Below are 288358 nucleotides of genomic sequence, written 5' to 3'. Positions count from 1 at the left end.
CCAAGGGCTGCTTTAATCCCATTTTCACCTCAGTGGTGGTGGTTGGTATTCTTCTAAGTCATATTGGTAGTATGAATTCTGGCCCTAAACCTATGTAAGTGTGGGCTTTTAGTTAGAGATTTTCAAGAGAGACTTTTTTTTTCTTTTTTTCTGCCTCTCTAAGAGCCAAGGCCAGGATAGATAAGTCTTCTTCTAAAGGACAGTTGTTGTGTTTTTTGTGTGGTTTTTTTGCATCATGATCTGAAGTTGCTTCCATTTGACTATTGTGGTGTTTTGGAAAGCGGTGTTTGATCTGACCTGTGACCAGGATCAGGCCCCAGGCTTTGTTCTCAGGTCCCCATACTAAAGCAGTGTGAAAAAAACTCAGGCTCATGTGTTAGCACGTGTACTTGGAGCAAAGGCCAGCAGCTCTGCATTCCATAGTAAAATTACACTTTCTTCTAGTTTCCGGCTTCCAGCTATTTTCCTTACTTTATTGCAACCTTAGCCATGTTTTAAAACAGATTTAAGAGAATATTTTTTCCCTTTCTTAAATGATCTGTATTAGAAGAGGCTTCTCCACCCATCTAGTTGCAGAAACAAAGGTTCTGCATGTTCTAGGCAGTGTTTTAGATGTTTGGGATACAGCAGTGAATGAGCAAGACAGTAAGACCCCATTTATCACTTATATTTAAGTGGTCGTGGAGAGAAGAAACAAATAAAAAATACCTAAATTAGTTTCAGATAGTATTGAATACTATCATCTTTTACAATATTCACAGTGACCCATACACGGGATTTGGTCCTGTATCTCTTGATGTATTTGTGTATTTAATCACCCCATCGTGGTGCTCTTAGATAAATCTACCCATTATTCCGTGGGAATTGAATAAAACCACCTCATTATTAAGTGATTGGTTAATTTAGTGATACGGACAGCATGGTAGAGAAGCCTTTGAATTTGGGCTCTGAGGTAGTTTGCATCTACATCCAACTAAAGCAGTTGCCCTAATGTGATTTGTTAAGATAGGTATGAGATTGAAAATGACGTTTTAATGACAAGCTGAGAGCAATCTTATAAGGCATGAATGCAGCTCTTCTCCGCAAGTAAACATTTTAAAGTCATGTTTTCATTAACAAAATATTTTGCCTCATTTTTATCAGTGATACAGACAGATTAAGGAATAACAAATAATTAGTACCTTCAAGCATTCATCCTAATCCATACCTCTTTAAAGTGGAAACATGGAGGGGAGAGAAAAAGCTGAACATGTTTTTTTCTTAAATAATGAGATGATCAACACATCTGATAATAAAGTTGATGAAAGAGATTTTGATCATCCAGCGATCTGCTTTGGGGTCAAATGCTCTTTGAGAGAAAGCTATTTTTTATAAGAAATATCTCAAAATATCAAATCAGGAAACCAGGAAGTGAGCTTGGTTTACTGAGCCTCTTTCGTTTGATTTAGAAACAGGCGCCACTAATGAGAAATGTCGAGAAATTTTCAGAGGTGTAAACGGCGAATGGATGAAATGCTGCACTTTTCAAAGTAGTTGATTTTGCTTGGCACCCCCAAATTGATTTTAATCCACTGGTAGTCAGAGAGTCTTACTTTTTTTTGGTGCCATGGTCCCTTTGGCAATCTGGTGAAGTTTATGGGTCCTTCTCAGAATGATACTTTTAGTACGTAAAACAAAATGCATAGAATTAAAAGGAAACCACAAATATTGAAATATAGCTTTATTCACAGACCCTTAAGAGAGATCTAGATTATTAACCTCTGTGACATATTTACATTACCTCTCTATTCTTGATGGAAAAAAGTAGTTTATGACATGACTGATTTCCCCAGTTTTCTTAAAAGCGGAAATGGAGCTGGTATAAAGAGGCACTGTTAAGTCTTATCACATACATTTGAATAAAGCATTTCTGCTGTGGTAACAACATGGTCCCTCGGAAAGGAACTTCCTAAGTTTTGTACCCATATGATTTCTGTAAGATAAGAAATGAGTCAAGACCAGTGCTACCTAGGGCTATTGACACTATATGTTAAGGATGACCTCAGAAAACAAACAAAATCAACAAGGGAAAAACAAAAGAAAACAAAAAGGAAAAATAAAGTCCGTTTATTTGGAAAGCTGTGATTTATTTATTAACTGCCACAATAGGATGAAATATTGTTTATTCATTATGCTTTTCAGTATCAAAGAAAACATTGAAGTGCTTTAAAACATTGGAAGCGATCTAATTGAACATCCTTACAGGAGTGGCTTATTATGTCATATGCATACAATAAAATCCTATGCAGCCATTAAAAAGGATAGAGATGCATGTGCTCTCATAATGAACTCTAAGATAGGTCATTAAATGGAAGAGGAAAGGTGTAGATGAGTACACTGTGCATTGTCATGTGTTAAGATCTCGCCATTGATAAATCCTTCCTGCGATGTTTCTGCAAAGAGGTACCGGTAACTGGTAACAATGATTATTTCTGGGAAGGGAACTTGAGGTCTGGAGAGTAATGGGGAGCTTGACTTTTCTTTGTGTATCTATTTGTATTGTTTGAATGTTTTGCCACGTGCTTGTATCAGCAGTTCTAATTAATTCATTTAAAAAATGAACTGTCCTTCTAGCAGCTATTGATATTGAAATGCAATTAAAGCATATAAAGAATATGGACTAATTAAGCCTGTCAAATAACACATGTCACTAACTACTACACTATTCTGTGCACCAAGAAGAAAGTCTCAACAATTAGGCCTGCTCCAAATAAGGCCGACTGGTTCTTGAGTTCAGGGTTCAGAAGGTGAAGCCCGTGGTTCAGGGTTTCCCCAGGCCCTCTGCGTGTCCTTCTGGGGCCTGTTGTCTTCCTTACACCTCTCTCAGACTGCTTTGTAGCTGTCTAGTTCTCTTCCCCTCTCCTCCTTGAGTCTGTGAACTCCTGGAGCCACGTGTCTCCCACAGCGTGGCATGGAGCAGGCCCACGATAAATGGTGAAAGAATGATTCACTCTTGATCTTGCCAGGAGTGAAGTCTAGGGATGCAGAAATAAGTAGTAGGCCCCGAGTCTTCCTATAGTGGAGCAGGTGGCACAGTCAGACCCCATGGCTTGGTGGTTGTCAGCTGGATGGGCGGCAAAGGGAAGGGTGGAGGCGATGCAGGGGAGCCAGGGAGAACTGAGTCTGGTGAGGAAGGCACCAGTCCTTGGCATCCCATTTTTATCCCCAAACCTCCGTTGTGGGGCTGGTTGCTGGTGGAGGAGACAAAGCCAGCAGAACAGTGGGAGCAGAAGGTGGGAGTGAATCAGAGAGAATTTGGATAACAGCAGTTGTTCAGTGAAATTTCACAGTGCCTTTCAAGCATGAAATTCAATTTATATTTAGAATTTGATTTTAATCCAGAAGGAACACACAAACTGGTTGATATTAAGACTCTGTAAGAAAGAATTTTTTGTGTCAGTTATTGAAAGGATTAGTAATCAAGTGTGACAGGGGCGACTGGTCATGCTCATTCATTTATTCATTCATTCATTTATTCCATATTTAATGTTGAGCCATGGTGCCCCAGGAGGGACACAGAGATGGATTAGATAGGTCTTCTTCCCTAAGTAGCAGATCATCAAAACATAATTTTGCATAATGATTAAGAATGATATGTTGAATTCAAGCTCCTGGGTTCAAATCCTGGCTCCATTACTTGCCACCTGTGTGACCTTGAGCAAGTTGTTTAATCTCTTTGTGCTGCAGTTTTCTCATTGTTAACATGATAGTAGCGCCTATCTCATAGGATTAAATAAACTACTACTCTCTATGTAGTTTGTGAAACCAAAAGTTTCTTACAAGGTAAGAAAAGTATCTTCTGGTAGTTGCTTTTTTTAAAAAAAATTAATTTATACCCCCTTCACCCATTTCTTTCATCCCCCACTCCCCACCCCTGGACCCCTGGACCCCTGGAAACCACCAATCTGTGACTATGTGCTCGGTTTTTCTTTTGTCTTTTTAGATTCCACATATAAGAAAGATCATACAGTGTTTGTCTTTCTCTGTCTGACTTATTTCAGTGAACATAGTGCCCTCTAGGTCCATCCATGTTGTCTCAAATGGCAAGATTTCATTCTTTTTAAACGGCTGATTAATATTCCTGTGTGTTCAATTTCTTTATCCTTTCATCCATTGATAGACGCTTAGTTTTTTTCCATATCTTGGCTGTTGTAAATAATGGTGCAATGAACATGGGGGTGCATATATCTTTTCAAGTTAGTGTTTTCGTTTTCTTTGAATACATACCCAAAAGTGGAATTGCTGCATCATGTGGTATGTACTTATGGATACAGGCTGAACCTCGTTGGTGGGAGTGTGAATTGGTACAGTTTTTTTGTAGGAGACTTTAGCAATGTTCTAACACTTTGACCCAGCAAGTCTACCTCTAGAACTCTACTCTATAGCTATACATGCACATGTGGCCATGGCTGTCTGGTCAGTCACGGGAATCTCCATACTGCTTTCCATAGTGGCTTCACCAATTATATTCCCATCAGCAGTGCACAAGTGTTCCTTTTTCTCCACATCCATGCCAAAACTTATTTCTTGCATTTTTGTTGATAGCCATTCTAACAGGTATGAGGTGATACCTCACTGTGGTTTTGATTCGCATTTTCCTGACGGTTAACTATGTTGAGCATCTTTTCATGTACCTGTTGATCATCTATATGTCTTCTTTGGAAAAATGTCTATTCAGATCTTCTGCTGTTTTTTAGTTGGATTGTTTTTTTTTTTTTTTTGCTATTGCTATTGAGTATGAATTCTCAATATTTTGGATGTTAACCCCTTATCAGATATATGATTTGCAATTTTTTTCTCCCATTAAGTATGTTGCCTTTTCATTTTGTTGATGATTTCCTTTACTGTGCAGAAGCTTTTTAGTATGATATAGTCCCACTTATTTATTTTTACTTTTGTTGCTTTTGGAGTCAAATTCAAAAAATTATTGCTGAGACCTATGTCAAGGAACATACCACCTATGTTTTCTATAAGTGTTTTATTGTTTCAGGTCTTATGTTCAAGTCTTTAATCCATTTTGAGTTAATTTTTGTGTATGGTATAAAATAGTGGTCGAGTTTCATTGTTTTGCATGTGGCTGTCCAGTTTTCCCAGCACCATTTATTGAAGAGACTGTACTTTCCCCACTGTATATTCTTAACTCCCTTCTCATAAACTAATCGACCGTATATGCATGGGTTTATTTCTGGGTTCTCTATTCTGTTCCATTGACCAATGCGTCTGTTTCTATGCCAGAATTTTATTATTACAGCTTTGTAGTTTAGTTTGGAATCAGGGAGTGTGATGCCTCCCTCCGCCTTTGTTCTCTCTCAAGATTGCTTTGGCTATTTGGGTTTTTTTGTGGTTCCATACAAATTTTAGGATTATTTGTTCTATTTCTTTGGGAAATGCCATTGGAATTTTGATCGGGATTGCATTGAATCTGTAGATTGCTTTGTATAGTATGGACGTTTTAACAGCATTACTTCTTCCAACCCATGAGCACGGAATGTTTTTCCATTTATTTGTGTCATCTTCAGTTTCTTTCATTATTGTATTGTAGTTTTCGATGTACAGGTCTTTTATCTCCTTGGTTAAATTTATTCCTAGATATTTTATTCTTTTTGATGCAGTTGTGAACGGGATTGTTTTCTTTATTTCTCTTTCTAATAGTTCATTACTAGTGTATAGAAATGCAACAGATTTTTGTCTATTGATTTTGTATCCTGTAACTTTACTGAATTCATTTATTAGTTCTAATAGTTTTTTGATGCTGTGTTTAGGGTTTTCTATACAATACGTTATCTGCAAATAGAGACAGTTTTACTTCTTCCTTTCCAATTTGGATGCCTTTTATTTCTTTTTCTTGCCTAATTGCTCTGGCTAGGACTTACTTTTATATAATGTAATCTATATAATTATATAGTAATTAATTTTTTTAAAAGCACATCAGAGGAGGCATCCTTTGCAGCTATCAATATTTCTAAGCTTAAAACTCCACTAGTTGATAGATGTTCTTGTGCTGTGGCTGTAAATGAAACATGACTACCAGAGTTGCATGTCCTTCCTATAATTGAGCTTTTTTCTCAATACTGTATGCATTTATCTTTTTTTTTTTTTGTGGTACGCGGGCCTCTCAATGTTGGGCCTCTCCCGTTGCGGAGCACAGGCTCCGGACGCGGAGGCTCAGCGGCCATGACTCATGGGCCCACCCGCTCCGTGGCATGTGGGCACAAACCCGTGTCCCCTGCATCGGCAGGCGGACTCTCAACCACTGTGCCACCAGGGAAGCCCGCATTTATCTTTTAAAATATATTTCCTTGCTTCAATGGCAATACCTTTAGTTTTGCCTGTAGACTTGACATGAAACATCTTGACTTGAAGATGTTTTTGTGTCACATTGGCACTAGATAGAGCCACAATCCAGGATATTTTACAGTGAAGGAGGTTGTAGGTCTGTGATGAGGGTAGGTTGAATCAGATATTGTTTATACTACTGTACTCTAGGACCAGCTTGAGATCTTTTTTAGGATATTATTTTCTCAGTCGTCTTCAGTGCAGAAATGTTGGCATGCCTGGAGGTGCTTTCTTGTGGCCCCCTGCTTGTCCCTTGTCTGTGAACTTTAGGAAACAGCTGTACAGAGAAGACTGAAACCTTTATAGATTTCCAGGTACTACTGCATTTATGAAATTCTCCTCAGTGGCCACCATGCTCAGGTAATCTGAAAGTATGAATACCTTTGAAAAACATTTCAAAAGAAGCAACTTGGCCCCAAGGATTTTCTCTGGTCCCCGTTTTTTTCTTAGTAACTCACTTTGATTTTTTTTCTTGTTATCCACCTCTACTCACACTTAGCAATGTAAATGTTCAGTATCAAAGAATAAGCCTTAAATGTTACAGAGGCAATTAATTTTTGGTTCTACTGAAAAAGTGGAACTCAAATTTGATCTTAAATCGGAATAAAAAGTTAACAGTAATTGTCTCTGGGTGGTGTGATTAGGGATATTTTTCCTTCTTTCTACTTTCATTTTGCCCTCAAAATCTCAAAAATGAACATGTACTATGATTTTACAGTGGGTTTAAAACCAAGACACTTGGGAAAATTTGCTTTCCAACATTTGCACTATATGTGATCTCTAGGCATTTTTGCAGAATGGATCCTGATTCCTCACTCCTTTTCCTCTTCGGAACTTAGTTTTCGATGTCAGTAATAGTGGATTGAGTGATGGCTTCAAACAGCAGGAGAGGATTCTCATTTATTAACTAAAATTTGCCTGGAGAAGGTTAGCAGGGCAAGGCAGAGCCAAGCAAATGAGACCATGGAGTCACCGGAGACTGGGGCGGGCCACCAAGGAGGAGACATTTATTTCCACCCCATTCCTCTCATTTCCTATCAAGGAAGTTCAGAAGCAGCCATTTTTCTGTGACTCTCTGTTGCTGATCATTGGGCAGTTTTACCCTGTCTGCCAGTCTGCTGATGTGCCTTTCGGCTGGTGCTTTTGAAAAACCATCTCCTGACCATCCCTTCTGAACTCAATGGTCGCGTTCTCCTCCCACCAACATCACAAACATCAGGTGGTTTGTGGGCACACTGTCTCTGCCTGGCCCAGGGTAACCAGATGACTCTGTGGTATGTCAGATAAAGTCCTACTCTGGAATAAAAAAAAAAGTAGTGGATTTGAGCAAAGTAAGACAACCTTGAAAACACGTCCTAAATATTTGACTGGCTCACCAACTTTCAACTCCTTTGCTCTGATTCCTGCAGAAAGAACATACAGGTGACAAAAATAGATGAAAGCAGCCTTCCAGCCAACCCACCAGGCATAATATATTACTGTTTGTCTTGAGCAAGTAGCTATTTGCAAAGCTGCTTCAGTGTGATGTGCCTTAATGGTACACTTGTAGCTTTTCCTTGGATGAGGATTTCAGAAGTTACTCAGGGAGTCTGATAACTGGACACCTCATCAAGTTATAACCTTAGAAACGTCTTTACCTTGAAGAAGAAGAAAGATATAAGAAAATCCCCTGATACACAACCACTTGGGATGAAAACGGGCAAGTAATGGGCTTTCAGTCCAGGCGTGAGCAAAGAAACCATCCTTAGAAAACCCAGAAGGGAGCTCTCTGTGCCGTTTCTGAGTCACAGGCTGTGGTCTTTGCTCATGTACAACATCGCAAAAATCTCCAGCCCTGCAGAGTCTTAATGGTGCATCCCTGATTTCTGTTTTCCAGAAGTATTCTGGACAGGATTATAAAAATTGCAGACTCTCCGAGAGGGAGTTCTTAAACTTCAACAATACGGAGCTGGCTGTCTTCACAAAGAAACGGGATCCCCGTGTCCTTGACTACATGATGAAGAAACTGGACCTCAACTGATGGGCAGCTAGAGTTCCAAGAATTTCTGAATCTTAATAGGTGGTGTAGCTAGAGTTCCAAGATGGGCAGCTAGAGTTCCAAGAATTTCTGAATCTTAATAGGTGGTGTAGCTGTAGCTTGCCGTTACTCCTTCCTCTGGAGGAAGGAAGGCCGTTCCCACAAGCAAATCTGAGGAGCCCTGGGGCCTGGCTTTCAAACTTGCCCCCTTTCCTTCTAGCCTCCCAATCTCAATTTATTCTTCCCAGGCTACACTAGCCCTGAGCCCAGTGTACCTACCACCCCACGCAGGCCAGTCCTGCAAGTAGTAATAAGACAATATAGTTTTTTTAATTAATTTTTTATTGAAGTATCATTGAATTACAATGTTGTGTTAATTACTGCTATACAGCAAAGTGACTCAGTTATACACACACACACACAAACACACACATTCTTTTTCAGATTCTTTTTCATTATGGTTTATCACAGGACACTGAATATAGTTCCCTGTGCTATACAGTAAGACCTTATTGTTTATCCATTCTATATATACTAGCTTACATCTGCTAATCCCAAACTCCCAGTCCATCCCTCTCCCCCCCACCCTGCCGCGCCGCCGCACTTGGCAACCACCAGTCTATTCTCTATGTCTGTGAGTCTGTTTCTGTTTCATAGATAGGTTCGTGTCATATTTTATTTTACTTTTTATTTATTTATTTTAAAATAAATTTATTTATTTTTGGCTGTGTTGGGTCTTTGTTGCTGTGCGTGGGCTCTTCATTGCAGTGGGTTCTCTTGTTGTGGAGCACGGGCTCTAGATGCACGGGCTTCAGTAGTTGTGGCACACGGGCTCAGTATTTGTGGCTCGTGGGCTCTAGAGCGCAGGCTCAGTAGTTGTGGCACATGGGCTTAGTTGCTCCACGGCATGTGGGATCTTCCTGGACCAGGGCTCGAACCCGTGTCCCCTGCATTGGCAGGCAGATTCTTAACCACTGCGCCACCAGGGAAGCCCTGTGTCATATTTTAGATTCTGCGTGTAAGTAATATTATATGGTATTTGTCTTTCTCTTTCTGACTTACTTCACTTAGTATGATAATCTCCATCTGCATCCATGTTGCTGCAAATGGCATTATTTTGTTCTTTTTTATGGTTGAGTAGCATTCCACTGTATATATGTACCCCACCTTCTTTTTTTTTTTTTTTTGCGGTACGCAGGCCTCTCACTGTTGAGGCCTCTCCCACTGCGGAGCACAGGCTCCGGACGTGCAGGCTCAGCGGCCATGGCTCACGGGCCCAGCTGCTCCGCGGCATGTGGGATCTTCCTGGACCGGGGCACGAACCCATGTCCCCTGCATCAGCAGGCGGACTCTCAACCACTGCGCCACCAGGGAAGCCCTGTACCACACCTTCTTTATCTATTCATCTGGGGATCGACATTTAGGTCGTTTCCATGTCTTGGCTATTGTGAATAGTGCTGCTATGGACAAAGGGGTGCATGTATCTTTTTGAATTATAGTTTTGTCTGGATATATGCCCAGGAGTGGAATTGCTGGGTCATATGGTAATTTTATTTTTAGTTTTCTGAGGAACTTCCATACTGTTTTCCACAGTGGCTGCACCAACTTACATTCTCACCAAGAGCGTCGGAGGGTTCCTTTTTCTCTACACCCTCTGCAGCATTTGTTATTTGTAGACTTTCTAATGATGGCCATTCTGACTGGTGTGAGGTGGTACCTCGACAATGTAGTTTTAAAAAATTTTTTAAATTTTTTTAGTTTATTTTTGACTGTGTTGGGTCTTTGTTGCTGTGCGCGGGCTTTCTCTAGTTGCAGTGAGTGGGGGCTACTCTTCATTGCGGTATGTGGGCTTCTCATTGCGGTGGCTTCTCTTGTTGCGGAGCACAGGCTCTAGGCGTGTGGACTTCAGTAATTGCAGCACGTGGGCTCAGTAGTTGTGGCACATGGGCTTACTTGCTCCATGGCATGTGGGATCTTCCCAGACCAGGGCTTGAACCCATGTCCCCTGCATTGGCAGGTGGATTCTTAACCATTGCACCACCCGACAATGTAGTTTTTAAACACACAGTTACACACACACTCTCTCTTTCTCTCTCTCTAACGCTCAGGTTTATAGATAAGTCATTAAGTTTCTTTCCAACAGTTGTCTTGGTGAGGGTGTACTGTGTGTAGTTCACTGAGGATTCAAAAAGGGAGAAGACATGAATTTTCTCTCAAGGAATTCATACCTTAGATGGGTAGATGGGACTTCCATGCAAATAGATTTTACAAAGTTGAAAGTGAAAATTGCCCCAGAGAAGGTGTAAAGTGTTATGAGCTCGGCTCTTGACTATTTACAACAGGACAACACAACCAACCAACCTGGGTATATTTATAAGCGTTCACAGGCATAAAAAAAATGTTTATTTTCTTGACGCTTCTTTAACGTATGGCCATTTTTCCCGACATTATTTCTATTTATTGCACACATTGTGGTAAATTTATCATTGTGCATAAATGTCATTAAATTCTGCTCACTGTCCACTCTCGAGTTAATTCGTTTGCTTTGTAGCCAAAGGGTTTATGAGGAACCATTCTGCTCTTGTCTGGAAGAAAACAGAAGTGTCCCACTTGTGAGGACTCCTCATCCTCTTTTATCCATATGTCAGCTATGTTTCCTTTCCTTAGAAGTTGAGTGAGCTTCTCTCCAGAACTTTCCCAGTTTTTTTAAGATTTATTTTTATTTATTTTTGGCTGTGTCAGGTCTTAGTTGCGGCACGCGGGATCTTCATTGAGGCATGTGGGATATTTTGTTGTGGTGCGCAGTCTTCTGTCTAGTTTTGGCATGTGGGTTTTCTCTCTCTAGTTGTGGTATGCAGGCTCCGGGGCGCGAGAGCTCTGTAGTTGTGGTACACGGGTTCCAGAGCACGTGGGCTCTGTAGTTTGCGGCACGCAGGCTCTCTAGTTGTGGCGCGTGGGCTTAGTTGCCCCGTGGCATGTGGGATCCTAGTTCCCCGACCAAGGATTGAACCCGCCTCCCCTCTGCGTTGTAAGGCAGATTCTTTACCACTGGACCACCAGAGAAGTCCCCAGAACTTTACCAACTTTGAGAACTGGACTGGACACTCTGAAAAAACCTCAAAAGCAAGGACCTTCCTCCCTCTTGTCTCCAAACAGCCAGCTCTTGCTTCCTTGCCACTCTTTTAGGCTTTGCTGGGGCTCCCCTGGAATTCAGGAACAACTAGCTTTCATTTATTGAGTGCCTACCATGTCCAAGGCATTTTACGTATATTTTCTTTGAATTCTCTCACTTTATCGGATGCAGAAACTGAGGCCAAGCAGTCAAGTAGTTTGACTAAGATCACATAGCTAAAATTTGGACCCCAAACCCGACTCCAAAAACTGATGCTTTCCCCATTGTGCTGTGCTACTTCTAAGTCAAAGAACCCAGTAAGAGAGAAGATACTTTAGTCCAAAGGAGAAAAAAAAATCTCCCTGACCCACAGACTTTAAAGATAGTCTTCATTTAATTAGCTCTCTCTTATTGATAATCCCCTTATTGTCCTGCCCTTCTCCTCATATCCAAGAGGCAGGTGAAATGGGAAGAAACAGCAGGAAAAGGAGGTGTGCATCGTAACCATCCCACTGCAGAAGGAGAGTTTGTTCTACCTTTTTCCTACACTAGTAACCCCGTGGTGATTGGCTGTTGATGAGCTAGTTTTACCTCTTGTCCCATAGTTCAGCCTGTTGGGCATTTCATCGGGGGCCTCTCACCCTTCTCTGAGGGTCTTTTTTCCCCTTTGTGGATCTTCCTGCTTTGCAGCGTCCTGGAGGCTGGGGTGAGTGAGGTGGGTTGTGGGACCAATGCCTCTGTCTAACGTTTTTATGAAGCAGGAGTTTTTCCTGTATGCTTCCTACTGCCCAGTCTGGTGACTCAGACCTGGCCAGGATATACTCATGCTGAAGCTTAAAAAGGAACCTTTCCGGCCGGACTCACACTTTTAAGATGCTGTTGATGACTCTGTTTCCTGGGAAGCCACATGCGTTCTCCGAGTGGCTCACATAGTGTAGCGCTGCTCTTTCAGGTCGCAGCTGGATCCTTGCAAACGTCACAGGATGGATGAAGAAAACAAGATACTGGGAGTGTCAGTGAACTGCAGAGCTGTGAAAATTTGCAGTTTCGGGAATGAGTCAGATTATTTCTGGAAAAGATATCTGCAAGGATGGGCGGGGTCGGGGGGCCTTTACATTTTTCTGGAGAGGGTTTTAGTTTTAGCTTGCTCCAAATTTTAGGATTACTGGCAAGGGTAGGGAATGGAGGATAAGAGTTATTAAAGTAAGACTGTTGCAGGGGGGGCTTCTAGTTCATCGTGAGTTCAAATGTGACTCAGCAGTGTGAGATGGCTGGGTAAGAGAACTAATTCACTCCTAGGGCACCTTAATAGAAATACGATACCTTGAATCAGAGATGTGATTGTTCTCCATACTTGGGGATGCTGTGGAGATGCTCCTAGAGGACTGGGTTCATTTCTGGAATTTCAATTCTGTTTTGTCTAGGAAATTCTAGAATTCTAGAATCTTTCTAAGTCACTTTTCTGAGCTCAAAAAGCAAGCGTTGTCAGAGGTGACAGGCATCTGATCATATCAAGAACATAATTGAATATGGCCAAATGGAGTCAGTTTCAACTTAAATTTTGAACCAATCAGATAAAAATAGCTCAGAAATATTAAAACTTAATCACCATTGAGCATCTGCAGTTTCTGCTTTGAGTAATGTTTAACTTTGAAAACTAGTTTTACTATGCTTAAACTTTATGAAAATAAACTCAGAAGTAAAATACAGTATTGGTTCATCCAACATCCAGTTGATCCTTTCTTGGTGGATATTGCCACGCAAAATATTGTAAGGAACACAATTAAGAATAACACATTCTTTCCTCCCTCTATTCCCCGAGGTTTTTACTCCTCTGTTACCAAAATGTTTATGTTCTATTTTGGGAAAGAGGTAATACTGAATAAAAAGTTAAATAACAATTAAGGGCAAGAATAAGATCCCTTCCAGTAGAAGATAAGACCCACCTATCTGCAAGCAGCTATTATGCAAGCTCTCTGCCTAAAATCAAGAAGTAAGAATTCAACTGTAGGGGCTTCCCTGGTGGCGCAGTGGTTAAGAATCCGCCTGCCAACGCAGGGGACACGGGGTTCGAGCCAAGGTCTGGGAGGATCCCACATGCCGCGGAGCACATAACTACCGAGCTACTACTCAACTACTGAGCGTGCGCTCTAGAGCCCGTGAGCCACAACTACTGAGCCCGAGTGCCACAACTGCTGAAGCCTGCGCGCCTAGAGTCCATGCTCCACAACAAGAGAAGCCACTGCGATGAAAAGCCTGAGCACTGCAACGAATAGTAGCCCACGTGCAGCAACGAAGACCCAACGCTGCCATAAGTAAAAAACAAACAAACAAATAAATAAATTTATATAAAAAAATAAAAAATTTTAAAAAAGTAAGCGGAAGAGTCTCTGAGCTGGTGAATTAGACATCAGGAGGTCCTGGCATTACAACGGAAGTTTACTGAGAACTCTTCATACCCTTGTTTATACCCTAACTATTCTTAATTTACAAACATTTCCAACTATAGTTCTACCATCCTTGCAATGTTGGCAAATCAGAGGCAACAATTGAGATGGTAAAAGAGGCTACCATTGACACAGGCAACTACCTTTTGGAAACAAGGTAGCCAATAAATAAATATAGGCAGATACCATGACAGTAATAGGGCTTGACATTGACAGCTAGACAATAGATGTGACAGAAAGCTATAAAAATCTCTGCCTGGGGTAGGTTTAAATAGTCCCACTGAGCCCAGTGACCCTGAGGGCTTCATTGCATTAAGGTGCATTATAGTAATTGATGTGTTTCTTCTGAGTCTAATAGCCTGTGTTCATAACCATGACCCTGAGCCCTGCGGGAAAGATTCAGTTATTCTCAGTGGATGCTGTTTAAGAAGGTATGTGGGTGCACTGTATTATTTTTCTTAAATAATTTTAGAAAGATATTCTAATGTCTAAAGCAGTGGCATTGTCATAGAAGAAATATGTTTTGAAAAGAAAGGAGAAATAAGATGAAAAGGAATTGCTGCTTTAAAAAAAGTTGGAAAGCCATTTGACGAAAAGAAGGTTTAGTGATTGCTGCTTAGTTTTCCAGAAACCTTGGTCAGCCACGAGGACTCATTCTCCAAGGGAATTCTCTGGATTGCCAGCAATAATAAATGCTATAGAACTGTGCTGTCTAATAAAATGGTAGCCACAGTTACATATGACTATTTAAACTCAAATAAAATCAAGAATTCAGTGCTTTGGTTGCACTAGCCACATTTCAGGTGCTCACTGGCCACCTGTGACTAATGGCTACCATATTGGACAGCACGGATATAAAATATTTCCATCATTACAGAAAATTCTTTTGGCCATCACTGCCATAGAATGTCAGGAGGAAACAAGGCTTCATGTGGGAATTAAAACAATCATATAGACATCTTTCAGTCTTAGTTTCTTGTTTGGCTTTGGCGTTTGAGTATTTGAACTAAAACTTCGTTGCAGAATTCCAGTTAGGTTTGGTTCTGTTAGAATTAGTCAGAAAAATGCTGTTTCTGAAATGATTTCATGAGTATAATGCTTCTGCATAGTTTTAGAGGCAGCTAGAAAAGTTCTTTGAAAATATGATGCTTCTGAGTCCTTTTTCTAAATGCACAGAAAGTTCTGGAAAAATCACAGAGTTCACAAGGCTCTTGGTTAATTCCATGCTAAGTCATTGGTGTATTTATCTTATTTTTTTTTTTAGAGTTATTCTGCAACATATATATTGTAAGTAGTAGGGGAAATAATCTCAGCCAGTTCTTCCAAATAGATTTTAGGGAGCAAAATGTCGTTTCTTCTTCACAAATGTGTTCAACCAAACACTATTATGTTTTAAGTTACCTGAGAAGGAAATGTTCACCAGCTCACTAGTGGTCCAATCTGTGAGTGATGGTCATGATAAAGAAGACTTCTCTTAGGAAAAGCGGCAGACCAGTAAATTATGGGGAAGATAAAGGTATTCAATTACTGACCAAGGGGGGCGTTCTCTTTAGCTGGTTGATAGTCGTCATGATATATGTAGGTTTAAAACGAAAAGAGGAGAAACTAAAGTCAGTTTAACAGGTAACTTATAATTTGAGCAGGGAACAAACTGACTTTCTCAATCTTAGAAAACTCAAATCGATGACCTAATTTATTTTTCCCCCAAGGGCAACTGATGCTCTGTTGGAGGTGGGCGTCACGAGAATGTTGTAATGTCCATGCATGCCTTTAGCAACCTAGGTATTTTATCCATGTGAGTTAATGAGCACATATGGGTTTATTGAACGTGCTGAACTTGGTAGGGCACATGTAGGAAACAACTTTGCTCTTTCTTATATCCCTTAACTTTTCTAGCCACTCTCAGGTGATAAGCCAGTAGTCTTCTTTCCCATGTATTAAAAACATCCATCCAATGTAACATCAAAATCCAATTAAGGGCTTCCCTGGTGGCGCAGTGGTTAAGAATCCGCCTGCCAGTGCAGGGGACACGGGTTCACGCCCCGGTCCGGGAAGATCCCATATGCCGTGGAGCGGCTGGGCCCGTGAGCCATGGCCGCTGAGCCTTTGCGTCCGGAGCCTGTGCTCCGCAACGGGAGAGGCCACAACAGTGAGAGGCCCGCGTACCGCACCTTCTGCGTTGGCAGAGGGACAGTTGCTGGCTCATTGTGAGGTGCTTTTAGGGTTCTCTGGGCTCCCCCATTGCTGAACTTTCTTATTTTTCCAAGTAAGGACAAAATGTAAGTCCCCTCTCCAGGGGAGGGGGTGGAGTGTGTTGAAATATGCAGCACACTGATAACTCTCTCCGTAGAAAATATCTTTGCCCTCCCAATGAATTCTTCACTCTCTCTTAAAGAGCCTGGAGGTGGGTGGTAGGCTCAAGCTAGCAGAACTGGCAGCTCAATCTCTTGGCAAGTCCTGCCAAGGTTGTCCAAGATACGAGGGATCTTAACATCTGTTGAGTAGTTTTGCTTCAACCACTCTGAGACCACAGAATAAGTGGACTTAACATCCTGTTATAAAAGCATCTGGACCGCTCAGCCAGGAGGAGGCCTAGGTCAACGGGCTTTTCAGTTGTGAACCCTGATCGCCACATACTTGGTAACAAACCCAGGAATTTATGGCATTTCAGCTTAATGTGGCCACGGCTCACAAGGCTCCAAGTCTCTACTGGGGGAAAAGACTGATAAATACAAGCTCAGTCTATATTACAGGTATTCCGTGCTCATCTAGGTGTTTCTACAGCCTTCATTTAATAAGCATTCATTGAACCTCCTGGATTTGTGTGTGTGTGTGGGTGGGTAGTCAGGGATGACTTCCTGGAGGTGATGATCTCTTCTGAGCTAGGTTCTGAAAGAGGAATAGGATATGCCTGCAGAAACGAGTGGTACCAACCTTAGGCCTGGGCCCATTCTGGCCCTCCTCAGTCTGTACGTTTCCATGGGGTAGGGGCTATGCAGAGACAAGGAGCCGTGCCCTCCCTTCTAGAGTCTAGAATCTGCATTAGGCTTTGGGTGTCCACAACTCTGGAATTCCCTGTGCGTGTCTGTTTCCATGGCCTTTGTGGGCTTCATTCCTTCCTCGCAAGGGCAGCCTGTGACACCAGTGTGTGCACCTATAGGCCTAAGAGATGAGAAAGAAATGACTGCTCTGTGTGCTGAGATAGAAGGATTTGTATATACAGCCCAGCATTTCCATTAGCGCGAGTCCCCTTGTGCTGTGGGATGGGAGTGAGAAAAGAAGGTGGGCCGGCTGAGATCCAGGGGCTGAGGACCAGAGTGAGAATTCTGTATTTGAAGCTGGCCTTCTAGGTCATTACGAAGGAATCAGTAATAAGATAGGATAGAACATACTTCATTTAGTAACTTGTCAGCTTGATTTGTAACTTTAAATATTTACATTTATGGCATGCAGGCCTCTGTTTGTACTCCTGCCCCAGGTTCTGCAAATGTTAGGAGTGGGAGTGAAGGTAAGCACGTTAATTAGGGCAATTGGATGGCTTTAGATCATAGGGGTTAGAAGATAGCTCTAGATTAATTAGAAAAGAATCCTGTTTAGGAGGAGATCCAAGAATCAGATGAATTTTAGGTGAAACCTGCAATTAAAGGAAGCTTAGTTTGGTGCGGGAGGACCGGCTGCAGGGTATCTGAGGGCAGCTGTGTCAAAGTGGGCCTGCCGTGAATGCTTACAGATGCTGTCTGGAACAGAGCAGGGCTTGGGAAAACTCACAGCTCGGTAGCTTGATGTTTGGCTCTGTTTGTAGGACCCGTAGTATTCAGAGCACAGACATCTGAAAAAGAGAGTGATCTAAGAAGAAAAAGGGCAGGTGGCCCCTACCCGGGTGTGTTTTTCACTAATGATTGTGCTGATCAAGTGACAGGAGTCACTGTCATGGTGTGGTTGGATGAGAGCTCAAGATGCTCACTGGTGCTTTTGTCCCCCATGAGGAGCTCTAGATATTGGGTTGGCCAAAAAGTTCGTTCGGGGTTTTGTGCCATCTTACCGAAACCCCGAACGAACTTTTTGGCCAACCCAGTAGATTTAGGGAAAGTGTAGAATTCACAGGGTTAAACTCGAGAGCCCAAAACTTAGAACTTGGGAAATGGAGGCATCTGAAAGTGACAGCTGGGATGGTAGGAGTGGCAGGATGAGGAGTTTCAAGCTTTTAAACAACATGTTTATTACTTACATTGCTTTTTATAATCCCCAGTTCCCCAATTTTGCTTGCAATTACCAGCTGCTAGGAGATAGGCTTTTTTAATGGACTGCATTTATAAATTTGGGCATTTGGGTGCTACTGGAGAGTTTATTTCAACTTTACAGCAGACTGAATGGAAAGGATGCAGAGCTTCACCCATTTAGCTCAGACACAGCTATTTCTAACCTTGTTGGCCGGAGGGGTAGGATGGGAATCCACATCTATATTTATTTGGATCTATACTCTGATGCCGCCCCTTCAGAGGTCTGCTTCCTCCGTCTGCATGTATGTGTTTTGGGGAGAGGAGGTGGGCACGGCAGGGCTTTCCAAAGGGTGGTTTTTGTCACCTCCTTTGGAAATGATCATATACATTTGGAGCCGTTACCCGAGAGATCTGTCATCTAATGTCACTTTGCCTTTGGCCACTTGGCTGTGCTCTGTCTCACATATGTCCTGTCTCATGACGCTCAACCCAGGAGGGTTTACTTTGTGCAACAGTGTGCTGTTAGCAGCATAATATATTACTTTTTATTTGTTACTATAAAAGGGGTGAGGAGTTGAAAAACCAGTGTCCTAGAGGATGTGGCACACGCATTCTGATTCATGGCCTCGGTCAGAACCATCCATCAGTCTTTTTCCTTTTCTCCTTGTATAAATAGCCTTCATCTCACCTGCTCCTTTTATCTTTATTTCTTCTCTCCCTTAGCAACCCACAGCATATCTTTTATGCTACTCACCACACTCGTGCTCTTCATGGCTACCTTGGACGGACCTGTATTGCTCAAACATAGCAAATAACAATTAATCCTAAGTGCTCGCTGGCCTCAGGGAGGGACCTCAGCTCCACTGAAGTGGAATTAGACAATTAGCTTTTCAGTAGTACCTCTTGATGGGAGCGGGTGGGAGCACAGGGATTGAGATGGGGTGGGTGGGGACAAGGGGAGTTGGGCAAGCATGCACGTACCTGATTTTGAAATGCTCCAGAACCAGTCACTACACACAGGGCAGCCCAAGTCAGCTGCCTGGCATCGTGAGGATGGGGATGTGGGATGGAAATGAAATTCCGTTGGCTGGACTCACATGGTTGTGTATATGTATAGGAGGTGAGAGTTAAGGGGTTCCTGGTGTATGGGAGCCATCTATTGGCTTAAAAACATGGAGTGGTATTGGAGTGCTGACAGACTCAATCATGCCTTCAACTTGCTTGAGTCCATGAATATTGACGCTATTTGGATTCAGCGTCAATTGTGAATGTGTGTGTACTTTTCTGCCTGGTACTTGGTTACATATTGTTGGTCGCAGGGAGATTTATGCATATTGAGGAGGTTGTAGGTCTTGGGGTAGCATGTTTAATTAAAAATAATTCCCTTACCTATGTGCTCCTGTGAAATAAATAGACAAAAATCCTTCTTAAGCATTTACATTTTGTTCCTTGCAAAGATTGGTGCAGGCAGGGATGGTCCTGAGGGAAATGGGATTCCTGGTCTTTGCTGTATGGGACTATTACAAATGGATTTGCATGTATATATGTTTATAGGCAGAGAAAAACCTTCTGGAAGGGTAAACACCGAAACGCCACATGTAGTTATCTCTACACAGTGGGATTAGGGGAGGCTAATTTTCTTTCTTTTATTTAGTCTCTATTTTTAAGTTTTTTTTTTAGAGTGAAATTGCTGAGGTATTTAAAAACAGGTTGAAAAAAAAGAAGAGCATTAAAAATTGAGTTGGGGAGTTGATTTTTCATATATATATGATATATGATATGATATCTATGATATCTATGATACATGATATGATATATATATATATATATTTCCCTATCTCTAAAGAGTAATCAGTTTTACATCATGTTTTCATAAGAAATTGATTTTTTTTCCTTGGTAGAAGAGAAAACAAAACATTCTTATAGACCACTCTCTCAATAAAGAGGAAACTTGACACTTAAGTAAAATTCAATAGGCTGCTATAGTAATAGTATCTATTGTTTACGGTGTGCCGGGCATTTAACACGTATTATTTGCAGTTGTTTCAGCAACACTACGTGGTAGGTAGTATCATCCGCATTTTATAAACGGGGGTACAAAGGGGTTAAGCAGCCTGCCTGAGGCTGCCTAGCAGGTGAGTGCTGAGCTGGGATTTGAGCAAATGTCTGACTCTAAACTTTGGTTCTTCCCATATGCCAGGCTGCCTTCCTCAATAGGAAGGCATCCAGGATCATTGCAGTGCATCTTGTAGGTGTTTGCTATACCTCATGATTGCTGTTTGTCCCCAGGCATCTCATTCTACCTCATGCCTGAAAAAAATAGTTCACACCTGTGCAACCTCTTCTCCCGAAGGCCCTGAGGGTTACTACTGCTAAATAAATTATCTGTTAGAAAAACACAACTAACCAAATAATAAAACCTGCCAACCTTTTCTAGAGTGCTCACCATGTGCCATACATATGGAGTCTTTTTTTTTACATCTTTATTAGAGTATAATTGCTTTACAATGGTGTGTTAGTTTCTGCTTTATAACAAAGTGAATCAGTTATACAGATACATATGTTCCCATATCTCTTCCCTCTTGCGTCTCCCTCCCTCCCACCCTCCCTATCCCACCCCTCCAGGCGGTCACAAAGCACCGAGCTGATCTCATATGGAGTCTTTTATATGAATTGTCTCATTAGGTTTTTACAACGGCCCTGGGAGGTAGATATCATTATGATCTTCATCATTTGCAGATGGAGAAATTGAAGCATCAAGATATCTCAGCTTGTGCAGGAGCGCCCGGCTAGGGAGTATTAGAGCTGGTTTTAGGGTCCAGACAGTTAACTCAGTGCTACGTGCTTTATCAGGACAAGATGCTGAAGAAAGTGTAGGCTTCCTTCTTGGGGCTCACGGTGGCTAAGACTCTGTCACGCAGAAGCCAAGGATGTGGAGACTTTCTGGAGGAGAGGATGGTGTTTGCTGAATCCCAAAGAGTGTCTGAGTCATTTAGTGGCTAGCCAATTCTTAATTCATAAGTGGACCACCATATGGACGGAATTTATCAATCAGCAGAATTCTTCCCTCAGGTTTTTGCTGGAGAATATTCTGAACCATCTAATAAACCAGCTGTCGGTAAAAACTGAATGGAGAACAATAATATTTAGGGAAGGTAACTTAAGGAGCATATTCTCTGCTTCTCTGGATACATTTGGTTCCATGTATGGGTTGTATTAGAGTATGAGAAGGTGACATTCTTGGACCACATGACTTTATCCATGGGGAATTGTTTTCATTAAGCTGTGTTTTTATATAAGCCTTCTAATTGTTTTTGAAAGTTTTAACAAAACTATCTGCATATACCCCTTATGTAATATTTCTTTTTTTTTTTTTTTTTGTGGTACGCGGGCCTCTCACTGTTGTGGCCTCTCCCGTTGCGGAGCACAGGCTCCGGATGCGCAGGCTCAGTGGCCATGGCTCACGGGCCTAGCCGCTCCGCGGCATGTGGGATCTTTCCGGACCGGGGCACGAACCCGTGTCCCCTGCATCGGCAGGCGGACTCTCAACCACTGCGCCACCAGGGAAGCCCCTTTATGTAATATTTCTAAGAAATTTTTCTCTGAGTTTTTCACTAGGAAAAGCTTTTGCTTCCCTGAGAAGTTATCGTGTTTCTTCCCAAATAATAAGAATTATGTAATTCAACCTGTGTCTGCCTTCACCGTGACTGCCAGGAAACTCAGCAGCAGAGATACAGTGTATTCGGTGATAAGGGGCATGAGCTCTCTGGTGTCAGACTTCCTGGGTTCAAAACCTGATTCTTCCACTTACTGCAGTTTCAAGTTTCTTAACTTGGGCAAGTTTCTTAACTTTCCTGTTTTTCAGTTTCCTCACCTATAAAATGGCAGTGGTAATGCCGTGTTTCCTTGGTTTTCAGCCATGGTTTTTATGTTTGTTTGTTTTTTGTATTTTAACATCTCTGAATTGCCTTAGTTTAACTGGCAGTTTTTCCTTTCTTAATGATGCCTTATATGCAGTGAAATATGGTACCTTTCAACCATGTGGTTATTATAAGAACTACATAAGGTGACACACATCACGTAACACATGAATATCATGAATGTTATGACCTTTTTTCACGCTCACTCCCAGGAACCACAGTCATCCTTATTGTTGGCTCATCTGCTCTTCTCCTCTTAACTGTTCTTTTCCTTTTATTTCCATTTTACTCATTTTGTATTATTAGTCCCTTTTGAAAACCAGTGTAAATAAATTGCAAAAAAGTAGATAGTGTTGTAAGATGCATTAATTATTACTACCACCAACTGAAACCACCCCAAATAAATACCAACCTCTGGGACAAGAGAACAGTCAAGTCCACAGGCACACGTTCTTCTATCAGAGGAAAAGAAATATCGACTATCTGTTGTCAGGCTAATCCCAGGAACACCACTGAAAAAGTAGCTCAGTTAAAATCAATGATTATTTTTCTGTTTGATAGTTAGTGGTCACAGACAGTCTGAACCTCTTTCTAATTGGCAGAACATGACCTGGAAAGACTTTTATGTTATGTTGTATCTGTGGCACCTTTCCTACATGCTTTAACTTCTTTGCTCTCTAAATAATAAGCTCCTGCTCTTTAGTGGTTCAGTAGCTACTGAAATGAGGATTGGCCAATTTTTCCCATTACAGACAAGGAAATTTTTTAGAAGTTGTCTTCCACTTGGCATTAGGTACAGGTCTAGAATCTCTACTTGGTTCTCCCCTTGTACTGTATTTCTGGAACACTGTGCTGGTGCCAGGTGGCGGGGGGAGGGAGGGCCAACAAAACTGAAAGGGGCAGAGTTTTGTTTGGTCAGTGCCTATGCTGTGCCAGACCTTTGCTTGGCAGTTTACGCACACGGTCTCACTTATCCTGATGATAATATTGTGAGCAGGTATTATTATCTTCTTTTTACAAATGAGGAAACATTCTCAGAGTGGATCAACTTGCATAAGCTCACACAGCCAGTAAGCGATAGATCTGTGATTTAAATCAAATCCTGCCCGGTTCCGAAGTCCATGATCTTTCCATTAATACTTCCCGAGGTCCCTGTCCTCTGTCACTTGTTTGTTCATTCATACTTTCACCCGCTCATTCAGGCACTCAGTCATTCATTCAACCAGCAGACATTTATTAATTGCCTGCTCTGTGTCAGGCACTGTGCTGGGCCCTGAAGGTAGAAAGATAAATGCGACTTGGTCTCCCCTCTTACATCCCAATGGAGAACACAGACAAGCCAACAGACAAGCCAAGACACATGGTAGACATGCGTGACTGCAGAGCCGTGTGTGTGTGTGTGTGTGTGTGTGTGTGTGTGTGTGTGTGTACAAGCTAGTTGAGGACCCCTGCACTTTTTTCCCCTAAACATTAACATTTACCGGTCAAAGAAGTTAGCAGTCCCATCTCCCCGTCCCTGCCGTGTCTCTTTAAATTCATTCTCTACACTGCAGCCAGAGTGGTTCTCCAGACGCACACCTACTTATATCACTTTCCTTTTTAAAACCCCTCGATGGTTCTTGATAGCCCCAGGATAAAGCCCAGACTTCCTAACAAGGCTTACTAGCCCCTTCTTGCTCTTCCCTGCATCTCCCTCCACCTTGCAGTGCTTGATTCGGCTGTCCGGGATTTCTGTGATGCTCTTAGGATACAGTCCAGACTTCTTATCCTGCATCTTCCTTCACCGCCAAGTCTTTGATCCAGCTCTACGGAACTTCTTGCAGATCTAAGAAATCTCAGAACATGCTCTGCATCTCTGAGCTCTGACCTTTTGCCCCAGGTGTTCTCCTCTCTTGGAACATCCCCACCTCTACCCCAGCCCCCTCTTGACCTTCTTGTCTTCCTTCACCATCACCTCCTGTGGGAAGCATTCCCTGACCCCAAAACCTAAGTCAGGGGTCCCTGCTTTGTGTCCCCATCCCTTCATGCATGACCAGCATTTATCACATAGTTTTGCAACCTCCTATAGACATATCTGTCCTCTCTAATGGCCTGTGAGGGCCAAGAGCTTGAGCTTGTTCTCTGCTGAGTCCTCAGCAGCTAGCACCCTGACTGGCACATGGTAGGAGCTTAATAAGCATTGTTGAGTGAATGGATCAGAAATTTATATGCCAATATGAAGAAAACAGAGACCCCGTTTTCTTTTATACTAGTATGCACTGAAAAATGTTTAGCCTTTTTCTTTTATTTTTTTCACAGTCTGATAGTTAATATTATGTGTCAACTTGTTGGGTCATGAGATGCCCAGATCTGGGTGTGTCTGTGAGAATGTTTCTGGAAGAGATTAGCATTTGGGTTGGTGGACTGAGTAAAGCTGCCCCAATGTGGGGTGTGTGTGTGGGGGGTGCATCATGCATCTGCTGAGGGCCTGATGGAACAAAAAGGGGGAGGAAGGGAGCGTGCTCTGTCTGGCTGATTGGGCTGGGACATCGAACTTTTCCTGCCCTTGGTACTCTTGATTTTCAGGCCTTCAGATTCTCACAGGAATCTACACCATCAACTCTCTGGCTCTCAGGCCCTGGAACTGGGTCTCCAGCTCGCAGATGGCAGGTCATGGGACTTGGCAGCCTCCATGGTCCTGTGAGCCAGGTCCATATAATAAACTTCATATATACAAATTTCATTATCTATAATATATAAACAAATATATTTCTATCAACATAGTTAAATGAATAATACATTATATAAATAATATATGTATATTAAAATAAATACAAGTATATTGGTTCTGTTTCTCTGGATGACCCTGACTAATACACATGGCTAAGTTGATGGACCTACACCTGATATGCAAATACACAAACAAGTGCAAGTTGAAAATTGTGGAAAGCAGCAGCAGTGAGAAGAAGGGATGGTGGTCTAGAATTTGTTAAGATGAGAAGGCTGGTATCTTTTGTTCTATAATAGAACATGTTGTGATTAACAAGTAGGAAACAGAATGCAAGTGCACCCACACTAGTGAGACAACTGAAACATTTCTAATAAAAAAGCATGTCCAGGGCTTCCCTGGTGGCGCAGTGGTTGAGAGTCTGCCTGCCGATGCAGGGGACACGGGTTCGTGCCCCGGTCCGGGAGGATCCCACATGCCGTGGAGCGGCTGGGCCCGTGAACCATGGCCGCTGAGCCTGCGTGTCTGGAGCCTGTGCTCTGCAACGGGAGAGGCCACAACAGTGAGAGGCCCGTGTACCGCAAAAAAAAAAAAAAAAAAAAAAAAAAAAAAGCATGTCCAGCAGAGAGAGTGACTGTGGAGCAAATGGAAGGCTCATTCTTGAGTCTGAAGGAGGAGCGTAGGGGTGGTACCTGCTGCATTAAATCAATGGCAGGGGCAAAGTGGGAGGGCTCCAGGGGACATGGCCTGGCCACCAGGAGCTTAGTAGGTTTGCTTGATTGGAGTTGAAGTTCCACGTGGGAGAAGGAGAGGTTGGTAAAAACCTTGCTGAAGAGTCTGGGCTGCTGGTTGGGTGGTTTACTGTGAAAACCCTGGGTATCTGGACGGATAGCAGACTACTGAACATTGGACCCTGAGAACAGCATTGCCATTTTCTTTTATTTTTAATTTTTTTTTTTATTGAGGTATAGTTGATTTACGTTTCAGGTGTACAGCAAAGTGATTCAGTTATACATATATATATATATATATGTTCTTTTTCAGATTCTTTTCCCTTATAGGTTATTATAAGATATTGAATATTGTTCCCTGTGCTATACAGTAGGCCCTTGTTGTTTATTTTATATATAGTAGTGTATACCTGTTAATCCCAAATTCCAAATTTACCCTTCCCCCTGCCTTATGCATTTTCTCTATTGCTTTCTCTGTCTGGGCAGTATAGTAGATTCCTTTTTTTGTTTTGTTTCTAGATCAGCATTAATGAAAATCTACTGTGGGTTGAGAGATGCCACCTTTATTTCGAGGGTGCAAGGGAAAAACGACGGTGACCCTCTGCAGCGAGCAAAGTGTAACACCTGGGGTCTGGCTTGCTTGTCTCATACTATCCCAGAGTTCAGGTGAAGGAGAAGGTGAAAAATTCTGCAGTCCAAAAAGAAAAAGAAAACAACAAAAAAAAATCCAAAACAAAATCTTGTCTTTTGTGCTCCTTTGGAGTAGGGCATTGGGCACTCCCAGCCACCTTGTCATTAATTCCCTGGATGTATCTACAGCCTTCTCCAGACAGCCACACTCCTCCACTGACAAAACATTTAATTCTCAGTGACATTTCTCCATCATTATAAATAGCAGGGAAGTTTCAGTCATGTTTTAAGTGCCAAAGCTTTTTTCGCCCAGTGGGGCTATAGCAGTTTGAGCAGAGCCATTTGGATCCTTAAACAGATCGACTGGCTAGTATTACACTTGGCTCTTCAAAGAGAACTGCTGATTTTAGCACATTAGGAAGTTTCACAGGGGTATACATTTTCATATTTTCCTCCTCCAGTCAGGAGTTTCCACGGCACCAAAATTTTTGTGTAGCTGTCGACACTCTGGGATAGCTCCAATGATCTCTAAGGGCGTCATACATTTTGAAAAAAATTATCAAAAAGAAATTAGTTTCAATTCACTGTAGTTATGAAAAATTCCCCAGCCCTGGCAAAGAGTGTTACAGAGTCACCCAGCTAGGTCATTCCAGACCTGGGACTCGCCTGTGTCCTCAGGTCCATCACTGTCACATTATCTGGAGTGATGCGTATTGCCCGAGAGCTTATCTTCCTCTGCTGTTCCGCCCCGTATCCCTTGCATTGTTCCTCGTTTATGTACTGGTGAGTGATATGGGTTAATAAAACTTGGGAGAAAACATCATGTATGAAGCAAGAAGATTAAATCTGGTGAGTGTTGATTAGCATTCTCAGTACTGCTTTAAAAATATATACTGTAATGAACTCTTCTCGGCTAAAATATGGCGTTACATGATCGTAATTCTGGTTTCTGTGCCGTCGTAATCTCCGTGAGTATACTTTATTGCTTCCTGGTCCTGGGTAGAAAGAAGATACTGAGCTTATTCTCTTTTTAAAATGTTGTAGGAACATCAACAAATCGTTTTTTAAATATCCCCAGGAAGGTAGAAGTAAGTATTGAAAGAGGGAGCATTGATGTGCTCTGGGTTGTATTGGGTCTGGGCAGAAATGGTCCTCAAGTGAAGTTTTTTGGTTTGTTTTTGTTTCTTAAATAACAGCTTTATTGAGATATAATTTGCATGTCATAAAATTCGCCCATTTAAAGTGTACAACTGAGTGGTTTTTATATATTCACAGAGTTGTCCAACCATCAACACTCACTCATTTTGCAATATTTTCATCACTCCCGCAAATAAGCCCTGTACACATCAGCAGTCACTCCCTATTCCCCCTTCCTGTCAGTCCTAGGCAACAGCTACTTTCTGTTTCTGTGGATTTGCCTGTTCTGTGTGGCCTCTTGTGTGTAGCTTCTCTTACTTAGTGTGCCGTTTTCAGGGTTTATCCATGTTTCAGCAAATATCAGAACTTCGTTCCTTTTTATTGCTGAACGATGTTCTATATGTGTATGTAACCTTGTTCATCCATTCATTGATTGATGGATTGGGTTGTTTCCACTTTTTGGAATTGTGAATAATGGTGCTATGAACATTTATGTGAAAGTTTCTGTGTGGATATATGTTTTCAGTTCTCTCTAGGAGTGGCATTGCTGGGTCATATGGTAACTCTATGTTTACTCATTTGAAGAACTGCCAAACTGTTTTCCCAAAGTTTCCAAGGCACTGTGTTACATTCCCACCAGCAGTGTAAGAGGGTCCCAAAGTCTCCACATACTCATCAACACTTGCTATTGTCTGTCTTTTTGATTTTAGCCATCCTAGTGGATGTGACTTGGTATCTTATTGTGGTTTTGGTTTGCATTACCCTGGTGGTTTGATCATGTAGAGTGTCTTTTCATGTGCTTATTGACCGTTTGTATGTCATCACTGGAGAAATGTCAATTGAAATCCCTTGCCCATTAACATATTTTTAAATAGGTTTTTTTTTTTTTTTTTTAGAGCAGTTTTAAGTTCACAGCAAAATTGAGTGGAAGGTGGGAGAGTTCCTACACACCCCCTGTCCCCATACACACATAGCCTCCCCAACTATCAACATCCTGCACCAGACTGGTACATTGTTACAGTTGGTGAACCTGCATTAACACAAAGTCATTACCACCCAAAGTCAGTAGTTTACGTTAGGGTTCACTCTTGGTGTTGTACATTCTAGGATTCACTCTTGGTGTTGTACATTCTATGGGTTTTGACATATGTATAATAACATGTATTCACCATATTGTTTTACTGCCCTAAAAGCCTTTCATGCTCCACCTATTCATCCCTCTTGCCCCCCTAACTCCTGGCAATCACTGATCTTTTTACTGTCTCCATAGTTTTTGCCTTTTCTGAAATGTCATATAGTTATAATCTTACAGTTAGCCTTTTCATATTGGATCTTCCAAAGTGGCTGCACCATTTTGCATTCCCACCAGCAATGAATGAGAGTTCCTATTGTTCCATATTTACACTAGCATTTGGTGATGTCAACATCTTAGGTTTTTGCCATGCTAATAGATATATGAGGTATCTCATTATTGTTTCTTTCATTCATTTTAAAATTGATTTATTTGTCTTTTTGTTGAGTTGTAAGGGTTCTTTATGTATTCTGGATATAAATTATATATCCTTATCAGATATGTAATTTGCAAATATTTTCTCCTATTCTTTGGGGTTTTTTTCACTTTCTTGATGGTATCCTCTGAAGCACAAATGTTTTTAATTCTGATGAAGTTCAGTTTATCTGTTTTTTTTGTGGCTTGTGCTTTTGGTGTCATATCTAAGAAACCATTGCCTAATTCAAGGTCATGAAGATTTAGTCCTATATTTTCTTCTAAGAGTTTTATAGTTGATGCTCTTACATTTCAATTGATGATGTATTTTGAATTAACTTTTGTATATGATATTAGATGGGAGTCCAACTTCATTCTTTTTTTTTAATCTTACTAAATAGTTATTTATTTATTTATTTTAATATCTTTATTGGAGTATAATTGCTTTACAAATGGTGTGTTAGTTTCTGCTTTATAACAAAGTGAATCAGCTATACATATACATATATCGCCATAACTCCTCCCTCTTGCATCTCCCTCTCACCCTCCCTATCCCACCCCTCTAGGTGGTCACAAAGCACCGAGCTGATCTCCCTGTGCTATGTAGCTGCTTCCCATTAGCTATCTATTTTACATTTGGTACTGTATATATGTCCATGCCACTCTCTCACTTCGTCCCTGCTTACCCTTCCCCCTCCCCGTGTCCTCAAGTCCATTCTCTACATCTGCGTCTTTATTCCTGTTCTGCCCCAGGTTCTTCAGAACCTTTTTTTTTTTTAGATTCCATATATATGTGTTAGCATATGGTATTTATTTTTCTCTTTCCAACTTCACTCTGTATGACAGACTCTAGGTCTGTCCACCTCACTACAAATAACTCAATTTCGTTTCTTTTTATGGCTGAGTAATATTCCATTGTATATATGGGCCACATCTTCTTTATCCATTCATCTGTCGATGGACACTTCAGTGGCTTCCATGTCCTGGCTATTGTACATAGAGCTGCAATGAACATTGTGGTGCATGACTCTCAACTTCATTCTTTTACATGTGGATATCCAGCTGTCCCAGTACTGTTTGTTGAAATGACATCCTTTCCCCTCGAAGGTCTTGGAACCTTTGTAAAAAATCAGTTGATCAAAAAAAAAAATAAGTCAATTGATCATAAGTGTAAGGGTTTATTTCTGGACTCTAAATCTTATTCTGTTGAGCTGTAAGTCTATCCTTGTGCCAGCATCAGTCTCCATTATTGTAGCTTTGTGGTAAGTTTTGAAATCAAGAAGTGTGAATTCTTTGGCTTTAAAAAAAAAAACACATCATTTTGTCTATTCTGGGTCCCTGCATGGAGTTTTTATTGCTAGAATTCCATTTCCACTTAAGATTCTGGCTTCAGAAAGAAGGGGGCAGGGTTAGTGGCTGACGGAGGGGATAATGACTGAGCATAATGTTGCTGCAGTGTGATTCAGTCCTTTGTTCCGGTGTCCATGGTAACACAGGTACTTCAGTAGGTTTCTTACATTCTGAGGGAAATGTCTTCGAACACCACTACCACCCCCCAACTTTTCATGGCTTAAAGAAGCTGAAAGCCCTTTTTAAAACTTCTTTGAACATCCTCAGACTCATGATCCCAGGGTCTCCCCTGTCTAGCACCTGCAGCTGGGTGGGCCATCTCAGATTCTTTCCCCGTGGCACCTTTGGTGACCGACTTAGCCACCTCGTTGGTTCTATAAATCATGCAATCATGCCAAGCATTTTGCAACTTTGGTAGACTGTCGGTGAAAATTGGCAGCTCACTTGGAGTAGTTCTGCAGGGTAGGTAATATTCTTCCATCTCAGTCACCCTTTCTTCTCTCTCTCCTCAGTCCCTTCATTCCAGATCTCCCCCTCCCCTTCTCTAGTGCTTGATGCTCAGTTATACAGAACAGCTTTCCTCTTTCTTAGACGCCTCATTCAGGCTTTGAAGATATAACTTGTAGCCCAAGGAGCTCAGCAAAGCCTTTATGCAACAGCAGCAGATGTCTCTCTAAGAGGGATTCTCCTCACCACCTGCTAAGGGAAGAAAACCTTTTCCGTCTCCTTTCATATGTTAACTCGCAGCAAAGTCTGTCAGCTCTACCAGGGAATTTGTTAGGCAGGTGCAGATCTGACATGAGCTCTGGTAGGAAGGAACAGGGAGCCAGGTTTCTGAGGTCCTTCCTGGATCCAACATTTTGGGAGTCTGGGAATCCTTAGATTCCTTATCAGAGCCTCTTCAACATTTTCATGAAAGCAACCAGACAGTGGCTTAAACAGTCATGGCTTTATTTTCTTGTGTAAAAAGTCCAGCGTTAGGCAGCCCAGAGCTGGCATGAAGGCTCCTTGCAACCTGCTGCTCTGATGTCCTTAGAGGACCGCCTTGGGATCCAAGATGGCTGCTTGAGCTGTCTGCTTCACGTCTACATTCCTTTCAGCAGGAAAAAGAAAGACAAAGACAGCGTGCCTTTTCCCTTTAAGGACACTTCCTGGAAGTGACAGACAACACTTCCACCTGCATTTAATTGACCAAATCTTAGTCATATGGCCACACAAAGGAGACTGGGAACTGTAATTCCAAGGACCATGTGCCTAGTTAAAAGCAGAGTGTTCCAATACTTTCTCTGGACTTGGTGATAACACTTCACTTCCCAGAAGGCTGGACTTGGGCTCATGAGGCTCTGTGGGAACTGGTGTTTAGGGCCTTTGGATTCCATCATGTGACCAGGAGCAAGAGTAGGGGCTGACTTGGGAGGCAGACACACTGTAATTACCAAACCGGAAGCACGGTGCAGGGTATAAAATAGGGCCACAAGAAATGTTTGTTGGAAGAACAAAAGAACAAGTGAATTTACTGCACCTACAGTTCAGACTTGCATGGCTGTGGTTGTAGTGTCTTTTGGGGGCTTTTTTGATGCTGTTCGCTTTAACCCACCAAGCTTTTATTGAGCATCTATTACATGCCAAGAAATCAGGAATTGAGGGAAATCAAAGATGAATAACCATGGTGCCTACCTTCAAGGAGCTTCCGTCTAGTGGGAAAGACAGGAAGCAAACAGAAATTTCAATGTCAGTATTCGGTATGAGGAAGCCCATAGGAGGGGCACCCAACCCAATCTCTGGAGAACAGGGGATAGACGCCTCCTGGAGGAGGTGATGCCCAAGGCAAGTCTTAAGGATTGCTTAGGAATCATCCCAGCGTTGAAGGAAGGGAGAGAAAAGCATGTGTGAAGGGTCATTGGTGAGACGAACTGTCAGTAGTTGGAAGTGACCAGACTATAGTTATCTTCTCAAGGCCCCCGTTTTATCACCCCTCTCCTTCGGCCATCAGTGTTCTGTAATACCCTTTGCCTAAAGAACGTAGTCCCCACTTCCGGTCATGGCATTCAGGGCTCACCACCCTGTTGGTCTCCTACCCATGCTCCTTTCTAATCATATCGGTTTGGCCCCCATTCCCTGAACATGTTCCTCATTCCCACATCTTGGCTGATTATATAATCTCTGCATAGAGTAAGTTTTCCTAGCTTCTCCTCTGGTCAAGTCTTATCTCCTTTTGGGAAGTTCTAACTAAGACGTCACCTTGTTTGTGAAGCCTTAAATTTGTCCTGAATTGGACCTGCTTTGCCTGTCTCCCGTGGTTCCAGGACTCACGTTTCACCATGTCGTGCTGATCACCTTCAATTCTATACCGTAGTCACATACCTGTTTACCTTGCCCATCGCTCTTCTGTGAACAACCTGAGGGTAGGGACGCGAGGCTGAGTCATTTTTATGTCGCGATTCTTTACTAAAAGAGCGACATGAAAGCACACCCACTTTAGACTCAAATCTGGGCTCGATACTGCGCTCAGGCAGGCGTGATGTGCCTTGGGGAAACCCTTTCCCTGCCCTGGCTTCCCAGCTTGCTCATTTGTACGAGAGAGATAACAATAATCACCACAGCAAGGAGTGGGTTGGATGATTAGATGAAATAACATAGGTGAAGTGTATTTCATAGAAACCGGCACATAATAGGGGCTCAGGAATACTTGCCACATGAAACGGGCTGCGACCTGATCGCTGATGTTTGTTTTGGTCCTGTTTTTTCCAGGCCGGGGGTCTTGGGGCCTGTCATCCTCATACACAGTCTCATGTGAGAAATGGTGTGGGCATTCTAATTATTTGGTGCCGTAGCCTTTTTTTTTAAATTAAGGAGGGCTGCAAGATTTTACATGTTCAGGGGAATATCCAAGGGAATTGAAAGCCAGGAAGAATATGCATCTTCAGGGCACGTGGTTTTGAAAACCCTGCGTGTGTGGCTTTGCTGGTTGCTGCTGCAGAGCTGTGACCACTGAAAGCTAGGAGAGTGAAGAAGCAGGTGCGTCTCATTCTCCTGCAGTGATGTTCTGAGCAGAGAGGGTCAGGGCTCCATATACTCACTAACCCATAATTCTTCACCTCCTCTTCTCCTTCCTGATAGAGCCCTGATCCATGTAAGCGGGAGACAGTTTTTTTTTTTTGTTTTTTTAGGAGACAGTTTTTCCTCTTCTGATTCTGTGACTGTTAGTGTACGGATGTGTATTTATTTATTTTTTCCTTAGCCTTGTTCAAAATAAGAATTTGCCGTGGTGAGCTTATAAATATAGCCTATCTCTCTGCAGTTTCGTGGCTGTTAAGCAGAGGTACATGTCAGAATTGCCTGGGAAACTTAAAAAAAATACAGATTCATGCCCCCTCCGTCCTGGCCCTCCCTGGGTGGTTATTCACTAAATCTAGAGTGGGCTGGGGCACATCTGGAAACTTCACCAAGTCCCCAGATGTGTCTGTCCCTGGTTGAGAAGCTTGGCTCCACATCACCCAAATGGTCTTGTAAAATCTGGAAACCCCACACAACTGGCCAGAGTGACAGCCTGTGTGAGAGACGGCAAGTTTGAATGCCACTCAGGAAATTTGTTACTGAGCTGAGATTGGCAAGCTGCCAGGCTGGCGGCATTAAAGGGAACGAGAGTGCAGTTTTGTTGAAAGAGAAGTTTCCTCTGCAATCAGGGCACTCGGCTAACGAGCATGCAGACCATGCTGATTAGGGAATAAGGCATTTAGGGGAATGAATGGGGGTGTGTGTGCTCACTGAGAAGGCTCACCCCCATCTCTCAGTGTGGGCAGCAGAGAGGCTGGGGCCAGACGTTGGACTAGAGAGAACCTCAGGTCTAGTCAGCAAAAGTCAAGTTCAGAGAGGTTATCTGAGAAAAGGAGGAACAGGTAGATGCTATAGGGCCAGAGTCCTGAACACTTTCATTTTTATTTATTTATTTATTTTTTGTGGTATGCGTGCCTCTCACTGTTGTGGCCTCTCCCGTGGCGGAGCACAGGCTCTGGACGTGCAGGCTCAGCGGCCATGGCTCACGGGCCCAGCCGCTCCGCGGCATGTGGGATCCTCCCGGACCGGGGCACGAACCTGCGTCCCCTGCATCGGCAGGCGGACTCTCAACCACTGCGCCACCAGGGAAGCCCGAGCCCTGAACACTTTTGATGCAGTAATCTTTTAAAAACATGAGTCAGATCATGTCACCCTTTTGCTTAAAACTCTCCAATGAATTCCCATTGTGCTTAGAGTGAAATCCAGACTCCATACAATGGCCTGCTAGCACCTACCTGCCCATCTCTGCGTGGCCGGTTCCTTTTCATTGTTCAGGTCTCAGCTCAGATGTCTCCTTGTGAGGCCTTTCTTGTGCACCTCCTCCCAATGTCACTTTGAAATGCATTACCCTGTTTTATCTTTGCTTTTTCATAGAATTTATCACCACATAAAAATCTCTCATTTATTTCCTTACTTGTGTACTTGCTGGTTTGCTTCTCTATCCGTCTCTTCCATCAGAATGCAGGTTCCATGAGAGCAGACCTATGTACCTGGTTCGATTCTATATTCCCAGCACCTGGAACAGTGCTAGCCACAGAGTGGGAGCTCAGTAAATAAGTAATCAAGTGAATGAATGAATGAGTGAATGCAGATTCTAGATCTCAAGCCAGTAAGCTGGAGTCCAGACTGTAGTTCTAGCAGCTTGTGGTCGGCAACCAGGGCAAAGGCAGTCACACATCGGAGCTGAGAAGGGAGCCCAGTCAGCTCTGTCTGTGTAGGAGTCTCCTTACAGCCTCCTCAGTGGGACCTGAGCCCAAGGGGAGGAAAAGTGTCCACTGGGTAGATTGGTCCCCAGTGCACTGAGGAGGGAGCTGGGGAGTCTGCCTCTGACACCTCAGAAAGGGTGAATGTACATTTAACAAGATGTAGAAATCCAGTGAAGTATGACTCACACAAATGTTCTCTCCGACCTTCTGTCCAATGCGATGGAACACAATGAATTTTAAGATGTAAGATGTTTGATGTGGGGTTTTTTAGAAAGCCACCATGATGATGAACAATTTGTGGTGGAGTGTGCCTGGGAGGGGTGCCCAGGGACACATGCACATGCAAAGAACTCACATCCCTTTATGCACAATTCTCTTTGGCTAGGTCCTCACTTTTTGAGCTGCATTAAGGTGCCACTTGCTTTGGAAACCATTGCCCCAGGGCCATGGGAGGTGTTCTGATTTGCAGTCCCTTGGCCTGAACACATCCTACCCGCCCAGGGTCATCAGTTACCTGTTCCCTTTCACACCCCCAGGACTGCGAGCGCCTCAGAGGACTGTGTTGTTTGTCTTTATTTCCCTCTCACCAAGCACAGTGCCTGACCCACAGTAGGTCGTAGTAAATGTTGGTTAAATGCACAAACACATGCACACACGTGTCACTGCAGGGACATATTTTGGCTTTGTCTCAGTTCAGGGAAACAGGGAATAGTCCCAGGGGCACAGAGCACTTGATCTGCTAAAATAGCTCGTGGTTTGGAAACCTGCAAAATACAGGTTAGACGAGCAGGCCACATTTGGACAACAGGCTGGGGTCCAGCCAGGGAGGGTGTTGGCTTGTCCCGGAGAAGGGCAAGGCTTGAGTTTTTCTCTGGGATTTACTTCCCTAGCATAAAAGGGCACAGGAGGGGAAAAATCCCCAACAGTAGTTAAAGCCATTGTCTTCAGCATGCAGATCCCTCTGACCTTGAACTCACTGATGACATGGTATCAATTGCATCTGCAATCCCACGGCAGCAGCTGCTAGCAGAAGCCATGCTAACAGGGCTCTGAGAGAGAGAGTTTTGTTCCAGCCTGACCAGCACAGCTGGCTTTGCCGCCTCAGCCTGGGCAGGGGTTTCTGTAAAGCTGTGTCTTGCAGGGATTGCAGTTTTGTCTTGGGAAAAACACAGATTGACCTGAACTGGTTGAGGGGAGGAACAGAGAGAAAGAGGTTTCTCAGGCTTTGCAGAGCTCTTATAACCACATGGAGCAGATTTTCCGAGTTGATGGGCTTTGCCTGCAGAAGGCTGCATAGCACCGAGGGAGGGCGGGTCGGGAGCCCTCCGTTTCCGTCCTCTGAAGAGCCGGTCACAGAGAGTAATGGCATCTTTCCCAGCGGATTTTTTATTTCGTCCTTCAGGTAAAGAGTAATCTATGATTTTGCCTTAGGTGGACTGATAGAACAACCACAGTCCCAAGCCTTTTACTCGAATCATCTCATTTAATCCCCACAATATTATTATCCCCATTTTCACAAATGAGAAAACTGAGACTTGGAGAGGCTAAGCAGGTTGTCCCTTAAAGCCACTGGTTAGTAAATGACAGAGCCCAGATTTGAATCCAACACAGTTAAAGATGTATATGGGATATATACAGATCTGCAGAACTTCAGAGTTTTCCTTCTCAGCAGTGAACCTTATAATGTCTTTGTCCTCTTTGCCTTTCTTTGGATAGAGAGGAGATGGCCAAGGTCTGTGGATTTGCCAGCTGGGGTCTGGAGCGTCAGGGGGCGTCCTGGGGTAGCTGTCAGCTGCCCTGTGGTGACTGGGGAGGCTCTGAGGCAAGGCCAGAGGGCATTCAAGCCACACACAGGCCACCCGGGAGCAGCCACCTGGCCTTTCCTCCTCTGGGATTGGCCAGTGTTAGGAAGAAAAGCCAGGATATGGAATTTACGAATGGCTTGTCCAGGGATGGGGTTGGGGGGCTTCCAGATTGAGAGAGGTTGGCAAAGAGTGAAAATAAATCTTCAACCCAAAAGTAAGGCAGCATTGGGCAGGAGGTCTGGGCTACACAGATGACAAGCTGGTCCTTGAAGTGGCTGAGCCAGAGAGAAAGGCTGGGAAGCGCCAGGAATAGAATAGGGAATCAGTGGGAAATTTAAAAGTTGAATTAGAAAATCTGAAATGAAAGCAGCATCGGGGGGATATGAGAAGGCTCTCAGTTGTACTGGCATAATAGATCTTGTGATTCTCAAACCTTTTCTCCTGTTGTCAAGAGCATAACCTTAGGTCTGAACATTGAATTGAGATGTGTGTTTTTAGCAGAATTGTTGGGAGGGAAAACAAGAGCCAATACTGGCCCAGTTTGGTAGAGAATTAGACTTATTTTAAAAGAGAAAAAAGAAAGAAGAAGAAAAGATAGGACTGTCAGGACCAAACAAGGGTGGGAGAAGAGAGCTGAGAACTCTACCCAGGGTCTCCATTTAGAAGTTGTAATATGTTTAGCAGGCAGGAATTTGTTTCAAAAGACTGGGCTACAAGAGACATCCTGTTAGCTTATTTTCCTAAATCGAGTTAAATTTGGCTGTAGGCCTCCACTTATCAGGGTTGGAGGCAGGTTCTTATTAATGGTGTGTGTGTGTGGTTTTCAACAGCTTTACTGATACAAAATTCACACACTAAACAATTCACCCTTGAAAGTATATAATTCAGTGACTATATATTCAGAGAGTTATGCAAGCATTACAATTTTAGAACATTTTTGTTACTTTAAAAAGAAACCCTGTATTCATTCTCCTACTTTCCCCCAACCCTCCCAGCCCTAGGCAACCACCAGTCTACGTTCAGTCTCTATGGACTCGCTTATTCTGGACATTTAAATAAATGGGATCATACAATATGTAGTCCATTGTGAACTGGCTTCTTCCGCTTAGCATAATGTTTGCAAGGTTCATCTATGTTGTAGTATTTATCAGAACTTCATTCCTTTCTATGGCTGAGTGACAGTCCATTGTGTAGATATGCCTCACTTTATTTACCCAGTCGCCAGTTGATCTTTGCTTTTCTCCACCTTCTTGCTGTTACGAATGCTGCTGTGCGCATGTGTATAAAGGGGTTCCTCATAAGTTTGGGGGATCTCTGGTCTTCAGTCCCCATGAAGACCACAAGATGCTCATTTCCCAAATCTGTGTGGCCCATTCGAAAGTTAGTGGTTCTTCTATTCTCCGTATCCTCTTAGATCCCCCTGCCAGACTCTGCAAAGGGATGGCCACTGTTTGCAAGGCTGGACTTATGGCTCTGTTCCCTGGCAGCCATGTGCCACTCCCATCAGAAGCCCAGCTACCTCCTAGGATATCACGTGGAAGGAGCAATCTGCCTTTGCTGCTACTTAAAGGACATGGCAGCGACACCATCCTCCACTAAATCTACCATCACCAACATATTTTTTTTCCTGTATAATTGCACCAGCATTGAATTTTGCCATTTGTATTTATTTTAGTTTAATGTGTGCAGTTATGTCTTAAGTCATTTTAGTTTGTTTTGCTATAATGCCTAGGGATGGTACATTTCTCTCTCTCCTTTCTCTTTCCTTTCTTTCTCTCTCTTCTTCCTTCCTTCCTTCCTCTCTTTCTTTCTTTCCTTTTTACTTTCCTTCCCCTTCCTTCCTCTTTTCTTTCCTTCCCCTTCCTTCCTCTCTCTCTCTTTCTTTCTTTCTTTCTCTTCTGTTTACATTTCCTTTGGGCTAAGTGAACCATCTCCTCTGGCCCACTTAATGAATACAGTCTGGGCTTTTTGTATATATTTATATCAGTTCTTTTTTTTTTATATCAGTTCTTCATACATACTATTTTTGAATAGTGAAAGTTTTATCAGTTATGTTTGTCCTATTTCCACATTACTTTTTATTTATTTATTTTTCAAACCCATTGATCTTTTCTCTTTTATTTCTTTAATAGTAAGACCATTCTCTCATCTTCATTTTTCATTTCTAATATAATTCTGGTAGTTCTAATACATAATCCGTTGCCCTGTTTGAAACTTATTTTGTATCACCAGGACCTAAGGTACAACAAACCATTTTTATTTAAGTTGGCATTTAACAGTAGTTATTTTTTTCACTTTTGTATTGCTTCTAATATGTAATTTTTTTACATTCCTTTAATAGTTTGAATTATGTTTCTGAAGTGTATGTCAGACCAGTGATACTTGTTTTTTTGTTAATACATTTATTTATTTTTGGCTGCGTTGTGTCTTTGTTGCTGTGTGCGGGCTTTCTCCAGTTGCAGCGAGCGGGGGCTACTCTTCATTGTGGTGTGTGGGCTTCTCATTGTGGTGGCTTCTCTTGTTGCGGAGCATGGGCTCTAGGTGCACGGGCTTCAGCAGTTGTGGCACACGGGCTTAGTTGCTCTGCGGCATGTGAGATCTTCCCGGACCAGGGCTCGAACCCGTGTCCCCTGCGTTGGCAGGTGGACTCTCAACCACTGCGCCACCTGGGAGGGCCCCAGTGATACTCGTTTTTAGTAAAGCTGCATACAGTTTCGATGACTGCAGCTTTATAGTTTACAGTCCAGTAGGATGGATCCACCCGCATTTCATCAAAAAAAGTCTGTGATTCCTTATTTCTCCAGATGAGTAAAACTCATCTGTCTGGTTCTCGAAAGTATTCCAACAGGTCTTAGTAGATAATGGATTAATTTGTGTCAACATAGGACATGTAGTCATCTTTACCAACTGAACCATCTCTATGCCCTTAGCTGTCCCCTTTAAGCCCGTGGACTCATCCCACGTCCCCCATAAATGCCCAGCCCCCTACTTCCTCCTCTTTCTCTCAGAGGAAGTTGGAAATTTACCCTTGGAACAGGGAACATCACTCCATTTATTCCAATTTTCTTTATTTCTCTTAACAGAGTTTTACAATTTTCTTTAAGCATTGTGCATCTCAAGTTAAATGAATGTGCAGGAATTTAACATTTTATATTATTATTGCAAATAGCATTTTTCCCTGACTTTTTTTAAGCTGTCTGGCACTAGTATAAGCAAAGGTTATTGATTTTTGAAGATTCATTTTATATCCACAATTTTGAGCAAGTCATTTTCTGGTTAATTTTGAATTTTCTAGGAACATAAACATGTCATCTGGAAATACTGATACTTCTATTTTTTTTTTTCCTTCACTATCTTTGCACTTTATTTTTTCTTAAATAGTTATCTACGAATATTTCTAGAGCTAGGTTAAATAGCGATGGTAACAATGGGGCATTGCTGTTTTGTTTGCAGTGGGTATAAAACTGATGCTTCACAGTAAATATGCTTAGCCCTTCCACTAGGCTAAGACAGAAATTCTGTACCATTTTTAAAAAAATTTTATTTATTTATTTATTTATTTTTGGCTGTGTTGGGTCTTCGTTTCTGTGCGAGGGCTTTCTCTAGTTGCGGCGAGCGGGGACCACTCTTCATTGCAGTGCGCGGGCCTCTCACTGTCGCGGCCTCTCTTGTTGCGGAGCACAGGCTCCAGACGCTCAGGCCTCAGTAGTTGTGCCTCATGGGCCCAGTTGCTCCGTGGCATGTGGGATCTTCCCAGACCAGGGCTCGAACCCGTGTCCCCTGCATTGGCAGGTGGACTCTCAACCACTGCGCCACCAGGGAAGCCCCCTGTACCATTTTTTAAAAGAAATTAATTAAAAATTAATGCTGAATTTCGCTGAGTTCCTTGTTGGCACACTTTAATAATTATATGTATCTAAGGACTTTCTTTGAATATGCTACATTGTAAAAATAGTTTTTAAAATTTGTGCTAGATTTACATGACTGGGACAAACTCTACTTGGTTATAATGATTTTATCTTATTTAAATTAATTAATTAATTAATTTGATAGGTAAGAAGTGGATTTATTTAGAGAGAAACACACTCCACAGACAGAGTGTGGGCCATCTCAGAAGGTGAGAAAGGCACCAGGGTATGGGGTTGTCAGTTTTTATAGGGATGGGTAATTTATAGGCTAATGAGTGGGAGGAGTATTCCTGCTATTTCAGGAAGGGGCGGTGATTTCCAGGAATTGGGCCACTGCCCACTTTTTGATCCTTATGGTCGCCTGGGAACTGTCATGGCACCTCTGGGTGTGTCATTTAGCTTGCTGATGTGTTACAGTGAGTCTATACTGAGGCTCCAGGTCTAGTGGAAGTGTCCACCACTTGGGCCCATTTGGTTCTAGTCAGTTTATGTCATGTCCTTGGTCTATGTCATTCTTTCAAAGGTTGTGCCCTGCCCCCTTCCCTCCTGTTTTATTCCCCCCTCAGAGATTTTACTCCCATGTTCTTATGGGAAGCAGAAGTGCGATAGTCCGTCTTCTGTAACTGCTTCAAGGCTGAGTAGGGGCATCGACCTTGCCTGTCAGGGAGTAAAAATCACCGGATGCCTGATCTAGGGGCCCCAGGGACAGGACAGGTCCTTGTTTTAAGTCAGTGTGGGCTGGAATCCTCACATAGCCATCATCTTGGTGTGGAACTATTGTAACTGCTTCCATAGCCTTTCTGTGAATCTCCTTGATGATGAAGCACTTTTTGTAACAGCATCAGAGTACAAAAATATTTATAAATGACAAAAGACTTAAAAGGCATGCTTAAACATGATTTTAGATGCTACCCCTTCCAAGGTAGTCTCCCAACCAGGTGTTAGTGCCCAAAAAGTTGTCACAAAGAAACGGCACAGAAGACATTCCCAACAGTGTTGACGACGAGCAGGAGTTGGTCTAGCTTATCACTGTCCTTTCATGGTCACCAGCTGAAACCATGCACCTCAGACTGGGACTCGAACCCATGCAGCCGGGACTGGAACCCAGCCAAAACCCACAGTCTTCCAACTGAGATCACACACCCGGTTTCAGGACTTAATGAAGCTCAGGTTCTTGATGTCTTGTCGCAGAAAGAATTCAGTGACAGACAAAGTGATAGGTAAGAAGTGGATTTATTTAGAGAGAAACATACTCCACAGAGTGTGGGCTATCTCAGAAGGCAAGAGCAGGCTACTTGGTTATTAATGATTTTAAATGTCAGTGTTTCCCTGATATTTTCATAAGACAGATAAACCACTACCCAGCTTCCTTCTCCCCATTTCCTTCCTTTGTTCCTTCTCCCCCATCCTCTTTTTTCCTCTTTTCCTCTCTCCTCCTTTTCCCTCCTCTCCCCTTCTCTCCCTTCCTTTTCTTTTTCTTCCCTCCATTTGTCCTTCCTTCATCCCTTGCTTTTGGTGGTGCCTTTGTCAGGTTTGGGAGTCGAGGCCTTTATTTCATAAACTAACCTAGTTTATGAAGGTTAGTTCTAGAATATGAGATACTGCCCCCCCACCAGTAAGTAGAATATGAGATACTGCCCCCCCACCAGTAAGTAGAATATGAGATCCTTTATTTAATAAGTGGGTTGGAGAAATTTTCCTGTGAGTCGAGTAGTAGCAAATATCTTATTTGAGGGGTGGACAAGGGGATTGGAAGTTGTGCAGGAGAATCCTACATTCTGGGGTGCCCTTTAGGAGACTGATAGGCCAGCCTTGAGTGGAATGACTTTGGGGAGATATGGATGGATAAACGATTCAGGGGTTGGATACATTCACCTAGAGAGAAGAGCTGATCTAGAATGGTGAGCTTGACACTTACACATGGTGAAAGACACATTGTGAGGGTAGAGTTTATTCCATTTGGCATGCAACTGAGCATGACAGCCAAGGAGGCAGGACAGGCACATGTTTTCTGCTCTCAGACCGTCTCTGTCTCTGGTAGTTATCCTTCCAACCAAAGAATTAGCTTGGCCATTTGGTCTTGGTCTTTGGGTCTGGAAAATATTCTTCGTGGTCAGGTACTGTCCATGCTCTGAGGGCTGCATGTGGCTTCATTTGCGGGTAGGTCCTTCCCAGATCCTTCTCTTTTCCTAAATGTGAAAGGTAGACTCTTAAGGTTATTCTTACTATTCCAACCATAACTCTTACTTTTAGAGGCAGCTCATGGATCTTCTCTTTGAATTTCAAGTTTAGAAAGCTGTTAAGTGCAAGTCTCCAGACCTCTCTTTGACTTCAGTCCTGCACCTGAATCTGCAGCTTTGTTGATTGATATCCACATAGAAGTTGTCTTTCACAGGAGGACCTTTGTCTTTATCGCTGCCCTCTTTTGATCTCAGCATCATTGCATTTGTTTTCCTTTTTTCTGTTGGTGCCTGTGTCACAGGGTGTGGATCTTCATTCTGTTTCCAGTTATGGCTGTTCCTTCTGCCTTGGAGGCAGTGTGGTGTGTTGATACGGGCAAGGGCTCTGCCTGGGTTCTAACACCAGCTCCACCACTTAGAGTCAGAGTTAAATAACTTGGCCAGTTATTTATCTCTGGTGTAACATGACGTCTCCAACTCTGTGATGAGAATCATGACCACTCTTTCCATAGAGCTGTGAGAATGAGCTTATCCATATGTAAGGCTTTGTACAGTGTCTGATAGAAGTGAGTGTTCTATAAATACTAGCTGTAGCTTTATTGTTACAGTCTACTGGTGTGGTAAAGCTATAAATTAGGTTTTCTGTGGTTCTGTGTGTTCTCTGTTAAAATATTCTGACTCTGATTACAATGTGTGTGTGTGTGTTTTACCCCACATCACCAAGCAATTCTCTGACACCAGCTGGGTTTCCCACAATTCAACTCAATTCAACACTGTCTACCCAGATTCCACAGGTGAAGGGCTCAGTCCCACAAGACTCTCCCTGCTTCAGGTGCCAGTCATAAGTCAAGGTTGTTACCTGTGCTTCTGAGCAACTGGCTATAAATCAGAGATATGTACCACCCCCTCCTTGGGTTTGATTAATTTGCTAGAGAGGCTCACAGAACTCAGGAAACTCCTTTACTCACTAGATTACTGGCTTATTACCAAGAATATTAAAGGATACAAATCAACAGCCAGATGAAGAGGTACATAGGGCGAGGTCCCGAACAAAGGGGCTTCTGTCCTTGTGGAGTTTGAGGCCAGGCATGGTGGCATGTGGAAGCGTTCTGTTTCACCAACCTGGAAGCTCTCGGAACCCTGTCTTTTGAGTTTTTATGGAGGCTTCATTGCATAGGTATGATTGACTAACTCATCAGCCATTGATGATTTTTTTTGTTTGTTTGTTTTTTCTTTTTTTTTTAAATTTATTTATTTTTTTTTACTTTTGGCTGTGCTGGGTCTTCGTTTCTCTGCGAGGGCTTTCTCTAGTTGTGGCAAGCAGGGGCCACTCTTCATCTCGGTGCGCGGGCCTCTCACTATCGCGGCCTCTCTTGTTGCGGAGCACAGGTTCCAGACGTGCAGGCTCAGTAGTTGTGGCTCACGGGCCTAGTTGCTCCACGGCATGTGGGATCCTCCCAGACCAGGGCTCGAACCCCTGTCCCCTGCATTGGCAGGCAGATTCTCAACCACTGCATCACCAGATAAGCCCCCTGGCAGGAGTTCTTTAGACCCAACCAAGTTGTCAATTACTTGCCGCGCAGTCTTCATTTGGATGTTCGGTGGTCGTCTGGGTGGATCTTTTCAAGTCCAAAGAGATAGAGCAATAGTAGAATGAGAAAGACCGAGGGGGAAAAGCCTTGGCCTCAGTGCGCTTCTTCGCGGCCAGAGAACTGGTCTCTGCCGGATCCTGCAGGTGACGTCAGCTGCCGCTTAACGGGCTACTTGAATCTACATGGCTCAGGGTAAGTCCCAGCCACCATTCAGAGGGGAGCCATAGCCCAATAGGCGGACCGAGATTATGGCCTTTGAGGCCCCGCATTGGGTGCCAGAAAAGATGTTGCAGGAAAGAGAGTGGGGTGCGAGAGGACGGTCACATCCCAAGTCATGTCCGAGTCCCTGGGATGGCCGCCAAGTGTGGGTTCTTGGCTTCGTGCAGGCAAGAATTCAAGAGCAAGACGTAGTAAAGTGAAAGAAGGTTTATTCAGGGAGATACACACTCCATAGACAGAGTGTGGGCCATCTTGGAAGGCAAGAGGCCAGCCATTGATGATTGATTCAGCCTCCAGCCCTTGTCCTCTTTCTGGAGGTCAGTGTGGTGGGACTGAAGGTTCTAACCCTTTAATTGCACCGTTGGTTCTCCTGACGGCCCCCATCCTTAGGTGCTATCCCAAAGCCATCTCGTTAGCATAAGAAAAGACACCTTTATCTTGGGACTTGGGAAATTCCAGGGGTTTTAGGAGCTCTGTGCCAGGAACAGTGGATGAAGACCAAATGTACATTTCTTATTATAAATCGTAGTATCACATCATTAATATCAGTGTTTTACCCCGCCCTCCCTTTTTTCAGTCCCACTCTAGAGTTTGTAATTTTACTGTGGTACCGTTACTTCACTGCCCAATCTTGCTTTGATAATTCATTTCTTCCTGCATCTTTTAAATAAGTAGTCATGTGTCATGCTCCTATTGGCCTTCAGAAGGCACCAAGCCAATCAGCCATTTTAAGGATCACCTGTCCACTTCTCCTCCCCTACTTGATCCCAGTATACTTGGGCCGCTTTTTCATCTCTCTGGGTCAGGCTTTCCTCAGCCCCTGACTTTGGCAGCTACCACTGGCCCAGCACAGATCCGGCTTCCTTCTTTGGCACTCATAGCTCAGCATCTTGAACCTTACAACCCAGGTTGGGACTTAATTTGTTACTGAACCTTGGTGCTTCCCATGGTCAGGTAAGAGCCCCCCGTTCTAACGCAGCATTTGGTCATCTTGCCAACTTGCCCTTTGGAGTCACCAAAGCTTTTGAGGATCTGTGTCTTTTAAAATTGGTTTTAGAGCATACCTTGCTTGGTTTTATTACTGTTTCTGTTGGTTTAAGGCATTTTTTTATTTTGGCCAATTTGGTTTGGAGGGAATCCCCTGGGGATGCTGCCATTCAACTTGTTGAAAAAAAAATTGAACTACTATGCATTTACTTTATGTATGAAATTATACTCTGTATAATTAACTTAACTAAGTCTCTATAATAAGTGATATTATACTCAGAACAATGTCTTATTAAAGGCTAATAGATGATCTTCGATAGGAGAGACACTGTAACAGCTTTTCATTTTGTCATCTCACAAAGGACAAATTATCCTTTGAATCATTGCCTATATCTAGCAATTCTTTTAACATCTTTCAAATGTCAAGGTCTTTCCAGATTAAAGAAGGAAAGAATCTATGAATAACTCAACCAAGGAGCTGCCTGCAAAACTCAATTTCTGCTGGTGATTAGGTATGTCACAGAAATCTGGTTACTGTCTTGTTCGAGCCAAGACTGACTTTGGCCCATTCATTCCTAACAGTTTTTTTTTTTTTTTTTAAATTGGAACCACTATATTACCGTCATACACTTTGTGGATCCATGAAAACAAGTGGCTTTAATCATTCTCAACAGAGCCTGCCCGTGATGAATATCAAGAAATATTACATGGATTCCCTAGTAATTGATTATTCACTCAATCAGAAATAAATTGCATTTCTTCACTATGCCTTGACCTATAGGAGGCCCACTAACGGGGAAAAGATAACATCTAATAAAGAAAAGGCTGGTTGTTTTTCGAGATGTCAAAGTGTCGAGGTCAGGTTCCACCAAGGACAGGGTCATTTGAGAAGATTATGAGCCGTCTCTTTTCTTGGCTCCAGCTATAGCTCATTTGCAAGATTCTTGCAGACCACAGAGACTGATTTGGAGGGGTGGGGCTGCACGGTGGGAGGGTGATATGTACTGACCAAAAGGTGCAGTCCACTAGATGGAGGCAGTTTGCTGGATGAAGAGCTCTGGAGGCAGGGACTGTGGTCTATTGTTTTTGTAATCCTTAGCAGCTGACACACAGAAGGTCTTGACTGTTCATTGAATGGCTGAGTGATTGCCATGGGGCTTTGGGAAATGGGATGTTCTAGCAAAGCTCTAGCATTTCAGTGTTGGAAGCTCTTCTTTCCCCTCTTGTCCTCAAAAGTCCATGAGCTGAAGCATTGGTTTGTAACTATGAATGCATTTTAGAATCACTTGGGAACGGTAAAAAAAAAAAAAAAAGGTGACACTTGGGCCCATGCTCAGAGATTCTGATTTAATTAATCTGGGGTAGGACCCAGGCATCAGCTTTTTCCAGAAGTTTTCTCATGTGACACTAATGTCCCGCCAGGGATGAGGACTCCTGGACTAACAGAAAGACCAGTGTAATGGTCTGAAGTTGAAAACCCAAGGTCCCGTGTGTTAGACTCCACAGTTGAGCAGGGTTGGTTGGGGAGCCTGCTAATGAGTAAGAACTCTGTGTCCTCTCCGTAGCTGAAATCTTGGAAATTAAATCTAGAATCATCTTTTAGAGGAAAGGTGATTTTCAGGGGGCAGAATGATAGAGTAATCCAGGAAATGGGCTGTGAGAGACTTAGATTCTGGTCCATCTTCTTATAACTAGCTGTGATCTTGGCCAAAACACCTAACATCTTGGAATCCCAGCTTTCTCATTGGTGAAACAAAGACTTCAAATTTTAGAATCTTTCCAGTTCTAAATATGGTTTGGTAAATGTGCCTTTTTGTGCTGACCCACTCCCTCAGTAGTCAGTCTATGATGTTTGTGGTGCCTAAACCCAAAGAGAGTGTTAGGAAAGTGAGTTACACTGATGTCATAATTATTTACATTCCCTGCTCTAGTCTATGGACAATTCCTGAATGTGGATAAGTCCATCTACAGGTATGTTCCCCCTCAATTTTCTTGAAGAACAAACATTAAAGGATGGCAAAAGGACTAAGTCTAATTATTTTAGTTGTCAAAAATATTTATATTGATCAAATACTGTATGTCTAGGGCTTCCCTGGTGGCGCAGTGGTTGAGAGTCCGCCCGCCGATGCAGGGGACACGGGTTCGTGCCCGCGGTCCGGGAAGATCCCACATGCCGCGGAGCGGCTGGGCCCGTGAGCCATGGCTGCTGAGTCTGCACGTCCAGAGCCTTTGCTCCGCAACAGGAGAGGCCACAACAGTGAGAGCCCTGCGTACTGCAAAAAAACCCCAAAAAACAAACTGTATGTCTAATGGGAAGGAAGGCCAAAGTGGGCAAAGCAAGACATTTTGGGTAGTTGAAAATTATAATTCGTATGTCCTATTTAATCTTAATAGTTATCAGTGTTTATTAATTGTTTGCCATGTACTAGATGCTGTTTTAGGAACTCTATGCCTGTCTTCTCATTCAATACTCACAACGACCATATGAGGTAGATTCTATTATTATCCCAAATTTACGGGTGCGGAAATTGAGGCACATAAATGTTAATTAATGTGCCTAAGGTTACTATCCAGGAAGTAGCAGATCAGAGTTTTGAATTCAGGAAGACTAGTTCCTAACCACTAAGTCATATTGCCTGTGGAATAACAGCTTTCATTTCTATGATGCATTCACTTATAAGAGCCTGTCATCTGCCTGAGAGCCCTGTGAAGTGTTATTCTTATCTCCGTTTTCAGGATCGGCTCAGAGAGTATGAATAATTTATTCAAGATCATCCAGTTTGTGTGCAACAGTGCTTGGAGTTGAACTTGGTCCTGACTCCAGATCTGGTGTTCTTTTCATTCTCTCTAAACATTTGCACAGCACTTAACAGTTTATAATGCATTTCTACATTTGCTATGTTGTTAAATGTTCACAACAACCCTACGAGATAAACTGTGAAAAATGTGACTGTTGTACTGCGCAGCTGTAGTTAGGTGGCACACTAGATGCTATACCAGATATACCCTGAAATTGCTGACTTAACACAATATCAGTTTATTTCTCACTCATACAGAGTCCAGTCAGTAATGAAGGTGATTCACTGCATGAAGTCATCATTCAGGGGCCCAGGCTGATGGAGGTGCTGCCCTCCTCATCCCATGATCTCCAAAGTTACTCCATCCAGCAGCATACTGGGGAAAGAGTGGAGGATCCCACAGGAGGCTTTGATGGGCCAGGCCTGGAAGTGGTATCTGTCTCTTCCAACTGCATCCCATTGGCCGAGACAGTCCATGGCCACTCCAGACAGAATGGAGGTCTGCAAAATGTAGTCTAGATGTGTGCTCAGGAATGAAGGAAAATGGGTTTGGTGAACAGCTGGCCAGATTCTGCTGCAGTAGTTAAAAATAATGAAAACATCAAATATTACTAATTCTTGCTATATGCCAGGCACTCCGTAATCTCAATAATTTACAAACATTATGTCAATAAATTCTCATAACCGTCTTTGAGATAAGTTACTACTTCTTACAGATGCAGAATTTGAGAGACATGAAATCAAGCGACTTGCTCAAGGTCAAAGAGATAGATGATAAGTAGCCAATCTTGAATTCAGGCCCAGGTCTCTCTGACTTTGGAATCAATATTCATAACCACTCTGCAAGTTTTACATCTTCTTAGGGCAAGTCAGGAGAGTGGGGTTCCAGTCCCACTTTTGTCATTAATAGTACAGCATAGACCTTGAGTGATGAGGCAGCTAAGCATGTTGGGAAGCACTGATTAGTTTCCCTCTCTTATCCAAGGCCCAGGCCGTGAAGGGTCTGAGTCTCGTGTGGGAGTTGATAGAACTACTTAATTTACTTCAAATTAGCCAGGCTTTTCTAAATCCTGCATCCGTATACATTCAAGCAGATGTAAAAGTCTTTTCCCTTGATTATCCCTGGCACATTCTCCTTGCAGCTCCAGTTAGGTGTGTTAGCAGGGACCCAGGTGCCCAGTTTTCCGTTGACATTTAACACAAAGCTTTTCAAGTTCTTATATGCCCATGCATCACCTGGGATCGTATTAAAATGCAGATTCTGCTTCAGCAGGTCTGGGGTGGGGCCTGAGAGTCTGCATTTCTCACAAGCCCCCAGGTCATGCCCACCTTGCTAGCCCATCAACCACGTTTTGAATAGTAAGGATCTGGTATCTGTGTAGCAGAATCAGCCCGCTCCCTCCTCCTTTGTTCCTATCTGTCACTTCACTTGTTATATTATACTACAGCTAATGGGATAGATGGCTGTCTTCTCAACTAGAATCTGAGTTTCTTGAAGACTGAGACCATTTATACCTGAAACTTCTGTGGCTGGCTTAGTGCCTGATTCATAATAACTGCTGAATCCATGTGTTTTGAGTGGACAACTAATGACTGCAAGTGCGAGTATGGAGCGAGGCTTCATGGAATCCTGCCCTTGAGGCACTGTCAAGGGCATTGCCTCTCACCCTATAGGGTGCTATGTGTAAACAGTTGGCCATCTGCAGGTCCCACAGGGCTTTTGATCCTTTTTGGTTCCTTCACTGTTCGCATGACAATACAAAACAAATGCAAGACCAAAGAGTAGAAGGATACATAGGGAAATTGTCTGGCTAATGTTAATTTGGTGGGTGTGGGAGGAGGGAGCTGGAATACACAATCCATAATGTTCCAAGCAGCCAAGGTTGACTAGTTACAGTTCCTATTTGGCCATTTTCTTGTAGGTACTAGGTTTTGAATGTGGGAGTACTTTCCAAACTAAAAAATGAAGATCACCATAAAATATATATCTTTCCCCAACAAATCCCTTTTCACATTTTTCTACAGAAAAATCTGTTTTCTCTAAAGAAACAGAATCTGAGGGCTATAGTTGTCTGAAAATGGGATGGTATCGACCCATTTTGTAAAGACACTCCTTCCCCCCAAGTAGTGGACCCTTGAGGTTACCTGAGGTGGCTGGTTCCTGCAGTTCTCCCCAGTGACAGACCACTGACAAGAAAAAGAGGACATGAATGTCAAGTGTTAGAGGAGAGATCTGGTTTCCGTCCGAGGTTCAGATGGCTTAGAAACAGGATCTGTTTGTAGAAGGTGAGATCTAGGAAGGGAGTCAGAATAGGCAAGGAGAAGAAGGTAAAGTTTCTGAAAGGTTGTCAGGCTAAGCCTTTCTGTGGATCACCACAAAAGTCTGCTGGGACCCGTGGTACCTCTGCCCAGGAGGGCACATACATGCACAACTGTGCATATGATTGCAGCGAGTTCAGGGTGCCTTTGTGCCCCAGATTAAGACCAGGGTTACCCCTTGGAGTGACAAGACATGAAGACTAGGGTATGGATAACATGGGGCAGGATTTAAAGGGGTTCTGTCTCTCTCTCATCTATTCCCAAATGGAATTTCATGTGGGTACTAGTTATGGACATGGTTCTACCTTGTGTTATTTAGGCTGTTCAGAGAAAGTTTAGCTTCTTTTCAGACACTGATACGATCTCAGAGACGATCAGAGATGTCAAGAGCCTTGATAATTGGGCTGCATAGGTCATGGCATTAGTTCTGCTCCTTTAGCAAGATTGGATTTTATTGTCCCAGGCATGGGTACAATGTTCCCTATCAAAAACTATTCCAGGGACTTCCCTGGTGGTGCAGTGGTTAAGAATCCACCTGCCAATGCAGGGGACACGGGGTTCGAGCCCTGGTCCGGCAAGATCCCCCATGCCGCGGAGCAATGAAGCCCGTGCGCCACAACTACTGAGCCTGTGCTCTAGAGCCTGCGAGCCACAGCTACTGAGCCCAAGTGCCACAACTACTGAAGCCGGCGTGCCTAGAGCCCGTGCTTGGCAACAAGAGAAGCTACTGCAATGAGAAGCCCGCACACCGCAATGAAGAGTAGCCCCCGCTCGACGCAACTAGAGAAAGTCTGCTCGCAGAAACAAAGACCCAATGCAGCCAAAAATAAATAAATAAATATCCTTCAAAAAAACCCAAAAAGCTATTCCACATACTCTGTTCATTATTTTATCTGCCTGCAGTACTGTCATCAGATGAATACCAATCATTCTGGTGGATAGTTCCCAATGCTGTTTGGAGTAACTGTTTTTCAGCTCGGTTAACATTAGCATTTGCAGTAACAAGGCGGGGGGGCGGGGGGCGGGGGGTGGGGAGAGGGAGATGATGCAGTTTATGTTCATCTCCAGGAAAACACAGTGTTTTCTTTTAGCGGGAGTCCATGCAGTTGTCATGATTTCTAATTTAAAGAAAGAACAGGAATCCTCATTGTCTGACTTGCACCTCCGATTCCTGAAAGTGATGAGAGAAGGTGTTGGTCCCTCTCCTTGGGACTTGGCTCATGGCAGCAATAGTGAAGTTTTCATTTGAGCTGCAGCTGGGATGGTGAACTTAACTGTGCACATTAATGTGATGCTTGGGGCATCATACATCTAGCTCACTGAGTTCCTGCTGTGTTGAAAAGGGCGATCCTGGTAAAACACAAAATTCCAGAATCGTGGAGACTGTTTCCCATGGGTTTGTGTATCAATTAAATTATGCCTTTATATCTAAAAACAAAATGATGGAGAATTGTCATTTTGATCTTTTGGCTGCCCAACCTCCATTTGCTCGCCTAATAGCACTCTAGTCCCCTTTTGGGGAATTACCTTTGCCCCAGTGCTACAGTCTGGGAGGGCTAGTAACCATGTGCCCTGTCTTCCCCTAGCTAAGGGGCAGACTTGTGAATCAAACTAAGCCAGTAGTACCCTCCCTCCCCTGGGATTTCAGTCTTGAATAGCCTGACTGAGGGACTGAAGATGATTGGAGAGCAGTCATTTCTAACAACAGGTCTCCAGTAAGAGCAGTCCTGTACGAGGCCAGTTAAGTCAGAGTCCCAGAGGACGAGGTCAAGACATCAATATTCTTTCTTTCTTTCTTTCTTTATTTTATTTATTCTTTATTTATGTTTTTGACTGTGTTGGGTCTTCGTTGCTGCGCACAGGCTTTCTCTAGTTGCAGAGAGTGGGGGCTACTCTTCATTGTGGTGTGCAGGCTTCTCATTGCCGTAGCTTCTCTTGTTGTGGAGCATGGGCTCTAGGTGCGTGGGCTTCAGTAGTTGCAGCACGCAGGCCCTAGAGCGCGTGGGCTTCAGTAGTTGTGGCATGTGGTCTCTAAAGCACAGGCTCTGTAGTTGTGGTGCACGGGCTTAGTTGTTCCACGGCAGTGGAATCTTCCCGGATGAGGGATTGAACCCATGCCCCCTGCATTGGCAGGGAGATTCTTAAGCACTGCACCACCAGGGAAGTCCGACATCAATATTATTTAAAAGCTTTAAAATCTCCCCCGATGATTCAAGTGTGCAGCCAGGATAAGAACCATTGCCAAAGAGGCTGTTCTGGAGCCTCCAGACCTGCCTGCCTGGTTTCCACACCTAAGTCACCTTCTTGTTGAATCTGTGAGTTACTAAAAACCTTCTTTTAAATCCTCGAATTATTTAAATTAATCAGAGTTTGTTTTGTTTCTTGTAGCAGATGACCCCAATATTAAAATAAAAAACAGTCATATGTGTATGTTTTACTCTGAACCCAATGCAAGTTAAGCCACCTTGCCAAGAAACCCAAAACTAATGGATTTGACAGCTTAAAGCCAATAATTACTCTTCCTTTCCTAATGGAAAAGCCAAATCCACTCATGAAAGGTAAGCCCATTATTCCACCAACACAAAGACTGGGGATTTGCATGGTATTAGGAAAACTTTTTAAGAATCCCTGGAAGACTTAAGCAAAAGGACACTCTAAGTACCAACATGCCCTCTTTTCCTTCTCTACCTGCTAGAGATAAATTAACATGTAGCCAAATAGCTACTTACTGGCAGCAAACGTGTAAATCAGGGACTTTGCAGGCACTCTTCAAAGGCAGTTGGCAACAGGAGGGCTTTCTGGACCTTCAAAGAGTTTTTAAGTGCCTTAGATTTTCCAGTTGGCATCACAGAAGGAAATTGTAGCTTTGAGAATGAGGGTGATAAGTGGCCAGTGAAAATGGAAAATTTTCCAAAAGCCAGATTTCATTTAGATTGTGTTGCAAATCCGGAAAAGAGCCACTTTGGCTTGCTGCTTCTCCCCTGGGTACACAGCTGAATTTCAGGCTTTGGAACAAAGGTGCAGAGGCATCTCATGCAGCTTTCCTGTGAGAAGAAAGAATTTGTAATTTGTGAATATTTATCTGCATTTATAGTCACATCGCCTTTTTTTTTTCCCAGCAAAGCATTTTTATTTTTTTTAATAGATCTTCATTGGAGTATTATTGCTTCACAATACTGTGTTAGTTTCTGTTGTCCAACAAAGTGAATCAGCCATATGCATACAGATGCCCCATATCCCCTCCCTCTTTTCTTTTTTTAAACATTCACAGAATATATATTTTTAAAATTTATTTATTTATTTTTTATATTTATTTTTGGCTGTGTTGGGTCTTCGTTTCTGTGTGAGGGCTTTCTCCAGTTGCGGAGAGCGGGAGCCACTTTTCATCGCGGTGCGCGGGCCTCTCACTGTTGCGGCCTCTCCTGTTGCGAAGCACAGGCTCCAGACACGCAGGCTCAGTAGTTGTGGCTCACGGGCCTAGCCACTCCGCTGCATGTGGGATCTTCCCAGACCGGGGCATGAACCCGCGTCCCCTGCATTTGCAGGCAGATTCTTAACCACTGCGCCACCAGGGAAGCCCCTCCCTTCCCTCTTGAGCCTCCCTCCCACCCTCCCTATCCCACCGCTCCAGGTCATCGCAAAGCACCAAGCTGATCTACCTGTGCTATGCTTCTGCTTCCCACTAGCTAACTATTTTACATTCGGTGGTGTATATATGTCGATGCTACTCTCTCACTTTGCCCCAGCTTCCCCCTCCCACCCTGTGTCCTCAAGTCCATTCTCTATGTCTACATCCTTATTCCTGCCCTGCAACTAGGTTCATCTGTACCCTTTTTTTTTTTTTTTTTTTAGATTCCATATATGTGCATCAGCATACGGTATTTGTTTTTCTCTTTCTGACTTACTTCACTCTGTATGACAGACTCTTGGTCCATCCATCTCACTACAAATAACTCAGTTTTGTTTCTTTTTGTGGCTAATATTCCATTGAATATATGTGCCACATCTTCTTTATCCACTCATCTGTCCATGGACACTTAGTTTGCTTCCATGTCCTGGCTATTGTAGATAGTGCTGCAATGAACATTGTGGTACATGTCTCTTGTTGAATTTTGGTTTTCTCAGGGTATATGCCCAGTAGTGGGATTGCTGGGTCGTATGGTAGTTCTATTTTTAGTTTTTTAAGGAACCTCCATACTGTTCTCCATAGTGGCTGTATCTATTTACATTCCCACCAACAGTGCAGGAGGGTTCCCTTTTCACCACACCCTTTCCAGCATTTATTGTTTCTAGATTTTTTGATGATGGCCATTCTGACCCGTGTGAGGTGATACCTCATTGTAGTTTTGATTTGCATTTCTCTAATAATTAGTGATGTTGAGCATCTTTTCATGTGCCTCTTGGCCATCTGTATGTCTTCCTTGGTGAAATGTCTATTTAGGTCTTCCACCCATTTTTTGACTGGATTGTTTGTTTTTTGATATTGAGCTCCATGAGCTGTTTGTATATTTTTGGAGATTAATCCTTTGTCTGTTATTTCATTTGCAAATATTTAATCATAGTCAAACATTGAAGCAGAGTGGTCTTGATAGGAAATAAATACATTTTTTATTCAGTGTGAAGAAAGGAGAACTATGCCTTGTTGTAAAAAGATTCACACACTTCTAGTCCTTTGGATTGTTGTCATGTGTATTAACGGCCTTCTTAGACCACTTGCAGAGATCAGAAGTTGGAATGCAGTTGTCACTTTAAAACTCTTTGATCTCCTTTCACCCATAGACAAACAACCCCTGAAGTCATTGGACTTCCTTATAATATCTGGGAATATGGGTTTAGGATCCCAGGACCTCTGGGTTGGGCAGCACTGGAGGGGGTGTCAGTGGCAGCCATTGATGTAGTGCTGGCAGCCCTTCTGCAGTGCTGTTTTAGTCTAATGCGTATCTCAGCTTACTATGCCCAACGTACAGCTTTGGAATTCTACTCCCAGACATGTTCCTCCCATTTCGGTATGGATGGCATCTTCAGTGGGGATGCCTTCTCAGCCTCTCCACTGTCACTCCTTATATTCAATGACCATAGACTTAGCCAGGCCACTGTAATAACTCCCAACAGGTTGTCTTGCTTCTCCTCTTGCCTTCTTCCCTCCGACACTGCAATCATTTCCTCACTATACAGCCAGAGTGATCTTCTAACATGCAACTCAGTTTATATCTCTCCCTCATTTAGAAGAGAATAGCTTTTAGAGTAGAGAATTGCTTTCCATCTCAATAAACTAAAACTCAGACTCCTTATGGTGACCATAAAGCCCTATGATCTAATGCCTGCCTTTTTTCTAATCTTACCTTGTATAATTTTTCCCTTTGCATCATGTTCTAGCCACAGTAGCTCTCTTCCCACCCCTTCAACACACCAGCCTTATTCCTACCCCAGACCCTTGCAGTTGGTGTTCTCTTGGCCTAGAATCTCTTCGCCAACTCTTCGCATGCTACTCTTTCTTATGACTCACATCTTAGTGCCAGTGTCACCTCTTCTGAGAAGCTTTCCCTGACTACCCAGGCTAAGGTAGCCTGGCTCTCTTCAGCACCACATTCTACTTTCTCCATAGAATTTAACACTTTTGTGTCCTATTCAGCTGATTTCCCCCACTAAAACCTAAATGCCATGAAAGCAGGGACTTTAAAAAAAATTCATTGTTGTGTCTCCAGTACTTAGACTATTGCCCAGCACAAAGTGGGTAACAGTAAACCCCAAAGTAAAGCTTAATATGTAGCCCCAACGTTCAAAGAGTAACTTAGATTGCCTCACCTTAATGTGCAACTTTATTAATAAGCAGGTGACATTCTTTTGAGGGGGGTGAACTTTTTAATTTATTTTTTATTTTGTTAATTTAAAAAAAATTTATTGAAGTATAGTTGATTTACAATGTGTTAATTTCCACTGTACAGCAAAGTGACTCAGTTATTCATATACATGTATTCTTTTTCATGTTCTCTTCCATTATGGTTTATCAAAGGACATTGAATATAGATCCCTGTGCTATACAGTAGGACCTTGTTTTTTATCCATCCTATATGCTAGTTTGTATCTGCTAATCCCAAACTCCCAATTCTTCCCTCCTCCGACCCCCTCCCACTTGGCAACCACAAGTTGTTCTCTATGTCTGTGAGTTTGTTTCTGTTTCGTAGCTATGTTCATTTGTGTCGTATTTTAGATTTCTACATGTAAGTGATATCATATGGTATTTGTTTTTCTCTTTGTGACTTACTTCTCTTAGTATGATAATCTCTAGGTTCATCCCTGTTGCTGCAAATGGCATTATTTCACTCTTTTTTTATGACTGAGTTACATTCCATTGTATTGTGTGAGTAATATCCTATTGCATTGTATCTCATTGTACCACATTTTTATCCATTCATCTGTTGATGGACATTTAGGTCGTTTCCATGTCTTGGCTATTGTAAATAGTGCTGCTATGAACATAGGGGTGCATGTATCTTTTCAAATTATGGTTTTGTCTGGCTATATGCCCAGTAGTGGGATTGCTGGATCATATGGCAACTCTATGTTTATTTTTTTGAGGAACCTCCACACTGTTTTCCATAATGGCTGCACCAATTTACATTCCCACCGACAGTGTAAGAGGGTTCCGTTTTCTCCACACCCTCTCCAACATTTATTATTTGTAGGCTTTTTAATGATGGCCATCCTGACTGGTGTGAGGTGGTACCTCATTGTAGTTTTGACTAAGCAAGTGACATTCTTTTTGAGAAAACTAAAAAATCATTATTTCAGCTCATATAAAGCCCAGTTGTCTTGTGGCCACGTTTAGGTATGATGTCACTTTCAGGGAAACATTACTCCGGGACCTCCCTTGTGGTCCAGTGGTAAAGAATCTATCTTCCAATGCAGGGGACGAGGGTTGGATCCCTGGTGGGGGAACTAAGATCCCACATGCTGTGGGGCAACTAAGCCCACGTGCCACAACTGCTGAGCTCGCATGCCTCAACTAGAGAGCCCACGCACTCTGGAGCCCGGGTGCCTCAACTAGAGAAGAGAAGACCTGCACGCCACAACTAGAGAGAAGCCCACATGCAGCCACAAAAGATCCTGCGTGCTGCAACTAAGACCTGATGCAGCCATAGAAATAAATAAATTTAATTTAATTTAAAACAAAAGAAACATTACTCCATCTTCCAAAATAATCAAAAAGGAATTAGAATCTTTGCTGCAGTCTAGAGTTAAAACTCCAAAACGCTTCTCAAATATCTTCTTTCTTCCTTTTATTCCTCCTTAGTATCTCTAAGGGTGGAGGATTGCAATCTATTTATTAATACTTTCCTTTTTTTCCAATTTACATTGTAAAGATAAATTTTGAAAATTAAAATATAAAAAGAACACAACATAACAAGGCAGTATTCTGTCACTACAGACATATTTTATATTTACTTAACCTTTCTTCAAAAGTACTAGTGAAGTTTGTGTTGAATAAATATGTGCACACAAAATAAAAGTCCATTAGAACTTAAATATGCAATTAAAGTACCAGCTGTTGCACTACAGTTGCCAGATCTTGATGTTTATTTGAGCTACGGTACCAGACTGACCTGGATTCAAATCCTAGTTCCACCATTTGCTGTCAGTGTGATCTTGGACAAGTCATGTAAGCTCTCCGAGCCTTGGTCTCCTCACCTATAAAACAGAGATACTAATTATGGTGACCTTATGGCCTCCTTTGTAAGGATTAAATGAGATCATGCATGGAAAGCATTTAGCACAGTTCTGGACTTCTGGTAACCCTCAGTAAGGGTTAATTTTAACAACATAAATTCCTCTTGTTAATGGGACTGGGAGTGATGTCAGAGCATGTTAGTATTATCTAGGGGCTCTCCAGGAAGCTTTGCTACACCTTCTGTCTCCACCCACTCCCACCTCAGACTCACTGTGTCCTCCTTCCTCTTTTCAATCTTATCTGTCATCTGGCGGTCTGAGCCTGATAGCTACATTGAGAGGAGAATTGTCAGTGGTAGCTTGTGCTCTAATTAGAATATGATGTGTGGCTTGCCTCACTCAGGATCCAGCTGGCTGGATCTTTTATACCCTTCTGATGTATCCTATTCCCTGGGTTTTGGTGGAGATGAGTAGTACATGCTTCATCATGTCTGGGTTGGCTTAAACAGCTGAGGGCCAGCTTGGATAGCTCAACTGGGGTCGTATGTATGGGTTTCTCAGTTCTCTTCTACATGATCTTTCCACATTGCTAGCTTATTAGGCTTCCTCATAGCATGGAGATCTCAGGGTAGCTCGACTTCTTACATGGCAGTTGCCTTCCTCCTAGAGAGAAAGCAGAAGCTGCCAGGACTTTGAAAGCCAGGACTCAGAAGTCCTGGAACATTTCTTTCATCACATGCTATTAGTCAAAGCAGTTATAAAGCCAGCCCAGATTCAGGGGGAGGAGAAAGAGACTCCATGCACATCTTGATGGAGTGTGTGCGTACAGGGAGGGGAGTAATTGTCGGCAGCTGTCTTTGGAGATAATATGCCACAGTGAGAAAGTGACCATTCCCTTCCTGCAGAAGGGTTGATGGGAGGGGATAGACTCTTCACACACAGTGCACTTGCTACAAGACCACCACTCGTAGCTCCTAGTCCTTTTCTTACATTTACCTGTGAGGGAGGTAGGAGGGCTGGTTCTTCATCCTGATGACTCTCAAAGAGCCCTGTGACGTAAGTCACGTGTCTGACTCTAAAGCTGGTATCTCTCTGACCTTACATACGAACACTCAGAGGCTTTTTTTTTCTTCTCCTTTTTTTTCCCCTGAACTATTGCACTGAGCAATTAAAAGACAAACCCCTACTTGACATTCTGCCATATAGAAAAGATCTTCCTCTTTCCCCCATGTTAGCTTCTTGGTTATTTTCTCTCTCCAGCTTGTTTCAACAAGTAGCCTTCTCTATCTAGCCTAATCTACTCAGGAACTGAGTAGCTTAAATTACTTGTTAAATAAATCCCTACCATCTGAACTTTGATTACTCTTTTGATGACGCTCAGAGAGCAGCTAATGCACTGGGTGGCATCCCTCACTCTCCAGACCTGTATCCAAACTCTCCTAGGTTAATACTTATATTTCATATATTTGGGTATTTGGGGGTGGGGGTGGGGAATAGGGAGTCTGTATTCCCACCCTAGAGTGTAAGCGTTATTGAAGGCGGAGTCAGCGTCCATCCTAGCCCTATGGTTTATTTAGCACAGCGCCTGGCATGTAATAGGTGCTCAATGAATAGTTGTTGATTGAATGAGTGAAGAGAATGTTACATGCAGAGGCTTAATGCTCCCTGAACCAGAGTGAACATGCTCATCTCTCCATTTTGGTTTTGTGCGGTTAGTTTTTGGACCAACTTGTAGGACCTCAGAGTTATCTCATCTCTATTTCCTCTTGTTAGATCTTGTCAGGATTTAAATCTAGAGCTTTCTGGCTCTAAATATAGTGCTCTTATGGTGCTGATATGAGAATTAAATGAGATAAAGTATGTATAAAGCCCCCAACACAGTGACCAGCATGTAAAGGCACTCAGTTTCCTGATAGAGAAGTCAAATTCATTCCCCATTAATAAAGCAAACAAACAAGGAGCACACATGAATCATTCTCCTTTGAAACTCAATGCAGTTCATAGCAAAATAAAGGAATTTATATGGGGGTCTTACTTAGCTCCAAACATCTGCATTCCTCATATTATGAACCATAAAGTGGAGCATTAGGGAGGGTGGGAGGGAGGGAGACGCAAGAGGGAAGAGATATGGGAACATATGTATATGTATAACTGATTCACTTTGTTATAAAGCAGAAACTAACCCACCACTGTAAAGCAATTATACCTCAATAAAGATGTAAAATAAATAAATAAATAAATAATGGCCTTCAGCGCATTTGGAAGCTGTTGCCGTTGCTGTTCGTTGTGCTGAATCGTTGTTGCCCGATCTCCCTCAGAATAATATTCTAAATATCAGGATAAGGAATGGTAACAAGGAAGAGAAGGGGCAGGAACACAGAGACAAAGCAAACAGAATCTGTTGGAAAGGCCTATTTGCTTATAGAAATTTCCAGGGAGAAAAAAGTGAGCCCTTTGTTTGCTGTTCTTTTCAAATACAGACGTCATTCGTCATTCAAACTTGGGATCAGATAGCTACAAATATATTTTCAGATAAACCCCCTGCTCTCCAAACTCTTGGTACTGGTACTATTATAAAATCAGGAATCAAACAGATTTGTATAACACAGTATCTCTGACAGTTCAAACTTGCTAATTAATCTCAGAAATTTAAATAATTTAGGTAACGAAGGACAGTTGTAATTGCAGTTCATTTATTCTAGTAATGTGTACTGAGCCTTCTGTGTCCCGGGGACTGTACTTGGCAACCAGACATAGAGGAGTGAACAAGAAGGATGAAATCACTGTTGTCATGGAGATAACATTTTTGTGGGAGAAGACTAAAGATAAACAAATAAATATAAATAATTTGAGATTCTAGTAAGTACTATGAAGAAAATAAGCAGCAGTTATCAAGAAGGAAAATTATCTTTTTTCTTGGCAGTTGTATGTGTATGTGTGGAGGATATTGTATATAATTGATAATACTAACAAGTACTAGCACATATTTAGTGTTAGGTGACAGGCACTATTGTGAACATCTTACCTGTATTAACTCATTTAATAATTACAACAACTCTGTGATGTGGCTACTGTTTTTATCACCCCATTTTATAGATGAGATGGCTGAGGCACAGGAAGGTTAAGTACTTGTCCAAGGTCACGTGGTAAATCAGGGATAGAGCTGAAATTTGAGCCTAGATAGTCTGCTGTCAGAGTCCACCCCAGAATCTGAGATGCCCAGAAGCCAGTGGTGAGAATGAAAGGAAAATGGTAAGAGAAGAAAGGATAAGAGCAACCTCCTCAAGCAACCTCTCTCGGGAGAGGTTGGCCTTTCAAAGAAGCTCATGCAGAACTTTGCATCTTGCTTTTGCAGAGCTTAACCTTCCAGTCTTCATGAATCAGTCTTCATTCTCCCCTCTTTTTACATGTGTGATTCTATTGCTGAGACCGGATTCTTAGTGAGATTCTGCTCCACAAGCTTCTGGCTAGAGCTCCATTCCATCACTCATGAGAAGTCAGTTTTTTTTTCTTTTATAAATTTTAAATTTTTATTTAGTTAGTTTTTGGTTGCGTTTGGTCTCTGTTGCTGTGCGCAGGCTTTCTCTAGTTGCGGCGACTGGGGGCTACTCTTCATTGCGGTGCACGGGCTTCTCATTGTGGTGGCTTCTCTTGTTGCGGAGCACGGGCTCTAGGCACGCGGCTCAGTAGTTGTGGCACACGGGCTTAGTTGCTCTGCGGCATGTGAGATCTCCCCGGACCAGGGCTCGAACCCATGCCCCCTGCATTGGCAGGTGGATTCTTAACCACTGTGCCACCAGGGAAGCTCTGAGAAGTCAGTTTTAATCGGGAATTTTTATGTTACTACCTTCGGTCTCTGAGAGGAACTTCAGAGATAGGGAAAAAGGCTTAGGTCAGTTTGGTTTATGAAAAATTTTGTATTGAAAGCTTTAAACACTTCTTTAGAGCATCCATTTTTCCTTTATGTGAAGGCAACTTGGTGATATCTGAATCTAATTCTCTCTAATCTGCCCTCAGGCACACTCACTTTAGGAGTCGTTTTTTAGTTTCTCAAGTTGACCATGTAAACTTAGTTCAGAGTTTGTCCTGGAGTTTTAGTGTTTTATTCACAAAACTATACAAAAAGTGACATCTAATAGGAATATTGGTATCTTCAACTTTAAATGTTCATGGAACCTAACAAGCAGATGCCAAAGACAGATATATCAAAGGAATAGTTATTTTTATTACCAGAACATGCTTCATGGAGTATAATGTGGTCTCATGGAAAGAGCATGAGCTTCTTAGTCTGTGAGACCTGGTCCAAACCTCAGATCTACCACTTGTGAGTTGTGACCTTAAGAAAGTGATAATCTTAGAACCTTGATCATCTTGTGTCTTAAAATGGGGATAACCTCATACAGTTGTCTGTCAAGGTCAATTGGAATCATGCAGATAAAGTTCCTAGCACAATGCCTAGCTAGTAATTGCTAGTTGATTTCTTTTTCTAATGCAAACTTTGTATGAAATATATACAATAGAAAAATGCACAAACCCTAGGTATACAGCTTGATGATTTTTTTTCAGATGAACGCATCTATATAACCACACCTAGATCAAGAAACAGAACATTACTAGCCCACCTGAATACCCCCTTATGCCGCTTCCAATCACAGTCTCACCTTATAGATAAATTTTGAATGTTTTTGAAATTCATATAAATGGAATTATAGATTAAATTCTCTTTTGCGCCTGACTTCTTTTCCTCAGCATTATGTTTGTGAGACTGAACCGTGTTGGTGTGTGTAATTGCGATTGTTTATCCTCCTTGCTGTATAGCATTACACTGTATGAATGTATCACAATTATTAATCCATCCTGTTGTTAATGGGCATTTAGGTGGTTTCCTTTTTATCTGTTATGGATTTTGCTGCTAATTATCATTCTAGTATGTGTCTCTTGGTGAACATATGGAGGCATTTCTATTGTATATGTATATTTTTTATTGGGCATATTTCTAGTAGTGGAATTGCTGGGTTATAGGATATGGTAGACACTGTCAGTGTCAGCTTTGGTAGACACTGTCAGTCAAATGGTTTTACAAAGTGGTTCTACTTCTTCCTTTTCCTTCTACAAAGGAATATATCTCAAGGTTTGTTTAAATAAGTGAGTTAGTAAGTTTACCATATGAATCTATTTGCCAAAATTATATGGATAACCTGCATCTTCAGTAATATTCCCATTATATAAAGTGAAGTACGTCTGGGTGTGTTTGTAACTTTATTTCTGAGAGTTCCTTTTCCTGGGAATTATTGACTCTGCCACCAAAAAGTCATCTGACAGTTTCAAATATGGCAGGGCTTAAACTGGTTGATTTTCAGTAGTAGTTTCAGTGTTTATGCCAAGCTTTTCTCACCTTTCAATTCTCTGAGTGTAACCCTTGAATTATTTACTAGCTCTCACTGAGTCCTGGCTTGAAGCAGGGACAGTTAACAGAATACACCCACTGTCATTATTCAGCTCAAACAACATTCACAAAAATTCTGCCTTCAAAATGGCCTAAAGAATTGTTATTTTGCAATCTCCCAAGTTATGTAAGTTCTCCCCTTGCAATTTAAGAAGTTTGATGCTGCCTCCCATCTTTACTATCCCCGTCATTTATTGCTTGCCTCTTGTGAACAGAGAGCACAGAGTGAATTACTTTACATGTGTTTCATTTAATTTTCATAGCAAGTCCATCAAAGAGGAATCATCACAGATTACTGAGCTAAGGCACAGAGAGGTATTAAGTTGCTCCACAACAGCTCCCAGGTGGTGGAGTCAAGGTTCTAACCACAGTGCACAGGACTCCGAAGTCAGACCTCTTTCCTTCTGTCACACATCTTCACATCTCTGTATCCTTGCCTCAGAAGTACTTAAATCACAAAGAACAAAACACCCCATGCACAGAACTGCCTGAAGCGAATGTTCTGTTCACTCAAGTTCATTAGACTCTCCAGTGAATGCATTATCTGTGCTTTTAGTCAGTAAAGGCTGAAAACTCTGCATCTGTGAACTTTTTGTCTCTCTTCTCTCCTTGCCAACCAGCGCAGTTATTCTGCGGCCAATACAGCCTTTCTCTCCTATTCCTGTTACCTGATACCCCATGCTCGATTCGCATTGGTTTCCAAATCAATTGTAAATTTTTAGCAAATTGCAAATCCAGGCCGTCTCCCACTCCTGCTCTGCACCCCCTCCCCATTTCCCTCTGTTTATCTTCTATTCCCACTGCCATCAAATTGAGCCTTCACCTATCATGTCTGCTCATCCTCTATTATTTCAGGTCTGAGCAAAGCAATGGAGACTTCCTTTCTTGTACCACCTGTGCTCTCTAGGAGGTTAATATAGCAATATTTGTGAAAATTAGTGAAAAGGAATCTTTTCTTTGATCCTTCCCACCTGTAGCTACAGTTCTGGGTTTTTGGTTTTTTTTTTTATGGCCAGATTTTTGGCATCTGGGAATATGATTCCAAGACTACAAAATCTTTCAGGGGCAAAGGGAAAGATTCTAATGTTCGACCTCCACAAAAATAATGGCTTCTATTTATTAAGCTCCCGGACCTGGGATCAAACCCATGTCCCCTGCATTGGCAGGTGGATTCTTAACCACTGTGCCACCAGGGAAATCCCCATGTGACATATTAATTTATCAACATGACAACCCTATGAATTCTGTTATTCCCATTTTACAGATGAGGAAATTGAGGCAGAGAGAGTTAAGAAATTGACTCATGGTTATCAACTTAAAAATGACAGCATGAGGATTTGAACCCAGAAAGTCTAACTCTAGTAATGTTTACTCATTCTGCTCCCCTGCCCAATGGTGGATGAGTCCTGGAAAGAGCTCTGTATCTGAAGTTAGGAAACTGGGATGGTTCCTGGCCCTGCCATTTATTAGCTGGCCATTTAGAGTGGAGAGGTCGCTCAGTTTCCCTATGTGTAAAATGAGGACAAGCTGGGTTGATGTGATGTCCCACGAGAGTGCTGCATGTAAAAGTTCTCCGTGAGCTACAAAGCAAAGGCTAGAGCGGCATTATGAGTATGTCTCCTCGCATTACTCTCCTTGAGATGCAGCCTCAGTTCATTTAGATTTGATTCAAAACACATAATGGGGCTACAAGGAGCTGGCATTAATAACCATTTGCTATTTTGTCAAGCTGGTGGGTTGCTTCATCACCATTTCTGCTACCTCCAAACTATGAAAACAGCCAGATTTTGGCCCACTGGAAGAAGATAAAAATATTTGAAGTGTTTCTGAAATTAGACTTCACTTGACATTGGAGCTCTACTTTAACAGGTCTACCGATACCAAAATCCAGTTTGTTGCAGGAGCCCCACCTCTTCCTAAACCAGGCCTCAGGTACATGGAGGGCATGATGCTTGGGAAGAACCTCTGAAGGGTTGAGGTCCTTGGAATAAATAGGGTCCAGCCCTGTTCAGTTTTCTTTGCCAAACTCCTGAGCAGCTTGATTTCTAGGGAAAATACCTAATTTCTGGTATGACAGTACCTTAAGTGGGAAACAGCAAGGCGTAGTGGAAAGAACACAGGGAGATTTGGGTCCTTTTGAATGATGACTCCTTGAAATACCACCAAATTACCTGCAGCCAAGACAAGGCTGAGTTTATTGTTTGCTTCAGGCAGGCGAATGCCACCTTGATGGAGTAGCATCTCAGGGTGAGGAAAGTTAAGATATTTATGAGCTTTTGAGGAGGTCTTGATAAGGATTGGGTGAGGATCAAGGTAGAATATCGATAGTTTAGGATTAGGGGACACAGCAAGGCAAGAGTTTCTAAGGGTCTTGGAGTATCCATAGTCATTTGATGCTATCATTGAAAAACCAGGCAGTTTTAAGTAGGTTTTTGGGACGTCTTTGAAATGAATAATAAAGTTATTTGTAACTTATATCTTCCTGGCCAAGAGTTTCCTGGAAGAGCAAAGTCATGTTGATGAAGACAGTGGAATAGTAGAGTCCTGTCAGTGAAGCCAGTGGAAGAGTCCCATTAGTGTAGACAGTGAGCTGCAGGTGTAGACAGTTTTCACCCCTCAGCCTGACCCCTGGTAGAGCTTACCAGCTGTGTAACCTACATCATTTTGTGTGAGATGGAGTTACTCACGCTTACTTTACAAGATATTTTTGAGGATTGATTCATAGAACATATATAAAATACCTTGAATGAGTAAGTACTCGACTATTAGTAAGTTTCTGAACTTTCAAGAACAACTGCCAAAAACTATCTTGAAGAACTGCGCTCTGAAAAATCAGGAAGCTGCTCTCATAGCTGATGGTTTGAGAATCATGCTGCTCTAGCCACGACCCCTGGCCGCAGAGCGCATGTGCTACACCTTCCTTTCTCTGCATGTGACTTAGCTCCAGATGGAAATCTTGTGCGGTGCCTATTCTTGTTGGAACCTAATTCACACACAAAACCCCAGCTGCAAGGGCATCTGGTAAATATGGTTTTTGGTTTTCCAGCCTCTTCATGCTACAAAGAGGTTGGACTGGGTATTGAGCAAAACAGTCAGTTCACATTATCCACATAGACAGTGTGCTACTGAAACCTTACCCAGACACTCTGCTCTTTCCCCATCCTTATCATTTCACTACCTTTTAGACTCCTAACCTCCAAAGGAAGCAAAGGCAAGGAGTGAAAGAGAAATAAATTGCTCTGCTTTGCTTCTTGCAGATGAAAGAGGTAAGGTTAAAATTAATGGCTGCTGGTATAGTGCACAGAGCTCCAGAGTTGTGGAATTACACCTGAGTGTCTACTCAGGTTCGTTGTCCTCATTCTGCTTCCCCCGGGCTTTGGGCATGGTGATTATCCCCATAACGCAGACGTGGCTCACACCTTTCCCCTCCTACCGCTACCATGCCTGTACTCAGCCTGCTCTTCATTTAGTCATTCATTAATCAGACCACGTCACACACTTGCATGAAAAATGGATGTCTCTGTTGTGCACCCGGACATCTCCCACCACCAACTTGCAAATCCCTTTGAGATCTCTCCTCTGAATGAGGAAGGGAAAGAGCAGTGTTCAAGTAAGTGGAAGCCTGGATTTTTGCCTTAGGGCAGCCCATTTCTCTGCTGTGTGTATTGGTCAGCTCAGGCTGCCATAACAAATACCACAGACTTGGGGGCTCAAATATAGATACTAATTTTCTCACAGCTCTTGAGGCTGGAAGTCCAAAATCAAGGTGTTGGCAGGTGTGGTTTCTCCTGAGGCTTGTCTCCTTGGCTTTCGTGGCTGCCTTCTTGCTTTGTCCTCATATGGCCTTTTCTCTGTGTGTGCTTATCCCAGACGTTTCTCTCTTCTTATAGGGACACCAGTCCTATTGGATTAGGGACCCATTCTTATCCTCTCATTTAGCCTTAGTTACCTCTGTAAAGGCCTTCTCTCCAAGTACAGTCACACTGAGGGTTAGGGCTTCAACATACAAATGGGGGAGTGGGCACAATTCAGTCCCTAACACTGTGTGGTCTTGGACAAGTCGTTTAACATCTGACCTCCATTTTCCCATGTATAACCTGAGAGGATTGGGGAATATGACTTCCTTTCAGCTCTTTGATGCTACCATCTCTTGGGGAGAAGTTCACCTCCTAAATGACAACTGAGGGGGTGACTTGTTTTCTGAAGAGAGACCAGTGGCTTATGCCATCTTCTCTTGACCTTGACACCCCACTGCAGACTCCCTTCCTGCTCGGTTTCCATCACTCTTCTAGCATTTTCCATACTCACTGCATTGTACTTGTAATGATTCTTTGGCGTGTCTGTCTTTCCCACCGTCTTTACAGACAGGGACTGCTCTTTATCTTCTTAACTTTAAAAAGAAAGGCCAAACCTACCCTGCGTGATTTGCAAACAGGAAATACCAAAGCACTGTTCTAGGTCCCACTGTAGTTTCTGTATTTTACCTCCAGCAGGAAGACTTGCACCTGCTCCCCCTTTATTCTTGTTCCTTACTCCGTTACCCCAAAAGACCGCGTATTTTATGACCAGTGGTGATGGGATCACATCAGATAACATTTGTGATGTTCAAGAAGTACAAAGTCGGGCTCCCCTGGTGGCGCAGTGGTTGAGAGTCTGCCTGCTGATGCAGGGGACGCGGGTTCGAGCCCTGGTCCGGGAAGATCCCACATGCCGTGGAGCAACTAAGCCTGTGCGCCACAACTACTGAGCCTACGCTCTAGAGCCTGCGAGCTGCAAGTACTGAAGCCCGCGAGCCTAGAGCCCGTGCTTCGCATCAAGAGAAGCCACCGCAGTGAGAAGCCCACACACCACAACGAAGAGTGGCCCCCACTCGCAGCAACTAGAGAAAGCCCATGCGCAGCAACAAAGACCCAACTCAGCCAAAAATAAATTAATTTATTTTTTAAAAAAAAGAAGATAATTATGGTACAGTGGACTCATTTTTCTTATACACACAATTAGACTTTTAATTTGGCCATCATTTTCTTAAAATATTTACCTTTTAATACCGCAGTGGTGGTAACGATTAATGCATAATAGTCACATTTTTTTCAGGCAATCTAGTTTATTTCTGTTTTATAACAATCCCAAGGCAAGGAGGTGGTTCTACCTCATGAAGCCATCCAGGGATTCAGGTGCTTTTCTCTTGCTCCTTAGCAATGTCCTAAGGTGTGTCCCTTGTTCATACAGTACAAGCTGGCTTACCAGTTACATATGTTATGTTCCAACCCAAAGGGAGAGTATGAAAGAATGGTGGAGGGACAGCATTTTCTTTGTAAGAAATAGAATATTAGTTTTGTTCACATTCCACGGGTGAGAACTTAAGTCACCTGGTCACGTCATTTGCAAAGGATAACGAAATATTGCTGATGGTTACTGTGTATTGTACTAGGCACTATTCTAAACTCTTTTAATGCTGTGTCTCCTTTAGTCCTCACATCAGCTATGTAAGGAAGGTATTTCATAGGTGAGAAAATCGAGGCAGAGAGAAGTAAAGCGACTTGCCCAAAGTCACACAACAAGTGTAGTGCTGGGATTTTTATCTGGGTCTGCCAGGTTCCAAGGCTCATGTTCATATCCACCGAGACGGAAGAGAAAAAAGAAAGCTAAGAGAAAAATTGCACAGGGTTGAGAAATCTGAGCTCAGGTCACCTTTGTCAGTGTCACATTGGCTCCAGCCCCCTTCCCCCACTGCGTGCTTGACGATGTGGTGTGGTTGACTCCAGGACACAGAGACAGACACGGTCAGCAGCGCTTTCTCCCAGGCCTCCCCTACATGGTGGCCAAAAGTGTCAGCTGGGAAGCTTTCCTCTAAACTTATAGTCAAATTCATCAAGTGTCTTTAAGAAAAAATGAATTTCAGGTGTTATTATGGTGTTTGGGACTGTCCTGAACTGTTCACAGATAGTCTCCAAAAATGGGGTAAAATGAAAGTAAATCAAATTTCTTCCAACTCAACAGAAAATCCCCTGGTGACCTAGAGTCTTATCGTGGAGGGATTGACAGTTTTCCTCACAGGGGTTGGGGTGGAGGTGGATTGCAAATGTACAGAAGGTTTGGATGGTCGGAGTCTTTGGGTGCTGGTAACACTCATACTAGCTGAACCAGAGATGGGAGTTTTATTGGAAGGCTGCAGGGGTACATCAGGGAAACCCCGAAGAGAGAGTACCACTGGGCTTGGTGAGAGAAGAACCAGCAGGTCCAGGGCTGGCCATCTCTGTTTCTATTGTCTGTCTCTGCCTCTCTCTCTCTCTTTCTTGTCCCACCACCCCAATTCTCTCATTTCTGCTTCTCTCTGGTCCTCTCCTTTACGTTTATCTGAAAACTTTCTCTGGGTCCATGGTATGCAATACAAATAGCCAACCTGAAAGGGCAGCATGGAGTCCAGTGCCCACACCCCACCCCCAACACCTTACTGAAGCTCTCCGTGGCCCAGGGACAGCTTGACTGCTGCAAGGTCAGGTACAGTTAACTCTCCCTGGGGCAGGTGTCCACTCTTGGGCACCTGAGTGTCGGCAGTAGGGTATGATAGCAAACCAGCTTTGTGTTTTCAGGAGAGGGCGCTTGCTGGCAGAGGGGCTGCGCACTGGACAGAAGCTCCAAATAGTGTCTTGTGCAGCTGGACAGAATAATGACTGTTTATTGGTCATTTACCTTGTACCAGACTCTCTACTGTCTGAAAATGAAAATCAAGACTGCCTTGATCATTCCATAGTATTTTACTCATACCCCAATCTAGGGCATCTGGACAGGTCCAAGGCCCAAGGAGGTAAATGGCAAAGGCAGATTCAGTTACAGCTCTCTTTGCTCCAGGTACAAAGGTTGCTCGCTTGGAGAGTTTGGTTCGTGTTGCAGCGTAAGCTGCACAGCTGCTCCTCGCCATTCCAGGTACCTCTTTTGGGGCATCTGGGTGACTTCAAGGTTGACAACCGGGAAAAGCTCCAGAGGTTTATCTTTTTAGAGGTTAAATGTTACACGTGGTCTTGGAGTCAACTAGAGGAAGAATAAACTCAGCAAAACTAGAGTAGTATTTTATGCAAAATCACTAAAAAATTCAGAGATAATGAAAATTTTAGTCTGGAGTGTTCATTTCCCAGAATGTGTGGTGGAAACCGCACACTGATCGACGCTTTGCAAATCGCATGACTTTTACAGGTCTACACTGCCTGATGCTGGCCATGGGGACATATCAACAGGATCTTCCCTCCACCTTCTCATTTTCTGTACCAGATTTGGAGGACTTCAGTGAAAACCCAATCCTTGCAAAAGTGAATTGTCTTTTAAAAAGGGTTTATCTCTCCCTACTTTATATCACTTTGCTTTCCTACAAGGAGGCTTCGGAGCAGTCTTTCTACAGGCTTTGCCTAAGCGCTCACCGGCACTTTATTTAATCATAGTTTTATGAACTCTTCCTATGCCACCAGCCAATTTTACAGCCCCAGAACCTTGCTTAGGAGACAGACACTGCATTTTCCCACAGTCGGTTTTAAAGGCTTTACCGTCTGGGATTTTTAGTAACTTGTGACTAGCAAACGGGTGTCATGTTTTCAGGACTTTGCAGCCTGAAAACTCTAGGGTTGTTGTGCAGAAATGCCTGGTAATAAATAAATGACATATACTTGTTTCACATTCATTTGAAAAGCTAACCATCAAAATAGATTTTAAGTAGCTGATATCTTGTTTAATGTGATTTATTGCCTTAGTGCCTTACTTGGTGGATAAAAGTCAGTACATTATTGCAGAGGTTACCATATTATGTCAGATTTTCTGAGAACATTTGACCTGGAAAAGGATACTATTTCTCATCTCCTCCTCTCCACAGCTGTCACTGTGTTCATAGAAAATGGAAACCAACCAGGGTTAGGTTGACTTGGCTGAGGTCATATTTGCTTGCAAAGAACAGAAGCCACCTGAGCTAGTTGAGGCAAAAAAAGTCTTATGTTTTGGGAATCATGCAAGGGTATGTCACAGAACACAGTGGTCTGGAATCCAGCTGAGTCCCCCTAGAATGTGGAACCAGAGCAGCTAATCTAACTGTCTCTTCTTAAGATTACATGGTCTCTTGCCCGTGCAGCTCCTTGCATCTGTTTCATCCTTCTCTCTTTCTTCAAACCAGCATTCTCTGTTTTGGCACGTATGTGTGCCAAACGTGGCTTCCTGTTCTGTATCACTTCCCTAGTCAAGCACCCAACACAGAATGACAGTGGTCTCCAGGTCCCAGCTTCAGATTCTGGGGGAACAGTTCAGTTAGCCCAGCTCTGACCAAAGTTATCCATCCCAGGTCCAAGCATCTGTGACCACATGACCAGAGATCTGCTCAGAAGGGGCTATAAGAGCTGATGCCCAGGGATGGAGCAGGGGAGGTGATACAAGTAGGTTCTCTCAGGTGAGTGGTGAGGAGGAAATTGTCAGTATCTCGGACTCACTAGGTGTGGAAACAGCTAATTTGCATACCCCCTGTAGCCTGGAAGTCATGTCTATCCTCTGATCCATCCCTATTAATCTTGCTGATCTTTTCCTCTCTTTCATTTGGTCCTGCAATCATTCTTTAACGTCCTCTCTTCGCTTCTCCTCACTTCATTTTCTCTCCCCTGTCTCTTAGTTGATGCTTCAGGAAAGTAATATGATGCATCTGGTGATAGAAAGCACACGGTCATTGGGAATCCAAGACCAGCCTCTAATTCAGACTTGCCCAGAGCTAGACCTTGGCCAAGTCACTTAACCACCCTTGGCCCTGGTTTCATCTTCTGAAAATGAATGGAGCTAGGCTAGATGCTGGAAGAAGTCTTAGAGATCACGTTGTCCAGGCTGCTAAATATCTATCTGTCTGCTGATGCTACCATTGTGCAAATATGGCATATGTGACAGACATTACTAATAGATTCCAGCATGCTTCCCTGCTGATCCAGAGCTGTGCTTAGAATCCTTCACAGCAGTCTGGGCAGCCGCTACCAATCAGTTGGAGGCAACCCACCTTTGAGATGAGACCGATTAGCCATCTCTAAAGCAAGAAATCAAGGCTCAGATGTCTACCAATTTTTCTTCCTTTTACCTTCCTTAAAGGGATGGGATATGTGAAGTCACTATTCCTAATTTCCTGAAACTTTGAAGAAAAAATAAATGCCCTCTTCTGCCCTTTTCTTCCTAATATTCATTCAATCCAATCCATCCAGTTCAGCCTTTAATTTCTCCTGTGGCTGAAAAATTGACAGTTCTTTTAGCAAAGATGTGGAATCGGCCACATTTGTCTGAGAGCTCAGAATTAGACTGTCTCACTTTGCAACTGTGTGGTGGAAGGCAACAGTGAGCGTTATTTTACTTCTTGAAAATATGTTTTCTGCAGTTATATTTGGACTGAAAAAAGATCCTTGCATTCTCAGCTCAAATTATATTCAATGTTCCTAATTGCTGTTACCCTCAAATACGATATTGAGTGAGGTCACATCTTCAATTCACATTTCTCATCTATATTTACAAATGAAACAGCTTTGAAACATCTGCTCTGCCTACAGAACACTCATTTTTGCAGATGATGCAGCTGTAATGGCTGGTGGCAGAATTGTTTCCTCGACGACAATGCTGGGAAACATATCTTTCTCCCTTTCTGCCTTTCCTGCTAGATGCTGTTTTTTTAAGTCGCCTTCTGGAGTTCATTTCCCCAGGAGAGACGGGTTTAAACTTCTAAGGTAGCATATTCCAATTATTTCTGCTGAAAGGCTGCCTCCTTAGAATAATTACTGATGGCAGCTTCCATGTGGTTAGGGTTAGGACCACCTTACGTAACGGCCTTGAGGTGGGGGAGCTGTAGGTCTAGAAAGGAGACTGATTGTAAGTAGAGGGATGAAAGGAAACTTTTCCAAAGAAGACCAGACCTGGGAGAAAATGCCTGTCTCCAATGCATTGGAGCTGGGAGAAAATGCCTATCTCGAATGCATAGGAGTCTAGAGCTGGCTTCCTAGTAAAAAAGAATCCTTGCTGTTGGTAGAGAATCTGGCCGTACCACTTTATTCCTCCTTGGAAAGGGGTAGTGCTCTAGGTGAATGAGGAAGAGTGGGGTTACAGTCCATAAAGACTGCATTTAAATGCTTTTTTGTTGTTGTTATGTACTTCCCATTTAAAAATATTATAAGGTAATAGCAGTGAGGACTTAAATGCTTTCATTTCTGGAGCCAACTGTCATTTGCAGGAACTTCAGAGGACAGAGGTATATGTTGAATTGCACCGTGAGTAGGTGCTGACCCAGTTCAGACTGTGGGAACTCTACAGGTTCAGGGTGACACATTGTAACGTCACAAAAGGAATGGAGGGCAGAACCTGGAGATTAAAAGATACCTAAAAGACATAACAAATTTTTGTTTGTTTTTGGGCAAGATTAATATATATCTAGGATGATAAAACTATTGAAAAATCATTTCCTAGATTAAATCATGCCATAATTAATGGGCTCTTCTAGGCGATCAGTTTTACCCTCTCATGTTACAGAGGAAGAACCTGGGACCCAATCAGACAAAGTAATTTGCTTCACATCTAAGTGGGAGAAGGTAGGAGAACCATGGTCAGAATCCAGATGCCCTGGCCCATGTGTGATGTTTCTACTACTCCCCGAGTATGATCTTTGTCATACATTAATTTTATCTTTGAGTTGATTGACATAGATAAGATCACAGCAGAGCCACGTACATATTGGAGACTACTTTGTGTTAATCTGTTCTGTTACTTGCTTTTCAAGCAAAATTGGCTATTTGTCCTTTATATAGTGGCTGTAAGGAAGCCCAGGAGCTGCAGCATTCTCTGACTTTCAGATTCAGAGCATAAAGTTATTCTTTTACTTTCTACTTGTTTTGATATTATAAAGTCACTTTCAATGTTCAGCACTATTAAAATGCTCTAAAGTTGCAATTAAAGCTATTAAATAATCTTTACCTTTGTTATTAAATTTCTTTTTTTCCCAGTAGTTCTTCCAGCACTGATTTAAATTACATATTTTCACATGTAGCACTTTTTCTTGGGGAATTCATTCTTATATAGACTGGATGTTTTGAAGATGGGAACTACCTGATGTAGGTTGGCATGAAAAATAACTAGTTAAAATTTCAGAATTCTGAATAAAGATGTGTATCACGGCCATGAAAACAACTTAGCCAACAAATTCAACCTTCTGAAATAGATTTAGGATTTAAATTATTCAATATTTCAATATAGTTTGAGAGGAAATAGATTTTAATGAAGTCTCTATAATAGAGATGTTGATTTCTATATGACATATATTTGTCATTGATTATTTCTATTTTTGAAAGGAGCCAGGATTTCAAGATCACTTACATGTAATTAACAACCCAACCAGTGTGCGACAAGAAACATTTAATTTCTCTTGGTATTTGTAAAGAGTGAACAAAACATGCTACTATTTCACTGGTAATGGTTCTAACAGTTATTTACTGTGAAAATAACAGTGTTAACAATTCAGGGTAGAAGAGGGAATTGTATGTTATTTCTTTTGCCGATAATAGTGTATGTTTTTAACGTCAAGAAACTTTATATTGATACTAGGTGGCAGTTCGGCAGGAACACACAGCATCTCCCCCCTCCTCTCACCAAACGGTGTGTAGTCAGTCATTCCTAGGCTTCTTCTGGACCAGAGTGGGAACTGTGTTGGATAGGCCAGGTGCAGAGAGTACCAGCATTCTGGTTGCCTCTTGTGGGCAACCCTAGTTCTGGCCAGACTCTTGCTAGTCGCAGATTGGCCTGGAGGAGACTGGAAAGATAAAGGAAAATCCATTGCCAATACTGAAAAATCATGTCTAATGATTCTGGTTAATACTAGGTAAGCCAAAGTATTGGGAGAGAGAAATGGAAATTCTGTTGAATGGAATAAACTTAATATAGATAGATCTTACTATTTTATACCAAATGAGGGAAAATGTAGTCTCAGGAATGTCTAAATTATAGAATTCTTAAAAAGTAAATGCTATCTTGATAGGACCACATGTGTAAACACTAAAGGCAAATAAACTATAAATGAACTAACACAACATTGTAAAACAACTATACTCCAATAAAAATTAATAAAAAATAATATAAACTATAAATGGAAATTGCTATGAACGTATTGGCTATCTTGTTGAATTTTGGTGCTTCTAAAGGGTTTGAAAATTATTTACTTAGAATAAATATTTTCTTTTTTATCTTAGAGGTAATCGGTTTGATCATTATTCAATCCTAATATAGTTGGTCAATAATTTCTTCCTACAAGAATCTGAATTAATAAATCCTGAGATAGTGATATTCATATTAATGAAGTTAGACTTCTGTAGTAAAACATATGCCTACATCAGTCACCAGTGAATATGAATTAAGAGTCAGTAATAATATTTGTATTAATATTGGCTACTTATTCTGCTTCTTTGGTCTCCACATAGATACTTGCAGGTTTTTAGTGTCTAATTGTGAGAAAATCATCAGTTTCCATGAAGCACCACACAACCTTTTCCGGTAGAGCACTTTTTTTTTTAGGTCTCCAGTCAGGGGGGAAAACAGTCAAGTTATTGATATTATTATTTTACCTAAATTAAATTAACTTAATGCCCCAAGAAGGCATTAGAGCCAATCAGTATAATAACGGTGGTCCTTACGTTAGTGACAGTGCTTTACAGGTTTCCTAGTGGTTAACCTTGTGTTATCTCAGTGATGTGCATCGATAGAAGAGTTCATGAATAAGTCTGATAAGGTATACCGGGAAACAAGCAAACAGAAGCAGAATTTGTCAGCTATGTAATGACCAAGGGTATGTTTTCTGATTCTTTAATGGATTCAGTCCACCCATCAGTGCTTCTTTAGTTTTTCTGTGTGTCTGAAATTGCTCGAGGGCAACAACTTTAAATTCTGCAGTGATCTAAGCTAGAATTCCAAAGTGTTCTTCAGTTGGGATATTAAGTGGTATCAAGCAAAAAAAAAAAAGAAGAAAAAGTCCCACAGTCAACCAGCTTGAGTATTTTCTAGATGAAATAGATCTTTTGTTTATCGCACACTTTTCAGAGTCTTTAGTGTATTTGTTTGCACTGTGAATCTCCCACAAGAAATTTCCTGAACTGTCTTGAATATAGAACTTCTTTTCCCTCAGATCATTGCATGGGACCAGGATTTATTGGAACAGATGTTGGGACCTGGTTGTCTTTCCTTTTTCTCAGGTTTAAGAATGTCAGGTTGTCTGGATGTCTGTAGGATTATTTTCTTATCAATATAAAAAAAAATTGTGTGAGACACAAGATGAATGAGAAGGACTCTGCCTATCATGAACAGCAATGCAAATGGTACAGAGTTGAGATTGCACACACTGAGTCCAGAGTTGGGCCTAGGGTCATACTATTTGGTCTTTAAAAGCAGTGGAAAGTTTTACATTCCCCTTTTGTGTGTATGGATGTTTTGTGCATGCACTTGTGTGTGTGTTTGTGTTGACTGTCACAAACCTTATAAAATTTTTATTATTTATTAATTGATAATTTATGCATTGCATAATTTATTATTATATACACATACATAATTTTTATATAACTGCACAAATGTATCTTGGAGTGTACATAGATTTCTGTTTTTCACTGCTGTCTTTTCCCACCCCCTACATACACAACATTTTTGCTTGGCTGCCTTGTATTCACTTACATATTTCGATCGTTGCTTATTTGTTTAATATATCCATACGAGATTTGGGTGTTAAAGCAGTACTGGTTTCATAAAACAAATTGGGGACATTTTCACATATTTCAAAGGCCTGAATTAGTCTAATAACATTAGAATTACCTATTTTTTTTTAAGTTAGATAGCTCTCAGCTGAATATATCTCATTCTGGTGCCTTTTTTAGTAGCGGCTCTTCTTTTTGTATATTAAAAGATATATTTTGTTTAGGATTTTCATATCTGGTTTAATTTTGGTTATCAAAATTTTTCTCATGTAATAAGTAAATAAATATTAATAAATACATTAAGTTTAAAGCTTGAGATAAATATGTGAGAAGCTCTTGTTCTGTCTCTGTTTTCTTCTCTCAGAGTCTCAGCGATAGTTGTAGTTAGATTTGTAAAGAATCTTATCGAGAAAGTGTTCACTTGGCAACTATGCTGAATAAATCATCTTCAAAACCACATTCTTGACTGTGGAAATAAGCAGGCTTCAGGGGAGAAATCTAATGCAGAAGCTCTGTGAGCTCTTACTAATGCCTAAGAAAGCCAGATGGATTACTCAGGTACTCATTGGAGAATTACGGCTGGGGAAAAGGGATTCATTGTAAGGAAAGAGAACTATTCCTGAGAAGATAGAAGAAGTTTACCCTCAAAAGTGGGAGTATAAGAATTTATTTTTATCATAGTTTAGAAAAAAGATATGCCTCTGAAACCTCTCAGTTGGATTTTGTGCCCCTTGATGATAATCATAACAAGTAACATTTTTTTTAACATCTTTATTGGAGTATAATTGCTTTACAATGGTGTGTTAGTATCTGCTTTATAACAAGGGGCAGGACATGAATAAAGACGCAGACATAGAGAATGGACTTGAGGACACAGGGAGGGGGAAGGGTAAGCTGGGATGAAGTGAGAGAGTGGCATGGACATATATACACTACCAAATGTAAAACAAGTAACTTTTTTTTTTTTTTTTGCGGTACGCGGACCTCTCACTGTTGTGGCCTCTCCCGTTGCCGAGCACAGGCTCCGGACGCGCAGGCTCAGCGGCCATGGCTGACGGACCCAGCCGCTCCGTGGCATGTGGGATCTTCCCAGACCGGGGCACGAACCCGTGTCCCCTGCATCAGCAGGCGGACTCTCAACCACTGCGCCACCAGGGAAGCCCCAAGTAACATTTTGACTGCTAACCACATACCAGGTTATGTTTCAAATACCCTACATGGATTAATGCATTTAAGCCTCAAAACAGCCTGTGAGACAGCAATTCCTACCATCCTCATCTTAGAAAGGAGGAAACAGGCATAGAGAGGTACTAACTTGCCTAAATTTACACAGCTGGAACAAGGCCATCAGCTGCTCTGTCCCCAGGTCCCACACCCTAAACCGAGGCCTTTGCCCACCTTCCCAGTGAGATCACAGTTTTTTTTTTTAATTTTTAAAAATTTTATTATTATTTTTGGCTGCGTTGGGTATTTGTTGCTGCACGCGGGCTTTCTCTAGTTGTGGTGAGCGGGGGCTACTCTTCATTGCCGTGAGCGGGCTTCTCATTGTGGTGGCTTCTCTTGTTGCAGATGGAGCACGGGCTTCAGTAGTTGTGACTCGCGGGCTCTAGAGCGCAGAATCAGTAGTTGTGGCACACGGGCTTAGTTGCTCCGCGGCATGTGGGATCTGCCCAGACCAGGGATCGAACCTGTGTCCCCTGCATTGGCAGGCAGATTCTTATCCACTGCGCCACCAGGGAAGCCCTACAGTTTATCAATCTTTGTAAAACAACGACAATCAGATAAAGCATTCAATATGTATTTGTGGAATAAATGTTAAGTGATTGAGCAAACAAGGGAGATAACTGGCTGTAATACTAAGCAGAAGGGAAGTACTCTAATAGAGCTAAAAATAAAGAGTTGTGGGAACAGTGCCATCTTAATTATGGACTATCACTTAGGAGTGGTTTACATTTAAACCTTTCAACGGGGGGTAAGACTAGTAATATGTTGTCTTTTTGCTCAGCTCTCTAAGCTCCTGTTACTGCTTTTCTCTAGGTCCAGAATTTCTTAGATCTCCAGTATCTTGCTTAATGGATTTAAATGGTCTGAACTCCCCTTAAGGCCATCAGAATGAAATAGTAAAAATTAATACACAATTTGGAAAGGTTTGCCAATAGGATTGCCCTAGTTGTGAAGGTCAGTTACTGGTGGTTAATTGTCTTCTGTCATTGAGTTAGGCCATCATGAAGTTTTAAATTTATAAATGACCCTATCCGAAAGATCAGAAGGATGCCAGGGCATAGGGGGAGGAGAGAAACTCCAAGTCCCATTGGTTTATTTCTCTTGATGCAGATGATCTTCTGAGTGTATGGTGTCCTAGTCCATAAGAGGAGGTCATTGTATCTGTCCCATCTGCCACATATGGATTTTGATGACAGAATTGGAAGGAGATGAGGCCATTATTTATAATACTGAAAATTTATAAGCAACCTGTATCCTAACAGTTAGGGGATGGTTAAACAAATTATGATACCACATCTTAGTGGAAATAATATACAGCCTTATCCAATATGGAAAAATGCCTTAATATAATGTTAAAAGACAAGAAGTAGGTGCAAATTTGTATGTGCAGCGTGATCACCAGTCTGAAAAGCAAGCTAACCCAAACTTTCCCAAGAATGAAGTCCGGAAGTACAAGTCACCACAGTATGAATCCTAGTTTTCTTGCTGTAGCTGGACATGCACATGGAGGGGGCCGAGGGCAGCACGGGGTTATTTTTCTTTTCTTTCTACTTTTCCATCTTTTCTGAATTTTCTGTAATGATCACATATGCCAAGATTTTAAAAAACTGAAAATGAAATTTATTACTGTTATAAAGGGAGAGGATCAATTTTATTTTTAAACCTGTTTCACAAAGGATTTGAAAGCAATAAACTTCTTTTAAAGAAGAAAACAGGGGCTTCCCTGGTGGTGCAGTGGTTAGGAATCCGCCTGTCAATGCAGGGGACACGGGTTCGTGCCCCGGTCTGGGAAGATCCCACATGCCGCGGAGCGGCTAGGCCTGTGAGCCACAACTACTGAGCCTGCGCGTCTGGAGCATGTGCTCTGCAACAAGAGAAGCCGCGACAGTGAGAGGCCCGCACACCGCGATGAAGAGTGGCCCCCGCTCGCCGCAACTGGAGAAAGCCCTCGCACAGAAACGAAGACCTAACACGGCCAAAAATAAATATAAAATAAATAAATAAAGTTTAAAAATTGTAATATGTTAAAAAGAAAACAGCTGTGAAGGAGCTTTGAAAGTTAAAATGCTTCTGTCGAAGCAGTAAACAGAACCTGTTTGCTGGCATCACTTCAAGGAATGGCAATTTGATTCTATTAACTGGTGCATTTCATTTTAAAAAGCCCCAGGAGAAATCATCTTAGGCAAAAACATCCCAGGCACCAAACTTCAGGACTGTGGGGTCTGGGGTGTGGGGTGGATGCTTCAGCATAGCAGTGATGCTTAATCCATCTTTTCTGACCTTCTGGGAATCGAAGCCTGACAGGTCTTGGTGATTTAGAGCTGTGTTCCAGTAATGTTTGCCAAAGCAGCACCAAGGAGAGAGACTCATCATCAAACTCAGGAGAGGAGGGCAGCTACCATGTGGGCTGGAGGATGGAGCCCACCCCAGACCTGGAGATGGAGCAAGACCTACTCCTCATGTGGAACAGAGAGCCTTGGATCTGAGGTCAAAGGGGTTGAGTCATACTTGGCTATAGGGTAACTCTCAGAGTGACCTTTGCCAAGCCAGCACTTGACCTCCCTGAACCCTGGTTTCTTCACCTGTAAAATGGGGATAATAACCTTTATGTTCTACCTCACAGGAACTGTAAGGAACAAGGTGGGTAGAGGGTATGACAATACTGTGCAAACTGGAACGGGTTCCACAGATGTGTGGGATTGTGGCAGTGCATGATCTGCAGGCATTTCTAAGTTCTGACTGGTATCCAGATCCTCTGAGGAGGCTTCTGAGTACTTCCATGTCTACTCTGGGCTCAACAGGTAATAAAATAACAATAACAATACTAGCTAGCAGTATAGGAGCACTAGTACCAGGCAGTGTTCTAAGGACTTGACATGTATCACCTCATTTTAATCCTTAAAACAATTTCGTGGTACTGTGGGTACCATGAAGTAGGGACTGTAATTGTCTCCTGAGGAAACTGAGGCACAGAGAGGTTAAGTAACTCGTCCAAGATCACACAGCAAATAGAGGAGTGAGTGGGATTTGAATCCAGGCAGTCTGACTATGGGACCTGGTAGAAAGCCTCAGCTATTTTTCTCTGACATACAAGGAAGAAGAGTTTGGGATATTTACTAATTGGTTGCCTTAGTTTCCTACATTTAAGGGTTGTTGGGGATCAGGTTTGCTTTCCTTTAAGTGCTGCAGGGAGCAAACCTGCTGGTGAGCGGGGAGCGGGACAAAGTGGATGGTTTCTCGACCTTGGTTGGAAACGCAGCCATGCCTCATCACGCATTAGGCCGGCTGTGGAAGGCTGTCTTCCCCTCCATGTCGCCAGCAGTCAAAGAAAGGAACAGCGCTGATTGGGAAAGGACTGTGGCGGGGTTACAAGAATGGTTTTGAGGAAACCAGCAAGCAACCCAGGGAGGGCAGCATAGAGGCCCTGTGAACCTGAATGAGAACGCTCCTTAAGTTGCAGACTCTGAGGGCTTTGGAAAAGAGGGTCTCTGAAAACAGCCATGGCCAGGGGACTGACACAGCCCTGGGGACTGAGGAAAGAGGCTCAGGTGAGAAGCTGCATCAGCAGAGGAGTCTGCTGTACCTGGGGGCTTCTGTGAGGTTAAAGTGTGCCCGGTGCAGGCAGCAGCATCTCAGCCCAGCTCTGCGTCTTATGTACAGGTACTGAGGATGATAAACGAGCAGCAGCGCCAGGGGCCTCAGGAAGACAGAGGCCTGAACAATCCATCATTACGCGTCTCCGTGTTCCCACGTGGATCTCTGAGGTCTGGGGAGACTAGGGAGGTAGTTCTCACCATTTTGACTTTAGTCAGTGACAGACTCTGCCTCCAAACCTGGCCAAGCACTTTCTTAACTTTTGATGTTTCATTATGTTAATGATCTGTTTCTGGACTCTTTTCGTTGAAGGCTAAGTTTAGGTGCCCTGGGACTCTGCAAACTTGCTGAGCAACAGAAGCACTTGATGCTTAACCTGTGCGTGCAAGCTTGTGCACTTTATTATTAAGTCTGATATTTGGACAGGAGTGACTTATCACTTTCCTGAAGCTCTGAGAGTTATGGTTTTATTTAAACCTGGCTCAGATAAGCTTGGTTTAAAATGCGTGTGTGTCGGTTGTCTGCTGAGCAGCATTTGTGTGACCACCCATCCTTGTTGCCTGAAGAAGGGAAGAGCTGACTCAAGTTAACTTTTCTTTTCATTATTTTGAGCGTCTTCATCTTGCTTTGCTTTCACTCGTTTGCAACATAAGTTGATCTTTGCTCCTTGTCTTTCTTCATCCAGAGTCTCCTTAAATCTCTACCATCTAAACGACTTCCCTTTACAGTTCTTTAGATTACCAGTCCCTTTGTGGGAAACACTGTCCAAACAGAAGGTAATTGTTGGCTTGTCCCTGGAATAGATGATGTTTGTAAATGTTCAGAAAGGGTAGCCAGCCTGGGGCTTGTGCGGAAAAACACCACTGTCTTTCATCTCCCTCTGTAATGTGTGGGACTCATCTTTGCTTTCTGTACATGTTTTGAAGACTGTTACCATATTTTCAGCAAAGAATAATCCATTTATTCTAAATAGAAGAAGGTTATGGGGGAGTGGAGATTGGAGAGTCAGCGGGAGTTCGTTGAGAAAAATAAGAATTCAGTAATTTGATTAGAATGGTGTGGCTTTTTTTTCCCCTGAAAAATGGGATTTAAACAGAAGAGTACATACACCCTGTTTCATGGCAACATTCCAACGTGTCTGGCGCCTTTTGCTGCTGTGGTTTTGTTTCTGCTCTTGCAAAGCCCTGTGTTCTCTTCAAATAACTTCCTCCGAGTCCCAGGTACTGTGTTAGAACTTTTACTTCACAGCTGTTCTCTGTGATAGTCCAAACAAACATATTAATTTGTGCTCCTTTTCTGCTGACTTGAGTACACCTTCTCGCCATCCTTCATGCTGCACTTCAACCATGGTACCTCGTGCTCCGTCTCTGCCTCCTTCATTCCCTCGGCACCATATACCCTTCCACAGCGTGTTACTGCCTACTTATATCAGTTTTCAACTGTTGTGTAGTCAACTGCCACAAACTGTACAGCTTAAAACAGCACACATTTATGATCTCACAGTTTCCATGGGTCAAGAGGTTGAGGATAGCTTGTCTGGGTCCTTCGTATAGGGTCTAATAAAGCTGCCGTCATGGTGTCAGCTGGGCTGTGTTCTCATCCAGAGGCTTGGCTGGGGAAGAATCCACTTCCAAGTTCACCCAGGTTGTTGGCAGAATTCATTCCCTTGTGGCCGCCAGATTGAAGGCCCTGGCTTTTTGCTGGCTGTCAGCCGGAGGCCACCCTCAGCTCTGAGCCGCCACTTGTAGTCCCTAGAGACCACGTGCAGTTCTAGAGGCCACCGACAGCTCTTTGCCACATGGGCTTTCTCAATATGGCCTCTTAATTCATCAAGCCATCGAGAAGAGCGAGTCTGCTAGCAAGATAGAGTCTTATATAAGATAAGATCATGAGGGTGACAGTCTGTCACCTTTGCCATAGTCTCTTGGTTAGAAGCATGTCACAGGTTCTGCTCTTACTCCAGGAGGGCGGTCACACAAAGGCATGACCACCAAGAGACAGGGATCATGGGGCTGCCTTAGTCTGTCCAACATACCACCTCTACCAAGCTTCTACTTCACTTCCTTTGAGTGTGTTTTAAGCCCTCTGTAATTTGGTTTTGTCCTACTTCTTGTAATTTACTTTCCCTTCTTAATCTATACCACCTACCTTTCATTTCTCCTCAAAATTTTTCTTCCCTTCTTCTTTCTGCGATGCATCTTTAATTAATAGAAAAATACTTAAAATTTTTATTATTTATTTATTTATTTATTTTTGGCTGCATTGGGTCTTCGTTGCTGCGCGCGGGCTTTCTCTAGTTGTGGCAAGCGGGGGCTACTTTTCGTTGCGGTGCGCGGGCTTCCCATTGCAGTGACTTCTCTCATTGGGGAGCACGGGCTCTAGGTGCGCGGGCTTCAGTAGTTGTGGTGCGCAAGCTCAGTAGTTGTGGCACATGGGCTTAGTTGCCCTGCGGCATGTGGGAACTTCCGGGACCAGGGCTTGAACCTGTGTCTCCCGCATTGGCAGGTGGATTCTTAACCACTGTGCCACCAGGGAAGTCCAGTACGGAAATATTTTTATTAGCAGAGACAAAGTTCTAAAATCTTATGTGTAAAGCAGAAGTGTTTTTCATTGAAATGAAGGCTTCTTAACTGTCTTTTTGGCTTCTGAATCCTTTTGAGAATCTAATCAAGGGTATAGAGACTCACTCCCAGAAGTGAGGGACACAGCCCTGTACTGTTTCAGTTATTATTTCTGCACAACATACCACCCCTAGCTAAGTGTTGTAAAACAACAACCATTTTGTTGTGCTCATGGTTTCAGGAATTTAGACAGAGCACAGAGGGGATGGCTTGTCTCTGCTTCTTGATGTCTGGGGGCTCCATAGGGAAGACTCAGACAACCACAGTGATTCAGGTGGTTGGGGGCTAGAATTATCTGGAGGCTTTTTCATTCACCTGTTTGTGCCTGGGCTGGGATGACTGGGAAACTTGGCTCATCTGGGACTATTGACTGGAGTACTTGCACGTGATCTCTCCACATGGCTTGGGCTGCTCACAGAGCAGTGTCTGGGTTCCAGGAGGAACAATGAGGGAGGGGTATGGAGGAGCATTCCAAAAACCAAGCAAAAACTGCTTTTTATGATGGTAGCCTCAGAAGTCACATGGCATTATTTCTGCCACACTAATTGGTTTAACAGTCTCAAGTCCACCCAAGGGATGGGGACCTAGACGCCCACCTCTCAACGAGAGGCATATTGGAGAATTTGCAGTCATTAAAAAAAAAGAAAAACCCACCACATACACAAACACACACATTTTTTTTTTGATTTTTAATTCAAGTTTTTATCAAACACCAATACTTCATAGACATGCAGGGCATGACCGTACTATATTTCCATATTTTCCACAAAAGTGTGAGGGATCACATGTTGCCCACGTTTTCCTTTTTGCCTCCCATTAGTGAATCTTTTTTTTTTAACATCTTTATTGGAGTATAATTGCTTTACAATGTTGTGTTAGTTGCTGCTGTATAACAAAGTGAATCAGTTACATGTATACATATATCCCCATACCTCCTCCCTCTTGTGTCTCCCTCCCACCCTCCCTATCCCACCCCTTTAGGTGGATGCAAAGCACCGAGCTGATCTCCCTGTGCTATGCGGCTGCTGCCCACTAGCTATCTATTTTACATTTGGTAGTGTATATATGTCCATGCCAGTCTCTCACTTCGTCCCTGCTTACCCTTCCCTCCCCATGTCCTCAAGTCCATTCTCTACGTCTGGGTCTTTACTCCTGTCCTAGGTTCTTCAGAACCTTTTTTTTTTTTTTTAGATTCCATGTATATGTGTTAGCATATGGTATTTGTTTTTCTCTTTCTGACTTACTTCACTCCGTATGACAGACTCTAGGTCCGTCCACCTCACTGAAAATAGCTCATTTTCGTTTCTTTTTAGGGCTGAGTAATATTCCATTGTATATATGTGCCACATCTTCTTTGTCCATTCATCTGTCAGTGGACACTTAGGTGGCTTCCATGTCCTGGCTATTGTAAATAGAGTCGCAATGAACATTATAAACACACACATATTTAAAGGAATATATTATCTGGAACTCTGAGAACTGAAAGGGACCGAGAAGGATTATCCATTTCAATCTCCCACCCACGGCTCAGCTCCTCTTTACAACTTCCTGTCATCACATACCTGGACCACAGCAGGTGTTTCCTTACTAGTCTTCTGTTGTCCACTCTTGCCCATTACAGTCTGTTCTTCACTCTGTAGCCAGAATGATTGTTCTGAAACACAGATTTGCTCCTGTACATCACCCACCCTCAACTCCATTCCCTCCCACTCCTCTTTGAACTAAAATCTGTGACACTCCAATGGTCCAGTCATCAACTACCTCTTCAGCCTTATGTCATGGCCACTCATGTTCTACTTGATCTTGCTATGGTTACTTTTTTAGTTCTTTGTACTACTTATGCTTCTTCCTGCCACAGGGCCTTTGCATATGCTCTCCTCTCTGCATGGAATGTTTTCCCCTACCCTCTTGGCTTGATTAATTTCTCCTTATTCTTTGGCTCTCAACTTGATAGTAACTTTCTCAGTGATGTGCTTTCTGACCTCCCTGGTCAGGTCACATCCTCTTATTGTATGCTCTTAAGGACGATGCATCTTTCATCTGTAACATGTATCATTTTCACATTTGTGAGAATGTCTGATTTAAGTCCACATCTCCCATAAGACTGTGAGGTCCATGAAGCCAGAGACCATGTATGTTTTTTGTTATTTATTCTTTATGTATTTATTCTTACATACAGATGTTATAAATATTATTTCCTAAGTATGCAATAGTTTTTTATTTTAGGAGTGAAAAAAATTTAATGCAGCCTAAGAATTTATACTTTCCTTGCTAGCCTACATTCCTATTGTAGCTTATAATGAGCTCCAGTCAAACCTACCTATAGTTAACGTAAGCTATCCTTAAAGGGAAGCTCCCCCATTCTGTTCTTGTCTGGGTAATATGTGGATTAAGGGTAAGCCTTTATACTTAATCCTAATTTATGTCTTCCTTCAACAATAATTTCAGTCAGTTGACATGTCTTTGAAGCGTGTTTCTCTGGAATTCTTCATATCAATTATTCTTTTGAATTTGCTATCATTTGCTAATTCAGTGAACATGCTTTCTTCCTTAGCTTTATGTATATCGGTGGGGTTATTTTGTCACCAAGTTCTGAGGTCAAATATGTTTGAGAAATATCCTAAACATATTTCAGAAGTTAAATATACTTGATCAATTTTGGCCAAAGTTTAATTAAACCATCCAACATCAATTCATGGAGTTTTTACTGCATCCCAGGCACTATGTTTTCTTGATTATGGGACTTCTCAGCCTTTATTTAAATGTTGATATACATGGGAGTATGCCCATTTAAGTTCCAAATCCACTCTGATACCAATTTCTGAATAGGTTAGGGTAAGTTAGGTTATGCTTCAGTAGCAAACAACCCCCAAATTGCAGTGATTTAAAAGAGCAAAAGCTTATTTTTTCCTCATGCTACCTGGACACACTTTTACAGCAGAGGGCTTTTGCTTATTTCAGTCCCTAAGGGACTCAGGCTGGTGGACCGACCTACAAACATTTTGAAGATTACTAGGTTCCTCCTCATCCTTCTTCATAACAGCTTACTGAGATATAATATTGCTAGGGTTTTTGTTTTTTTATGTCTTCAGAGGAAGCAAGTTCTGGAGAGTCTTGCTCCAGCATTGATTATGAATGTTCTAGACCAGAAGTGACACTTGTCACTTCTGCTCACAACTCATTGACCAGAACTAGTCACATGGCCCCACCCAACCATAGAGGTATCCAGAAAGTGCAGTCCTATTATATGCTCTGAAGGTGGAGAACCAGAAATATATGGTGAATAACATTAGTGACTGTTAGGTGTGAGTGTAGTGTACAACACTTCTCAAAATTGTTAGCTTGTTGAAACTTTTCCTCATGAGGCATCTTGGGACACTGTGTTTTGTAAGGGATAGCTTGGGAAACACTGGATTCTAGTCTAGAAACAACAAGGTTTAGCAGAGGCAAGTCCACTAGAGACTATTTCTTTACTTCAGCCTCCTTTGGCTGTGCCCATTCAGTCAGTTACAATCCCCCTTGTATTAATCATCCAACACCCACTTCCCCTTCGTGTTTGTAAGATTTTTATGAAAGAGTTTGTAAAAAATATTTCTGAAAGCAAAAACTGCTTTCCCTGTCACATCCTTTTTGACTTAGAAGGGTACTTACTTGAAAACAGTTTAATTTGGTATGACTCTTGAATCCATGAGTTGAACCCATGGTTGACTCTATTTCAATGAGAGTACAAAAGAAGAAATTCTACATAGATTCCATCTGATATGCCAGTAATAAAAATGGATTCTAAAGTGTTAATGGAAAATGCCAAAATGCACAAACTACATTAGATGGATGTTATATTCACTCATGTAAGTGCCGCCTATATACATAACCAGACAAGACTGCATGGCAAGTGTGAAGCTGAGTCTATCTAGGAGATAAGCATTGTGAACAAGAAGGACTGAGGCGTGACAGTAGTATCAGCCTTCCATATAAAATTGCAATCAAGGGAGCATGGATACTTCCTTAGGCTGAGTTTGGTAACAGAAACACAATTTTCATTGCAAACCATGAGGCAGTTCCCAGGGAGTGCAGATATTTTAATGAAAGGCTGTGTAGACTTTTTTGTCCTATAGCTGTATATACATTTGGCACTTTTCCTGTGAAAGGTGCACTTTTGCTAACAGAGGCAGGAGGAAGCTTTGGGTCCTGCAGGTGAGGGCTGTAGTGATTCTGATCTGGCGACAAGGAGACAAAGAGGCTGAGCCTGGCTTATGAAGATGGCTTGCCCAGGAGAAGGGGTTGGTTCTCACTTGCAAAATTAAATGAACAAGGCCGTCGACTGCTGTAGTATTGGCCTATATCCTGATGTGTTCTAAAAATGACTTACGGCTAATTCCTTGGGTATCTGTAAATCCCAAGAATGGGGAATTTTTGAAACAAGAAAACAAAAAATCAGAAAGGAAAGTTAATTTTTTTGGTATTAATTCAGAGTAAAAGACATCGTTTGTCCTTGCTTTTTCCATCTTAAAAAATGAAACCGAAAACAATATTTCAGAACATCATCACGGTTAGGCTTTTGTGACTCAGAGTGTATTTCATATTCTAAAGGCTCAAATACATGAAAGCTTCAGCTTTAGCTGTTGGGTTTTCTGGTGGCGGATACAACGGGGGTGGAGTGAAGGCTAGAACTGGTTTGGGAGAAGCAGTTGGGAAGAAGACGCTGCAATGGGAGTGAGGAAACCTCGCATCTGGACCTGCTTCTGTCCCTGATGGGTTATGTGGCTTCTGGCAATGATGTCTCCACTCTGGACCATAGCGTCCTCTTTTGTGAAACAAATAAACAGAAAACACAGGGACTTAGAGCCTGTAATGACCGCTCACTTGTTTAGTGATTTTTTTTTTTTTTAAGCATTTGTTTGGTGCTTTTCTGCTTGGGGAGCCCTTCCTTCCACCTCCTTGATTTCCTCTGTTCCTCCCAGCCAGCCAGTGGGGCAGTTAGAGTGTGCTTGTTGCCCTCACTCCTGCCACAGCAATCCGCAGGTGCACACACAGCCGCGGGTGGCTAGAGGGTGCGTGCGAACCCAGGTCTTCTGACTTCCACTCTTGGTATGTCTGCTTCTATCAGGTGGTTCTAACGTTTTTTTGGCCAATGACATAGAGAACTCTAGGAGTACCTTTTCTTTGTTATTTTTAATTTAAAATACCATTTAAGGGCACTTAGCCACCTCTGGGGGGTCATCAACACCATCGGGACCACTGTGGAAAGGGGGATCAGAGAATCCTCAAGCAGGATGTCGTTTCTCTTCCCAAGCATGGAATTCCCGGCTTTCTGATCAGTTATTTCCTTGCCTCCTTTCCTGCGGAGTCACCATTTGGCCCCGTCTCCTCGCCTTTCTGCCTGCAGTTTTGCTCATTAGTGCTGACAGTTCTGGTTTCTCTGCAGGTGCTGGGAATGACACCAGGCCTCATGAGAGGTGTCTCTGGTCCTAGATGGGATGTGAATAGTGTTTCTCACAGAAATAGCCTAATTTGAAAGAAATCCCCTTTGCTATTTGACATGGTGTGAACGATAGCATCAGGAATCCTTTTACATCCAACAAAATAAATATGTCTCCTTGGTGCCATGTTCCCAAACACAGGCAACCTCAGTTATTGTGCTTGAGATGCCCTAGGGTCTGAAATAAAAAAGATTTGCATTCAGATAGACAGTCCTTTCCCTTTGCATTTTGGATTATTGGATGGGATTTATTTTGGTGTCCGTGGCCATGGCAGGGAGCCATGTTCATCTTTGATTTTCCAGGTTGTGAGTTTCACAGTCCAACCCTTGTAGGTGGAACAGAAAAGAGATTTAAAATACACAAGTATCTTCCACATCTTTGCTTAAACGTCACTTCATCAGAGACCAGTTCTCACCAACCCTGCCCTGTAGGTTAGCTGCAGCATCTATGTATTTGTAATTACCTAAGTTATCATTTGAATGTGTTTAATGAGTCTTCTGTGACGCGGTGGAAGCTCTGTGAGGTCCGAGCGGTGCCTGTCTGGCCTACCCTTCTCTCCAGGACCTATGGTGAGCCGATGCCTGACTGCTTGATCCTTTGTTTCACAGGAAGGGACAATCTACAGATCACTGTCACCCCAACCCCGGTGTCATTTCCTCATGGGAAATTGTTACCGATTTCACCAACATGGCCTTTGTCCGAAGTCCAGTCTTCCTCAGCGGTGGACAGAATGAAGCCTGTGCCGGGACGGTCCCCTGACAACACGAGCTGGCCACAGTCTGCCCAGACGCCTCCACCCAAGACACAGCGCCAAGCTCGGGCCCACAGGGACTTCTCTCCTTCCCCTTACCAAGGCAGTGGACATAGCACCTCCCTCGAGCCTTCCAAGGATTCTACGGAGGCCCTGGTCCAACCAAGACCTCCAGGGGGAAAAGAAGCAGCCACCGTGTCAGGTTTGCCTCACACCAGCATGCTTCCCACACTGTCCCCTCTCCCACCAGTGGCGTCCTCCCGTGCTGGCCTCCCATCCCGGCCACCGTGGGTAGGGACTCCTTCCATGGCAGAACTACATTCCCTGAGGGCAGACGCTCTCCCCTCATCTTCACCTTCTTCATTGGCTCCTGCCTCACCTCATTCCATCATCTTTTCTAAGCCAGCAGAGCAACCCATCAAAGTGCTTTTATTCCCCCAAACAGCTCCAACTGACTCATCCTCAAGGCAGAGCATAGCTAATCCCCTAAACCCATTTGCTGAGGAAATGAACCACACTCCATCCAGAAATGCGCAGGATTTAATAGGCGTCCCTCGTCTAGGTTTTCCTGGATCCTCAAGCCCAGCAGAGGGTCCTGACTCAGCAGTCTCTCACACACCTGAGTTTCCGAGCTCCGTGGCCGACCTGGCCCATCCGTCTCTCCCTCCCCTAGCTCCCGGAAGTCTTCTTCAGCTTCCAAGTGGAACACCCTCATCATCGGTGTTGGAAGGGGCGCCAAGTCCTGCATCCACCCAGCCAATTGAAGCTGAGGTGGCTGAAAGAGCGCGTAATGGGGTGTCTCTGCCAGCCTTTAAGAGCACCGCGACCCATGAGGCTGTGTCTTCAGCTGTCCAGGCTGCAGAATCGGTGGCAGTGGGACTGATCAGCCGAAAGGCAGCCCCTGCTACTGCAAAGGACTCCGCTCACCCCCTGCACTTGTCAGCAGCTCCAGAGAATTCCAGAGGGCCCACCCTTTCAGCAGAACACACATCCTCCCCTTTGGTGCCTTCTCTGCCTCTCACCCCAGCCAGCCGAGGGCAAGAAATCCTTTCTGGGGAGGTTCTCACATCCCCATCAAATGGCGCAGTGGCGGACTTCCCCTCCATGCCTTCTTTCCTCCAGCTGGCAGGGAATCATGCCTTTCCATCCGCCATGCCCCCAGTGCCAACTCCTCAAGAAGCAGGCAATTATGGACCCTCTCCTACTGCAGCTGCAGACCTGCTCCTCTCAAGCACATTTCCTAATCTTCCTTCCACGACTTGGACATTTCCCCTGCAGAAAGAAGGTAGCGGAACAGCTGTTTTAAAGAAAAACAAAAAGGCAAATTTGACAGTTGCTCTCCAGAGCGTTTCAAGTAAAGAGAGGCCAAGTCTTCACACTGTAAGTGGAGTCACCTCTGATTTTAGCACTGATCGGGTTTCTTCAGACATTACACCACCAAGAACAAACCTCCTTCCTTCAGAATTATCTCCATCTTCCATCCCCTTCGCACGAGCCACCCAGACTGTTTCCCCATCTCAAAGCTCTTCCAACACCAAGCCAGATACTTACACAGTTGTGACGGACCATTCTGAGTTGCCAGTTTCAGCTTCCAAACAGGTGACAGCATTTCCCTCCTCCAGTGAGGTCTATGATTTCTCAACAATGGGAGACATGAAGAAGCCAGCAATCACAGATGTTTTCTGGCATTCTCTTGCAGCAGAAACTGGATCCCGTTCAACAGAACCAATGATATCTGGCTTGCTGCAGCAAACAAATTATGATGTGAACGGGCACACAATTAACTCCACAAGTTGGGAAACTCACTCAGCTTCAACTGCTCCTCCCGGTGGTTTAAATTCTGCTGCCAGTACAATAAAATCTCGGGATTTCAAAGATAATGTTGGGCATTTAGCGACTGCAGAAGGCTTTAGCGTTCAGGATCCAGTCTCTGGTACAAGCAGTAACCAGCTCGTCCAACAGTCAGACGTTACCATGGTTGGAAACCATACAGACTTCTTGTCTATAAACACTAACAACTATTCCAGAGACTTTCAAACAGCTGAGGTTGAAGATGACCCATCCATAAGTCAACCTTCTGTGTCTTATCCCCATCTACGGCTGCCTGCCCATCCAACACACTCTCCTGTGCTGACCTCTCCAAGTCTAACTTCCACAGCTAGCTTATGGGAAATGCTTTCAGATGGAACGGATACAAGTTTCCAAATTTCCGGCAACATCTATCCACCTCCAGTGATAAATGCTTCCCCACCGTTCCAGAGTATCCCGAGATATCACTCTACTGCTGAATCTCCTCCTCTATCAACCAGTGCCTTATTCAGGACCCCATCCAAAGCACTGCCGGCTTCTCAGCGCCCCGAGAAGTGGACAGGTGCAGCCACTAATGCAGGTAGTTTGTTTCCTGGTACCCCCTCCCCCAAAATAGGTGTGACTGCTTCTGGGGCCAAAGCATCTTCAAGCTCAACAGAGATACACAGCTTTGCTCAGAAGGAGCAGATATACCTGATTCCAGGATGGTGAATGAGTTAGCAGTCCAGATAGTCAGGCCCCTGATCTTCTGCCGACTTGATTTTTTGGAAAGTATTCAGAATTTAAGTGTCCTTATTTCCAACCATAGCTTTGCTCTAAGTGGCATTCTCATTATGGTTAATCGACTTAACGAACCTAAAGCTGTTTTGCCTAAATTCCAGTGCTCAGAGACTTTTCACCCCAGCAAATCCATAAGTTACATCCATTCATTCCCACAGTGGTGTGTGCATTCCGGACCAATGACCAACTTCGCTTTTCTCTCTTTGCAGTGGACTCCTCGGTGTCGCCCAAGGCAGAACCAACAACAGCAACCATGTTGTTTCTTCGGAAACCGAGTCCACTGGTGCTGTCTGCAGCCCTGGTTGCTAAGGGCGCCGGCAGCAGCCCTTCGGCCGTGGCCTCGGGATTAGTCAAGAGCAGCTGGACCACTGCTGTAGCTAAAAACGTCACAAGCAACGCAGCATCTGGCCCAAAGGCGACACCAGGGGCAGCCCATCCAGCCTTCTCGTTCACGCCGACTTACATGTTTGCAAGAACAGCACACACCGTGAGCACTCCCATGGCCATGCAAGGGAACACGGGCACTGCCTCTGGCCTGTTGTCCACAACACACCTCCCCAGGAAACCACAAGCCATGTACACGGGCTTCCTGAACCCCACCAACCCAGACATGCCCAAGGTGTCCACCGCACGCCCGCTGACAATCACGGCAGCCTTGACGTCCATCACTGCACCAGTAAGGGCCACCCGGTTGCCGCCTTTGTCAGCAGAAAACACAGACGTCGCTCTTCCCTCTGTGTCCATGGCCATGGTCACAACTGGCAAAATGGCATCCAACCTGGAGTGTCAGATGTCCAGTAAGCTCCTGGTGAAGACAGGTAAGAGTCCACTGTCCTGATTTGACTTGAAAGCAGCAAGTGCATCGTGGCCTCAGAGGTGTAGCGGAATTATTAGATTTCTTTGAGATCAGTGGTTCTCAACCAGGGGGCGATTTTGCCCCCCTGCCCAGCCACCAGGGGACATTTGGCCATGTCTGGAGATGTTTTGGGTGTCTACAACTTGGAGGGTAGGGAGGGTGTTACGGGCATCTAGTGAGTTATAGACCGGGGTTGCTGCTAAACATCCTACAGTGCATGGGACAGTCAGGCGACAAAGAACGATCCAACCCAAAACACCGGTAATGCCGAGGTTGAGAAGCCCTGATCTTTATCGAGTGACAGAGGAGAGGAGCATCATGTGACGTGGATTCTAGTCCTGGGGTCCATGCTGATATCAGAGGCTCCTGGGAAACCAGTTCTGCCAGCGAGTCTAAGACAACAAATGTACACCAAAGTTCGCGTGTAGAGACCTCGGTGATGTCTCACACGCGTGAATGATGTGACGGTAAACTACAGAATCTTGGGAAGGGCTACAGAACTCAGAAAGGCTTTCTGTCATGTATTTTCTCAACCAGCAGATACTAACAGTACAGCTACCGTACATTATGTTGGCGCCCAAGATTTCTTCTGATGTTAAAAAGGAGACCTTCTTGAAAAAGTCGCGTAGATGCTGTCTTTTTTAGCCCCCGCCTCTGAGTTGCAGCAGACGGGCCAGGAAGGCACAGGATGCTTTTAATAGTGTGGCAATGTCTGCTATAAAAAGCATTAGACACGTTATTTGAAAGAACATGCCAGTGTTGAATGCTCATGCCCCGCCTTCCTCTTCACCCCGCAAAGAATTAAATGAAATTATCTCTTGAGACGTGTCTTATTCTAAAATGGGAAATTGTGAAACTAGGCAGAGCAGAAAGCACAGTATCTTTTTCAGTTTCTCAAGCAGTTATACCATCTGGTTTTCCACATCCCAGCCACCTAGGTGCAGAAATCTGGAACATTCTCCCCTCCCTCTTCTTCACAACCTCCCTTCACCCCAGCCACCCCCAGTCAACGACCGGTTCCTTCCAGTTCTACCTCCTAAATACCTCTTCCCTCCACCCTCACTGCCGCTTCCCTGGTTCACACCGTCACCATCGCTCACCTAAATTTCTGAAACCACAGCCAGATTTCTCTCTCTGCCTGCAGACTTCCCCCACCCTCCAATCTGTTCTCCAGTCTGGAATCCAGAGAGCCTCCTAAAATACATGCCTTTGCTTTAAACCCTTCATTGCCCGCTGCCCCAGGACCGAGCCTGATATTGTAGGCTGAAATATTCACTTCTCTCCCCTGTGCCTTTGCACTTGGTCTTCCCTCTGCTGGGAGTGGCAGGGGGCAGTCCCTCCGGCCTGGGCCTGGTTCACGCCCATCATCCTCCAAGACTCAGTGGAAGCGACAGTTCCTCCCGGAAACTTTCCCTGATCCCCACCCGCTTGCCCAAGTCAGAGCTGGATCCTCCTCCAAGGGCCTCCAACCACATCCTAGGCTTCCATTCACCTAGCACCTGTCATGTTCAATCACAAATGCCTCTTCTCCATGCCAGGTCTGCATTCCTGTCTCTGTCCTGCTTGTGGGGTGAGGACTGCACCTCCCGATGCAGGGTTGATTTAGGCTGTTTTAGGATGCAGGGCCTGCAGTTAAGGAGGTTCTCAGGGATGCTGTTCCAGGAATTTCCTTGCATGCAGACCAGTCAGGGGCAGGCAAGGCTTAGCCTGGCTTTCAGGGTCAAAGGCAGCGTTGGTCAGAAGTGAAGTACCACCAGCATGCTAGCTCTCTCTCCACTAGGGCCACACGAATGGCTGGGGCCTTCTCTCCTTAGGACTTGAGCGGGACCAACGGAGCTGCTGCCCCATTGGTTGGACCTGTGCCCACTAGCTTTGCTCAGAGCCTGTAGGAGGTGGTGGGTAGCTGGGGAGGAGAGGAGGGCTCATTAATTAGGAGGTCTGCTGCCTTATGCTGATTGCATGCTTCTGTTTCGCCCCACAGTTCTCTTTCTGACCCAAAGGAGGGTGCAGATCAGTGAAGCCTTGAAGTTTAATGTAGCCAGAGGGCTCACACAGGCATTGCGGAAGGCATTTCACCAGAATGACGTCTTGGCTCATGTAAGCCCCCTGCTTTTGTAACCAGGCTCATCTATCTCTTCCTCTTGGGTCCAGAGTCTGTTTAGATTGTTTTCCTCCTACCTGGGTACCATAGCCACAACAGAAGTAGGATCTTTCATCATTTGGGCAAATAGCTAATGCATGGTAGCTGGAGAAGGTCAAATTCTGAGATGGAAAATTGAGGATAATTGCCTTATGTCTAGTTTTTTTTTTTTTTTTTAAGCCTGGAGGTTCTGTTTTAAATTGTCCCATTATCCTGTTGTTTGGGGAAAGTATTTAATTGTGTCAGTGTAATTTTGCAGAAATCATCCATTGTGTTTTTCCTTTATCTTCCTCACCATTGTGAACAATTAGTGATTTATTTCTGGACATTTAAAAATTACTCTGACTTGTAAACTGAGTCCACCTTTGCTTGAATTGCCAGCAGCAGATAGGGAAGTAAACATTTTTTTTCTCTAAACACTTTAATGCCAAGAACTATTTAACAGCCACTAGCTGATTTTGATGGCATATCTAAGTGATGGAAGCCTTGCTTTACACCCTTTTGGTTTGATTCCAAGTTTTCAAGCAGTAAGTGTGATTGGCAGTCAATGGACAACCCTTTACATCACTAAAAAATATTGCTGTCGCTTCCTCCTTTGATGCTTTGTGCCCCAGCTGCATTCAGATTAGGGGTCCTTCCCCACCACCACATGAAGGACTAGGAAGGAGATTGGGTACACAGTTTATTGGTCATGGTTAATCTCTTTTATGTAATTCTGAAAAAAAAAAAAAGAAGAAATGCTCTCCACGAGAGGCATCTGTGGTTTCTGCACCAGAAACTTTATTTGAAAATGTGAATGCTTCCATGTGGTTACCTGAGACAGTTTTCACTAAACTTTGGTTGTTTGCAAATTTTCTCACAGTTTGTGCCTTTTTTGCATATCATCACAGACCGCTGTGACAATTAGTACATGTTAGTTTTTTTTAAAATCAGCTTTTATTTAAAAAACACTTAAGATTGGGATTGACATACACACACTACTGTATATAAAATAGATAACTAATAAGGACCTGTTGTCTAGCACAGGGAACTCTTCTCAATACTCTGTAGTGACCTATATGGGAAAGAATTTAAAAAGAGTGGATATATGTATATGTATAATTGATTCACTTTGCTGTACACCTGAAACTAACACAACATTTTAAATTGACTATACTCCAAAAAATTAAAAAAAAAAACACTTAAACACGTTTCTGTTGAAAGGATGTTTGATATTACCACCATAAATGGCAATCAGGATCATTTGCCACAAATAAAAGGTAATCATAAAAAGGAGAATAGGGAGTTCCCTGGTGGTCTAGTGGTTAGGATTTGCACCTTCACTTCCATGGCCCAGGTTCAATCCCTGGTCAGGGAACTGAGATATTGCAAGCTGAGCGGTGTGGCCAAAACTTTTAAAAGATAAAAATAAAAATGAAAATAATGGAAACAGTCTGTTAAATTCAAGCTAGACATTGTTGCTTACAGAAGGCATTAAGGCTGGGCCTGGTGTTCCTTTGTTTGTTTAAAAATATGGTTAGCAAGGATTAGAGAGGTGTTAAAAGTCAATTATCCTCAAACTGAGACCTGCTCCTTGAGGTAATTGGAAGGGTTGGAATGGGAGTAACTTTCTTGCTGGGTGACTTGGTGGCATTTGGTGCTGAGTCCATGTTCCATCCAGAAAGTCACCTAAAGTCACCTTGAACACTGCCTTTAGGTAACAACGTGCTGGGGAGCACAGAGTGTGGAGGAAGCAAAGGCATACCCAGCCTGCTGCAAAATCAATTGTCTTGGTTTCTTTGGCAAATACACATGACACTCCTAATGGAAATGCAAGAATAAGGGGGAGGAAAGCAGGTGTTAAAAACACCCTGAACTGCTGATATAAAACACTAAGAAAACAAAACAAAGTAAGAATAAAATCGAAAGTCTCAGAATCTTCCAGTTGGGTCAGAATGAGCTCAGATCATCAATATCCCTTAGGACTCAGCTGTAAGAGAAACTCTCCATGGCCCATCCCTGCCTTGGTCTTGAACCAGTCACAAGCTAAGAATGGAGTGAAGTCTGAACAGTTCTTCTCTCAGCTTCTAAAGAAAGGAATTCACCTCATTTACTACCTGACCCCTGTCCTGAAGGGCCTCCACTTAATCTATCACTTCTGCCTTTTAATGTTTATAAATGATGAGAAATAGGATACAGCTGTTTTTCCCAGCATTCCATTCCCTGGAAATCTCTTTTGCCTGCCGTCTCCTGCCTGCCTTCTTGGGTGCTAATCGATGCTCACAGGATTATACTGAGGCACTTAAAGAATAATAATAAAAAAAACCCCACACATTTAATTCTATTCCAGAATTAAATTAAATATAGATTGAATCCTATATCCGTAGGTTCAATATAAACTATATTTTGTTGTATTCTTGTATTTTGAGACTTGACAATCCCCATAGGCTTATGGGATTGTTAGAATATTTGGCAAATGGGAGTGTCCTATTACTTAGCCATGCTGAGTAACAGTTGTGGTTCTAAGAAACACCAAGAAGAACTTAAAGTACCATGGAAATGAACACTGAGTTCTGTGGGTCCATTTGTTTTGTAGGTGGACATGCTGGAACATTCTCACAACGTCACTGTTGGTTATTATGCTACCAAAGGGAGGCTGGTCTACTTGCCTGCTGCAGTGATTGAAACGCTGGGCGTTTATGGGATCAGCAATGTCACTGCAGATCTGAAGCAACACATCCCAGCCTTGCAGTCTGTGGCAGTACTTGCCTCCCCGTGGACTCCCCAGCCTGCAGGCTACTTGCAGCTGAAAACAGGCAAGTAACTCAGAAGGAAAGGATTCCTATCCGTTCTGGGATCCGCGGTGGTACCAAGAGGACACCTGTTTGAAAACTCCATCACTGGCTGCTCTGTTATTTCTTAGAGTCATTGTGTACCTTCCTCCAAGGGCCTTGCTAATCAAATGTCCAAGTTCCCTGCACAGCAGCCTAAACTTTTCCAACCTGGACTCATTAGAAATATTCTTTCACAGGAGTCTTTTTTCCCAATTTATATAATTATGAGTATATCGTACTTGTGAGCATCATATACTGTATTTTTTTTTTCCTGTATTAGCAGTGGTTACTGAGGAGAGTTGAGCGTCCATAAAATCTGTGCTTTGCAGCAACATGTTCCAGATGCCCCTGAATCAGAATCTCTGAACTTAGGCCTTGGAATCTTTCTTTCAAACTCCCTGGTAACTCTGATCTGTGGTTTGTAAACCACAAGAGTAGAGGAACCATTGAAATTGAAAGACTCAAACAACTTAGTCATGCAGGCCAATTGATTGTTTTTTTCCCCTGCAAAGAAATAGAAGACATGATCACTCTTAAGCCATTTTGTTGTCTTGGAGCAGATGTCTCCATATGCCAATCAAATGAAATCACAAAATCCTTTGCATTGGAGGGAATCTCAGGTTAGATCCTGCTTTTAATTCTTTTATGTTATAAATCATTTTAGGAGCCACTTCCAAAATTGCAACTGTCCTTATTTGCCTGATTTCTCTGATGTAAAATCATGCCGTTTTATATCATGACTGCTATTAAGTTCAAGGAACTAAGATACAGAGCTTTGGTGAGCACTGATTTATTACTCTCATTCTAGTGCTACAGTTTGTGAGCCAGTCGGACAACATACGGTCCTGCAAGTTTGCTCAGACGATGGAACACAGGCTACAGAGGGCCTTCCAGGACGCCCAGAGGAAAGTTCTGAATACTAAAAGCAACCTGACGATTCAGGTAAGGAGGAGGGTGCTTCAGCTGTGTAGTTGACAGAGGCCAACCGGAACACAAATGTTGGCAAGAAGTGATTTGGTCCCGCATTTCAAAGTTGCCTGGTGTAAATGTAACTTTGTACTTCGGGCATGTGATATCAACAGGAGAAGGTGCCACTTTGGGGCCACCGAGTTGAGTCAGGCCTGGCAATGATGAGGATGTCTGGGGTGTGGTGGTCATGACAAGGGAGATGCTGTGACACTGTGTACCTGCTGTGATTTGGGATTTAATATTTATTTTCCCAAGCCTTTCTTGGGAAGGCTTGAAGCTTCCTTAAGCCTTTCTAATACATTTATTATATTATTATTTATTTTATTTTTTTTTGCGGTACACAGGCCTCTCACTGTTGTGGCCTCTTCCACTGCGGAGCACAGGCTCCGGACGCGCAGGCTCAGTGGTTTTAAAATCGACATTTAGCATAAGTGAATTATCAGCAAAGCCAATATGATGTGAAAAGCATACATTTTAATTTGAATGAGCAGTCGTCCTTTTCTAGATTCACCCAAAGTATATATGGAAGTATCTCATTATGATCTGGTTCATATTAGACTAAGATCTAAAAACATGTCACAGACATAAGATTTATGTAAGGAGTGTGACTCAGCTCCTTTTTCTTTCTGTTTGCATTTATGATCCTCACAGGTACATGAGTCTTATTGGAGCTTGGCAGAGGAACATATTCTAATTATATTCAAGAAGCACAGACTTATCGACTAGCTTCTCTTTATCAGGCACTGGAAGGGACACCAAGATAAATAAGCTGCCCTTGGCCTTAAGAATCCTCTCTTGTGTTGTCGTATGATAGTCAGGGGCCGTGAGATGAAACTTTATAAAGCAAGTAACAAACATTCCTTGGAAAAGACTACAATGGGCAATTAGATAATTGCATCTAAATAGATTTTAGATGCTCTTGAACCTATCCACAGCTTTGGGTGAATTGTTTTATTAACCCTCTTTCACTTTTTGCCTTGGCTGGCAGGAAGCCCAGAGCCAAAGTTGTTGTGTGGATTTAGTAACCCTCTAGGCTCCTATATCATGCATAGATTGCTACATGTTAATCATCACCCCAGGGTTGTCTTTTTTTTTTTTTGCGGTACGCGGGCTTCTCACTGTTGTGGCCTCTCCCGTTGCGGAGCACAGGCTCCAGACGTGTAGGCTCAGCGGCCATGGCTCACGGGCCCAGCCGCTCCACGGCATGTGGGATCTTCCCGGACCGGGGCACGAACCCGCGTCCCCTGCATCAGCAGGCGGACTCTCAACCACTGCGCCACCAGGGAAGCCCCAGGGTTGTCTTTAATCTGTTTTTTCAGGACCTGGTTTTGTAATTAATAAATTACCATTTTATTGTATTAAATGTAATTTGTGGGGCACCTTGGATCTTTTGTGGAATAAGACCATGTAAATATTTAATTTGTTCAGAGATTCATCAAAAAAGTGACTTAATTATTTTTTACTTGTATAGCATTGATATTAGGGGCTAGAGTATAGTAGACTCAGTTAGGACTTTTTGATTATAAGCAACAGAATCCAAGCTCACAGGCTTATGCAAAAAAGAGGAAGTGATTGGGTCATGTAACCGAAAGGTTCACAGCTCCTTACTTCAGGAGCAGTTGGATCCAGGTGCTTACATGATTTCTTCATGAAGTCTCTCTTCGTCTCTTGGCTTGCCTTGCTCTGGGCGGCATCATCCTCAGGCCCCTGGCACCTCCAGGTTTGCCTCATCCTTATTACTTACAGTCTCATGGATCCAGAGTGCCTTTTTTGTGTCATTCCAGTCAAAATCCTGGATTAGTTTTCATTGAACCCTCTTGGATCACGTGCCCATTTCTGGACCAGTAACTGTGGTCAAGGATATGAAATATCCCAGTCAACTAAGTCTGGCTGAGATGCCCACTCCTGGAACCTGAGTGGGACAACTGCAACCAAAGCACATGAACTGATTGGAGAGGAGGAGGTGTTTCCCCAAGGAGAATTGTGGTGCTGACAAGGAAGAAGGGAGAATGGATACTAAGAATGAAAACAACAGCTTTCCATTCTGTCAGCGTTGTGGGTCTAATTAGCTAAATAAATCATGGCATGAGTGAATGGGAAGTAAGAGATACGGTCAGAACCCATATGAGTCTAAGAGTAGAGGGGTAATGGGAAAGTATCCCCTGCAAGGCACAAGGCATGACTATCAAGGAACAGTGATATGACCTTGGTTTCAGGCCTGTGGATCTCTTCTTATTTATGAAGTTGTTGTTAAGCAGCCCCCAAGAATGGTCACACTTTTCTTAGCTATAAGAAAAAAAAAAGAGTACAGTAAAGAAAACACAAATAAATGGAAAGACATTCTGTGCTCATGAATTGGAAGACTTAGTATTGTTATGATGTCAAATACTACCCAGAATGATCCCTATGCAATCCCTATCAAAATTCCAGTGATGTTTTTTGCAGAAATAGAAAAATCCATCCTAAAATTCACCTGAAATATCAAGGGACCCCAAATAGCCGAAACAATCTTGAAAGAGGAAAACAAAGTTGGAGGTCTCACACTTCCTGATTTCAAAACTTAATGCAAAACTATGGTAATCAAAGCAGTATGGTACTGGCATAAAGACAGACATATGGACCAATGGAACAGAATAGAGAGCCCAGAAATAAACCCTTACATATATGGTCAAATGATTTTTGATGAGACCATTTGGTGTGGGAAGGGACAGTCTTTTCAACCAATACTACTAGGAAACTGGATCTCCACAAGCAAAAGAATGAAGTTGGATCCTCACCTAACACTGTATACAAAAGTTAACTCAAAACGGATCAAAGACCTAAACGTAGGAGCTAAAACTGTAGGACTCTTAGAAGAAAATAGGGGAAAAAAGCTTCATGACATTGGATTTGGCAGTGATTTGTTGATATGACACCAAAAGCACAGGTAACAAAGGAAAAAATAAATAAGTTAGATGTCATCAAAATTAAAAACTTTCGTGACTCAAAGGACATAATCAAAAGGCAACCCACAGAATGGGAGAAAATATTTGCCAATCATGTATCTATAGGGGGTTAATATCTAGAATATGTAAAGAACTCCTACAGCTCAGCAAGAAAAAAACCAAACAACCCAAGTAAGAAATGGGCAAAGGACTTGAATAGACATTTCTCCAAAGACGATATACAGGTAGCCAGTAAGCACATGAAATGATGCTCGACATGACTAATCATTAGGGAAATGCAAATAAAAACCATGAAACACCACTCACACCTATTGAGGATGGCTATTATATAAAAAAATAGAGAATAATAAGCATTGGTAAGGAGAAATTGGGACTCTTGTGCACTGCTGGTGGACGTGTCAAGTGGTGCAGCTGCTGTGGAAAACAGTATGGCATTCCCTCAAAAAAACATAGAATTACCATATGGTCCAACAATTCAATTTCTGGATATATACCCAATAGAATTTAAACCAGGGACTTGAACAGATATTGGAACACCGGTGTTCATAGCAGCATTATTCACAACAACCAAAAGGTGGAAGCAACCTAAGTGTCCATCCATGGATGAATGGATAAGTCAATGTGGTATATACATGCGATGGAATATTATTCATCCTTAAAAAGGAGGGAAATTCTGGCACAGGCTACAACATGAATGTACCTTGAGGACATCATGCTAAGTGAAAGAAGCCAGTCACAAAAGGACAACTACTGTATGATTCCACTTATAAAAAGTATTTAGTTTTGTCAAATTAATAGAGAGAGAAAATAGAATGGTGGTTTCTAGGAGCTAGGAAGAGGAAGAAATGGGGCGTTATTTAGTAGGTACAGAGTTTCAGTTTGGGATGATGAAAAAGTTTTGGAGATGGATGGTGGTGATAGTTGCACAATAATGCGAATGTACTTAATGCCACTGAACTGTACACCTTAAATGATTAAAATGTAATGTGTATTTTACCACAAAAAAGTATGAAACTAACATAATGTTGTATGTCAATGATGTCTCCTCAATAAAAAAATTCTCATGTGAAAAAATGTATAACTTACCTGGTCGAGTGTAGTATGTACAGAGATACCATATTGCAAGCTCTTTGGGATCCAGTGAGATTTAGTTGTGTTGAAAAGCAAAAAAATAGAGTGTTCAGAATAGAGATAAGGGTTGCAAAGTTATTTTAGTTATTATTTTTTTAGGTGACAGTGCAGTGAGGTCTTTTGAATTATTCGGAAAGAAGTGCCTTTTTTCTTGGTACCTTGGGAGAGGCATGAATATCTGTGGCTAGACCACATTCCAGAAATACTGTTGGAAAGGAAGTAATAGTTGACCAGGAAAGTTGACTCCGTATGTCTTTAATCATGGGACTCTCGCTACTGTGTTAGAGAATTTAAAAGGAACTTCCACTTATGGGAACAAGTTCGAAATAACATGAAGAAGCTATTCTTGACAGTCTTCTTCAAAGTAAGGTTTAAAAGGAACGTTGCAGAGATATTTATGTCTGAGCACACAAAGGTCTGGGACAGACTGGGTATCAGTTTCCGGCAGAAAGAGAGGACACATTCAAATGAAGATAATTTGAGGAAAGTCCAATGAAATGGACTTTGTAGAAGTGTGGGCGGGCTCTAGGGAAACCACAGGGACAGTGCAGCTGCCAAGGCTGTGACAGTTGGGGCTGATGCGGTGAGAGGAGCCAGCAGTTGTGGGAAGCCTGAGGCCAGAGCTGCCCAGCGTGAGCTGTGACCCCATGGGAGGGAGTCCCTGACACCAACTCTGACCTCACTCTCCTCCTTCTCTCCCACATCCTCCTGAGCTCCCTGCAGCTGAAGCCAGGGGGCCAAGGAGCCCATTGATGTGGTCCATAGGGGTCTGCCTCTGGGGGCACTGAGCAGAATGAGGGCAGGGTGGCAAATGGATCTGGAGGGGGAAGGGGCAGACGCCAGCACAGAAGCCCATAAAGAGTGTCTCACCAGGCAGAATGCCTTCCTACCGCATCTGTTTTTCAAAGCTCATCTGTGGGATATTTTTATGTATACATTGACCTATAAAAGTCTCATTTCCTCATAACTAAAAAACTGACTTAGACAAGATTCGAGAAGAAAACCACACCATCTCATAGTAATATTCACATGTTTTACATTGAATTAATAGACCACAAGGAAATGGAATCTCTCTCTAAAGAAGCTGTTTTCTATTTCTGAATTCTTTTTGTCATCAGGTTCGGTCACGCTGTCCATGACTAGGTTGATGATGGACGGTGTGCATTCCCTGTCCTTTCAACTTTAAAACCCCCATAAGTTTGACTCAGGCTTTCTCTGTCTGAGCAGTTGAGTCCTCCTTAAATTTACCATTCCTATGCTCTATTATGTATTTTCAGAACCATAAAAGTAGCCTGAGACCATTTAGCCCCTGGAAAATATACACACACCAGTGGTTAAAACCCGAAGTCAGGCTGCCTGGGTTGGAATCCTGTCTCCGTCACTTATTAGCTGTGTGACCTTGGGCAAGTCCCTTGATCATTCTGGGCTTCAGTTTCCTCCTCTGTAAAAGGGAGTCATAAGAGGATACACCTCCTAGGGTTGCAGTGAGGATTAAATGAGATCATGTGCCCTTAGCACAATGTCTGGCATGTAAGCAAGCAATCCGTAAGTGACAACTACTGTTATTCTTATCTCTTCCTTGCTCTCTTCCCACCTCCCTTTCATTCCTAACCTCAACTTCTCCTTAAACTTCTCCTCCCACGGCCTCCATGAAACAGACCCTCATCTTATTTGGCATGTCTCCCTCCCCTTTCCTCCTGTGTCGATTCAGATGGTGAGCACGTCCAACGCCTCCCAGACAGTCACCTTGGTGTACGTGGTGGGCAACCGAAGCTCCTTCCTCAACGGCACCGTGGCCAGCAGCCTCCTCCGCCAGCTCTCCGCTGAGCTGGTGGGGTTCTACCTCACCTACCCGCCGCTCACCATCGCCGAACGTGAGTATGTCCACGTCCTACAGGGACTCTGCCATCTTCTCCGGGGCCTTGTCTGTTTAGCAAACCTCCATGGTGCCAGGCCACACGCTACCTCTTTTGTCATTATATCACAACTGAAATATGTGATCAATGGGGATTGAATTGATGAAAACTTTATTACACGTTGAAAAAAGCAGTAAGTGCTTTTACCCTTCACTTATCTCATATCTCATTTAATCCTCACAACTACCCTATAAGGTAGGTGCAGAATTAACCCCATTTTGCAGATGGGAAAACTGAAACTCCAAGAGTTTTAACAAGATGCCTACTCTGACATAGCTAGCAAGACGTGGAACCTGGGGTTTGAACCCAAGCAGTCTGCCTTCTGAGCTTATAACACTGCCTGGTATAGCATCTGTCCTTGTGGCAATCTGGGTTGCTATGGTTTCCTCCACTTCTGCCATCAGCAGATGTTCCTGGGCCTACAGCCCTTGCCCGGGCTATAGATATTATGATGCAACTCATGTGCAGTCAGCATCGTGACTTCACTTAATGAAGTCCCCGTAGGCTTGTGGCCTCATCTTCCTCTAATGCTTCAGTTACATAATCCTCATTACCATTCAGCAGTCATAGACTTTGAAGACGATGCAGCCTACATTTTGTACCCAAACATTTACTTGGTAGCCAAAGGAAGTAAAGATCTATGCTCTTAAATTTAATCATTGGTACATTTCTAAAGGTCACTGGGCAAGTTATTTTTTTAAACATGTATTAGCAAAATTGTTTCTATTTCCTTCTTTTATATATGGTAGATAAGTGAGATAATGTGTGTGAATGTACTTATTAGCACATAGTAGACACTCAGAGTCTTTTTTAATGTTTGTTTAATGGCAAGCTTTTGTGACTTTCCATATACTAGGGAAAGATGCTTCTGGATTTTATGGAAAAGATGATGTCATTAAAGATGGCATTATGTCACCTGGCAGCACATGAAGAATTTCGTTTTTCATCATCTTGATATTCTGAGAATAATAACAATAACACAACTATGATTTATTGAGTACTTACTATGTGCCAGGTACTATGCTAAGCCTTTTACATGTATTAACTCTGATGGTCACCACACCTGTAAAGAAATGGTACTGTTACATTTGGCTATAAAACTTAGTCCTTGACACTGGAAAAATCCATTCAAGAAATAATTATTCCTAAAAGTGTTGTGATGGTTGGATAATTTTTAAAGAGAAAGCTATTGTTAAGATAGGTTCTACCTGTAGGTCTTGACAATGGAAGTGTTTCACTTAAGAAGGTTTTGATGGAGAAACCAAAAGCAGACACCCAAAAGCCCTTTACTGAGTATTTTAGTTTTCTGAATAGCAAGTTTCAGTCTGTATGTCCTAGAATTCCCAAGAATGATAAAGCAGGATTTAGCTGCTTGGTATATTGTCAGCTATGTCTATTTCTCTGAACAATATTTACATATAAAACCTGTGAAAGTAATTTGGTGTGTTTCTTGTTTGTTTTAGCGCTGGAATACCCCAACCTTGATATATCAGAAACAACCAGAGACTACTGGGTAATTACAGGTAATCTCTTCTTTCATTTCCCCTTTCACCCTATCAGGTTGGTTTATATTTTTCTTTCTTTCTTCCTTCCTTCCTTTCTTACTTTCTTTCCTTTCTCTCTCTCTCTCTTTCTTTCTCTCTCTTTCTTTCTTTATTATTTTTTTAACATCTTTATTGGAGTATAATTGCTTTACAATGTTGTGTTAGTTTCTGCTGTATAACAAAGTGCATCAGCTATACATATACATATATACCCATATCCCCTCCCTCTTGCGTCTCCCTCCCACCCTCCCTATCCCACCCCTCTAGGTGGTCACAAAGCACCAAGCTGATCTCCCTGTGCTATGTGGCTGCTTCCCACTAGCTATCTGTTTTACATTTGGTAGTGTATATATGTCCATGCCGGTCTCTCGCTTCGTCCCAGCTTACCCTTCCCTCTCCCAGTGTCCTCAAGTCCATTCTCTACGTCTGCGTCTTTATTCCTGTCCTGCCCCTAGGTTCTTCAGAACCATTTTTTTTTTTAGATTCCATATATATATGTATTAGCATACTGTACTTGTTTTTCTCTTTCTGACTCACTTCACTTTGTATGACAGACTCTAGGCCCATCCACCTCACTACAAATAACTCAATTTCGTTTCTTTTTATGGCTGAGTAATATTCCATTGTATATATGTGCCACATCTTCTTTATCCATTCACCTGTCAATGGACACTTAGGTTGCTTCCATGTCCTGGCTATTGTAAATAGTGCTGCAGTGGACACTGTGGTACATGTCTCTATTTGAATTTTGGTTTTCTCAGGGTATATGCCCAGTAGTGGGATTGCTGGGTTGTATGGTAGTTCTATTTTTAGTTTTTTAAGGAACCTCCATACTGTTCTCCACAGTGGCTGTATCTATTTACATTCCCACCAACAGTGCAAGAGGGTTCCCTTTTCTCCACACCCTCTCCAGCATTTATTGTTTGTAGATTTTTTGATGATGGCTATTCAGACTGGTGTGAGGTGATACCTCATTGTGGGTTTTTTTTGGTTTTTTTGTTTTATTTTTGGTACACGGGACTCTCACTGTTGCAGCCTCTCCTGTTGTGGAGCACAGCCTCCGGACGTACAGGCTCAGCGACCATGGCTCACGGGCCCAGCCGCTCCGCGACATGTGGGATCTTCCCGAACCAGGGCACGAACCCGTGTCCCCTGCATCAGCAGGCGGACTCTCAACCACTGCGCCACCAGGGAAGCCCTGCTCATTGTGGTTTTGATTTGCATTTCTTTAAAGATTAGTGATGTTGAGCATCCTTTCATGTGTCTGTTGGCAATCTGTATATCTTTTTTGGAGAAATGTCTGTTTAGGTCTTCTGCCCATTTTTGGATTGGGTTGTTTGTTTTTTTGATATTAAGCTGCATGAGCTGCTTGTAAATTTTGGAGATTAATCCTTTGTCAGTTGCTTCATTTGCAAATATTTTCTCCCATTCTGAGTGTTGTCTTTTCGTCTTGTTTATGGTTTCCTTTGCTGAGCAAAAGCTAAGTTTCATTAGGTCCCATTTGTTTATTTTTTTTTTTATTTCCATTTCTCTAGGAGGTGGGTCAAACAGAACCTTGCTGTGATTTATGTCATAGAATGTTCTGCCTATGTTTTCCTCGAAGAGTTTGATAGTGTCTGGCTTTACATTTAGGTCTTTAATCCATTTTGAATTTATTTTTGTGTATGGTGTTAGGGAGTGTTCTGATTTCAGTCTTTTACATGTAGTTGTCCAGTTTTCCCAGCACCATTTATTGAAGAGGCTGTCTTTTCTCCACTGTATATTCTTGCCTCCTTTACCAAAAATAAGGTGACCATAGGTGTGTGGGTTTATCTCTGGGCTTTCTGTCCTGTTCCATGGATCTATATATCTGTTTTGGGGGCAGTACCATACTGTCCTGATTACTGTAGCTTTGTACTCTAGTCTGAAGTCCAGGAGCCTGATTCCTGCAGCTCCGTTTTTCTTTCTCAAGATTGCTTTGGCTCTTTGGGGTCTTTTGTGTTTCCATACAAATTGTGAAAATTTTTGTTCTGTTTCTGTGAAAAATGCCATTGATAGTTTGATAGGGATTGCACTGAATCTGTAGATTGCTTTGGGTAGTAGAGTCATTTTCACAATGTTGATTCTTCCAATCCAGGAACACGGTATATCTCTCCATCTGTTTGTATTCTCTTTAATTTCTTTCATCAGTGTCATAGTTTTCTGTATACAGGTCTTCTGTCTCCTTAGGTAGGTTTCTTCCTAGGTATTTTATTCTTTTTATTGCAATGGTAAATGGGAGTGTTTCCTTAATTTCTCTTTCAGATTTTTCATCATTAGTGTTTAGGAATGCAAGGGATTTCTGTGCATTAATTTTGTATCCTGCTACTTTACCAAATTCATTGATTAGCTTTAGTAGTTTTCTGGTAGCATCTTTAGGATTCTCTATGTATAGTATCATGTCATCTGCAAACAGTGACAGCTTTACTTCTTTTCTGATTTGGATTCCTTTTGTTGCTTTTTCTTCTCTGATTGCTGTGGATAAAACTTCCAAAACTATGTTGAATAGTAGTGGTGAGAGTGGGTACCCTTGTCTTGTTCCTGATCTGAAAGAAATGCTTTCAGTTTTTCACCATTGAGAACGATGTTGGCTGTGGGTTTGTCATATATGGCCTTTATTATGTTGAGGTAAGTTCCCTCTATGCCTACTTTCAGGAGAGTTTTTATCATAAATGGGTGTTGAATTTTGTCAAAAGCTTTTTCTGCATCTATTGAGATGATCATATGGTTTTTATCCTTCCATTTGTGAATATGGTTTATCACATTTAATTGATTTCCATATATTGAAGAATCCTTGAATTCCTGGGATAAACTCCACTTGATCATGGTGTATGATCCTTTTAATGTGCTTTGGATTCTGTTTGCTAGTATTTTGTTGAGGATTTTTGCATCTATGTTCATCAGTGATATTGGCCTATAGTTTTCTTTCTTTGTGACATCTTTGTCTGGTTTTGGTATCAGGGTGATGGTGGCCTTGTAGAATGAGTTTGAGAGTGTTCCTCCCTCTGCTACATTTTGGAAAGGTTGGTTTATATTTAAAAACTGCATGCCATTCAGTGATAGAATTGGCATCTTTTCTTGGGTCCTGTCTTATACGCCAAGGAGTTACTTCCCTAGGACCAGAAGTGGGTGGAGTAAGCCGAGATAGGAAAAGACAGCATGCTGAAGATGAGGGTTAAATAACCAATTCAGAACAGCTACGTTGAAAGTCCCACCCAGGAGCTTCCTCTTTGCAAAATGTGTACCCATCAAAAGGTGCGGCATTAAGCTGTGGACGTCTGGGGCATGTCCATGTGAATGGTTGTCTATTTGTTTAAAGATCATTTAAAGACCGTAGGACTTTCTGCACTGCTTTACAAAACCCAAATGAAAGTCAGAGGAATGCCAGGCATGCATTTTTCTCTCTCCCCAGTACGCCCGCCCGCCCCGCGCTGATCCTGGTGGAGCCCGGGCGTGTCCTGACAGTGAGGGTGGATGGAAGTAAAAGGGTGTTTGGGTGGCAGTTTCCTTTTTTCTTCCTTGACATTTCCCAGCTGAGATTTATGAAACAGCAAAAAATTTTTGCTTGTGTTTTTCAAAAGCCAGACAGTAGCTCTGAAAATTAGAGAAGCAAGGATTGGAAGCGGAGAGAGAGGACAGATGCTTGTAGCAGGAAAAGTGACCAGCCGGGCCATAAAGGGTGATGCCAAAAGCTCAGCTTCTTGGGCTTCCCAGGTGGCGCGGTGGTTGAGAGTCCGCCTGCCGATGCAGGGGACACGGGTTCGTGCCCCGGTCCGGGAAGATCCCACATGCCTCGGAGCGGCTGGGCCCGTGAGCCATGGCTGCTGAGCCTGCGCGTCCGGAGCCTGCGCTCTGCAATGGGAGAGGCCACAACAGTGAGAGGCCCGCGTACCGCAAAAAAAAAAAAAAAAAGCTCAGCTTCTCTGTAACTGGTGACACACTGAATCTCAGAGACGGAGTTTTGGGTGAAGTAGAAAAGGATAGCTTCGTTGCTTTGCCAGGCAAAGCGGAACACAGCAAGCTCCTGCCCTGAAAAACTATGTGTCCCAACCCGGGAGGATTTGATGAGGAGTTTTATAGCAATAGTTCAAGGGTGGGGTTGCTGATAAGATTAGGGTGTGTGCAGGGTCTGCATGCCTTTACTCTCATCTCAGGTGGTCGGTCTCCTAATCTTGATGAGCTTCTCTGGTCCCTTTAATCTCGCCTCAGGTGGCCTCTTGGGTGCTTCTCCCTTGATTAGCGACTCTTGGAATCTGCCTTTTGGAACCCAGGGAAGGTCACGGAGGCTGGAGTCTTGTCTACAAGAAAGGGGGGACAGAAAGGCTTCCATGCCCAGGAGCCCCACAGGGTCCTCCTCAGTTTCAAGGGGAGGGATGGAAGGGTGTTAGTCTGCTAGAGCTGCCGTAACAAAGTACCCCAGGCTGGGGGAGCTTCAACAACAGGAATTTATTTTCTCATATAACTCTAGAGGCTGGAAGTCTAAAATCAAGGTGTCAGCTGGGTTGTTTTCTTCTGAGGTCTCTCTCATTGGCTTGTAGATGGCCATCTTCTCTCTGTGTATGTCTGTGTCTTAGTTTTCTCTTCTTTTTTTTTTTTTTTTTGTGGTACGCGGGCCTCTCCCTGTTGTGGCCTCTCCCATTGCAGAGCGCAGGCTCAGCGGCCATGGCTCAGGGGCCCAGCCGCTCCGCGGCATGTGGGATCTTCCCGGACTGGGGCACGAACCCATGTCCCCTGCATCGGCAGTCAGACTCTCAACCACTGCACCACCAGGGAAGCCCAGTTTTCTCTTCTTATAAGGACACCAGTCGTATAGATTAGGCCGCACCCTGATGACCTCATTTTATCTTAATTGCCTCTTGAAAGGCCCTATCTCCAAATACAGTCGCATTCTGAGGTCCTGGGAGTTAAAACGTCAACATGTGAGTGGTGGGAGGACACATTTCAGCCCATTACAAGGAGGTAGGAAGATTTTGCAAGTCCTGGAAGATGTGCTTGAACAAGCAGGCCCTCCCAAACCGCCTTCTTCCCTTGCCTGTCTCCTCCCTCCCTTGCTGTCCTAAACAAGCAGTAGATGGGCTGCTGCCTGGAATACTAACCAAGGAGCTTGGTGAAGCTCGCTCAAGATCTCTCCTAAATTGCAGAAAATTGCATTTCTTTCTCCCCTGCAAAGCCGTGGATTTGTAGAGATTATTTTACCTGCTAAGAAGGCCAACTAAAGAAACGTTTACAAAGGAAACAACAACAACCCATCAGAGTTTATCCTCGAGAGAGACAATGCAACACATTTTGGAAACCAGCAGGTTATGTAACATTTACAAAATCATGTTTCCTGCACACGGAATGCTGTTTTTTAACTTGTAGCCATTTCCTCCCTTCTCTTAACTTTTAAGATTTACATTCAATGATAAAACATCCTGTCCTTCACAGACTCCTGTTTCATGCTTTCCTCATGTACCTGTGTCTTGCCCTGCCTCTGTTTTAGTGACGTAACCTTAATAAAAAGCTCCATACATGGTCTTGTTTTCGGGATTCTTCTGGGACTTGACCCCTGCCCACTCACCTATGTATCCAACTTTGTTATCACTGTTGCTGCCTGTTGGTAATCAGCATACACAGTGGCACCCATCACTGTGTTTGGGGCTGATTGGATCAGTTGATTAGTGCTTGTGGGGGAAGAGCGGACAGGTCCAGGTCTCAGGATGACCCTCCTGCCTTCCCTTTGGCCCATAACCACTTTCTAGACCCATGGACGGCCACCACCAACTTTAACCATCTTTTCCAGAAGGGGTAGGAGATTAGGAACTGAGAGATGAAGACAGCACTTGTTCAAACCTACAGTCCCTAGAATAACCTGTCTGCCCAGATATTCATCCTGGGCATCCTGTCTTCTGCTCACTGCTAACAGCCAAGAGGATTTGAAGCAACTTTTCTTCCTGTAATTTGTATTGTAAAAGCCTAACATGTTTTCATCTGTTTTCCGACTAAGCTTATATTAAATATGTTTTGTCACACTGTCCACTTCTCCCCTCCCTGAGTGTAGGTCCTGCTGTGGTGGAAAATCACTGGCTTAGGGTGACTCCTGCAGCCCCTCTTTACAGAGTACCCAGGGGCTACCCTGCTCTCATGGATCCTGCAGTCAGGGGTGTATATATGAGGCGGGGTAGAAATGTACAGACTTAATGTTGCTGCCTGACAGAGGTGAGAGCCCCTCTTAGGTTTATTCATCTGTCTTTACTTCACCTACCAGAGTCAAAATATCCCAGACCCAGCAATTACAGGATTTCTTCTGGTCTCAGCTCTGCTACTGACTAACCTAGTGTGTCCTTGAGCAAGTCAACTTAGACCCACTAGGCAGCACATGCGCACCTTTAGAATCAGGAAAAGATGTGAGCTGAGGATTGAGGTTCTTTTGGCTCTGAGTATGTGAGATTCAACCATGAGTAAAACAACTTAACTTGAGTTCACTTGGCCTGATCGTTGGAATCTTAGAGCCCAGTGCAATTGTAAACAAAGAAGGAATGAGAGACCAGTGATGTTACAGCCACCAAATCCTCTGGACAAAGCTCCTAGGAACACAGCTGGGACTTGCCCGCCTCCTCTGAGCTGAGTCAGTGGTGGGTAAGGGTGGGTGGCCAGGGCCCTGGCTGATGTACTGAGGGGCTGCGGTCTTCCTGGGCCCCCGTGCCAGGGTCCAACCCCCGCTACTGCTTCCGTGTCTCTGTGAAAGCTATGGGCACACACCTCTTTCCACTCCCTTCCAGGTGGGCAGAGAGGGCCAGGAGCCTGAGGTCCACAGTGCTTCTCAGGGAAAAGGAAAGGAGCTACAGTCCTGGAACACAGCTCTGTGCTTTCCAGGCAATTCCTTCCTCTGGTGAGGATGTGTCTAGTGAAGGAGGAGGCGCGTTTGAGCAACAACAGCTACTGTTTACGGGCACCCCCCTCTCAAGTGCACTATGCTGGAAGCGTTTTTGTATAAAGTATACTGTTCTTTGCAATGATACAGTCAGGAGGAGCTTATGATAACCGTGTTTTCTGATGAGGAACTGGGGCCCAGAGAAACGAGGCAACTTGCTCAAGACACTCGGTAAGGGGGCATCAGGATTCAAACCCAGGCCCCTGGCTCCAACCCTCTGCTCTTCTCCAGCCGCCTCGAGAAGGACACATCCTCTTTGCAAATAGAGCCACGAGGCATGAGGGAGCTGCCCAGTTGATTCCGTGTAGCTCTGTGGCTGGTTCCCACAGAGCTGTACTTCCTGTACAGCTTCCTGTGCTTCCCTGGAGGTATTTTTTCTCAATTTTTAAAACTGTGGTAAAATAAACATAAAGTGTGATTTACCATTTTAACCTTTTTTTAAAAAAATAGTTATTTATTTATCTTTGTCTGCGTTGGGTCTTTGTCGCTCTGCCCCGGGCTTTCTCTAGTTGGGATGAGCGGGGGCTGCTCTTTGTTGCGGTGCGCAGGCTTCTCCTTGTGGTGACTTCTCTCTTTTTTTTAAATATCTTTATTGGAGTATAATTGCTTTACCATGGTGTGTAAGTTTTTGCTTTATAACAAAGTGAATCAGCTATATGTATACATATATCCCCATATCTCCTCCCTCTTGCGTCTCCCTCCCACCCTCCCTATCCCACCCCTCTAGGTGGACACAAAGCACCGGAGCTGATCTCCCTGTGCTATGCAGATAGCCAGTGATTTTCCCACTAGCTATCTGTTTTACATTTGGTAGTGTATATATGTGCATTGGCTTCTCTTGTTGTGGAGCATGGGCTCTAGGCGTGCAGGCTTCAGTAGTTGAAGAACGCGGACTCAGTAGTTGTGGCTCACGGGCTCTAGAGCACAGGCTCAGCAGTTGTGGCGCATGGGCTTAGTTACTCTGTGGCATGTGTGATCTTCCCAGACCAGGGTTCGAACCCGCGTCCCCTGCACTGGCAGGAGGATTCTTAACCACCAGGGAAGCCCTTAACCATTTTTAAAGTGTGCAATTCAGGGGCATTAAGTACATTCACAGTGTTGTGCAACCATCACCACTATCTATTTCCAGAATGTTTTTGTCACCTGAAGGCTTCTACTCTTCTCTTCTTTGATGTCTGCCCTTGCATCATCTCTGGGATTCCTGTAAAGTAACCCATGATGACGTCCCTCGACCATCCTGTGTCCCCTCTCTTGCTCTTGTCCACCAGTTAGGAGAGACCAGTGTAGAAGTAATCCTTCAGCAGTTGGCGCTGTCCTTTTACGGGAGGGGTGTCTTTGAATGCGCAAGAACACGGGCTCTCCTTCTGGGGTCAGGAGGCTGGTCAGCCCTTCCTCAGCCTGACAGCTGTGTCAGGAGGGTTCCAAGGGGCCACAGTGGGAAGTGCAGGAGTGTTTTATCTTTGTTTGCAGGAGTTCTGCTGAGCTGGGAGTCCCTCATAAGGGCCCTGGAAGGAAAGCTGCTTTATGCCCTCCGTGGGGATTATTTAGCATTTGTGGTTTCAAAGAAATGATTTCTAAGACTCAGCTGTGGGTTTTATTTTTCTCTTGATTGGTTTAAGCATCGTTCTCTGTATCTCGTTGTCATCCGTTGCGTGTTCTGGCCCTGTTAGAATGCCATCATAGCAACAATGCCGTCTTTATATCCAAGCTATTGCTAGATCCCAGTAGATGGGTGGTATTAATGGTCCTTGGCTGGACTGTAGTAGAACAAACTCTGCTAAATGAAAAACCTTGTATTACATTCCCAGCCCGTGTAAGTTTTGGTCTAAGAAGATGAGAATTGCTTTTAGCATTTTTGTTTTCAGGGATGACTGTGTTTGGAGGGAGTGTTCGTGTGTTTGGGAAGAAGTGTGCTTCTTCCCAAGGGTCTCGGAGGAAGGGCTGGCTTTGGGGGTAGACAGCAAAAGGCAGTCGTCCCCGTAGTAATTGACCACAGCAGTCTTTGGACGGCTCTGGTGTTCACTAAATTCTCTCCCGTGCACCAGCCATTGCCTGGAATTCCATCACCAACACCTTAACCCATTGATTAAGACACCCTGGATGTGGGTGAAGCCCAGCAGTGAAGGAGGGATGGAAAGAGAGGTTTTCATTTTCCTTCTGCACACCAGGCTCTATGCTAAGCTGCTATATACATCTTATTTCATCTCAACCTTAAAGCCCACTAGAAATATATTTGCTGTGATATAGCCTGTAGCCCTTCTTATTCCGTTTTACAGAAAAGGACTTGGACTCTGAGAGGGCCGGTGGTTTGCCCAAAGTCCCCCAACTGGCAAGGGCCAGCACGGAGAGAGCCCAATCTTTCTATCACACGATCCTTCTCTCAAGTGAGAGAGACCCCAGGGGCCCTGGGCAGCTTTAGGGGTGAGCCCTGAAAGGACCCCATTGAGGAGACAAGGAAGAGGACACCGAACAGGGGGGTTTGCCCATGTGGAAGGGGCTGAATTGCAGGGTGGAGCTTAGATTTCTCACCAGAGCTGTTGGGAAGGAAAAGTAAAATCAGGGTAGCGCTGAGCCAGGGCTTCTGAGTGGGAACCACCAAAAATCCAAGTAGTTGTACCCATTAGCGATGCTGTATTCCCATATGGACTCTGACAACACATACTGTCTTAAATAAGGTTGGGACCTAATACAGCAGCGTTACACCTGTCACAGCTTGTGAAGGACAGAGTGCATGCTTTGGGGTTCCACAGGCTCAGGTTTGAGCCCTGGCTTTGCTGATTAGTAGCTGTGTGACCTTAGACAAGTCACTTAACCTTTTCAGCATCTCGAACAGGTCAATAGCGATTCCTAACTCCTGGGGCTGATGTGAGGGTAAAGTGAGGGAAGGATGGCCAAACCCTAACGTGGGGTCGGGCCCATGGCCCTTAGTGGCTGGTGGGGGCCAGCGGTGGCGGCTGTGGTTCCGAGTCAGCAGGCAGCCTCTCCTCTGACAGCCCCTCTGTGTCCTGTGTCCACAGTGCTGCAGGGCGTGGACAGTTCCCTGGTGGGCCTGCACAACCAAAGCTTCGCCCGGGTCATGGAGCAGCGCCTGGCCCAGCTGTTCATGATGTCCCAGCAACAAGGCCGGCGGTTTAAACGGGCCACCACCCTGGGAAGCTACACCGTGCAGGTGGGTGTGCGTAAAGTCATGGGGGTCTTATAAGAAGGGTGTGGAAATGTGCTTCCTGAGCCTAAGAAAACCATGCTGCGTGCCGAGGAGCGCTCACATTGCAAGCTGATGAGGCCAGTTCATCCACACTGCTCTTAGGTTTGGGGGGGTGGGCGGGTGACAGTCATAATCATCGAAATCATGAAGGAGGCTGAGAGCTGCTCTCCCGACTACTAGCCTGTAGGGAAAGGAGGTCTCGGAAGAAATGCTGCCCACATGCACATATTTATTAAACAGAAGGCTATTAGTAAGCAAGCGCAACTCCTCTGCATCCTCTTCTGGAGGCTGGATGACGTCCCAGCTTTCAGGCCTCTCAGCGCCATGACTGTGATCAGCAGAGACACCGATCAGCCTTACAGGTGTGGGATTCTGTTAGCCTTGTCGAATCCGTTTCCACAAATACAGCCCTCTACGTTTATAATGGACACGTGACCACACAGGGATTCAGGGTAGGGAGCTGTAGCAGACACCACTGGTGCCCTGCCCAAACCCCCTTCTAATTTCTGTGATGAACGCTGATGAACTCCCAGCATCTCTTTATTGATGGGCTGCTCTTGAGATGCCAGAACGTACTTTGCCCAGCCACGGCTGGCCGGAAGCGCCTGGGAATTCACCAGGGGTGGAGGTATAAATACCACAGCTCTCTTGCTTCTTGGCTGGGAGGATTCTGAAATGTATGCTTTAGGATCATTGCCAGAGCTTTCCCACAGAGAATTACGCTTTAGTTTCCCGCTGTGGTGACTGGCTTCATAATGCATCCCTTGTTAGCTCCCTTCCACCCCCTGTCGGTTCCCTGCATCTCTCCAATAAATTACAAGCATTCAACTCATCTCAGAGTCTGCTTCAGAGGGAACCCGACAGAGACAGTAGCCATCCTGAGGGTAGAGGCTCTAAGCCTCTCTAGATTCTTTATCCAGTTCAAGCAAGAGTGGGAATGTCTATAGCATATTCTGGGCAATCCACGTATCTTGAGTACCACTAATTTCACCAAAAGAGAACCCATTTCTAACATTTGTTATGCTAATTAACAAGCTCTCTTGAGCAAGGTATCAAATTACAGAAGTGCTTCTGGTAGTTGCCTCTAGGAAGTGGGCTTCTTATTTTCTGGGATCTAGTCGACTGCCCCTGGATTGGTAATTGACCACATCTAGTGTGTAACTTAACCCAAACACACATGCATGGTGTCTAACTAAGAGGAAGCTTTAAAGGAAATTGCAGACATTACCACAGTGTCTGCAGATCATGTCCCCAGGCAATCTTGGAAGTACAAACGACCCATCTTCTGGAACACACTTCCCTATGTTAGTCAACATCACACCCCTGAGGGAGACTCCAGGTCCCCCGTTCGCAGTTGGTGAATTTGGCCTCTTGTCCTATTGGATGTTGCTTTGGTTCTAAAAATCTTTGTGGTCTGAGACAGCCTTGTCATGAGGTAAAGCGATAGTTAATTTCATGTGCCAGGTTTGTGATTTCCCTTCTGTGGGTCCACGTGGGCCCTATAATTCACACTTTTCCACATGACAGAAAGGAAGTTGCTGGGCTTCAGACAGTTGAAATGGGATTTGCCTCAGCTGAAGGGGAGGAAAGAATCACCCTACACTGCTGGTGTTATTTGTAAACCTAAGAAACCCAGAACATTCTAAGTGTCTAAAAGAGCCCAGTGAGATGCTGTTTCCTCTTTTTTTCTGAGTACTCAGTGTGCTTGGTCCCTTTCGTTGCCTGGAAAACCTGAGTGAAGTAAGTAGGGGTTTATTTCTGCAAATCCCCAATTTACCGAGGCTGTAGACCACCTTCCAACATCATCCTTGGAGAAATTTGGTAAGAAGAATTTGCTATTAAATTGAAATTGAGCGAAGTTATTAGATACTTGAATGTTCATTCACCTTGTACCTGGTTACACTAACGCTCTCCCTACCTCCTCTCCCACTGGGGACAGAAATAACACCCCCAAGTTTCCCAAATAAAATTCACCCTACACAGCTTACATCATCCTTCACCCAGAGAAGTCCTTCGTCTTGGCTCAGATCATTTGTAAAGATGAGCCACCTTCATGAATATGGAGATTTTAATGTCTAGAATCTAAAGATATTTCTCTAGTGGATGTATTTGAGAAATTGAGTCCAAAGAAGATATACATATGACCAGTAAGCATTTTTAAACATTTAACTCTTGTCATCAAAGTAATGCAAGTTTTAACTACCACAAGATGCCATTTTCAAGATGAGTAAAATGGTACTATCCAGTGTTGATGAGGTTGCAGTGAAGTGGGCACCCTCAAACACAGTAAATGGATATGACCTTGCTGGAGGGCAGGTGAGCAATTTAGACAAGAATCTTTTAGATGGTCACAACATTACTCCTATAAATTCATTTCGAGGAGATAGAGATGAACACAAAGATGAAAGGGTAAGAGCAGTGTTTCTCAGAGAGGGTCCAGAAAATGACTCTATAAGGTGCCCAGAGGCAAAGGGGCTTTCTGGCCAGGGCAGTTTGGGCAAGGCTGCATCCTGTAGAATGTTCTTGAAGATTCCAAAGGCATATTGGCATACCAAAGACTCTAAAAAAACCTGCAAGTAAAGAAATCTCCTTGACTTTCTTCAATATACTGGTTTCTACATTTAAATGCCAATAAGACCCTTGTTTATAATAATATCTACATTTCCCCAACATTTTATTATAAGCATTTTCAAACTCACAGAAAAGTTGAAAAAATTATGACGTAAGCACCCATTTACTCACCGTCTAGGTTCTACAATTAACAGTGTATTATGTTACTGTTTTATATTTGATAACATATCATTTCCATACCGTAGATCAGTTTGGACTGTTCTAGAACCTCATATAAGTGGAATCCTACAGTATATTCTCTCTTGTATAAGGCTTTTTTGACTCTGTAGTGTTTTTGAGATTCACCCATGTTGTTCTTTTATTCAGTAGTTTATTCCTTTTTATTGTTGAATAATATTCCCTTGTATGAAATATACTACCATTTGTTTATCCATGCTTCTGTTGATGGACGCCTGCGCTTTTCCCAATTTTTAGCTATTATAAACAAAGCTTCTATGAACCTCTTCTGCAGGTCTTTCCATGGCCATGTGCTTTCATTTCTCTTGGGTATGTAGGAGTGGAATTCCTGGGTCATAGAGTTGGTCTATGTGAGTTCTAGGAGAGACTGCCAGACCTTTTCCCAAAGTGTACAGTTTGACATTCCCACTCCCACTAACCAGATGTGGAGTTACCCCACCTCCTCATCAACACGGTGTTGTCAGCCCTTCTTATTTTAGCCACTCTGGTGGTTGATATTGATGACTTGTGTTCGTTTTTTTTTTTTTTTTTCGCGGTACACGGGCCTCTCGCTGTTGTGGCCTCTCCCGTTGCGGAGCACAGGCTCTGGACGCGCAGGCCCAGCGGCCATGGCTCACGGGCCCAGCCGCTCCGCGGCATGTGGGATCTTCCCGGACTGGGGCATGAACCCGCGCCCCCTGCATCGGCAGGCGGACTCTCAACCACTGCGCCACCAGGGAAGCCCGACTTGTGGTTTTAAATTGAATTTCCTCATTGAGCATTTAAAAAATATGCTTATTGGCCATTCAGATATCTTCCTTTGTGAAGTGTCTGGTCAGACTTTTTTAAAACCCATTTTTTATTGGGTTGTAGTAATATTTATTTTAATTATTATTTATAGCATACATACATAGGAGCATAAAAATATGTAGAGTTTAAAGAACACTAGTAAAAAAGAACCCACAACCCAAAGAGTAAGAACATTACTGTTACCTTATCCCAGAAGCCTTTTCTGTGTCTTTTCTGATTATACATACTCACTTCCTTCCCATCAGAGATGACTGTGCTTCTGAATTTTGTATTAAATCACACCTGTGTTTTCTGTATAGATTTTACCATCCTCATGGGTATCCTTAAGTAGTACATCATTCGGTTTTGCATTTTATATTCTGTAATTTGTTTCTTTTGCTCCATATCAGGCTTTTATATTCACCCATATTGATACAAAGAGCCACAGTTCATTTACATGACTCTATAATATTGCATCGTGCGACTGTACCATAACTCACGTATCCATCCTACTGTTAGTGAATTCTGAATTTTCAGATTTTTTTGCTATGATATGAACAATGCTGCTATAAATATTTTGGTAACATCTTTTAATATCCTGTGAAACTTGTAATCTGTAAGGTACACTTTGGTAAATACTATATTATGCCATAATGTTTGTCGATGGTTAATTACACTAGTAAAAAGTTGAAAACAACCTAAATGTTTAAAAAGGAAGGGTTAGTTAGGTTTAAGAGACATGCATACAGTAGAACATTATGTAGGTTTTAAATTTATGTTTTCTGTATTTATAATGATTATCAATTGTTAGTTACAATGCTGAAAAATGAGTAACAATTTAAGTGTTCAACAGTAAAGGATTGGCTAAGTTTATGAGGCATGCCTTGGAATGCCGTGTAGATGTTAACATTTATGCTTTTGTTATATTTAAGCCCATTATGGATGCACGTAAAAATGGCAATATATAATACTATATAGGGAGTATGATAAATAATTTTGTAAAATGATAACTAAAAGGCCTGTGTGGAAAAAACAAAGAATAGACAAAATGGTAATAGTAATTAGCTTGTGGTGGAAGGATTCCAGATTGTTTTTATTTTATTTCATTTCTCGATGCTTTTTTGTATTTTCAGATTTTTCTGTAGTGACGATGTATAACTTGTACAGTGAGAAAAAGCAACAAAGGTTATTTTAGAAAAAGAGCTTTGAGTCTCCAAGTACTGCTTTTATCAGAGTTCTTTTGAATTGCAGACATATAAGTTCATTTTTTTTTTCCTCTCTGGCAATTGCAGGAATTTGAAATTAGAAATCTTGTTTGAGAATAACCTAACATGCCCTGAATTAATGTGGAGGCCTAGTTTCAAATGAGGCCAGAGTTCTCTGGAGGCTGGAAGACATCACCATTTCTACGTTTCCTTCTCCAGCCTGAAACTGTTCTTTCCAGATGTTTATATTTTCAAAACCCTTTTCTCCTCCCTCCTCCAGCCATAGCAGGGTTTCTTGAGACGTTGGTGATAGGGAGGTGTGAGATGGGTGATGTCTAAAATATACGTCATGGGTCCACTTAGCCATGGAAGGCTTCGCAGTCGGGAGACAGCCTGCTGATTGCCCAGGTGATTGCAGAGTTAACGCAAGATGCCCTGTAAACATGGCCTGTCTTTTTCTGAAAGATGGTAAAGATGCAGCGGGTGCCAGGACCCAAGGACCCCGCGGAGCTGACTTACTACACCCTGTACAATGGGAAGCCTTTGCTGGGGACTGCAGCTGCCAAGATCCTGAGCACCATTGACTCCCAAAGGATGGCCTTGACCCTGCATCACGTTGTCCTTCTGCAAGCTGACCGTAAGGGGATAACCTTTCCATTCATTCATTTTTAAATTTTTAATAAATTTATTTATTTATTTTTGGCTGTGTTGGGTCTTCGTTCCTGCGTGCGGGCTTTCTCTAGTTGTGGCGAGTGGGGGCTACTCTTTATTGTGGTGCGCGGGCTTCTCATGGTGGTGGCTTCTCTTGTTGTGGAGCACGGGCTGTAGGCGCGCGGGCTTCAGTGGTTGTGGCACATGGGTTCAGTAGTTGTGGCTCGCAGGCTCTAGAGTTCAGGCTGTGTTGTGGCACGTGGGCTTAGTTGCTCTGCGGCATGTAGGATCTTCCCGGACCAGGGCTTGAACCTGTGTCCCCTGCACTGGCAGGCAGATTCTTAACCACTGCGCCACCAGGGAAGTGCCGTCATTCGTTATTTTTAATACCAGTAAATGTTTCCTGAATCACTTGGATGTTATTAGACCCAGAGCGAAACATACTTCTGTTCTAGAAGGTTCTCAAATCAACCAGTTGTTTCCTGTGTTGTTTGAAGCAATAGGTTTTGGGTCAGGGATATGTTTTGGCTACTAGGATGATGATAATACTGCTTTTCCCCAGGTCCTATCCTCTCTTCCTCCTCAGTATAATCTTGTGAACAGTTAGAAAAATCACCACAGCTGAGCTGGTATTTGTCTACTGGGGAATTAAAGGTAATTTCATTCAATAAGCTTTGTAGAGTCCTGCATCAACTGTGTGTTCAGTGCTGGAGGACATATAGAAGTGGGCAAGTCCCAGTCACTGCCTTTAAGGAGCAGAGAAGGCGTTAGTGCAGATATAAAGGCATAGAATGCAGGAATGCTTTGAGGAGACAATGTGATTGATACAGGGCTCAACCGAGGGACAGATTGCTCCGAAGGGGCATCCGGGAAGGATGAACAGAGAAAGGATATGAAACATAACAGCTGCCTCTTTGAGGACCCTCCCCTGGCAGCTACTCTACTTGTTGCTTTACATAGATTTTCTCAATTTCTCTGGGGCAACTTTATTCAGCTCCAAATTACAGATGAGGAAACCTAGGCTCAGAAAAGTTAACTAACTTGCGCAACATCACAGAACTAGGACTCGAGTTGCCAAGATATGAATCTGGATCTGTTTGACTTCAAAAGTGTGTTCTTAACTGTATTGCATGCTACAGTTTCAGCAGAGGGAGAGGAGGATGTACTGTCCAGAAAGAGGGAGCAGCAGAAGCAATAGAAGGGAGGTGAAAAGTACCAAGGGTGCTTGAAGAAAAGGAGTGCCAGTTGCCTGGAGTGCAGAAGCATGAGGAGGAGGTGATGGGATTAGAAACGAGCATTGCTTAGGAGACTCAGGCGTTGGATGGCAGGGGAAGGAGATTGTACATGATGTGATTGGCTGTGGGGAGCTGTTGGACATTTCTGAGCAGGGCAGTAGTATCACTGGAAGTACCCATTATCTAGGGAGGTTAATCTGTCGGCAGTGTCCAGGATGAGAGGGGGCAGGACTAATGAGGCTCTCTGGTGGCCCAGGCATTGGGGCCCCAGAAGAGGGCTGTGAAGGCAGCAAGGGGAGAGGGGGTTGATGAAGGTGACAGATTGTGTGGTAGAAATGTTAGATTCGACAGCACACCGAGCGTACAGGGCCTGGAAGGTCATCTCCCATTGATCTCCTAGTTGGTGTCCGTGTTCCTTAGGAACCTGACGCCTGGCTCAGGGTTTTCCTCTCCTCCTCGTCTCCTGCCTTCGTCCGGGGTAGGTGTGGCTTCCACAGGGATGGTGCAGCCCACATGTGGTTACGGCCCTCACTTCTGCTCGGCCAGCACATCCTCACAGACACACCTTTGCCTGGAAATGATGGTCTCCCTCTACAATCTTGTCTTTGAAATGACTTTTTAACCAAGATTCTCTTCCTTTGCACCTCTCTCCTTCCCTCCCTGTGAGCTCTGTCCCATGTCTGGTCAGGTCAGCTACTAACTTCATCAGTTTTACTGCATCTTTTTTTTTTTTTTATTTTTTTGCGGTACGCGGGCCTCTCACTGTTGCGGCCTCTCCCGTTGCGGAACACAGGCTCCGGACGCGCAGCCTCAGTGGCCATGGCTTACGGGCCCAGCCGCTCCGCGGCATGTGGGATCTTCCCGGACCGGGGCACAAACGCTGCATCAGCAGGCGGACTCCCAACCACTGTGCCACCAGGGAAGCACTTACTGCATCTTCTTTATGTGGGTTCCCCAGGGCTCCATTCTCGGCTCTTTCTCCGTCTCTCCAGGTAGAGAATGAACTGTAGAGGACTGGAGTGAAAACCACCGTAGGTGCCCAGGTGAGAGGGGAAGGTGTCTGAGGTAGAGACTCAGAGAAGTGGTTGGATGCGGGATATTTTTGGAGACAGAGCTGTTGGGGCAAGGTAATGGATTGTGTGCGTGGCAGGAGGAGGTGAGGGCTGGAGGACTCAAGGGTGACTCCCAGGTGTTTGCTTGAGCCCTGGTTGTGGTGTCATTTGTTGAGATGCAGAGAGGAGAGGAGGAGGTTTAGTGGGGCTGCAGTGGCGGTGGGGGAGATGGAGTTGAGAGTTTGCTTTTGGACATGTGAGCTTCCACATTCAGGGAGAGCTCAGGAGATAGGAACTCGGCAGTCATCCACACAGGTGACATTTAGAGCTAAGGGAGTAGGTAAGATTAACCAGATTTGCCTTGATTTAGAACTAAAGAGAAGAGGGTAAAAATTCAGGCCCAGGGCATCCTCATGAGGGAAGAACTGGAGCCAGCAAAGGACCCTGGGAAGGAGCATCTGGGGAAATGGAGGAGGTGGTGTCTAGAAATAAGTGAAGAAAGTCAATGTCCTGGGAGGGAGGGAGCTGCTGCGTCATCTTCTGTTCTGGAAGGATGGAGATGAAGTGAATTTGGTAAACTGGAGTTCGGTGGTGACCTTGGCAGGAGGGGTTTCCAGGAAGAGGTGGTGGAGACAGCTTGGCTGGAGTGGACCCAGGAGAGGGTGGAGGTGGGGAAGCAGTGACAGCAAAGGGAGAAGATTAATGGGACAGTTGCTGGAGGGGCGTATGGGAGATATTGGGGTATGTTTGAATATTATGGGTGACTAATAGCAAGGGAGAAATTGACGATGCAGAAGAGAGACGAACACTGCAGGGGTGAAGTCCATATGTGCTCGAGGGGGTGGCACAGGTGGAGGATTCAGACTCAGCGAGGAGCAGGGACGGCTCAATCTTTTGCACCAGGAAGGAAGGCAGAGTACAGGGGTGTGGGTGTCGGTCAGGGGGTGCATTTGGTAATGGAAGCCTGAGGATGTTCTGCGGTTGTTTCTGCTCTCCTGGGGCATAATGAAGTTGGCAGCTCAGGTTGAGATTGTGTGGGGGGCATTTGAGCAAGGGTGCAGTAGTACACACTGAGCATCAGCAAACTGATGAGAGAAAAACCGTAAGATTGGCAAGGCTCCCCTCCTCCTGGGTCCTCATTGCTATGTTCAGACCATTTCTTTTATTCTTTCAAAATTCTAGATGCTTTGAACTGCCCCTTCCTCACTGTAGTCACCTCTAGAGCCCAAGCTGGCCCCCATCATCCTGGTTCATTGTCTCTTCCTCTGCATCGCTTCTCCTGTCCCAACCCATCCTCTACTTTGAGGTCAGTTCCTTGACCTCCTCACATCTACTCCAGGCCTTGTGGTACTTGGGAAGGGGCAGAAATGGGAGAGCAAGAGGTGAATGGAGTGTCAGGAGGAGAGGTAAGGGGACTTTGCTGATGGAAATGGGTGGGAACAGTGGAAGGTCTGAGAGCGTGGGCAGGAGAGAGCAATCAATCAAATTAGAAGGTGCATGGAGCCTTGTGGAAATGAGAGTCGAGGGGTCATCTAGGAGTGACCTTAGAGGTTTGACTCTGGCTCAGAGAGCCAGGATTCAAACTCTGTTCCGCCTGGCTCCGGAGATGCTAGCCCTCAACCTTACTTCTTTGTTTCCTTGAAATCCACCTGGCTCTCTCGGTTCCCTTCTAGAGTAACTCACAAACTGTTTCCTCTTCTCCATTTCATCATTATCTCCTCTTGGACTTTGCAGGTGCTTCCCAAATGACTCAGCCTCAGCCTCTTTGCCACTAATGTACCATCCACACTGTAATTAGAGTCATTATAATAAACACAGGTTCTGGTCTTACATCTACTCCATTTAAAAAATATTTGGTGGCTCTCTGCTGTTCATAGAATAAAATCCAATCTTCTTAAAGTGGGTCTTTGAAGCCTTTCACAACAGGTGCTCAGCAAATGTTCAGGGCCCTTGACAACCTGGTCTCCAGGCTTCTTACCCAGCCGTACGGCTACTCTTCTCTCCTTCAGACCTAATGCTTCAGCCACGGGGGAGGATTCATTCTTCACATTCCCTGTGCCTCTGAAGCCTTCCCTGACCCCTGAAGCATGACCCCTCCCCGAAGTTTCCCTAGTTCCAGGGGCCTCCATTGCCCTTATCACACTGGGCAAATGAGTTGTTTTCTCACTTTTCTCCTTCATGAGCTCTTTAAAAGCAGGTACCACATCTCATTCCGTTTTGAATATCCAGCCCCAGCTACTGCCTGGCTCGATCCTTGTGAAGGCAAAGAACCCACTTTTGCTAAATGCCTCTGCCAGGCCCTGAGTGAGGCACGTGGTTGGAAGACACCATAGCAGAGCAGTTGAGAGCAGAGCCTTTGTAATAAGACCGAAGACAAATGAATGACCCTCTGACCTACATTTTCCTCATACGTAAAATGGTGATATCAAAAACACTGACCTGGTAGAGCTACTGGGGGGATTAAATAAGATAATTATTGCATGTAGAGGGTTTAGTACCATTTACTACGTGTCTATTAGGCATGTAGTAAATGGTAGCCGAGTGTCTCATTTATCCATAAGGTAGAAGGACTCGGGGAGAGGCAATGAAGAGGGAAGGGAGATTTGAAGGTTAAGAGCCTGTATAGTTCAGAGAATAGGGTGCTTTTAATGAAATTAGAGAGGGGGTTAGAGTGGAGAAGCACTTTTAGGAGGGAGAAGGTGATTTACTCAGTTTGGACCATGTGGAGTTTAAATGATGCGCTATTAAGGGGTACCATGGGGGTGTTGAGGGCTGAGGTTAGGAAAGTTGTTGGAAATCCAAGCCTGGATCCCAGGAGAGAGGCCTAAGTTAACACTATGGATTTTGAGAATGTTGTAGATACAGGGTAGAATTTAAATGCTGGAGAAAATTCGAGTCCTGGAGGGAGTATGGCTAGATGACAGACCCTGGGAAATGCCTCCATCCCAGGATCAGATGAGGAGGACACTAAGGCCAGTGAAGAAGAGGAGAAACAGAGAGGTTTTAAATCTCATTTTCTCCTAATAGCTTTGAAATCAGCCTGAGATGTGAATCTGAGGTCAGCACTTTGAATAGAGAGTCATGGTGTTGAACAGACACCTTGTCCCTCTGAAGGTAGGGTGTAGCGTTCTGTGTGTTCCAGTGTCTTCTAAGTCGCTAGGTCTAGGGCCGATGTGCAGTGCCCTACAGCGGAATATATGATGCCCACTCTACCCATGTCATCTCTGGGTAATGGGGCAGCAATGACTTCTATAAAAGCAACTGCATTCCCGATGGAGGTTTTCATCCACTCCCTTTGCAGGATCTGGAATGAGAGGCCCCTCAGAGAGGTTATCCAGCTGATGGAGTAGGGAAAATTCTCCCCATGCAGAAGCAGTCCAGGGTGGGAATTGGTTTACCTTACACGGCCATCAGAAATTTATCTCAAAAAAAATATCACTTAAAGAAAGCCATAGACTGACCCTTTGGTTAAGGGAACTCTCATTCATTCCTTCAACAAATATTTTTTGAGCACCTGTTATGTGTCTGGCACTGTTCTAGGCACTGGAGATACAGCCGTGAGTAAAGCAGGCAAAACCTCTGCCCTCATGGACCTTACATTCCTGAGCGGGCAGGTTAAACAGACAAAATAACTGAATAATATGTTAGATGCTAATAAGTGCCATGGAGAAAAATTAAGCACAGAAGGGGCTAGGGGATGCCGAGGAGATAATGGCTGTGATTTTAAATTGTTGGGGTGTCGAGAAGAGGATATTGAGGAAGTAACCTTTGAGTGACCACCTGAGGATACCTGGGACAAGAATCCAGGCAGAGGGGGGAGGGTTTGAGAGCCAGCGAGGAGGTCCCGATGGAGGAGAGCAGCAGCGATGAGGTCAGAGGTGCAGACTAGGGGCCACGATCGGTGGAGCCCCATGGGCTGCACCCAAGTGGGGTGAGAGCCACGGGAGTGTATGGGCAGGGGAGGATGGGCCTGGGCTCTCACCAGCTGCTGGACCCTCCCCTGCGTCCACTCACAGCAGTCATGAACTCTGATGTCTTGACAGCCACAGAAACGAGCTGGGAGCTTCTTTGAATGGATTCCTTCTCCTTTCAACATTTGCTCCACGTGAGAATAATTATTCTGAGTTTAGGTTATGTGGACTCTTTGACTTCATTCCCTCTGACAGATACTTTGTGTGTGTGTGTGTGTGTGTGTGTGTGCATGCACACGCACACATGCACAAACTTCCATTCATGTGTGATAACTCAGAACTGACTTAAATTGTATATTTCGGAGAAATGAATTTTTTGGTAAAAAAAAAAAATCTAACCTCCCCGGGGCTCAGTTTCTTCATCTGAAAAATGGGTATGAGAATCTTGACAAAGAGTGGATCCCAATGCCTAATACACGGTAGAAGCTCAAGAATGTGTTGTCTCATTTTCCTATCCTTCCTCTGACACTCTCGTAAGTTAAATAACCATTTGTTCCTTTTCACCTCTGTACATGACTTTGTAGTTTTAGATCATCATGCCAATGAATATACTGGGTTTGGATGACTTCAGCTGACCTAACTTTACTATCGCTTTGACTGTTCAATGAATTTATTAATGTACATAGCACAAATTTGTTCTCTCCCCATTTAAATAGAGGTGAAAGGATTTTCCATACTGCATCAAGAAGGCACACCTCCATCATATAGCTGATGGATAAATAAATAAATAAAATAAATAAATAAAGCTGAGTAAAAGCAGAACACATGTACGTATTTCATTCTTGCTAATGAAAAAACTTATATACATATATAAATATATTTAGGATATCATGTTCTGATCCACTATACATTTTTCTCCATCAGGATAGAACAGCATAGCCGAAAAGAGGCATACTGATATTTTTCACAGAAGCACAGAGCTTTAAAAAATGTTAATGGCCTAAAACTCACATATAAATACTGAATTACTAAAAGCAGCAGCAATTACATGTTTAATGTCAACAGGAGCACATTATCTAATGAGCTGTTTGCAGAAGTTAATAATGTGATTAATCACTGACTGACAAAAACTGTGGAAAAGAAGTTCTTTTGTACTGATAGTACTCCCAAGGCAGTTGCTGCCTGACGAGAGGTAGATCTTGGCTAATGAGGGGCCAGTTCAAGTCAGAGGCTGGTGGAAGTCAGAGAAAGATCAGCTGGCTCCTCAGGCAGGCCCTCACCATGTGGCACGTACTGGTGGGGCCTTTGTATTCCAGAGTCCAGTCCTCAGCTTTGTGGGTCTAGTAGCCCCCAGAATTAAGCAGGATCAGGAGGACCAAGTTACGCTAACCAGACTTATAAGAGATTGATATATAAACCAGATTGAAAGTATTTAGCTTAAAATATGGATTAGAACTACCAAGGAGAGGGGATTTCTTTAACTGGCTGTTACTCTATCCTTTGTGGAAATCTGTATGGGGAGCCAAATTGCAAAAGGAATAATGGTAGTTCAGTTACACATTCATTCAACTTTTAATTGAGCACCTACTATGTGCAAGGCACTGTTCTAGGCCCTGGGGAATGCAGCAAACAAGGGACAAAAAACCTCCCTGCTCTCTTAGGGTGCACATTCTAATGGAGAGGCAGGGGGTGACAGATGGTGAGCAAATATATATGTATCATGGCAGATGGTGATACGTACTTTAGAGCCTCACCACTCCAAGTGTGGCCTGGGGGCCTGCTGCATGGGTACCCCCGGGGAGCTTATTAGGCATGTTACCGAGTCCAAACTTGTACTGCTTACCACACGACAGGCTGATAAATTGAGAGACGAGTTGTTGGGGCCAGGAATAGTGACTTTATTTGGAAAGCCAGTAGACTGAGAAGATGGTGGACTTGTGTCCCAAAGAACGTATTACAGGGGGACCCATCCCAACCCACAGAATCAGAATCCACATTTGAGCAAGATTCCCAGGTGATGGGCATGCACATTAAAGTTTGAGAAGCACTGATTTAGAGAAAAATTAAGTAGGAAGAGGGGGATGGAGAGTGCTAAGGGCAGGGATTGTTATTGATATTTTATAGAGAGTACAGGGAAGGCCTCACAGATATGGTAACACTTGTTCAGAGCCCTGATGGAGGGAGGGAGGGAGCCACGTGGATATGTAGGTGAAGAGCATTCTAGGTAGTAGAAGAATAAGCTGGTGCAAAGGCCCTGAGGCAGGAGCATGTCCTGCATGTTTGAGGAACAGTAGGAGGGAGGTAGGCTGGAGCAGAGTGAGTTGAAGGAAGAGTTGTAAGGGCAGAGAAGTAACTAGATGGTTGGTTGGGCAGATCACTTAAGGTCTTATAGAAATTATAAGGACCCTGGCTCTTACTCTTAGTGGGGTTGGAGCCTCTGGAGGGTTTGAGCAGAAGAATGTTGTGATCTGAATTTTTAAAGGATCACTCCAGCTTCTGTCTTGCAAATAGACTATAGGGGACAAGGGAGGAGCTCATTGCAGTAATTCAGGTGAGAGATGTTGGTAGCTTGGACTATAGCAATAGAAAGAAGTCATATATTTTGAAGATGGAGATGACAAGGTTTGTTGCTCAGTAGGATATTGAGTGAGAGTAAAAGAGACAGGTCAACATTGATGGCAAAGTTATTGGTCTGAGCATCTGGAAGGAAGGAGTTGCCATTTGTTGGAGTGGAAAATATCACAAGAACAGGTTTGGTTGGGGGTGGGGGGATTGGGAGTTGGGCTCTGGATATATTAGAGACATTTCTTAAGTATCCAACTGGAGATTTGAGTTGATGGGTGGATACAGGAATCTGGAGTTCAGAGTAGTGGTCCTGGTTAGAGAGATAAATGAGCAGCAACAGCACAGATGGTTTTTAAGCCTTGAGTCCATGAGATCATCTAGGGAGTGGGAGAGAAGAGAGCTTGTGTGGTATTAACAGTATCACCAAGCTCAAACAGCCAGCTGCAGCCATCTTGCCCACCAGATAGACCTGCCATCCGGCCAGGTTACCCATGTCTGCTGGTCGGGGTACCCTCCCCTGGCATGGATAAATCTTTGGTTCTCTTTTTCTAGATTTTCTGCAGACCCCACTCCCTTCCAATAACTCTTTATTCCTATAAACAATTATTTTGGTTACTGTTTTCTTTACTCCAGTCCTTTTGATTGGACTGAGGTGTTTCCAAAGCTTCCCCACCTGGGATCGTGGGGGGAGGACTCATTCATCTCATATCAAAGGCTTTTTCTTTTTTTTCACATTTTCCGAACCCAGCTTACTAAAAAGTTGAAAGAATTGTACAGTGAACACCCATGTTGCTACCACCTCGATTCCACAATTAGCGTTTTACTCTATTTTAATAATCACATCTCTGTTCATCTATTTTTCCATTCATCTGTTAATCCATCATATTTTTTGATGTATTTCAAAGTAAGTTGCAAACATCAGTAGACTTCAACCCAAAACACTTCAGTATGCATATCATTGCCTAGAGTTCAATATTCATTTGTGATGTTTTAGATAAAATCAACATACAGTGAAATGAACAGCTCTTAACTATATCATTTGATGTTTTGACAAGTGTATACACCTGTGTGACCCAAACCCCTATCATCATGTAGAGCATGACCACAAACCTGTTGCCCTTTGCAAGTTAATTAATGCCAGCCCCACCCTCCTTGAGGCACCTACTGTTCTAATAACACATTCTTCCTACGACAGTCACTTTCGTTACTCTATTTCACTCTGGCTCTGAGAATAGCTGGATCGTTTTGATTAGACAAGGCATTTCCATGCCTCCCCAGCCAGCCATCAGGGGGCGGGGCAGATCCGTCCACTCAGGTATGTTTTATTCATTGCTCACTCAGCGGGTGACTTAACTACAATATTTAGAGTCATCTCTCCGTGGCCTTTGCCGCCTGACTGCCCCACTGTACTAATCCTCAGATTGCTTCTCTCTTCTCTTTTGACTCACGGACATTACCAGTGGGGAAACTTGATACCAATCCATCTTCCTCTTCCTCCTCTTCATCATAGTGGAGGCTCACATTTCTTGAGCACCTACTAGGGGCCACACCAAAGCACCACATGTACCTTGCCTCTCTGATGCCTTGCAACGTGGTAGCCCCATTTTACAGATGAGGACACTGAGGCTCAGAGACTTTGAGTAGCTTGCCAAGGCAAGAGCCTTTCTGAGCCCAGACCCTCTCAACCATCTCACGACCTGGGACTGGAGGGCATTTATCTCCTGCTTGCTTTCCCCTTCCCCGAGCTCCTTGTCATGTGCTTCCCCTACTCTTCCCTGCAGCCGTGGTGAAGAACCCGCCCAACAACCTGTGGATCATCGCCGCGGTGCTGGCGCCCATTGCCGTGGTCACGGTCATCATTATCATCATCACTGCCGTGCTCTGCCGGAAGAACAAGAACGACTTCAAGCCAGACACCATGATGAACCTGCCCCAGAGAGCAAAGGTACGAGACGGACGCTGTGAGGAGAGGGGCAGGAGCCCTGGCCCCTTGGGGCTCCACCTGCCTTTTCTGTCATGGCTCTTGAGGTCTTTGCAAGTACCTTCAGAAGCATCCTCATGAGTCCTCATGTTGAAGGAGACCCTTTATTTACTTATTTGAATGTTTTAAAAATTGTGGTAAAATATACATAGCATAAAATTTACCATCTTAGTCACTTACAAGTGTACAGTTCAGTATTCTTTAGAATATTTGCATTCTTGTGCCACCTTTATTTTTATAATGAGGACACGATAGCTAATGCTCATCTAACGCTCACTCTTTGCCTTAAATGCTTCTCAGGGCTTTGCATATACCAGCAACCCCTAATCTTGCCAGCAACCCTTTGAGGAAGAACATTATTTTACAGATGAGGAAACAGAGGCACAGAAAATGAGTTGCTAGCTAGACCTGAAAGGGGCCTCAGAGGTCATCTGATCGGACACCTTCCCTTTTACAGAGAAGTGACTTCTTCACAATGGCACAGTTAGTAAGTAGCAGAACTGATAGTAGAACCAGGTCTCTTGGCTCCTAACTCAGGGCCCTTTGGGGCACATCAGACCCTCAAAATTTTCCTTCTTCCGCTGGCCGGAGTGGCTGATCTTCAAAGGCTGCATGACGGGCGAGCTACAGATGCTTGGCCGGGCAGCCATCAACCCCCAGTTCAGTGGCTCCCCTGAGGGCCGGCCGGGAGCCCCGGCCGCTTTCCACAGCCTCCATAGGGCCGTACCACCCATCTCCAGTGACTGGAAGGGGAATGAACTGAGGAAATTCCAAAGGCTAATTCTCCAGTCATGTAGTTCCCTTCACAATAGTCCCCGAAGGGACTATAATAACCTGTAATACCCAGTGTTTAAATAAGGCCTTACAATATCCTGGGCTATCCTAGGTCTGTCACCTTGTTTGCGCATCACAGTAGCCCTGTGAGGTAGGTTATAGTCAGGGCAGCATTTATGATTTTCATTTTACTGCAGAGAAACCCAAAGGAAAGAGAGACTGTGGGACTTACTCCACAGCAGTGGGGGAGGTACTCAGGCCCATATCTGAGTCTTTGGGCTGTGTCTACTTTATACCCCTTCCTGAGCTCTGAGATTTGGTGGGTAGAAGCCTCTTCCAGCCCTGAACATCTGAGCTTTGTCTACCTGTGCAGGAATGAAACAGCGAATGGAATTTCACATCCACTGGGACGCATGACGTAGTGATCGTCCTTGCTGGGAGTCAGGCATGTCTAGTTCTTCCTGGATGATCATACCTTGCTTCAGCAAAAGAAATCAAATGAATTTGATTGTTTGTTAAACCGAGTCACCTGTTGAGAAGCTGCGGCTTGCTGAGACACTGTCTAGTGAGGAGCCCAACCCCAAAGAATGTCGTTCCGTGTCTGTTGACATAAAGCCACCCGCTGCGCGGACGCAGCACGATGTTGGTAATTACCCAAGCAGTGAAAAATGAAACTATTCCAAGAAGGGGTATTTCATTTCCATCTTAGCTTGGTTATAATCTGAGCCTTGCAGACATAACAGTAATTACCAGAATCTAATTGCAGCTGAGTCCAGGAATGCAAAACATGCCATACTGAGGTTGTAAATGCCATCTTTGTGTGCTAGATGAAGCCAAAATTTTACTAATTTGCCGAGATGAGTTGGGCAGCACATGATTTCAGCATATCTTCTGGCTGGAAAGCTGTCTGAGGCTGGAACAGATTCATGTGTGTGGGTTTTCATAGCCCCGTTTATGTCCCTTCCCGGTGCATTGTGCTTCAACGGATACCCGGCTGCTGTGGAAAATCAAGCAAATTTATGTTCCATGAGATGATTGAGTTCACTTGTGTGGGGTGATGGCGGTTGTTTTCTCCCTCAATGAGACTGGGCTACGCACTTGATTTCCAAAGCCCTTTTATCACGGGAAACCAGCGGAGTGGAACTGCCTCTTTCTTACCGCAGTCCTGCCCGTTGCAACCCAGGGGCACTGCAGTGTTTGCAAGAGGAGAGAGCCGCCTGCATCACTTCTCAGAACCGTTGTGTGTGAGCAGAATTCATTTAACGCCAAGGGACCAGGCGGGATGAAAAAGTTAGCTTTCGCCACCAATCCAGAGACCTGGAGGGTGGTCTCCTAGTCTCCAGGGACACCACTGTGCCTGTAAGGATGCGGGCTGCAGTACCAGAGGACATGGCTGGGGAACCTTGCTGAGCCTCACTAATAGACTTAACATCCTAAGAGGAGGTGAGTGTGGCTGTCCCGGGAGCCAAGACCCAGCCACGCACGCCCACACCCTTCTGCAGAGACAAGGTACCACAGATGTAACCCTATTACCATTGCTGTCATCCGGGCTTCGGCAGGTAGAAGGTTGAGAAAATGATCAGCACAGGAGGAGGGCCAGGCGTCATGCCTTTGTCGCCTCCTTTCTTCCTAGTTCACTTTTCCCTCCTCTTTGTCATTGGATTCATAGCCTTTCCCCAGGTTTTCCCTTCAACTGAAGAGAACATGATCCCCTGGAACAGGCCACCTTAAGAGAAAGTTGTTAGGGCCATATCCAGGTGCAGAGTGAGCTTGGAGGGCCTGCACTGGTTGGCATGACCTTCTGCTTGGGATGGGTCTGCTTTAGTCACCCCCTAAAGATGCCCAGCTGTCTCCTATTTCTCACATATTATCTATATGACCATACTTAACCTCTTTGTGCCTCAATTTTCCCATCTGTGAAATGGGGGTGATAACAGTATTCACTTACAGGTTGTTGTGAGGATTGAGTTATGTGCATTACTTTGAGTGTACCTGGTACAGAATAAATATTATATATAAGTTGATGTTTATTATTACACATGCTTTCTTCTTAAAAGATCGGGGTAACATGTTTACCTTTGAAATTGTTGGAGATTATTTTGATTTGATAATTTTACAAAACTCATTAAAGCAACTGTAAATGTTTCATGATGTTGTATTAACGGTGTTAGGGGTCACTAGTGTGTGTCCCGTGGGCAGTTAGTTAATCTCAGGTGATTTTCAAGTTGGAGGTTGAAAGACCACTATCCTGTCAGTCAGAAGAGTAAGGTACTAGTCTTGAGTCTTTCACCACTTAGCTGTGTGATCTTGGCCAAGTCACCGAACCTCTCTGAGCTTTTGTTTTCTTACCTATAAAGTGAAGACTGTGCTGTTTGCCCTGCTTTCCCCATGTGGTTGTTGTGAGAATGAAATGAGGTGTCAGTGTTTTGCAGGCTGTAAGTACTGAACATGCACAGGGATTGTTCTTATTAACCTAATAACAAGGGCCGCCTTTTAAGCTTGTTATTCCTTAATGTCTCCCTGCTCACCCACCGTCAACCCAGTCTCCTGAAGTATCTAGCGGGTAACTTCAGCCCAGTGTGAAGGGTGAGAGGCCAAGTTCAGAGAGAGTGAGGATGAGGGGGGCAAGCCAGAGCTAGCTCGTCTTCCTCACTAGGTTCTTAGGTCATCTTAGCCGCCAGTGCAGACTCCCAGTACCTCACACACAGGCCAGGAGGCTCAACACAGGAGCCAAGTCAAGTGTGGTAGAAGATGCCCAACCAAGATGGCAGGCTGCAGAAGGAGAGGAGAGGCCGTGGGAAGAACCATCAAGCAGTGGTTGGGTGTTCTGGCTCTGGGCCATATAGTACTGGGTTCAAATCCCGGCTCTACCATAGACCAGCTGTGTGAGCCTGGGGAAGTTGCTGAACCTTTCAACCTCAGTTTCTTCATCTTTAAAATGGGGAACCATAACAATACCTACCTCCTTGAACTACAGTGAGGATGAAATGACATAATTTATGCAACGTATTCGATACTGTACCAGTAATATCAAGTGACGCTGAAACTGTGAGCTCCTTGAGAGTAGGGGGCCAGTTATTATTCACCTTTATGTTTCCAGCACCAAGCGCAGTCCCTGACACAAGCCAGTGCTCAATAACTACAGTTGGAACAAAACTGAATAGGATAATGGGAGGATGGGGGTATGGCATAAAAGGGACCAACAGGAGGTGAGGCTGGGCACATGGGTTCAGACAGAATGTGAAGGGTCTTGGGTGCCTTGCCAAAGGGTTTGGGTGCCAGGAGTGTTTTTCATGAGGTAGTGATGATGACCTGACATGGTTCTAAGGGAGGTAACTTTGGAGACTTTTCAAGGGTGGGCCTGGAAAGGAGCAGAATGGAAGTAACAAGACCAGGGCAGGTTCCATACAACAGTGGACCTGGAGAGAACAGGTCAGCTTCCAGAAACATTTCAGTTGAATTCAATTGGTGATCAATTGTTTGTAGGAGAAGCAGGTGAGTCAGTATTCTGGGAACATCAGCACATCCTCTGAAGGCTCCTTTGTATTTCATGTACCACCAAGGGAGGGGAGGGAAATGAACAAACACTATTTCAGAAGCACATTCCCAGATCTTAGCATAGAATTTTAGTGGTTACCACGTGGGTCAGAGTGTGAGTGTCTCAGAGAAGAGGGACCAGTGACCACACCTCCCAGAGTGATTTATCCAGGGAACTGTCTGTGGCTATACTACAGACAGCTTGAAATAAGGAAGCTTTGCTGGATTTAGCAAGAAAACTCCATCCTATTCTGAGACACTATTTGATGGGTTGGGCCAGGGTCTTAGACCATTAAATCTGGCTGGAGCCTTCCTGTTACAATTCTTAGCTAAGTTACCTGCTGAAAGAGGAACTTCTGAGCATATCAAGTGCTGATAGAACCCAAACAATAGAAGTTTCATCCCAAATTTTCTTAAGGAGAATCCACTGATGTCCATTTCACCTGGCCTATGATTTAGTAGGCAGGAAAGCAGTATTAACTAATATTGATTGAGCATTTGCTGTGTGTCAGGTACTTAGCTAAATGCTGGACTTGAATTTACTTATGTAATCTACACAGCCTCCCTTTGAGGGTAGTTAAATATCACGCTCACAGACATACACGTTTGATCCTGCTTACGCTGTTATTCTCTCCATTTTACAGGTGAGGAAACATGTGCAGAGAATTTCAGTAACTTGCCCAAGGTCACCCAGCTAATACATGTCAGAGCCAGGATTTGAATCCAGGCTGTCTGCTTTCGGAGCTGCTGACCTTAACCTCCCCATCGTCCTGCCTCAAATCTGTGTTGTGCTGTTTTGAGGTGTCAAGCAGAATAGAGACACTCGCAGGAATTGTTTAAATATGCTTCTTGGTTTTTTCATTACCCCACTAATAAATGTCTGTTGGGTTTTGCTCACAGCTGTCCTATTCACTTGGGATTTCAGACATTGTACAACAAAAGCCTTGCTAATTTTTCAGTAATGAATTATAGGAGAGCCAGCCTGCTTAAGGGAGAGGTCTGGATTAAAGAGTAGATAGATTCCATTTTATTATTCCATTTTATTATTAATAATTGTGCTGCCTCGCCTGTGGTAGCGCATTTCCTCCCTCTGTTTTCAGAGCTGTGATCCCCTTTCATACTCAAGGGTGGTGGAGGTAAAGCAGATATGATTGTCTTCATTTCTCAGCTGAGACAGCTGAGGTTCGGAGTTCAAGTGACTTGGCAAGGCCACACACCTGCTATTAAACAGGCTTTAAGGGATGACAAAATATTCCTAGGTAGGAGAAGATGCGGGACCTGTTTAATGTAGCAATTAAGAGCTTCTAATTAGCAGTATCCTGTGACTTAAAACAAGTGGTCTAAAATCCTTGAAAGTATTTGTCCTCACACACATATTTGCATCCTGTTTATACTCGTCATTTTTCTGCGTCTTATCTATAGCGATTCTGGAGCTATAGGTGGAATTAACACGGATTTCGATTTTGCAGAGACAGAAATTACGATGGAGATTTCTGTTAACTCTTGTTCCTCAGAAAGCTAAGTATGGTCCCAGCGCGTGCACTTTCCCACCTGTCTTCTCTTAAAGCTGCTGTGAGCGTCTTGCTTTGCCAGAAACATGACTGCAAATCTGTTTCCTCTTTGCAGCCTGTGCAGGGCTTTGATTATGCCAAGCAGCACCTGGGCCAGCAAGGGGTGGACGAAGAGGTCATCCCCGTGACTCAGGAAACGGTGGTCCTCCCACTGCCCGTTAGAGATGTTCCTGCCTCTCAGGAAAGGGATGCCCCTCAGGATGGAAGTACTATCAAGACGGCCAAATCCATCGAAACCAGAAAGAGGTAGGCACGGGGCCAGCTTCTGCCTCTCTGTGTCAGCAAGAGAAATCATGGATGGGGAGAACAGCTGAAGCCCTCAAGTTAATTCCTCTGTTCTCTTTAAAAATTCCCCTTCTTGCTTGTTTTGAATATTTGAGAAGGAGACTAAGGGAGACGATAAGAATCACAATACCTGCTTCTCATGAGCCACTCGTTGTAAGGTTTTAGATGCCTGATCAACCCCAACGGAAGAGGTTTAGCTCTTATATTTATTATAACAACTTTGGCACTGATGTCACACTTATATTTCTAATTTATCTCAAGAGCAGTGCCTTTGGTTCAGGATAGTTGTATTTTATCTGGCAATTTCTCTATAGCTTATGATTTTAGTTCAAAAACCATTTATTGAGTTTTTACTATGAACAGAGCACTTTGACAGGCATTGGGAGGACTACAAAAAGGTTTAAGATTGATTCCTGACCCCGAGCATCTCCTGATGGAAAGACAGAAGGAAATTGCTGAAATTCCAAACGTGATGGGCGGGTGCCCACAGTGGAGTCTGAACCAAGTCCTGGGGAAAAGAGAGGAGGAAGAATTTAATTCTGATGAGGGAAAACGTCGTGGAGGAGGTTATGTTGTAGCCAAGCCTTGAAGGGCAAGTGGGATGCCCATAGGTGGGAAGAGATAAAGGCATCCAGGCTGGCAGAGCCAGGAGAGATACGGACATCCATGCTCACTTAATAATGAGTGTCGCTGGGGCTTAGAGCTCACAGTGCTTGGGTTATAGTGAAAGATGAAACCAGAAGATAGATGAAAACTGTGGAGGGTCTTAACTGCCAGCCTAAGGAGTTTGACCTTTATTCTCTAGGCATTGGTAAGGCACTGAAAGTTCTTCAGGGAGACAGTGATGTCCAGCCCGTATCTTAGAAAGACTACTCCAGCGGCAATGTGGATGATAGATGGGAGAGGTTAGGCTGGAGGGCAGGAGCTCGTTAGGACTTTGCAATAGGCTCACAAAGAGGTAATGAACTCTCTGGCCAGCCCTGTTGTCTGGCTGAACCAGCTCCCATTGCCAACCTTACCTGGGACCACAGTGGCGGCTGGAAAAGCTACATCCTCTCCCCCTCCTTCCCTCCCTTCACCTAACATATTTATCGACTGCTTGCTGCCTACTAGGCACTAGGGATACTGCAGTAAACAAGATGAAGTTCCTACTCCCATGGTGCTTACAGTTTGGTAGGGAGAGATAGACAATAAACAAATAGAGAAATAGAAATATAGGAGGTTGGGCAGTGACGAGTACAAAGAAGAAAACCAAAGCATGGTAAGGGAATGCAGAGTTGGAGAGGGGAACATGAGGCTATTTTAGCAGGAAGTTGGGGAAGGCCTCTCTGATAAAGTGACATTTGAGGAAGACCTGATTGAAATGATGTGTGAGCCTTGAGGTTATCTTGCAGAAAAACTTTCCAAGCAGATGGAACAGTGTGTACAAAGCCCAGGGGAGGGAACTTCTTGACTTGCTTAAGGAAGAGCACGAAGGCCAAAGAGGCTGATATGAACGAGGGGGGAGGTGGTAGCAGGTGGGCCAGAGGAGCTGCCTGAGGTTGAGCATGTCAGGCTTTATAGACCAAAGTCAGGACTTGAGATTTTGTTGTGAATAAAGATCAGAAGTCATTGGAAGGTTTTGAGAGGAACAGTGATGGGATGTGACTTGCAATTTTAAAGGTTCACTATGGCTGCCGTGTGGGAGTAGACTGTAGAGAAGCAGAATAGAAGCAGAGAGACCCATTAGGAAGCTATTGCAAGAGTGGAAGAAGTGATTGGTTTCTAGAGATGTTTAGAAGGAAAGGCTGACAAGATTTGCTGATAGATTGTTGTGGGGTATGGAAATAGAGAGGGATGAATTTGCCATTTATTGTGCTGGGGAAGACTGGAGGAGAAGTTCGTAGGGGACGATCAAGAGTATGGATGTGGGTATGTTAAGTTTGAGATGCTCATGAGACGTGCAAGTGGAGATGTTGAGAGCTCCGTTCACCATATGAGTCTGGAGTTCAGAGGAGAGGTCCAGAGTAGAAATATAAATGTAGGAGCTGTCAGCGTTTGGTTATAAAAAGCTCTGAGACTAGACGGGCACCTAGGAGAGTGTAGCTAGAGAAGAAATCAAAGAACTGACCCCTGGGACATTGCAATGATTAGAGGTCCAGATAATGAAGATGGATCAGCAAAAGAGTCTGAAAAGCATCAGTAAGAAAGGCACAAGGAGAGCGAAGCAAGAGTGGAATCTGAGAAGCCAAGAGAGGGGAGTCTTTGCAGGAGGAAGGAAGGTTTGTTTGAATCAAATATATAAATTTTGCATTGGAGTCAAGCAGCAAGGCTCTGTGCTTTTCTCTAGGAGATCTTAGTACTTAAGAAAGAGGTACAGAGAAACAGGGATGGATTTCAGCTTGTGTGGGAAAGAATGTTGAGGTCGTGTGGATTAATTATCTGTTGCCCTCTAACAAGCCACTCTAAAGCTTATCAGCTTAAAACAACAACCATTTCTTTAGCTCATGATTTTTGGTGGGTCCGCAGTTTAGGCTGAGCTCAGCTGGGTGGTTCTTCTAGTCTGAGCTAGGCTTGGCTGATCTCAGCTGGGCTCACTCATGCATCTTTAGTCAGGTGGAAGGCCTGCTGGGCTGGCTTGTTGATGACAGCCTTGTCTGGGGTGGCCAGGTAACTGGGACCTCTTGACATGTGGTCTTGAACCCTCCAGCAGGCTAGCACTGACTTTCTCACAAGGTGGTTACAGGGTTCCAAGAGCAGTAAGAAAAGAAGCCCCAAACAGGCTTCAAGTCTCTGCTCTTATCATGTTTGCTACTGTCCTGTTGGCCAAAGCAAAACACATAGTCAAGTCCAGAGTCAGTGTGGGAGGGGACTACCCTAAGCTTGGTTACTGGGAGGTGTGAACAAATTGGGACCTTAACTGCAACAGTCCACCCCAGCATGAAGTTGAAACATACAGAGAAGCAATGGATGATTTATCTGAGTTGACTGGCAAGTAGTATTATCTATAGTAATTATTCTCATTATGATCTTTGCCAAGTACTACCATAAAGGCATGCTAACAGTTTATCACCTATTTAGAGGACACTGAAAAGAAATCAATAGAATTACTAAAATTAGAATATTAACATAGCACTGCACTGCCAGGAAGAATAGAAACTTTTCCACCCATTCTAGTTGAGTGGTTTAAATTGTGCAAAGATTTCTTTTAAAAAAATTGTTTTAGGGGGCTTCCCTGGTGGCGCAGTGGTTGAGAGTCCACCTGCCACTGCAGGGGACATGGGTTCGTGCCCCGGTCCGGGAAGATCCCACATGCTGCGGAGCGGCTGGGCCCGTGAGCCATGGCCACTGAGCCTGTGCGTCCGGAGCCTGTGCTCCGCAACGGGAGAGGCCACAACAGTGAGAGGCCCGCAGACCGCAAAAAAAAAAAAAAAAAAAAAAAAAAATTGTTATTTTGTTTCTTGAATTTGCAAGGAGTCTACTCTTGCTAATCAAATTTAAATACTTAACCTCAGATTTTTATTAAGAAATATTAGCTTATGAAACAAATACAAATAAAGAAAACAATGCCTACCCTATTGAATGATTTCTCCATTTGCTTCATAATTTTACCATAACAATATACTTTTATTAAAGACTGGCTATATCATTGCCATAGCTGTGGGAGAAACATCACTTCTGTTCAAGTTCAGTTGATCACAGGAATCTCTGATCATTTGGGAAGATTTTAGGATGCCACATCCAAGAGCAAGCCCATCACGCATCTATGTTTCTAGCTTCCCCAACTTGCCACTTCAGTTTCCTCGTTCCCACTAGAGCAGGACCCTTCAGAATGGGGCCGAAAAGTTTTGCAGGTGAAAAATAGGGGAAGCCAGTGACCTGGTGGTCATTAAGATATCTTTAAAAAATTTGTTTTAAAATAGAAGGAAAAATGAAGATTCAGCCATTGCAGACAACCAGATGATGTTTCAGGTCCTTTTCCTTATGTAGGCTTTTGGCGATGGCTATTTTGTTGTTCCATGACTGGGATTAACGAGCAAGGATAGAGAAGCACCAGCCATTCGCAATGGGTACTTCAGTGCAGGGATTGGTCATGATTGTTCAGCAGTTGATTAATCCCCACCCCCAAGATTGTTCTTCCAGGATCCATGTACACCCATACTCAGAACGGGGACTACTGAGTTCAATAGACTTAAACTGCAACCTCTCAGGTGACACTTACTTTCAAAGACATTTTTGTTACTGTCGTGAGTGGACACACACACACACGCACATACGTAGATCTCACTCTGTTTTTGACCAGAAATTCTGAGTTGACAGGTCCATGTAAAGGTAAATCTATAAGCTGATGCAAAGAATAAAGCCAAGCTGGGTTTTTTTTTCCCTCCGGAAATGTGTTCGTTCATACCTTTCCTCGGAGCCAGAGTAATAGCCAGTGAATCATTTCAGGATCAAATGAGGGAAAGGGTACGCAAACGCTACAAAAACCATTAAATATTTTGTGCATGTGAAGTAGGTTGCAAGGAGCCTTTCCTTCGGGACCTCAGTGAAAGCCTTGTTGTGCCAAGGAAGCCGGTTGGAAGAGTAGGGATCATTAACTGTGAGGTTCTGAAAACGATCCAAAGGTGTGTGTGTGTCTGCACACCCAGCACTCAGTGATCAACTAGTTAATGCCTCATTCATATTTTCCTGAACTACGTTCTTTGTATTGCTTTTATGGTGAAAGAGATTGTGGCCAAACAAACGGGGAAGTGCCGAATTAAACACAACAAGATGAGTCTCTTTTTGACAGGACTGATGAGAGCCTTTGATATGCTGATGTGCTGTAGGAATATCCAAAGAGGGAGTATAGTGATTGACATCTCCCAGACTCGTGCTTGTCTGTGCATCCTTGGCGGGGAGCATCTCCCGTGGCCCCAGTGGTGCTCTGTGGAACGCTCGTGGCTGACTCTGCCTTATCCCACGGTTGTGAGCGGGCACTTTCATTGTGCGTGGTTTTTAGGGTGCTAAAGTGCACAAAAGTGTACAGGACTGAGGATCCCAAATTCCCAGACGATGAGAGGGGGATGGGAGGAGGAGGTAGAGGAGCATCCACCAGGATACGCGGCTTCCACTTAAGAAGCTGCTTACTTATGGGTCAAGGGCTGCATTTTTTTTTGAATTTTATTTTATCTCTTTATACAGCAGGTCCTTATTAGTTGTCTATTTTATACATATTAGTGTATATATGTCAATCCCAATCTCCCAATTCATCCCATCACCCCCACCCCCCGCTTTCCCCCCTTGGTGTCCATACGTTTGTTCTCTGCATCTGTGTCTCTATTTCTGCCCTGCAAACCAGTTCGTCTGTATCATTTTTCTAGATTCCACATATATGCATTAATATACGATATTTGTTTTTCTCTTTCTGACTTAGTTCACTCTGTATGACAGTCTCCATCCACATCTCTACAAATGACCCAATTTCGTTCCTTTTTATGACTGAGTAATATTCCATTGTATATATGTGCCACATCTTCTTTATCCATTCGTCTGTCGATGGGCATTTAAGTTGTTTCCATGTCCTGGCTATTGTAAATAGTGCTGCAGTGAACACTGGGGTGCATGTGTCTTTTTGAATTATGGTTTTCTCTAGATATATGCCCAGTAGTGGGATTGCTGGGTCACCTGGTAATTCTATGTTTAGTTTTTTAAGGAACCTCCATACTGTTCTCCATAGTGGCTCTATCAATTTACATTCCCACCAACAGTGCAAGAGGGTTCCCTTTTCTCCACATCCTCTCCAGCATTTATTGTTTGTAGATTTTTTGATGATGCCCATTCTAACTGGTGTCAGGTGATACCTCATTGTAGTTCTGATTTGCATTTCTCTAATAATTAGTGATGTTGAGCAGCTTTTCATGTGCCTCTTGGCCATCTGTGTGTCTTCTCTGGAGAAATGTCTATGTAGGTCTTCTGAAGGGCTGCATTTTATTCCAGTCAGTTTTCCATTGTAGGGGCCAGATGCCAGTAGGTGCTGAATTTGGACAATTGACATCAGAACAACAAGGGATTTGGTGAACCTCTGCATAGCTGCTTCCTGATTGTCTCCCACAGGGGGGAAGGCAGTGGGTCTCTAGTTCAGCCCACCCACAGGCTGATGTGATCCAAGGAGCATGAGCCTTAGCAGGGGTTCCCAAGAGCCCATTTTCCCACAGGTTCCAGAACACCAGTGAGTGGCCCCAGTGGAAGGCGAGAAGGCCCTGTGGCTTGCCCTGTGTAAGGCCTGCCTCATCTGGGACATTGTAGGAGACAGGAAGGGAAGGGGCTCTGGCCTGTGGCGAAAGCTCCTACCCGCAGGGGGAGCCCTGGCTTCCAGGGCTGATCCGCCACTCCCAACTCTGTCCTGGACAAAACACCTCGCCTCCTGAAATTCCTCACTTGCTAACAAAGGTGACAGTCACCACGTCAGTGAGTTGTCATAAGGATGCATTAACAGTTTGGAAGCATTCAGCACAGTCCTTGGCGCATGGTAGGTGCTCGTGGTGGGGAGCTTTTGGAGCACCTGGGTGGTGTCTTCATATCGCTATATACCTGTATACCTGACACAGATCCACAGAGGAGGTGCACATAAAGCCTTTCCTGAATGAATGAATAGGTCGAATTGGTAGATTCAAATGTAAGTGTTTGCCAGTTAGCTTGAGTGACTTAATCTTTAGGAGTCAAGCTATATTCTGTAAAGAGACCAGCCGAAGAGAACCATGTTTTATGCATGTCCCTCAAGATGCCATGTGAATCAGACACTCTGCAACACTATCCAAAGTGCCGCGTTTTAAAAAGAGGGCACGCTTCCAAACGCCATCACTGTCTTGTCCCTGGTCACTGGGGGTTCATGAGAAAGAGATGGGAATGGAGTGCTGCACTCACTGAACTTCTCTGAGGAGCCCAGCACTGGGAAACACACTTCACAACAGCCAGGTCCTTAACCCATGCTGTGTGTTGGGTGTGTTTTTTTCCTTTTCCTGTATCGTGTCTTCTTTGTGGATAAAACCAGAATGAAAGGCTGCAGACACAAACTGTGCGAATAAAATAACCTTGAGAGGAGGCTGCTCTAGTTGAAACTTACCGTCTCCCTGTTGCTATGGTTACCTCCAGCAGGTCGCCCAGTGAGAATGGCTCTGTCATCAGCAACGAATCAGGGAAGCCCAGCTCGGGGAGGCGCTCACCCCAGAATGTAATGGCACAGCAGAAAGTGACAAAGGAGGAGGCATGGAAGAGAAATGGTGAGAAGCCTTCCCTGCCAAGCAGCACCCCCAAGCCCAGCGCACACGTGCGCGCACACACGTGCACAGGCTCGCACACCAGTGTGCTTCAGACCACCGCCCACTCTTCTCTCTACTGTGTCCCGGAAAGGTCCTACCTACCTCTTGAGGTAGTGCCTTACGCCCTTGCCTGAATTACTGTGTTTCACTTCGTCTGCCCTCTGTGCTTATGGAATTGTGCAGGGCCTGAGAAAAACCCTATGCAGATTGAGCTGATGTTTGCTTAGAGATTCTTCTCATTTGGGGGTGAATTGCCTTGATTTGTAGCACCAGGTCCACGAGGGTGGCAGGTTTCTGAAACGCTGCTTGTCTTGGAGAGTCCCCTCATTTTCTTGCCCTGACTCGCTTGATAAGTTTCAGGGCTTCAGTCTGTGCCAGTGAGTCCAGATATTACACATCCACCTCTCCCAGGAAAATCAAGACAGTAATAAATCTCTCATCATAAAAATCAGCCTGAGGTTGTCTGTATGCTCCAGGGAAACTCAACTGTTTAGTTTCTCCCTCGTGCAGATCTTTTCAGCACCTATAAAGGGTTGGTGTTGGGGGTTATTTCCAAGCCGTCGGCGCTGCCTTAGTGCGCTGTGACGCCACCTGGAGATCTCACATCTTATACATCAATGTGCAGCCTCCTTCCTCCTCATCCCACTTTTGTTCTGAGCCTCGTCTCCACTCGGTCCTTCTGTGTGTGATGCTGGCTTCCTAAAGTGCTGCCACTCAATCAGGGAAAATTCCTTTTGGATATCAAAGGGCTGTAGGTGGAGTCCTACAGAAATGCTGGGCGAAAAGGCAAACCATCTGGCGCTCTGGTTAGCTGTGCTTCCCTTGTACAGGAATCTGATGAAGTGTGGTTCAGGACTCTCCCTTGAAACTAGTGCCAGAATATTCTTTTGTTTTTGAACGTCACTTACTTCTTTCTTTTTTCTGACCAAAAAAGAAAGAATGACACAATGCATTTGTCTTCTGCATGGAAAATGTGGTCCCTGTTCCCATTTCCAACCATTATATAAAGCATTTCTTTAAACTGTCAAACTGATTTGATTCTTACATTTTTTCTTTTCCTGATCCCCCCCCATGCCACACAGAGATTGTGCTTTCCACACCGGAATCAGGGTGTGACCTGTGGGGTTTTCCTGGAATATCACCCTACCCGGGACCACCAGAAATTCTGCCTGTCGGAAGTCTGCCAAGGCAGCTCACAGCGGGCCACAGGAGCTGTGGCTTATAAAGGGAGATGTGAACTTAGCCACTTTCTCCTCTTTCCTCCCAGAGTGAGATGCTAAGGAAGGTGGTCAGAGGGAGTGAGGCAACCCAGAGGCAATGCAGTGAAGCCATAGGGGAAGGTTGTTTTAACCAACTGCGGTGACTGCCATTGCCTTTAACCGAGATGCCCCCCGCTACTCCCATCACACCCCTCCTTCCCTCCTTCCTTTATATTCTTCCCGGAAATGTATAAAGTTGAGTCAAAGTCCATCCTCCCCCAGATACCCCATCACCCACTCCAGTCCTCAAATGGCCTTGAATAACTCAGTGTGTGTCTCTCTCAGACTTTTTTACTATGCATATGACAACACACATGTATCTTCACATGTATCAACACATGTTTTTTGTTGTATTGCCTTATTTTATTTTGTGCAATGGGATCAACGTACACACTGTTCTGTGCCCTTTTTCTTGCTTAAAAATATGCAATATACAGACTCCTCTGTCAGTAAATACCCACTGACAAGATGATGCCTTTCCCGGTGCCCTGCATTTAATCTGTAGAAGAGGAGGGGGCGGGGTCAGTTTCAGACCCCATCACTCCCCACCCAGCTGGTGAGGCATTGACTTCCCTAAATGTTCCCACTGACCTTCCTGTTCTTGTTTTCCCACCCTCTCTACCTGCCTTCTCATTCTGTTTAGGTCACTTTGATTATTTAAATATCAGGTTCAGAAATAACAACAGCCGGGTGCATGAATAAAATGCAATTACTGTACCAGGCTGAGGTTTTAACGTGTTTGTTTTATTAGAAAGGCATCCTTTCTCCAAGTTTACAGTGCTTCATTGCATTTTATTTTTGCCAGAGGTTAACCCACTGAATTTTCAGACTTGGTCACTTCTCTTTGACCAAACGTTCTCGTTCAAGGAAGTTTCACTTTGAACATTTCAAATAGAGATAAGAGGACCAACTCATTTAATGTAAAATTCAACAGACGCTGAAGCACATCAGAATTCTAGACTGGACCTTCAGCGGAACCTACACTTGTCCTTTTTTTTAATCACAGGGCCCCACTTTATCACAATACTAGGTTAGAGTTCACCAAAAATACCAATAGCATATTTTATTGGATTAGAAGATGAACAGAAGAAGAAGGGAAGGAAGGAGGGAGGGAGAGAAGGAAGAAAGGAAGGAAGGGAGGAAGGAAGGAAGGAAATAACGTTGAATGGAATTGTGGAAAAACTAAAAGGTGCAGTTCCATCACATTGTCAGCTTGCAAAAGTACTTGATTGTGTGAATGTAGCCTCTGAGAATAGATTATAATCAGAAGTTGTTTTTATGGCTTAGCATCCATTCTAGAGGTTAGGGTTACTGAGGTTAATTAATAAACGTTCATGTACCAGGCTGTCATTCTAAAACTCTTCTTGTTTTCCACCAGGTTTGTTGCATATGTAGCTTCTAATTTTCTACTTTTTGGTGAAGATAAGAACTTTAAAAGGAAAAGACACTATTCCACTAGCAACATGGCTGGGGGTGGGTGAGGGGGAGGTCCTCATAGCACAATGGCCTCGTTAGTTACCATAACTGCAGGCAGTTTTAGAGTCTGTTTCAAGGTGATGTTTAAATATAAGTGGGAAAGATAGATGCGAGAGCTAGGATTTTGAAAGCAAAACAATTTGGCATTCTCTCAACTAAATACAGATACTTAAACTTCTGAACCCAAACCAATGTCACCTTAGAAAGAGTGTTTTCCAGGAAAGAGTTAACAATGAGTTCAAGGTGAGAACATTATGTATTTGTACCTTCAGTCATTTAGAAGAAAGGACCGCCATAGACCCTTAAGGGTGCACCTTCCTTTAAGACACCAAGATTTCACCGCCAGGTTTCAGAATCTAATCACACCTTGCCTCCTAGTTGTCATGGGGCAGGTGGGACAGGAGGAGGACAAGCATCAGAGAGCTTGGAGGATGAATCACTACTTTCTTAGTAGGGGCCCTTGAGGATTTGTCAGAAATATTAGCTCAAAAACAGTTTCAGTTTATTCTTTCTTTGCCTTGCCAGTGAGATGAAGACCCACTTATTATTTGATAAGCAACACCAGAGGGCAGTGATTCTAGTTGTAAATTATTTGTCTTTGAGCTTTAATAAAGGTTCCCCAAAAAGAAAATGTTTTAAGAGCATTTTCTGCTTCACATGGGAAGGTTCTCCCCATGCCAGTTCAAGCATAAAGAAATGAAATCTCCCTTTCCAGCCTGATATACTGAAGTTCACACCAGCAATGCAAATAAAACACAAATAGATACAGGGTGGATGCCTGGTGGCATTTACTGTGATGATGTGATGATGTTCTAGGATACTTCCTCAATTTCACTGTGGCCCTTTTCTTTAGCATTGTCCGATGCTTTTTTCTTTAGGGATAAATTATGCTTTAAATATTCCCACGAATCTGCTGTACTCACATAACATTTTAATGTATTAATATTTAATGCAATGCCTTTTAATGTATTTTTTCCATACAGTCCTTTTGGGGGGAGGATAACTATTTTGCTCTTAAAGAAACCTAGAGGAATTATTGTGCAAATCTGAATATGACTTTGAGTGATAGTGGAAAGGAACTGCAGTTTGTACAGTTTCTAGGGTGTTCTTTTCCTGTCCCATTATAGTTATGCTCCCCCCCTTCCCTCCACGGGGTGAGGAGTAAGGGTGTCACAACCCAGAAGCAATAAGAATGCTAGGTATCATCTCTTCAACCTCGGAATGGTTAACTTTTACATGTTTAATTGTTCTGCAGGTACTAACAGCATCTCTTTTTCCAAGTCAGGAAATTTTAGTCATTCCTTTATTCATTCATTTATTCAACAAATCCCTATTGAAAGCCAAATGCATGTGAGACATTGCTAATTGCAAAGGCATGAGCCTTTAAAAAGATGGGAAAGAATGGAGCTCTTCTATTCTAGTGGCAGGGGGTGGGAGCTGATTAAATCAATACAACAAACCAATAGTGATAAATGCATTGAAGAAAATACAACAGAGTGATGAGGTGAGTTTTTTTTAGATTGGTGGATAAGGTAAGTCTTTTTTAAGCTGCAACTTGAAAAATAAGAAGGAACTAGGCATGTAAAGATCTGGGGAAAGAGCAAATGCAAAATCCTGGAGGTGGGAACAAGCCTGCTGTGTTCAAGACGGCCATTGTGGCTGGAGCAGAGTGGCTCAGGGAAGAAGTGGGAAATGAGCTCGGCAAGGTAGCCAGGGCCACATGGTACAGGACCTTGTAGGTCACAGTAAAGACTCTGGATTTTATTCTGAGAGAGATGAAGCCTTCAGAGGGTTCTGATCAGAGGAGTGCTGTGATCTGGTTATCTTTTGAAAAGATAATCCATCCTGGCTGCTGGTGGAGTGTGTATTTTAGAGGTAGGAGGACAAGCATGGAAGCTCAGAGGAGGGGCATTGTTTAGGAAGTGTATTGGTTACTTATCGCTGCGTAACAAATTACCCCAACATCTAGCAACCGAAATGACAATCTAAATTTATTATCTCACGTAGTATCTGTGGGTCAGGAATTCAGAAGTGGTTTAATTGGGTGGCTCTGGGTTCAGAGTATCTCATGAGGTTGCAGTCAAGATATTGGCCTGGGCTGTAGCCATTGAAAGGCCTCACCGGGCCTGCAGAACCCACTCATAAGATGGCTCACTCACATTATTGTTGTCAGGAGTCTCAGTTTCTTGCCACATGGACGTCTCCATAGGGCTCCTTGAGTGTTTGCATAACATGACAGCTGACTTTCCCTAGAGGGAAGTGATCCAAGAGAGAGCAAGGTGGAAGCAACAATGCTTTTTTACGACCTAGCCTTGGAAGAGGTACATTGCCATTTCTGCAATTTCCTGTTTTGTTACACAGGTTAATCCTATGTGGTTGTGAATATCGGGAGGCAGGAATTACTGGGTGCCGTATTGGAGGCTGGGTTTCATAGGAGTTGTCTGGTGGGAGATAATGGTAGGAAAGCAAGAATTGCCCAGCAAAACTACTCTCTAAAAAGATATATGCATCTGGTAACACATCTGAATAGAGATTTTCCTCTGTCACTGGCTTCTTGGTGGCCTGCTGTTCACAAATAAGTCCACAGAACCCCAAAATACTCCAATTATAACCCATGGTTAGACTCTGAGGAGTTTTAGCCACATTGCAAACTAACAATTTACTGGGCTCAATTTGACAAATCTTCTGTGATTATGATAAGTGACAGAATTGTACAAACTATGTTCCTCGATAATTTAAATGACATCCCAATCTCTCCAGACGGGAAGAAAGATGAATACACTTCTATTACATTCATATTTCATATAACACCTATTTTGCTCCTAAATTGCCGGCTGGCTTGGTCGTTTGAACAGGCTTAATTTATCTCTTGCCGAGCCATGCTCAATAAACTGTCATTCGTATAGTTACTTAATGGGAATGTGCTTTAAGAACAAGTAAATCAGCAAGGTACCCCTGGCCCTCCAACATCCTCCGTCAGCTTAGCTGTGGAAGCTCAGGCAGATGGCTGTCTTGCAGCAATCACAGCAGAATCCTCTGTCAGAGGGGAGAATTAATTTAACAGAGTGTAGGTGGAAATCGCTCTACTTAATTAGGGGAGTCGTCTGTAGCTTTAAATTCGTTTCTCCGGTGGTTATTTCTTAACTTTCTTTTGTTTTAGTCACATGAAAGAAACCAAACCCTAGTCATTGAAGAAGCAGTCTTTACAAAGAAACAAAAAGTTTCAGGAGCAATTACTGTGGCTGGTTGACCAGGGAAGACTCGTGACCTTCACATGATGCCAAAATGGGTAGCTTTGGTGGCAGAGACTAAACTGAATGCTGTTATTCTCTTGATTGTCATATTTTAAGAATAGTTGCCAGGTTTGGCCAAATGGCACTTTTCCCATCTCCGACTCAAACATAGAGAACAAATTTACTTTTTTTTTTTCAAGTGTGTTCTGTCACAGTTTTGAAGGAATGGTTTTTACTTTTTGAATTCAAACCAGTGGAGGGGTGAAGAGTGTAGATCTTAAATTAAAAAAAAAAAAAAGAAAGAAAGCCATGAGCAGGAGTGAGCCATTGGCACAGAACCAGACACTGTCGTTCCTGAGGTCATTTTGAGCAAAGTCATATCCTTCGGCCGTGAGCCTCTCATATATTCCCCCACGGTGGCACAGCTTCCGCACACCAGAAAATCAATGTGTTTATGTTGTGCTTTAGTGCCGGCAAGCGACGAAGAGGAAGGAGCCGTCCTCTTTGACAGCTCTGGCAAGGCGGCTGCTGATCCCTTTGACACGTCTTCTGGGTCTGTGCAGCTCATCGGAATAAAACCCACAGCCCTGCCCGTGGTGCACCCCACCTCGGACAGGAGCCAGGAGCCGGTCGTACTCAACGGCGAGGTGAGCACCTGAGGACCAGAGCAGGAGAGAGTGGGTGCAGCCAGGCCTCCGTGGATGCGGACTAAGGAGTAGCACCTGGGGGTCCTGGGTGCAGGTTGCATCCAGGTGTATGGGGCTCTGGGGGTCATTTTTACCTCTGCATGCGCGGGCCTCAGCAGAACTAATCAGGACACAAGTCACCCCAAACCAGTTTGCTGAGTGATGTTTTCAGAGCATTTTCTACCTTCGTTAGAAAGCCCAAAGGGGACTTTTTAAAAACTGTAGTTGTGAAGAGAAACACCAGAAATCCTGCTTCCCCAGCACGTCACCCACACAGCCTGCTGTCTTTCTTGATACTAAACTGGTCAGGATGGCATGTCTGTTGCAGTGGTGGTGAGAGGCACTTCAATTGATAGGGGACCGGGGGAGATCCAGACCGGGATGTGGCCCACTATCTAGGCTTTGAAATGACTTTTACTCCTTTGAGCAAGCTTGAGACAACCCTTTGCCTGCTTCCAGGAGGATATCGATGGATATCATGATGTTAACCAATTTTCCTAAGTCTGAAAAAAATTATTAATGTACACGAGAATAATGATTCTACCAAAGAAAAACAGATAGATGGATGGATGGGTGGGTGGATGGATGGATGGAGATAGATAGATAGATTGATAGAGGCAGTTTAGGGGAGAGCAAGAGAGTAAATTGGGTAAAAATTATCTGCCATTTCTCCATCTCCTGCAGCAGAATGGTCAGTGGGCTGAAGATGCTTATGATCCTTTAAGGCCACGCATGTGGAACCTGCATGTGAATACATTACACATGTATGCACGCACACACGTACTTTCATATATTTTTCTCTGTGGTTAAGCTGTCAGGTTGGTTTTTCACTTCATTAGTTTATACCCAGCTATGGTTACCTGCATCAGGAGGGAGATTGCCTAAGCTTTGAAGTCTCTTTACCCTCACACCCGGAGGACAATGCGACAGCCCCATACAGCTGTGTATTGTAAGCGCACTTAGCGGCTTGTCTGCATCCCCCATCCAGGCCACGTATAAAAGCCTGTTACAGACCTGATTCAGGAAGCTCCTCTGGTTTTCTGGACAGAAAGACCGAACTGCCCAGAGGTGTGATGAGTTGAGGTTCATCAACTTTAAAAAGAATTTAACTGGGAATTCCCTGGTGGTCCAGTGGTTAAGACTCAGTGCTTTCACTGACGTGGGCCCAGGTTTGATCCCTGGTCGGGGAACTAAGATCCCACAGGCCGCGCGGCATGGCCAAAAATAAATAAATAAAACTAAAAAGAACTTAACTGGTTGTGGACTTATAGAGCACTTCTATTCCAACCTCATTCTTTTTAGACAAAGCAAGTGAAGCCAGAGGGCTCAGGTGGCTTGCTCAAAGTTGCACTGCAGGTTATTGTGACAGCATGATGCTCAGGCCCCCTGGCTCCCTGTCCAGTGCTCGCTCCTTCCCTCTCTTTGACTTCCTGTGGCCCATTAGTGAAAAAAAGCATTGTGCTTGAAAGAGTATGGACTCTCCAGCCATGCTGCAAGCATGTGAATCCCACCTCTTCTACTTACTATCTTTGTGACCTTAGGCAGGTTAATTTATCTGTGCCTCAGTATCTCCATCTGTACAATGGGACTGTTGTGAGGATCAAATGAGTTAATACATGTAAAGCACTTAGAACAGTGCCTAGCCTACAAGTATGTAATTATTATTGTCATCATCATCATTAGTCAGCTAATGAGCAAGGATTCACTGATCGTGTACTTTATGCCCTTTGGCCCTATAATGTGGGAACCTGTATATCTTCCTAAAGCCAATCACAGCCAGTGAATCTTTCCTTATACACAGTTCTGCCACTGGACATGCAAGCCCAGTGATTAGAGGCCTCTGAGGTTATCACTAACGCACTGGTAACTGCTCTTCATTAAGACCCTCTGCCCAGTATGGGCCCAGGTGATGGCTGCCATGCCTGGATCTTTTCATTCCCAGCTTAGCCATGTGAATGTCCTGGGGACAGGTTCCAGATCTCGGCTAAATCTAACTTACCACTCCCTTTTTCTGCCAGGCCCATCACCCTGTCACAGGAGAACAGATGAGCATTTTCCCTGTCCAGAAGTGGATGCATGTTACACTTTGGTAGCAGAAGGAATAGACCTTGCTGACGTTTGGATTGGAAAGGAGCCCTGAACTGTTCTCTGTAATTTACTGCCTTGTGGCATTTGAGGCAGATTGTCTTATAATCTTCCTCTTTCTCCTCTTACGGGCAGCTTGTATAAGTGAAGAAAGTACAGCCTCAAAGCCATAAATTTTCCTTTTATGAATTATAGGTAATTCTTTTAAATATTATTTTAAAGAAAACATAATAACAGCAAAGTTCAGAAAGTAAGAAAGATCACTGTAACTTCACTACCCTAATATATCCTCTGTTTTCATTTTTTCCACCTTCACGCTTTTGATCAAGCTCATGATATTTTAGAATCTCATCATAGACAGACAACTTTATATCTTGTATCTTAAGCATTTGCTGTGTTGCTGTTGTCTTTCTGACGATCACTGTAAATGACCTGATTGAGTAGGTGCACCGTTGATTGGGAAACTACTCTCCCATTGTTCAAACCAGGTATTTTTGGTTTTAGTTTTCATGCGTGACTTTTAAAAAGTTTTTATTTTGAAAATAATTTTAGATTTACAAAAGAGTTGCTGTAGTAGGACAGAGAATTCCTTTACCCAGCTAGTTCTTTACCTGCTACCCCTACTGTTAACATGTTATGTAACCATAGAATAATGATCCAACCCTAGAACATAACATTGGTACAATACTATTGACTAATGTGCAGATCTCATTTGAATTTCACCGGTTTTCCTGCTCATGTCCTTCTCCTGTTCTGGAATCCAGTCCAGGATCCCACATGGCATTTAGTTGTCTTCTGAGTCTCCTCCAGTTTGGGACAGTTTCCTTCTTTGTGACCATTTTGTCTTTCATGACCGTTACTCTTTTGAAGCCAATTACCATGTAGAATGTCCCTCAATTTGGATTTGTCTGATGTTTTCTTATGACTGGATTGAGGTTATGAAGTTTTGGCATAACTATGGGAATGTTGTGGCCTTTCGTGGGCATTGCATCAGGAAGTACTTGATACTGATATGTCTGATTACTGGTGACGTTAACTTTCATCTCTGACTTTGAACTTCTCTTGGAACGTTGTTTCAGGAGAGATTCCAGAAATGGATTCCTGGCTCAGAGGATGTCATGCTACCTTCTTCTCTTTACTGGTTTTCTCAGTGGCAGGCAGAATGAGGGAACAATTAAAGATTTGTGAGATGCTACCAACCTAAAGCTATCATCAGGGCCCAGGTTGGGGAGATCTTTGCAAGAGTTAGAAAAAGTATGTCCCTCAGTCTGTTTCTTCAAATGCTGTAAAAATAAAGCATCTAAGATGCAGCCTCGTGTTAGTGAACCTTGGGCTTCGTACGTTGGTTGATACGTGTCTTACCACTGGATGAATTCATTGCTAGGATAACCTAGCAGCGTGGAGTGTCAGGACTGGAGTCTCTGCTTGTACATTGAACCACATCCTGGGCATTTGGGAGTTTATCTTAGAGGATGGGCTATAGTTACTCAGGCTCATGACTCCGGAGCTAGCTGCACGGATCCTCGAATGGGCTTTGATAAAACACCACACTCTCACCACAACTTGTTGGCCAGACACAGCTAGTGCTGTATCTAATCCTCAAAGCCCCCAGGTGTTGGTTTACATTGTTATAGGCTGCTTCTTGCAACTGGCTTGCCCCTTCCTCTTTCCCTCCTGAAACAGGAACCAGAAAGGATGCAACCAGAGTAACTCTCATGGGCAAGAGGAAGGAACAGGGACATTCTAAGACTTCAGTGCAGCCTGTGGCCTGTCTGCCTTCCTTTGTTCATCTTGCCCCTGCCCCAGCACACCCACTCCCACAGTGCTGCACCCATGCTGCTCAGCCCAAAGCCCCCTCACTGCCCCACTCCACCCACGTCTGCTCACCTTAGTGCTCTGTGCTCCCAAAGCTACTCATTCCCCTTCCCCTTCTCTCTGTCAAGCTCCCTCTCCCTTACTCTTAGATGTAAAGGAACCCCAAACAACCCACATTAGCGATAATAACATTTTAAAGTCATTCTCAGTGATGGTCACGTTGCAAGCATGCCATGCATGTGAACTCATGCAAATCCTCACAACAGCCCTACGAGGGCAGTAGTATTATCTGCCTCTTCACCTAACGAATCTGAGGCACAGAGAAGTTAAGTAATGTGCCCAGGGTCACGTAGCTAGGGAACGACAGAGCTGGGATTTAAACCAGGCAGTTGATCTGGTCCCCAGAACCTACACCCTTAGCCACAGCTTTATGCTGCTCCATCATTAAGATGCAAATGACTGAAAGCAACGGTATTATCCTCCCAAGTGTGTTTGCATATTAACCTACTGAGCTCTGGTGAACATTTCATGAAGAGTTGGGAATGAGTGAGAGACAGAGATTGACTTTAAAAGGAGATTCTTCCCCTGTGTTACTTGCAAGTAAGTTTGGCTCAAGTGGGGACCCTGCTCCTATGCTTACCTGTGACAGTGGGGGGAACTGGGGGAAAGAGGGGAGCAATTCCCTCAGCAGAAGGGAATACTGCCGACCTTAGTTTTTGGAGTCTTGATGTTCTAGCAGATTTTAAGTTAATTATCCAAATAGAAGAGCCTTAAGAAGAAAAAGAGCTTAATCTAAAGTATCGTCAGCAGCATGGGCAGTGAGTCAGGGATTCATGGGCCCGACTGGCCAGAAGCCCAGCATCCCAGGCTGTGGGTCCTTGCTACCAGGGGGACTTTCAAGTCCAGGAGGGACACAAAGTGGGAAAGACAACTGTACCCCTCCCTCCCTCTGTCCCCCATTGGCATTGGCTGCAACAGTGAGGAAGCTCCTGTGCCACGTCCCGGGGGCCTCAAATTTCTGACCCCAAGACCATTGGACCTTATGCCTTCTCGAACCCCCTAATTGTTTCTTCAAACACGCTGTTTTGTAGCAGTCTAATATAGAACACGAACAGGAGCATGGAGGGCTGCTCTGTTGGTTGGGGACCAGACCCCACAGCTTAGCTGTCTTTTTTTTTTTTTTTTTTTTTTTTTGCGGTACGCAGGCCTCTCACTGTTGTGGCCTCTCCCGTTGCGGAGTACAGGCTCCGGACGCGCAGGCTCAGCGGCCATGGCTCACGGGCCCAGCTGCTCCGCGGCATGTGGGATCTTCCCGGACCGGGGCACGAACCCGTGTCCCCTGCAGCGGCAGGCGGACTCTCAACCACTGCACCACCAGGGAAGCCCATTAGCTGTCTTCTTGCTGCCTCCACACTTTCCTGGCTCCTGAGGACTCTCCTGGAGCTCTGGGGCAACAGTTCTTAACCCAGGTCCCTGGACTTGCTGAAGCTATTGGCTTTTGGAGGGCAAGACTCCTAATTCTCGTAAGATTCTCAGCTGACCTTCCAAAATGACACAAATCCATGGAATATAATTTGAAAACCAATGCTCAGTGCCAGAGGTTTCTCACCCAGGTGCTGGACCAGAGTCAGCTCTGGGACTGTTTTCAAACCACAGATGCCCAGGCCCCACTCTTGAAGATTCGGATTCAGTACGTCTGGGGTAGAGTCTGGGCCTATGGATTTTTTGCCAGCTCTGTATCCAGCGCCAGTGCACTGCCAGATGACCATTGCCTTGCACATCTTCCCAATGGAAAGACCCAACTCTGGCAAGCCCACACCAACCTCAGCCCTCAGCCATTCTTGGGGTGGAATCTACCAGTCCAGGGGCTTAGACTTTGGACCTTCTGTACTTCCTCGTCTTCTCATCCTGAGAGGCAGTGTACATGGTAGCTAACTGTGCAGACTCAGAGCTCTGACATGGGCTGTCCAAGGTCAAACCCTGACCCCACCACTGATTATCTGTGGGGACCGTGAGAAAGCTCCTTAATCTCATCTGTACAATGGGGAATGAAATAACCTGCCTATGGGTTGTCATGAAGGTTAAGAAGACTTCACTTCACACACATTAAGTCACTCCAGTGATTGTAAATCACAGACTCTATAAGGGGAGCTCTTACTTAGTTTGCTAGGGGTCCCAACTCTGCACTTTACTAAGTTAGCCGTTTGGGGGCCTCAGTTTCCTCATCTGTCAGGTGGAAGTCATCCGCACACTTACCAGACTTTCCATGATTGTCCCTTGAAATTACAGCTGTGAAAATGCTCTCTACATTATACACGATCATACAGATGTAGTCAAGTCCGATTACCAGCAGCACTAATGGTTCTCCATATTGTTCAGTGTCAGGCAGATTTCACCATTCAGCTCTGTTTGTGGGAGTAACATCCTCATCATTTGTTACTTACTTAGCAAAGTCATCTGCTTGTATCTTTGACAGGTGAGCAGGAACTGGTTGGCAATAGCGACCATGCAAGGCTTCTTTCAAGAAAGCTATAGGTTGACAAGAATAAGCTCTCAAGTGCAGGTCGATAGAGTGGGGAGACCTTGGGAGCAGGGTGTCTGCTCCCCTTTCCCACCCCATTCATCTCAACTCTACTCCTTCAGGAACTGGCTGTCTTATCCAGCCGGACACCAGCCAGACTGCCAGGGGAGGCCACTGGGCTGCTCAGGGCTGGAGCTAGAGTCGGAACCCCAAGTCTAGCTGGGTTGCCAAGTCCGAGTCTTCCACACAGGGGAACCAAAAGGGTTTAGGCGGGACTAAGGCCCACACCACAAAGCTAAAAGTGCAGAGTCAGGCCTAGACCCGAGTAGACTCGAATAGATGGGCAAGGACGCCCTGCGGGAAGGTCTCAGGTGACTTAGGCAAGCGCCAGGCTCCACACTGTTTGTGGTCCACTCTTGAGGGCTGGTCTTGGCATGGGACACAGGTGGGTCTGGCTGGCTCAAAGGACCAGAGGTGAAGCCCAGGATGGCTTTTCCAGGAGTTGTGACTGTCTGATGAAGCTTCCTGTCTGTGGGCTGTGCCTGGTCAGGTGTGGGCCTGAGACTGTCTCTCTCCCCAGGTGAACAAAGCCCTGAAGCAGAAGTCAGACATCGAGCATTATCGGAACAAGCTGCGCCTCAAAGCCAAGAGGAAGGGCTACTACGACTTCCCTCCGGTGGAGGCGGGCAAGGCTCAGATGGAAAGAAAAAAGATGTATGAAAAAGCCCCAAAGGAAATCGAGCACGTTTTGGATCCAGACCCAGAAATGTGTGCCCCATTCACTGAGGCTAAAAACAGGTGCAGTCCCTAAGGGATTCTCTGAAGGTCGCTGTACCATTAGTGGGCGAGGGCAGGGTGTGCCTCGGGCAATACAGTCTGGGTCTCTGGATCTGTTTGTTACTTTAGGACTATCGTCTTTGCAGGCTGCTGGTCTGGGCCACACTGGTCTGTACGAACGGGAGTTCCACAGTGAGTCTGGAAGAGAATAAAACTGAAGCCGTTAAAAAAAAATACTTGTGCAAACAACCATAATTGTCCTTTAGCTGAATGATGTTTTCAAACCTGTAGCTGTTTCAGAGCTGGGTTCAGATATAGTTATCACCCACCTTGTTATGCAACTTCCAGATCAAGGGACAGTGTATTCGTCAATTATTTTAGTGGCTCTTGCATAAGAAAAACAGAACGCATGCCTCACCTTTTCATTCAGCTTCAGTAAGTATTTACTGCACCGCTACTGCAATCTCCATGCCGAGTTCCTCTTTCATTCATAGACTTGTTCATTCACTTGCCATTTATTGTCACCTGCTCTGTATTGGGCACCACGCATGATCCTGGATACTGTCACGGTCACATGTTCATTCATTCAATTCATTCCAACTTTTATGGTGGACAGGACAGCCCAATCACTGCTCTTGTGGAACTTAAGGTCTGATGGGAGAGAAAGATCACCACCCCAAAAGTTCATTGCTCACAAGTGCAATGGGTGTTTGAAATGTGAGCTGCTGTGACAGTCGAAAAGGTGGGCCTGGCCTAGCAAGAGACGGGTAGGCCTGGTGGTTGGAATTGGCATCTCTCCAAGCTTTGCGGCTAATTCAGCAGGGAATGGCCTCACCTGCTGGGAAAAGGGGTAGAGGTGAGCAAAGCTAGATAGGCCCGCCTTTCTTCTTTGCCTTCCCTCTGAGGCATTTCCCCAAAAGCATTTTCATGATTTGAGAACATCTCTTTCAAATACTCCTTGGCAGTGGCCCCTTGACTTTGAGCTGCCAGTGCTCCAACCCATCCTGTAGGCTTGGCAGACGTACCCTCTTCAGAGGTCCCCGGGGAGGACAGGATGGTTCCTGGCCTGAGTGGGTGTTTATTCAAAGCCAAAATGACTATGTGGCAGGCTTAGATGGAAGCCATAAAATCAAGGGCTATATTTTATGAATGGAATCACCATAATTTATTTTTAATAATGAAAGGGGAGAATTCTAAGCCAGGGTTTCATTTACCAGGCTTCTCATTAGGCTTGGTGGGGATACCAAGCTGTTGATCTAAAATCATACTGTGATGGGATCACAATGTGTGTGCCACCAAGTTGATAACTGTAGGAAAAAAAGAGAAGAACATATGTAGATGTTATTGGGAGGCTGGGGCTTCTTTAGCTTTCACTTTATACTTTGGGTCTTTTTACTTCAGGGGTCTTTTATAGACGAGGGCGGGGAGTTTTTTTGCTGGGTTTCCTGCTGATACTTGGGAAATGAATCAAAAGCCCTGTACAAGGAAGAGGAACTGAGTTTGGAAATTTTTGAGAAATGAAACTTTCCGTTAAGGTATTTTATAAGAAGAATGAGCAAAACTTTCTTCTGGAGAGGTGCATCTCCACTGCCTAACGAAAGGTCAGGCCAGATTCTTAAGGCCCTTTGATGGCCTGCTGATGCTGGAATGATAAAGGTAATTTTTAGGAAATGTCTGTTGAAGAAATGATTTAATTAAAATGTTTGACCAGTTAAGGGAAAAATAGAGATAACAACAAATCAGGTGAGGTGGGGGGTAGGAAAGGAGATGGGGTCAGCAAGAGACTGGGACGAGAAGAGAAAGATTAATAGAGAAAAGGAGAGAAACAGAGGCTCAGTAAGCTCTTGGGTGCTATTCTTTTTTTTTTAAGCTTTTTAAAAAAAATTAATTTTTAATTAATTTTTGGCTGCGTTGGGTCTTCGTTGCTGCGTGTGGGCTTCCTCTACTTGTGGTGAGCGGGGGCTACTCTTCGTTGCGGTGCACGGGCTTCTCATTGCGGTGGCTTCTCTTGTTGTGGAGCACGGGCTCTAGGTGCATGGGCTTCAGTAGTTGTGGCCCATGGGCTCAGTAGTTGTGGCTCATGGGCTCTAGAACGCGGCGTCCGTAGTTGTGGCACACGGGCTTAGTTGCTCTGCAGCATGTGGGATCTTCCCAGACCAGGGCTCAAACATGTGTCACCTGCATTGGCAGGTGGGTTCTTAACCACTGTGCCACCAGGGAAGCCCCTCGGGTGCTATTTTTGTCACACCCCACTGTTGACTCCAGGCACTGTCCACTGCTACCTGCTGTGTGTGTTACCTGTTATCACAGGTTAGACTTGCCCGTTAATTACTGTTCACAGTTCAACTTGTTAGAGGTTCTGCTCTCAGTGACCTAGCCCCTGCAAGGCACAAGTAAGGGACTCATTCTCTAGGCCAGAGGTAGCACCAATAACCAGAATCTTACCCTGAGACCTAAATAAATCAAAGACAAAGTTTAGATTCCAAATGATGACTCATCCTGATACCCTTTAAAAGAGTTTTCACAGGGCTTCCCTGGTGGCGCAGTGGTTGAGAGTCCGCCTGCTGATGTAGGGGACACGGGTTCGTGCCCCGGTCCGGGAAGATCCCACATGCCGCGGAGCGGCTGGGCCCGTGAGCCATGGCCGCTGAGCCTGCGCGTCCGGAGACTGTGCTCCGCAACGGGAGAGGACACGACAGTGAGAGGCCCCAACAGTGAGAGGCCCATGTACCACAAAAAAAAAAAAAAGAGTTTTCACAGCTTTTTTTTAAAAGTCAGAGCACACCCCCCTTTTTATTTTATAAACTCTTACCCAGAGACACAGAGTATGTAATATAACTAAGGCAGGTGCTGTCACCTACATGTCCCCTCAGCCCCCCTATAGGCCAGCAGCATCCTTCATCTGGGACTCTGACGTGAGCCCCCGACCAGAAGTGTCAGGTAGTTAATGTGCTCTGGAGCAGCTGTAGTCACTGACAGATGGGAACTGATGGATAAAGACCCCCTGGCAGAAGGACTATACACTGTTGTAATAACCACGTTGTCTGGTTTCTATGTTTGATGACTTGACATCTGGGACCTTGCCCCTGGAGAAACTGCCCCTCCCAGGGCTGGCTAGACTTTTCTTAGGGATAGTAAGTCTCACGTGCAAGTGCACTTGTCAGACACAAACCAAACAAGCTGGAGCCCAGACTCCAGCTGCCTCTTGCACACAGGGCTTTTGCAATCTGAGCCCCCAGCGTCCCTGCCCGAATCACCCTGGCCAGGTACCAGACAAACAGGGACAGCTCCCATGTCCCAGAGTCTGCCAGAATCTTTCAAGTGAGCCAGTCCTAAGCCTGCTTACCCTGCCTTGCCAGTTCTTTCCCATGAAAGCCACAATAAAGGCTCTTGCCCACATTTTCCCCACACTCCCACTGCCTTGTGACTGACCTTTGTGCTTTCCCTGTGGCCCTCCATAGTGTGGCATGCCCTTTCCTCTTGAGATCTGTGAGTATACGAGCTATCTTTTCAATGGCAGTCATCCCCTGATCTGTTGGTTTTACCATACCTGAATAATAATGAAACCTACATTTTATTTTATTTTTATTATTATTATTTTTTTTTGCGGTACGCAGGCCTCTCACTGTTGTGGCCTCTCCCGTTGTGGAGCACAGGCTCCAGATGCACAGGCTCAGTGGCCATGGCTCACGGGCCCAGCCGCTCTGCGGCATGTGGGATCTTCCCGGACCGGGGCACGAACCCGTGTCCCCTGCATCGGCAGGCAGACTCTCAACCACTGCGCCACCAGGGAAGCCCGAAACCTACATTTTAAAACATGTGTCTCTCACACTCCTCTAGTGAGTTTGAGCCCCAGATGCCCAAAACACTGATCTGCTCTGGATCATATCCTTTATTGGCCTCCTTTCCTTCCCTCTCTCATTTTCCCGCTTCCCAACTTGTGCTTCCTGGAACCCTCTCCCAAACAAACCACTTCTACTTCTACTCAGATCATCACAGAGCTTGCTTCTGCGGGAACCCAACCTAAGGCAATAACCTATAAAGACAGAGTTTCTCTGATAAAGGAGGGCATCCTCCTCCTTCTCAATGGCTCTAGTCCATCTTTATGGAACCCTAGGGTTCTGTAGAACACAGTTTGGAAACTACATTCTTAAACTATAGTGGTTGATCCCAGGCTCCAAAAAAATCCAAATAATATTTATCATTATCCTCCCAGCAGTATTTTCAAAGGTTAAAAAGCTTATATCTCAAGTTTGCAAGTTTCAAAATTTGTTAACTTTTAAAGAATATAGCACAAATACCAATAGGAAATGAATATACCTAAGGGAACTCTTATTTGATTAAAATAAGTAATTTCTCTACCTGAAAGCCTAATTTATCTCGAAGTAGTTGCTTGCACATCAGGCACACATTGGTGATCTGGACAATTGAGATCCGTCAAACAGCAGTCTTTAAACCGTATATAAAAGAACATTGTCTTTGACGGAAAAGGAGACTGGGGTGCATGCCAGTGTCTAAGGGCTCACCCCCGTTCATGGTTCTTGAAAGGGCTTACACAATCTCACTATTGTATTTCTAATACTTCAAAATAAACGACTTAAATGACAATTGCTAATCCTAGTATTTACTCCTCCATCACCTTTATTAGTAATTGGCAATCTCAGGACAGTTGTGAAGTCTGCTTCTTCCAAAAATGATTTGTAATTAAGTCAAGGGTAAGAATTCTTTGGGATCTGCCTTAACGTGTGAATCACTCAGAACAGATTCTGTTTCACGAGGCTGTGCTTCTTTCCTAAAGGAAGCCTCTAATTGCAGATAACTACAGGGCACGTTTGATAACACTTGGTGGTAAGCTCCTATATTAGTCAGGATTCTTTTGGATGTAAATGATGGAAAACCAACACAAACTGGTTAAATAAAAGGGGAATTTACCATTGAACAGGCCAAAGCTTCAGGAGTGGCTAGATCTAAGAGGTCATAGAATGTCTTCCATGTTTACCTTGCTGTTTCTTCACTCTTTGCTGGCCGGTTTTCAGGCAGGCTTTTACCTCAGAGTGGCAGACTGGTTACCAACATCTAGGCTTATATCCTATCTTCTTAGAAACCTCAATGCCAAGAGAATGCCTCTTTGCTGGTTGCTGTAGCAAAAGCCTTGAGACTTAGTCTCATTTGACTAACTCAGGTGCCCACCCTCTGAGCAGCTGTTATGGCCATGGGGCTGTGATGCTATGACTGTCCAGCCTGAGTCACATGCCTATCCCTGGAGGAAAGCTGGCCCCCAAAGAACATCCTAGTGCTCTTACCTAAAGAGGGTTGTCCTGGATGCCAGGGAAGCAAAGACCACAGAGGCTCTCTAAACAGGTATAAGCTCCTCATGGTGAGGGAGTCGGTCTAACAGTGTGTTTTATTCCCTAGACTAATTGCAAGGGTAGTGTCTTGCCTTGGGAGCTCTAATGTCTGTTCTAGACGAACAGTGTGTGAGTGTCATGCTGTGACAAACTGGGTGTGGGATCATGAAAAGGTATCTATATGTCCCAGGTTTCTTCCATAGTCACTGGGAATAAATAATGCAACCTCTTTTCCTTCAACCAATGAATGGATAGAATCTTAGAACCGAGACACAAAATAGGTGGTGTTTGGGGAGTTCTCTGAAGGCAGATGGTCTGAAATGCAAGTTATTTACAGAGAGAAACTTACTGTTGGATGAGAGGGAAGTAGCCAGTGATTTTATCCCACCTTTGTGTGATGAACCCTGCAGGATCATGTGAAAGTCCCTGCTACTAAGAATTGACTCTTGTGCAAGAAGAAAAGCACAGCCACAGCCCTCACTATGTTACTGTTTCTTTCCCTCTCCTCAAAAAATTCCTCTAATGACAAGTGGAAACAAGACAGTGATGATGCATTTCCTAGTGGGAGCTGAGTGGAGCCTCTGAACATGCTACTCCCTGGGCCTGAAATGCTCTATGCCTAGATTGGCATGTGACTGGCTCTGTTAAGGTGTCTGCCAAAATGTCACCTCTCCAGAGAGGTCTTCCCTGACCATCCTATCTGAAGTCATCCCTCATCCTATCGCCATCTGTCACATCACCTTGTTTTTCTTCCTAGCCCTTATTTCTCTTGGAAATTATCATGCGAATTGTCTGTCTCCCTTATTAGAATGTAAGCTCAGGAGAGTGGGGCCATGTCTGTCCTGCTCACTGTGAATATTCATCATCTTCCACAGTGCCTGGTACATAGTAGCCACTCAGTAAATACTGAATGATGAATGGATGGATGGATGGGCCCCAAATTGCCTTTTGGTTTATAGCTCCTTAGCCCAGAAGGGAATCCACTGTGGTAAAGGTAGAAAAGAAAATCTATCAACACATGTGTTTGAGAAGCTCATTAGCCACAGCGTTTGTTAACGCATCATGGAACCCTGCATGTGAAATCAGAAAGATGAAAAGGAATAGGAGGCTGCCAAGTCAACAAAGCTAACAAAAGCAAGTTTGTTCTTCCAGCATTAGCTGTCCTAGAGGGTCAAGGGAGAGTCCCTGGCCTTGCCATCAGCAGAATTTTAGATGAGGTTGCAGTGTTGCAATTGATTATAGTTACCTAGTTTCCATACAAAAGAGCATTTACAATTCAGCCAAATGGTTATAGCATCTGGAAGAAAATTCTTTATTCTACTCTTTCTACAGCCCCTGGTGGCCAGGGAACAAATACCATCAATTCTGAGATTCGTGAAGCAAATCCAAACCCTTCATTGGTTGCCTGTAGTTTGGATCAGTGGAGAATTCCATCTGTCAGGGCATTTGCTGCATCATAACAGTTGTTGAATTTTCTTCAGGCAACAGATGAAGAACTCTGTCTACCGGAGTCGGCAATCTCTGAACAGCCCGAGTCCGGGGGAGACGGAGATGGACCTTCTGGTGACTCGGGAGCGACCTCGGCGTGGAATCCGTAACAGCGGATACGATGTAAGTCTCTGGTGGGCCGAGCTGAATACAGCTTTGCTTTGTCCTGAATGCAGAGGGGAGAGAGCATCCTATAATGTTTCAGTTTACTGCATATTAGTGGAATTTTAAAATGCACTAAAATTGGTTTCTGTTTTATTATTTATTACCTGTTTTGCAAAGTAAGACTAATTGGAATGTGTCAGAGTAACAAATTATTGCTCAAAGGAGCTCAGTGTCTAAATTCAACCATTATATGAATAGTACGTTATTGACCTTAAACTCAAGAGCAATTCTAAATGCCCTTAATTTTTTTCCCCTTTGTCCTTACAAACTCAGTAGGAACTATGGCTGTGGGTTAGAATTCATTTGAACATAGGCTTCTTTTAATCCATAGCACCGTTGAGAAGTTGGATTTGTTCCTGATTTCATAACTCCTCAATATGCCATGGAAACAATGAGATTTCCAACAGAGCGATTTGGTGATTGCATATGATGAAGCACATGCTTATGTGCTAGGATGCTCCAGGCTGTAAAAATGCTTCTAATCCCATCAAACGTCCCCAGATGATGACTTACAATGTGGTGCCTCCTCTCACGTTGTTTACATCCCGTCACATGTAGTTGGATTTCTACACCCTCAGGACTGGTCATTGTTTGCCACAAAAACTTAAAGTGGGATTTTTTAATGGTCCAATTAAAAGCAGAGATATTACACCTAATTTGAATTCTAATTACCTTCCTTACATTTAAACTTGATATTTGTGTTGGTGATGATACCCTTATCTTTTATTTCTCTTTCCTTTTTTATAGAAAACAGTTTGATGGTTTAGTTTTGTAAAATTCCAGATGCTTTGGGAAAATCTTTGTTTCTCCTCCAGATTAAATTATTCAATGTTAAATTTTCTCCCCATATAAATATTTCTTATACTAAACTTGATCATCAATTTGATAATCAGCCTGTGGTTAAAAAGAGGGCGTTTGAAATTTCCAATTAATCTCTCCCTACTAACAGTGAGTATTCTTCCTGGATGCTTGTAGTTTGGGGAACTTCTTCTTCTGCTCGGGACTATTCTGCTGAGGTATGATAGGATTCTTAATTTATTTCAAGATTTGTATTAATAGATTTCTCGTGAGGTTCTAGACACAAACATTTTTACGGTTTGAGGAAATAGGCCAGAGGTTTCCCTAGTAGTCTTGAAAAGAGAACACTGCAGGGTTTTTTTTACCACTTTGCCAGGACTTGCAGTACTCACCTAATACTCCTGGAATGTTGTATAGAACAGTAGGAGAGGGACGATTTTTTAAAGGCGGTTGCTCACCTCTCACAAACATGTATAAATATTCCAATTACAGATTACTTTAGGGGAAGCACACTTCATTTCAATAGATATTTTAAAATATACAATTCTTTGAAAAGTGTGTGTGATCACAAAAACATAAGCAAATATGTTTCCTTTAGAGAAGATGATCACCTAGGGAACAATTTTAGGAATTTAGACTGTTGATGCTGAGAATGAAATTGTTTCTTGTATCTCCTCCTGAGCCTTTTAATCCCATGAGAAGTATTTGCTATCATGTCCTGACTGCGCACACGAGACCAGGCCCTATTCTAGTCTTTTTAGGGGTATAATCTCATTGAATTGGCAGTCACCAGTCAGGTAGGTGCTCTCATCATGTCCGTTGTACAGATGGGAAACCAAGGCTCCAAGCAGTTACATAATAAGTTTACCTGACTCCAGAGCCCATCCCCTTAACCACCACAACACGACCTGCATGTGCCCTCACAACACTGTATATCTGTCTTCTCATAACATAATATATGCCCAGTAGTTCTGATCTCTATAAGATGTCAGGTCTCAACAAAAGTCTTGCATGGATAACCCACGCAAGCCAAAACTGGACCAGCCGATAAAGTAAAAAATAAGAGTCTTAGTTTTAAACAATGCATGCATTCGTTTTCTGAATCTTGATGTTCCAAAAGTCCTGAATCACTCCTGGCAAAAGAATCCATTAGCTCAGCAGTGAACAGGTCATTCAGTTGGAAACACGTCATGCTTCCTACTGGGTCTGGGGATCTTGAAGCCAGGCCAACATTTGCAAGTCATTTCTGCCAGATTAGGAAACACCAGAGGGACCAGCTCCTTTTTTATTTTTTCTTTTGAATTTTATTTTATTTATTTTTAATACAGCAGGTTCTTATTAGTTATCCATTTTATACATGTTAGTGTATATGTGTCAATCCCAATCTCCCAATTCATCACACCACCACCACCACCCCCTGCCACTTTCCCCCCTTGGTGTCCATACGTTTCTTTTCTACATCTATGTCTCTATTTCTGCCCTGCAAACCGGTTCATCTGTACTATTTTTCTAGGTTCCACATATATGTGTTAATATACGATATTTGTTTTTCTCTTTCTGACTTACTTCACTCTGTATGACAGTCTCTAGATCCATCCACGTCTCTACAAATGACCCAATTTCGTTCCTTTTTATGGCTGAGTAATATTCCATTGTATATATGTACCACATCTTCTTTATCCATTCGTCTGTCGATGGGCATTTAGGTTGCTTCCATGACCTGGCTATTGTAAATAGTGCTGCAATGAACATTGGGGTACATGTGTCTTTTTGAATTATGGTTTTCTCAGGGTATATGCCCAGTAGTGGGATTGCTGGGTCACCTGGTAATTCTATTTTTAGTTTTTTGAGGAACCTCCATACTGTTCTCCATAGTGGCTGTATCAATTTACATTCCCACCAACAGTGCAAGAGGGTTCCCTTTTCTCCACACCCTCTCCAACATTTGTTGTTTGTAGATTTTCTGATGATGCCCATTCTAACTGGTGTGAGATGATGCCTCATTGTGGTTTTGATTTGCATTTCTCTAATAATTAGTGATGTTGAACAGCTTTTCATGTGTTTCTTGACCATCTGTATGTCTTCTTTGGAGAAATCTCTGTTTAGATCTTCTGCCCATTTTTCGATTAGGTTGTTTATTCTTTAATATTGAGCTGCATGAGCTATTTATATATTTGGAGGTTAATCTTTGTCCATTGATTCATTTGCAAATACTTTCTTCCATTCTGAGGGTTGTCTTTTCATCTTGTTCGTAGTTTCCTTTGCTGTGCAAAAGCTTTTAAGTTTCATTAGGTCCCATTTGTTTATTTTTGTTTTTATTTCCATTACTCTAGGAGGTGGATCAAAAAAGATCTTGCTGTGATTTATGTCAAACACTGTTCTTCCTATGTTTTCCTCTAAGGGTCTTTTAGTGTCTGGCCTTATATTTAGGTCTTTAATCCATTTTGAGTTTATTTTTGTGTATGGTGTTAGGGAGTGTTCTCATTTCATTCTTTTACATGTAGCTGTCCAGTTTTCCCAGCACCATTTATTGAAGAGACTGTCTTTTCTCCATTGTATATCCTTGCCTCTTTTGTCATAGATTAGTTGACCATAGGTGTGTGGGTTTATCTCTGGGCTTTCTATCCTGTTCCATTGATCTATATTTCTGTTTTTGTGCCAGTACCATATTGTCTTATTACTGTAGCTCTGTAGTATAGTCTGAAGTCAGGGAGTCTGATTCCTCCAGCTCGGTTTTTTTCCCTCAAGACTACTTTGGCTATTCAGGGTCTTTTGTATCTCCATACAAATTTTAAGATTTTTTTGTTCTAGTTCTGTAAAAAATGCCATTGGTAATTTGTTAGGGATTGCATTGAATCTGTAGATTGCTTTGGGAGTATACTCATTCTCACAATATTGATGCTTCCAATCCAAGAACATGGTATATCCCCCCATCTGTTTGTATCATCTTTAATTTGTTTCATCAGTGTCTTATAGTTTTCTGCATACAGTTCTTTTGTCTCCCTAGGTAGGTTTATTCCTAGGTATTTTATTCTTTTTGTTGCAGTGGTAAATGGGAGTGTTTCCTTAATTTCTCTTTCAGATATTTCATTATTAGTGTAAAGGAATGCAGGAGATTTCTGTGCATTCATTTTGTGTCCTGCAACTTTAGCAAATTCATTGATTAGCTCTAGTAGTTTTCTGGTGGCATCTTTAGGATTCTTTTTGTATAGTATCATGTCATCTGCAAACAGTGACAGCTTTACTTCTTTTCCGATTTGGATTCCTTTTAAATAAATTTATTTGTTTATTTATTTGACTGTGTTGGGCCTTCGTTTCTGTGCGAGGGTTTTCTCTAGTTGCGGCGAGCGGGGACCACTCTTCATCACGGTGCATGGGCCTCTCACTGTTGCGGCCTCTCTCGTTGCGGAGCACAGGCTCCAGACCTGCAGGCTGAGTAGGTGTGGCTCACGGGCCCACTTGCTCTGTGGCATGTGGGATCTTCCCAGACCAGGGCTCGAACCCGTGTCCCCTGAATTGGCAGGCAGATTCTCAACCACTGTGCCACCAGGGAAGCCCTGGATTCCTTTTATTTCTTTTTCTTCTCTGATTGCTGTGGCTAGGACTTCCAAAACCATGTTGAATAATAGTGGCAAGAGTGGACATCTTTGTCTTGTTCCTGATCTTAGAGGAAATGCTTTCAGTTTTTCACCATTGAGAATGATGTTTGCTGTGGGTTTGTCGTATATGGCCTTTATTATGTTGACGTAGGTTCCCTCTATGCCCACTTTCTGGAGAGTTTTTATCATAAATCGGTGCTGAATTTTGTCAAAAGCTTTTTCTGCATGTATTGAGATGATCATATGGTTTCTATTCTTCAGTTTGTTAATATGGTGTATCACTTTGATTGATTTGCGTATATTGAAGAATCCTTGCATCTCTGGGATAAATCCCACTTGATCATGGTGTATGATCCTTTTAATGTGTTATTGGATTCTGTTTGCTAGTATTTTGTTGAGGATTTTTGCATCTATATTCAGCAGTGATATTGGTCTGTAATTTTCTTTTTTTGTAGCATCTTTGACTGGTTTTGGTATCAGGGTGATGGTGGCCTCATAGAATGAGTTTGGGAGTGTTCCTTCCTCCACAATTTTTTGAAAGAGTTTGAGAAGGATGGGTGTTAGCTCTTCTCTAAATGTTTGATAGAATTCACCTGTGAAGCCATCTGGTCCTGGGCTTTTGTTTGTTGGAAGATTTTTAATCACAGTTTCAGTTTCATTACTTGTGTTGGGGCTGTTCATATTTTCTATTTTTTCCTGGTTCAATCTTGGAAGGTTATACCTTTCTAAGAATTTGTCCATTTCTTCCAGGTTGTCCATTTTATTGGCACAGAGTTGCTTGTAGTAGTCTCTTAGGATGCTTTGTATTTCTGCGGTGTCTGTTGTAACTTCTCCTTTTTCGTTTCTAATTTTATTGATTTGAGTCCTCTCTCTCCTTTTCTTGATGAGTCTGGCTAATGGTTTATCAGTTTTGTTTATCTTCTCACAGAACCAGCTTTTAGTTGTATTGATCTTTGCTATTGTTTTCTTTGTTACTATTTCATTTATTTCCCCTCTGATCGTTATGATTTCTTTCCTTCTACTAACTTTGGGTTTTGTTTGTTCTTCTTTCTCTTGTTCCTTTAAGTGTAAGCTTAGATTGTTTATTTGAGATTTTTGTTGTTTCCTGAGGTAGGCTTGTATTGCTCTAAACTTCCTTCTCAGAACTGCTTTTGCTGCATCCCATAGGTTTTGGATTGTCGTGTTTTTATTGTAATTTTTCTCTAGGTATTTTTTATTTCCTCTTTGATTTCTTCAGTGATCTCTTGGTTATTTGGTAACGTATTGTTTAGCCTCCATGTGTTTGTGTTTTTATGTTTTCTTCCCTGTAATTGATTTCTAATCACATAGCATCGTGGTCAGAAAAGATGCTTGATATGATTTCAATTTTCTTAAATTTTCTGAGGCTTAATTTGTGACCCAAGATGTGATCTATCCTGTAGAAGTTTCGGTATGCACTTGAGAAGAAAGTGTAATCTGCTGTTTTTGGATGGAATGTCCTATAAATATCAATTAAATCTATCTGGTCTGTTGTGTCATTTAAAGCTTGTGTTTCCTTATTAATTTTCTGTTTGGATGATCTGTCTTTGGTGTAAGTGAGGTGTTAACGTCCCCCACTATTATTGTGTTACTGTCGATTTCCTCTTTTATAGCTGTTAGCAGTTGCCTTATGTATTGAGGTGCTCCTATGTTGTGTGCATATATATTTATAATTGTTATATCTTCTTCTTGGATTGATCCCTTGATCATTATGTAGTGTCCTTCCTTGTCTCTTGTAACATTCTTTATTTTAAAGTCTATTTAAAGTATTGCTACTCCAGCTTTCTTTTAATTTCCATTTGCATGGAATTCTTTTTCCATCCCCTCACTTTCAGTCTGTATGTGTCCATAGGTCTGAGGTGGGTCTCTTGTAGACAGCATATATATGGGTCTTGTTTTTGTATGCATTCAGCAAGCCTGTGTCTTTTGGTTGGAACATTTAATCCATTCACATTTAAGGTAATTATCGATATGTATGTTCCTATTACCATTTTCTTAATTGTTATGGGTTTGTTTTTGTAGGTCCTTTTCTTCTCTTGTGTTTCCCACTTAGAGAAGTTCCTTTAACATTTGTTGTAGAGCTGGTTTGGTGGTGCTGAATTCTCTTAGCTTTTGCTTGTCTGTAAAGCTTTTGATTTCTCTGTCGAATCTGAATGAGATCCTTGCCGGCTAGAGTAATCTTGGTTGTACATTCTTCCCTTTCATCACTTTAAATATACCATGCCACTCCCTTCTGGCTTGTAGAGTTTCTGCTGAGAAATCAACTGTTAACCTTATGGGAGTTCCCTTGTATGTTATTTGCCATTTTTCCTTTGTTGCTTTCAATAATTTTTGTCTTTAATTTTTGTCAATTTGATTACTATGTGTCTTGTCATGTTTCTCCTGGTTCTCTCTGCACTTCCTGGACTTGGGTGGCTATTTCCTTTCCCATGTTAGGGAAGATCTCGACTATAATCTCTTCAAATATTTTCTCGGGTCCTTTCTCTCTCTCTTCTCCTTCTGGGACCCCTATAATGCAAATGTTGTTGCATTTAATGTTGTCCCAGAGGTCTCTTAGGCTGTCTTCATTTCTTTTCATTCTTTTTTCTTTATTCTGTTCTGTGGCAGTGAATTCCACCATTCTGTCTTCCAGGTCACTTATCCCTTCTTCTGCCTCAGTTATTCTGCTATTGATTCCTTCTAGTGTATTTTTCATTTGTTATTGTATTTTTCATTTCAGTTATTGTATTGTTCATCTCTGTTTGTTTGTTCTTTAATTTTTCTAGGTCTTTGTTAAACATTTCTTGCATCTTCTCGATCTTTGCCTCCATTCTTTTTCTGAGGTCCTGTATCATCTTCACTATCATTAATCTGAATTCTTTTTCTGGAAGGTTGCCTGTCTCCACTTCATTTAGTTGTTTTTCTGGGGTTTTATCTTGTTCCTTCATCTGATACATAGCCCTCTGCCTTTTCATCTTGTCTATCTTTCTGTGAATGTGGTTTTTGTTCCACAGGCTGCAGGATTGTAGTTCATCTTGCTTCGGCTGTCTTCCCTCTGATGGATGAGGCTATCTAAGAGGTTTGTCGGGACCAGCTCCTTGACGTGGTAGAAACAAAAGCACCAGGAGGTTGATTTAAGTGTGAATTTTTCAAAGGTTGCCTGCTTTAGAGTCCCAAAGGAAACACCTGCATGTAAAAATAAATGAATAAATAAACAAATAAGCCAACAAACACTCTTCATGGGCAAATCTTAGTCCCAGGACTGATGGCAGCCTGGATTGTTTCAGAAGTTTTCCACTGAACAGGAAGAGTGAGGGCCTACGGAAGAGAGACTCTTAGCTCCAAGGGGTTTGGGAATCCCTGTGTTTTGCAGCAAGAATTCTCAACCACTTTGCCACCCTAACAGCTAAGGGATGCCACACACTCCTGGCATTTACTGGGGCTCACTTGGATAGTAATTTTCAGAAGGAGGCACCCCTTTTAGAAGAAGGCATGATTTTAGAAGGATGTCCAAAACTGATCCGTCCTAACAAGGACAGATCATATCTTTAAAGTAACTTTGAAATTAATTGAAGTTAATTCCTCCAAGTGCAGAAAGCGAGTAGAAAAGATAATGTCAGCCTAATATTTCAAAACAATAATAACTATTTGAAATTTTTTTTAAATGTTATTTTCCAAATGAAAGTCATACAGAAAATAATGAAGCAGTGGGGAAAGGAAAAGAAAATGCCCCAAATGTGATTTCTCAGGCAGAATAAAGACCCAACTGTTTTTTCCTACATCAGCCAAATTGTTAACCCCTGTATGTGGATGATGAATCAGTCTTTGCTTCCAAAGGGCAAGTAATAATCAAATCATTCCCCAGAAATAGAAACGCACTTCCTCAACCTTGATTTGCATTTGGACTTCAAAAACCTATGACAGGAATAGGGTCAGCTATGTGCCTTGGCCACGAGAGCGTCTCTGAAACAATGGTTTGAATTATAATGTTGAAAATGAGTGCTGACCTCCCAGAAGTAGAGAGCTTTACAAGCATTTCCCTTAGTTTCTCTCCAGCACCGTGTCTGGAATTCCACACCCTGGCGGTGCTCAGACCTTAACAAACATGTGGGCAGTGAGTGAAAATGTTAAGAAGGATGATTGATCCATTGATGTGTCTCAGTAGAGGTGATGTCGAACGCTCTGATGTAGCCATCACCAGCACTGTTACAACCTTGGGGGAAATGTTTTGATATGTTAGTGGAAACCAGATGATTTTACAACTGAAGAGTTTGTAAACCTACAAAAAGGGGCGCTACATCAGGCAAGGTTTAGCTGCAGAAAACAGAAAACATCGAGCCTTTTTTTTTTTTCTCTTTGCGGTACACGGGCCTCTCACTGTTGTGGCCTCTCCCGTTGCGGAGCACAGGCTCCGGACGCGCAGGCTCAGCGGCCATGGCTCACGGGCCCAGCCGCTCCGTGGCATGTGGGATCTTCCCGGACTGGGCACGACCCCGTGTCCCCTGCATTGGCAGGAGGACTCACACTGAGCCATTTTAAACAGACAAAAAGGGACTGTAAGGAATTAGGTGCTCCCACAATTATCAGAGGGCTGGAGGAGTGTTCCAGGAAAGACTGAGAACAAAACCGCAGGGCTGGCCCTGCAGAGGGGCCACTGCTTGTGCCCCAAGCAAGAAGGTGAGGGAAGTGGGCTGCCCTGGAACTGCTGACCAGCAGAAAGATGGGCCCTGCCTCATTCCCTCGGTCCAAACCACACACTAGTGCATTTAATTGACAGAACCTAAGTCTCAATCACAGCCAGTTCCTCCTGGAGGGCCCCAAGTGCATGTTAGCTGTTAGCCTTCGAGCTACAGGAAAGTGTGTAAAAAAGAGGTTGCCAAGGCCTGGTCCAACATTCCTACCGTGGCACGGGGTAAAAGCAAGATAGAGAACTACCAGGCAGAGCAATATTTGGGAAGCATTTGGGGGAACTAGTGGAGGAAAGCATAGCAAAGAGGAAGATGGAAACACCGCTCAGAGCTCAGTACCCACCCAGGCTGCAGGCTGGGTGCCCTGTATTGTGTGTGATGGGCTGTTTATCTTGCTGGCGTCTCTCGGCTGACAATGAAGACAGTTTCCTTTGTTCCAGGTGAACAGTGGTTACTGGAAGGAGGCCAAGGGATTGGAACAGTTGTTTTGACGGTTTCCATTTTCAGGGAGATGAAATATGATCTGGAAGGCCCCTGACTGCCTGAGATAGCATACACCACGTCTGGGGCCTTCTCAGTAAACTTGTAAATCCTATTATTAATGGGAGTCTCCCCTGCTCACCTCTCCCCTCCCTCCCCCAGCGTCTTATGGCTTTGGCATGATAGTTAGAGACCAAGGCAAAGCACAAGGATGCCCTGGCACTGCCTGATGTGCCCAGTTAAGGGTACAACCAACTTTTGCTTTCATTGGGAAGCAGATGGTTGGATTTGGGGGGTTTGTCCTTTACCAGAAGCAACCTGCCGTTGCCCTCTGAACTAGGTGCCCTGTGTTGGCCCTGACCCCAACACCATCACCTCCTAAGCATCCCACGTAGAACTGCCTTACAGATGTCTCCCATCTCAGCCTTTCATTTCTTTCTCCTGCCTCTGCCAGCTAGTTTAAGCTGCTAATAAGCCTGGCTTGCTATATTATCTCAAGTTAACTTATAGTACATTGTGTTTTAACAGGGGCCTTTAATCCCAGGGAAATATCTGATAGTGGGAGATCAGGCTCCCTGGTTGAGGCTGAGGCAGAGGTGGAGGTGTTTGGTGGTGACGTGAGCCTTTTGGTGTCGTCCAGACCCCAGCGGGCTGGTGGCTGCCCACGGAAATGCTTGTTAATCCCACAAAGATGGAGGCCTCTTGGCAGGTGGAGAGCAGGAAGTAGATTCTTGTTTGCAGATTTTGGGGGTGGAAGGCCAGGTTTCAGGACCACCTAGTGACCCCACTTGGTGCCAGGCCTCCCCTGCTGAACTCTCCCTCCCGTGCCGGCAGGTTCCCACTGGGCAGGAGACAAACCGCTTCCCTTCCTTAGTGAGCACTCAGGTGCCATCTGCCTGCCTGTTCTCGCTGGTTCCCAGTGCTCTGGACGCTGCCTGTTCCTGCTCTTGGTACCCGCCTACTCACCCTGCCTCTTCTGAGCTCTGAGACCCCTTAGCCTCTCGACTAGGGCAGCCACTTACTGCAGGCCAGCGTCCCCAGCATGCTCTTGGTATGGACACCTGTAGGGGAAGGGAAGGAAGCAGGATTGGACAGAGTTAAAGGTCGGGCTATGGTACAGGAACTACAAGCCCTCAGCTGACCCCACGGGGAGCTCTGTAGCTCACATGGCCCCGAAGAGCTGTCCCGGGTTTTCGAGACGCATCTGGGCTCTTATCCTCTAGCACTGGCCAGTCCCTAGGTGTCCTTGGGAGAGGCAGCTCTCTTTAGCCAAGGACGATTCCCAGCGAGAGAGTTGCCACTGCCGGTTCCCAATAATGCCCGGGGAGAGCAAGGGCGATTCCCAGTTGACACCTGAGGGCTGGCGGCGTGCCCAGCAGCTCGGGAAGGAGCCCTAGAGTCCTGAGCAGCACAGCACCATCCACCCCACGCTAGTGCCTCCCAACCCTGGTGTTCCTTGGCCCACTGTGGCCCTTGAAGTCCTGCAGGAGCCGAAGGCCAGGGGACAAATGAGAACACCCCTTGGTAGTTGCTACCCCTTCATTTCCTCTAGCAAGCATTTCTCACGTGCAGTGAAACCACTGCATCATATTGCGTTTAACATACGCAAATTCGGGAATATAGACCCTGTAAGACAAAGGAAAGAATTTTAAATATTGCAAAAGAATAGCTTTTGTCTGTATTCTGTTCATATCGTGCATTACAGGTGATCTGTTTCTTTTTACATATTGCTCTGTAAGATGGTACACACAGGCCATGCATGCTGTACCATATGGATGATTTAAGGACTTCTCAAAGGTTTAACTACATGATTTTTCCCTTCTCTGCTGGCATTGGCATCTAAGCCCCACGTGTGACTACCTGTATGAGGCTCTATGGAGAAGAGAAAGGTAGATTAACTAGTGCTTGCCCCGAGGCGCTTTTGCAGACTAGTGGAGGAGACAGGTAGAGACATATGCAGCCGGTTGTGCCAGTGAACTTGGATGGGAACAGGAAGTCTTCCTGAAGGTCTCTTCCTGTCTGTCCCACGGCTGCCAGAGGAAACCTTCTAAAACACATACCCTTGTTTAAAATCCTTCAGTACCTCCTCAGGGCTTGGGCGTAAGACTCAGACTCTAAGCTTCCAGCTCAGGACTCATCTGCTCTGGCTGGCCTGGGCCTGCCCTTCTGGCTGCGGCGGCTGCTTCTGATCCACCCCTCGGCTGCGGCCCTACACGCCCTTCCCAGACTTGCCCTGTGATTTCACCTCTCTGCGTCTTTGCATGTGCTTATCCCTCTTCTCAGAACATCCCTTCCCTCCGGCTTAGTGCAGGCCGAGGTTTCTCAACTTCAGCGCTGTTGATATTTGGGGCTGGATAATTCTTTGTGTGGAGGGCTGTCCTGTGCATTGTATGATGGTTAGCGGCATCCCTGGCCTCTACCCACCAGCTGCCAGTAGCACCTCCCAGTTGTGAGAGCCAAAAACTGCCTCCAGACATTGCTGAGTGTACCCTGGGGTACCCCAGTTGAGAGCTGCCTACTCAGGCAATGATTTCAGAGCTCGGTTAAGCATCATCTCCCCGAGAATCTTTTCCTCGACCCCACGTCTTAAATGCCGTCCCTCATGTTCCAGGAGCACCTGGGACTCACCCCAATCAAAGCCCTTACTCCCCATTCTCCCTCTGTGGGTTTATATATATTATTTCCCCCTCTGCCCTCCTCAAGGACAGGAATCATGTCTTCTTCATCCTGGGAGCCTCAGCACTCAGAATGAGAACCAGCGCCTATTAGATGCCGTGTCTCTGTTTTTTGAGCAAATGAACAAACAGGTGTCAACCAGAAGTGACTCCGGAGCTGACACTTGAAAATATGGGGCAGATTTCGCTCTGAGCCATATAAACGGTTGATTTGACTGGCTTATCAACACTGTAGACAAATGCCTGTTAGTGTTTGAAGTTCAGTCTAAATGGTGGTTATCAGTTAGGATGCTTGGGCTAAAATAACAGAAAACTGAACCCAACTCAGACTGTCTCTGCTCATTAAGGGCATGTATTGGGTACAGTAAATCCAGGCCTGGTCTGATTGATGCTCCCGTTCCTTTTCTCTGCGTTATGCAGTGCTGTCCCCCTCATGCTTTGGGTTCATCTACAGGTTGATCCTCTCCTGTAGGAAATGGCTGCAGCAGCCTCAGGCCTCGTGTCTGCATACTGCGTTGGCCAACGCAAGAGAGAATATCTCTTTTCCCAGCCATGAAACAAAGCTTATGGGTTTTACTCTAACTGAGCCACCGTAGGTCAAGTGCCCACCCCACCCCTGTATCAAGGGATGGGGTGGGGGAGGGGGCTTATACTGATTGATTTAACCCAGTCAGACCTCAGCAGCAGAGCTGGGACAGGCTTATTAGTCCCTGCCGGCCCCCCGCCAGAGCCCCTGTCTGAGACCCAGGGAGAGGAGTGGAGGGATGCTGAGGCCATTACAGTACCTGTGACTTGAGGAACATCAATCTTTGGGCCTTTTAAGGGGCAAAACCAGCACAGTCCTCCATGTCACTTGTCCCTCCAGTCTCAGTTGTGGGACAAACACCTCTTTGGTTGACCGTCCATAAAGGGAAAGATCGGCATGGCGATAAGCCCATGACCATTTCTCCCTGTGGGCTTGGGGAGTCCTGGCTAGGTTGTGTTTTAGAGGCGGAGTGACCAAGAGGGATTTTGTGGGTCTGTCTGGCTTTTTCAAGAGGTGGAAGGAGGAAGAGCAGATTTGAGTTGGTGACAGGGAGAGCCTGTTTGGCTGTGGATTCGTGTCGGCTCTCAAAATTGAGCCTGAGTCCCCTTGCTGCCTGCAGGGCCAACTCAGCTGAGAAGATGAGAAGAAGCAGGTGATGACTCGTCTCAAGAGCAAAAAGCAAAATAACTTCCCACGAGAGAAAGCCATTCTTGTGTGTTTACTTTCAGGTGGATTTTTTATTTTATTTTTTATTCTTTTTATTTTTTATTTTTTTGCGGTACGCAGACCTCTCACTGTTGCGGCCTCTCCCGTTGCGGAGCACAGGCTCCGGACGCGCAGGCTCAGCGGCCATGGTTCACGGGCCCAGCTGCTCCGCGGCATGTGGGATCTTCCCGGACCGGGGCACGAACCTGTGTCCCCTGCATCGGCAGGCGGACTCTCAACCACTGCGCCACCAGGGAAGCCCTCAGCTTGGTTTTTTAAAACGTATTAGTCATTAGTTGACTCTGGCTCATGTATTGTTCTCAACATTCACAATCAGTACTGTGTAATGGTTATGCTCACGGCCTCTGGAGCTAAGCTGGGTTCACAGTCCAGCTTGGCTAGACACTGGCAGTGTGAAGCTGGGCTAGTTACTTCACCTACCTGTTTTAGTTTCTCCACCTGGAAAATGGGCATGCAGATTGAACCTGCCTTATAGGGTTGTTGTGAGGATTAAATGAATTAATGCAGGTAAAGCACCTAGAAGATGCACAGTGAACATTAGCTGTTGCACCTGTGGCTAACAGATTCCATGAGGGAGAGAGGGATACTCTTTTTTCTGTTTCTTTTCCATTCTAGCACTTTAGACATCGCAGGACTGCTGTGAATTGTCTCACCCACTGTGATATTGTGATTTATAATAAGAAATAGATTATTTGGTCTTAGTCCTTGTTGCTGCCCCGGAGCTCCAAAACCCCTTGGGATTTCCTGAGTGATGGGAGCATTAAGTGTCCTTTATGTTAATGAGGTGACCTAGAAGCACCTAAGGATGGGGGCTGGTTGCCAGTGGAGCCCACCGTGTGATTAAGGGTTGGAACTTTCAGTCCCACTCCCACCCCCTGACCTCCAGGAAGGGAAGAGGGGCTAGAGATCAAGTTCAATTTCCAGTGATTAGTCAATCGTGCCTATGTAATGAAGCCTCCATTAAAAACCTAAAAGGACTGGGTTCGGAGAGCTTCCGGGTTGGTGAACACGTGGAGATTGGGGAGAGTGGCACCCTCAGAGAGTGTGGAAACTCCTTGCCCTTCCCCATAACTTGCCCTATGCCTCTCTTCCATCTGGCTGTTCCTGATTTATATCTTTTAATAATAAACCAGAAATCTAGTACGTAAAATGTTTCTCTGAGTTCTCTGAGCCATTACAGCTGAACCTGAGGAGGGAGTCGTTGGAACCTCCAGTCTATAGCTGACTGGTCAGAAGCACAGGTGACAACCTGGACTTGCGACTGGCATCTGAAGCGGTTGGTGGGGTGGGGTGGGGGGCAGTCTGGTGGAGCTGAGCTCTTAACCTGCGGAATCTGATGCTTTCTCCAGGTAGAATCAGAATTGAGTTGAACTGTAGGATGCCCAGCTGATGTCCAAGAACTGGATGTGTGCGGGAAAACTCACACATGGTGATCAGAATTGTACACACTAAAGAGAGGATTGTATTCCTCAAAGAGTGCCTTTCTCCAGCATGATGGGGCTGGAGAAGGGCTTTGTAAAGGGTGCCTGAGACCTTCCCCCCGTTGCCCTGACACAGGCCAGACTTCCAGAGGTGACCTCTAAGAGCACGCTTTGCCAGACCCGGGGTTGCCAGTGGTTATAACTTGGTAAATGTGATTTGCTCAGTAATTGAATTTCCACTGCTCTGTGGAGGGCAGCAGGTCATGGGGAGAAAGACAAGAGGATGGAGCCAGTTCCTGAGACTCCTGCTTCAGGATGAAGACGTTTTGCTTTGGGAGCAGCGAGTAAAGCTGAGACTTGTCCATTTGCTGAGGACATTGGACACCTTCTTTTACCCTTGATTGTCTATCTCCATAATTTCAGTGTAATTATGGGTCACTCTTTGGAAGATGAGAAAGAAAAAGAATGTCCCTCTTCTTTAGAAATCTGTGAGAGAACCTGTAAGGTTTTTTCTACTCATCTGAGACAGAAACAGCATGCTGTTTTCATGTCCCTGTAGCTTGGAAGTGATTGTGGGTCATCCTTTGGAAGGCAATCAGAGTGAAACTTGAAATTTTGCTGAGATTTTTAACAAATTCTTTTTGTACAGCCTGTTGCAGAAGAGAAATCATTCACCATTATTTTGAACCCCCCTATCTGTTCTGAGGGATACCAATCTCCCTCTATCGTCAGAGAAGGTTTTGAGACGTAGGCTCAGGAGGAAGCTGACCCTGTGTCGTGATAGCTCTTCTCCTCACAGGGGAAGTGAAAACTCCTTGAACTTTGGTTTTCACAAGTGGCTTTGTAAATGTCTCTGCTTACTCAGTGACAAGCAGCACTTGCAGTGGGGCTGTAATAGCCAGAGCAGACATTGAACAGAGAGAAGCAGTAGTTTTGTGTTGCCCAAGGGACCCTGTTGGTGGAGAGAAAGATGGCCATGGAGCCAGATCAGTTCATCATGGCCATATGGCCCAGAGACGTATCTTGCTGAAACCCACACTTGATCTTGGGGCTCTTGCTGTGAAGATGCAGAATTTGCTCAGAATCTGTTCTCCATGTTAGATAGAGCTGTGATTGGCGCTGAGTTGACAATCAGGGCTTTGGGGCAAATTTTAGAGAGAACCTTCAAATTTTTGTGCTTCAGAAATGAAGTGCCTGGGTGGGGCAAAGTGCTGTTGCACACGCTTGTGTGTCCTGGAAAGTATGACCTTGTAAGACATCTGTCCACTGTGGGGCTCATAACTCAAGAAATTCTAGAATAAATGGTTTCCCCAGTCCTTCATCCTTCCTCTTCAATTCCATTCTAGATAAGACTGCCTAATTCATTTTAGACGTTTGGAATTGTCTTTTACTGTTAAAGACTTTTGAGCAGAAATTCTCCAGGCTTCTTTAAAGATTAATTTCCATCCATTCATTCATTCAATGAGCATTTATTAAAGTTCTACTATTCGCCATTCTGGGATGCAACAGGACACATGACAAAGTCCCTGCCCTCATGACACTTATATTCCAGCAAGGGGAACAGATAACAAACACGTAAGCCCATAGATACACAGCACAATGTCAGAAACGCTACGGAGGGACCTAAAGCAGGGCAAGGCAATGGAATATTGAATATAGAAGAACGTAGGAAATATAGACTATCAGGAGGTGCTCTTCATAGGTTGACCAAAGTCAACCTTCTGGGGAAGTGACTTTTGAGCAGGGACCTGAAGTGAGGAAGCCAGCCAGGCTGACCCCCAGGGGAAGAGCATTCTGGGCAGAAGGTATAGCAAGTTGAAGCGCCCAGAGGAAGATGCGTGCTTGAGGAGCTCAGAGAACATCAAGGAGACCGTGTAGCAAGATGCCCTTTCTTGGTAAAGGGTCTCAGCTCTGACTCCTTCCCTATATCCCCACATGTCACTATCTGCAAGTCCTATCAGCCCTCTTCCAAAATGCATCTTGAACTCAGCTGCATTGTCTTTGTCCATGACCACCCTAATCCAAGCCCCTGCCATCTCTCTCCTTGCCTGGATTATTGCAAGAGCCTTCTAACTGACCTCCCATAAATTCCAATCACATTTCAACCTGGCTTAAATTTCTTCAACACTTTCCCATTGCCCTTTGAAGACAGTCCAGCCTTCTTACCATGGCCTTCAAGACCCTACAGGACCTGGCCCCTGCCTGCCTCTCCAGCCACATCTCCTGACAGTTGGAGCTTCAGCCACATGGTCCATGTATTTATTAGTCAGCTCGGACTGCCATCGCGAAGTACCACAGACCTGATGACTTAAAACAACTGACATTTATTTTCTCACAGTTCTGGAGGCTGGAAGCCTGAGATCAAGGTGTTGGCAGGGTGGCTTCCTTCTGAGGGCTGTGAGGGAAGGATCTGTTCCAGGTCTCTCTCCTTGGCTTCTAGCTGGTGGTCTTCTCCCTGTCTTCACATTGCCTTCCCTCTTTACATGTCTGTGTCCAAATTTCTTCTTCCTATAAGGATGCCAGTCGTACTGAATTAGGGCCCACTCTAATGACCTCATTTTAACTTATCTCTGTAAAGACCCTATCACCAAATACAATCATAGTTAGGACTTCAACATAGGAATTTGTGGGGTCAGGGTAGGGATGGGGACACAATTCAGCCCATAACAGTTACTTTTCTCATCCTCAAATACTGTAAGCTTTTCCCATTTCAGGACTTTTCATAAGCTTTCCTATGATCTTCACATGGCCACCCCATTTTCCTTCAGGTCTCCATAAATGTCACCTCTGCAGAGAGGCCTTCCCTACCATCCCCATCAAACCAGCTATGATGCCAACCCATGTTGTTTGTTTCATTAAGCCAAATTTATATATGATAACGTGTACGGGTCTTCAGTGTACAATTGGATGGGCTTTGACAAATGTAGATACCCTTGTAACCACCAGTGCAATCAAAATGTAGAACATTTTCATCACCTCTGGAAAGTTGCCTCATTTCTCCTTTCAGCCAGTCTTTACCACCACAACCTCAGATGGCAACCACTTTTCTGATATCTACTATCATAGTTTTACCTGTTCTTGAATTTCATATGAATGGAATTATTCAGTATGTACTCTTGTGTCTGACTTCTCTTGCTCAAAATTTATCGATGTTTTTGCATGTATCAGTAGTTTATTTTTTTGTTACTGAGTACTATTCCATTGTATGAATATACCACTATTTATCCATCATCCTATTGTTGGACATTTGGGTTGTTTCCAGTTTGGAGCTACTAGGAAAAAACTGCTGTAAACATTTCCACATATATGTTTTGTGAACATATGTACTGTAGTCTAAATGTGTGTGTCCCCCTAAAATTCAGGCTTTGAAATTATAACCCCATATGTTGGTATTAGGACGTGGGGCTTTGGGGAGGCGAGCAGGTCATTGAGTGTGGAATCCATGAATGGGATTAGCGCCCTTATAACAGAGATTCCCGCAAAGCAACCTCGCCCCTTCCTCTATGTGAGGATACAGTGAGGAGTGTGCGTCCTGGAAAAGGGCCCTCACCCAACCACGCTGGTACCCTTGGACTTCCAACCTCCAGGACTATGAGAAATCAATTTTTGTTGTTTATAACCCACCCAGTTTGTGTTATTTTATTCTAGCCGCCGGATCAGACTAAGACAATATGTTTTTATTTATCTTGGATAAAGATGTAGGAGTGGAATTTCTGGGTCCCAATGTAGGTGTATGTTTAACTTTTTAAGAAACTGCAAACAGGTTTACAAACTATTTCTGCTGTTTCCCTTCCCATCAGCATCCTGACAGTTCTAATTCTACTCCTCAATCTCACCAACATTTGTGATTAATCTTTTGAATTTTAGCCATTCCAGTGAATGTGAAATGATGTAATTTCCCTAATTACTCATAATGTTGAACACTTCTTCGTACATTTATTGAACATTTATGTACCTTACTTAATGAGGTGTCTATTCAAGCCTTTTGCCCAATTTTTAAATGACGTTGTCCTTTTGTTATTTATTTGTAGGAATTCCTTATATATTTTGGATACAAATCCTAAGATTTCTCCTGGTTGGTGGCTTGTCTTTTCATTACTTGTATGATTAAAAAAAAAAAAAAGCTGGTTTTTAATTTTGATGAAGTCTTAGGGCTACGTGTTCTAGGACCAGGCAATATGATGGAATATTTTCCAGAAAGAAGATAATTAGGGTTCCTGGCAGGGCTATAATTTCCTTCAAGTTTGTTCCCATGGTGTGTCAGAGAGAAGCTGAAGGCATGTGAATACTTAGCCACTGCGTGGGCCTTCCTAGGTGTGCGAGACAGGTGTGCTCTTTTAGACAATGTTGAAAGGATCACAGATGTTTACTCCGTCCGGTGGGCACCCTAAAGCCCAAGCCCAAAGGCCCGTGTGTTCAGGTGTGAAGAAGAAATGACGTTAATTTCTTCTAAATTCCTGCGGCCTTTGCTGCTGAGGATACTTAGATTACCAGCTCAGGTCTTTGGTCTCTTTACTCAATAGAAATTGATAAGAGACCAGACTAGGAATTCAGGCAAGACTTTCTTAGGACTCCTGCTACAGCAAGAGGGCATGAGAACAAGAAACTCGTGCCCTTGCTCACTCCCTGAGGTGGGGGGTGTGAACTGGTTCCTTAAGTGGGGTGAGGGTGAGGGCGGATCCAATGGGTCAGGCAGGAGGCGTGGCTTAGGTGGCCTGCCCACCCCGTTGGTGGTCCCGTGTGCGGGGATCGTCCGCAGGACCCTCAGAAATGGTTTGTGTCCTTTTTGTATCTTATTGTTCATCATTTGTCCCAACTGCACTTGTGTGCAGTTATTCTTAGTCCCTTATAGTTTCTTTGTATTCTGTTGCTGGAGATGTTTGTCCAGGTGCAAACACTGCAGCAAAGATTCCCAGGTCTCAGCCTAGCTCACTTAACACCATAAATATCCAAAATCTTAAATATGGGCGTTTCCTCTAACCCAGTAATTCTACTTCTAGGAATTTAACCTAAGGCTAAATTTATGGTTATATGCGAAATTTTAATCACAATATACATATGTCAGCTTTGTTTCTATGGTAAAATATTGGGAAACCACCTAAAATAGTGGATAGTTAAAAATAGGTTGTAGGGACTTCCCTGGTGGTGCAGTGGTTAAGAATCCACCTGCCAATGCAGGGGACAAGGGTTCAAGCCCTAGTCTGGGAAGATCCCACATGCCGCGGAGCAACTAAGCCCGTGCGCCACAACTACTGAGCCTGTGCTCTAGAGCCCACGAGCCACAACTACTGAGCCCATGTACCACAACTGCTGAAGACTGCTCGCCTAGAGCCCGTGCTCTGCAACAAGAGAAGCCACAACAATGAGAAGCCTGCGCACCGCAACGAAGAGTAGCCCCCGCTTGCCACAGCTAGAGAAAGCCCGTGCACAGCAACGAAGACCCAAGGTAGCCAAAAATAAATAAATTAATTAAAATAAATAAATAAATAAAAATTTAAAAAGTAGGTTGAAAACTCGATATAGCAGAATGCTATGAACTCTTTTAAGGTTATTTCCTATAAATACATATTTTTATTGACAGATATTTATTTGTATTATTGTATAAAAGATTTCCAAATATTATATATAATTCCATGTAAATCCATATATATTCATATATATAGGAGGATTTTTATATAATGGGACATTCAATTTATATATATTTATAAAATATATATGTGTGATTATTCTGTTTATAAAATCATGACCCAGATGGCTCTGAGAAAGTATCTAAACTCTAAAGAATTATGTCGACAAAAGTAGATTTTAAATACTTCTACTTCTTTACTCATATTTTCATATATTGATACAAGAAAACTCTCAGTCATGCCCAGTAATACTTTTTCAACTTCCTTAATTCCTTTCCCATTCACATGCTTTATTGCTGCTTTTGCATCTCTCTCCAAAATCCCACTAAAAAAATCCTGCCGCCCACTCCGCTTCTGCCTCATTGCCCTCCCCCACTTCCTATTCTCCATCACAAAAGCCAGAGAATCTTGTGGCAAGTGGTGAACTCTCCTTGGAAGAGGAGGAGGGAGAAACTGACTTGGGCCAAGTCAGCATTCTTTGTAGCTGCCTGGGGTGGGGTGATGGGGGAGGTGGGGGAGTAGAGAGGAGAGTGTCCGTAATGTGCCACCATTCATAATCTTCATCTTATTTCATGTGCATAGAAAACATCTGGAAGGGCAAGTACAAAGGTCAAAATGTTAACATTAGTTATCTCTGGTGGTAGGATTAGAATGTATTTTAATTTTCTTCCTTTTGCTTATCTGTGTTTTCTAATTTTCTACCATGAACAGACATTCCCTGATTAACTTTTTAGAATTTTTATTGAAGTATATCTTGATCAATTTATAAAAATCATTAAAAAAAGAAGTTCCCCAGTGCTTCTCTGGAGTATGATGTTGGAAAGGCTAGTATGATAAACTCCAAGTTAAGGAGGTTTAAAAATATATTCTCTGTCCCAGATACGCCACTGACATTTGTACCCAAGCCAGCCATCAGTCAACACTGGGAGATGTGTCTTTGTGCCTGTCTCCCTCTTTTTGTCAAATAAAAGCAAAAGGTATTTTCAAAATTGTACAAGTTAGGAAGAAGGACTTGGAGCAGGTTAGGCCAGTTGACACATACGCCTTATCTGGAAAACGGGTACAGCCATATGGCCCTCAGGGATTGGTGAGGGACCACAAGTGGAAAACCCAGCACAGGGCTAGCATATCACAGGTCCTCAAGTAACTTTGAGCACCTGCTCTGTTCAGTTCTTTCGCTTAACAGGCAATTACTGGTTTCAGCTTTGGGCTAAGCTCTGAATTGGAGGCTGTGGATATAACAAAAAGACACTGACCCAGCCTTAAAGGAACCCACAGCCTGTGGGGAGGAGGAGATATTATGGGAGTGTCTGCCAGACCCTCTTCTAAGTGCTTGATATTTGCATATTGATGCTTTACCTCTTTATAATAATCAATAAGGTAGATTTTCTCAATTATTATTACTTTTATTTATTTTATTTTATTTTTTTGGGCGGTACGTGAGCCTCTCACTGTTGTGGCCTCTCCCGTTGCGGAGCACAGGCTCCTCACGCGCAGGCTCAGCGGCCATGGCTCACGGGCCCAGCCACTCCGCGGCATGTGGGATCTTCCCGGACCGGGGCACGAACCCGTGTCCCCTGCATCGGCAGGCGGACTCTCAACCACTGTGCCACCAGGGAAGCCCTCAATTATTATTTTATAGTCTGTCCTCCTGGTCACAGATATCTGTTCATCCCTCTGCCAGAGCCAATATCTGTGGTACGGTAATGGACCTGTTTATGTATGTGGTGAGTAAGAGCTTGGGTGCTGGGAATCAGGCTCTCTGGGTTCAAAATGCAGCTCCATCAATTATGGGCAGCATTGATCTTTCAATCCTCCGTGTCTTCATTTGTAAAATAAGGATAGGCATAGTTGTTGCCTCATAGATTACTGTAAGGAAAAAATGGATCTATATAAAGCACTTATAACAGTGTCTAGCACATAAGCTATTAGTAAATGTTAGCCGCTGTTATTATTGTTGTTGTTGTTATTTGTCTCCTTCTATAGACTGGGAGCTCTTTGAGGGCTGGGACACTATCTTATTTATTGTTGTATCTGCAGATCCCAGCCCAGGGCCAAGCACAGGGTTGAAATCAATGATTATCTGTTAAGTAAAAGAACAAACATCACTACTCATATATTGATATTTTGAGATAGGGGAGGAGGTGATACAGAAGGTGGGGAGGGATTCCCCTTATGAGTGGACATCAGATTCCCCCCAGACACGATGATTGCAGGAGGAATCTGGGCTCCCTTAGAGCAGATAGCATCCAAGAAATCAACCTAAATCACAGTGAATGTGAGAACCAGAAGGGACTTCCCCAGACCATGGTTAACACTCCCATTTTTCAGGTGAGGAGCCTGAGGCGTAGGGAATTTGCCTGGCTCGCCTGTGGCTCTGCAGTGTTGGGGGAAATCTGTTAGGGAATGAGGGCTCTTTATCTTAACCTCAAGTTCTTTCTACTCCATGGGCAATTGACAGAATTTTTTATTTTGGTTCAGTTTCACAAAGCTTTCTTGAATGCCAAGTGTCTTGTGCTAAGTTCATGAGAGACAAGTGAAATGGGCGCAGAGCTTCCAGACTTGCTCAAGATTAAATAAGCAAATCAGGTGTGAAGAGGGGAAATCCCAGGATATAATGAGAGCTCATCTTGTTTCCATCTGTAGATATCAGGAGGCTAAAAAAGCAAGTGAGAAGAGTGGGAAAAGGAGTTCTTTAGCACCAACCCTTTGAGGTCATACTTGGGTTATGACTCTGGCCCTCCAGTTAAAGGGAGCCCCCGGCCCACGCAAAATGAAAACGCGGGGCCGGGGGAAGCGCAGGTTGATTTGCGTTGGGGTGTTAACGGGGTAGATGCAATGGGATTCTGGAGAATGTCACCACCTCCCCAGCCAAGATAGTATCTTCCCTGAGCCTTACTCGGAGAACCCCTCCCCGAACTCAGTACAGCCCCACCCCAGGGCTCCTGGGAGAATGGGTGAGTAGGAAGTTGTTGCTAAGAAATATATTTTTGCCCTGCTGAAGTCACAGCTATAAATTCACATAATAATCGATCCACCAGTAGGACTGGAAATGCATAGCCCAGCTCAGGTGTGGGAAACAATCATAGCCGTCCTCAGCACCGTTAATCTTCCACCTGGGAGTGGCTTAGCACTAGGCATCCATTATTTATCCGGGAGACTGGGCATGTGAGGAGGAAGGGCCGTGTGTGGGTAGCAGCCAGCATTGACAGGGAACTGTGAGAAGTAATGGGGTGCGGCAAGATGTGCAAGGAGCAGGAGCTGGGAGAGCAAGGCTCTGCCATTGCCACCTCTGGTGGACATTGGGTAAGTCACTTAACCGCTCTGGCCTTGAGTTTCTCATCCGTAAAATGGGGCTTGAATTAAATGGTCTCCTAAAGTTCCTTCCGGCTCTGAAATTCCATTCAGAATGTTCTAAGCGTTGTAAGAAAATTTTTTGCAGAAGTTGCATTCACTACCCTAGAAGGTATCACTGGGAGCACGTTTCCTGGAGAGGGATTTCAAGCCTTTCCCTAAAGAACCCCGATGCATGAGGGCCCCAGGGCGTCCCCAGCCCAGGGTCTGGGGGCATACACCCAGGCATGAAATGTCTTTGAGTTCTTGTTTATTATTATGAAGGTAATTTTGCACTCTACTCCATAATCTGTTCTTGCATGCGTTAATATAAAAATAGTATTCTGAATTACTGTTGATGTACGTTGATAAATCTAGACTTGCAGGTCCACAGAAAATCTTGTCTTTTGATCTTGAACTATAGCCAAGCCCTAATTCTGTGTGATAAGATTACAGGAAATGTCTAATTTCTTTTTCATGCTTTCTGTATTTTTTATTCTCTAATGTGTGTGTATTAATACCAAAGAAAAGTACATAAATGTTTAAAACATGAAAAATAATGTAGTTCTGACCTTCCACATCTAGATTATTTTTAATTTAATTTTTTTTGTGTGGTACACGGGCCTCTCACTGTTGTGGCCTCTCCCGTTGCGGGGCGCAGGCTCTGGACACAGGCCCAGCGGCCATGGCTCACAGGCCTAGCCGCTCTGCGGCATGTAGGATCTTCCCGGACCGGGGCACGAACCCGTGTCCCCTGCATCGGCAGGTGGACTCTCAACCACTGCACCACCAGGGAAGCCCCACATCTAGATTTTTAGGAGGGAAGGGGTCCCTTTAATGAATGGGTTCCCTGATGACATTTTCTTGCTGTGCTCATTCCTATATGTCCGAGTGCTTTATCCGTGAGAAATAACGTGTGGTTGAATGAATAAAAGTAATAATAATGACAATTATGATAACAACAAAAGCTACTATTCCTGTGTTTTTACCATGTGCTGCTGTTCTAAACTCTTTACCTCTATCATCTTGTTCAGTCCTTATAAAACCCTTTGAGGCAGTTATTATTATCCTCATTTTACAGATGAGGAAACTGAAACATCAAAAAGTTAAGTAACTGTCCTGGTTGGAACATCTTTTCTGCCCTTTTACCTTTTCGGATCGCCTTTTAGAGCTGGTCATTGCAGCAGCATCCGCCCTGCACGGTAGCAGCTTGACTGTGTTACCCTAACAGTTCCCCATCTCTTGGCTTTGCCCTGTGGCTTCTCTGCACTATTCTGTGGGACACCCGTGGGACCCCATTCTGCCCACCTGGCTCCTGCACAGATCTCAGAGTGCAAGGACAGTCTCTGGAGGGTCATTGACTCATTCCTCGGAGGTCCCCAGAGGGATTAAGCCTCTGTGGCCCACAGCAATCGTTAACTCAGTACCGTGACTAGCTTTTCTTCCTTCCCCAGTTTACTCATTCTAGGCCCCCAGTCCCCAGGAATTCTTTTCCAAAATGAATTATCTGTATATAAATGTACGTCTCAGGTTCTGCTTTTTGGAGCAACCTAAGCTAAGACATTGCTCAAAGTCACACAGCAGTTAAGCTGTGAAACCCAGGTAGGAAAATATTCACTCTGTGTAAAATAATTATAAGCAACTAGAACCAGGATATAGATACATAAATCTTTTTAAAGGGTCATTTGTTCACGGAAGAGGACTGTCACACAAAATCAGATAGGTTTAGGAATGGAATAACTACGCCAAATGTAAATGGACTTCTTTGATTTTTTTCCCTCTTGCTTATCTGTATTGTCTAACTTTCCTAAAGTGACAGCTGTTTCTTGTGTCATGGGTGGACAGCAGGGTGGCAAACTGATCTATGCCAGTTTATTCACACAGAACCCTCAGGTTCTTTTAGCAGATAGCGGTAGCCATGGACATACTTGAAGTGGACGTGGGTTAACCAGTCTCTGCAACCTCACTATCATTTTATCACAGAAGCAAGTCTCAGACCAAAATGTGCCACACATGCAGACTTATTAAATAAGCATTCATTAGCAGGCAAACATAAGACAGTCCAGGCAGCCTGCTCTGGAAGCTGATCAAGTCCTAGCTCTCTGCCCATCTGAGTACCGCAACTGCTCCCCGAATGGAAAGTTCACTGGAAGAAGGCAGAAGAACATTCTAGAGCAGTGGGTCTCAAACTTGAGCAGGCATCAGAATCTCCTGGAGGGCTTGTTAAGGCACGGATTGCTGGACCCTGATCCCAGAGCTCCTGACTCAGGGGGCACTACGCTTTGAGGTGTGGTTTTGTTATTCTCTCTGATAACTGGCACCAGGCAACCAGCCATTCCCTCAATGGCTGGGGCACAGGACCATTTAGGGGGTTAGTCTATGGTCTAGAACACCAGCCCCTGGGGCGTAGACTACAAGATGCTCTAGATTCTTTTACCTGAAAGGCCTAAGGGTGGAGAATATCTCTGAAAGGTTTTAGAGGATACCACTAATGTCATCAATGAAAAGCCATTTCTCATCCTCATTATGCGAATTAGCAAAGCCTGATGCATTCCTTAAGGTCCAGAAAACTGAAGTTCACAGAGATAGTTGTGTGTGTTCACATAGATAGTGTGGCCTCACTGATATAATGCTAGCTGACTATCCCTGTAGTGTGAATGCCGGGAGAGGGCGCCTAGGGTCTAATATAAATTAGCGCAAATGCCTAATGACACGCGCCTAAACAGAACGTTTTAGAGTAAATTACAGACATCGTTAATGGGAAGGAAAGTTCATTAACAAATCGATGGGCATTTGTTTGGTCCCACAGACTGAGCCTGAAATCATAGAGGAAACCAACATTGACAGAGTGAATGAGCCCCGGGGCTACGCCCGGTCGAGGCAGGTGAAAGGCCACTCGGAGACCTCCACGCTGAGCTCGCAGCCCTCCATCGACGAGGTCCGGCAACAGATGCACATGCTACTGGAGGAGGCCTTCAGCCTGGCGTCCGCAGGACACGCAGGCCAGAGCCGGCACCCAGAGGCCTATGGCTCCGCCCAGCACCTGCCCTACTCCGAGGTGGTGACCAGTGCTCCTGGGACCATGACGCGGCCCAGGGCTGGGGTGCAGTGGGTGCCGACCTACCGCCCAGAAATGTACCAGTACAGTCTGCCCCGGCCGGTAAGTCAGACATCCCTCTGCGTGCCTACCCTCATCAGGTCAGCCCCGGCCAGGATGTTCCGACAGGGGTTTCAGAGCGGGGACTTTCCTGATGAGCCACCTTGGGATTTGGAAACGAACTTTGCTGGGCTTTCACACGTCCTCCACCCAGGATCCAAGCCTAAGCCTTTTAGTCCTGTGGACACAGACACACAGGAAGCCCTTATGTCCGACCGTAATATGTTTTAGAATGACTTCCCTTTTTTATCCCTCCTGTGAAGGGCTGACCTCACTCTTCATGCACTGGTTGTTTTCGACAACCCCACGTTTAAAGGCCCTGGTTTAAATGTCAGAACGTGTTGCAGAGCCCCATGTTAGGGGGCCGTGTAGCCTGGTGGCTCCCGGCAGAGGCTCTGGAGGCAGGTACCATGACTTTGAATCCCAGCTGACTTTGTAACTTGGGGACTTAAATTTTCTACAGGTAAAGTAAACAGGTAAGAAAAATAACTGATATCCTAGGGTGGTTGTAAACATTAACCAAGTTGATATACATGAGGTACTAGAAAAATACCAGGCACCCAGTAAATGTCATAGAAGTTTCAGCCATGATTATCTCATTAAGTGGTAACTGTACTTCAGTATCTGAGAAAGCATCCAATGACTAAAAGCTTCCATGATTTAAACAACGATTTTAATTAGTTTGCATATAATTAGTTCATCGCCATAGCATCTACAGATATCTTTTTAAAAAGACAGACGTAGTTTTATAAGCCACAGACCATAGTAGGCAATGCTTTGTATATGTATAGATTCCACCCTTGTAATACTTCATGCCCTATCCCCAAGGGTTACTCATTAATAGAGCTTTATAAATTGTCGTTGTGATATGTAATTACCCAGTAAAAGCTAACATTTATAGAGTGCTTCACTGTTACTAGGTACTGATCTAAGTGTCATGTGTATGTTAACTCATTTATTTAGTCCTTACTACAAGCCTCTGAGACAAGTACTAGTTTACTAGTTTTATCCCTATTTTACAGATGAGGAAACTGAGGTTACACAGCTTGTTCAAGTCACACAGCCAGAAAGGGGCAGAGCCAGGACCCAAAGCCAGGCCATCTGGTGACAGAGCGCATGTTCTCAACCTGCCTTGTGCTGTTACATTGTCTCTCCATCGTATTCTTTCATTTTCAGTAGACTATTCCGATACCTATGGGCTTGTGGAGCCTTTTGATAACTCCAACCACCCCCCCCCAAAGCACACACTACAGTGGCACTTAATAAACTGCTGTTATGCTATGTAACTACCTAATCTACACACTATTGTGAATTTCCTTATTCTTTGCTCCAGATTCCTCCTGACCAGGTCCCTGAGATGTCTCCCCTTCACACTTCTCCTAATCCCCTCAGTCTCTCTTTCTGTCGGTGCCCTCTCTTTGAATGTCAGTCTCTGGCCCAGCCTTTCTCTGTTGATAAAACTCTGTCAGGAGAGACCAAAGTTTATTTCAAACTGAGCCTTTGGGGCAGGGACACTTGTGCTTGAGTGCTGTCATCGTCACTGCAAGGGTTTGTCCTTAAGTCGGCAGGTGCAGAATTTCTATTTTGTCTGTTCACTCCAGGGTGATCAGATCATGCTGAATAAACTCACAAAAACTACTTTATTATTAAGAATATTAACTTACAAACCTGCAGTGAGATGCTGCATGATCAGGTGGGCCAGAATACTTGTTTCCTGGTCTTTCCTGTTAATGGTCTTTCGTTCAGTAAAAGCCAATTCAGGGGAAGTACGACATTATCAGAAGGAGAACTGGTTGGTATTGGAGTCATCTTCCTCAGTCTGTAATATACAAACCCAGAGAGCATAGTCAATAAAGGAAATAGAGTGAATGTGGGACATCTTTTTTTGCATCCCATTTTCTGAGATATGGGTAGAATAAAATGCAAAATTCTTAATATAATGTTTAAGTTAAAATAGAAGACTTTGGGGCAATGCCCAGATCTCAGCAATAGGAGTTGGCCTCTGCCATCACGGAACTTTTCTGAATCTGTTCAAGAAGCACTGCCTTCCAGAAGAGTGTCAGCAACTCGGGGGCCACCACTGGCCATGCTCCCATCAGATGAGATTCCAAATATCCTTTTCTTCAGAAAGAGTTAGAAAAATGCTCACTGAGCCTGGCAAATCTGTTACTTTAAAATACTTTCCCATGACAGTCGTATTATAGTTTCCACAATTACAGTTTTCTTAACTAATTGCCCATTAAATTGGTACTCTTCTTTATGGGGAAAGAAGGGATTTTCTCACTGAGATTTAGAAAACACTCTAATCTTACCACATTTATATCTACCTCTTAAAGTGGCTGTCCCCTGGGGAGAGTTACCTGTATCCACGCTATACTGGTCCACACTGACTTCAGTGTCATTGGCTCATTCTTCCTGATTCCAGACATTAACCATGTCCCCGAATTTTCCCTCAGCCCAGAGTGGAACGGCACTCGCCAGCTGAATGACCTTAGCCAGCGATCGTAACTCTGTCTCGGATCCCTCAGCCATAGAATGGTGGCGAGAAGAGGGCTGCAGTGAGGAAGGGATGATAATTCGTGTGAAATGCTCAGCACGGTCCTGGCATTTAGTAAGCACCTAACGCGTGTTAGCGGATATTAATCAGAGTGCTTCATATGGCGCCTAGCACATCAAATTACTGGATAAATGGTAGTCATTGTCATAAAAATATTCTCTTCTTTTCCCTGGGTTCCACTCGTTATCTCCCTTTCTCTGACAGTTCTGAGAGTACATCTTCTTTTCCTTCTACTCTGTTACATTCTTTTAAGAGCATGCTCTGTGCTCAGGGAAGCTTCACTTCTGCTTAAAGATGATTCTCAAGAATGACTGGGCCCCTCTAGCTGGAGGCCAGATTCTGGGAATCTGTGAAGAGATCTGGGTTTCAGAGAGAAAAGCTGAAATAACGGGGTTGAGTCTTCCAATGACAGGCAAGAAGATGCCACAACCCACATCCATATGCCTCCATTTAACAAAACCATCTAAAAATGTCATTGTGGGAATATGAAAACTTGGATGGTTCTGTTTGTTATAATTCAGGGTTGGCAGTTGTGCCAGGAAGGGCAGAAACATTAGCATCGTATACTTAAAAAAATGAAGCCACCAAAAAATGGAAATGGACTGAGAAATGACACAGCAGAGAGATGGGCCGTCAAACTGAACAACATCAAAGGCAGTTCTTTCGTTATTAAGGTTTCCTTTTGCCAACAAAAAATGAGGTCCTTATTTTAATGAAAAGAGAAGTGGCTAACAATACACAGTAGCAGTGATGATTCTTAACCCAAGTTCTTGCCAAGCCCTCTGTGCTATGATAATGTGGAAATCAATGGACAGGGTGGCAATTTAGAATGATAACTGCGATTACTTTCCAGCTTCCAAAAAGGAAGCGCTCTGAGCTCTGCTGTAGGATAGTGGGAAGCCGGTGGTTCTAAATGCACTCGGCCAGGCTGATGGCATGTACATCGTGGAGAAGGTTACTGCTGGCAGCTGGGGATTTCTGCACTGCAGTTCAGGAGACCCTTGACCATATTCTACCCCTTGAATCTGGGAGGAAACTGGACTTGACACCGTAATGAGTCTGTGCCAAGGGGAATGAAAACATCCTACAACCTTCCTGTTGGTGTCGGGATTCCGAGAAAGGGTTCGGGGTGAAAGCATCTTCCCCACTAGAGACCTTACAGATGCAACTAATAGTAATAATAATAGCAAAATACCAGCTGCCCTCTCTTGCGCTCCCGCCGTATACAGGACATTAAGCTAAGTGCTGCTGTCTCTTCTGATCTGACACCCACCCTATGAAGTCAACATTACTATCCCCGTGTACTCCATGGGAAACTGAGGCCTGGAGAAGAGAAGAACCTTGCCCAAGCTGACACAGCTCTAAAGGGCAGAACGGGGTTAGAACTCAGGGCTCTCTAACTTCAGCCCATGCTCTTTCCACCCTCTGGCCAGGTGAGCCAGAGGATGTCCTGGTCTCTGATGAGAACTCAAATCTCCTAAACTTCAGAGTGTGATCTTATAAGGAAGCTTATCCAGTTTGATGGGATTTTGTCCATTCCTATCATTGCCCCTTGTAGGAGAGACATCTCCATTAGGATGGAATTGAGAATAATATTACAGCCCGTTTTCCTCCTCTCCCCTCAAAAACAAAGCAAAACAAAACCGAAAATCCCCTTCTGAAACCTTCATTAATGATGAGATATGCAGGCATATTAGGCAGGAGTTTGCATCCACCCCAACACTTGGCTTCAAGAAACGTTGCATTTCTTATGTTTCTCCAAATCAAATTTGAATCTGTTCTGAGCTCCCATCTGGCCAAGTTTGGTGGGGCGGGAAAGGAAGGGGGGAGGGGGAATGGGAATTCAATGTCAGTTATGCACAGAAGTCATTGGCAGTTTGCTGAAGGTGGAACAGCGGGAGAGGGTCTACCCCAAGCAGTGTTGATGGGTGCTTAAGGATGGAGGAAACCCACCAAACCGAGAAGGTATCTGGAGACTGCAAAATGAGGCAGGTAGCTCCATTTAATCAATGGATCAGTGTGTTATAGGGTAACTTACATGCGGGGTAGGATGGAGCAGATGGCGATCCAGAAGCATTCACAGGCTGCGTTCCACACCACAGAGGGGCTACTGGGACAATTTTATAGTTAACCTGGGGTATGGGGGTATGTGCTTGGAGACAGGGAGTGCATTCCTACATCAAGACTTATGGTGGGTAATTAGTCTTGTGGGTGCGGGGACTACATCATGAAGGTCTTTATCATTGTTTGGAGAGTAACAGAGCATAGAGGCCACCTGGACCTAATGGTCATTAAATAATATCTATTAACTACAAAGCCCTTGACGGCAGAGAAGTGATTTACCACACAGTACAGTCTTGGGTAGGGTCAGTGGAAGGACAGGAGGAACTGAACGGGTCCAAGATGGCATCATTTATGCTAGCAGCCAGACAATGGAGCGTTGCCCAGCTCCCAGGAGTCCACGAAGGTGGGTCGCTCTGTATTACCTGGGACAGCCTGGGCTGGGGCTGTTTGCCTTTGGACTGCCCCAAGGAAGCCCCCCTTGAAAACCAACAGAGTACCCAGCGTCTGCTTAATCGTTCGAGTGAGTAAAAACCAGTTTGTACAGGAAGGCTGTGTGGAAAGGGAGAGAGAGAGGGAGGAGAGGAGTATGTATCTTAGCTCACAAACTCAGGTGTGCAAGACACGTAAGTTTATTTTCCTGTAATCTTCCAGCGCCAAAAGTTCAGTCTCAGTTCAGGGTTTCCGTCCCCACCTCTGATTAAAGCTTAGTGTGTTGAGGGGGCGGGGGAGGGGGAGCTAAATGGTGCAAAGCCTGGTCAGAGTGGGGAGGAGGCTTCAGGACTTGGTTCCAGTTTGCTCTCATCTAACTACTCATCTGGCTGACGTCCCAGAGAGCTGCTTGTTTCCATCTAGTCTGCAGGTGTTAGTCCGGGTAGAGCACAGCTGTGTCCTGGTCCTCCTGCTTAAAGCTCTCTCCAGATCCCTCCTTCCCCTCCTCCCATGCTTGAGCCTTCTCTCTCCCTCTCTCTCTGCCTCTCCCCTCTCCCCCTCTCTGTCTCTCTCTTTCACGTGCACGGGCGCGCGCGCGCGCACACACACACCCTTGCCCCTCTCCCCTCTCTAGCATCTTCCTTATATTTATTCTCTCCTCACCTCCCCACCCCCCTGTGCTCCCAGGTTGAGGCGCTTCTCCAGACCCATCAGCATCTAAGCTCTCCTCTTCTTCCTAACCTAAGGGTGTTTAGAGGGCAGAGTGGTCTAAAAGTACCTCACTTCTTCCAAATCGCTTGTGTTGGCATCAGCCTTCAGCCTTCAGCGCTCTAAGGGCTTAGGTTTTTGATATTCAAAATCCTAAATGCTTGCAATTCAGTAGCTTGGACTTTTGAAATGCCAGTAAGAGTTGGCTCTTGGGCCATCTTTAGTGGGGGTGGCCTTCCTTCCCTGGGGCAGGAAGGTGCGATGCCCTCACTGCTTGGGGCAGGGGAAGGGCCCTGGATTCAAGGAACCGTGGTGGCAAAGTCTTGGTTACTACAATTACTATATCAAAATATTATCTTGTCTCAAAAGGAAGAGAATATCATTTATTGAGTACCCACTATGTGCCAAATGTCATATTAACATATGAAATGGGTCTTCTAAACAGCCTTTGAAATGGGGGTGTGATTCTGTTACTTTCATCCTCTAAGGAGAAAACAGACAGAGAAGGTAAGTTACTTGAGGTCAAGCAGCTGGTAAAGATCAAGCCAGGATTCAACTCCAGTTTTTTGTTTGTTTGTTTTTATTTATTTTTTAATTGGAGTATAGTTGTTTTACAATGTTGTGTTAGTTTCTGCTGTACAACAAAGTGAATCAGATCCAGTTTTGTCTGACTCCAAACCCCTGCCCTCTGCATCACGCCACCCTTAGCTCAGAATTGCGAGATAGCGCCCTTAACTGGCTATGTGATTTTGAACGAGTCAGTTCACCTCTCTGGGCTTGCATATCTCCCTGTGTTAAGGTAAGAGGTGTGGTCTCCTGCTCTTTCCAACTTGAACCTTCTATGATTCCCAGGGCCTGGAAGCCTCAGTGTTGCTCCAGCAGTAACTCCTGGTGAACTGACAGATCAAGATAAGCACTGGGTTTGCACCGTGGGGTCAGTCTTCCATTACAGTGCCCTCTGTTTTCAACTAAATAAGAACTGTCCGCTGGAAGATTCTACTTTGTGCACCAGGATGTAAAGTTATTTGTAGCTGCATGCAGACTTAGACACTTGTTGTGCCCGGAGCAGTACTCGCAGGGTCAGCACGGTGCGGTGGAAGGGGCACCTTGCAGTGGAACCCAGCATTGTCAGCAGGCCTGGAAAGATTGGCACGTTCGCTCTGACCTGAGGCTGACTTGCTGTCACAGGACAAGGGCCTCCAATGAGGGTGGGGGGCTTTGGCCTGTTGTTCCTCGTGCTCCCACCAGTGCAGAGCCTGAGACCCCTGACCTGTACCTCCAGCTGCAGCCTGCCCCTTTGACTTGTCACCCCTCTAGTGCTACCCCTTGAGGTTGATCTTCACCAGCTTCCCCCTCTGGATGGTTGCACATGCGCAAGGAGGGTCCAGCACACAGTGGGTCTCACCCGGGCTCATTCTCCACTGGGTTTGCCAAAAAGAATGGCCCTGACCCACCCCCTCGCCCCCTGCCCAGGGGCATCAGGACTGGAGCTTTGAGCAAACTGTGGTCACCTTCCCTTCTACTTTTACAACCAAACCTCTGAGCCCAAAGAGTGGCTTATTCTTGTCACATCCGGGCTCCTTCCACCTCAGAGACCTGAGAGCTATTTATAAAGACTGCCTGCAGTTCTGAGTGTGTGATCTCCTTTCTAGCCAGAGGCCAGGGATCCCAAAAGATGGTGTCCTTGGGTGCCAGACTGGGCCCCTCACGGCCACTGTCACAGAACTGGAAACTTGGAACTAGGTAACAGTTTTGAGCAATAGCTTCTAGTGGGATCCTAGTCACAAAGCAGCCCGCAGGGAGCCGGGTTCCAAACACATGGAAAGGGGAGCCAGAATGCGAATCAGGAGGACTTAGAACTATGGGGAAACCGCACAGCGGGAGGTAGGAAGACACTCCTGGGGGGATTTTCCTCAGCCATTAGCACAGGGCACAGGTAGCCTTTCTGCTTTTTATGTGGTCTCTGTGGCTACAGGGAGCCCCGAGGATACAGACCAAAGGAGACCTTGATCTCCTGTGTAGTCTTGCTTTGTACCTGGAAAAATCATCCAAAGAAGGAAACTCCCTTGGTACTTTTTGTCAAAAGTTCAGAACTTTTCATCGATTCCTTGGTGAACTGTTACAAGACAGACATAAAATGCATTTTCTTGGCTGGAAAACTGTGTTGACTACAGAATAAGCCTTCCAAGAACCAGGGATAAAAATAAGTTGTCTGTCTCCTCTACTGATATCATGAGAGGCCAGAAGAGAGAAGAGGGGCTATACACCCCTTTCTCTATTTTGGGAAAGACATATCCTTACTTGTTAGTTTGTTGATAATAATGGAATGCAAAGCTGGAAGGACCTCCGGGACAATGATTTTCAAACTCTGTGAAACCGTAGGGTTCAGGGAGGTCCCCAGGGTGTCATCATGCAGGTAAGCAAAGGGCCAAAGTCACCTAGGCATCCCTACCCCCAACTTCAACCAGAGCAGTTCTGCTTTAATCTGGTGATGTATTCGGGTCATGTCAGAATGGTTTCATGGCTAAAGAAATGTTTGTTTGGAAGCTCATGAACTACTCCAATGCCATATTTCACAAGGAAAACCAAAAACAGAAAAATGAGATGCAGAGAGACTGAATGACATGTCCACAGAATGTGAATGGCTGAATCAAGATGAGAGCCTGGGTCTCCTGACTCCTGGTTCACTCAACATTCATTCAACAAATAGTTATATAGCACTACTAGGTGCAAAGCACTTTGCTTGGTGAGGCGGGAGAGCCAGGATGAGAAAGATGCTCTTGCTGAACCGCAAGGAGGATCCAGTGGAGCTTAAGATTTTGGTTCCCTGAATACTACCTTAGCATACATACTGGGTTGGCCAAAAAACATCTTATGGAACATCTTACGGAAAAACCCAAACGAACTTTTTGGCCGACCCAATAGCTTACTGATGCTAAAAAGGAAAATGCAGCATGGTGATGTCGCTTTCCATATTGATTCAGCCAGTACCTCTAGATTTGGGCAAATGTTTTTTCATTCTTGTTCTGGAAAATTACTGTTGCTGATACATTTCTAGGTTGACAGTTATTTTCTTTGAGCACTTTGCATACCATGGACTTCTGGGTGCTGTTGAAAAGTCATCTGTCAGTCTAAGTATCATCCCTTTACAGGTGATATGCCTTTTTTTTCCTCTGGCTGCTTTTAAGACCTTCTCTTTGTCTTTGGTATTCTACCATTTCACTACAGTGTATGTAGGTGTGTATTTTGTTTTATTTATCCTTCTTGTTATATATTGTACTTCCTAAAATGATTATTTATTTCTTCAGTTCTGGAAAATTCTTAGTCATTGCTTCTTCAAATATTGTTTCTTCTTTCTCCAACTTTTCTCCTTTGGGACTTTGATTAACTGCATGTTAGACCTTCTTATTCCATCCTCTATATCTTTTACTTCTCTTTTATATTTTCTATCTTTTTTTATCCATTTAATGAGTTTCTTTTAATTTTTTTTGAATTTTAGTTTATTTTTTTATACAACAGGTTCTTATTAGTCATCGTGGTACATATATACAGTGGAATATTACTCAGCCATAAAAAGGAGCGAAACTGGGTCATTTGTTGAGACGTATATTTTCTATCTTCTTGTCTCTTTGTGTTTCATCCTTAGTAATCACAATTCCATTTTCTAGTTTATATTTCTTTCCATCTGTGATAAATCTATTACTTAATTCGCCTATATTGAGTGTTTTATTTCAGTAATGTTTTCACTTCTAAAAGTTCTGTTTGTTCTTCTTCAAATCTGCTGGATCATTTCTGATAATGTTTCTGTCTGGTCAGTTATTTTCTTAAAACATTTCTTACCTTGTTACTTTCTATTTTGTATCTGGAAATTTCAAACTCTAAAGTCCTTTAAGGTCTAAATTTGTTGTTTTTTCTAACTTTCACTTATGTTTTCTGGTGTGTTTTCTGATATTTGATTATGAGCTCCTTTTTGCTTCATCTCAATCTGTGCCAATCCCGAGAGCCTAGGTTAGGAATATCTCTTCCAAAGAGGACTTACAATTGCTTCTGCCTGAGCCTGGGAGCATTACCAACCTTCCTCCCTGGGAGGAGCCGATGTTAGCCCCTTCCAGGTTGGCTGTAAGGGTCTCAGTTTCACCTGCCTCACCTTGCCCTATCCCAGGCTTGATCTCTTAATTGATTACCAGTATGGCATTTGTTTTCCAGGCAATCCCACCTTTCATATTTGTTTGCTACTCATTGTTTCTACCTCTGATTTCAGCTCACAGTTTTTATTTTAGTTTGCTGAGATGTGAGAGGGATGGGGTGGGTAGTGGGTGGAGTCCTTAAGATTTTCCTTATATCCTGCAATTCCTACATGCATTAAAAGCCAGGTTTTATCCAGAATCTACTTGTTATTTACTGGGGAGGCCCTTATGAGTAGGTAGCCTGCCATGATGCTGAAGGGAGAAGCCCTCATTCGGTTTAAAGAATCCTGTGTATGGATTCTCTCTGCTGCTACTTTCTGTCTGGATGCCTTTAGGTTTACAGCCCTATGATCTTGTTCCTCAAGAGATCTGGCAGGCCTTGATACCTAAAGAAAAAAATGAATGAGAAGCACAAGCCAATCTTTGTCTTCGCAGAGAGCATTTCTAGATTTTCTCCTGCTCAAAGAGGCTGTGGCCTGGCTGTCTGGTCCTGTCTCTGACCATTTTCCTTTTCTCCCCTCCTGTGTTGATTAAAGTCTTCACTTTTGTGGCATTTCTGATCCCTTATCTTTGAATAGTGCTTTATAGATCACAACATACTTACACATACACTCTCTTGCCTGATCTACTTTGCACCCACGCCCTCTGGGCAAGGTATCCTTGTCCCCATTTCAGAAGAATACACTGAGGCCCAGAGAGGTCACCTGACTTGCTTAGGGACATAAAGTCTATTCATCAGCAAATTAGGGCCTCCACCCGTACTTCCTGGCTCCAGACCCATTGCTTTCCCCCACTAAACCCACTTTCCGTGAGTGAGAAAGTAAACGCAATCAATGATTCATTCCTTATCTAATATTTATTGCTCATCCATGATATAACAGGCACTGTTCCAGGCGTGAGGATGCAGCTGAGAACAAATCCCTTGCCCTCATTACAGTCTAGTTTGTGGCAGATAATAAGTAAGCAATGATATAATACCAGAGTGACAACTGCTATGCCAAAAAATAAAACAGAGTATGGAGACAGAGTAAATGGGGCTCACAGGGAATATGGGGCTGGATGAATGAAATGAAGGAAGGAGCCACGGGAAGGACTGGGAGAGAAGCATCCCAGGGGGAAGGAGCAGCATGTACAAAGCCCGAGGCAGGAAGGAACTTGGCAGATTCTAAGAACAACTGAAGGACTCTGTGACTGCAGTGGCCCAGCAAAGGGGGGAATGGTGGCAGATGAGATAGAAGAGTGGGCCGGGGAACATGTTAAGGGAGATCGAAGGGGAAAGTTTGAGGAAAGAAGGAAAGTCTAACCCTCGGAAGTTTGCTTCCCTTTTAAGTAAGAAGAACCTGTGTGTTGATGGGCACCGGGTTTTAACACATCTCCCTCTATTTGCTCATCTCTTTCACAGGCCTACAGGTTTTCCCAGCTTCCTGAAATGGTCATGGGCTCTCCCCCTCCACCTGTGCCTCCGCGGACTGGCCCAGTGGCTGTCGCTTCTCTCAGGCGGTAACACATTCCTTTCTTTGCCTTATTTGGAATATTTGCAGAGGATTTGGTCCTGTGCGCCCCTCCCTGACAGATTTCCTTCCTGCCCTGCCCCATTCAGGGTGCATCACCTGTACAGACAACCATGTGCCTGGGACACCCCAAGTACCATGAAGGAAGGGAGTGGGGGCCACAGAGGGTTGACCTACTCTCTTACCATTGAAAACTGAAAGTCCTGTAGAACCCACAACTGAAAAAACCCAAGGTCAACTGCCCCATACCTTGACCTTGAACATCTAAAAATTACTCCAACTTGGGCCGTCACAACAGCCGCCTCAAGTCTGGGCACCTCCTGCCAGGTGTGTGCGCCCAGAAGGCCCTTTGTTGTTGAGGGGTAGTGTCCGAGAGGCCGGGGAGCAGCATGTCTAGGCTCCTGCCCTAACTCTTGACTTGCAAGATGGAGAGGATGAAAGCCCACGAACTTGGATAGGTCAGCTGTGAAACATATATTCAGCAATCTCTTTGCTCTGTAATAGTATAAAAAGCACATGTTTTAAATAAAGATAGACAAGAAACAACAGCCAAGAGCCCTGGGGGAGGTTGGAACAGTCATCATGTCCAAGGCCAGGAGAGACACCCGTGCCCTGGGGCCTGTACGGGCCACTGCCCTGGCCCTCCTACCATAGCTTCCTCCAACATGCTGATCACACACTATTTGTGGGCCACAGGTCTGAACTTTGTCAAAATGGTGAAAAGAAATGAGTTTTCCTCAGAAACGACCTGCCTTCATTTCCAGCAGTTTAGGATGCCGAGCTGTGTGTAGACACCACCCTTTGACCCTAGTCAAGCTTAGGGTGGGATGGGAAGCGGCAGACCAGGGTTCCACCCTAACCTGCCAGTAACGCGCTGTGGAACTCCAGGCACATTGCCTCACCTGTCTGACTCCTGTTTCCTTATCTGTAAAATGAGGGCACTGACCTAAATGATCTCAAAGGCTCTGGGAGTCCTCAAAGGTGGCCAAGTGTACAGAGCAGAAGCCAGGGATTTTCCTAGGATGGTTTTCTAAAGGAGTAGCAGATGCCTGGAAACAGCCTGTGGGAAGCCAGGGCTGTGGGAGTGAGCAAATGGGAGAAGGAGGGATGGAGAAAGGAAGGGAGACCCTATACTACTGAGCCCCCAGCAACTCACCCTGATGTGTAGTTTAATCCTCACAGCCTGTGTTTGACCCTCCCTGGGGAATAGTTGCTCCTGAGGGTTCTGGATTGGAGGAGCTTTTCAATCAGTCATTTGAGCTATGTTTGCTGAAGGCCAGCACCTATTTCTTTTTTTTTTTTTTTTGCGGGTCCGCGGGCTTCTCATTGTTGTGGCCTCTCCCGTTGCGGAGCACAGGCTCCGGACGCGCAGGCTCAGCGGCCATGGCTCACGGGCCTAGCCGCTCCGCGGCATGTGGGAATCTTCCGGGACTGGTGCACGAACCCGTGTCCCCTGCATCGGCAAGCGGACTCTCAACCACTGCGCCACCAGGGAAGCCCCAGCACCTATTATTTCTTCTCTCAACCACCAGTCTCCTCTCATGTCCTGCACCGTCTGCCATCCTTGCCAAATACCAGGAGGTCCCTGCCTTCCTTATGAACCCAGAGGGTTAGACCAGGGAAGAACCTTTGAGATGGAGTCATCCTCCCCTTTCATTTTACAGATGAGGAGCTGGGGCTCAGAGAGAGGAGGCAGCCGGAACCCAGGCTCCCGATGCGCCTCTATTCTGCTCTTACTGTGACAGCCTGCCTCTGCTTGGAGGGTGGCCCTGTGGGCTGGCAGCCTTTGCCTCCCTCCACTCTAATTTTAGGAGAGCCCGAAGTGCCTCTACCAAAGGGAAGGCAGAGCCTGGCTACAGCACCCTTTATACTAGGGGGAGAGGCCCGTGCCCTCACCCCAGCCCCCTCTTCTTACATGGCTTTCTGAGCTATAAGTGGAGAGAGGTGTTAAATGCGCCAGATTCTCTGCTTGCCTGTGGAACTTAAAAAAAAAGTGTTCTTTCATTCATAATGCCCAGAAAGTACTAGGCTCCTGCTTCCGGGAGCAGCCCGAGCTTCCCAGAGCCTAGGGCTTCTTGCTTCCTGCCAGTAGCAGCAGGGAACGCAGTCCCCGCAGCCCTCCAGGGTCTCGGTCCTGGTGACAGGAGGGGGAGTGGCGGCGCACTCCAGACGGAGCCTTCCCATTGGCTGCCGATGATGTCATCACCTACTAGGTCGACCATCCCCAGCTAAGACCCAGCGCTAATTCTTGGCTCATTTTTATGTGGAAATTAAGTGTTCTACTCCGCAGAGACATGAGAGTCACCCTCAGGGGAGCACTGACCTTGAATATCTAAAAATGACTCCAGCTCGGGCCACTGCGACGGCTGCTCCAGGCCTGGGCGTGTAGGCCCCTTTTGTTATTCGGGGGCAAACCCAGGCCTGAGGACCCCGCCGTCCTGGGGCTTGGAGACCGAAGCCATCCTCGGCCGTGATCTGCCCCGGGAGCCCCGCCTTGCCCGGCCGGCCGCGATCCTGGGAGGCGGCTAAGGCGGCCCCTTTCCCCCCCCCCGCAGGTCCACCTCGGATATTGGGAGCAAGACCAGGATGGCCGAGTCCGCGGGGCCTGAGCCCGCCCAGCTGCACGACAGCGCCTCCTTCGCGCAGGTGTCCCGAGGCCCTGTGTCTGTGGCGCAGTTGGATCAGTCGGCTTTAAATTACTCAGGTGGGCAAGAGGAGAAAGGCCTGGAAGAAGCCCACGCCCTGCACCAGCCCCCGTGCTGTGCACTTTGTCTTCCCCGCTCTCCACCTTCTACCCGCCACCGTCAGGAATCAAAGCAACTGTATTTCTGGATCCCCTCTGGACTTCAGTAGCCCTGGCTAGAAGAGCTACTGCTTTTATTTCTTAAAAAGATCTGAACTCTGACAAAATATTAAGATAGGTTACGGTCAGGGTGGATGTTCACATTTTGCCAGACTTAAGGCCTTTTAAAAAATTATTATATATATCTTTAAAGCATTCCAGATACAACTGTCCACTCCCAACTCATTCCCCTTCTCCCCAGAGGTGATCACAGTCTTTAAGTCATGGGCTTTCACTCCATATGTATATCTATACAATGGTATATGTTAATGCTTTGTATAGTTTAAATTTACATAAGTGATGTTAAGCTGTACCTTTCCTTTTGCACTTTGTTTTCTCGGCTTAACATTTTCAGGAGTTCTCCAGGCTGTTACACACATGGTGATCTAGTTCACTTGTTCACACTGCCATATGGTATTCCATTATGTGATATGCCACCATTTATCCTATCCCCTAGTGAGAGACATATTGGTTGTTTCCAGTTTTTTGCTATTACAAACAATGTCAATGAACACAGAGGTTTGAACATGCCGTAATGGGTTTTTTCATTTATCCAAACCATACCTTTTAGACTAAAACTGCAAACACCCGGTTGTCAACACTTACTAAAGCATACTGTGTCCAGAAATGCCACCAGTGAAATCTATTCCTTTTGGTTCCTCTTCTTGGCTTTTGAAAAATACCCATCCTCCTGGGAGAAAAACACCTGGCACCCCAGCAGGTCAGGGGTGTTGGGATGGGGATGGGGGAGTTGGTGAGGGCTCAGCAAGGATTGTGAGCCATCACTTCTCTAGAAAGCTGGGTCTGAGTCCCAGCAGGTGATGCCTCCACTACTGTCTGGACAGGTGAGCAGGGCTGGGGCTGCAGGTGGAGATGTGATGCCTTCCCATCAGCCCTTCCCCCAAGGCCAGAGTCCTCCCATTTCCGAACTTCCCCCAGCTTGTGCATATGTCAGCCCAGTGGGCGAGGTGCCGGCCTAATCTCGCCCGTACATCTCCTCCATGCCAGGTAATACGGTGCCGGCAGTGTTTGCCATTCCAGCTGCCAGCAGACCCGGCTTCACCGGCTACTTCATCCCGACGCCTCCCTCGTCCTACAGGAACCAGGCCTGGATGTCTTATGCAGGAGAGAATGAGCTCCCGAGCCAGTGGGCTGATTCGGTGAGACCCTCGCTGATTCCCTCACAACATTACCTGCTTGACACCCTACAGGGAGAAAAGGGATGTGAGGCTGAGAATGAGTGTTTTGTTATCTCAGGCCCCCTTCCACCAACCAGGTGGCTAAAATCAGCTATTAGAGGAGACAGTGCCGGGGAGGGGAGTGTGATGTCCTTTGACACAGGAGCCTTCAGTCAGATTCCACCTCTTTCCAGAGGGCACCCTTAATCAAATACAGTTTTATAATAACTACCATTTTTTAAGTATTTTCTGTGTGCCAGGCACTATATTAGATGTTCTATTTATGTTATCTTATTTCATCTTCACGAGACCTGTCATGTAGGTATTATTTCCCCGATGTGTTCAGCAGTCAAACCTGCATCTTTCTGGCTCCAAAGCCTTTATTAAATTTGTTCCTTTCAGCTTTGAAATCCTGTGAAAAGTTTAGATGCAATACCAGAAAATGAAAGATTAGAAACCCGAGACTGAATTACTTTGCATGTAGATCTAAAGCTTTCTGCCTGTCTTCCAGCTGAAGACTGTCTTTTCACGGTCAGCTGGTTTCTTCCTTCATTATACTAGTAGGAGTTTATGGCACAGTGGACCTGGCCCAGCCTGGACCAAAGAGGGGCAGCAACCAGATGAACCTGGATATTCACACCCAAACCTGCCTCTGAGCCACCTGTCAAGCACTGCCAAGTGAAAAACAAAAACCAAGCAAACAAAAATAGCACAGTCATGGCCTCTAGAATGAGTTGCTCCACTCCCTGTGTGAGATCATCCATCATGGATGAGAAAGGCAGGCTGTTTCCTAGGGCCCCGTGGTGCTCTATGTCATTTTAGGGTTTGGTCTCAGCATTTGAAATACATCCTAGATTTAGGAAACACATTGACACCTGTGTCATCTTTTCTCTCTGTCCAAACCCCTGGGGTCCATACTTTCTACCCCTACAGGTTCAATTCAACCTCAGCGTTGGTGTCTCTTCTTATTGTAGTGATGCCACATTTAAACAACATCATCAGGGTAAAACTACCCTACGTATATTAATTTTCCTAATAAAGCTATTCCTTTAATTTCCAAAACATTTAAAAAATATATGCCACCCTGAATTTTTAAATTCTGGAATGAATTACATCCTTCTCCCCTCCTTTAAAAGAAAAACATAATTTAATTTGTCTTTAACAAATGATTCAGCGTCATTATTATGGCTCACTGTACTAAAATGACATTTGTCAGATGGGCTCTGACGGTGTGTAGGATTATTGCCCCTATGTCAGACATCTCTAAACTATTATAATTTTTGGAATTATTATAAGGCTTAGTATGTTTTTTCTTTCTCTGACCTTGCTCCCAGCTCACACCTTGCTCAATTTCCCCACTCTCAGATATATACTCACCTTTAAATATGCTTTTCCTAATGCTCTGTTATCTGCAAATGAGACATGTCTGAGCTCATTAGAGTTGTTTGTAGAGCTGGAGTAAATAGTCTCTGGGAGAGTAACTGGAGGGGTTCCCTACTGTTCAGTCTACAAATCTAAGTGCGGGAGTGTATGGCATCTCTGTTGCTTGTTTGTGGGCCTTTTTTGCTTCCTTTGTCATGCTCAGCTCTTCTAAACAGCTGAACTCACTGGGTGTGAGTTGGTCAGTTCAGAGGTTATTCACCTCCATAATGCCACTTGCAATCTAAACATAATGTGTACTTTTCAGAAAGTAGTTGATACTTGTGCTAATTAGGCAGTAGACCTGCAGCTTTGTCAGCTCACCCTCTGCATGCAGGGTGCACTGGGTGCTTTGCAGGAGTCAGCAAAAGTATTTACAAAACCTTGTCCCTTGCCTTCAAGATACTTACAGAGAATACTTAGCCAGGCTTATGGTGACATCCAGATGCCTTTGGGTTCATGTTGCCTTAAAGATGAAGGAAAAGGAGCCCAGCAAATCAAAACTTAATCTTTGGGACATGATCACCTTGGACTTGATCACCTTTTGGACTCGATCACCTTGCCACCCCCCATTGTGAGGGAGTGCTAGTTTCCTATTAGTTGTTTTTAAGAGGAAAGTGATTGCTGCAGCCTAAATGGGTCTTTCCTGGAGCCCCATTACCACCTTCAGTTAAGCAGGGTTGCGTGCCCATGCGTGGAGCACGGAAGCCAGGAACCAAGCTGGGAGGTCAGGTGCTTTATTGCATTTGAAATTCAGCACAGGAGGCTCAGAGGGACCAGATGTGGGCTTGAGAAAGATACTCCAGTGGGGAAAATGTTCACCCTCCACATCCATGTGAGAAGAAAAAAGCCCCCACCATCATTTGGATGTCTGACCCTCCTGATCACAGGTATCCAGATATAAGGAGCTAGCTTGTATAAAATCACCTGGACCTGGCTTGACAAATAGGTTTCATCCTTGGTGCTGGATGGAGAGGGATTGAGAGGGGGTTCCCAGGCTCATCAGGAAAGTGTGCTGTGATCAATAGGTGATGCCTGCCACAGGCACTGGCTAGGGAAGGAGTGGTGTTTGCCAGCCCCGGATTTTGGCCTGCAAGGTGTGGTGGCTCCCGCCTGCCTCTACTGTAAGGGAGGAAGAGTGTGTCATCTCCTCATCTTCCCTGCTTCTGAGTATTACCCTGAGGCCACTCCAGTGGCGTCAGGTGTCCCTGGCCTGTCCCAGCCACAAGCACCAAGTTGCTTAATGCTGTAGAACTGGGAGGTCTCAAGAGTTGGACACTGACCCTCAGCTCCAGCTGAACTTGAAATGCAGGAAAAGGGGACATGGCAGCTTCCTTCACAAACATACGGCACCAGCTGGTCATCCTTCGGTGATTTTCAAATTGTGCCGCTCAGAACCCCAGGTCTGAGACACTCCCTACTGTGTACCGTGCACAGTTCTGGGCACTGGTGCACAGTGATAGGTAGGTGAGACACAGTTCTGCCTTCACAGTCGATGCCTGAGACAGGCGATGATATTGTGAGTGATGACTGTTATGCTAGACAAAGTGCATGGAAGGACCTTACAGGGAGCCCTCAGCTAATAGAGGACTGGGGAAGGTCTCCCGGAAGAAAGGGAGTTTGAGCTGAGACCTGACAGGCAAGTCCCGTGTCCTGGCCTTGGCTCTCTGTTAGCCCCCAGTCACCTGTGCGTTCCCAGCTGTGTGGCCCAAGGGCTCGGACAGTCTGGCTCTGATTTTCCTCTGAGATGCAAGTGAAATATATTTGCTACTTTGTCTTCCTTTACCAGGTCTTGTAGGGGAATTAAAGCCCCAAACTTTGGGACATCCATCCCATCACTTCTTCCCTCACTCGGGTCCTTCCCGACTCTTACCTGATCCATTGAGGTAGCCTCAGAACTTATCTCCTCTCCACCTCCAGTGGGTCTACCTCCAGAGTGTCCTTCCTAAAATACAGACCTTTTCCCTGCCTGACACCCGTTGGTGGCTCCCAGGCCAGGCCTTCTCTGGAGGGGTTGTCAGAACCTCTGGCAGGGACTGGGAGAGGCCTGCTTTCCTACTACACATTTGCCCATACAAAATTCTGAATCCTCACCCAACCCCATCCCACTCCATCCTCACCAGCGCCCAGACATCTCTGTAAGGAATGGAAACACACTCAGTTCCTTAGAAGTGTACCATAGAAAACTTTACTCCGTAGCCTGGCGTTCAGCAGCTGTTTGATCTGGCCCTGACTACCTGTCTTCCTGAGCTCCCCTCATACCCCACATACCCTCTCTGGTCAGACCAAATCACTGAACCTCCCTGGGTGCCCCTTCCTCTGTGTACCTCCAGGCCTCTGCATTGCTTTTCCCTCTGCCTGGAATGCCCCTCCCACCTTGTCTTCTGAAAAACAGCCTCTTCATCTTCCAGACTCAGCTGAGCTGCTTCTCCCAGAAAGCTGCCTGACTCCTTACATGTGTCCCATTCACGGGAGCACCCCATACCTACGTCATCCATGGGCATTTATCTTGCGGTGTTGCAGTTAACACTATGGGATATAAAGGCCTTTTGTGGATTACCGTGGAACAGCATCCCCTTTTATGGCACTGTTTCTGTGGGAAACTTGATCCTGAATTCCAGATCATTGCCCTGTCCTTATTACTATAAGTGTCCATATATTAAAGCATAGAACTGTGTATCTTCCACTTTTAATGAAAAGAGAAATTTTTTTCAAGAAACCCAGATCATATTCCAGATCCAAGACAGTATAGTGCAGTGACTAACTCCCAGCCTGGAGCTGCGTCTCTCAGTGGCTTGTTAGCTGTGGCACCTTCGACTGAGGCTCTGTTTGCTTCAGTTTCCTCTTCTATAAAATAAGGGTAACAATACCTACCTCCTAGGTTGTTGTTTTGAGAATTAAATGAGACCACGATTGGAAAGCCCTTAGCACAGGGCTCATTAAGTGTTAGCTATTATCATCAGTGATAAATCCCTGAGTCCGTTTTTTATAAAAATATATAATTAAAGTCTATTTAATTTTTAAAACATCTTTATTGAGTATAATTGCTTAACAATGTTGTGTTAGTTTCTGCTGTATAACAAAGTGAATCAGCTATATGGATATATATATATCCCCGTATGCCCATATCCCCTCCCTCTTGCATCTCCCTCCCACCCGCCCTATCTCACTCCTCTAGGTGGTCACAAAGCACCAAGCTGATCTCCCTATGCTATGCAGCTGCTTCCCACTAGCTATCTATTTTACATTTGGTAGTGTATATATGTCAATGCTACACTCTTACTTCGTCCCAGCTTACCCTTCCCCCTCCCTGGGTCCTCAAGTCCATTCTCTATGTCTGCATCTTTATTCCTGCCCTACCACTAGGTTCATCAGTACTGTTTTTTTTACATTCCATATATATGCATTAGCATACAGTATTTGTTTTTCTCTTTCTGACTTACTTCACTCTGTATGACAGACTCTAGGTCCATCTACCTCACTACAAATAACTCAATTTTGTTTCTTTTTGTGGCTGAGTAATATTCCATTGTATATATGTGCCACATCTTCTTTATCCATTCATCTGATGACGGACACTTAGGTTGCTTCCATGTCCTGGCTATTGTAAATAGTGCTGCAGTGAACATTGTGGTACCATGTCTCTTATTGAATTATGGTTTTCTCAGGTTATATGCCCAGTAGTGGGATTGCTGGGTCATATGGTAGTTCTATTTTTAGTTTTTTAAAGAACCTCCATACTGTTCTTCATAGTGGCTGTATCAATTTACATTCCCACCAGCAGTGCAAGAGGGTTCCCTTTTCTCCACACCCTCTCCAGCATTTATTGTTTGTAGATTTTTTTGATGATGCATTCTGACCAGTGTGAGGTGATACCTCATTGTGGTTTTGATTTGCATTTCTCTAATGATTAATGATGTTGAGCATCCTTTCATGTGTTTGTTGGCAATCTGTATGTCTTCTTTGGCAAAATGTCTATTTAGGTCTTCTGCCCATTTTTGGATTGGGTTGTTTTTTTGATATTGAGCTGCATGAGCTGCTTGTATATTTTGGAGATTAATCCTTTGTCAGTTGCTTCGTTTGCAAATATTTTCTCCTATTCTGAAGTTTGTCTTTTTGTCTTGTTTATGGTTTCCTTTGCTGTGCAAAAGCTTTTAAGTTTTATTATGTCCCATTTGTTTATTTTTGTTTTTATTTCCATTTCTCTAGGAGGTGGGTCAAAAAGGATCTTGCTGTGATTTATGTCATGGAGTGCTCTGCCTATGTTTTCCCTCTGAGAGTTTTCTACTGTCTGGCCTTACATTTAGGTCTTTAATCCATTTTGAGGTTTTTTTTGTGTATGGTGTTAGGGAGTGTTCTAATTTCATTCATTTACATGTAGCTGTCCAGTTTTCCCAGCACCACTTATTGAAGAGGCTGTCTTTGAACAGGCTATCCTGTTCCATTGAGCTATATTTCTGTTTTTGTGCCAGTACCATACTGTGTTGATTACTGTAGCTTTGTAGTATAGTCTGAAGTCAGGGAGCCTGATTCCTCCAGCTCCGATTTTCTCTCTCAAGATTGCTTTGGCTATTCAGGATCTTTTGTGTATCCATACAAATTGTGAAGTTTTTTATTCTAGTTCCGTGAAAAATGGCCTTGGTGGTTTGATGGGGATTGCATTGAATCTGTAGATTGCTTTGGGTAGTATAGTCATTTTCACAATGTTGATTCTTCCAATCCAAGAACATGGTATATCCCCCCATCTGTTTGTATCATCTTTAATTTCTTTCATCAGTGTCTTATAGTTTTCTGCCTACAGGTCTCTTGTCTCCTTAGGTAGGTTTCTTCCTAAGTATTTTATTCCTTTTGTTGCAGTGCTAAATGGGAGTGTTTCCTTAATTTCTCTTTCAGATTTTTCGTCATTAGTGTATAGGAATGCAAGAGATTTCTATGCATTAATTTTGTATCCTTCTACTTTACCAAATTCATTGACTAGCTCTAGTAGTTTTCTGGTGATGTCTTTAGGATTCTCTATGTATAGTATCATGTCATCTGCAAACAGTGATAGTTTTACTTCTTCTTTTCCGATTTGGATTCCTTTTATTTCTTTTTCTTCTCTGATTGTTGTGGCTAAAACTTCCAAAACTATGTTGAATAGTAGTGGTGAGAGTGGACGACCTTGTCTTGTTCCTGATCTTAGAGGAAATGCTTTCAGTTTTTCACCATTGAGAATGATGTTGGCTGTGGGTTTGTCATCTATAGCCTTTGTTATGTTGAGGTAAGTTCCCTCTATGCCTACTTTCTGGAGGGTTTTTATCATAAATGGGTGTTGAATTTTGTTGAAAGCTTTTTCTGCATCTATTGAGATGATCATATGGTTTTTCTCCTTCAATTTGTTAATATGGTGTATCACATTGATTGATTTGCATATATTGAAGAATCCTTGCACTCCTGGGATAAACCCCACTTGATCATGGTGTATGTCCTTTTTATGTGCTGTTGGATTCTGTTTGCTAGTATTTTGTTTAGGAGTTTTTACATCTATGTTCATCAGTGATATTGGCCTGTAGTTTTCTTTTTTTGTGACATCTTCATCTGGTTTTGGTATCAGGGTGATGGTGCCTCATAGAATGAGTTTGGGAGTATTCCACCCTCTGCTATATTTTGGAAGAGTTTGAGAAGGATAGGTGTTAGCTCTTCTCTAAATGTGTGATAGAATTCATCTATGAAGCCATCTGGTTCTGGGCTTTTGTTTGTTGGAAGATTTTTAATCACAGTTTCAATTTCAGTGCTTGTGATTGGTCTGTTCATATTTTCTATTTCTTCCTGGTTCAGTCTCAGAAGGTTGTACTTTTCTAAGAATTTGTCTATTTCTTCCAGGTTGTCCATTTTATAGGCATATAGCTGCTTGTAGGAATCTCTCATGATCCTTTGTATTTCTGCAGTGTCAGTTGTTACTTCTCATTTTTCATTTGTAATTCTGTTGATTTTAGCCTTCTCCCTTTTTTCTTGATCAGTCTGGCTAATGGTTTATCAATTTTGTTTATATTCTCAAAGAACCAGCTTTTAGTTTTATTGATCTTTGCTATCGTTTCCTTCATTTCTTTTTCATTTCTTTCTGATCTGATCTTTATGACTTCTTTCCTTCTGCTAACTTCGGGGTATTTTTGTTCTTCTTTCTCTAATTGCTTTAGGTGTAGGTTTAGGTTGTTTATTTGAGATTTTTCTTGTTTCTTGAGGTAGGATTGTATTTCTATAAATTTCGCTCTCAAGCCTGCTTTTGCTGCATCCCATAGGTTTTGGATCATCGTGTTTTCATTGTCATTTGTTTCTAGGTATTTTTTGATTTCCTCTTTGATTTCTTCAGTGATCTCTTGGTTACTTAGTAGCATATTGTTTAGCCTCCATGTGTTTTTACTTTTTACAGGTTTTTTCCTGTAATTGATATCTAGTCTCATAATGTTGTGGTTGGAAAAGATACTTGATACAATATCAATTTACTTAAATTTACCAAGGCTTGATTTGTGACCCAGGATCTGATCTGTCCTGGAGAATGTTCCATGAGCACTTGAGAATAAAGTTTATTCTGTTGTTTTTGGGTGGAATGTCCTATAAATGTCAATTAAGTCCACCCTGTTTAATGTGTCATTTAAAGCTTGTGTTTCCTTATTTACTTTTTGGATGATCTGTCCAGTGGTGAAAGTGGGGTGTTAAAGTCCCCTACTATTATTTTGTTACTGTCAGTTTCCCCTTTTATGGCTGTTAGCATTTGCCTTATGTATTGAGGTGCTCCTATGTTGCGTGCATAAATAAATATTTACAATTGTTATATCTTCTTCTTGGATTGATCCCTTGATCATTATATAGTGTCCTTCTTTGTCTCTTGTAATAGTCTTTATTTTAAAGTCTATTTTGTTTTATATGAGAATTGCTACTCCAGCTTTCTTTTGATTTCCATTTGCATGGAATATCTTTTTCCATCCCCTCACTTTCGGTCTGTTTGTGTCCCTAGGTCTGAAGTGGGTCTCTTGTAGACAGCATATATACAGGTCTTGTTTTTGTATCCACTCAGCCAGTCTGTGTCTTTTGGTTGGAGCATTTAATCCATTTACATTTAAGGTAGTTGTCGATATGTATGTTCCTATTACCATTTTATGAATTAATTTGGGTTTGTTATTGTAGGTCTTTTCCTTCTCTTGTGTTTCCTGCCTAGAGAAGTTCCTTTAGCATCTGTTGTAAAGCTGGTTTGGTGGTGCTGAATTCTCTTAGCTTTTGCTTGTCTGTAAACCTTTTAATTTCGCTGTCGATTCTGAATGAGATCCTTGCTGGGTAGAGTAGTCTTGGTTGTAGGTTTTTCCCTTTCATCACTTTAAATATGTCCTGCCACTCCCTTCTGGCTTGCAGAGTTTCTGCTGAAAGATCAGCTGTTAACCTTATGGGGATTCCCTTGTATGTTATTTGTTATTTTTCCCTTGCTGCTTTTAATATTTGTTCTTTGTATTTAATTTTTGATAGTTTGATTAATATGTGTCTTGGCATGTTTCTCCTTGGTTAATATGTGTCTTGGCATGTTTCTCCTTGGATTTATCCTGTATGGGACTCTCTGTGTTTCCTGGACTTGATTGACTATTTCCTTTCCCATGTTAGGGAAGTTTTCAACTGTAATCTCTTCAAGTATTTTCTCAGTCCCTTTCTTTTTCTCTTCTTCTTCTGGGACCCCTATAATTCGAATGTTGGTGCATTTAATGTTGTCCCACAGGTCTCTGCGACTGTCCTCAATTCTTGTCATTCTTTTTTCTTTATTTTGCTCTACGGTATTTATTTCCACTCTTTTATCTTCCAGGTCACTTATCCATTCTTCTGTGTCAGTTATTCTGCTATTGATTCCTTCTAGAGAGTTTTAAATTTCATTTATTGTGTTGTTCATCATTGTTTGTTTGCTCTTTAGTTCTTCTAGGTCCTTGTTAAACGTTTCTTGTATTTTCTCCATTCTATTTCCAAGATTTTGGGTCATCTTTACTATCATTACTCTGAATTGTTTTTCAGGTAGACTGCCTATTTCTTCTTCATTTGTTTGGTCTGGTGGGTTTTTACCTTGCACCTTCATCCGCTACATATTTCTCTGTCTTCTCATTTTGTTTAACTTACTGTGTTTGGGGTCTCCGTTTCTCAGGCTGCAGGTTCGTACTTCCCATTGTTTTTGGTGTCTGCCCCCAGTGGGTGAGGTTGTTTCAGTGGCTTGTGTAGGCTTCCTGGTGAAGGGACTGGTGCCAGTGTTCTGGTGGGTAGGGCTGTATCTTGTCCCTCTTGTGGGCATGGCTGCGTCCGGTGGTGTTTTTTGGGGTGTCTGTGAACTTAGTATGACTTTAGGCAGCCTCTCATTAATGGGTGTGGTTGTGTTCCTGTCTTGCTGGTTGTTTTGGCATTGGTTGTCCAGCACTGGAGCTTGCTGGCCGTTGGGTGGAGCTGTGTCTTAGCGTTGAGATGGAGATCTCTGGGAGAGCTCTCGCTGATTGATGTTATGTGGGGCTAGGAGGTCTCTGGTGGTCCAATATCCTGAACTTGGCTCTCCCACCTCAGAGGCTCAGGCCTGACACCCGGCCAGAGCACCAAGACCCTGCCAGCCTCACGGCTTGGAAGAAAAGGAAGAGGAAAAAAAGGAAAAAGAAAACCCAAAAAACAATAGATAGAACCCCAAACCAAATGGTAAAAGCAAAACTAAACAGACAAAATCACAGAAAGAAACAAAAAACAACAAAATAGAAACAAACAGTCAGAACCCTAGGACAATGGTTAAAGCAAACCTAAACAGACAAAATCACACAAAGAAACATCATATACACACTCACAAAAAGAGAAAAAAAGGAAAAAGAAATTTTAATTAAAAAAATAATAAACTTTAAAAAAAGAGAGCAACCAAACCAATAAAAAAATCCACCAATGATAACAAGCACTAAAAACTAAACTAAGATAAACATAAGAATCAGAAACAAGTCAGATGCAGAAAGCAAACCCCAAGTCTACAGTTGCTCCCAAAGTCCACTGCGTCAATTTGGGGAACATTCATTGTCTATTCAGGTATTCCACAGATGGAAGGTTCATCAAGTTGCTTGTGGGGATTTAATCTGCTGCTCCTGAGGCTGCACGGAGAACTTTCCCTTTCTCTTCTTTGTTCGCATAGCTCCCGGGTTTCAGCTTTTGTTTTAGCCCCACCCCTGAACGTAGGCCACCCTCAGGCATCTGTTCCCGCCCAGACAGGAGGGGTTAAAGCAGGGGCTGATTAGATCTCTCTTGCTCACTCAGGCTGGGGAGTGGAAGGGGTACAATAGTCATAATTGTAATTCAGGGCGAGCCTGCAGTGGCAGAAGCCAACATGACATTGCAACAGCCTGAGGTGTGCCATGTGTTCTCCTGGGGAAGTTGTCCCTGGATCTCAGGACCCTGGCAGTGGTGGGCTGCACAGGCTCCTGGGGTGGAGGGGGGTGTGTGTGGGTAGTGACCTGTGCTTGCACACAGGATTCTTGGTGGCAGTGGTGGCAGCGTTAGCATTTCATGCTTGTCTCTGGGGTGTGAGCTGGTAGCTGTGACTTGCACCTGTCTCTGGAGCTTGCTTAGGTGGTTCTCTGAATCCCCTCTCCTTGCGCACCCCGAAACAATGGTCTCTTGCCTTTTCGGCAGGTCCAGACATTTTCCCTGACTCCCTCCCGGCTATCGGTGGCATACTAGCCCCCTTTAGGCTGTGTTCACGCAGCCAACCCCAGTTCTCTCCCTGGGGTCTGACCTCTGAAGCCCAAGCCTCAGCTCCCAGCCCCTGCCCACCCTGGTGGGTGAGCAGACAAGCCTCTCAGGCTGGTGAGTGCTGGTCAGCACCGATCCTCTGTGCGGGACTCTCTCCGCTTTGCCCGCTGCACCCCTGTTGCTGCGCTCTCTTCTGTGGCTCCGAAGTTTCCCTCCCACCCACCCTCAGTCTCTGCCTGCGAAGGGGCTTCCTAGTGTGTGGAAACTTTTCCTCCTTCACAGCTTCCTCCCAGAGGTGCAGGTCCCATCCCTATTCTTTTGTCTCTGTTTTTCCTTTTTTCTTTTGCCCTACCCAGGTACATGGGGAGTTTCTTGCCTTTTGGGAGGTCTGAGGTCTTCTGCCAGCGTTCAGTAGGTGTTCTGTAGGAGTTGTTCCACATGTAGATGTATTTCTGATGTATTTGTGGGGAGGAAGGTGATCTCCGCGTCTTTCAGCGCCTCCATCTTGAAGGTCTCTCCCGCGAGTCCTTTGACATCCATAAAGAACAACACTTCTTTTGGCTAGATGGTGCTTATATTAAAAAGGTAGCCAGGTAGATTCAGATGTAGATTCAGGTATGTGCCCACTGTTTGCATACTGTTTAAAACACGTATTTAATTCATCCAACCAGCAGATCCAGTGGGTCCAAATCACCTATTTTCCAAACAGACTCCAGCTTTTGTATCTACACGATGGTGCGTTGCCTTCATTTTCTTCTAACTCTCTTTCCTTGTCCTCAGTCCCCTCCTGCTTTGGTATCGAGTGCATCCTATGATTGAGCCGCTTCCTGACCCCAGGTCCTTGTCTTCTCTCCCAACATGCTTTGTAGGTCCCCCTCCCGGGGTACATCGAGGCTTACCCCCGGTCCCGGTATCAGCAGAGCTCGCCCTCCAGGCTCCCTCGCCAGTACAGCCAGCCAGCCGGGCTGCACCCCAGCTTGGAGCAGGCCCCGCTGCCCTCCGCAGCAGCCTCACAGCAGAGCCTGGCGGAGAACGACCCGTCCGACACGCCCCTGACCAACATCTCCACAGCGGCCCTGGTGAAGGCCATCCGGGAAGAGGTGGCCAAGCTGGCCAAGAAGCAGACGGACATGTTTGAGTTCCAGGTCTAATGCCTTCGCCCACTTCCAGACTCTGAGGACACAGTCTTTGGTTTTCTCCAGCCTGGCTCGATGGGTCTGGAGGCACAGACGATGTGGGCGTTTTTCTCACCCTCAGTTTCTAAAATCGTGAACAGTGGGGCTTCTGGGGAACAGGAAACTCTTGAACAACTGGATGCTTGGCTTATTCAACTGATTGTATGTCAACAAGTCCCCATGTGGGACCATATGTTTGATACTCTGTTACATTAACTGTTTGAACTGAGGGTGTATTTCCCTACGGAGGCTTAGTCACGAGAGATGCTCGCAGATCTGCAGATTCCTGTCCAATGCCATATTTTAATAAATCATCACCAGAATGGGGAGAGCACAGCTCTATCTTCGGTGACCTCTGCATGTTAACTCTATTTCTGTGTTAAAGGCAATGCAGGCGTGTGATGAAGTCCCAGACTGTACTCTCTCTCATTCAGCCATGGCTGTAATCATTGCAATCACCTCCCGTCTCCAAGGGAGACACTGACTCCAGCCAAGAGAGCTGAGTCCTTTTCTTTGAAAGGCTCATATTCAAAGTCAAATAAATTGGATGAAAATCAGTACTGTCAGTCAATGACTGCACCTATGAACAGTCCTGACTCTTTTCCCCCCGCAATTAATTCAACAAAGGCCAAGAAAGAGAGAAGATGAGAGGGAATGGTGGATTCGTGTTGACAGGTTTTTGAAAAGGTGTTGTCATTCTGGAAATGGAGTATTCTGCAAGCTGGGCTCTGGCTGGAAGAGAATCGGTGCTAAGAGCTTTAAAGGTCCTACAAAAGAAAAACACGTTTTCTTTGCCCTGCAACGAAGGTGGCCTGAGAACGAAGCTTCTCTCTTTTTGGGGACGATAGACACATCGACTTTTACAAGGAAACCTCTGTCTCTTCAGCGATGATGTCCAGCATGTGCTGCCCAGTGATACAAAAGGAAATAGTCATTGATGCCTGTTAGAAGCAGGAACAGTGGACCCAGTCTCCCCAGGCTGCAGCCTCTGTTCATAGAAGCTTCTGAATGCAGAAAACCTGTTGATTTACATTTAAATGTAAATAACATTTTTAAAGGTGTATGGAGTTAGCCAGTCCCCTCCCGCACTCCTTCCCATAGTTAGTTAATAGACATAGGAGGACCTTTGCCAAAATGGCAGGCTTCTGACCTCATGACCGTGATGTTGCAAATCAGCCTCCCTGGCGTGGCAGGTGAGCCTCCAGAGCTCTGGGTGGACAATACCTCGCAGCCCTAAGGCACCAGCTGCTGACTGTCAGTGCAAAAGCAAAACAGGTGCTGACTTCAGGTAGCCCAGGGGAGGGGACACCGTGGTGTCCTCACCAACTTTGGGAGCTATGCTCAATGTTGGGGACTTACTTGGTGTCTGTTGGAGAGTGAGGTCCTGTCCTGCCTTCTCACCCATGATCCATCTAGCTTCAGCTTGTATCCATCCCCTCTGAGTCCATCTTTCCATTCTCCTCATGAGTTTCTTTGGTCTTTATTGAGAGAAGAAGCTGGAAATTTTAACATTCAGAGAAGAGTAGGAGTGGAATTGATTAGAGTGGGAGAGTCAAACTGTCAAAGCACAGACTTTTCAAAGAAGCTGTTTTTATTTCCCAATGGCAAATTGCCCTTTCTGGAATGTTCTGGAGATGCTGTGTCATGGAATCCCCAAACGAGTCTCTTGTCCTGATGATATTAGGTAGTGTCCTTTTGGTATGCCGGTTGATCTTTCATAGTGTTAGTTTTTTGTTACTTAAAAAAAATCAGCTATAAATAAAATGTATTTTTGTAATTTCCATGTGTATATATGGTATATTTCTACCAATGGCCGCTTGTTGTAGTCCAAAACCTAAATCAGTTTGCAAAACACTTTGGACAGTGCAAGATTTTACTGACAGATTAACACAATGCCTAAGTCTATCCAAATAGGTATTCTGTGCACTTGAATGAACAAAGAGCCAAAGAAACTCAGCCTTTTCATGCAAACGGTATGAGTCCGATAAAGTCAGCTACATTGTCCCGCCTTATCAATGATGATATGAATATTTCATCAGTGCAATGACATCAACCTGGTACTTTGTCTACTTGGTAAATGCCTGGAAATACTGTATGTTAAAATGAACTTCCAAGACCTTAGTGTAATTTAAGTGTAGGCACATGCTTTCAAGACAGTGTCTGTGTTTTGGATGTACCAGTGACTCGCAGAAGAGGAGCCCACGGTGTGCGGTGGTCTGGCTCCAGCTGGCTAAGAGGATGCAGAAAAATCATGGTGAGCTGTGTAGAACCCCATGAAATACTGAGTCAGTCGATGGAGATGGCTAAAAATACAGCGTGCTGAATCAGACACTCTTTTAAACGAGATACTGCAGGTTTAAGAGCAGTATATGGGAGGAACACCTTAAGTTGAGAAGAAATCAAATCTGTGTTGTCCCACCAATGCGAAGATGGCCGCCATTGTTTGATATTCTGTGACTAAGATGTGGTCCCTTTTCTGAAGAGTGTCCTGACCTCATGGAGGTTATGGATACCTGAACAGCTGACTTGGAGAAAAGGCAGGTGGTCAAAAGTGCCCTGTGGAAGTGAACACAGAGTTCCACGCAAATCCAGAGGCTCTGTGTTCCTCATCACCCTCCAGACAGTTGAAGAAACCACAGAGGACATTGGTGACCTCAGAGAAGGAAGCTAAAGTCTGAAGAAGTGGACTGACCTGCCCGAAGCCTCCAGCCCAAGCCCACTGACTCACGATCGGGCTTGCTTTCCATTTCACCATGCTGCCTGCACGCTTGCCTGCGACACGTTTCTTGAACTGCGCTAGGAAGTTCAAAAAGTAGACAAGGGTCATATGAGGGACTATCTACGTTCTTGTGAAGAAAAAAGATAATTGAATATGTAAAGAACTTCAGATAAAGTGTATGAGGACAATGCGTTTGTGGCATAATAAACATTTTTCGGAACTAGTTTCAACGTGAGTTTTCTGCATTCATGAAAAGAAAGGCATTTTGACTTTTTCCAGAGAGCGCCTTTGAGGAAATGGTGTTCTCTGCTGCTGTTCAAGACTTCAGGGTTGTGTTCTTCTCTCAGTGCCGTGGGTCCAAACAGGCAGGTGGGGAAGCCACAGCAGCTTGTCACCGAGAGGCAGCCGATTCTGCACTTTGCATTAGGGGAGGCGATCCCGTGGTACAGGAACGTAAAAGTCTATTGCATGCCCTGGTACCTACCACCCGAGATGCATTGGCACCTGTGGAATAGGAACTTGCCTCTTTCAGGGTGTGCTGTGGACTGAATGTGTCCTCCGCAATTTCTATGCTGAAATCCTAACCCCCGATGTGATGGTATTAGGAGGTGGGGCCTTGGGAGGTGCTTAGCTAGTGAGGGGAGCCCTCGTGAATGGGATTAATGCCCTTATAAAAGGGACCCCAGAAAGCTCTCTTGCCCTCTTTTCTGCCACATGAGGATAAAATAAGAAGTCGATAGTCTGCAACCCAGAGGAGGGCTCTCCCCAGGACCTGGCCCTGCTGGCACCGGGGTCTCGGACTTCCGTCCTCCAGAGCTGTGAGAAATAAATGTCTGTTGTTTGTGAGCCACCCAGGCTATGGTTCTCTGGTATGGCAGCCTGAGCTGACGAATGACTAAGACAGGGTGGATCGCGTAGCAATCAATTCTCCGGTGCCAGAAGAAGTTATACTGTGCATGTGCTAATTTAAGAATTCAGCAGAAGGGCATGTAATTTCGGAGCATTCTTGATGGAAGAATGGGTAGGATATTGTTAGATTTGTGATATAAAAAAAGAAGACTTCTGAGAGTCCGGATGGAGGAGGAGGAAGATTTAAATACCTGACTAAAATAAGTGCTTCTCTAACAGGCAGAAATTAACAAAATAGATCAAAAGATTTAAATACCGATTACCAATAAATAAGCTTCTTTTTTCTACGTAACACACAGGCACTCATTGTTTAATGAAAAAAAATAACAGGGGGGCTTACCTGGTGGTGCAGTCGTTGAGAGTCCGCCTGCCGATGCAGGGGACACGGGTTCGTGCCCCGGTCCGGGAAGATCCCACATGCCGCGGAGCGGCTGGGCCCGTGAGCCATGGCCGCTGAGCCTGCGTGTCCGGAGCCTGTGCTCCACAACGGCAGAGGCCACAACAGTGAGAGGCCTGCGTACTGCAAAAAAAAAAAAAAAAAAGAACAGATACTATTTTAAAGTTTGAGAACAGAATTTAAATGTAATCCACTCCTATCACACATCAGAAAGTAGTTTGGACTTTTCTAACAAAATACAGCCAAATACGCTTAGGGAAAGATAATCATTTAGCAGTGACTGACTTGGGTCCAAGTATTAGAAATTAAATGCAGCCATTTAGTCCAATCTTGAAGATATTCTAGTCAAGGACCTTTGTGAGGACCAGAAACCCATTCACACTTGCTCAAATGTAGAGACTGACTGAGCAAATACAGGCAGACCTCAGAAATATTGTGGGTTTGGTTCCAGACTGCCACAATAAAGCAAATATCACAATAATGTGAGTCACATTAATTTTGGGGTTCCCAGTGCATATAAAAGTTATATTTACACTATACTGTAGTCTATTCAATGTGAAATAGCATTATGTCTAAAAAAATACATACCTTAATTTAAAAACACTTTATTGGTAAAAAGTGCTAACCATCACCTGAGCCTTCAGCGAGTTGCAATCTTTTTGCTGGTGGAGGGTCTTGCTTCAGTGTTAATGGCTGCTGACTGATCAGGATGGTGGTTGCTGAAGGCTGGCACGGTCGTGGCAATTTCTTAAAATAAGGCAACGATGAAGTTTGCTGCATTGACTCTTCCTTTCATGAACGATTTCTCTATAGCTGCAATGCTGTTTGATAGCATTTTGACGACATTAGAACTTCTTTCAAAATTGAGTCAATCCTCTCAAAACGCTGCTGCTGCTTTATCATCTAAGTCATATTCTAAATCCTTTGTTGTCCTTTCAACAGCCTTCACAGCATCTTCACCAGGAGTAGATTCCATCTCAAGAAACCATTTTCTTTGCTCATCCATAAGAAGCAACTCCTCATCCGTTACAGGTTTATCATGAGATTGCAGCAATTCAGTCACATCTTCAGGCTCCACTTTTAGTTCTCTTGCTGTTCCCACCACATCTGCAGTTACTTCCTCCACTGAAGTCATCCATGAGAATTGGAATCAGCTTCTTCTAAACTCCTGTTATGTTGATATTTTGACCTCTTCCCACGAATCACAAGTGTTCTTAATGGTATCTAGAATAGTGAATCCTTTTCAGAACGTTTTCAATTGACCTTGCCCACATCCATCAGAGGAATCACTATCTATGAAGCCTTACAAAATGCATTTCTTAAATAATAAGACAAAGTCAAAAGTACTCCTTGATCCATGGGCTGCAGAATGGATGTGTTAGCAAGCATGAAAACAGCATGAATCTCATTGTACATCCCCATCAGAGCTCTTGGTTGACCAGGTGCATTGTCAATGAGCAGTACTATTTAAAAAAAGAATCTTTTCTGAGCAGTAATCTCAACAGTGGGCTTAAAATATTCATTAAACCATGTTGTCAAACAGATGTGCTGTCATCTGGGCTTTCTTGGTCCATTTATAGAGCCCAGGCAGAGTAGATTTAGCATAATTCTTAAGGGCCCTAGGGTTCTTGGAATGGTAAATGAGCATTGGCTTCAACTTTAAGTCACCAGCTGCATTAGCCTCTAACAAGAGAGTCAGCCAGTCCTTTGAAGTTTTGAAGCCAGGCATTGGCTTCTCCTCTCTGGCTATGAAAGTCCTGGATGACATCCCCTTCTAATATAAGACTGTTTTGTTGTATGGCTGTTAGCATAACTGATGGCCATCTTGGACGCTTAGTTTCTCCTGTCCTTTTACTGACCTCACCCAGGACTGTACTGTGCAGTGAATCACTTCTCTGTCATCAAAGGCTTTGTAGTTAATAGATACTGTTCAATAATCGTTAGGACCCGGTAGCCTTTATGCTCTCTAGTCCCCCCAAATGATGAAAACCTTCCCTAATGTAATCCCGGTGCCCATGAGACTAGTTACCCATCATAAATCTTGACTTAGGAATGCACGTCCTGTTTCCAAGCACATACCTCCATATTCTAGGTTAGCGATAAAATTGTCCCAACGGCCCCTCGGCAGTGCAGAATGCTTCTGGATTGTTGTCCAGCCGATCCCACCCTGTGAGTAAATTACCCTGTAATAAACTGATCCGTTGATTACATGGAGCTTCCTGCCTAATTTTTCAGTCTCAAGATGCCTTCTCAGTCTGGTGGGTACTTTTCATTCCCTCTGTCCTCCAACATTCGTCTACATTGACAGTCTGTTGTTTAGTGCAGTCACCTTCATTAATCATCTCAGCTGTATCTACTGGGTGACTTGCAGCTTCTGCATCAGCACTTACTGCTTCACCTTGTGCTTTTATGTTTTGGAGACGGCTTCTTTCCTTAAAGCTCATGAACCAAACTCTGCTGGCTTCAAGCTTTTCTTCTGCAGCTTCCTCACCTCTCAGCCTTCATGAAATTGAAGAGAGCTGGGGCCTTGCTCTGGATGGGGCTTTGATTAAGGGAATGTTGTGGCTGGCTGGATCTTTAGACTACTAAAACTCTTTCCAGACCAGCAATAGGCTGCTTTACTTTCTTATCATTTGTGTTTTCACTGGAGTAGCACTTTTAATTTCCTTCAAGAACTTTTTCTTTGCGCTCACAACTTGGCTACCTGTTTGGTGCAAGAGGCCTAGCTTTTGGCCTGTCTCAGCTTTCAACATGCCTTCCTCTCACTAAGCCTAATCATTTCCGGCTTTTGATTTAAAATGAGAGACATTAGACTCTTTCTTTCATTTGAACATTTAGAGGGCATTGTAGGGTTATTAATTGTCCTAATTTCAATATTGTTGTATCTCAGGGAATAGGGAGGCCCAAGAAGAGGGAGAGAAGAAACGGGGGAACAGCCGGTCAGTGGAGCAGTCAGAACACACACGACATTGACTGAGTTTGTCCTCTATATGGGCGTGGTTCATGGCGCCCAAAACAATTACAATAGTAACATCAAAGATCAGTGATCCCAGACCAACATAACAAATAATAATGAAAAAATTGAAATATTGCAAGAATTACCAAAATGTGATACAGAGACATGAAGAGAACAAATGCTGTTGGAAAAATGGTGCCAATAGACTCGCTCGACACAAGGTTGCCACGAACCTTCGATTTATAAAAAAATGAAATATCTGCAAAGTGCAATAAAGCAAAGCGCAATAAGACCAGGTGTGCCTACGCAGGGCCATTTCATGGAAACAAAAGAGCTCCCGGTGGGGAGGGATGGAGACCGATGTCCTCCCCCCGGCTCGCTGTCTCCTGTTCTCTCTCCACACGGGCTTTCACCTGTTTTTCTCTGCATACCTGCTCCGTTCTCCTGCTTCGCTCGGCCTACTGTCCTTCTCTCATTAGTTTTCTCATTAGTGTGTATGTAGCTGAAAATCCACCCCGGGACCCACTCTGCACAACTTTACCCTTTCATTACCCACCCCTCTCTTGCTGCCATCTCTGTGCCCCCAGGGCAGATTCTTGAGACTCGGATTGGTCCAGTTCACCCGCCTACGATGAGCCACCCTTGGGTCAGGTGCCTATACAATCAGCTGTCAGCAAGGAGACAGGGGTCATGTGACATAAGCATGGCGCCCCTGGACTGACCCTTTCATTGAGGGCTTTTGCTGAGGGCTTGTACCCAGAGGAGGAAGCATGAGAGGGTAGGTCCTTCAAAAGCCTGGAATTGGCCACTACCCCCAGGATGGCAGCCAGCAGGTGGGCAGTCCCTGTGGACACTGCCATGGAGAGGCAAGGGCATCCTCGACTCCCACGTCAAGTGAGCATGCACGTGCTTGCAGACCTGCCCACCACTCCCACCCCAGCACCTGCCCTGTTGAAAATGCTGCTGGGTCTAGGAAGTGACTTCTGACTGAGGCCCGCTTAGCACAACGTCTTGCTTAGCAGATGATAAATACTTGTAAATTGAAACGAATGATCTTAGCTCAGGTGATGTTAATGTGGCTCCTGGCCACACACTTGCATGATGTGAAAACTGATGAGCTTCTCAATAGAGTCTTTTGAAACGAAATTGGTCTCTAGTAAAATTGATATTATTGTGGCTCTTCCCTTCTAAATATTTAATAAGTTAATGTCCCAAGAATTGTAAAGTCTCTTGATTTCTTAAGGTGAACTGTTACAGAATCCTAGCCTGTGATAAGTGCTAACATGTAGGGTGTTTCTGGGAAGGGATATTTAGGAAGTATCAATAGAACTAGTGCCAGAAACAAAATTCTTTTAGAGGATATTAAGTTGCTTTGATTATGCAGGTTTCAAAAACAGAGAAATTTGTGATGGGGCAGAATTTGTCTTCATAGGACAGATCCGCACTTTAATGAAAGTTGTTATATAATGAAACCTTGAAATTGATTATCTCCATTCTCTGACTTTGGCCAGACTTTTGTGAATTATGGAGGGAGGCCATCAATGTATTTTACATAAATTAACTGTAGCTTCACTTTATTTTCCCCCATCTCTACCTTATGACTAAACTGGCCCCCTCCAAACCCACACACAAACTGAGTTGAGAGATGGTTTGACCGAATAGAATCAGAGGAATATCGTTGGTCTGGAAGTTTTGAGAAAAGCAGAAATAATCAAGGCCTTGACAATTCACGTTAAACCAGTCTCTGGTTCCTCATCTGTGAAATGGGTATAAGAACTTTTGCATTTCCTACCTCCCGTGGTGGTTGTAAGGAGCATGTGGCATAATGTATCCGAAAATGCTTTCAAAAGTATATTTGAGGGGCTTCCCTGGTGGCGCAGTGGTTGAGAGTCTGCCTGCCGATGCAGGGGACACGGATTCGTGCCCCGGTCCGGGAAGATCCCACGTGCCGCGGAGCGGCTGGGCCCGTGAGCCGTGGCCGCTGAGCCTGCACGTCCGGAGCCTGTGCTCCGCAACGGGAGAAGCTGCAACAGTGAGAGGACCGCGTACCGCCAAAAAAAAAAAAAAAAGTATATTTGAAGATGTTCTTACTAAAGTATTAGCTTCATAATTCAGTTTCATCCAACGAAATGTTTTAGCTCCTTCCATCTACTGAACTAATTGGTCACATATTCTATAAAATTTTTAAAGTAGTTACATTCTGTAAAATAAAAATACAAAGATGATCCTAAGTTTGGAACTGCCCATAAAAGCCAGCCTCACCTGGAGCTGTGTTTTGCTGTTGCTGCCTATGATTTGGAGGACATGTAAGTACTTGTGCCTGCGCTTTCGCTCTGGGGGGTAAACCCAGGCCAGGAATTCTCACCAAACATGTTAGACATGCTGGGCAAAGGCAAGTACCGAACAGGAGCTTGACTGTACCTGTTGTAATGTGACGCTTTGCTTCCTAATTAACTTTGTGCGTCCTTGGCCTCTGCCAGGAACAGTGTTCATATGCTATTAGAATTTTTTATGGTAAAATAAAATGGCAAAGGCTTTCACGCCCCCAAACCTGCCTGCGCCTCATTTTGCCTACTCCAGTTGGTGAGATGGACTCACAAATCAGTTGTACAGCAGTGCCCGCTGGGGGTTGTTAAAGGACAGTTGTGGGTCTGGCAGACCCCCTGTGGTCTCAACCTGGGGCATGAGCTCATCAGCTAAAAAGAGCTCACCCCTGGCCATCCACAGGCCCCTGAGCAGCAGTTCCAGCCCATCCACGACTGTATTCTTCGGGCAGATGGTGTCCAGGGGCAGAATAAGCCAATGTTTGCTTACATGCCCTTCTCAGAACATAAAGAAGTCCCATCCGGTGCTCCCGAGGAGTCCAGGGATGACGTTAGTCTGGGACATAAACTTCCAAGACCACCTATTTCCTCATTGCTAGTCCCAGCAATCATGATGCCAGCCTTATGTTTAGACCTGACCAGAGACTCTGTGTTATACTCCATGCTCTGCCCTTTGATCCAAGCTGGTTGGACAGGAGGCATATCTGACCCAGGAGCCACAGATTCATAGGCTGACCAGCCACCAAAAAAATGTGGCTTAGCACGTGGGGCTAGGCCAACCAGATTCTTTCGCTAGGAAACACCAAGAAACAGAGTCTGTTAGCAGCAGGTGTTGAAACTGAATGGTCAAGGCTCAGAGGCCATGATGGGCTGTATTCAAAACAAAGATCTAAGAAATCAGAACATTGACTAAGAAGTAACCTTGAAGCCAAGGAGATTAGAGATAAGAAAGCCTATCTCCTGTAATAAAAATAGACCAAAACCCCAACTCTGAATGTTTCAGAGGAGTCCCTATGCCCTAATGGAGAGACACGACCCTGGGCTTTTGCGGCTCCAGTGAGATTTGGGCGGCAACACAGTGATGTTCCTCACTTCAGCCTAACTGCTGAAGCTTTCTGCAAACACTCAGAAAGTACCTAGAGACTGAGGGAGCGATTCTTCGCTCCACTCTGCCCCTCTGTAAAGAAAGGTCAGCTATGTACAAAAGACTCCCCCGAAGCTGCTGTCTTGCTTCAGTGACGAGGAATAAACTTAGAGCCTCTGCAAAATGCTGTTGCAGGGCTCGCCATGGGGTGGAGAGCACGGCAGAGGAGAGGACCAGTGGGCCCAGGAACAGAGGGCTTCCCTGCTCCCGCATTTGCTTTTTCTTTCCTCCTGGACCCTGGCTGCTCCTAGCTCTCAGGACCAATGACGTGATCAAATGGAAGGAAGTGGTTGGTGCCTACTTCCATCCCAGGAATGGCTGACATACACAGCCCCAGGGAGCTGGAAAAGGCACATGACAAAGCCAGCCCCTCCTTGCTGGTCCCCATTAGAAATAGGAGAGCAAACTTATTCCAAAGGATGATCTCCAGACATCTTTTAGGAAATGTCATGCATCCAACTCAAGAGCTCTGCTGGCCACTGGAAGCCAGAAAGGATGTGCCTAGGAAGGAGTATGGAACCAAGTAATGAAAACATTAGTGAGAGTGATGGTCAATTAACTGTAAAATGTACACAGATGGTTAGAGGGAAACACAATTGCTGTGAGTCTCTCTATGACCTTTTGGAGGTACAGTTATGACAAATACTGGTTGACACAATTGGGTACTTCATTTTAACAACATTCCAGAGTTCATATTTGCACAAAGAAAAACCCACATTTAGGGAGAGGTCATCTGACTCCTCAGAACTGAAATCAAGTTTTGTTAGCATAACAGTTTCACCACCTACCCCTCCTCCAAGCCAAAGAGCTCTGGCTAACTCTTGAAGGGAAAACACTGCAGGTTACCTGGTCTCTGATATGGGCTCTGTGTGCTTGCTCTGGACTCTGCCAGGCCTTCACAGAACATATAAAAGGGCTTGCTTTTGCCCCCAGTGCCCACTCTGTCACCCAGCTCCTGGTGGCTGAGGCCTACGGGAGCCCCACAGGGCCTGTGGAAGCCACATCTCTTGAAGCCATATTCCCAGTGATGCCGACATAACCTAATGAAAAGTCAGGCTACCACCCAGATGTCTTACCTACGGGACGTTTAGAAACTATTGGATTGGGGACATAGGGTCGACCGATAAGTCATCTGTTGGACCGGATTTCTCATGCTTCGGCTGGTGGCAAAGCCAGAAACTGTTTGCATGCTCCTGGAGTAGTCCATTTTCTAGATCAAATTTGACAGCATCAAGAGAAAGGGCGTAGATAGTCTTAAGACCGTGAAAACAAAGGGTTGCCAAATTGCCCAAGTTGCTTCATGTATTAATGTTCAGGTGCTTTGGGAACTAAAAGTTTGCTTCTCTCTAATTTAAGGTTTTGTCCTGAAAATTGGAAGGTCCCAGACAAGCTTTCTGTGTCCCAGGAGCCAACTCTTTTAATGGTCCAGGTAAAGGAGAACCAAAGGCTGAGACCAGAAGCCGTGACTTGAGCAGATACGAGGCCCGGAGAAGGGCTGCAGGGCTGTCTTTCTGCCAGGGATGTGCATGTCTGTTGACTGTTAATCTTTCATTTAACTGGAACTGTACAGGAAGCACTGATAGAAGCTTCCACATAGCCATCCATTCAGTCCTTCATTGGCTGAGCAAACTTTCCTGAATTCTTACTATGCATCAGACGCCATGCTAGGTGATCGGGATTCAGCGGTGAGCGAGACAGCACCTCCCTGCACAGAGTTCACGGTCAAGGGAGACTGATCCTTGAGAAGCAAAGCCCAACATATGAAGGACTCACCATGCATTCAACGATTTTTCTACCTCATAAGAGCCAGCCTAATGAAAACTGAAGTCCCCTTCTTTCTGGAAACATTTAGGTTTAGAAAATAACAGACTCTGCAATTGCATCTTCTGATTAGGCTACACACAGCTTTCCTTCCCAAGGATCTCTAACTGATTAGTAAGGTACCCACAATATACCAGTGGGGATAGAGAACAAGTTGCCAACTGCCAAGAATCAACAAGTATTTGTTGATTTCAGGAACCATATATTCAGTACTTTACGAGTGAAACCACGGTGCACCGAACACTCACTTTGCATTGTTCATATCAGTACACTGCCATTCAGAACATACTGGATTATTAATGAATGGGCTTGGGTTTTTATTCAGCCTCTGAACTATAGTGCTCTGTGGAGCAAATCTAAACAGGTGAACCAGGTAGAGCTCTGCAGTGATACCACTTCTTTTTCTTTCTTTGTGATACCATTTCTCTGCTGCATTAGCCTGTTTTCCTTAGTTGAAATTGTGTTTGTTTACTCCTGGAAATTTTGCACATGAAATAAAGCACATCCTCTTGCTGGTAATTTTCTTTCCAAGGTGTTAGTGGATCTATGTGTTCACATTTTGTCTTTTCTCTTGCGTACTAGTTCTTTCTCCATTCCCCATAAGGAAAAGATTTTAACAAGCGTTTACAAATTCTCATAATATTAGAAATCACCATGTGATGAACTGATGTCTCAACTGTTTTTGAAATTATAGGATCCTAGACTCTTTTAGTTGGAAGAGAATTTACTGGGGAAATGATCCAGGTTTCTACCCTGCAATCCACCCCATGACCTGTGGACACTGTAGAGGCCTACCTGGTCAAAGATTAAGCAGAATTAGGACTTCAGCCGGGCAGGTACTCAAAAGGAGGGAGAGGGGAAAGAATGGGGAGGAGATGGAGGGTTTTAAATATAATTTAATATTTAGGGGAAGAAAGCAATGTAGTCACCACTGAGTGGGAGTGGAAGAATTTCCTTGATTTTAAATCATGCATGGAGTGAGAGGACACCAAAATATTTTCAGTTTGGGGTCTGAAAAGTTTTACTCTAGCTCTGAATCTATGTCAAGGCCACTGTTATCACACTTTAAAGGGATGCCCATGTTAGGATTTGGGGTCATCCAGGCCTAGATTGGAACCTCACCTTTACCGCATTCTAGCTGTGCTCCTCTGGGCAAGTCATGTCCCCTCTTTGAGCCTTATCTGTGAAATGAAGCTGGGACCTAGTCAGTGAAGTGACTATAGAGCTGGAAGGAGAGAACACAGAGTTTCCAACCGCAGGGCACTCTACGAGCATGATGGACTATTGTTATTGATTAGCCTCTGCTTGAATACTTCTAGCGTTGGGGAACTCACTATCTTGCCAGAGCTGAAGCATTACCCATTGATCCACCAGGAGTGACTGCTATGCTCAGCCCCTTCCAGCCCCCAACTGTGGACAGCCTCCCTTTTCAACAGCTCAGGACACCAATAAGCCGCCCCCAAAAGAGGGTGAGCTCGGGACACCTAGGGAGAGGTCGCTGGTGCTGTGATAGGAAAGGCTCTTCATCACCTGGCTGAGGTGAGACTAGCTGGAACCGGCTGGAGATCTCCCACAGATTCCACAGTCCCATCACTCCCAGGAGTCATTCTTCTGAGCACCCAAAAGACTCAACTCACCCAGGGCATACCATCCTGGTCCTAGCAAGCAACTTGCAAAACACCTGAGCTTGGTGCATTTAAAGGTCTGGCAGCAAAGACGGTCGGCTCTGTAAGAATGACATGGAACTCATTACCAGAATCATATGGTAAGCCAGAGGAAAATAAGATTCTATTTAGTAAAACTCCATGAGACTGCTCATGTCACTGCTCAGGGACAGTGTTGCTAAAGTGAAGTTCGCCTGTGCTGGATTCAGGAGAAAACTTGCCTGTCCTTATCTTGGAGTCCAGACTCTTGTCAGTTATGACATTTGCCCACACACTCTCCATGGCAGCTGGCTGAGGTGGGCTGGAGGGGAACAGGGAAAATAGAATAAACTGAAGCCAGTCAAGAAACAGTGAGCTAAGGGTTTAAGTGTTTGGGCTTTAGAGCAGCTTGGCCACATCCTAGCTGTACACTTCTTTGTGCCTCTGTAAGTGGGGATGAGGACATATTCCTCATAGGTTCAGGCTATAAACACTAATGAGATGCTATAAGTAGCGTGCTGAGCCCAGGACCTGGCACAGAGAAATCCCTTGATAACTAGTGCTTGATAGTTGGTATCATGTGATATTGTGGCAGGGCTGGGGAGAAACTCCCAGAGTGTCACTAACCCCCAGTGGTCTCTCTTGTACTCAGACCCCAAGACACCTCTTCTGGTGCTAGAACTGGTCTCGTCAGAGCATCTTTGCTCTGTTCCTGAAACAAACTATAAAATGACATCAGTTCTTGAAACGCACCTGTAGTAAACTGTTTCTTTGGGATGGATGGGGAAGGATGCAGTGAGCAATTCAGATTTAGACACCGCCCTCTTTCCCGTGCAGAGGGTCACACAACCTTTTTCTGCAAGAGGCCTGATTGTGTGCATGCCCGCGTGCGCACGTGCACAAATGCTCCACATCTTGGACAAGCGAGCCTTTTCCTGATTGTCCTGTGACTCTTCCCAAATTACTTCCAGGAGGGATAAAAAGGGAGCCTAGCTTCCTGGAGGCTTACACAGAGAGGAGCTGCTACTTGGAGGGAGCGGGTGGGCTCAGCTGACAACCCACTGTGTCCCCATAGGCAGTGGCTTCACTTCACTGGTTTCTAAAGAGATACCACTTTGACCTGCTCCCATATCACTTAATGCTGGAAACCAAGCCTACATTAAACCCCAAACTTCCCTCTTTCCACACTCAACACGATCTAATCAATTAAATAAGGGGGAAAAATATATATATAGACCTGAGCTGTCCAGTATGGTAGCCACTAACCCCATGTGGCTATTTAAACTGAAATTTAAATAATTAAAATGAAATAAAATTTAAAATTCAGTTGCTCAGGTGTACTAGCCACATGTCAAGTCTCAATAGCCATGTGTGGCTAATGACTTCCATATTAAACAGCACAGATACAAAACAGTTCTGTCACTGCAGATAGTTCTATTAGACAACATAGATCTGCTATGGATGGAAACGTGTCCCCCCACCCCACCCCGCCCTGCCCCACATACATAGGTTGAAGCCTTAATCCCCAGTGTGTTGGCATTTGGAGATGGAGCCTTGGGAGGTAATTAGGTTTAGATGAGGTCATGAAGGTAGGGCCTTCATGGTGGTATTAATGTCCTTATAAGAAGAGGGAGACACACCAGAGCTCTCTCTCTCTCTGCCATGTGAGAACACAGCAAGAAGGTGGCCAACTGCAAGTCAGGAAGAGAGCCCTCACCAGGAACTGAACTGGCCAGCACCTTGATCTTGGACTTCCAAGCCTCCAGAACTGTGAGAAATAAACATCTGTTGTTCAAGCCACCCCATCTATGGTACTTTGTGATAGCAGCCAGAGCAGACCAGTGCAGATAATAAGTATTAATGAGTTCAGTCCAGCTTCTTTTATTCATGTGAACTGGGTTTTTCACCTTGAAACTGGTTCTGTAAAAATATTTTCCCCGTGCAAGTAAAACGTGGCTCTCAGCAGCTGGCCACCTGCAGCTTCTGAGAAGGGCCTGATGTTGCACCTGTGTTTATTTTTGCAATGAATGCCTGCAGTGGCCACAGTGTCTCCTCCTCCCTAAAGATTTCCAAATGGCATTTTCTTCTAGATGATAAAGAACAAGCTTGTAAATATCAGCCCTGGATGTGAGGGGATGGGGGCTGTTTTATCCCAAGTCTAAATCCATGCTGTCACCTAGTGGATCCCCCCCGCCCCATATGAGAGGAACAAGGACTTTGTGTTAATGACCAGAAGCCTTGATGCAAATTTGCCTGGCAAACCCTAGGAAGGTGAGCATTAGCTGTGCGTCAGGTGGTGAGCTGAGCAGTTCACACACATTATCTCAGTTAATTCGCAACACCAATTATCATGCACATTTTCCATGAGGAAAAGGGCTCAGAGAAGTGAAGAACCTGCTTCACTGACAGAGCCATTGGATGAATAAATGAATGCACAAATCAGTAAAGGCATGCAGGCTTACTTTATGTGCACTGCATTCTGATAAACTCTGCAGAGATTAATAATCCTGGGGGAGTCTGGGAATGGATAGATGGAATAGCTAACATTTATTCCCCCTCTGGAGGAATCCTCCCTCAGGCTCCTGTAGAATCATCCGCTGATTATAGGACCTTTCCTGCTCTGTCTCTCCTGGCACCTGACTTGCGACCTAAGCTCAAAGCCACTGGCAATCCACTGCCATTCTGCTCTTAGGAACTGGAACTAGGAAAGGTTCCTGTGAATGGGGAACCCGAGTGACTCTCTAGGAGGAAGCTGATCAGAAAGGCAGGAGGTGCACAGGTGTGTAGAGTGAGAAGGAGTTAGGAGGGCAACTGCCTGGGCTCCTGGTGGCTTCCAAGCCCTGGTGCCAATTGGCGTGAGGCTTGTGATGGGACATGTGGTGTGTCTGCAGATGCTCCCCAGCTCCAAGGGCTTCTGGTGGGGCTGCGATCACAGGACCCTGGCCACCCCGCCCCGACACGGACAGAGATGGACATGCAGCCCAGACGAGATGATCACATTTGCTCTCCGAGGAATGTGGTTGGAGCTGAGTGTCCAGTGGCAGCACATCATTCCTTTCCTCCTAAAGGCCTGGATGCCTCCTTTGTTTATTTCTCTTGAGTAAGTTTCTACTGTTTGTAACCAAACAAGCCTACTGGCATCTGCTCTTGTTATTTAAGTAAACTAGTTTGAGTGGCCTCTTTCCTCTCAACCAGAAAAGCCCCTAGAATATGTGAATCTCCAGCTGTGCGTCACTGATGCATCTTCTCATTCCTCTCCAGTCACTTTCCCTCCAGTCGCCACACAGATGGCTTCTTGGATGTGCTGATGCTCTGCTATGGACGGGATAGAAGGCCTGGGCGATGGCCAAAGCTATCCCTTTGGGGCACCACCTCCAGAGGGGCCAAGCCCTTGACCTCACCTGATGTGGCAGATGTGATGTTGCCTGGGAGAAATGCGGTTGGCCCTCTCTAGAAAAGAATCACCCTCTTCCCCAAACTGCCTTCCAGCCACGCTCACCCACTTGCTACTTTTTGTGGGTGGAGCTCTAGGGCCCTGCAAATTCAACGTTTCTCCCTCCCTGCTGGTCAGGCCAACCTCCAGCTCAAACCCCGAGGCCACCACCACTCCCTGTACTGGTAGCTTAGCAGTGAGGGCTGAGTCCTAAACTGGGTGGGAAACAGTAATCATGACTCCCAGCTGGGGGCGGTTCCCCATCTATCACCTTGTTTGTTGTCCTCACCCAACCATCCCATGAGAGCCATGTCTCCATTTCCCAGATGAGGAGACAGGCTCAGAGAGGTTAAGTAACATCCCAGATATAATGTCCCAACATATCTGGTTGGGGACAGAATCTAGATGCCGTTGAAAGGAAAAGGCCAGTGTGCATGAGGTACCAACACGGCCTTCATCTCCAGTGAGAGGGAAGTCTTTAAAGCGGTGATTACATCTCTTCTATTCCTGCTCTGAGAAGCCAGGCCCCCGCAGGCGCTGGATCCGGCCTGACCCCTTTGGCCATACAGTGGGGCACAGGTTACTTGGCTGAGGGAGTGGCAGGTTTTCCCATCACACTTGAACTCTCTACTTCCCTCAGGACTGACAGATCCTTTGATGAAGCGGTCATGATCTAAACAGTCGGTTTCACACTCTATCAGGTTTCCTGCTCCATCTTGCTCAAACCAGTTACCATTGGAGAGGATGTACTTCAGTCCCTCACCCACAGGCTGTTCCCTCTGCGTGCCCTCTACCCTGATGTCCTGAGAGTACAAGTTGCTAATCTGATTGGCCGGAGCCCAGGACATTCCCTGGGCCCTGCATCACCAGTGGCCAAGCTTACTCCATCTTAAAAGTCAGTGCACCTGTGCTCCCTGAGCGCCTGTTACAAGGTAAAGCCTGCCTTTGTGAGCAGGCATGACCAGGTTCTTCTTTCCTAGCTCTTCCATGTTGGTAACTAAGTGGGCAATCAAGCTGGAGGCAGCAGGGAGCTCCAATCATACCTTCAGCCCAACTTTGAATGCTCCAAAGCAGCTTTTCCTTTAGCTCAGCTATACATTTTTTTTCCTGTTTATCTGGTGGTGTACTGGTAAATGTTTGACAACCAAGTATTTATGGAGGTTGGGAAGGGTGGAGAGGACAGGAACAACCCTGATTTGTACATTTGCCAGTTTCCATAGTGTAAATACTCTCATTGTGGCCAGTTTCAAGACGTCAAGTGGCATTATTAGGAAGGAATGTAACCTTAGCACATCGTTCTATAGTATTTCTGCTCTACAGACCCAAGAGCCATAAATAACTTGCAGTGTAGGTAATTGTAAAATGTAGCAAAATAATTAGGGAGTGCTGAATTTTGAATATTTATTACCTTAGTTTTTTTTTTTTTTTTTTTTTTTGCGGTACGTGGGCCTCTCACTGCTGTGGCCTCTCCCGTTGCGGAGCACAAGGCTCCGGACGCGCAGGCTCAGCGGCCATGGCTCACGGGCCCAGCCGCTCTGCGGCATGTGGGATCTTCCCAGACCGGGGCACGAACCCGTGTCCCCTGCATCGGCAGGCGGACTCTCAACCACTGCGCCACCAGGGAAGCCCCATTACCTTAGTTTTAAATATAGTTTAATTGTAAGTTGATATAGTTTAATTTTTAACAATGGCTGTATTTAACAACCAGCTTACAAAATTCCTGAAAAGTTAATCACTGGCTCTCATGAGCTGTTCGAGCTGGCTCCAGCACACTACTCTATTATTCCTCTGCATGGGGTGTTCGCTCAACTGGGACCCCATCCTGTTTTCATCTGCCAAGCAACCTTCTCTTTGGGGAACAGCCTCTTCCATTCCATTTCATTCTGGAGGGGCTGACAATCACAGGACCTGCCTCCCCCACCATCCTGATAACAGGACCTGTGACCAAAGCCATGGGATGAAGGGATAGGTGACAGGGCTGGGTGTGGGCATTCCTGGGATGTGACACCATAATACCGTCAACCCCATTCTCACTTGGGAAATTGTGGGAAATAACTCAGCCAACCCCAAAACTATGTCTTGCCAGTATTGAGCCTAATGTTTCCTTCTGATAGCTCACTAGGGCTCCCCCTGTACTTGTGCCCCATGCCGCGGGACAGCCTGGGTGAACCTTGACAGGCCTGAGTTCCAGTCCTGGCTCTGCCATTCCCTAGCTCTGTGCTCAGGAACAGCAGGGGTGGCGGAGGGGGGTGGGTGTAAGCTACTTCACCTTTCAGAGCCCCTGTTCCCTCATCTGTAAAACATGCCAAGAGTGGTTCCTATTTCACAAGGTGCTAGTGAGAATTAGATTGTTCATGTCAACTGCCTCCCTCTGTGCCCAGTATGCACTTAACTGGTGGCCAATTTTCGAGCCTGGAGGGATGGGGGCGGGGGCTACTGGGCCTCTGGAGAGGGAATGGGAAACAGGGTCCCACTGGACAGCCCTGTCTCCACCTGAGCTCTGCGCTGGGTTTTCCTGATGCCTAGTTTATTCTCATTTATTCTCATTAAGAGTCTCTAGCTCCCCTCAATGCACTTGCCAGCCTGCAGTTTTCTAGAACAAGGGAGCCTCTCTTGTAACAACCAGCCTGGGGCAATGGGAATCTGGCTTCTTCCTGGAGAGGGGAGACAGGGCCTGGAATGCCCAGGGTGGGCAGACTCCCATGGGGAGAACAGAGGTTGCAAACTCTGGGGGACTGTCCAGCCTTTACATGTCCCGCATTGGGTTTTGGAAACACTGGAATTCATTGCTAAGATTTACAACCCAAGAGCTTTTGCCTGACACTGGGCCCACACTCCTGGCTGGGCGGCAGTGGCTGGAACTGACCCCGCCGTCAGGCAGGAGCTCTGGGGCTTGCCAGCCTCCCCCTGGCTCCCGGCACCACACCCAGGGTGTCCAGCTGGGCCTCACAGGTGTGCACATTTGCATCCTCAAGCTAGAGGTCGCTGCACAAACTTAGGGGCAAGTGTATGTAACATCCAGGGCTCCCACCACCCCATCTATCCATCTATCAGCGTCTGCACCCTTACACCGCAGATACAACCTCCCGCTATTACAGATAAACCATCTCTGCCTCTATCTAAAGCCAATCCCTCTACTGTAAACTAGACCCAACCCCGCTGGTTCACTCAAGGATACCATTCCAGCAATTCCTCATCTCTCTGAAACCGTGGGTTAAATCCATTTCACCTGCCTTCACTAATCAAGGTCGTTTTAAGACTTGCATGTCCTCCAAGCAGCACAAAGCCTAAACAGTAAGATTTTTGCCTGAGTTTTTGTCCAGAAACTTGGAATCAGCTGTGTCTAATTCGATCTGAGTGGGTTAAGACTGGAGAGGACCACTGACCCTCTAACTGGGCCTGTGCCAGTGTCCGCTCAGTGACTTTTTTTTTTTTTTTTTTTTGCGGTACGCGGGCCTCTCCCTGCTGTGGCCTCTCCCGTTGCGGAGCACAGGATCCAGACGCGCAGGCTCAGCGGCCACAGCTCACGGGCCCAGCCGCTCCGCGGCATGTGGGATCTTCCCGGACCGGGGCACGAACCCATGTCCCCCGCATCGGCAGGCGGACTCTCAACCACTGCGCCACCAGGGAAGCCCCCGCTCGGTGACTTTTTGACATCAGAGGGCTAAAACCTCCACCCTCAGAACACGCAGAGGCCTGTAGCCGAGTTACACCCAAGCAGAAGGACAATTACCGCACCTTTTTCCAACCACCTCCCCATGCCCCCCACGCCTCCGGCCACCCTGAGTCTTTATTCACTACCCCATAAATACCCCAGGCCCTTGCCTTGGGGGGTGAACCATACCTGACCTGCGGCTTGTTCGCACAGCTCATCTGGCTGCCTCGCAAATCAGTCCTCTCTTCGCTGCAAACCTTGGCGTGTCAGCATTTGGCTTGCTGTGCGTCAAAGGAGCCTCTTCTACCTCGTCGGCTTTTCTCTACTGGGTCATCCTCCATCAGACCACAAACGTCTGGTCATTTATTCCTTCTTAAAAAACCATTCTGTCAACCCCGCTTATCCTGCCGGCTCCTGCTCAGATCTCAGCTTTCCTTGAAGCTAAGTCATCTACACCTGCTGTCTCTAGCGTGTCTGCTCCCGTTCTCTCCCCCAAACTACGCCACTCAGGTGTTAACCCCCATCGCTCAACCAAAACTGCTCTGGGCAAGATCGCCGGTACTGAATCCAAGTTGCTGAATCCAAAAGCGAATGTTCAGGCTCCTCTCACTTGGCCGAGCAGCAGCATTTGTCAGAGCCGACGGCTTCCCCCCGTTACACCCCTTCTTAACCTGTCTTCTGAAATACCCGGCTCACTGCTTACTCCTATTCGTTCTCCAAACTTGACGGATCCTTTGCCTATGTTCTACTGTGCTGCTGGTACAGTAAGGGCACAAGGGAGTGTAGATGCCAAGCACCAAAACGTTACATTTGATGGAAGATTTTTTTCTATCAACTACGTTACCCTTTGCATACTCCTGCGCTGAGCTGTTGCTCCTCCTGCCCGTAGAGGCAGCACCTGGCAGAGGGACGGCGGCCGCAGCGGGTGCCCCATGGGGGACCCAGCAAGGGGGAAAGGGCAGAAATGCTGTACCAGCGCTTCTCGCTTAGCTGGATTATTAATTCCCACAGCCTCCTAACTGCTTTCTCTGCGTCCCTCCTTACCCTGTTCTCAACATAGAGCAAGTCAGATCCTGTTACTCGTCAGCTGAAAACACTCTAACTACTTCCCATCCCACTCGGAGTAAAACCCCAAGTCCTTACTATGGTTTGTAAGGTCCCGCTCGAATGGACCCTCTCTGTACTCGTCCCTACCACTCTCCCCCCACTCCTGCTCCAGCCAGCTGGGCTCTCTGCTGACCCTCAAGCATCCCACCTTCAGCCTTCGCACCTGCCCTTCACCCTGAAACATGCCCCCAGGCTGTCACCTGGCTGTCGCTCTTAACCTTTGTCAAACCTTGTTTAGATGTTGCCTCTTCAAGAAACCCTGCTTTCCTCCTACCCTCAGGACCATCCTCGTCCCTACTCTTTTTGTTTTCCCCTTAGCCTGTCATCTTCTGATACCCTATTGTGGTTTACTTATATTTATTGTCTGCATCCCCCAGCCCCAAGAGCCTAGGAGGGCGCCTAGCACGTAATATGCACTCAAATATTTCTTGACTACATGAATTTCTAGGAACGACCGTGTCTTTGATCAGATTATCAAAGAGTTTTGTGCTCCAAAAACCATTTAAAAACTAAAAACATTTCCAAGGACTAAAGCTGTTTGAAACAAACTAAGCCCTTGTCCCAGTCCTCAAAGATCCTTTCCGAGCAGGGTCACAGCAACAGATCCAAATATATGTTGCCCTTGGCTTTTCCCAGTCCCCCCACCCCGACTTGGCAGTGCTGGGGATCCCCTCCTCCCTTGAATGCTAGCAGGGCAGCAGCTTCCAGCCCCCGTGAGAGTGCTTCCCCAGCAGCAGCACAGACAGGAGAGAGACCATGAGCTTTACCACTCAAGTGGGCACTGTATGTAGAGTATGTGCTGGGATCAACAAGAACAGCAGTAAATACAGAACAAAAAATAACGATCTTTGAAATGACAACAAACGGGGCACATTATCTAAGCACTAACACCTAAGGAGGCCGCTGCTTAGGCTCTGGTGGGCAGCTCCTCAGGAGAGAGAGGCCGACTTCTTTCCAGGCTGCCTCATCTTCAGGCCTTGTAACTTTTCATCTTTCAGCGCTTTCAAGAATTTATCTGCAGGAGAGCAAAACAAACTTAGCTGTAGGAGACATAAGGGCTTTTTCTAACACTTCCAAAGCAAGCTTCTGGGAAGCAATTGTGTGCTCCCTACATGAGCCCCAAACCCATTATGACCCAAGGTGGGTGAGGGGAAAAAAACCCTAACAGCCAAAACACGTCAAAGTGGAGAATAGGTGGTTGAGAAATCCAGGACTCAGAAAAGCCCAAGTATTCCTGGAGTTTTCTTCCCGAGGATGTGAGGAAGGAGACATTACAGGGTGCCTGATGAATTGGGGACCATTTCTATGGCCACATGGACCTAAACATGTCTGTTATTTCACAATAATGGGGATGGTCTTTCTAGAACCATCTGCCCTTTTCCAGTGGTCAGGGGCTAGCCTTAGCCAGACAAGGTGTTGGGAAAGACAAAATCTGTGGAACAGCCTATGGCTGTTTGGTCCATCTGGGAGTAGAATATTCTACAGTGCAACTTGGTCCTTCTGGGAGTAGAATTGGGTTTAACAACTTTACTCTCTAACATCAAGGACTCAAGTCTGCGCAGCAGAGGAATCCTGCCCACATCAGCACAGCTGGTCTGCCCAAGACTTCAGACCTTAGACCAGATGGCAGAGGCAAGGACCCTGGTGAAAGGGCGGCCAGGGGTCACAGGAGGCTACCTTCCAGCAGTGAGAAATTGAGGATCCCAAAACTCCTCAGTGAACATCCTTGGGCCTTCTGGGTCTTACACTTCCCCCTACAGATCAACTGACCCTCACCTACTTCCCCCTCCTCCCATTGAGGACCCCAGTTTAAGATAAACACTAAAAGTCAGGTCTCTAGAGACAGGGGCTGTGTGTCTCGGGAGGGGGTGGGGGGGCGGTGTGCGAAACTCCACGGTGTTAGTATCACTGTGCAGGAGGCTTAAAGTTCAACTTGGGGGTTGTGATGGACAGAGTTCCAGGTTTAGAGGCTCAGAGTCCAGACTAACAAAAGGGCTCAGGACGGAGGGAGGCTGGAATTTGGGGCAAAGGGGGCCGTGAAGTCCAGATTTATTGTGGGCAAAGGAATCGGTTGAAATCCAGGATGGAGTGTCTGGGTTCTGAGGGGATCGGTTTGGGATCAGGGATTCCTGGAAGCTGGAGTCTGAGCCCAAGGCCACACTGAGGGTGAGGGGCTCAGGGGGCATGGAGCCAAGGAGGGAGCAGAGGCAGGGTAAGGGTGGCTCGGCCGAGGTTACACACAGCGCTGGGAGTCGAAGCCGTCCCCAGTGATGGTGAGCAGCTCCAGCTCCTTAATCCGGATCTCCAGCTCGCACAACTCCTCGGGATGGGAGGCAGAGGCTAGCCGGGGGGTCGTGGGGCCGGGGGCCAGGGGCGAGACAGCCACCTCGGGCCCCGGCTGTGGCGAGTAGAAGAAGCGCAGAGGCTCGTAGGGGATGGAGGCCAGGCCGGAGGGCCAGGGCGGGGGACAGGGGCGCTCACTGGGGGAACCCAGGCCAGGCGGCGGTGGCGGCAGGGGCGCTGGGGCAGGGAGCGCCTGGGGCAGAGGCTGGCTCCCAGTCGCCCCGCCCGCCGGCGCCCCTCCCGCCTTCAGCGGCACGAAGAGCTTCTTCCAGATGTTGAAGTCGCTGAGCGGGGACGAGGAGATGCCGCGGTCATAGAGGGACGGGAAGTAGAGGGGCGGGGCCGGCCGCTGGCTCCTCGTGGGGCTCTGGCTGCCGCGCCGCCCCTTCGGCATCTTTTGAACGAGAAGGTGAGTGGGAGGAACCCCGTGCCGGGAGACGCGAGCCCTGGCCCCGAGTCACCCTGGTTCTGAGGTTCCACAGGCCACGCCCCGAGGGAGAGCGGCCCCCACCCTTTCGCCCGGCCCCGCCCCAAACAATCAAGATTCTAAAGCCCCGCTGGCCACGCCCCAGAATATGACCACGCCCACCGACGCGCCCCTAGAGTGAGAAAGGCCAGCGGAGTAGCTGGAAAGGGAAATCCCGCACGTACGCCCTGATGTGCGGCCCGTCCCCTCCGGGCGCTCCGCCAACATCTTCGACAACAGGTCCGGGTCCTCTAGATCCCGCCCCACGACTCCTCCTACCGCCCCTAAATTCCGCAAGCCTCACAACCGAGCTATTGCACCCCTGGCGCCTGCTCTCGCATCCCGCCATAACTTCATGCAAAAGTAGGAAGCTGGGAGCTGGTCAGAACTCCGAGAGAAAACTTTCTTCAGTCTTCCTCTCCTTCTATAGGGAGAAAAAAAATTCCTAGAAACTTGCCCCCTGCCCCAGCAGACTTCCCTTACCACTCCTCATTGCAAAGAAGTTTAGGGACAGGAGTGTCTGACTTTTCCTCTTTTACAACGGAAGAAGAGGGTAGATGGGAATGGCTGTTAGAGCCAACCCATGTTTCTACCAAATTTCCCAGTGTTGTGGACGATTCTGGAAGAAAGGGACCCTGGTATGGATTTGGAATAGATCTGAACTAGGTGTCTTCAATGAAATGTAGTTTAGTTCTCTTCCGAACATTCATTATCAGGAGCTAACAGGCAGTAAACGAACCACCAAAAGGAAATCCTGCAGAATGGCCCTCGAACAGCTCAGCTCTTCTTTACGGTGTCTTGGACATACTGTCCAAGGGACATGCCCAGCTCATATAGATGAGTAGCCTGTACTAATCATAGACTGAGGGTGAGTAAATTTCCTTGAAAACGTCTGCCTAATGATATTGATGTAAATGAACAAAGATGGGTGGGGGCCAGTTTAGACTGTTGGCCAGTCAAGATCTGAGTCAGTACCAGCTCCACTAGCAAATGCTCTGTGTGTGTGTGTGTGTGTGTGTGTGTGTGTGTGTGTTGGCAGCAAAGCAGAGAGAATCAGATATCCAGATGGACAAGTTGCTTGACTTCTAAGATGGCTTTCTGTAAAATAAAAATAAGAGAACCAGGCTGCCTCATAGGGTTGTTTGTGATAATCAGATGGAAGACAGAATAGTGTGTGTGAAGCACTTGTAAACTTAGAAACTCTGTCCAAATGTAAGGAGCAGCAACCCCCACTGAGGGGCTTGTCTGAAGCTGAGAAGATTTTCCTCCCCACACTTACCTGTAAGCTCCTTGAGGGCAAGGGTCCAGCTCAAGGATCCTATAATGCTGAGCATATAATAGGATTCAATAAATATTTGGACACTTTTAAAACAGTGTTGTGGGAACTGAAGGGGATCACAATACACCACCCCCAAATATGCCACTTTGGCATAAGAATTATTTTAAGTTGGCAATTGAAAAAAGCAGACACAGGAGGAACTTCCTCCTCTCCTTTTATGGCCTAAAAGCAGGCCATAAATTTCCCTTTGTAAAGGTAACAAAATTTCCTTTGTAAAGAAAATAAATTTCCCTTAGTGAAGGTGTCCCCAACTCCCTCTCCCGTGCCAGGAAGAAGAGATGACCCTTATTACTGGAGATGGCACTAACTTGAGCCTGCATAACAGACCTTACCAAACAACCCTTGTCTTCCATAAGTTTCCTCCCATATACTTACCTTCCCACCATTTACCTAGAAATTAAAAGGCCTAGAAATCCAAACCCCTTTCCCTTTGTCTTATCATTTGTTCGCAATTTAACACCCTTTGTTGAAATGGTTTCTGAGCTCTCAAGCCTAAACACTTCTTTGGGTTTTCATTACTTTTCTGTAAGGCCCACATATGCATACATAATAAATCTTTTCTCCTGTTAATCTGTCTTTTGCTACTTTAATTCTCATGACCCAGCTACTGAACCTAAGGGAGTTGAGGAAAAGTTTTTTTTTCCATTCCTACAGTAGTAGGAACCATAGTAGTGGTAAGAACCAGGGTTTGGGACTCAGGCCTGGGACTGAGCCCTGGATCCACTATGTATTTGGCTGTGTAGGTTGAACCTTTCTGAACCTGTTTTTCATCTATATAATTGGACTAGTAATGGTACCTAATTGCTTGGATTGGCAAGATTAAATGAGACAATCTAAGTACCTGGCCGTAATACCTACTCAGTAAATGTTAGCACTTGTTATTACCTATTGAAGATCCTTAGAATGGAAAGAGATTTTGCATTATGTTTTTTATAGTTTATTTTTATTAAGCTATATTATTTACTACTAATATTATTATTAAATAATAAAATAATATGATTAAATAATATTATTAAACTATTATTTTTAATTAATTTATTTATTTTTGGCTGCGTTGGGTCTCTGTTGCTGCACACGGGCTTTCTAGTTGCAGCGAGCGGGGGCTGCTCTTTGTTGCGGAGCATGAGCTCTAGAGCACGGGCTCAGTAGTTGTGGCGCACGGGTTGCTCCGCGGCGTGTGGGATCTTCTCGGATCAGGGCTTGAACCCGTGTCCCCTGCATTGGCACACGGATTCTTAACTACTGCGCCACCAGGGAAGCCCACGTTATGTTTTTTAAATGATGTGATATAATCACATGTTTTTACTTGTATTTATCCATTCAAAGAGAAAAACCTTCCAGATGTTTTTTCTTAACCCCAAGATAATCTAAACAGATTTGATACTGGATGGCTTGCTTATAACACAGTTGTATGAGACAATGGGTTAAAAAGGTTGTTTCCTCTAACAACCACACTACAAGAAAACTCAGGCGCCATAATGAACAAACACTGAGATAAACCCCAGTTTGGAGGTGAAGTCCATATGGGGTCATAACAAACCATGGTAGTTAAGGCAGAACCCTACCGATTATTTCTGCAAACAAAGGTCCGGGAAATTCAAGTCGCTAATGAAAAGATGAGCAGGCTTGCATGCATTTTAAACAGAACTCTTCTCTCCCTGCGGTCTAAAGCTCTTGTATCACCTGCCTCTTCCCCCAAATCTCCATTAAGTGCCATCCTGTTGGGACTTGAGGGACACAATTCCTAACACCCCTGCCCCCTGCCTGCATTTGGAACCAACTGAGAAAGACACACACGAGTCCTTTTTTGCTGCTAAAGGTCAGCTGGAGGATGCTGCTATCGGTCTGGCAGCCAGGTGGGCTTCCTGATACTGCACCTCTCAGGTGAGCTCACCCACGCTGCACAAGGCCCTCTGGGAAAACCACAGGCCTCGTGTGCAGGGAAGGGGCCTTTACCGGCACAGTGAAGAGCTGGCCAAGAACCGACCTGGTCCTTTCTCCAAACTCACTAAGCAGGGCAGTCCTTCCTCCACTCTCTGGAGAAGAGGGGCCAGGAGGGTCACTCTTAAGAATCATGACGCTGCGGGATGTAAGTTCCTCCCAACACTCTGATTTAAATTTTCTATTTAACCCAGGCTGCCTCTCTGCAGTTGGGGTTTGTAATTTTCCATTGCCACAGCCCTCTCCAGAAGGTCCTGGGAGTACCTGGGGTGCTGTTCACCTGGTTCTCTCCGTCATGGGACTGCTGGAGATGGTACAGAAAGCCTCCCCTGGGAGTCCCCTTCCCCTCCATCACTCTAACTCTGCATCTAGACACACTGCTGGCCGTCACATCTTCACTAGGGTCTCTGCCTCTTGAGGGGTGTGTCACGATTTGCCACGCCTGCCTTGGCTCTGGGTGGCTTTTAGGGACATGCAGTGTTTGTGGCTTGGAATACAACAGCGTTTTTTATGAAGAGAATGTTTGTGTCCCACCCAAATTCATATGCTGAAATCCTAACTCCCAGTGGGAGGGTATTAGGAAGTGGTTAGGGCATGAAGAAAGAGCCCTCCTGAATGGGATGAGTGACCTTAGAAAAGAGAGCTCCCTTGCCCCTTCCGCCACATGAGGGCACAGGAGACAGCCACCTATGAACCAGGAAGTGGGGTCTCACCAGACACCAAATATACTGGAGCTGTGATCTTGGACTTCCCAGCATCCAGAACTATGAGAAATAAATGTTTGTTGTTTAAGCCACCCAGTCTATGGTATTTTTGTTATAGCAGCCTGAACCAACTGAGACAAGAGTCGTGTCTGAATCAGGACCCCTTGTGACTCTGCGAAAGTCATGCCACCTCCCTGATCCTCCATTTTCTGACCTATAAAATGAAGATAATATCTACATCACAAGGTTGGTGTATTTGATGAAAATATGTATAAGCAGTACCTGGGACACATCACGGGTGCTCAATGAGGTGTGACTATGATTAGTATTCAGTTACACATGGATTCCTTAATTCAGCATTAGGTCCTGGTAAATTGATGAGAAAAATGGAGCAGGGGATCTCTCCTCGAAAATCAAACCCACTCCAGATTGAAAAGCCCTACACCCTAGAAGCTGATTCCCTGTTGTCCTGCTGAAGACAGTGGTAGTGAAACCGCAGAATGTGTTTCGGGACTTAGTAGAGCATAGGTTCTCCTGTCTTGGCACAGAATTCAGTGAGAGGCAGAGTGACAGGTAAGGAAAGAGTTTATTAGTAAAGGATGCTTGTGAGAAATACAAGCTGGCAGGCAAGGGAGTGACACCCTGAGAACTTAGTGGGCTACAGTTTTATAATCAAAGGAAGAGTGGAGAGGGGGAGAAGAACACCTTCTTCCTCATTCTTCAGTAAACATCAAGCTTCCATCATTAGCTCCTCCTCCACAGCAGGGCGGGGGGGCGGGGTTTCTTGTCCCTACATAGTCAACCCGGAACTGTCATGGTGCTGTGGAAGTGAGCAAAAAGGTGGTAACATATAGTAAGATATGGTAAATCATCTCAGGTTTCAGTATAATGTCACCTTTCTCCTATATTTCTGCTCTTAGTACAAGCAGATAAATCCCCTTCTCAAGGACGATTAACTTGCTGACTTCAAGGGGCGTGATGTAGGACTCATTTCACAATTGTTTTATTGTTTGGGGGCATGTCTCATGCTTCTGTGGTATGGTTTTTTTGCCAAGCAAGTCTGTGTGGTTTTGTTGCTAGGCAAGCCTGCTTGGTTTCGTTGCTAAGCAAGCCTGCTTTCTTGAGTGATCATGAACTTACAGGGGTCTTCCACACTGTTCTTTCTATTTAAGATCCCCTTTGGGATGAACTATTTAATCACCTACTTTGTCCCTTTACTCTGTCCCTATAGTAGTAAACACATAAAGAGAGGCTACTGCGTGCCAGGTACTTGTCTTCACTAATTTCATCTTTCTAACAACCCCTAGAAGTAGGTGATGTTATCCCCATTTTCCAGGTGAGGAAACTGAGGCACACAAGGTTAAGTAACTTACCTGAGGTCCTGTGGTTGGTTAGCGTCAGAGCTAGTGTTCCACATGGGCAGGCTGGCTCCAGTGCTCAGTCTCTTCACCACTCCCTGCTACAGCCTCCCAACTGTTCTCTCAGCCCGCAGGCGAGGCCACCTTCCTGCCCTCTGGCTTCCCGTCCTCTTCCTGGCAGGGGGCTGGCTCTAACTGGAAGTTGTTTGTGCCACAGTTCAAGGGCCCAGCTATTCTGGGAAGCATGGAACAGTCTTTTCTTTATTACTCATTTGAAGTAACCATTGTGTTGGTCTGAACCTGGGCGTGGGTAGGGAGCAGGCATTCCCACCTCCCTTCCCAGCATCCACGATTTCAAGAAAGTTTCTAAAAAATGCAGCCCAGCCCTTATTCTTGTTTCTCTTGGTGGATGTGTTCCTCTGCATTTGCAGAGTAAGTACAGTTTTTAATAAACTGAAGCCTGGGAGGTAGATTCCCTGGCATGGAGAGTACAGGGGTTTGGAAGATAAGAGCTGAGTCTAACCATCAACCAGCATGAACCAGCTATGCAAGCTTGGGTGAAATAATTGTCACTAACACTTATTGTCCACTTACTGTGTTTTCATGTATCCTGACAGTAACACTTACAGGGGTAGGTCTGTCAGAATTTTCTGTTCACAAGCAACGGAGGTTGATACTGAGGATTTACACAGAGGTCTGTGAGACAGCTCATGGAATTAAAAGCTTAAGAATTAGGTTGAGGGCTTCCCTGGTGGTGCAGTGGTTGGGAATCTGCCTGCCAGTGCAGGGTACATGGGTTCAAGCCCTGTTCCGGGAAGATTCCACATGCCCCGGAGCAGCTAAGCCCGGGTGCCTCAACTACTGAGCCTGAGCTCTAGAGCTTGCAAGCCACAACTACTGAGCCCACAAGCCACAACTACTACAGCCCATGCGCCTAGAGCCCGTGCTCCACAACAAGAGAAACCACCGCAATGAGAAGCCCTCGCACCACCACGAAGAGTAGCGCCCGCTCACCTCAACTAGAGAAAGCCCGCGCACAGCAATAAAGACCCAACACAGCCAAATATAAATAAATTTATTTAAAAAAAAAAAGAATTAGGTTTAGAAGGTGCAGAGACCAGGTAGGAGGAAGGAATCAGTAGCCTGTTCAGTGTGGCCAATGGGGTGGTAGATGCTATTGGCTGGCTATTCTCAATGACTGTTTTAAACCCTTTTCCCTCGTTGCCTTCCCCTACAGAGGCTGGAAACGGTGCCAGCCCCCGTGCAGCTAGGAGTAGCCATGAGACACAGTTCTAGTCAGAAGACATGAAGAAGGTACCCGGGAGCTTTCTGGGAAAGATTGCACTTTCCTTATAAGAGGGACAGAAACAACTGAAGCTTTCGCCTCATCTCCTTTGCCTGCCTAGAACCCAGATGCAATGCTGACACTTCTGCAGTCACTCTGTGATCAGGAGGGAAAGACCAAAAATAGCACAAATATCCCAGCCCAGACATCACTGAGCAGCTAAAACAACGCTAGTGGCTGCCCACCTCCAGATTGTTTATGCAAGGAAACCAGACTCTATCTGATTAAACTACTCTAAATTGGGTTTTCTGTTACTTGTACCTTTCCTGAGACTCACAGCTTCAACCAAAAAATTTTTATCAACCCTTGCATAATTCAAGACTCAAATTCCCGGAGAGAACATGCCTGTCTTTTGGCTAGAGGAGGCGCAGTGGTTGGGACCAGTGGTTAGACCAACTTTATTAACAGTTCCACCAAGACTGCACTTAAAGGGTGAAAGTAATTCCCCAAAAGGTAATTATGGCACTGTTACAAGAGGGAGGAGGAGAGATGCCGAGTGGCTAAAAGTCAAATGTCCTTTACTGTAGGTACCACTGTTACAACTGATGACGATACAGAGGCTCAGAGTGGTGAGGTAGTATGCTCAAGACCTCAGAGCTAGCCAGTGATAGAGGCATAAAAAGGACTCTTTACAACTATGCTGCATATGTATGCCTTTTAAGTAAAGGTCTGTTGCAGTTTAGGTTTTACTGTAAACCTAAACTAAAAAAAAAAATCTCAAAGCTACTTTATTCACATAATATACGTATTATTTCCATTCCAATTTTTAGTGTACTCTTAACTGCTTCCTATAGCTCAGGGAGGAAGGGGTTTAGTTAGCAACTGTCAGTTAACCCTTCTCACTCGTAGTTGTCTTCATCAGGGATGTCTGGTTGCAAAGAACAGAAACTTTCTCAAACTAGTTCAAGCAATCTTACTGAATCCAAGGGCGAGTCACCTGGGCCCCACTGTCCCACTCAGTGAAATGGGCAGGGACTGTAGTTTGTAAACACTCTGATGGGTTTGGGTATAGGCAATACTATTGCATAGTTACTGGAAAAAATTAAATGAACTCATATAAATACAGTGCCTAGACTAGTGCTGGTACACGGTTAGGCCCTCAAGTTGTGACCCACTATGCTCCCTGTTCAAAAATTTGGAGCCGGTCCCATTTTGTCTACCCTTGTAGAGTTTACAAATTACAATGCTAAGTTCCAGTTCCGGTCATAGCACCGTAAGCCAACACTGCTCACATACAGGATCAGCATGCTGGGGTTGGCTAACTTGCACATGGCTGATAATAGCAAGGTGGGAAAAGCAGCACCCCCAGGGAAGCTGATCACAGGAAGGAAGCTCCCTACTCCACAATCAGAGTCTTGAGTTTCCCAGGTCAGTGCACTCGCCCCCTGTAGGGTTCATGCTCTCCCACCCCCTCTCCCAGAGGCTCTGGACTCCCCAGCTGCCAGGTGGGAAAAGAACATCCTTACCTACAAGGGATCCTTGTAGACACTGACCTGGAAGTTAAGTACTGTGGTCATTTATTTTATTCCAAAACAACATGTGCCTATGAATAGGAAGCTTTACATTTATTTAGATAAATAAACAGTTTATGGTGAATAATCCTCTAAGAAAATGTTAAAGATCATCTCTGGTCAGCTTCTACTTTGGTCAAAGCCAGAGGTTAGTAAACACACTGTGGTTTCCTGTAGATTCTGAGACCCCTGGAGCGTCAACAACCCTGTGCTCCAGGTAACCTACATTTTTATTATAGTCTACTTCCCACCTGCTGGACACTGCAGATGCATGGCCTCAAGCCTCACAACAATTCTCTGAGGTAGGTGCAGGAAGCCAGAGCTCAGAGGTGTTCAGAAAACACGTCCAGGGACTTCCCTGGCGGTCCAGTGGTTAAGACTTCACCTTCCAATGCAGGGGGTGTGGGTTCGATCCCTGGTCCGGGAGCTAAGATCCCACATGCCTCACGGCCAAAAAACCAAAACATAAAACAGAAGCAGTATTGTAACAAATTCAATAAAGACTTTAAAGATGGTCCACATCAAAAACAGAAAAATCTTAAAAATAAATAAATAAAATAAACAAAAACTTGTCCAGAGACAAAGCCAATTAGTGGAAGAGACAGGATCCGAATTGAGGTTCCCAAAGGCAAACTCCATGCACTTAACAGCTACTATCCTGAAACAAAATATTTACAAGAATCAGTGGGCCTTTTGAAACAGACTGGCAAACACAGTGTTTTGAAATTACCTCCTGTTTCTGGAAAGGTCTAACTAGGTATGTAAAGCTCACACCATTGGGTAATCTGTCAGTAAAAGACAACTGTACTTAATATTTTCCTTTCTGAGAAAAGGCAGGAATTGATTCCTTCAAAGCACAAAGGCACGAGGGTCCCATTCCAGGTTTCTTTCCAGAGTCAGACTGGAGTACATTTAGAGCAGTACATTTAGGGCAGCTGAGTGGTTGACCTGGGGAATTGAGTGGGCATCCTAAACTTACCAACATATTAACTTGGTGACCTTGAGCAATTCAGCTAACTTCCCCAGATGAAATTTCCTCTTAAGCAAAGTGAGATAATGACAGTACGGATAAAAATACTCTGTAATGACCTATAAGGGAAAAGAATCTAAAAGAGTGGATATAAGTATATGTATAACTGATTCGCTTTGCTGTACAGCAGAAACTAACACAACATTGTAAATCAACTATACTCTAATAAAAATTAATTTAAAAAACTACATGTAAAACACGCCGCATAGAACCTCACACTAGAAAGCACCCTTCATCTCAGTGCTCGGCATGTCAGTACAACCTCCAGTCAGCTCTGCACCTTCTCAGCACATCAGCATCCCTTAGAGGGAAATGTTAGCATTAGTCAAGATCTGTTTGGAAGCAGCAAGACCAATGTGAGCTAGTAGACTTTCAATATTGATGAGGGACTTACAATGTGCAGATAAATAATCTGGCCCTGCTGAGGGTTCAAACTCTCAAGGGGCCCAAAGTCCAAAACATGTGGGCTGGCAGGCTCTTATTTTATCAGGACACACACTGCATGATGTTAAGTCATGGGGCCAACTGCAAGGACACAAAAGTAGACCTGTACCTCGAAGCTCAGTACTTCCCAAAGTTGGACACTGAGCCAGTATCCTTCAGGACATACTACGAGTTCCACTTATCTATCCACTGGGTGTACCTTGCATCTATCTATAGCTCATCCCCCAAAAGAGACGATCCAATGGGGTTGTCACCACCCAATACTGAACGCAAGACTATTGACTCTCCAACTCATCTGGCCTTTACAGTATTGCCTCTGGGTCCAGACATCTAACCCTTAGTCTGTGGTATCAGTCATAGCAACTATCTGCAGAAAGAAACCTCGAAGCTTAAGGCCATTTATACGGCCCTTGCTGATTGACTCCCAGCAGCCCTCTCCCCAGCTCCCCATTTAGCAACACCCAGATTCTGCCTTAGAGAATTACCCCCTTCTCAATGTACTCTGGCCCCAAAGTGGGCAGGAGACCCAAGAAAGCAGTCAGACAGTCTCACCCTGTCATCTGAATCTTGAAAGAGATTTCTGGAACTGCCCAACTCCTGTTTTTTTTTTTTTTTAATCTCTCTGACTGACTCTTCTGCTCTCCTCTTCCACTTCTAAGGGTGCGTGTGATTACATTTGTTTCACCTTCTCCCTATTTTATTTTATTTTTATTATTTTTTAATAGCTCTTTATTGGAGTATAATTGCTTCACAATACCGTGTTAGTTTCTGTTGCACAACAAAGCAAATCAGCAATATGCATACACATGTCCCCATATCCCCTCCCTCTTGCGTCTCCCTCCCACCCTCCCTATCCCACCCCTCTAGGTCATCCCAAAGCACCGAGCCGATCTCCCTGTGCTATGCTGCTGCTTCCCACCAGCCATTTTACATTTGGTAGTGTATGTATGTCGATGCTACTCTCACTTCGCCTCAGCTTCCCCCTCCACCCCATGTCAACAATTCCATTCTCTATGTCTAACTCTTTATTCCTGCCCTGCAACTAGGTTGATCAGTACCCACCTTTTTTTTTTTTTTAGATTCCATATATATGCGTTAGCATACGGTATTTGTTTTTCTCTTTCTGACTTACTTCACTCTGTATGACAGACTCTAGGTCCATCCACCTCACTACAAATAACTCAATTTCGTTTCTTTTTATGGCTGAGTAATATTCCATTGTATATATGCGCCACATCTTCTCCATCCATCCATCTGATGATGGACATCTAGGTTGCTTCCATGTCCTGGCTATTGTAAATAGAGCTGCAATGAACATTGTGGTGCATGCCTCTTTTCTTTAAATTTATTTTATTTATTTATTTTTGGCTGCTTTGGGTCTTCATTGCTGCACACACAGGGGCTTTCTCTAGTTGTGGTGAGCGGGGGCTACTCTTCATTGTGGTGTGCAGGCTTCTCATTGCGGTGGCTTCTCTTGTTGAGGAGCATGGACTTCAGGCGTGTCGGCTTCAGTAGTTGTGGCATGTGGGCTCCAGAGTGCAGGCTGAGTAGTTGTGGTGCACGGGCTGAGTTGCTCCACAGCATGTGGGATCCTCCAGGACCAGGGCTCTAACCCATGTGCCCTGGATTGGCAGGCGGATTCTTAACCACTGCGCCACCAGGGAAGCCCCATGTCTCTTTGTAAATTATGGTTTTCTCAGGGTATATACCCAACACTGGGATTGCTGGGTCATATGGTAGTTCTATTTTTAGTTTTTTAAGGAAGCTCCATACTGTTTTCCATAGTGGCTGTATCAATTTACATTCCCACCAACAGTGTAGGAAGGTTCCCTTTTCACCACACCCTTTCCAGAATTTATTGTTTCTAGCTTTTTTGATAATGCCATTCTGACCGCATGAGGTAATTACCTCATTGTAGTTTTGATTTGCATTTCTCTAATAATTAGTGATGTTGAGCATCTTTTCATTTGCTTCTTGGCCATCTATATGTCTTCCTCTGTGAAATGTCTATTTAGGTCTTCTGCCCATTTTTAAACTGGATTGTTTGTTTTTTTGATATTGAGCTCCATGAGCTGTTTGTATATTTTGGAGATTAATCCTTTGTCTGTTGTTTCATTTGCAAATATTTTCTCCCATTCTGAGGGTTGTCTTTTTGTCTTGTTTATGGTTTCCTATGCTGTGCAAAAGCTTTTAAGTTTAATTAAGTCCCATTTGTTTATTTTTGTTTTTATTTCTGTTACTCTAGGAGGTGGGTCAAAAAAAGGATCTTGCTGTGGTTTATGTCAGAGTGTTTTTCCTATGTTTTCTTCTAAAAGTTTTATAGTGTCTCGTCTTACATTTAAGTCTTTAATCCATTTGGAGTTTATTTTTGTGTACGGTGTTAGGTGGTGTTCTAATTTCATTCTTTTACACGTAGCTGTCCAGTTTTCCCAGCACCACTTATTGAAGAGGCTGTCTTTTCTCCATTGTACGTTCTTGCCTCCTTTGTCATAAATTAGGTGCCCATATGTGTGTGGGTTTATCTCTGGGCATTCTATCCTGTACCATTTATCTATATTTCTGTTTTTGTGTCAGTACCATATGTCTTGATTACTGTAGCTTTGTGGTATAGTTTGAAGTCAGGGAGCCTGATACCTCCAGCTCCGTTTTTCTTTCTCAAGATTGCTTTGGCTATTCGGGGTCTTTTGCGTTTCCATACGAATTGTGAGATTTTTTGTTCTAATTCTGTGAAGAATGCCATTGGTGGTTTGATAGGGATTGCATTGAATCTGTAGATTGCTTTGGGTAGTATAGTCATTTTCACAATGTTGATTCTTCCAATCCAAGAACATGGTATATCTCTCCATTTGTATCATCTTTAATTTCTTTCATCAGTGTTTTATAGTTTTCTGAGTACAAGTCTTTCGCCTCCTTAGGCAGGTTTATTCCTAGGTATTTTATTCTTTTTGTTGCAATGGTAAATGGGAGTGTTTCCTTGATTTCTCTTTCAGATTTTTCATTGTTGGTGTATAGGAATGCAAGACATTTCTGAGCATTGATATTGTATCCTACTACTTTACCAAACTCATTGATTAGTTCTAGTAGTTTTCTGGTAGCATCTTTAGGATTCTCTATGTATAGTATCATGTCATCTGCAAACAGTGACAGTTTTACTTCTTCTTTTATGATTTGGATTCCTTTTATTTCTTTTTCTTCTCTGATTGCTGTGGCTAAACTTCCAAAACTATGTTGAATAAGAGTGGTGAGAGTGGGCAACCTTGTCTTGTTCCTGATCTTAGAGGAAATGGTTTCAGTTTTTCACCATTGAGAATGATGTTGGCTCTGGGTTTGTCATATATAGCCTTTATCATGTTGAGGTAAGTTCCCTCTATGCCTACTTTCTGGAGGGTTTTTATCATAAGTGGGTGTTGAATTTTGTCAAAAGCTTTTTCTGCATCTTCTGAGATGATCATATGGTTTTTATTCTTCAATTTGTTAATATGGTTTATAATATTGATTGATTTGTGTATATTGAAGAATCCTTGTGTTCCTGGGATAAACCCCACTTGATCATGATGTATGATCCTTTTAATGTGCTGTTGGATTCTGTTTGCTAGTATTTTGTTGAGGATTTTTACATCTATGTTCATCAGTGATATTGGCCTGTAGTTTTCTTTTTTTGTGACATCTTCGTCTGGTTTTGGTATCCGGGTGATGGTGGCCTCATAGAATGAGTTTGGGAGTTTTCCTCCCTCTGTTATATTTTGGAAGAGTTTGAGAAGGGCAGGTGTTAGCTCTTCTCTAAATGTTTGATAGAATTCACCTGTGAAGCCATCTGGTCCTGAATTTTTGTTTGCTTGAAGATTTTTAATTACCGTTTCTTACTTGTGATAGGTCTGTTTATATCTTCTAATTCTTTGTGGTTCGGTCTTGGAAAATTGTACCTTTCCAAGAATATGTCCATTTCTTCGTGGTTGTCCATTTTATTGGCATATAGTTTTTTGTAGTAGTCTCTTATAAGCCTTTGTACTTCTGCAGTGTCAGTTGTGATTTTTCCTTTTTCATTTCTAATTTTATTGATTTGCACCCTCCCTCTCCCTTTTTTGTTTGTTTTTTTTTGTTTTTTTTTTGTATGCGGGCCTCTCACTGTTGTGGCCTCTCCCGTTGCGGAGCACAGGCTCCGGACGTGCAGGCTCAGCAGCCATGGCTCACAGGCCCAGCCGCTCCGCGGCATGTGGGATCTTCCCGGACCGGGGCACGAACCCATGTCCCCTGCATCGGCAGGCGGACTCTCAACCACTGCGCCACCAGGGAAACCCCCTCTCCCTTTTATTCTTGATGAGTCTGGCTAAGGGTTTATCAATTTTGTTTATCTTCTCAAAGAATCAGCTTTTAGTTTTATTGATCTTTGCTATTGTTTTCTTCATTTCTATTTCATTTATTTTTGCTCTGATATTCATGATTTCTTTCCTTCTACTGACTTTGGGTTTTCTTTGTTCTTCTTTCTCTAGTTGTTTTAAGTGTAGGGTTAGATTGTTTGAGATTTTTCTTGTTTCTTGAGGTGAGGTTGAATTGTTATAAACTTCCCTCTTAGAACTGTTTTTGCTGCATCCCATAGGTTTTGGTTCGTTGTGTTTTCGTTGTCATTTGTTTCTATGTATTTTTTAATTTCTTCTTTAATTTCTTCAATGATTTCTTGGTTATTTAGTAGTGCACTGTTGAGCCTCCATGTATTTGTGTGTTTTTTTTTTTTACAGTTTTTTTCCTGTAACTGATTGCCAATCTTATAGCGTGTGGTCAGAAAAGATGCTTGATATGATTTCAATTTTCTTAAATTTTCCGAGGCTTGATTTGTGACCCAAGATGTGATCTATCCTGGAGAATGTTCCATGTGCACTTGAGAAGAAAGTGTATTCTGCCACTTTTCAGTGGAATGTTGTATAAATATCTATTAGATCTATCTGCTCTATTGTGTCATTTAAACTTTTGTTTCATTATTTATTTCACTTTGGATGATCTGTAGATTGTGAAAGTGGGGTGTTAAAGTCTCCTACTCTTATTGTGTTACTGTCAGTTTCCCCTTTTATGGCTGTTAGCATTTGCCTTATGTATTGAGGTGCTCCTATGTTGGGTGCATAAATATTTACAATTGTTATATCTTCTTCTTGGATCGACCCCTTGATCATTATGTAGTGTCCTTCTTTGTTTCTTGTAATACTCTTTATTTTAAAGTCTATTTTGTCTTATATGAAAATTGCTACTCCAGCTTTCTTTTGATTTCCTTTTGCATGGAATATCTTTTTCCACCCCCTCACTTTCAGTCTGTTTGTGTCCCTAGGTCTGAAGTGGGTCTCTTGTAGACAGCATATATACAGGTCTTGTTTTTGTATCCATTCAGCCAGTCTGTGTCTTTTGGTTAAGGCATTTAATCCATTTACATTTAAGGTAGTTGTCGATATGTATGTTCCTATTACCATTGTCTTAATTGTTTTGGGTTTGTTTTTGTGGGTCTTTTTCTTCTTTTGTGTTTCCCCGCTTAGAGAAGTTTCTTTAGCATTTGTTGTAAAGCTGGTTTGGTGGTGCTGAATTCTCTTAGCTTTTGCTTGTCTGAAAAGCTTTTGACTTCTCCATCGAATCTGAATGAGATCCTTGCTGGGTAGAGTAATCTTGGTTGTAGATTTTTCTCTTTCATCACTTTAAGTATATCCTGCCACTCTCTTCTGGCCTGCAGAGTTTCCACTGAAAAATCAGCTGATAACCTTATGGGGATTCCTTTGTATGTTATTTTGTTTTTCCCTTGCTGCTTTTAATATTTTTTCTTTGAATTTAATTTTTGTTAGTTTAATATGTGTCTTGGTGTGTTTTTCCTAGGGTTTATCCTGTATGGGACCTCTGTGCTTCCTGAACCTGGGTGACTATTTCCTTTCCCATGTTAGGGAAGTTTTCCACTGTAATCTCTTCAAACATTTTCTCAGACCCTTTCTTTTTCTCTTCTTCTTCTGGGACCCCTATAATTCAAATGTTAGTGCATTTAGTGTTATCCCAGAGGTCTCTGAGATTGTCTTCAATTCTTTTCATTCTTTTTCTTTATTCTGCTCCTTGGCAGTTATTTCTACCATTTTGTCTTCCAGCTCACTTATTTGTTCTATTGCCTCCGTTATTCTGTTATTGATTTCTTCTAATGTATTTTTCATTTCAATTATTGTGTTGTTCATCTCTGTTTGTTCTTTAGTTCTTCTAGACCTTTGTTAAACATTTCTTGTATTTTCTCAATCTGTGCTTCCATTCTATTTCTGAGATTTTGGATCATCTTTACTATCATTACTCTGAATTCTTTTCCAGGTAGATTGCCTATTTCCTCTTCGTTTATTTGGTCTTGTAGGTTTTTACCTTGCTCCTTCATCTGTGACATATTTTTTTGCTGTCTCTCTCTCTCTCTCTCTCTCTTTTTTATGAGTGGGATTGTGTTCCTGTTTTACTGGTTGTTTGGCCTGAGGCTTCCAACACTGGAGTTTGTAGGCTATTGGGTAGAGCTGGATCTTGGTGCTGAGATGAGGAACTCTGTGAGACCTCACTCCGATGACTATTCCCTGGGGTCTGAGGTTCTCTGTTAGTCCAGTGGTTTGGACTCAGAGCTCCCACCACAGGAGCTTCCCCCCGACCCCAGGCTCGCAAATCAAGATCCTGCAAGCCATGTGGGGTGACAAGAAAAAAAAGAGAGAAAGAACAGAGTAAAAAATAAAATTAGACTAGGAAACTAACAGATATGTTAGAAAGAATATAAAAATAAAAATACAGATGAATCAACAACTGGAAGGTACATCAGTACCAAAATAGTAAAAAAGAGGAGGGAAAGGAAAAAAAGGGGGGGTAGGCCTTGGCTGTGGAGGGCGGGGCCTAATCAAGGGCAAGTTTTGGGCAGTGGGGAGGGCCTATGCTCAGGACCCACAGGGCTGGAAAAGGCCCTGGGGGCTGTGGGGGGTGGGGCTTAGGCTCAAGGAACAGAAGGGGCCCAGGCGTGCCCCCCCATCCCCGTCTGAGGGCAGCGGACCTCACTGGGAGCTCAGCAGGCTTCCTGGGCTCGAGTGGGCAGGGCAAACACCCTCCTCTCCTCTCCTGCTCCTCCAGTCTGGGGTCTGGGAGCACCCCTCCCGCCTGCATCTCTTGATCTCCCTGGCTTCCTTCCTATGTCCCCAGGTACAATGCAGTCAGGCGGGGGTGGGGGTGGGGGATGGGAGAGCCTTGGAGGGCAGGGGACCCGCCTGGGAGCTCAGCAGGCTCCCCGTGCCCAAGTGGGCAAGGCGATCGCCCTCTGCTCCTCTCCGGCTCTTCCCAGAGTCCCTCCCACATGCCTCTCCTGATCTCCCTGGCCTCAGGGGTGCTGATCTTGTCTTCTCCACTCCTCCTCCCTCCTCGGTCCCCCTACGTCCTACTGGTTCACTTTGGGGTTCCTCCCGTCTCCTTGGGGGTCAGAGTCCCCACCAGCGGCCGGCAGATGCCCTATTTGTGGGGAGACGCTATCTCCGCATCTTCCCACACCACCATTTTGTCTCCTCCTCTCTGGCTTTTTTTTAACGTTTTACATTTTTTGGCTGTACTGCATGGCTTGCGGGATCTCAGTTCCCCGACTCAGGATTGAACTTGGGCCACAACAGTGAAAGCACTGAATCCTAACCACTAGACCACCAGGGAACTCTCCCTGACTACTGTTTTTTTGCAGTCTGGTTGAATGCCCCTTCAAAGTTCCCCAAATTCATTTTCTGCTTAAGTGAGTCAAAATTGGTTCTTGTTCCTTGGAACTAAAAGGCACTGCATGAAATGAGCCACTTTGCTGTGGGCATGGTCAGTACTTTCTTGGGCAGAAAAAGTTCTATTGAGGAAAGAGTCACACCTAGTATTTTGTCTTTGAACAGAAGATTAAAGATGATGTAAGGAAAAGCTCTGAGCCAATAGGGAACACAGAGCACCAAGGTAATGCTAGGTTTTGATGAGGAAGCCTCTATTGGTCTGTGTTTAAGTAATGGCATCAACAGAAGAAATCTGGTACTGTCCAAGATCTCTTCTTTCAGTTGCTACCATTGGGCGTGTCACCTATGTTGTTACCCTTTGGGCCAATCACCACACTCATGCATTTGATGAGATTTTATTTTCAGAAAGGCAGTATTCATTCTGGTTTGTCCAACAGATCACATAATCAAGGTGTTTTTTTTTGTTTTTTTTAAATGTTAATCAATAAATTCCACTCGCGTCGGCAAAAGTCAGACTATGCTGTTAAATATAGCCAAGACTGTAAGCATACAAATGTCACTGTCTACTGGATCTTAAATTATTCACCAGTACCCACAAGAAAGAGGCAAAACTTTGTCCTCCTGAAAAGGTGTATCACTTTTTAGGAAACCGGTAGCGCTTCTGAAAGCCTCAGCACTTGTGATTACGCTAACAGCCCTTACAGATGTATTTGACACTATCTGTGCTGACTCAGCTAGGAGCCAACAGGCTGGATGTCGGCAGGTAAAACACATCCCTGCAGACCTGTTACTATTCATGATGACATTTGGAAATCTCAAATCGCAACCCCAAAGGCTCCTCCTTTTCCATTCATGTATTATACACACACATACGAAGAGTTTTCCTACCAGTAACATTTAAAATAAGCACCCTTAATAACTGCAAGTCACAAGTAACATAGAATATTCAAATGTTTAGTTTTTAACTGTGTGTGACAAAGCTAAGACAGCCTACCATTCCAATAAAAAAGACGGGGAGTGGGAGGTATAGTTTTAACACACCATTAATTTATGTTACTGCGTTTTTCTACTGAAAGACAGCAAAGACAATACAAAATTTAGGGACAGAAGAAAACACAGATTTCAGCCTCTGGTACCTCTCTAAAGATAAACCTTGTGCTTCCGTGCCCTACCATCTGGAAAGCTTACCTCCTTCCCAGCCAGTCACCTTCTAGCTGAGAATACAACAGTCATTAAGAATCTCATTGTCCACAGCCCACACCTGGAACATGCACCATGCCTACCTGGCAATACAGGGACCATGAAAGGCGAGAATAATGCATGCCTTGTGAGAGACTGTTGAAAAGGAGCCCCCTGCCCCAGTCACCCAAAAAAGTACTGATCACATTAACTACATCCAAGGAACCAGAGGGAAATAGCTGAGGACTGCAGAGAATCTACTCAAGCTGTCACTGCAAAGAGCAGAGTAAGAAGCATACAACTTTACTCAAATCACATGCACTTCACTCAAACTTTTTCCCTCAAACAGGTCTTCTCTGCCAACAGAACTGGTCTTCAGAGTCCCTCTGAGTTCCTCTCTCTAATCTAACTTGCTCAAGCTAGTTTTAGTCTTTCCCAACAGGATCCAGCTGGAAAATATAAAGCCTTTGGAACGCAGCAGCACAGGAAATGAGGAGTATACAGAAACAGGAGATTTAGGAGAAGCCCTTCTGGTGTAGATTTAGAGACAAAAGCTCCAGACCGCCACCAGCAGCAGGATGACCAGCAGAGCTGTTTTCCCTGATATACTCGTCCCGTCACTTTTGTTACACAGGTTCTTCTGGCAGCAGTGGTACTTAAGCTCCTTCTCCTCTAAGGCTTTCGCAATGGCTTCGAAATTGCAATGGTCAAACATCCAACACTGGTAGTAAGTTTTCATTGGCACTGTGGGGGAAATACACACACGCAAAGATAAGCACTCAAGCAGGTAAAATGCTGCACCTGTCTTTGAACTCGCAGTTCTACTTCTTAGAACTTATCCTGGGGAAATAGAGACATTTGGGTAAAAATATGTATCCCAGTTAGCTTATAAAGGGGAAAAATTAAGTAAATAATGATCCAGCTCTGAATGGAACTTTTCCATAAAAGCAGAGTCTCATCAGAGCCAATACAGTTGTGTGTATATGGAAGGCAACAGGCAATCATACTAATGTTTGAGAGAGTTACAAAGATTTTTAAACACATGCCCTCTTTGATCCAGGAATCCCACTTCTAGAATTTACCCTATGAAGTTACTTGAAAAAAGGTTAAGATACATGCTCAAGAATGGTCACTGCACTACTATCTGTAGCAACAAGAAACGAAAAGACAGTCGGTTAATAAAAAAGCACTTGAATAAATTATGGTAGAGTTCCACACAACGAAGTTCCATGCAGATAAAGAATGCCACAGACCATGTGTATTGACATGGGAGGAGTTTGAGGGTTTTTTTAAAATGCAGAAAAATAGTTAAATTGGACTTCAACAAAATTAAACGTTTGTGCTTCAAAGAACACTATTTTAAAAAATTAAAAAGACAAAACCCACAAAAAGTGAGAAAATGTTTGCAAATCATATATCTGATAAGAGTATAGTATACAGAATCTATGAAACACTCTTACAACTCAATAATAAAAAGACACCCCAATTAAAAAATGGGCAAAGGGTATAGATACTTCTCCAAAGATATACAAAGGGCCAATAAGTGCATGAAAAGATGCCCAACGTCATTAGCCATTAAGAAAATACAAATCAAAACCACAGTGAGGATCAATTCACACCTATTAGGATGGCTATAGTCAAGAAATTGGAAAATAACAAGTGGTGTCAAGGAAGCAAAGAAATTGGAATCCTCAAATATTGCTCGTGGGAAGGTAAAGTGGTGCAGGTATCTTGGAAAAGTCTGGCATTTCCTCAAAAGGTTAAAAATAGTTACCATATGACCTAGTAATTCTACTCCTAGGTAAATATATTACCCAAGAGAATTGAAAACTATGTTCACACAAATGCTTATACACGAATGTTCATAGCAGCATTATTCAAAACACCTAAAAAGTGGAAACAACCCATATGTCCATTAAATGGTAAATGATAAGCAAAATGTGGTATATCCATTCAATGGAATATTATTTGGCCATAAAAAGGAATGAAGTACTGATATATCCAATAACATGGGTGAACATTAAAAACATTATGAGCAGGGACTTCCCTGGGGGTGCAGTGGTTAAGAATCTGCCTGCCAATGCAGGGGACACGGGTTTGATCCCTGGTCCAGGAAGATCCCACGCGCTGTGGAGCAACTAAGCCCGTGCACCACAACTACTGAGCCTGTGCTCTAGAGCCCGTGAGCCACAACTACTGAAGCCCGTGTGCCTAGGGCCTGTGCTCTGCAATAAGAGAAGCCACCGCAATGAGAAGCCCGTGCACTGCAACATAGAGTAGCCCCCTCTCGCTGCAACTAGAGAAAGCCCACGAACAGCAACGAAGACCCAATGCAGCCAAAAATAAATAAATGAATAAAAAAATTAAAAAAAATAATAGATTATATACTTTAAAAAAACAAACAAACAAAAAACCATTATGCTAGTGAAAGGAGCCAGTCACAAAGGACCACAACACTGTATGGTTTGATTTATATCTAAATGCCCAGAATAGGCAAATCCGTGGAGACAGAAAGTAGATAGTGCTCCCTGCCGGGGTATGGGCGAGGGAAGAATACGGAGTGACCGCTAACGGGTATGGGGTTTCCTTTTGGGGTGATAATAATGTTCTGAAAATGAGTGGTGATAGTCGTACAGAGTTGTGGATATACTAAAGGCCACTGAATTGCGCACTTTAAAATGTACTTTGGAACTGAGATATGTGAATTATATCTCAATAGAAAAAAGCCTAGATGCAGAACAACATGTAGAATGTGACCCACCTGTATAAAGTCTATGTGTGGGGGTGAGTATACTACTTTTCTCTGGAAAGATTCCCAAGTAATTTAACAGTGTTACCCTCACAGAAGGCTATCTTTCATTTATACATGTCTCTGTAGATTGAGATTTAAAATAAAAAATCACTGGATGAATTTATTTTAAACATAGCTTAAACTTCCTTTAAAAATCATTAGATTATTCCATAAAGCAGGAAAATTTTCCAAAAGAACGTGCCACTATGGTCCCAATTTTTACACACAAAGGAAGATGCAGGCCAAGATATACGATGCCAATTAGCTTATAGTGACTTAACATTGAGAAAAATTACGTTAAATATTTTAAAAAAGTGAGAGCTGAGAGAGAAGAGAAGTTAGTTGTACTAGATGCTGAGGACACACAGATATAGAAGGTTGGTCCCTGCCCTGGAATCATTTTCTTTTCTTCTGTGTTGGAAAGAAAAAAATACAGATGCTTATTTCCTTATTTAAGGCCAATAACTAGTTTATTCTATTTCATTCACAGCTCAGAACAAAACTTCTAAGTTTATAACTGCAGGTATAACTGTTCTGTCCTCCCCCTCAGAGGAGATGAGTGTTTGGCCTGGATTTTAATGAAGTCTGGTCAAGTGGCAGAGGCCAGATAAGAGTGTTCCAGTGACTCTACCTGCTTGGATCATAAATATTTAAGTGGATGCTTCTAATACTGTACTAAAGAATGCTGTTGAATAGGACAAGTTACTGTCTTATGTAGTAGTCATCAGGCTTTGGAACTGCGAAAGCATGAAAGTCACCAAAATGTTAATTAGGGAAACCTAACAGCTTGGGGAGAGCAGATAGTAATTTATTAATAATTGCTACCAATTAATCACTTACTATGTGTCCTGCAGTGAGCCAAGCACTTTCCTTGAATGATCTTATTTGCAGAACAACCTTCAATGGTGAGCTTCTCACCAAAGCCACTATCAGAATCACCCGAGTAAAAGTGGATCATATCACAGAGTCACCGGAATGTTAAAGGTTCTCTCTCTGCTAGGCACAGTCTCCCCGCTCTTCGAAGATTTGCCTTGAGTCTGCCTTTACCAAGCAGTAGCCCCCAGTTGCCTTAGGCATCCTTCAGTGTGTCCCTTATTTGAAAGGCCATTACAGAAATGATTGCTTGGCACTGTCATCAAAGGCTCTGCCAGGCTCTCAGTACACGGTTTATATTTCCAGGACCTAGTCAGGACGCCAGTAAATTAGTGGCTGAAGTAGCGCCCATCTGTCTCTCTTCTAGACTGAATCCGCACAGCACTAGCATGCACATTTCTCCACTAACTGCCCCACTGACCCCGGGAGGTAAGTATTCCTATTTCACAGCTGGGGAGACAATGTGGCTAGATTAATTAAATAAATTCTCCAGTGTATGCCTGGCCTTTGATTCCTGTTTATGACAGTGTGCCTCGCCTCTCCCAGGCTGACGTCAATCAGAGTCGGAGGGGCATTTAGATGTTCTGTTACTATCTGCCTTACTGTAAGGTTTGAATATCTATATTTCAAGAACTGCTGTTACCACATGTCTAGCTGAAGTTTTGGGACCTATGTTCATGAGAAGAAGAAAACTATTTAAGATTCACATTATCCTTAAAAAAATAGATTTTATACTTGAGAGGAGTTTTAGATTCACAGCGAAATTGAGCAGAAAGTACATAGTTCCCATAGAGCCCCCGACAGCCCCACCTCCACCCCAAACAACCTCCCTCACTATCAACATTTCCCGCCAGTACATTTGTTGCAACTGATGAACCTACATGGACTCATCATCATCACCCAAAGTCCATTATTTACATTTGGGTGCACTCTGGGTGTTGTACATTCTGTAGGGTTTGACAAATGTATGACATGTGTCCATCATTATAGTATCACACAGAGTCCTAGCTTCGTTGCCCGAAAAATCCTGTGCTCCCCTATTCATCCCTCCCTCCTCCCCCACTTAACCCCTGGCAGCCACTGACCTTTTTATTATCTCCTTGGTTTTGCCCTTTCCAAAACATCACATAGTTGGAATCATAACAATGTAGCTTTCCCAGAGTGGCTTCTTTCATTCAGTAATACATATTTAAGTTTCCTCATGTCTCTTCATGGTTTGATACTTCATTTCTTTTTAGTCCATTCTCTGGATGTACCACCGTTTATTTATCCATTCATCTACTGAAGGACATCTTGGTTGCTTCCAAGTTTGGGTAATTATGAATAAAGCTGCTATAAACATCCATGTGTAGGTTTTTGAGTGGACATAATTCTTTGACTCATTTAGGTAAATATCAAGGAATGCAACTGTTGAATCTTATGGTGAGAGTACATACTGTGTACCAATTTATATTCCTTCCAGCAATGAATGAGAGCTCCTGGGGCTCCACATCCTTGCCAGCATTTGGTGCTGTCAGTGTTTTAGACTTTGGCCATTCTAATAGACGTGCCTCCTTGTTTACATTAATCATTTTTACACAGCATAACTGTTCATTATAAGATGAGTAAGTTCTGGGGAATCTAACGTACAGCATTATGACTGTGGTTAACAAGACTGTATTGTCTATTTGCAATTTGCTAACAGGGTAGATCTTAAGTGTTCTTGTCACACACAGAAAGGTAACAATGATTGATTGCAGTAATCATTTCACAATGTATATGTATATCAAATTGCCATGTTGTACACCTTAAACATATACAGTTTTTATTTGTCAATTATACTTCAATAATGTTGGAAACAACTAAATTGAAGTTTAACCATTCAGGTAGGAAACAATGGGATTTGTTTCCTAGTCTAGTCTACTTCCCTCTTTCCTTCTCTCCACCTCTATCATCTGACACACCCACTTCATCAATAAAAAAGAGAGGCCGGAAGAACTTACTGGTGGCAAGACAGAGATCAGAGCTCAAAGCTTCTAACTGATAATCTAATACTTATTCTACACATAATATTGCCTTTATTCTCTCATTTGGAAATTATACTTTTTGTAGTGGGGGTCCAAGAGACACAGACAATCAGGGTTAAGAAGTAGGTCTCTGTGCTCATAGATAATTGGTGCTCAAATATTTGTGGAGTGAATGACTATTCTCTCTGGGGGCCTCACTATGCTTTCTACATTAACAATGAGTTAATACAGTCCTCCAGGTGAGGCAGAGGAACTGTCCCCTACAGAATCAAGGACCTTACATGTAGGCCTTGGAATCTGAGCTGTATTCCAGGAGTTTATATCAAAATTATGAGGTACTCCTGTTCTTTAAACAGGATAATTCTAATTCGTCCTTACTTATTGAGGGATTCTTCCTTTCTGGGGAAGTGAAACTCCTCCTCCTTTCAATCAGGTTTCCAAAATTCTATTTTAATAGGATTTATGGAGGAAGCGATTCCATAGTCTAACCAATTTGGAAAATGCAGATTTGACAAAATTTGTCAATGTTGACAGTTCCCTACCCCAAGCCCACGAGTGCCTTGTTCTCTGAGGCCACCAAGCCTCGGTAGCTACTGTTGCCTTTCTTGGGAACACCCTTCCTCTCTTAGTCCTCTTACTTCCTACCTGTCCTCTGAGCTCAGCTTGAGTCCCCTCAGGACTCTGTATGTATTAAATTCCCCACGGAATGAGACACGGGTATCAATAAAGACATCTGTAATAGCTACACAGGCCTCTTCCACAATTTCCATCGTCTCCCTTCTTCATCTCTGTGCCCCGACCTCCTAGCTCAGGCTCTGGCACAGGGCAGGCTCTCAAAAGTTTGCGAGGCAGCCAGTGTTGCTGTTAAGAGCACAAGTGTTGGAATTAGATGGGTTCCCACGTTCAGATCCTGAGCTCGTTCCTTGACCTTAGTCTGTCGCTTAACCTGAGTCTCAGTTTCCTCATTTACCGAACGGGAATAAAATATTACCCCGAGTGGTAGATGGGAAATATTAAATAAAAAAACAAATGGAAAGTGCTTAGTGCCGCACACAATTGGTGCTATTAAATGGTAGCTATTACTTGTTGAATACGAGTCTAACAAGAATGAGAGCGGCACAGATCTTCTCCCAGGCTCTCTTCATCCCATTACACTCAGGAAGAGGGGGAGGGGGAGGCTCTTACCGGCTTTAACGATGAGACAAGTATCTTGATTACGTGAACAATTGACGGTGGTAGTGCAGCCATTAGCTGGGTTAATACAGCTGTAGCACTCCAGGCTGTGACCTAGGATCAGGAAGAATGCCCGTCAGAACCTGGTAGACCAGCAATGACTCACCCTCCTGGCAGCAGAAGCAAGCCCACCAGCTCCATTAGTGTGGGTCAGAGGTCAGCAACTCAGAGTGGGCTTCCTTCCCACATATATCTGCAGCAGATGTATTTTTCCAAGCTCAAACTACAGTTCCAGCAGCAGTTTTCTGGACCCTGAGGCAAGTGCAAAGGGAATTTCCAGATTTCAAAATCCATTTAACTGTGCAATTGAGAAGCTTTTTCCTACTTTCAACCGGAAGTGATTAATCTGCAATGCAATGACATATTAAAAGGAATCCATTAAGAGGATAAACTAACAGAATTCTATAAACACCTTCCAAGCAATGAATATGCTCTATCACATAACATTCTCACGGACTGATCATCAGTATTTGGCAGTACCTATCTGTGTGAAAAGACATGCTCCAAGACGAAATGCATGAAATCTCATTACAGATCAGTATTAACAGATGAACGTTTGCAACCAATTTGATGATGGGGAACACTAACTTTTGAATCCCAAGTAAGCAAAATGTTATTCTCCCAGAAAGAATTCCATTCTTCTCATTAGCAGATCTGTATTATAAATAATTGTACTCAATTATTAAATTTTTGAATTCTGCCAATTAAAACTTGGAGAAATTTGTTTTCTCTCTTATTTATATAAAAGCCTACATAATATCCTTGATTTTTGTCTCTTGGCCTGCAAAGCCTGAAATATTTACTATCTGGACCTCTGCAGAACAAGTCTGATGGCCTCTGGGATAAGGCGTCCTCACTGCAGCTGTTCTCTGCTGAGGGACTGACCCATCGCCAGAAGCAAACACAGTCAAGGGGCAAGCAGCAGCCATACACTTTAAACCCATGTGGGTGGGAAGACATGCACAGTGACACTGAACACGAGGGTCGACTTGTATCAGAAGCAAATGCCTCTGGTTCCCCAATTTGAAAAATGACTACCGCTCCCACTCATGTTCTTAGGATTCATCTTTGGTGGCTAGACTTCAAGTTTCACTGGATTATTTTCCCTTCTCTGTTTTTATAACAAGGGTGATGGAAAAAGATGAGTCATATTCCACATCTGTGATGGGAAGAGTTGGAGCAAGTTTTCCTGATTCATGTGGACATTCTCTTTGCTACAATAAGAGATCACCTTCTTCTGGCCACATGGCTTCTGCCACGTAATCAGTATTTGGAAGTACCTATCGGTGTGAAAAGACATTTTCAAAGATGAAATATGTAAAACCTCATAGAAGAATGGCATGGTTAAACCAAGACGAAATGTGGGTTTTAGAACCCAAGAGCTGACTTTTAGTTCTAAGGCCAAAGTTCATCACCAGGAAGAGGAATTCTCCAAAGGCCAGAAGAAAGTGGCTCCTCACTTCCTGAGCACAGATAGGAGTGAAGCTCTCTATAACATCTTTTTAAAAAAATTTATTTATTTTTTGCTGCATTGGGTCTTCATTGCTGCAGGCAGGCTTTCTCTAGTTGCAGCGAGCGGGGGCTACTCTGTTGTGGTGCGCGGGCTTCTCATTGCAGTGGCTTCTCTTGTTGTGGAGCACGGGCTCTAGGCACGCGGGCTTCAGTAGTTATGGCACACGGGCTCAGTAGTTGTGGTGCACGGGCTTGGTTGCCCTGCGGCATGTGGGAATCTTCCCGGACCAGGGCTCGAACCTGTGTCCCCTGCATTGGCAGGTGGATTCTTAACCACTGCGCCACCAGGGAAGTCCCTATAACATCTTAAATGGCCAGGTCAAACCTTCAGACAGAGGAAAGAGAGCTCACCTTTGGAACTTCTGTGAGGCAGAAATATTCACAGCTAACACAGTGTTCAAATACCTAAACTTTCAATCTTCAGAGAATTGCTATGAGAGGCAGGCTCAAGGATCTCCATCCCCATTTTTCAAGAGAAAATTAAGACCAAGATGTTAACTAACTTGTCAAAAGTCACATGGCTACTAAGAGGAGAGCTGGGACTCACACCCAGGCGATCAGTTCTGAAGCCCACGCTTGGTTTATTTACCGTGATGTTCTTCTAATTGTCCTGAGTGGGAAAGAGAAGAAACCAGGACCAATTATGGGGGAGACCGGGTCAGGGGCAAAGCAATAAGTCAGTGGCTGTTTGATATTCTAGCTACTTAGCCAGGGTGGAGGGGATCTTCTTCACACTCCAACTCCCTCAGGAAAAACCTAAGTGCCCCCGAGACCCGTCACAGAACAGCTAACAGCGCCAAACCCAAGCCTGATCCATAAACAAACGTAGACTGCTGGAAAGCAGGTATAACCAGGCTATTCTTCCTACAGAAAATTCACTGGGTAGAAGAATTAAGACAATAACGTATATTGTAACATAGCGAACCACATTACAAACCTCCGTGACTACAATCAACAGACGTGGGGAGGGAGGGGGGTCGTGACTTCTGTCTTTTCTCAGAAAGGGAGAACTTGTGCAATCATGTCCTTGGGCTACTTTGTTCTTTGCTTCCGTTTCCTCAACTGTAAGATGGGCGTAATAGTACGGAGCCCTCACAGGATGGCTGGAAGGATTAAATGAGCCAGGGTCGGGTACAGGCCCTAGTACCTAGTAAGCATTCATCATATGGGAGCTACTAAAGCTACAAGCTCTAAGACATGCTCCAAAATGCAGGTGCCTCTGTAGTGCCCACCGCATGGCTACTTCCTTTTCTGCCTCCTGTCCCCACCCCTCAAAAATAACAGTTAGTAGGGCTTCCCTGGTGGCGCAGTGGTTGAGAGTCTGCCTGCCGATGCAGGGGACACGGGTTCATGCCCTGGTCCGGGAAGATCCCACATGCCGCGGAGCGGCTGGGCCCGTGAGCCATGGCCGCTGAGCCTGCGCGTCCGGAGCCTGTGCTCTGTGGCGGGAGAGGCCACAACGGTGAGAGGCCCGCGTACCGCAAAAAAAAAAATAATAATAACAGGTAGTAGTACCAACGTGACATAGGCAGAAAGTGACCTTTGATGTTTACAGTGAAGCAAAGCAAATAACACAGGTGTTCCTACTGTTACAGAGGTAACGAGGATCTCCAGCAGGCAGGGAGGGGTGGCCCCGAGAAGGAGCTGGGGCAGACACTCTGGTGCCAGGCTTATTTGGGTTCAAATTCTGGCTGCACCACTTTGGTGTGATATTTTACAAGTTATTTAATCTCTTTGGGCCTCAGTCTTGTCACCTGTAAAATGGCAAGAAAAACAGTCCCTGCTCCACAGGGTGGACATGAGGATTAAATAAGTAAATACATGTAAAATGCTGAGAATAGTGATTGGCACATGAATGCTACAAGCAGCAGCAGCATCACACAGGAGAAGCCCAGGGCGGGCGGCTGGGCTCAGCACTCTAAAGATGGCATCCATCGGTAGCCCCAGCGGCGGGTGGTGAATGGGGTGAAACTTAAGCAGCTCAGTGTAATCGCTCCCCACTCAAGCAGCTCTGTCACCCAGGATGAACTGTAACTCAGGAAGGCGCTCCACTCAGGGTAGGGCCGTAACACAGGAAGGAGCAGTCACACCACCCTGGACCTGTAGCACTGATGGCGAAAGAATGGAAGCTCGGCCCGAGGTCTGTGGCATCAGCTTGGTCTTCCTGAGGCCTAAGAAAAAGTTTAGGGCCGAGGCGGCCTACCTGATCCAGGTTCCTGTCCCCGTGGACCACTCACCTACATGGCAGACGACAGCCAGGCTGAACAGGAGCCCGAGCAAGACGAACACTCCTTTGCTTCCCATTGTGACCGGCTGCAGGTTCTGGAAGAAAGGAGCACAAAGCATGGTCATGAACCAACAGGTGATTGCCGGGTATCTCAGAAACCAAGAGGTGGAAGGCCTGGGGGCTTCAGGAAACATGGGAAGGAGTGAGCAGACCAAGAAAGCAGGGAATGTCCGGGCTGGGTGCGATGAACCTAGGGTGCTCTCAGGTGGGGCCGTGCTTGCTCCCTCCCTGGCTGAGACCTCGGCTTACTGAAGAAATGCTGCCGGGCCTGGTGGGAGGGGCAGCTGCAGGGAGTCAGAGCACACCGGGCCCACCCCAGCTCTCACCTACAGTAGCCGTGCACCCTTGAATAAATTCAGTTCCTCTGAGTCTCAGTGTTCATGACTGAGCAGTGGGACAGCACTATCTTCCCCCTCAGGGTCGCTGACTCAAATGAGAATATTAACAGAGTACATAATGCAGCACCTGCGATTTCAGCTCTGCAGGCCCCACCCCCAGCTGCTGGCTGAATTGAGCCTGAGCCCAGTGAGGGCCACTTCTCCAGGCCACGCCACTAAGTGCATCAGATGGAAGGGGTAACTCTGGAGGGCACCAGTGCATCAGATGGAAGGGGTAACTCTGGAGGGCACCAGTGTGCCTTCAGAACAGGAAGCAAAGGCTTAGCGTGCACAGAAGCTCTGGCTCCCCACCTCCTCCTTAATCACTCTGGAAAAGCAAGGAGGGGTTCCAGGTACCTCTGGTGACAATTCCCCATTACATTAATGCCTAGATGTGTGGCAGTGAGCATCAGGGGAGAAGACGGGAGGGCTGAAACACCTTGAACCCTCCTTTTACCTGAGCAGGAGGCCAAGACACAGGGAGGGTTTTTTTTTTTAGACTTTATTATTATTATTATTATTATTTTTTTTTGCGGTATGCGGGCCTCTCCCTGTTGTGGCCTCTCCCGTTGCGGAGCACAGGCTCCGGATGCGCAGGCTCAGCGGCCATGGCTCACGGGCCCAGCCGGTCCACGGCATGTGGGATCCTCCCGGACCGGGGCACGAACCCGTGTCCCCTGCATCGGCAGGCAGACTCTCAACCACTGCACCACCAGGGAAGCCCTATTATTTGTTTTTTAAAGTTTTTTTTTTTATGTGGACCATTTTTTAAGTCTTTATTGAATTTGTTACAATATTGCTTCTGTTTTGGTTTCTTTTTGGTCCTGAGGCATGCGGGATCTTAGCTCCAGGACCACGGATCGAACCGACACCCCCTGCGCTGGAAGGTGAGGTCTTAACCACTGGACCACCAGGGAAGTCCCCACAGGGAGGTTTTTAACTTGCCTAAGTCCAAATCATGAGCAGTAGATCTAAGGAGTCCCCCGACCCTACCCCGACTCCCCTGAGGCCATCCTCCAACAGGGAGGCAGCAGCTGCCCCAAACCAGGGCGGCTCCACATTCTATTCTCCTGGGCCGCACAGGCCAGGATCTCTGCCTGGTAGACAGACGGGGCTCTTGGTGGGTGGGCCCTGCCCTCCTCTGGGTTGGAAATGGCATCTCTCACACCTCTGAAGGTCATGTGATGCTGAGGAGTTGGCTGAGGAAGGCCGGGGAGAATTGGGAAGCGAACAGGGCAGGGCCTGGCATTGCCCAAAGAAGACGCCATTGAGTAAAGCCACACCCGGGAGAGAGACAGGTTGCTTGCTGACGTGTGGGAAAGTGGGGAGAAAATCTAACTGGGCCTGGCCTTTCTTTACAGGTTGAATACCCCCCACTTCCCTCTGGTACCTGCAACACCTACCACAGCCTACTAATGCCCCCCGCCACCGGGCTGACCCTCCCGGGGCGTAGCTGCCCACAGCACCCCTGTGCGGTGAGGACCTGAGGCTGCCCGAGGCCAGCGGTCAGAAGCTCAGACTGGGCTGGCGAAGACCTGGACACGAGGTCTGGCTCTGCCATGGCTACCGAGCCTCGTTCTCTTCACCTATGACAAGGGGCAGGTACATGGGCGCTTTCCCACACCAGGAGACTGAGGTGAGATAAGTTAACTATGTGCTTGACAGTCACAGAAAAGTGGTGGCTGTCACCGCTTCCTACCTCACCCTGGACTCCCTTCCTGACCACACCCAGATTTCCTGCCCAAAGTCAGGCACGTCCATACCTCCGGGTCAGACTATTGGCCTCTCCAGGCTCTCTTGTTCCCTGAGCCTGAGAGATGGAGGCAGCGAGGTCTCTGCATCCTAATAGCTCAGGGAGAGGCCCCTGCCCCTCCTGCCAGCGCCTGACGCCCCTGCAATGCCGTCTGTCGGGAGCCAGACGGGTCAAGGGAGAGAATCACAGCGTTCCCGCGCCACCGACCCCCCAGCCAGTGGCCCAGGCCCAGCACACCCCAGCTCCCTGCCTGGTTCCTCATGCTCGGGGGCATCTGGGTAGAAAGGATGATTCACACACTCAGCTTAGGCAGGCCTGGGGCTGGGAAGAAGTGCTGCAAGAGAACAGGAGAGGAAGGCACCCATCTGAGGTCCCCGAACGGGGACGCGGAGAGCATCAGACTCTCCCTAAAAGTTAAGAACATCTGCTTCCTCAGGTAGCCCTATTGGAGGAGGAGAGAGGGACCTCCTGATGGGAGCGGGTAGGTGCTGGAAGGGCGCCGGGCTGGCAGGAGCTACAAGCTCCAGGAGACTTCCCTCGGAATGGTCCTTGGCATGAATAACACCATTACAACAAAGAGGGTGCAGTGCAGTGAACTCGCCCTTGATGACACGCATCAGAAAGAAGGGTCTACTAAGAAAGGCTCATCTCTTAACAAAAGCTGCGGAAACGGCACAGTGAACTGGTCTAGGGACAGGCTTTCTCGTCGACCGGTGAACAAAGTCTTGAATATTTCTGGCTCTGCCACTTATTGCCGTGTGTTACTCAACCTCTGGGCCTCCCTTCTTCACCAAGTAAACACAGGGATAATCACAGGTACTGCACAGCATGGTGCCTGGCCAGAGAAGGCCCTCAAAAAGCAGTAGCCACCATGAGTATCACTGGGAAGTCACGAGGTTCCCAGGAAAATAAATTGGGCAGGCAGGGGGTGTTGGCGGGTGGAGGGTGTGGCAGAGAGAGGAAGTGATCAGTGTACGGATGTTGAGCTGTTCGGATCGGAAGACCAGGTCTTCATTAACCACTACTAAAATATGAATTTCCAAGAGCGATATGTTGTTATGAAATGGCAGGGGTGGGGGACAGAAAATAGCTGATTGTTTTAAAGCTATTTTATAAATGCCCCCAAAATGCTGCTGATAGTAGTAAACACGAAGCAGGATTATTTATAATCTCTTATTTCTCTTCCTGACCTTTTACTTTTTGCCATACCTCCCCAAATATTCTATAATGAGCCAAGCATTATTTTTATAATTAGAAATAGGAAACTCCGCATATTACAAAACTTTCCCTTTTAGTAGTCATAGATCACCTGTCTTCTGGCAAGTCTGTTACAGAATTAAAAAGAGAACCGCACCTCATGGCTTGAAACTCTTCCCCCTAGTCTAAAACATCCTCCATTTTAAATTTAAAAATGATGCCCATAAGTTAAGTGTAGATCAGATGGTAGATGAACCGAGAGCTGCCATTACTTTTTCAATCCACCCAACCAAGCACTTAGATGCAAGATGCATCCAGAAGACCTCATCACTCTTTTCTAAACATACTGAGACTCATTTAAATGGATTTAATTATTGGAAACAGCCCAAAGTCATTCTGCCTCCCATCCAAGTACTAACCAGGCCCGACCCTACTTAGCTTCTGAGATCAGATGAGATGGGGCGCGTTTAGGGTGGTATGGCCGTAGACCCAAAGTCATTCTGGAAAAGGTCCACAGAATAAGATAGGTGAGCCTATTGGAAAACACCATTTGGGAGTCATAGGACACGTCTGGAGCCAGCCTTAGGAAGTCTGGACAGACTTTCCTGGGTGGCTCTGAAGTTGACTCTAAAGGGAATTCCTTCAGGGGCACGCCAAATAGGCTTTTCACCAGAGGAATAAGTAACAGCCAAGGATATATAAGCATTGTTTAAAATAGTAAAAATTTGGTAACATACATTTCCAACAAGAAGATGAGTAAATTATGGTACACTTCCATGGTGGGGAACTACACAGCCATGAAGAGTAACAGACATGGAAGGCTATTCACAATGTATTAAGAAAAAAAGCCAGTTTAAAAATAGCTATAATTTTATTACTTTGTCTTAAAAAAAATACACACACACACACACACACACACACACACATATATACACACTCGTATAAAAAAATGCTTGGAACACCTTCCCACTTTTCCGAAAATTTTGGATCATGGGATTAACAGCATGGTAGAATTATGAGCATCTTATTTATGCTTAAGTATATTTTCTTAACAATGAACCTTTTTATAGAAAGAGCTCTCAACATGAGTGAAGAATATTTTAATGTACTTAGGTGTCATTTCACTTGCAGCTTAAGTTTTAATTTTTCTACTACTCCACCTGATTAAGTATTAAAAATATATACCACCTTTCAAAATTTGCTACATTAAGGTAAAAAATATTTCATGGGTATATATTCTCCTATGTCTAAAAATAGTTATTTTAGTCACACCCTATATTTGTAAAAAAAAAAAAATGAGGCTTGTGTGATTTTCTAGTTGTCCTGAAAGACCTATATTCTAATCCCACTCTGCTGTCAATTTATATAACCTTAATGCAGCCAACTACTTTACTTCAGTTCCTAATTTGTGAAGTGGTAATAATGATTTTATAGAATGATAAAATATAAAAATAAGACTTGAGGGTTTTAAAGCTCACTATGGGCTAAAATGTTACGTGGCACTTTAAGGAACAGACAAATGCACACACAATCCTGGGGTTACTCTGTCCTGGGCTTAGACCTGAGCTGGAAATAATATTTTTATTATTAGGTGCCAGATTTCTGAATTTCTTCCAGTTTATCAGGACAGCAAAGTACACAGCTGTAAAAGCCAGGAGAAACGGTTGGGATAAACCAGGGCTGTCCTATTTGGAAAAGTATAGTCAGAGACAGTAACCATCTTCAAATAGGGTAATGGCCACCAAGGAAGAGAGGGAGAGGTTATTCTGTGTAATTTACAAAGACAGCATTAGGATCAATTAGGGAGGCATTCTGAGCTTCCTAAGAGCAACTGCTTGCTATCACTCCACCCCTCCCTCCCTCCCTGCCATGTGCCAGGCACTGTGCAAAGTGTCAGCACATATGGAAATCAATTCCCTGGTGAAATGTGAAAAACTCCCCATCACTTGGAAATGTTCACACAGAGAGCAGAGATCACAGATCAGAGATGATGCAGAAAGATGCCAGCAGAAAGCAGCAAGGGGTTAAAACAAAAGATCTCTGAAGTACTAGAGATTCTCATCCTACAATAAGAACCAACCTGATCATTATTTATTCATTTCCATCCACCTGAGATGTAAGGGGAAGCTACAAGTTGCAAGGTGATTTACAAATACAGGCACCCCTAATCAAGTTCCTGAAAATGTTTTGGGTAGCCAGTTTATGGACAGTGTAAGCCTATATTCCATTATTTTAAATAGGAAAACAAAGACGTGTTGCTGTCCATCCAAAGATCCCAGCCAGTCCCCCCAAATATCTATCTATCTATCTACCTATCTATGTATCTATCTATCCATCTAAACAATCGAAATAAATGTGAACATAAGATATTTAACACACCAATGACCCAACAAACTGAAGGAATCCATCAGTGCATATATTTACTCTACGAAGTAAGTTCAGTCTCGGCACCTACCCCCCAGTCATCTCCACAACGGTCATTTATGAGCCCACTGTGAGCTGAGCAGGTGCCATGCTAGGCACTGGGCTACAGTGACTGCTGAACCAGGTTCTCAAGAACCTTACAATCTAGTGGAGGTGGACACCAACTAACACTAAAGACCAGGAAGAAAATAACATAGGCTAACAGTATTGGTTCTCTAGCTTTAGTGGGCATCAGAATCACCTGGAGGGCTGTTAAACACAGATTGCTGGGCCCTGACCCTCTAAGTTCTGATTCTGCAGGTCTTGGGTGGGGCCCAGTTAGAAATTAGCATTTCTAACTGGGGACCACACTGAGCTGAAGATTCAAAGAGTGAGATGGACTTTGCCCACCCATGGGGATTCTGAAGACAGAGCAAGGGGGTCACAGCTGAGGCATACAGGTGGCCTCTAGGAGTGAAGAATGGTCCTTAACTGACACTCGGCCAGGAAATGGCACCTCAGTCCTCCAACCCCAAAGACTGTACTGTGCCAATAGCTTGAATGGTCAAGGGGACAGATTCTCGCAGAGCCGCCAAAAAGGAACACAGCCCTGCTGACACGTTCATGTGAGCCCAGTGAGGCCTGGGTCAGATTTCTGACAGATGGAACTGTAAGATTAATAAATTTGTGTTGTGTTAAGCCACTAGGTTTGTGGTGATTTGTTTCAACAGTAATAGAAAATGAATACACCAACCTCAGAACTGATATGTGGCAGAGCAGCATTTAAACCCAGGTCTGAGCTCTTAACCACAGTTAAACTCTCTGGTGGGGAAACTTCTTGTGAATTCAGCTTCTGAAATAAATTGGTTAACACAGGCCACCAGAGAAGCGATTTTACATTGGCAACGTTGCCACAAGATTCACAGATGCCCAGGAGTATAGTTTCTGTTCCTGGGAGCCTGGAGCCTCAGAGGCTGATAAACTTTAAGGCTAGAAGTATTCTCAAAAATTAAACCCAACGTTCCTATTTTATAGGACATTAATGGAGGCGCCAGGGGATGAAATGACCCGTTCCCAAGGCAACAGGTTAGTTGCAAAGACACACTGGGTGGATCTCGCTTCTATTTACCAGGGGCCAGTAACTCACAAGTAGCTTAACATTACCTGGAGGCCAGTAGTGTTAGTGGCTTGGGGCTTTGCCTCCTTATCACCTTGTACACACACAGCCTGGCAAGCTGAGAAGATCACTGATCTTACACAAAGATCACTCAGCTCAGAGAAGTCATTACTTCAGCAAGTAGAGACAAACAGAAAGCCACCATCATAATGAACAGTCCCTCCCAGTTACTCTGAGGTGCCAGAGACAACCATCTCAGAACTCTCTAAACTACACAAATCGGAAGCTTCCTCAACAAGGAAGGGCCTTCCTTGCAATTTGTTCCAGGAACTCAAGTCTCTAGTTCTCCAAAGAGGGCCCTTTCCAGACAGCTTCGTCACGGCCCTTTGAGATTGTACATGGAGAGCCAACCGTGTAGTGAAGATATTTCACAAGATATAGGGTGTAGTAATAACATGTCCTCCGCTTCGGAAATTCTCAAGCATCTCTGGGCTTGGTTTTGTTTATGGCGTCTTTGCTCGTGAGGTTCTTCTGGAGCTGGCCCAGAATTTTTAACGCATTTCTTTTCACGAGCTTGTACCTGCAGCTGTCAAAGCTGAATTCCATTAGACACCCGCTCTCCACACTCTAACATCCATTTTTATTTGTACTTTTACCTTACAAGCTACTCAGCATAATGAGGTGTTTTCCTTATAGTTTTCTGTTTGAAAATACAGAAGCCATAGTTTCACACATTTGGTCCGCAGTCAGGCACCTCCCTCAATTAACATTCTGAGCTGTATGTGCCTTCCTTAGAGAACTGGGAGTAAGCTGCCCCCAGCGGGGAACATGGGTACCGAAACATTAACAGCCACATTTGTTCTCCGCTTACCAGGTGCGCACAGAGTCCTTTCCACGAATTATCTCATAATTGGTGAGATATTCGTGTCCTTATAACACCCTAAGAAGTAAGGCCTGTTATTTTAGCAATAAGAAAATGAGGTTAAATAGCATGCTCAGCATTACGCAGCCAGTAAGAGCAGAGCCAAGGCTCAAACTGGTGCCAAGCCCAGGCCCTTGACCACACATGAACTTCATCACTTCTCTGCAAGCAAACCATGTCAAATTGTACTTATTTTAGGAGCATTCCAGAGCCATCATCACCGACAGATGAAGCTAGACAACGGAGAGCAAGGTGGTAGGAAAGAGCTGTTTCCCTGATCTGTGATTCTCAGAATTGCACACAAAGTAATCTTCGGATTATCTCGCCTGTATTTGAGGTCTCTCCCTCCTTTTCAAGAAATGTCTATCATCACAAGCAACCCTGATATGGTGTGGGCTATGTCTCTAGGTTTGTAAAACGTATGGGCTGATTTGTTTAGAATGAAATAGAATTATTGCAGTTGAGAGTGGTGGGCAGGTCTCAGCTGGAGCCCCCTGATATCCTTAAAAAACTGGCCAAGAACAGGATTTTTAAAAGAATCAGCTGGCCAAGAATCAGGAGGCACTTTCAAAGCGGACATGAGGCATTATAGGAAAGAAGGAAAGCACTGGTCAAAAGGAAAACCGGAGGAAGCCTGGGCCAGAGCCTTCACTAGGTGGCAACCAGGCCAAATCGCTATTTCACAAAGACTCCGAGGGCACGGACGAGATCCGAGTTTCAGAAGTCACACAACTACCGCCAGGGTGAGTCACAAATCCCAGCTCTTCGTGTGAGTTCCGGGATAAGGGGTGAAGCCACCTACGTCAGAGGAGAAATGGAACGTTACCTGGCACATTTCCAGGATCCATGGAGAAAACCACTACTTAACGTTTCCTTAAGTCTGCCGTTAGACTCTATGAAGGGTGCGGCCCAAGCTGGCCCAAGCAAACTAAAATTGGACTCAAAATGTCTAAGTCACGACCCCACCCTGCTGTTTAAAACTCAAAATTTAAACCTCCAGAGGAAGAGAAGAATGTCCATAACTTCCAGGGATGGCATTAACCTCCTTTCAAGGTGCGATGCGATTTCTTTTCCCTAAACTGCAAGAGCTTCCCTTCAGATTCAAATTTCGAAACAAATACTCCCAGGAGAATGGAGGGCAGGGCCCGCGGAATTGGGGGTGTTTTGGAAAGCGCGCCCGCTCCCCCCTTCTCGTTGGTCGTATACAAAGGAATCACCAGTTCTGCGGGCCGCGGGCGGGGGGAAGGGCGCCGGATCTCGCCGTCCCTGGGCGCGGAGGCCGGCGCAGGGTGGGCACGGCCCTCTCGGACCCTCCAAACCCCCCAGTCCCGCGATGGCAGGGGCCCGGGCCCAGCTGCCCGTTGGCGCATGCGCCGGCCCAAATCCCCGAGTGCCGGACTCGGAGCGCGGCTCCGCTCCCCTCCTGGCCCCCAGACCTCACCTTCCAGCCCCCGTCGTCCGCTTCTGCGCGGGTACGCCTGCTAGGGTCGTCCAGTCCCGTTTTATCGCCTCGGCTGGGGCGGGCTCCGCCTCCTCCCGCCGGTCCCACCCCGCCCAGACTCCGGCCTCGCCCTGCGCGCCGCAGTTTGCCAGCGAAGGTCACCCGAGCCGGCGCAATTGCGGGCTCCAGGACCCGGTGCAGAAAAAGCCCTGTGGCCAGGACTGGATTAAGACCTTTATGATAAAACACTGAAACGGAAAGTTTATGATGTTCTTCCTCCGATTTGTTATCGAAAACAAAAACAATATGAAACTCCAACACTTATGAATTTTCCTCCTTTGTTGAAAAAAAAATGAAAATGTTTTTCAAAATGTTTGTGTGCCCTTGCCAAGCTCCCAATTGGCCTGGCTGTCGGGTTAGCCAGCCTGGCTGCAGCCTGAGGCTCCTTTCTGCTCCCGGGCTCTGGTAGCCTCCAAGTACCCTTCAGCCATAGTCACCTCTGTGACTTGTTTGGAACCGAGATGAAATTCTGCTGTGGGTTTTTTTTTGGGGGGGGAGGGGAGGCGTGCCCTGCAGCTTGTGGGATCTTAGTTCCCTGACCAGGAATGAAACCCACGCCCCCTGCAGTGGAAGCCGGGAGTCTTAACAGCTGGACCGCCATGGAAGTCTCTAGAACGTTATTTTTAGGTGAAGATGTAATCTGAAGTTTCTGGTTATCGCTTTGTCACTACCCACTGCAGAACCGGCTTAAAGAGGGCCATACAAGGGGGAGTGGGAAAAGCAGGCCAAAAGTACAGGTCTTTCTCCAAGAGATTGACCTCTATTGGGGACTGTGAGACTCCTTGAGGATCAGGGTAAGAAGGTATTGCATCTCAGGACTGCTCATGTTGAATCGGGAGCGGAGGAACCCATGACAAAGTTCAAGCAGGGGAAATCGTATGACAACTGATCATGACACGTGCCTTCTACCATGATCCTCTGATGGCTTTGGGATGTCAGGGAATGAATTTCATTTGGTGGTGCCTTAATCTTGGTTTTTCTCTATACAAACAGTATTCTCAAATCAGAAAGATTTGCTTTGATATTTAAAGTGTGTCTGCTTAAATCAGCTAATACATGTGTTTCCTATGATAGCTTTACAAAGCTCTTCCACATGCATTTTCTATGCATCCTATAAGCTCTTCCCTCCTTTAAACTCTCTTGGGTTCTGAGATGCCACTCTCTCCTGGTTTTGCGTCCAGTTCCTTGACCTTTCGGTCTTGAGATTCTTTTGTGTGTGTGAGTTTTTTTTTTCGGTCCGCGGGCCTCTCACTGTTGTGGCCTCTGCCGTTGCGGAGCACAGGCTCCGGACGCGCAGGCTCAGCGGCCATGGCTCACGGGCCCAGCCGCTCCGCGGCATGTGGGATCCTCCCGG

At 44.5% G+C, this 288358-nt stretch overlaps 3 protein-coding genes and 1 long non-coding RNA gene across 5 annotated transcripts; 1 reads left to right on the top strand and 3 right to left on the bottom strand.

The window, feature by feature from the left end:
* Positions 1-91031: 91031 nt before the first annotated feature.
* Positions 91032-223513, top strand: KIAA1549L (KIAA1549 like). The gene is made up of 20 exons (XM_060160828.1): positions 91032-91407; positions 94004-94612; positions 96632-96747; positions 99366-99585; positions 100412-100545; positions 106360-106522; positions 108028-108087; positions 118057-118208; positions 123491-123662; positions 134221-134384; positions 140358-140548; positions 147701-147828; positions 154304-154482; positions 161523-161740; positions 168549-168678; positions 195400-195750; positions 207095-207192; positions 209759-209907; positions 211054-211205; positions 223232-223513. Exons 1-20 carry the CDS (start codon positions 91032-91034, stop codon positions 223511-223513), a joined length of 4044 nt encoding a protein of 1347 aa, XP_060016811.1.
* Positions 223514-246407: 22894 nt separating this feature from the next.
* On the bottom strand, positions 246408-250220 carry C9H11orf91 (chromosome 9 C11orf91 homolog). Its single transcript, XM_060159441.1, has 3 exons — positions 249734-250220; positions 247887-248878; positions 246408-246660 (listed from the first exon to the last, which is right to left on the bottom strand). Exons 2-3 carry the CDS (start codon positions 248380-248382, stop codon positions 246575-246577), a joined length of 582 nt encoding a protein of 193 aa, XP_060015424.1. The 5' UTR covers positions 248383-248878; positions 249734-250220; the 3' UTR covers positions 246408-246574.
* A 2785-nt stretch (positions 250221-253005) lies between these two features.
* LOC132525875 (uncharacterized) lies at positions 253006-264724 on the bottom strand. Its single transcript, XR_009542391.1, has 2 exons — positions 253812-264724; positions 253006-253258 (listed from the first exon to the last, which is right to left on the bottom strand). It is a non-coding gene; the product is annotated as an uncharacterized LOC132525875 (long non-coding RNA).
* A 1508-nt stretch (positions 264725-266232) lies between these two features.
* On the bottom strand, positions 266233-287106 carry CD59 (CD59 molecule (CD59 blood group)). Of its 2 annotated transcripts, XM_060159443.1 has the most exons (5): positions 286945-287106; positions 284219-284317; positions 277685-277769; positions 273888-273989; positions 266233-267776 (listed from the first exon to the last, which is right to left on the bottom strand). In XM_060159443.1, the coding sequence occupies exons 3-5, from the start codon at positions 277749-277751 to the stop codon at positions 267574-267576; spliced, it is 372 nt and encodes a 123-aa protein (XP_060015426.1). In that variant the 5' UTR covers positions 277752-277769; positions 284219-284317; positions 286945-287106; the 3' UTR covers positions 266233-267573. The 2 variants fall into 2 exon arrangements, with proteins under 2 accessions (XP_060015426.1, XP_060015425.1); XM_060159442.1 differs by lacking the exon at positions 284219-284317 and having other exon boundaries at positions 286945-287064.
* Between the last annotated feature and the right edge of the window lie 1252 nt (positions 287107-288358).

The sequence above is a fragment of the Lagenorhynchus albirostris genome, chromosome 9 (genome assembly GCF_949774975.1).
Source record: "Lagenorhynchus albirostris chromosome 9, mLagAlb1.1, whole genome shotgun sequence".
NCBI lineage: Eukaryota > Metazoa > Chordata > Mammalia > Artiodactyla > Delphinidae > Lagenorhynchus > Lagenorhynchus albirostris.
The sequence above is the reverse complement of the archived record's forward strand: the minus strand, read 5'-3'. Positions and strand labels throughout refer to the sequence as shown.

Bases quoted from the DNA above. Each gene is read 5' to 3' on its own strand.
- KIAA1549L (XM_060160828.1), top strand. From the start codon at position 91,032: ATGCCTGACTGCTTGATCCTTTGTTTCACAGGAAGGGACAATCTACAG. The intron at 123,663-134,220 runs GTAAGGGGATAA...TCTTCCCTGCAG, and splicing joins TGTCCTTCTGCAAGCTGACC to CCGTGGTGAAGAACCCGCCC. The intron at 209,908-211,053 runs GTGGGCAAGAGG...CCTCCATGCCAG, and splicing joins GTCGGCTTTAAATTACTCAG to GTAATACGGTGCCGGCAGTG.
- C9H11orf91 (XM_060159441.1), bottom strand. From the start codon at position 248,382: ATGCCGAAGGGGCGGCGCGGCAGCCAGAGCCCCACGAGGAGCCAGCGG. The intron at 246,661-247,886 runs GTGTGTAACCTC...GCTCTCCTGCAG, and splicing joins CGGCTTCGACTCCCAGCGCT to ATAAATTCTTGAAAGCGCTG.
- CD59 (XM_060159443.1), bottom strand. From the start codon at position 277,751: ATGGGAAGCAAAGGAGTGTTCGTCTTGCTCGGGCTCCTGTTCAGCCTG. The intron at 273,990-277,684 runs GTGAGTGGTCCA...TCCTGATCCTAG, and splicing joins GGCTGTCGTCTGCCATGTAG to GTCACAGCCTGGAGTGCTAC. The intron at 267,777-273,887 runs GTAAGAGCCTCC...TTTCCCCCACAG, and splicing joins TTGTCTCATCGTTAAAGCCG to TGCCAATGAAAACTTACTAC.